Here is a 247,209-nt window from a genome sequence, read left to right as displayed (position 1 = left end):
ACTCAAACCTGTCGATACAGAACGTAATTCATTATGTAGTATGTAATTAATTATGCAATTACATAACTACATTGGAAAAAGGTTGAAATACATAAACATATCAGTTTACACTACTTTGTAAATTTTCTGTTACGCAATTTTAGTACTGTTCTGTCACAATATGCTTTTCTGGACATTGTCAGTACTTAAAGAACACTGATCAACACTGCTTTATTGAAAACAGAGCATAACTAGTCCTAAGTGAATTTCGTGCAGTTTGGTATGAAAAACATAAAAAGGAATAAAAATGTTACTAAAAAATGTTTTGGGGACAGATCTGCTAAGAAATATTTCACAGATATCTGTACCACTTGACCCCTTAGTACTACTTCTAGGAGCGTCATGTACTCTCTGCTGATCAAGATTTACTGATAAGGGGCCTCCTCACTGTTGCAAGAAAATGCATCTTGGTCAAGTGGATTTCTACATCTACACAATCTAGCATAACTGTGGTATAGAACAATATATAATATCCTCCCCATCGAATAATAATCTTATTTATATAAATAAAGATTAAGAAGTTTTATCAAGTCTGGGGCGAGTTCTTGGGCTACACCAAAGTCGCTACTAGGGCATGTGCTACAATGTTGAAATGGAATGTGTAATGGTGAATGGGACTGTCTTATTGTACCTGTGTGTTACCTTTGGTATTAATGTTGATAATTATTGATTGCAGCCATTATTACTGATGTCTCTTACTTAAACTGTTGGTTTTTTATTTTTAATATATAGCAACTCTCATTGTACTGCATTGTACATTATATTATCATATTCTGTATTTTTTATTGCTATAATAAGCAAGATTGGAGGGAAAACAAAACATAAAAACTGTATATCATAATTGGGATTAAATCCTTAATTGTTAATAGCTAGGCAGTTAATCTGGCCACTAGTTGGGTACATTGACTGATTAGCTATCTTGCTTCCTAGTTATGTTTACTTAGTTGCTAATTCTGGTTGTACTGTGGAAATAATACACTACACTGTTGAGTACAGCACACACACTCAAAATGTCTACAGTTACACAGAATCATGTGTAGAGTCAAGCAAATTGCTTTTCATGAGAGTGAAAAATAAGCAAAAAACCTCTCATTCTGCTAGCATACATGCTAACAACATTAGAACTTGCTACTCGCCCTTCCCTCTAAACAACGTTTACTGTTTTCTTTTATTTACATTTATTTGCCTTAACCTAATGCACTTAATTCACATTCTCCTTGTTGTAAATATAATGACTGTGGAAAATTATGGTTGTTAAATAACTGTGATCATCTCAAGCGCGATTAGGCAATTATGTAATAATTTGACAGGCCTAATTTTCAAATGCCATATTGGTTCTTTTTTTGGCTGTTTCAACTTATCAAATCTTAGAAAACCTAAATACCATGACATGTTGTGGATCAGGAAAATGTCTTCAAGTATCGTGAAAAAAAAGAGGACAACTTATTGCGCCTGCAGACAGAAAAACTCCGAAATCACGAAGGAAGAAAGCATAACAAGTAAAAATATGATGATGGGGCAATCAACATAGTAGACAAAAACACCTAAAGAAAAAATGAGGCAGAAGACTTTCGGTAAATCTGTCTGAAGGAGCCACACATTCAGGAGAGCAACAGAATACCCATATTTAAAGCAAATCACCAAAACTTTCCCTATTTAGGAAATCCGTCTGCTGATGTAACTTCCCACATCATATAGTGTTGGGCTGCACAATTAATAGTTTTCATAACTAAATTGCAATTTGAAAGAGTGCAATTTTTTAATCGCAAGAGCTGCATTTTTAATTATCCCTTACATTATTAAACAGTGTCTTAACAAGTTGTTCGTAAGGAAATTCAACCTCAAAAAATTTAAGCTGGTAGTCTGGTGCACTACATTCAGTGTAAAAAAAAAAAAAGGGATGTGTTGGTCTCCCTGCCAAAACAGCCCTGGAGCTTAAGTTAAAGAAAATAATCTCATTAAAATAGCAATTGCAATATTGGCCAAAAAATTTGATATCTATCACTTAGTAGAGTATGAGTTACTCTACCAGTCCGAGGTCAGAGGTAGTGCGCCTGTAACTACTCTAGCTAGCGTTAACCAGAGCCAAAACAATGAAAAGATATTCCTCTGTCCGCAATGTTACCTTGACAAACTAACATGTTGGCCCATCATCAACAGAAAAATAAAAACTTTGTGAAGACAGCAAGTCATTACATACCATTGCACTGGTTAGCTCTTGTTTTAATGTTAGCTCATTAGCACGTTCGAGGCAGCCTCCATTATTCAAGAGCAGTGACCAAAACATTTGCATTAGCCAGTCGTATTGGTTTCATTTCCACTTAGAGAGGCCCCATACCTCTGCTCATATTTTTGAAAGGAAAATCAACCAGACATTTTAACGTCTAGTTGGCAGTACCAACCTGGGGAGAGCTACGGCCTGCCGCGGATAAAACACTAGCAGCATCTTACTTTATCACAGGTAGTCTGCTTAGCTTACCTCACCTTTAAGGATCCTTGAAAGTCTTCAACATTAGAAAAATGGAGCTGTCTCAGTTTGCTACAGTAAAGGAAAAGATGCCGACTGTACACGGATTGCATTTCCCATGAGTCTTCGCGCAGGAACATAAAGACGTGATGGAAAATGTGGACTTATGCTGTATACGGATTTATGCTGTGCTCGACTGAAGTAAATTTCCCATCTCCAACAAGGGAAAAAGGAAAAAAAAATGCCCCCTCAACTGGGAATTCCTACTCAGAAAGTGGTGATGGTGTTCTCAATTCTGACGGCAAATCAGCACGGCTGCCTGCACAGTCAACAGTAATAAAGAAACACTTCTCTACTTTTAAATTCTATTTGCTTTAGATTGATCAACATACAGATACAGTAGCTGGTTAAATCTAAAACACTGATAATAAAGTTCACTGTTTTGAGAAGGTGAGCATGCGGAGAACACTTCGAAGATCTTCTCTGTTCAAGCCATACAGATATAATTTAAAAAAAGATCCTTTTGGTAAAATGTAACAACCAAAAGCATTCACAACACACTGTTAAAAAGCAAAGTCCAATGTGTTGCAAGTAAATTATCATTTGTTGCAATTTATCCCCTTCCAAACATTGAAAAGTATACGTGCCTCCTGCTCCCCATAATTCTATGCCTATATTTGTGAGCTGCTAAATTTTCATCTCTGCTGTCAACTTTTTTTTAGCATACTAGCACCACCAGCTTACCATGTTGTGTATTATGAGGAATTAATATTAGGTGAATATGTGCTTATTTCCCCAACTATATGTTCCCGGAATCCATTCATAAACTCAAAATTAGTCCGAATATGCATTCCTAGTAGCTGCTTCGCATGTTTGGTGATGCAATAATAAAAAAGAATGACAATCTGACTGGTGTAGTGTCAAGTGTTACTAATTTTACTTCTAAAAAGTAAAATCAGACTGTGACCTTAAAAGGTGGCAAACATCCACACACCAATGCGCGACCACAGGCCTGAAGTCATTGTGTAGACAATGCTGTTAACAGGCCAGTGATAAAACTGTGTGCAGGTGAGAGCAAAGCGGAAACAAGACCAGTCTCCCGTGGTTATTGTCTCGCATCCAGCTGCCTTTCCTCACCCGTCCACACACTCCTTAGAGCACATATGGCCGTAAACATTCTTCTTGAGCTGGTGGCTCCCTCTAAGCTATGTTGGACCACCCAGCATTGTATATCCAAATTGCTATGAACTCGGAACATAAATACGGCAGCAAACGTCAGGGTCGAATTTGCCTCATGCTGTTCAAAAGCTGAGTTATTGGCACTTTGGCTCCTTGTGTTTCCACGTGTGCCCATTTAAGACTCTTCAATCTAAACAATGCCAACGTTTCCTTTCCTTCGGCTTGCTATTAAAATGTCAAGAGAAAACACGGCACATAACCTTCATGTTCCAGCTACGGGCAGAGGGTGAATTAAGGCTGAATAAACGATGTGACAAATCTCTTCTTTCCCTAACAACATGGCCTCTTTAGAAATCAAGTGAGGACAGCATGTTCAGTCAACTGCTCCTGGCCTGTTAAAGGCTCCTCCCTCTGTCTCTTTTTCTCTCTCTCTCTGTCTGTCTATCTTTCTGTCTCTCTCCTCCCTGCCTCCCTCCCTCGCTGTTTTTTCTCTCCAGGTTGCTCCAAGGCGGTGAGCGAGAATGACGTGGACAGAAGCATCAACTCATAGCGTGTCCATGCTCTCTCTGGCAAGGCCTTGTAAGGAATAAAAGCTGTGGAGAGGCTGAAAGAGAAGAGGCTGCCAGCCACATTATGGGCTGGAAAGAGCACACAGTGGACTCAAGTGCAACCCCCACCCCCTAAGTGGCCGTTGCTCAAGGTGGGCTCCGCATCCAGAGCCCTGCTGGCTCACGACATCCCTGCTCTGGCTCTGGAGAGGGCCCTGACCTCATTAGCATAACGAAAGCCACACAATGGGGCTTGGCAAAGTGTTTTAATCACACCCCTCAACTCCCCCTCCTACCAACACAGAGGCTTCAGAAGACAACACATTTACATGTCTCAGTGTTTGGACCATCAACGGCCCACTAAAACCTCACAATTTAAAGCACCTGCAGGCCAAATGAAGCACTGTGAATGGGAATGGATGGGATTATGGCCACTGCAGGCCATTTAATATAGGCCTACAGAATATATATAAACATAATGGTTGCCTATATTTCCAGGTGGATAACGTGCATCCAGTCAGCTTGGAAGCAGCTCAATTTACGGAACAATTTACAAGAAATTCAAACATAATAGACAAAACATTGGCAATAATGGTAGATTATGAGGCTGTCAAATGCACCCAAGTATCTAATAGATTTTACTGTTTTTCCTGTTTTCCAGCTTTCTAAAGCAGGTAGAGCTGCTATAAGTGGCATTAATCCCAGAAAGGGATCCACTGCCTTTGGTAACAGCAGCTGAATGCACTCTATCAGATGAAGATGAAGTTGCTATAGCACTATCACCAATGAGAGCACCAGAATGTAACCTAGGATGGTACTTTGTTGTGTTGTTTGCTTTTTTTAAAGAGTTATTACTGTGTAGAGAGTTCAACATAATGCTTAACATAGGCTAGTTAACAAGCTAACACTATGAGAATTTATACCAGTGGCCACAAAGCAAATATTGTTGCTCATATTTTCACACTTGACAGAAAAAAAATTAGCCTTGTTTGTTTCTACACATGATTCTGGATAATTGTGGACATTTCTGTGAGACTTTAGTTTGACATAAAATGACCACAATAACAATAAATTGTTAATCACAGTTATTACAAACAGTTACAACTGTCTTTTGAGCAGGCAGGGAATGAACTACAACCATATTTCATATTTGGATAAGTTCTTGTTTTACAGTGTGCAGTGGGAAAACATCTTTATAAAGCAAATCCTTTATTAAATGACAAAAATGAACCAGGCAAAAAGTCACAAAGTTACTGACTTGGGAAGATCTGTCAAAAAAATCTGTTTTTCTAATATCTTGGTTAAATAAGTCTCAAGATTAGTACAAAATCCTGTTGTATGACTGCAGCTCTACCTGTATCATCCACCTGGATGTAAGTTCTTTAAATCTGCTGTTGTGATGTAATGCTGATTTTTCCTATAGGTCATCCTATCATCAACAGTGTGCTACAGCTTACAGCTAGAAGCTTGCCCGGTGCAGGTGATTAAAAATTCTGTGTTTGTGTCTTTTCCGATGCTCTAAAGTGTTATCTGCTTTGGCGTGTACCCATTCTTTTTATCTGGAGGGTAAATATTTGGCTTGGTGGTGGTGACATGGGGCCGGGGTAAGTAAGTGGCAGTGAAGTAATCCTCCTGTGTGCTCCCACCAGACAGCCTGCCATTGGCAATACTTCACAAAACCCAGCTGAGCTTCACACCCATAGCCACAACACGTGGTGCTAATGCAGTGTTTTCCTCTCCTCGTGTGGCTTTCAAATAAACTATACCCACTGGAAGCCAGCGCAGCCACTAAATGTCAAGCACAATACCAAGATGCTTACGTCAACATGTGATAAGATTACAGCAGGTCTGTGTGCGTGCTGAAGACAAAAAGCCAGAGTGGAAGAGGAAAACGCATCACCACCAGGTTTAAATATAGTTACTGCAGTTAAAAATAAAGCTTCCAAAAAAGATTTTGGGCTTTGAAGTAAAGTTCTAGGAAAAAACAAGAAAACAGAGCTGTACATTAAGTTCTTTGAACTTTAAAATGGTTCTTTACGTACGTGTTACGTCCAAAATCAACCTTTATTCAAACTAATTTACAATAAAGCCAAACCAATACAGAAATCAGAGATTGAAAAAAAATCAGATGGTAAAAACATTTCAAATGCTAAAGGTTATAGTAAATTTAATAGTAAAAATCAATCAAATCAACTCAGAATAAACTCTTAGAATTACAAAAATAAAAAAAAAATAAAAATGAATAAAAAATAGTTAATAAAATAAATAAATGAAAAGAAAATACAAAACAATAACTCATAATAGTAATAGTAAATGAATGTTAAAATGTTAATGTGACACTAGCAGGGGACATTTTAGAGATTCCTGCCATAAATTCCAGCTTGTTGGTGCACTGTAGCTAAAAGCAGATTTTCCCAGTTCAGTAAAAGCTCAGCCAGAGATGACCAGCCAATCTTTCCATACGGTATACAGTGGGGTAATGTAGGGGTCACCAGTGATGAATCTTAATGCAGAGTGGTATACAGAGTCTAAATATTTCAGAGTAGTTGCAAATGCATATCTGTGTATCACATCACCATAATCCAGAATGGACAATAGCATCGTTGTGTGCACTGGGAAACATACTTTGTTTTGATACAGGAAGCCACATTTTTGCCTCAGCTGTTAACAAGCTGTTGTCAGCTTGTTAACATGGTATTTAAAAGTGCATTTGTTCTTTTTCATATGCCAAGGTATTTGTACTTAGTAACTCTCTCAATGTCAGATCCCTTCAGGGTTGTGATTTTAAAAGTGTTAAAATCAATGTAAGAGGCTCTGGAAAACAGCTTAAATTTAGATTCTCAACATTTACGACTAGTTTATTAATAATTGACAACAGAGGTGGCAATGTGTCACGCTTTCGGGTTCTCCTCCCTTGCCTAGCACGCTCCAGGATTCCATTTCCCATAATTCCAGTCCCAATGGCGTCATCAATCTGAAACGCAATTCCTCCAATCACACGCAACTGCCTCGTTCTCAGTCACTGGAATGCTAATGCAATTCACCTGTGCATTGTTTGTCTCCTCGGTTTGTTCTCCTCATTGTGAGCTATTGCCATTCATTTGGACTACTGAGCAGTATTTCTCTGTTTTCTCTACTTGTGCCTTGAACCTTTTGCCTGTTTTTAGGATTTTGCTCTTTTGGATTTGTCCTTCTGCTCTGTTTGCTTGTGTGTTTTGTTTATTCCGTTTTTTGACTCATGCTTGGTTTTTGGATTACGATACTGGATGTGCCCTGAGATTTTGTTTCACTTGGATTTTTGTACTGGTTACTCTCTCATTAAACAGACATCCATTTTTAAGATCCACGAGTGTCTTGTGTTTGTGCAGCGTTTCACAATGTCATTAATATAAATATTAAATAACACTAGTCTGAGAATCAAACCTTGAGGGAACCCCTTAGTTATTGGTAGTAGCTCTGACTTACTTTGTCCCAGGGCCACACATTGCTGTCTATTGGAGAAATAATTTTGTAGACTTTTTTAAAAGTAGGGAATGGTCAACTATAACAAAGCCTTTAGAAAGACCAATGAAAATAACTGCCTGTTTATTTTTATCAATGACACTGAAAACGTTATCTAAGATAAGAGCAGCAGCAGAGATTATTCTATGCTTTTCTCTAAAACCAGACTGGTAGTGTGAAAAGATGTCTTAAATTGACCATTCACTAAGGATTGTAAGATTTTGGATAAGCATGACAATTTTGAGATTGTCATCCCGCAGTGGGGTCGAGCATGAATGGCCTGGCAAGAGCGCTGTGTGTTGGCATCCAGCACTGGGAAAAACGCCACCCCAGCTCTCTCCAGTGTGAACTCTGCGAAAGCACGTGAGGTAAGAGGGGAGCAGGGGATCCTTGCAAGTGTGTCCTCAAGCTCTTCCAAAGTGGAGAATCTGATGCTCAGAATGATACTTTGAGGCAGAGGGTGGTGCGCCTGGTACCTACTGCTGTGGGAGTTTCCAAAGGCCTCGCTCCACAGCTCCATCTAGTCTGGCATGGAGCAGCTCACCCCCCTTGGATCCTGTACCCTGTCAAGGCCAGGGGTCTTCCAGCTGTGATGAGGCCGCATCCACCCAGGTTACTGGGGTCAGGGCCTGAGCTGTTGCTAGCATAGAATCTAGCAAGTTCTCATTGTCCTTGATTTGGTGCAGAAGCATGAGTCTGCCCTCCTGCTCTGCTATCTTCTGGGATAGATAGGCACAGCTTTTGTAGAGGTGAGTGTAGGCATGGTGAAAGACCACCAGCATTAAAAATAAAACAGCTTTCGATAAGCTAGGCTGCTCTGTCGCTCGCCCTGACGTGCTCTCTGACGCTCGCTCTGATGTGTTACTCCAGACACCCCTTCTAATTAGTGAATTCAGCAACTTTAACATAGCTGACTCAGGGATTCGATTGCACATCATGGAAAACTGAATTTTCCTCACTTCTTTAAAATAAAAGACACTGATGTAGTTTTACATGCACTGTAAACACATGCCTTTGACTCCCTACCACATACAGTCCAGATATGGAAACAGTCCATTTTTAATTTGTTGTTGTAATGTCATGAAAACCAACACATTTACACATATCCACCCATTTTACCCTACAGCAGTTTAGCATTGCCCATTCATGCTGAAGTTATAAGGAGTGTTTCAGCCTGCATTTTAATTGGAGCACAATACAAGACAATCAGAACAGAGCTCCTTTATATATAACTATATCTTAAAGGACAGTAACAAAACGGCCTGTTTAATTCTAAAAGATGAAGAGAGGTTGGAAAATGGTCATGTAAAAATCGTATATACGACCATGCAAAAATTGTAATCGGACAGGGAGAAAACTAAAACACGGGAAAAGTGTATGGGCCCCTTGAAGCCCTGAAGCACTGGGCTGTGGAGCAGTAGAACTGCATTCTCTGGAGTGATGTAGCTCCATCCAATATCTTTGAGATGAGTTGGAGTGATCCGGAACTAATCATCCAACATCACTACCTGACCTTACTAATGCTCTTGTGGCTGAATGCAATCAAACGTTCTATCATTTAGCATAAAGCCTTCCCAGAAGTAGGCTGTTACTGCAACAAACAGGGAACAAACTTTCCATTAATACCCTTGATTTCAGAGGAAACATTGGATGAGCACATGTCTACAAACTTCTAGACATGCAATTTGTACAGTTTACATCTGTCCATTTAAAATAGTTCTTTAAAGAGCCATTTATTTAATAGTTCCTTAATGAAAAGTTGTTCTATTATTGCATTGCTCCAAATAACTCTTTTGCAGGAGTTTACTTCTAGAAGAGAGCTGCAACTTTCTCCATGTTTTCAACATTGATAAATTGCCACTGTAGGTAAGCATATCTATGTTTGTGACTGCACAAGCCCTACACTTATGCTGACTTGCTTTCACTTGTAGTAACAATAATGTAGTATATTTCAGTATTTTAATGGAATACTCCAGACAACTGTCTCTTTTTTGAGCTTGTGCTGATCCATGTGACTTCACTGACTAATCAGGAAATACACTTGGCACATATGGAGTCTATACCTAATCTGTAGAGTAGCTGGTCATGATGAAGGCCCTTCTGAGATGGTGGGCAGATGACTCACGGTTTTCATCAATGGCATAAATCCCATCAGCCAGGCTCGTCAATGTTACTTAGACCCAAATCTGTCACGCAGAACGCCTGCTGATCTGCAAAGCGCCCCGATTCCTTGTTGATTTGATTTAATCCTTGCCTCACGGCAAGTGTGACAGACCAGCAGCCAGTCAAAACACCACACTACCCTACATTCCTATAACTAACTAACCTACTAAATAAATAAGCAATGAAACAAAACTCATACCTACCTTAGCAACTAATGAATTGATGACCAGAGATTTGTTATTCAACCTGATTTTATCTTTTTCCTTGATGTCCACTAATAATGTCTGTGTGCCTTTACATACCAAAAAAGTCATAATTCATTTTTGCATAATTCATTTTTCCAACCTCTCTTTATCCAATACAAACAAAGGGGCTGTTTTTGTTACAACAATTTTAAGACTGATATATGTACATGAGCTCTGTTCTCACTGGCATTGTATTGTGCCTCATTCAAAAAGCAGTCCTCTGAAACCCTCCTTATAATTTCAGGGTGTTTGGGTGGGGTTAAACTGCTGTATGCTGAATAGGCACATATATGTAAAGAGGTTGTCTTCCATGACATCACAAAAACAATGATTGTTCTTGTAGATTAGTTTTCATCTATAGACTGTATGGTCCTAGGGAGTATCTGGTATGTTTTGAAACTTTAACAGTGTTTACATACCTCAATGAACTCTAAAAAGAAGTAAATTTAGTGTTCCAGGATAAAGGCCCTTTAAAATACAACAGGTCTACCACACAGAAAAGGCAAAATAGGCAAAGCCTGTAAAAAAATAAAGCCATTCCGAAGCATGTATAGAGAGCCACATCTGTCGAGATTCCTCAAAGCATGGCTGAAACAAGGCCAACAAAGGTCAGTACTGATTTAAGCATGTAATATGTAAGGCCCATTAGGGTGTAATTTTAGCATAATAATATCTAAATGATGCTTGCTAAATCCAAAAGAAGCGAGGTATATCTTATCCCACAGACTAATCCTCTCAAGGGACCTGAGTGACAGAACCAAAATAGACCTCAAATGACTCCAAATGTAACAGTGCACACTGAATCACGGATGATTTTCCCAAAGGGACAGCACTGACTCCTCCCAATGCAGTGAACGGGTGGTGTTTTTTCCACTCTCTTTAGCGCAGGTGACATCAGCGCAGGGCTAAGAGGAGGCTCTGGCTGGGTTCTGATTGGGTTAGGCTGCTTTAATGGCCTGGCCTGCAGAGGGACTGCATTAACCCCACATGCTACAATCTGCACAGCCACAGTGCTGATTACATTCCCAGCACTAATAAGAGCGTGTCTGGTGTCCCAAATCAGGGTGAAAGAGCACGCCAGAAACCCAATAGGAAACGTGTTCAAACACAGGCAAACATACATGCACACAAGACACACAGATGCACGTATTAAAATCTGAGTTGTGAAAGTCAGAGTTGAAAACCTAATTTTGGACTTTTAATAGTTTTAATAGTTATACACACATCAAATCACAATATTTTTTTATTAAAACACAAAAATGTTTACTTAATTGCAGAAAAGATGTGTTTTGTTAATGACAGATCCTAATGTTACTCATTTTCAGACTTTGGGACACATAAAACTACTCTAAATTGTAAGGGGCGTGGCTAAAAAGGCTCCATCTATATATTTATATAAATGTGTGTACATACATATATGACAACAATGACAAATCCAGGAGATCATTACCAAGTGATCATGCTATGCACTCACTCGAGACTCAAGAGCTCAGGGATGTATTTAACCGAATCTGCAGATGTTACCAGTGTAAATTCTCTTTTCGCAGAACACTGAAAGATCTAGGTGCTTTTATGCCCGCTGGCTTTCTGAGAAACCAGAGATGAGAGCCTTCCAGGAGCCAGCAGTATCTTGCTAAGGCTGCTAAGTGAATCAGAGGAGTCTGGATTACATGCACAAAGGAAAAGACAGCATTCACAGTTTTAATCACACAGTAAAGACATTCAGAGCCCTACCAGAACTGCTAGCTGTGATGTGACTTTACCCAATTCACAAAGCCATGCATGAAACCTGCACATACAGAGGCTTGGCCTCTCTTACAAGGGTCATCTGCATTTTTCCTTACTGTAGAGGCCCACTTATGATGTCTAGGTGGGTTTATGTATCAAAAAGGCATAATTTGTTTTTACACGCCAATTTTCTGACCTCATTTTATCCTTTACAGTTATACAGGTTGTGTTTTTTATTGTGCCTTTAAGACTAATATAGTAATGTTCTGATTGGCTGCCCTGTATTTCACCTCATTCAAGTAAGCTGGGTTGAATGGGCAGGGCTAAACTCTTGAAGAGCTGTATATGCAGTCATATGCAGTCATATGGGTGCCCCCAGTCAAATGACATGTTTTGTTGATTTTCAGTCAACACATCCTCTACACTTCTACATTTTCAATGCACAATTATTTGCTGAATTTAACATTTAAATGTTATTTTTTCCAATATGTTAAATTTATGCACTAAAATTTGCAGAAAAATGCCATATTTAAGTTGCCTGGAGATAACGTGTTAACATGTTATTTTCACTTCAATCGTTTGCATACCATTGTATGTACATGCATTGCTTTTTGTGACTTTTGTGACACAAAAATTAAACATTCAAAACTGCCTAATCTGGTAGTTTAATTTCCACATGGAATGTATGGACTTACATTAACGATACTTTCTGAAACTTTAACCATGTATACAAACTTTATTAGACTTTGTTTCAAAAAACAAACAGAGCATTGCTGGTCTCAAATCATCAGATAAATTTGGTTTCAGATCAGCAGATAAAACACAACGAGTCAAATGCAGGAGATCGCAACACTTCGTGTCAGGGCTTATGGAGATCTTGAAAAGGTGAGACATACTGTCCATCTTCAGTATCTACGCACGGAGAGCTTGTGTCCTGCTCGCTTTCGTGTGCCTGGCTGCCAGCTGGTGTAACCATGGTGACATGAATGAACAGTGACGTAGGTGAGCACGTTGTAAGGTGTTGCTCTGAACAGCACAGAACATTTTTTTTAGGTGGGAGGGTTTAGAGGAGCTGCTTTTACGCTGAGAGAGACGAAAGGCTAGTACAATTCAATCGATCCCTGTTCTGTCAGAGTCAGCACTACTGAAGACGCACAGAACCAAAGAAACAGCAAGGCCTAGAAGACAAATACAAATTCTCCTTGTAAGGCCAGTCCAGGAATAGTCTAGGGAAGTGCATCCCGGCTAATAATATATTTAAGCTTTTTCTGGACGGTGGTACAAATTGTGTTTTCTTGCCTTAATTACTGTTATACACTTCTCACAGGACTTCCTACAATCACATCAAACAAACTACAGTTTGTACAAATGGCAGCACAAGAATATTAACATGCACTAGAAATACAAGATCATATTAAAGCAGTGTTTGGCATCACTCCACTGGCTGCCTGTTTCCTTTAGAATCGTCTACAAAATTGAACTACTAGTTTTTAAATCTCTCACCTTATACTAGGGGTGGATGATATGCGAAACAGTATATCATTATATATGATAACGATATTTTGACATAGAGACACAATGCACTAACACTGTTACGTTTAAAAACTACCATCAACAACTATCAAATGACTAGTATTTAATATTTCACTGCATAAACAGCAGTAATTATGTTCTCTTTGTAATAAAGCATGCAATTGGTCAGTGTTCTTCAAGTACTGACGATATACACGATGTATTAAGAAATGCATACTGTGCATCACGATTACAAAAAAGACCATAATAATGATAAAATATTATCCCATTCCGATGGCCTACTTCATACATCTCTAAAGGCCAAATAAAACTACGTTCTAAATTGTGCTTTGAGATCATCTAGTGCTGCACATTCTGTCTTGAAACTTGACATGTGGTGAAGCAGCCTTTTGTTTTTATGCACCAAAGAACAAATTACTAGTAAATATTGATCCAGCTCCTTCTATTACTGAAAAAAAAAAACAGTTAATCTCATCAACTCCTTGAGACCACCGGTGGTTCCAGAATGCACTTCGTCATATTCTTCATAACTTTCATATTTCATAAGCTACATTCAAAATGGGTGTCATATGAGAGCTGTAACTGTCTTCTTTCCAGTCAAATAGATGGGTAATGTAGTTTTAAACCCTTACAATAGAAGGAGCTGAACAATTTTTTTGGTCTACTGAAAGTCGACCCATTTTTCCACAAATCTGGGCTATAAGCTATAAACAGATGGCATCTCTTCAGTGATACACTCTATAAAAATTATTTTTATAAAATAATATAAAGCGCGTCTAAGATTTTTGGCTTTCAGCAGTAAATTGTAAGCATATAGCAATATGTGTATAATCATAAAACACATGTTCTGTTCATTTGAGGGGAGCTTTTACAAAAAATAAAAATAAAATAAAAATGTACATTTATTTCATGCAGTTACTGAATAATCTGCCTTATAATTTGGACAAACCAAAATATACCCTGGAGAATAAGAGTTTAAAAAACATATTTCACTAGCTTTTATTTTCCTTACTTTACCCTAGTTTTTATGTTATTCTCCTATTATTTCAATTAGTAAACTTTTATTCTGTTTTTATGTTGTTAATTGTCATTGTTCTATTTTTGTCACTGCTTTTCTTTTCACCTTACTGTTTGCCCACTTTATTTGGCTACCTCTTCTTTTCTTTCTCTGTTGTTTTTAGTAAAAACTGTAAAGCACTTAAAGCTGCATTTGAAATGCATGAATAGTGTTTATTATTAGTAGTAATACTACTAACATCAGCCTAGCCTGTTTAGCAATAAAAGTCACACTAAAAAAAGCCACACTGCCTGCTCAATCACATCCTTAGCAACACATGCTTGGCAACATCCACTTACCTTTCAGAGCAGCTAAGTAAAATATAACATATTAACTCACAACTTTAAGTAAAATTTTCACATTTTACAGTTTTAGTAAGACAAAAAATATTTCACTGCACTGTTGGACTGTATATTTTCTCCGTCTTCCTGCAATAAAATGTAACCGAATAGTGATTTCAGTATTGTAGAAATCGCTCTCCAAATGGTTAACAGGGTAGTTTAGTACCTGTGCACATCCCTACTATGATCATTGTGCAAACTTATTTGAGAGATATAATTACCAGGATATACACTACACATACAAAAGTATCCAGACATCTCTTCTAATAAGTGAATTCAGCTACTTTAAAGTAGCTCACATGGTGTTCACTTGCACTCCCACTGCTTTTATCTCCATAGAAAAGCATTGCCAATGGAATGACACGCTGGAGCAGCCACACATGAGCTTCAGTTGCCATACACAATGCCGCGCGTTGGCTAGAGGGGTATAAAGCCCCCCAGCACTAGGCTGTGGAGCAGTGAAACTGATTTCCTTGGAGGGATGGAGCTCCATCCAATACCTCTGGGATGATTTGAAGTGGCGTTTGTGTTCCAGAACTAATAATCCAACATCAATACCTGACGTCACTAATGCTGTTGTTGCTGTATGCAATCAAATCCTCACAGCAAGCCTTCCCAGAGTAGAGGCTGTTACTGCAGCAAAGCATGGAAAAACTCCCTATTAATACCCATTGTTACAAACGAAATGTTGGAGGAACAGATGTCTACTTTTGGACGTACAGTGTAATTTTAACTGGTATATTTACCAATATTTTCAACTCAGAATGCAATAATTGCACATAATGTAATGATTATAGATATTGTAACAACACAAACATTAAAGCTCATAATCTAATATTCTGCTGTTAATGTAGTAAAATCATCATCTAACATTTTTTTGCTGTTTATTCCATTATGAACTGAGTAAAACAAAATTGAAGAATGGCATACTGCATAATGTAATAATACACTAAAATTACCTGTTACATAATAACATCTGAGTGAGTTTTAGTTCATTTCAGTCATGTTTTAATGACCTTGTTAAAGATGAAAATGCTAATATGATAAGAATAATGTTACATGTGAAATCAAAATGTAATCAATCACTGTTCAGTACTTTTCAAGCAGTTATAAGAATGTGTTCTGTCTGTAACTATTACCATATGACATGATAAACAAAGTGAGTTTGCATTCACAGTTTCTCTTAACTGCTAACAAACATTCAGTAATATTGATAAATATCTGATATTATACCAAATAATATGGTGGTGGTCCTGTGGCTATTGGTGGACAGGGTAGGGGGGCTAATAAATTGTAGATTGTAGAAGATGAGCTACAGTCATAAATTAACCTACAAGGTGCTATCTATAACCTAGATATATGGTAGGTGTACATGATAAAATGGTCAATGAGCGTAACTACACAACAGGTAGATAATATTGCAAACAAAATAAAATGCTGGTCCAAGACCATGAAAAATCTCCTCAAAATGAAAACTTCACAGCAAAATCCCAGACAGACAGACAGACACACATCATATGAGTTTCTACAGGATATCAGTGTTTTCATGCTGCACAGAGAAATTGATATTGATACTTTACTGCATACAGTTGTATACAAATGTTTGTGAGTCCCTGGTCAATCTACATGTTTAGCTGATTTTAAGTGAACACATTCTCCACAGAGAACACAGTTCTGCACATTTTAATGCACAATTACTGTTTATTTACTAAATTTAACATATTGCAAAAAAAACATAAAATGTGGCTTGTGCAAAAGTTTTCATTTCATACTTTGTTTTATTTTTATGTTTTTTTTTGTACTATGTTACACTAAATAGAAATAAAAATAAATAGAAATTGTGCACCATGATTAGCAGAAAAATGCCAGATTTAAGTGTGTTCCCTGTGAAGGATGTGTTAACAGACTTCTGCACATTGTAATTTTCACTTAGGAAACCAACAAAACATGTTATTTGAGCAGAGTTGTTCAAACTTTTGCATACAACTGTACATGAACTAGAGAAAATGAATTAATATTGCATAGGAATTATTATTATTCATTATTAATGTATTTGTGTATTTATTTTACACTTTTTATGTGTTCAAAACATTCCAATAGCATTTTAAAACTGGTCTTTTTACAAAGAAAACAAATCTATTCAGAATCTACCCCTTCTTTACTGTTTGACAGTGTCATCCATTTGGAATGTTGTCTCGAGCCACAGTACTCTTTTATCCTTACAGCCCTACATGCATTCTCCATGGCTTAAAATGAGCTGCCCTGCTGATGAGGACTGAGATCACAGACCTTCCATCACCAAGAGGGGAAAAAGTCTTCAACTTGTTTTAGAAGTGATGACTATGGTGGGAGAGGTAAAAAAGAGAAGCCTGACTGGATTTGGGCTGAGGCTTCAGCAGCTGTTGCTTGATGAAAGCTGGCTTTGTCCCAGGCTAGTGTTAAGGTAAAGTTATACGCAAAAGTTTGAACACCCCTGGTCAAAGTACATGCACAAATAAGTTAACAACCTTAAATTACATTTTTTTCTGCAACTTTCAGTGCACAATTTCTATTTATTTGATGAGAACAAAAATAAAGCATGTCCAATAACTGTGCCACAACAAAATGTTGGTGCCAAAACCTTTACATACGACAGTATCTGCTGAAGTGGATCTCTCACTTGGGGTGGAATGAGGTCACTGAGGAAAACAAGAAGATGGACAGTGTTATACACAAGAAGTGCGACATGGTGATGGAGAACCCTGGCTCACTGATGACCACATGCTGACCAGGGACAGCAGCGCTCCTTACCTGATGCCCTCCTCTTACTCTTTCTGTGTACTCTACCGATACCTCTTGATCTGTTTGTGCCAGCTTATTCAACTGTTACTACATGAAGTACAGCATGTATAAATACATCAGATTTTCTTAGACACTCCAGTGACACCCATTGCTTGGCCTCCTGTGGTCAGAGTTCTGTCACTGAACAGCTGGAGAACTGTGTGCAGTGGTATCAAAGCGCTGAAATGGTGTTTAAGCAGTGTAACGAGAGGGAAATATTTGTATTCATGATAAATCAAAAGCCACCTGTGCGCATAAGCAAAAAATCGACACGAGTTACATAAATGTTCATTTTAGCCAGGCAATACTTTTAAAAGGTAATTTGTTTCTTTTTTTTAAAGTACAATCTTCAATATACAGGTGAAATGAAGCTCCACAAACTAATTTCTTAACATTTTATGTTTCACAAAAACCCCTCACTAAATGTTAACTTCAACTAACCTGAAATGTTACGTTTTTATTGTTTTACAGTAGTATATGTGTTTAAGGCTATCAGTATAGCATACACGTTCTGTTTATTATGGTGGTAAAAATGTTTGCATAGTGACAGTCGCACCACATATTCTCCTCTGCTTTTCAGTAAATAGCCTTGCCCTAGATATGCAATGATGAGCGCAGAATTGAATAAAGGAAACTGTCTATCCTCTTCTGTCCAAAGGTTCTCAACTTTGTTATTTCTACTAAAACCTCAGACTAAATATCTCACATTTTTCCGACTTGTAATAGTCCAATTTCCATGAGCAGAAATCTATGTGACTAGAGCTTTTTTGCAGTGTGGGTTGCTGAACTTTGTTTAGGCAGCCTTGGTTCAAAGATACTAAATGGTCTATCCAATCCAAATGATCTGCAATGGGTAGCCTACTCATTGTTAACACATCGTTAACACAGACTGTTTACTTAAAGAAAACCTTTGGCTTCAATGAATGAGAGATTAGTGCTTCAAAAGTGCCCCATTTGCTAAGCTGCAAAAATGCTAACATTAGTGGCGAGAATAAAAAAGAATCCAATGTATCATAACGAACATCTAAATCGAGCCATCAAGCTTTTTTGCTATTCTGATCCATAGAAGGAGACAGATAAAGCACGTACCTAAAATACGCTAACATATGATACTGTGTTTTCCTATGTCTGTTTGCTTAGTCCTTTTCTTCTTGGCCAAACTGCTTAGTGGAGCATTTTGCCCAACACTAAAGGCATGCTGCTCCTAAGTTACTCATGTAGCTTTTGGCTCCCATTAATGCTGGACAGGACCAAATCATCTGCGTCATAGCTTGCTTGAACACTTTGAATCAGACATGTTTTTTTCCTGCTGATTGACATGATAGCACAATACACTGGCACTTTTATAGGGAACTCATGTGTAATAATGCATGTGACCGTGTGGGCCCACCTGCCGAACGTGAATGCTAGCCATCTTAGCTGGCAATCACAGCTATAATTACACCTAACCATTTACAGACCAGTGCCTTTCAGTCATGCACCAAAGATGCATGAATGATTTAGAAGCCAGCTTGAGTCTTAGTTTATAATACAGGGCTATTAATCAAAAGATAAAAATCTTTCACATATGGTCCTCAAATGACAAGTGCTTTTGTTTTTTTTGTTTTTTAAGTGAAAAGACGTTCTTACAAAATATGCATGGACAAAACTTAAATATCACATTTATGAACATTTTAATGTGCAACTATCATTTATTTGGTGTATTTATTACATTAAAAAAGCAAAAATAAAATGTAGCATGGGCAAAAGTTTGGTTCCACTACTGATTTTTTTAAGGTCCCACTAATTACTCATTAGATCTTAATCCAAGTCAGGTGTGGTCAATTTCGGAGCGTAAAAAATTATGTGACTCAATTGCTTATAGACTTGTCAGGTATGCAAAGCAAAACACCCACATCACTGCTAAGGACCTACAACAAGATTTGGCTGGCAGGGGAATAGTGATAAACCGGCACACTGTACAGTGTTGTTGGACAAACATTGTCTACTTGGAATGGTCATTAGAAGAAAAACTGTGATCTCATTATAAAAGTCAGTGTCTGAATTTGCAAAACAACACTAACATAGTCCAGAGGCATTTTGGAAACACTTGCTGTGGACTGATGAGATAAAATGGAACTCTTTGGCTACGATCAAACGTTTGATGAAAATAGCACTTTGCCATCTATTACACATGGGGTGGATATATTTTGCTTTGGTGTTTTGTGGCTGCCATTTGCACAGGAATTTTGCAATTAGCAGAAATGTCATTAATAAATATGCCATTAAAAGTTAAAACCCCTGACTAGAACAAGCTTATTTCTACAATTATCAGAAATAAGTTTGTTCCAGGCAGAGGTGTTAACTTTTTTCACTTACCAAACCAACAAAAGGTGCCCAAACATTTGCATACAATTATATGTAAGTAAATAATTATTAGTATATTTTAAATGATAGTTGCAGTACTTACACATAAAGTCTGTATATTTGATGTACACCCTTAAAAAAGGATGTTCCTCAGAACCATGACAACTGAAAAAACATGAATGCTTAAATGGATCTCTGCATGGTTAAATGAAGAATCTGTTAGTATATGGTTACTATTGTTAGTAAAACGTTTTTAGTACATTTCTAGAACCATTTTAGTTAGAAATGTACAGTACATTTCTGTTCCAAACAAAAAAAAAGAAATGGTGAGTGCTGAAAGACTGAATCAGAGATGGACAAACATCATCTCGTGATCCAAAGTGAACTCTGTAGAATGTTCTTATGTTTGACAGTTGTTTAGGTTGATGCGAATGGGAGGAAATGTCCTTGATTAAAGCAAATACAGATTACAATGTTTCGCTAAGGGGTGAACTGTCAATATTTTATATGAGGCTACAGTCACAGTGGAACACAAGGGAGTTTTGGACAAGTTTTACCTAAATAGTTTAGTGTTTTTTTCCCTTCCCAGATAATTTCCATGGAGTAGCTTATTCACTTAACCCTAAGTGAAGTCAGCAAGCTCTGACGCAAGTGCATAAAGTCAGCCATGATGAGACCCAGCTGTGAGCCCCTCAAAATCTCTCCTGCACGAATACCCCTTTTACACGCACTCATTCACTAATGTGCTCCCTTTTAGCTTTGGGCAATAAGGTAAAAATATAATATCATGATATAAGACATTTTCATGATACACAATAACTATTATCATATTTATTTTTTCTGAGGTTTAATATGTTGGAGCAGACAAAAGGTCCCTAGTAGTGACACATTTAGAAGTACAGTTCCATAAATTTATGTACCCTAAATCCAAATGAACAAGACCGATTACGCTGCAAGACTGATTATCAAGCATTACTCAATATTGGCCTTTCACCACACACATGATGGAAATCAAAATTATGGAAACGCCATACTCAGTTAGTTGTGATGCAAAGTTTGAGAACCCTTTATAATGATCTGAGTTTCTGAATGAAGGGCTGCTAAAAACTTCCTCATTAAAACAAATGAAAACAATAAAATTTAACAAGTGGCACACCATTTCACAAGTGAACAAATGCTTTAAAGCCATTGATGGAAAAAGTCTGTGATCGTCTAGGATAATGACCTCTTGAAAAGAGGATAATTGAGGTCAGCTGTTCCAAACAGTTCAGGAGTTGGTTTAGCCTGCTCCGACACATAAGAAAGCCATGTACGTTTGGTTACCTGGTCTTCACAGCAGAAGTGCAATGGTCCATGCCAAAGAGCATCAAAGGAAAAGTTGCTGAAGCTCATAAGACTGGAGAACGAGTTACAAATAGATTTCTAATAACTTAGACCTCAATCAGCCAACAGTCAGAGTTTACACATAGGAAAGAAATCCAGCACTGATCATACACCTCATTCTATAAACATCAGTGCAAGGGCATGCTATAGAAACCTCACCCAAATGACAAAGACCTGTATGGTGATGTGGAGGTGGAGGTTTCCCTTACATTTTCTGTTCAAGTGTTTTTGTTCACTAAGTGAGACGTACACCACTCCTCCTCAACAAATACTTTTGCCACTGCAAGATTAAAGATTGCCGGAATGGTTAAAACACAAGTGTAACAATGTTCTGTAGATACTGTGGAGTCCAAAAGTCTGAGACCTTTGGTGAAAAGGCTTCTCTTTTGCATTCCTTTCTAATTTAAGACAAAGATTTTCAAAGATTTTCTTCTGAGTAAAAAGAACTTTTGAATGTTCACGTGAATTTCTGAACTTCTTAGTATTTGTCCCCCTTAGCATGCCCCACTTTTGCTTTAATGACAGTGTACACTCAGCCTGGCACTCTTTGTGCAAAAACCTCTGATCAGAAGATCAAATCCACCCGAGAGTCATCTGAACATGTGTTTCAAAGGAAGGCTAACAGACCTTTTTATACATAGGCCTCAACATGGTCAATTTGACAAATGTGCTTCAATTTGAACAGTGACCTTGAGTAGTGCAGAATTTCAAATATTTCTTCTTTATTTTAAATGTCATAACTGTTTTCTAAATGTTATAATTCTCTGTTTTCAAATTTTCAAGATTTTGTAACTTTCTATTGCTTATTTCCATGTTTAAAGATTTTCAGTGTGGTCTCAGACCTTTGGGCTCCACTGTAGACGATGTACAAGCTGAACTTTCTGATAAATGAACACACTCTTATGTTAGTGAAAAGTTAGTGAAAACTCTGCACACAAACATTAAAAACTTTGAAGCATGGTGGAGGGAGTGCAAAGATGTGGGCCTGCTTTGTTGTTTCAGGGCCTGCAATCATCAATGGAACTAGAAATTTTAATTTTTTCAGGAAATGCTACAGCAGAATGCCAGGATATGTGACTATGATCTAATACTACAAAGTCTCTGGGTCATGCAACATTACAGTGATCCTAATGTGGCATTTGGTAATTCGAAGCTAATGTTAAATCTGAACAGTTCTGTCGTACTGTTACCAAATTTTCAGGTATGTTAATAAAGGTGTTCTTCTGTATAGCCAAAGTGAGAGACTGCTAGAGGTTGACTAAGTGTCCTTTCCTCTGCTACAGCCTCCTAACAGAACCTTAGGAGTTTCTTAGGGGGCCTTGTTAAAGAGTTGATTAATCATTTTGCCATTTCCAGCGTTTATGCCATTGCCAAACATATTAAAGCATGGGAGACTGCACTAGCAGCAAACAACTGGAAGAAGCCGTGTAGAAATTTAGTCTCCTAAAGGAAGAAGAAGAAGCGATTCCTGACTGTACACACTACGTACTGATAATGTCCTCAGGTCTGGCATCCAAATGCTTTCCAAGGCCTTCCTCACCTTTACCTTCTCTCAAACAATGCTGACAGGGAGACAGAGAGGGTTTTGTCCTCCTGAAATCCAGCATCATGTCCTTCATCTTATCAATGAGAGGTTTTAAATATTTCTGAGAACAGGATGTATGTAGTACAGCTGTAGGCCAGTTCAATCTGTTGAGAAATACTGTAATAACCACTTGACACCTCCGAGTGTCTCAGCAGGCGAGTGACGATACTCAGACTTTAAAGATTCTAATGGAGGTTGCCTGTTTTTGTCTGCAGGAACCTGTAACCACATAGTCAGCTGCTCAGAGTTGTGTCCAGTTTCCTTTAGTACACACAGTCTTGAGTCCACAAAAAATAAGCCTGGTGCACATACTCTGCTGCCACGTGAAGGTGCTCGCACAGGGCTCGCACTTGCAGCCATCAGTGAGTCAATGCACACGTTTCTGTTTACTACATGTGCTTTAGTGGCAGTGATATAAAAACAGTGGAGCCTACAAATGCTAATTTTCTGATCACCACTTGCCAACATAAAAAATTATAAAATAACACAGACAAAAAAATCAATATACTGTATATACACTTAAACAAACCGTTGAGCAAAAAATCACTGAGCATTTGGCAATATGCTCTCTATGGGTGGGCAATACAACGATATTTTAGAATTGTGATAAATTGTGTCAGAATTTGCTTTTCTAATAATATCATGAGCATAGTCAGTACTTAAAGAGCACTGACTAACTGCATGTTTCATTAAAAAGTGAGCATAATCAGGCCGGTTTTGGTGCAGTGTAATTTGTAAAACATTGAATAAAAATCACTGTAGTTGTAGGTTTTTATTATTTATTATTATTATTATTATTATTATTATTACATTTTTATATGTGGCACTACAGATTCAATATTGTTTACTGCAACTTATTAAATCTCAGAAAAGATAAATATTGTGATGCATACTGCATACAGTGTGTCATAATAGTATTGTGTATTGTTGCATTGTGACATATTTTTTGCCATGTTGCCCACCCCTCCACACATTCATAGTCATATGCAAAAGTCTGAACACCAGCAGTCAAATTACGTGGTTTTGTTAATTTTCTGAGTGAAAGTAAGCTAAGACATCCTCTACAGTGAATATACTTAAACATGGCGTTTCGCTGCAAATTATAGTGCACAATTTCTACTTTTAGATGAATTTAGCATATAAGTTATAACAGGTAATGGTCGCAAATACATTGCCTGATGCTGTTTTATGACAGATTTAAGATAAGTTTTCAACTAAAATGCATTTATTTAAATCCCTTTAGGCAGAGAGAAACATGCAGGGTGTTGTAAGGCAAAATAGTACCAGTTTTAATATTATCAACTTTGCCTGAAAAAACTCAGAAGACATTACGGACAGAAAATAAAATGGCCTTTTTTGCATTATGGTTGACATTGCGACCACTGGTTCCTATTGGCACCACTGTAAAGAAATCAGAGCAAGTAAGTTTCTCTACAATGCATCATTTCACTCAAAACTACTTTGAATACTTCTGTTTACATCTCAGTGACTGAACTATGCAGAAATCCACCGTGAAAAACAACTGAAAATCCCTCTTAAGGTGGTTGGGATGAGGAAATCTAAAAAGATGTGGAACAATGCAGATTTCACCAAGTTTTCAGTATGGATTATGAGGAGGCTGTGTGGCCTGCCATAAATAGACGGTCCTGCTGCACAGTAGCTTGAGAAGAAGCTTTCTTCTTATCTAAAAGTCCAAAACGAAGGTGTCCAAGCCTACAGAACACTGTACATATATATTTTTTTAAAACCTGAGAATAAGGACTGAAATAAGAGAATATAAATTGAAACAGAATGTTGAATGACCAATAACCGAATGCGGATCGAAAACCAAAAAGTATGACCCCTGGTGAAAGGACATTTTTGGATTTTCTAAGTGAAAAAAACCATGAACACCACCTCTGCATGGAACAAACTTAACACTGACATACCTTTTTTTTTTCTTTTTCTATCTTTTCATTAGTTCTCCTTCACATAATGTTACTTTTTTGTCACAGCATATTCTCATGCTAAAATCTTAAGTTTGGATGCATTTTACAGGTTTTTGTTATTCTCACCATTTTGTATTCAGGTTTACCAGTTCAGTCTGTAGCTATTAATGCTATTAATTGGTGAATACCACTGAAACAGTTTCTGAACGGTCTGACTGGTCTGAAGCCATCTGAGTTTTCAAAAACTCATCATATCCATTTTTAGTTACTGTATGAAGAAAGGGGCAAATTGGGCAGTTGTTAATTTCTGTATGAAACAATCCATTTAAAACACTGCAGTTGTTTCACAGTCGATGCCAGTTCACTGCACACAGATTAACTGTTGCAGCAAAGCACATTTAAATGAGAGGTTAACCTGACTAGGCTGATTCAAGTTAATCTAACTAAATTGAGAGTGAACAGAACTTCAAAAAGTAGATTACTGCCAGCTCAGTTGAAACGATTAAAAATTCTTATAATAATTTATAATAATTTATAAAATAATAATTAGAATAATATAGTAATAATATCATATTCTAATAATAATATAATAAAATTATTATGCTGGTTGAGTTTACTTGCTGAAGAAGTGAAGAACACTGAAAAATAAAAAAGTAACTTATTTATAAATTACTTAAACTCAAACTGTTTAACAATACACAGAGTTATAAACAGGGGGCAAAGTTTCCTCACAAAATGCCCAGTTGCAGAATTACTTGTCACTGCTTGGGACTTTTATTTTCAGATACAGGTGAAGATCTGGGGTTTCACAAACACGAAGGAAACTGAGACGTTGGGGCTCCTGCTTCTCTCACACATTTTTTCCTGGTGGCGGAATGGAGGAATGCTGATATCTCAAGAAGCCCTCATGACCATGTTGGTCACCATGTACAAACTGACCTGACAACATGCTTGGTTCTTTGTTCAGCTGTTTGTGAGCTCATGCTACTGCCTGAAGCAGCCTACCATGGCTGTACTACCGTCTATTAAGACACCAAAACGACTCCAGACCAGACTTGTATGATCACTTTGTAGCTATTTTCATGCACTGCTTGCGTTCCTGCTATGGCGAATATGAGCTTTCAATTAAACTGAACTGATACTCAGCCCTCTCAGAGGTTTTATTCCAAAATTGCTCCCTCAGTGACTCCTAATCATTATGGTAAAGTTACACTGTGAGATATGGGGATTTGGAGAGCTCTCTGGTGGAAATGTGTAACTGCACACAACATGTGGAAGAACATTTTGTAACACTGGTTGTGCTTTGGACCCCTTCCCTGAGCAGATGAATTGGATGACTGCATTATCTGACTATGACTACTGTCATTAAATCTTCTTCTTCACAATGTTGATTATGCATTTTAGACCTAAACATTAAGCTGGACCTTCTATTGAGCCTGTGCATGTGACGTTAATAGGTAAACACATACGACATGGTCCAAAAGAGTCAACACCTCTGTCTTTTTACAGGGTCACCCACAGCGAACAAACACCACATTTTAGTGTGTTTGTTTTTCCCCTGATTCAATAATGCTACTTGTTTCATTTTTACCAAAAATAATCTTACATAGTGTAGTTTTAACTGCTTCAAACTAGGGCCAGATCAAGACATGAGTTGGTCGATAAGATACCACCAGGAAGTCATTAAAATGCTTTGAAGTTACTTGTTTTATACTAGGATGACTTTTAATAGAAGTAATTAGAGCTTACAGTTACATAGAATTATATGTGCAGTCAAGCAAAGCTACATGTTCTTCACGAGAGTGAAAATATAAACATGAAAGAATTCATTCAGCCAGGATGCATGCTAAAAGCATTAGAAGCATTAGAATAAGAATGCTTTGTTGTCTTCTGTATTGGGCTTCTATTTATAGTGAACATCTACTGTCTACGCTACTTTATCTCTGACATCCTGTACAAGTCTAAGAATATCAATAATCTCCCCAGAACTAGAAGACGTTTAACATCAGTCAATGGCTTATCTCACCTTCCTCATCTTTCCTTTGTACAATCCGAGTATCTCTGTTTAATCCCACTTATGTAAACTTCATCTCTTTCCGACGACTGTACTCTCCAGTGCTGCACAGAGTCTTGGCTCCTCACTCACGCTTTTTCTCACTCAGTTTTCTCCTGCCAGTCTTGTGCTTGGTTTGCTCACTGGACTCATGTTTCTGTAAAACTGCTTTGTGACAAGGTCTACTGTAATAATTACACTACAAATAAACTGCAATTAAATTTGGAAGAGGAAACAGGAATGCCCCTGGAGCAGCTTGGGCTAAAATGCCTTGCTCAAAAGCGCCAGCAATTATGAGAGTAGGGACACTAGACTTTCTGAACTACTTCCCTCAAAGCCCTATGGACGTTTAGTTGCTTTCCCAGTGTACAAGTCATATATCTGCCCCCATTTACAGCATTATTTGAAATCAACAGACACCTGCAGTAGTAATTCAAACACATTTTACCAAAGGACCAGATTCTCTTGCAGGCTTCAGCTTCCCTACTTTACCAGACAGTTTATAAAGCTTTGTTTATAAAAGCTGGTAAAAAATGTATCCACTGTGCATTGCATTGATCTCCATCAGCTAACATTAAGTTAACACTATCAGCCAACAGATCAAATAATATCAAATACAGATCAAATAATAACTGCTATTGTTTTGAAATGCTTTTTAAATGTAATTTTTTTACAGGAGAGGTAAAAAAACATTCTTTAACTTTAAATGTATGTTAATGTATCAAGATTTTATTTCAAGTAATTATGGAGCAATTCTGTCTGTCTGTTCATCATGAAATTTTCACACAGTATGAAGTGCCTTTCCGCTCAAATGATGTAGAAAAATGGAAATACTTTTTGTTGCTTTGTTTTCTGTTTCTGTTTTTTTTTTTGGACAGTGACGATACATATTATATTTACATTCAGTATCATACTGAAATACCCATGCTTAAAATCATAATAAAATATCTATGTTTCTACATACAAACATACCCCTGTTTTCTGAATGAACTGCACTGGCTGCTTTTACGTTTTAGGACAGATTTCTTTGTTTGTTTTATTAGTTCTATTCTAGTTTCTGAAGCGCTAGGGGGCTTTAAAACACATGCGTACACCACAGAATGTCTTTTCTGCTCTGTTCGATGAGATTAAATCAACATACAGTAATTTCCTCTTTTACAGGTGGTCCTCTGTAATTATATTTCTGTCCAGATCGGCCATATCCGTGTTTTTCTACATCCTCCCTGGGAAAAATTAAGCCAAGCGCAGTGATTGTCTCATGATTTTAGTTCTGTGGAGATACAAAATTTGTCATTTGGTGGATTTTCCAGGTAGATGTTACATCAGGTTGGAAATAAAAACATTTTTTGACTGCTGCTACTCGCTGTTTTCAGTCTTGTAGCACGCCTATCAATCGAAAACAAGTTTTTCAACCATTTACTTGGTCTGGGTGGAAGAACTTTGTCTCCATCCTCTCTACTTTGGGTGAGCATTACCAGTAACAAAAAGAGCAAAGTGAATCAGAAAAGCAAGACCTCACAGGCAGATTAAAGGGGCGAGTATAATGGCAGCTACAGGTATGAAGCATTTTATATACATAGACAGTGATAAAATATCATCCAAGCATTATGTTATATACACAAAATCATCAACCTTTCACATGAATATAGTGTGACCATATGACCACGTGTGATGCAAACATCCAGGTTCATAGAAATTATAGTCCAAACTCGCGTCTCCTGCACTAATTTTACTGCCATCCAGATGTATGAGTTTTATCACACTTAAGATGTGCAATTTTTCTTTTTACAGAGACCCCCAACCCCCGATAAACTAATCCTACCCAAATATGGCTTTTATTTATATTCCAGTACACAATCTTAGATCTGCAGATAGTCACCTTTTGTAAATACCCTGCATACTTTTTTTAGAAAACCTGGGGAGGCATCTTTCTGTTATTATGCTTTTAAACTATGGAACTCAATTCCATCTTTTATAAGACAGTCAAACTCTGTACTTTAAAGGAACATCTGAAAACATACAGTGGAGCCCACAAGTCTGAGACAACAAACGGAAATGCTTCTATTTTGCATTATTGTCTAATTTAATAGAAATACTTTTATTATAAATTCTATTATCAGCATAACAATTTTAATTTTAACCGAATTTTTTAGTTTTTGACGTCTTTCTTTTGCCTTTTGCTTTAGAGTGCACTTAAGCTGGCACAGACTCCACAAGTTTGTACAAAAGCCACTGATGAGTAGATTAAATCCACCCGAACAATGAGCTTTAGTAGGATTAAAAAAAGACCTTTTTGTGCAAAAAAAGAAAAAGAAATAGTGGAGAATCTTCAATATTCCTTCATCGTTTACTTGTCATCACTTGTCATCTTCAACTTTTTTTTTCAAAAAAAAGTTGTTTATTGTTGTTTATTTTCAAGTTTAGTTTTAGTTTCAAAGTGGTCTCAGACTTTTGGACTCCATTGTACCTCTGAAATGTAATCCCTCTCATTTTGTATATTCTACTATGATCTTTTTAAGCTATGTCACTGCTTCATGTGAGTTTAAAACAGTACTCTTACCTTTTATTTATTTAACCTTTTGTCATATATTACAGTAACCAAACAGAAGCTAGAACAATAATAGCTGAAATCAAACTCAACTGTAATTACTTTATAACTGTTAGACGTTATCACCTGTCTGTAAACCTCTTTCAGCTGCCACCATAATTAAAACGAAGTGCTCTATACATACAGTTATAATTATAAAGGTTAAAATCCAGTTCGTCAGAAATTCCCGTTTTAAAATGAGCTAATTTTTGAGCGTATTGAGAAATTATTAACATCGTTGGTTGACAGGTGTGACTTCTAAGGGTTAAAAATGTGCTGATGTTGTATCCTTTAACCTTTCTGCCTTTTCGGTTAATGTTTATTGTCATTCTTTTTAATCATAAATCCTCTGACTCATTTCTGTACCTTCTGGCCTTTAGGTTTTTGATGAATAGAGTTTTACATCTTTTGGCGTTCCGTTTATTTCTGCAAACAGACGACTGTTCCTAGAACTTGGAGGTTGTTAGTGATTGTAGTGACGGCTGTTTTATGGTGTTTCTTCTCTTCCCAACAGCTGTCCTCGGCCACGGCGGTCTTTGCCGAGTGTTAAATACACCAGGACACTTTTTCTGCATTCAACACGTGTTTCTGGTTTGAATTTTTTTAGCATTGCTTGCATTGTTTTTAGAGTCTTCTTAGTTAGTCATCCTGAGGCACAAAGGCAGAGGAACGAGGCAGAAGCTTGGTGACGTCAGTGGGTGGATGTAGCTACAACGAGTCTTTGCATTTTCAATCCACGTTGCTCAAACAAACCGTAGCAGTAATGATTTTCACTTGTCTATGTATCAGAAACAGAGAAGGGTCATTTACAAAATTTGACCATTTTTAAATCCCCACTCCCACACCAATATATATATATATATATATATATATATGTGTGTGTGTGTGTGTGTGTGAATGCTAGAAAAGCTAAGTTTTTTTTGAGACCACACAACACTGGAAGGATAATACTGCAAATAAATTTTTAGCAACCAGGTTTCGGACACTGAGAGACACATGCCAGATTTGCACAAAATGCATAACGGATATACAGAGAAACAGCGATGGCCCTGATCTGTAAACTATTTAAAAAACAAAGGTTTATTAATAAATTTATAATAAAGATCAGCCTCAGAGAGAAGAAAAACAAACAAAAAAGCATTTCCTGGAATGAGAGGACAACATCATCCTCCTCTGCTTCTGAGTAAAATACACGTCCACAACAACTTATCCAATAACAGTCAGAGCTTGGGGGTGGGGGCAGAGAGAGAGTAAAGAGAGAAGGGGAGAGAGAGAGACAGAGAGAGGGAAAGAGACAGACAGAGACAGAGAGACAGAGAGAGGGGTAAGAGACAAGGAGAGAGAGAGAGAGAGAGAGAGAGAGAGAGAGAGACAGAGAGGGAAAGAGAGAAAGACAGAGAGAGAGTAGGGGCAAGTGACAGAAACAGAGAGAGACAGAGAGAGACAGAAAGACAGAAGTGAAGAAATTGAGAGAGAGAAAGTGAGAGGACAGAGAAGGAGGAGGGAGAAACAAGAAGAAGGAGAAGAAGAGGAGCGAAAGAGAGATAATGGAGTGAGATGACAGAGAGAGCAAGAGAGAAGGAGAGAGAGAAGAGGAAGAAGAAAGGAAGATATGAGAGTGAAAGGAGGGAGAGAGCACGAAGGAGAAAGAGAGGGGCAGAGAAAGAAAGAGGCAGAAAAAGAGAGAGACAGAAAGAGAGAGAGAGCGAGAGAGTAGTAATTTTCCTCTCTATAGATTTTACAAATTAAATGGATAAATAGGTTTATGTTACAATGAAACTGTTCTGAATGGATGAATTCCTGGTGTCTTCTTTCCAACCCTAACTGCTGATTTAAGGAAGTAACATTAAGCTTCAAGAAAAAAACTTCCCTGTGTGAAAAAGAAGCATGCTGAAGTACATATACAATATTCTTGAAGTAAATTAAGTATACTACAAGTATATTATTTCTTTTAATGTATTTTATGGAAATACATCTAAAATACACTTTTCTGTCTTTTGTGAAGTATTTTATTAAAAGTAACACATTTTCAATTGTATGCTGTAAGGAAATAAATGTATTTCTTAACATAGTAAAGCAAACTTAAACAAAAGTATATTTAATTCAATGAGCATTATTTAGAGGTATATTTTAAAGCAGTGACTTTAAAAGTGTGCTTTAATACACTGTACTTGCATTTTACCTTCAATACAAATCTGACTAAATTGTCATCAAATATAGATGTCAGTACATCCAAGCGTATACATTTAAAATGTTTCATGTGTAGTAGAATTTTTGTCATAACAGTTATTCAAGTTAAATTCTTTGCAATATGATTCCAGTTTTAAACAGAAAAGCATCTGTAGACAGATGCAGAAGATGCATTTAAACATTAATATGACTGAAGTAGCTATAAGTTGTGTTTAATTGTTCTTAATAATATTTAAGTGTATACTTATGTTTGATTCAAAAAGTATACTTAAATATTGATGTGTATTTAAAGATAATGAAATTTGATTTAAAATGCATTTAATTGCATTTTAGTTGCAGTATGAAGTGCTACATCCCAGTACAACAGTTTAATGTATTCCAATTGTAATAACATTTATGCCTACACTTAAATCGACTTAGGTGCAACATAAGTTGTTTGAAAAAAAGCATTTTATATGTATTTAATCCTAGCTTAATTACAATTTAAATACACTTAACATGTCATACCTTGGAAATATACCAAAATAATATACTTAGTATGTATTGAAGTAAGTATTAAAGTGCAAACATTAAAAATATGTACTTTTCCCAATAAATGCACTTTTGAAAAGCACACTTAGGTGCCTTTTTCTTTCACAAGGATACATTTCTTGAAACATTCTATGATGAAAAAAGCAGTAAAACCAGGCCATTTCCACCCCTGATCATAGCTGACATGAATTTCCAGCTCTGCACATTCTGAGTTTGGGCTCCACTCAGGACGCAAAAGTTTCAGTGCGTATGATCCCCTCCGCTATTACAGAGATACGAGTGTGTGTGTGTGTGTGTGTGTGTGTGTGTGTGTGTGTGTGTGTGTGTGTGTGTGTGTGTCGGCCCTAACCAACACCAACTAACGTCACACACTCATATGTGACCCAGATAAGCACAAATTCCCAGCGTGTGTGTGTTTACTAAGCTCTGTTCGAGGGAGAAGTGTGAAAGCTTGGTGCAGAGGAAAGGGAAAGAAAGAACTTTAGTAGTAAGGGTAAAAACACTTAAATGACACACCACATACAGTTCTACTGCCCTTCCTTACTCTGAGCAGATTGTACACACCCCATACTCCAAATATGACACCATCAAGCATAGTAATCAGTTACAGGCCTCATTACACAAGGTTCTGCAACTGCCAGTAACACCTGGGCAGGGCACAGAAAGTCAAAAGCTTGTGCAAATCTCTTAAAGGTCCCAAATCCTACATAGTTTTAATATTTCAGTTCCTTTACCAAGTCCATTTTACAATTTTGTGTGGTTTTGTTACTGTGCCTTTAAGACTGATATATGCAAATGACCTCTATTGCCTCATTCACAAAGCTGTCTGGACTGAAACACTCTTTATAACTTAAGCATGAATGGGCAGTGCTGAATAGGTCAATCTATGCAAACATGTTGGACTGGTACATTGTGAAACATTAACATTTAACTTTAATGTTTATATATTATATCAAAGTCTTTTGATCGAAAAAAGTGAGGAAAATTCAGTTGTTTATAACAGAGGTCCTTTAAGAAATAATCCTGTTTCTTCAGAGACTTATTAAAAAGGAAAAACACGCTAAAACTGTGATGACGATGGTCTGCAAAAGATTCTGCAAATGAAATCTTGGCCAAATTATGTAGCACCAGGTTTGTATATTCATTATTCTGCACTATGTTAGATTCAGGGATTTAAAGACCTCTCTGGTGGAAACATGTAATTGCATGCAAAATACAGAAAAACATTTGTCAGGTATGCTTCAGACCCCTTCCCTGAGCAGATGAATCTGATGATTGCAAGCGTGTTGAAAGAGGATTCAAAGAAACCTCAACCAAGCTTGGTGAATGAAGTGTCTTTCTTTTTTTCCTTTATATTCTCCCCAATATAGACGTATCTACAACTTACTACTTTCAGTTTTAATATAATGTTTATTTTGTGGCCATGAGCCACTGCAAAATGGGAGAAAACATCATAACTTCAAATCATAAGGTAACATATTACATAGCTTTGCTTGTGTTAACTCACCTGAGGACACTTGACTTTTTAGTTGTAATTCAAAAGTTCTTCTACTTTTCCTCACATTTGTTAATCCTGCATACTCAATTTCTCCACTAGCTTTCTATCCCACCAGGCATTTTCTCCTCTGGCACTTCCAATTACGGATGGCTGTGGCATCACTGGGGCTCAAACTCACAACCCCCTGTTGCTGGGGTAAACATTCAAATGGCTAAATGGCTACACCACTCAGGAGCCCCTGAAGTTCCTCGAGTTTGTCCATCTATAAACAGTCAGGCAACTATGCATTATCTTTTGTTACCTTTGTTACCTCATGACCATGCATTAGATCCTTCACAGAAGATCAGTATGTGTATTAGAACTTCAACAGAAGCTGATCAGCAGTATCTGCTCATATAAGAGCAAACGCTCCATTTTCCCCCGAGGAAAGTATGTTAACAATCAAGACAGCAGTACAACTGATCCAGTACCCAGATGATGTGGTGAATGGGGGTAAAATTGTTGTGGCTCAGCTGCTCAGAGTGACTGTGTTAAACACAGTTTGCTTTTAAACACCCTTCTTGAGTTTGTTAACATTTACAGCATAAATCAATAAATGACTGCACAATTGTAACAAATTGAAACAGACCAAATCCATTGCTGACATTAAAAAAGCAAGGCACTGTAGGTTGAATATGTAATATGGAGTATTTTGTTTCAGTTACTTCTCCTTGTAGGCAACAGCTGACTACATGGGTCACCACATTTGACAGCTGTTCTAAATAAAAGCAAAGCGTTTCAGTCTGGATGACACATAAACTAACAACCCAGATGAAACAAACACCTAACAAATTTCTTTGTTAGACGGAACGAGTTTACAGGAGCGCTTTCTGTTTAAGTGTTACTTATTTCAGCGCACTTGTAGGTTATTATTAGCCACTACTTGAAACCAGATAAGAATGGATGAGAAATGCTAGTCATGCATACAATATACATGATTTCATCTCGACATGGTCAGTATTACCAAATAAATGAATAAACAAATAAAGGAAGTTAATGGAGCTAAACTGCGGCCCTCATCAGGCATCTGTATATAGCTCGTAACAAGCAGCCATAATGACATATGCAGTATTAGCTATACTAACTGAAGACGAGCCATATGTTTAAATCAATGCAATTGTGCCATAAACATTGACAATAGATGTTGATTATTAAGTAGCTCAGGTAGTCAAAGCCTCATTCCCTGCAAGCAACACAACATACCATATTTCTATATGAATGTTAATGACCAATCTGTCCAAAGAGAGCCTTAAATGCAGAAATGCAGCTCGTGCTAGGTGGCTGATAAACTGGGTTACTAGCTGAGCTGCTCTGTAGCCGAGGCTGCTCGGTCGAGCCAGCAGGCTGAGAGAGCGCAGCCAGAGCAGCCGTGCTGTGTTTATTTGACGAGGCTGTCTGCTTCCACGTTTGTTTGAAATGTCAGATGTTCTGTTACAAGGGAGGCAAGGACGGGAGGAATGGGGGAGGGAAACGAGTGGGGGAGGGGGTTAGGCCCCACAGTCTACACAGCACGCAAAGCCCACAGCTGGAAAAGACTGCACGCTTCCACTGTATTCTTCACAAATTTCACTCTGACAGCATATTATGGCATTCTGCAGCACAGATGAGAACAACTGCAAAGTGCTGCAGAACTATCGACTTATAAATACAAGCCTCCGTCAAGACTACAGAAGAAGAGCAGCAGACAGGATGAAGGGAAGAAGATAAATAGAGCTACTCGCTGAAATGTATGCTAGTATTAGTAAACTGTACGCATGTAATGCATAAATGGCAGTATGTGTTAGCTTTAACCAAAGTTATAAAATTAAGACCCATCAAATGATCTTCTCTCAAAAAAACAATCCTCTGGCTTAATAAAATGGTATATTTGCACTAAGTGTGAATTAATTATCTGTCTTCATCTTATTAATCACAACACTGATTTAGTACCAGGTAAAGATGCACACTTAAATTAGGATTTCAGTGCCAAACACATCTTCTATGCCCACAAATGCTTTTCTGTTCTAAACTGGAAGTTTACTTAAGTAAACTTGAGTAATTTTAAGACACAAACTATGCTATATACAAAACACACTTTAAGGCCCAATCTCGTTTCTTCTTTTTACCCCTACCCCTTGTTTTCAAGTGTCACCCTAACCCCTTTAAACTGAGTTACAAGGGGTAGTGGTTGAAATCTTGCCCTACGAAACGGGACAAATAAATAACAATGCTTCATTAACAGGCTACTAGCGGTGCTCTGTAGGCGACCCAGCCCGTCTTCAGTGATAGCAGAGAAGGAAAGGTTTAGCGACCTCGCTGCGGGGCTTTAGTTACATTTAGGGCATCATATGCTTTCAAAGAGGGGGTATAAGACAAATATTTATTATCGCCCACCGCTAATTCTTCAGTGATATGACGCTGAAGTCAGCTATTCGCCAGCTTCTTGTTCGAATTTTCCCGTTCCACCTTAAATGGTGCAGCAGTTAGCTACATTCTGGCGCTTCAGGCGTCAACACTGCGAGACTATTTAAGGTGGAACGGGAAAGTTAGCTAGCTAGCTACCGAAACATTAGCATGATATTAGCGTTTTTTATGCTTGTTATGAAGAAAACGACCTTAATACATTGAAACGACATTAAACTAAGATAATACGGTGGTTACTGTAATTTTTTAACGGAGAAAATACTAATATTTGTGGGTTTCTTTGGTCGCTCGTGCAGCCATCTTGCCGGTTTTTCTTTTTTTCTCGTAACACTCCGTTTGGAGTGTGCCTCTGAAAAACCTCCGTTTGGAGGGCCATGTAGCCCTAACACTTCGCCATGCCCCTCTATCTCAACAAAAATTGGGACACCCTAACCCTACATGTGAATGTGCAAAACAGAGGTCTAAGTGGTAGGGCAAGGGGTGAAATGGGATTGGGCCTAAGTGTACACTCTTGGGGGTAACTGCTACTCATACTTGACTGCTGGTTAATTATAGTTATATTGCAACTAAAATGTTACGTTACGTGACACGTTAAAAGTCACTGCTTTTAAATTTACTTTTATTTAATACATTTAGCATAATGACAAACTGTCAGTTAATTGCTTCATTATATTAAGAAATACATTTATTCAAGTGTATTTCTTTACAGCATACTGAAGTATCATTTTAAATGTGTTACTTTAACAATACAGAATAGTACAATTTAGGTGTACTTTCATAAAAAATACTTCTCTACATTCTCTACATACTCCAAGTATACTACTGATGTACTTAAGCAAGCTACTTTTCGCAAATTCTTACATGTGTAACAGCAGCTTAGAGATTAATATAAACAGCTATTGTAAACGTATAAACTAACAACAATGTAAATTGCTTAATAAATTATTATTTACAGAAATAAAATGTAAACAAAAAATGCAAAAATCCTGTCTGTAAAAAACAGATCAAAGAGAAACTGGCTGCTCAGTTTGTGCTCTGAGCTACATAAGGATGCACACACAGAAAATTATGCCATGTTTGCAAAACCTTGAACATTGTTTATTACTTCATGGATTTTAATAAAGAATATGTCTATATTCAGGCACCGGGCTAGCTTAGCTGTCTTCTGCATGCTCTGGGTCTCTGAACGTGCAATTTCAACAGCACAAATCAGTCTAACGCAAGCTTGTTTATACCAAAAGCCACGCGCCATGGCAACAAAGTGGAGCGCGAGTGACAAATGCCGCTGGAGTATTTTGTGCATGCTTTTAGTGGCACGCACAGCAAACTTCAAGCTTTGAGAGCAGTGACTGCTTAGCCCCTCTGTCGTTGTTGGTGCAAAACTCAATGTGGAAATGATGCTACACATGGTCGGTGCAGTGCAGAAGCGCCATGGTTACCGTTACTGATCTAAAATGCTCTTCATTTAGCTGTGCCTTTTTGTATAAAATGACAGTCGGCATGCTACCGACTTTTGTGCAGCACAACACACAATAGTAACACTTCCTATGAATCCTGTTTTCACTCACAAATGCTTTATGAATGCTTTTATGAGGTGTTATATGACATGTATAATAACCTTATAATGCCTGGCAACACAAGAGAATGAGAACATCACTTTATAATGTTATAATATGAAGTAAACGTGAAAGTTGTACTGCCCTATAACAAGGTTCTGGTATATTTTCTGTATAACATCCAACATAACAGTTATTACCAACTTGGCTGTAATAAAGTAGCTTTTTGTGACACTCATTTTATTGTGTCACAAAAATTTACAGGAAGTGGTGCCCATACAACTTAAGATTCATGTAGAAATCAAGTGCATATTCAGTATTAATCAACTATAATGTCAAATTATAATCATTATCATCATTGTCAGAACAAAACCTTGTATATCTTCAAAAAGGTAAATTTGAAAGAGAAGTAAAAAAAAAACATTCTTACATTTTAATGGAAGCTAATGGAGAATTTATTGATTCCAAGTAATTCTGGACTTAGGAATAACTTTCTGTGAGGGAGCTTTTAGAGGCATTAAACTCTTCAGATGTCTGATTCCTATCACCATCACACTGATTCGCTAAGTTTCTCTAGAGTGAAGCATTTCACAACAAACCACTCTGAATTACTTTGTTTACATCTTAACAATTTAATTATGCAGAAATATTTGAAAAATCAGTTTGTGTTCAATTTTAAAAACAGAAAGCTAAATTCATATACTCTTATTCCATCAACATCCAATTTCAGAGCTCTTCATAAAAAAAGACAGGGTTGATCCCAGGGCTGGTGTGTGAGTGTGTATGTGTTCTTTTAACCTGGGTCTGGCTGACTCCAGACCTGGCCACTGCAGAAAACATGCAATGGTAGGTCAGAGTTATGCAGAAAAGCTGGTGCAGGTGTAGCCACAACAGAGATTGATGAAGCAGAAGTTTTGCTGGTAAAAAATGAAGCTGGAGGGAAGAACACTTTAGAGCTTCCTTTCACATTTTCCCTTGCTCAATATGCCACATTCCAACCGGTAAAATTCATCCTCAACACAGTGATTCTCGCTTTCCCATTCACATGCATGCACTGCACGTGTTTCTCGTCTCTCACACTCAGTAGTCCACAAAACGCAGGCTTCTTTTTATCTCCACAGGACATGAACTCTCTTTCAATCTCTTTACATTTTTAGCACTTTATGGGCTTTGCTTTGTGATGCCCTTTATGCTTCGATTACTGCCCTTTTGAACATAATTTAAGACCTCATCCTCTTACCTCAATCGAAATTTTAACCACTATACAGGTTGTCTGCAGACATGGTGAAGTTAAACCTAACACTTTTAAAGACTTTTTAATGCCACTTTAAGGCCAAATTTGCAGTGACGATATACCAAACATTAGGGATGCACAATCACAAAGACTGGAATCGATTGTTGGTCAAAACACGATATTGTTTGCATTTTGGCAGATCTGTGTTGGAATTTTATGACGTAAACAATATAAGCCCGCTCCTGATGTATTGAATGCTGCTGTTATAATTATACCTAACTTTCACAGCATAATTATGCTAAACAGCCAGAAGTTTGTTGGTAGACAACTTTTGATGTAGTGCTTTATTTAATTAATTTTATTTAAATAGGCAACTGATTTCAAACTGAAAATTTTAAAAGGCCAGTTTGCCCCATTAACCCCTGAAATGGCCAAGGCCCTCTGGCAGGCACAAAGTCTCAAAAAGAAAGTCTTCAAAGTAACTTACATTCACATCGACAGGCCTCTGTGTATGCTAGTTCCACATATGGCTGGGCAATATGACAATATTTATCGTTATCATGATAAATTATTCGACAGTATGATTTTCTGAGCATATCGTGGACATGGTCAGTACTTAAAAAACACTTCACAAATGCATGTTTGATCACAAAAAGTGGATAATAAGTCCTGTTTTATTGAAATTAATGCAGTGCAGTGTGTACAATACAAATCACTGTATTCATAGTTTTTGATAGTTTTTTTTATCATGTTACTGCTTTGGCTGCTCCAACTCATTAGATGTAAATATAATAAAATATTGTGACATATGATGTATTGTGAAGACTTCTTGAAGTATTGTGACACTGTATTTTTGCTATATCGCCTGCCTCTAGTACAACAGCAGGTAATATTAGTTTAATGCATGCCCCTTTGTCATGCAAGTAAATCTTTTCAAATCAATGTGTGCATGAAGCGATCTTAATTGTTTTCTTTAAAAATCTGCGACTTGACCTTTAGTACATAATTTCAGAAACATTACGATTTTAAAGACTTGCAGGCATCCTGTAATAAGAGAGTGAAACAAGACTCACATCTGAATATCTGATCAACATAAACTAGTAGCGCAACCATCATAAGCTTTCTGTGTAGAGGGCTCAACAGATCTGACAAAAATGGTGTAGTGAAAACCTACATTAGAAACCTACATTTTTTCAAGAAAGGAACACATTTAAACATATACTTAGCATCACCTGACAATTTTAGCCCTTACAGAGAGAGATGTCCAGAAAAGACTACAGCCTTTCTGAATAACCAGAAGTGAGTTTGAAGGAAAAAAGCTGCTGGGTGGCAAAAAACAAACTTTTTTTGCATTTTCATGTCATCACTTGAAATTTTCTCAGAAACTGAATGACTATAGAAAGGTTTTTTTCAGTGTCATGAAATTTTATCTACGCATTAAATAATAGTTTAAAATGCACTTTGCCTATCTTTTGGTGAACATTTTGCTTTCAGAAGTACCAGTTCAGCCCGTATTACTGTGACAGATGTGAGTATGTTGTGTCTTTTAGCTCTGCAGTCTCTGTAAACAGTTTTCTTCATATGAGAGGTGTCCGCTCATTAAAATAGAATATGAGCCATTAAATGAGCCCCTCCAGTGAAAAACCATAAATTAACCATTCCACCTTTTTTTGGATTGTTAGTCACTTTGTTTTCTATTTTTATTTGTACAACACTTTACATTAAAAAGCCAAACTATGCTTTATCCACTTTTTAGTGACTCCTGTATTTTAATACAGGACATCAAACAATACCATACCATGCTTATATGATTTTTATTAAAAAATGTCACATATACTGTTATTTAAGCAAGGGCTCACATATCAGAGGGAGTTTTGATACTGATATATCTTTGCGACCCCGGTAACAGCCGATCATATCAGCCTAGCCAATATTTGTGATCTCACTGAAGCAGTGCTAAACACAAAGCAATCTGCACAATGGCTTCATAATGCATTTAACACACAATGAGCAGTAATCAGGCTTATATAAAGCACACCCATTGCTTGTTAAAATGGCATAAAACAATTTTGCTGCACAGAGGTTAAGTGCAGGTCTGGATTAAATCACACTGTGCACTGGCAACAATCCGAAACTCACAGATAATTTCTCATAGTCAGAGACTAGTCCGTGTCCAGGCGCTACGGCTTACACACTGCACTCTAGATTTGTAACCACACACCAATTTCACGATACAATTTGTATTGTGTGTTTTTTTCACCATGATTGGTTTTCATACAGAAGCAAAATAGACATGCCAACGTTCATTGGGCTCCAACTGCTTAAACAGGCTGCGGTGTCTGGTGAAAGCATAACCCATTACTCAAAATTTTTGCTTAATAAAATGGTTAAGAAGTAAACAAAGTCATTCAGAGTGGTTTGACATGAAATACTCCATTGTAGAGTCAGAATTGTTCATAGCAGTGGTGATAAGAACCAGACATCCAAAGAGTTTAATGCCACTAAAAGCTCCCTCACAGAAAGTTATTACATGACATGGTTACGAGTACATTGCCTGATACCTAAGACACTGCTTATGATAGGTTTTTGCATAAAACGTACATTAAAAATCCATTCATGGTGGTACATGCAGGGTGTTATAAGGTACAATAGTCCTTTTACCATCATTAACATTACATTTAACAACTCAAAAGACACGTGTAGGTTAACTGGTCATTTTGGCTAGTAGATAAAATGGTTATATTTGTTTTTATCACCACCACTGTAAAGAGATCTGAGTTGGCAGGTTTGTCTACAATGAACCATTTCACATAAAACCACTCTGAATGACTGTTTACGTCATAAAATTGCTCAGAAATGTAATTTAAAAAATAGGTGGAATAAAGTCTAAACAGTTTAAGTTGCAGCACATGGGAAAATGTTCTTATTTTTCCAGTTCTCTCTTCGGAGTATCAGTGTTTGCAACAGAACAGTGGAACCATTTTAAGTTGTCAGTATGTCTAATATCACAAATAATTTAACAGCATAAAATCTAACTGTATCTGATTCACAATGTGTGTCTGGCAACCCCCGTATCTGAAAAAATGAATATCAACACACATATCGTAACTACCCAACTGCATAAAGAATGCATGTATTCATGCATTTCATATGCATGAATGTATTCAGGCAATTTTCAGTCGCTGCGTCATTCTTCTTTCATATTTAAAGCACAGACCAACCAATTACAGCCACTTCATTTACTGGGGAAAGTATAAGAAAAGGCGGCCATGTCATAACTGCACTCATCACATTAGACGCCACTGTTTCCTCCTGCATCTCAGTGACCAGGGGGTGCGTGGAAGGGAGAGCACAGTGGGTTTGAGTCAACACTAGCCCCGGATATACCTGTCGGGGGGCAACTTTTCACATATAACACACAGCTGGCAGCAGAATCAGCTTCTTAAAGTTAGCTGACTTATGCACTTTACCCAGGTGTCTACACACTGAGTTTCACATGCTCGATAACTAACAACAGGCTGAAAACGCTACCAGCTGTGTGCCTTGCCATTACACAAGCAATTATATACGCAACGGCATAGCCACCCGCATTAAAAGCTGGAAAAGCTGGAAACAGTGAAAGCAGTTTTCGGAAGAGAAAATGCCAAGCAAGCACATTAGCATTTGTTGGTGGACATTTTTGGTGGACTGTAGTTTGTTGTTTCCAGAGGGGAACCCCCAGGGCTTTATAGGCTTTCAGAGAAGGCCTAATGATTTCTGGGAACTAAAAAAATGTATGTCTGTAATGTTTAGTTCATTTTTATTCAGTAGAATCATGCTTGTATTTAAACTCTGCAAGTATTACAGCTCTTCTTTCATTATTAAGTTTTGGATAGAAGCAAAATTATTAAGGTTACATTTTTGAAACATTTTTCTCCAGGTAGATATAACTAAGTGATCTCTCCTATTGGTTAGGACTTCTGGAGCTGAAGAGAAGTCCTAAGGCATTAGGTCAACCATCAGCAAAATTAGAAAGTGACAGAGGAATAAACAAATCATGTTCTCACTTCCACAGACAGGACCAATTTAGTGATGAAAACCAACCATTTCTGTCTGTGGCTTCTGGAAGCCACAGACAGAAATGGGAAACAGCGGTAGTAGTTCTCTACCAGGCCTCACTGCTGAAAGAGTCACTAAGAAAATGCTACAAGGTAAAATATATGCTACTTTGTATGACACAACCTTCAAGGAAAACATGGAATGTCTTTTAGAAGCTGTAAAATATCTGTGTTTAATCTAGAATGGCCAAGAGTGCTAACAAACCACTAGAATCCCATAGGGATGCTAGCAGAAGTTAGCATTATCAAAAAGGTTTTTTCCTTATGGTCTGGCAGAGGTTTGACATTTATGGCTTAAAATGAGGGCCTAGCTCTAATAAAACAGGTTTGCCACTAACTGTTTGTACTGAAATTGTAAGATGTTTTAGTTATTATTCTGGTTCTATTACCAGAAAAAGCACTGTTAGTGAATGGTTTTGGGAAATGATGGGGAATGAACAACAATGCTTGTTTTTTTTTATCTTACTGGCCAGAAATGTTTATTCTCTCATGCACACATGCTTGCAGTGAAGTAATGCAACATGGCTAGATCTTCAACCATATAGTGACCTGATAAACGTAAATATATATGTAATATCCCTGTTCTGATTGGCTGCTCTGTTCGGAGAAAAGCAGCCTGAACTGAAATGCTCCTAATAATTTTGGCGTAAATGGGCAGGGCTAAACTGCTATAGACTGTCTAAGTGCATGTATGTGAATTAGTTTATTTTCATGACATCACAGAAACAATGAATTCAAAATATGCTGTTTTTGCAGCTTAGTTTCTGTATATGGACTGTAGAAACTTTGGAGTGAATGACATTTAGCAGTGTTGACATACTACATCAAACTCCTTTACTTTAAAAAAGATAGGGAATTTTTCCACAATATGGGCCTTTAAGACACATTCCTTCAGTCACTGAAGAAAAAATACACCATAAGGAAAACAACGTAACCCTTCGAGGATAATCCCTACATAACTCTCTGCATGGGTGGATTAACTTAGTCATCAGCCCCTGGGCTACACTATTGTGTAGCATGGTTCATCCAGTATACCGGTTGAAATTGTTCATCAGGTTTGAGTTTGGTTATTGTTATACTATTGTATAACTGTTATACTGGTAAGCCACAAATAAGTGCAGATAACACAATGTACAAGTAGTGCAAACCATGCTAACGTTAGCCCATTTGGCTGAACAGCTAGGTAATGGATGTTTCAGTCACGTTTCAAGCGAAAGTGAAAACGTGGCACCACTTCTAACTGTCCTCTGTCTGTCCACTTTGTTTTATAGGCAGCAGATAAAGTAATGGCCTAACATGGCTAACCAGAGCACTTCTGTTTCCTCTCATGCCTGTTTCCGAAGCCACAGTATCATGGCTTTGTGCACAAAATAGGTCATGCATTTTGAAGCATGCATGTAATATTTTCCAAATTCAGCAGCATCTGATGGTCAGAGGCATGACTGCACGCGATGCACATATAAGACAAATGACTTGAGAAATTCAATGAAGCTGAACTTCTTATTTAAATTTCCCATTCCACCTTAAATGGTGTAGCAATTACTTTCAGGTGCAGAATGTAACCACTGCTCCATTTAATCTTGAATGGAAAAATCGAACAAAGGTTAACCTAGAAAAATAGGTTTACTTAAGCATCTAAAATGGTGTGAATATAAAAAAAAATATACACCTTCATATATATATATATTTTTTTTTCAAAGTCTAGTGTTTGCGTCTGCAGCTGGAGTTCAGCCCTGGTAAGACGATGCACCCATGCCTCTCTGAACAAATTTCAAAATTTATCCAAAATAAGTGGGTCCACTGGAAGATTTAGCGCACTGTGCCTTCCACAAAATCAAACAGAAAAAAACAAACATTGCCTCAACCACCTGAAACTCTTTTTAAAGCAGAGCGAAAGACACTCTGACAAACAGACGGATGTACAGACATACTTTTTGTCGATGGCCGACTCAACCCTCAAACCCGCCCCCGGCCCCCTCTCCATCTGCTTGGCATATTTTCGAAACTAAAACACGCCATTGAGTGGGGTAACAAGACAGGCCTTGTCTAGGGCATGGAGCTCATATGGACGGCTAGCGGGAGTCCTACGAGAGAGAGGTGCGCTGGGCCCGGCTAGTCCAGGTTAAAATAACAAGCTGCCTCTAAGCAGCCATGGGCAACAGAGCTCACTGAAATACATGTGGCACACACACACACACACACACACACACACACACACACACACACATTCCAGCAAAGGTATGTGCATGTAAACACAAACAGAAACACGATTTTGCAAAGTTAATGATAGTCCATTGTTTAGTGTTATGGAAAAACCTTGCATCATGCCTGTTCCTGTAAGAAACTGAACTGCCGGCAGCCATTACTGAGCATAAAAGGAACTGTAGCTTGAAGGATACAGCTGCAAAACTCATCTGCACCTCAGACAGGCAGACATATCTTATATTTTCAGTAGACTACCCAGGTCACGAACGTCTCGAAATCAGCTGTAGCCTTCCACGAGAATGCTTACAGCTAGTCGTGTTTAGAGAGGCCCTGGCTGCTCTCACTTTTAAAATGGAGGAGGTTTTTGGCAGGCGGCTGACCAAGCAGGCAAGACAGCTGAAGCTACACATTCCAGGTTGGGCACAGACGGGCCGGACGCAAGGCCCCTTACAAGTAAAATACAGAGTGTTGGCCCTGCCGATGTCAAAGCGCTCTCTGTCTGCTGCAGCAATGCAGACGAAGCCAATTAGAAAGAGGGGGAGAGAGACCAAGAAAAAGCAAAAGAGAGAGACAGAGAGAGAGAGAGAGAGAGAGAGAGAGAGAGAGAGAGAACCGCATGAGGAAGAAAACAACCTTCCATGTGTAAAGCACTCTGGCGCAGCTTAAAAATCTCTCAGCTCAGAGTGAGAGGCCGCGGCAGGTAAAGGTGGAACAGAACCGCGTGTGAAGGAATATGTTCCACTTATGACAGGAAACCATTAGCTTCAGAGCCTAAAGAGAGAGGTGCAATCCACCTCCTCCCTCCATTTTACAGCTTCTTCACACTGCCGCTCACTCAAAAAATATTTCTAATGAGGCCCAGCAGGTTGAAAAACTCTACCCACTTACCCTGTATCTCTAGCAGGTTGGGAGGAATTGAGATTGAGCTCTCTCCACTGAAGAAAAAAAAATCCATGGCACCAAAATATACTCACGGTCTCCATGGAACACCATTTGCGTCAGTGAGAGAACATTGTTCTTCCTCAAATAGATCCTAGCACACCCTTTTTCTCCTTCAAACCTAATCTATTATCCTTCCCTTTATTACAGAGAAGAAAAAAAACACTGACAGAATGTGAAGCTACTGTAAGTCCCATTATCCTCTAGATAGGGATGGGAAAACGCCTCAGGCACATGTTAGGACAAGAACACCACAACCCCCCTAATCAGCTGGTAACTTTGTGAACTGAATGTGTGTCAGCATCAGTGTAATTGAGAGAAACTGAATGGCAGCCCAACATTTTCAAAGTGTCTCCTATGCTCAGATCAGAGACTTCGTCCTAGGATAAACTGCAAGTCTTCCAGGTGGACCTGCCTCATCACGATTCACATGATGCACTAAAGGCTTGTTCAACTCAGAGAGGAGCCTCTCGCTCCATTAAATGGGGAAAATGTGAATTTCAGAATTTCTGTATAAAGGTGTAAACAGTCATTCCGAGTGTCACACAAAATACTGACAAATACACATTTGGTGACTGAGATATTAGTCTCCAATAGTTTTAAGATAAGATTTTGGCCTAAAACATAATTCAAAATCTATGGTAGAGAGAAAAAAAACAAGGGAACATTACACATAAAAATCAGAAAATGTGTAGGTTCACTGGTGGTATTGGATAGTAAATAGAATCGCATTGTGACCCCTGGTTCCTATCACTACCACTGTAAAGAAATCCGAATCATTAAGTTTCTCTACACTGAAACATTTCACATCAAACCACTCTGAATGACTTCATTTACATCTCAACTACTGAATTATGCAGAAGTGTTGAAAAATCTAATTTCCCCTTAAGCAGACGTGTCCTTAAAGGAATACTCCAGTGTTTTTAACCCAGTCTCCACAATCTGCTACATCTGCAGCATATATCTGATTACCAAAGACAGTAATTTCAATACGTTTCCCTGTACATACTGATTTTTTTTCCCTGTACATACAGACAAATACATGTTTAGTTTAACATATATGACTCCAAAGCAAAAACAAAATAAAAATACAAAAACCAGTGTATTAGTAAGGGTGGAGTTTTCCGAGGATCCTGACTGATCATTTATGGATTCCAGAAAACCCAGAGCAAAAAAAAATATATATAACCAGAATTGCTTTTTGTGCATTGCTTCAGTGTACGAACATTTCAAAGAGCTTCATAAGGATACCTTTGCAAAATATTCTCCCAGTCTGTCTCATTCTGTATCATTAGACTGTAACAGCTGTAGTTTCTGCACTATTTAGTTGCATATGCCAATTTTCTGTCATGGAATTCAGCAACTGCTCACTATAAGTGAGTCAATAAACCTTCAGTTCTTTTCTAAGCATTCTATTATTATCGTTCATGGTAATTGACTGTACGATAAAGGTGCGTGAGATAGAGATTAGGTCGAAAACACTAGAGTATTCCTTTAAAAGGCCCATATCTTACATTTTTCTTTTATTTTCCCCCCTGAGGTCCACTTATAATATATGTGAAAAAAATACAGTTGTAATTCATTTCTACATGATTATTTTCCAACTTCTCTTTATCCCATAGAATGGCTGTTTGGTCACTGTGCTTTGAAGACTGAGATATGTAAATGCGCTCTGTTCTAACTTGCTTACCTGTTTTGTGCCTCATTTAAAAAGCAGCCTGGGCTAAAACACTCCTTGTATTTTCAACATGAATGGGCGGGGCTAAACTGCTGTAGGCTGAACAGGTACTTAGATGGAAATATATGTTACCTCACCAAAACAACAGATTCAAAAAAGGGCTGTTTATGCAGCATAGTTTTAAAATGTGGACTGTATAGACACGATCATCGAATGGTATCGTTTAAAACATACTACATCAAAGTTTTCTAATTCAACAAAATGAGGCCTTTAGACAACAGCTTTTTCCCAGTAGTTTTTCTGCCACTCAATCTTTCAAGTAAAGTCATAAAAGCTACAAGCTAGCTTGTGAAATGAGATCAATAGCCTCAACTTCCACAGACCGCTTAACATTGCGGAAGAGCTGAATGGAAGAGCGCAGGGACACTGTCCACAATTCTAAGTCATAAATTCTGCATTCAGACACATTTATTGAAAACTCCAACGCTCATATAGACAGCTAAACCCCTGGGCTAGCGGCTATAGGAGAAGGAGAAAGGGATTTTCTTACTGGTGTTTGGAATCAAAGAAAGAAGGAAAGAAAGAAAAAGACGTCCTGTTTTTACAGTCTTGTTCTCAGGCACAGGGTCCATCCGAAGAGGCTTATGTAATGCACTTCACGCGGCAGCAATGTTCATAACGGACCAATTTTAACTCGGCCATTGACAGCGCCCAGGGCATGTGCTCTGTAGAGTGGGTGACAGATAATGTCACAGTCAGCACAGCCATGTTTCTGAGTCCACTTCCTCATCTCCTCACTGCCTGCCAGGCTAATGGGGGCTGCTAATGGACAACTGAGCTGCTCAAATGCTGATGCTCACTCCAGCACAGCTATTCTTCCTAACCAAAAACCTTCAACATTTGTAATATTCACATCCTTCCGGGGCTGACAATGGTTGTGTCACACTGTGTGTGAGTGTGTTTGAGCTGGGACATAAAGTTCTATGCAAAAGTTTGAACACCCCCCATTAATATGCAGAGTTTTCTATTAATATGCTTAACATACTGGAAAAATATGTTCCTGTATGTTGTTTTATGTTTATTATGTTTTTTTACAATATATTAAACTTAGCTTTGTGTACTAAAATTTTAAATATTTAAGTTTGTTCAGCAAATAAACAGTAACTTTGCATTATGGTGTGCAGAGGTATATTCTTTGTAGAGGAGGTGTTAAATTATTTTTACCTTGGAAAATAAAAAAAACATGCAATTTAAACAGGGGCACCCAACTTTTGCAAATATCAGTTATAACAGTAATCTTGTATTTGTGCCACACAACATTGATTAAAATATAAAAAACCTGAATGAAATACATAAACACTAAATCAACAGTTAGTTACTTTTGTAGAAATGTTTTGTTAAATGTTAGCAACACTGTGCATGCTTTAAAAGGCTGATATCATGGAAAAACAACTTTCTCTTGCTTTTTTTTTTTTAAATAAAAGACCATGATGTAGCATGTAAACACTGTCAAAATTTCAGAACATTCCGTCCATTCTGTCCATATATGGAAACTAAGCTGCAAAAACAGTTTTTAATTAATTGTTTTGTGATGTCAGGAAAACCAACACATTGACATATAGCCACCTATTCCGCCCAGTCATGTCAACGTTATAAGGGGTGTTTTAGCTAGGACTCTTTTTTGAATTAGTATGGCCAATCAGAACAGAGCTCATTTACATAAATTGTTCTTAAAGGCACTATAAAAAAAACAGCCTGTTTAATTCTAGGGGATAAAGAAAGGATAGAAAATGGTCACATTAAAATAATTATGACTTTTTGGTACATAAATCCACATAAAACATGTAGGCTATAAGAAGCAGCACAGAACAAAACAGTCCAATCAAAGCTCTGTCAGGTTTGTATGGCATTCTTTCAGCAAAGCATGGGTTAAATACTGTTATTAATACAAAAACTACACAGTCTGTCATAATGTGATACATCTGAAAGATTTTCAGGTGCTGATTTTTCGCGATACTGCCCAAGCATTAGTGTCTGTGTGTAGCTGGTGATGGCTACTGCGTGCGGCTCCATTGAGCAGCGCAGGGCCACAGAAGCATGAATAGTGCACAGTGATATGTTTACACTGCCAGACTTCACAGATGGGACAACTGCACACACTCTTTTAGTAGAAGCACTAGCATCACTGCAGGCAGCACACATGGGCACCAGGTGTATGAATGCATGCATGCATACATACACATGTGTGTCAGAGTATGTGAAAAACACTCATCTTCTTTTACTTCCATTCCAAAGCAAAAGTAAATATACAGCACTTCTTCAGTATTACACCAACATATTTGTAACTTATTACGTTACTATGTCCAAAAAGATTTCGTCCAAAGAGTTCCAACACATTTCTCCAATCACTAGAGGGCGCAAACTATATAGCAGGCTGTCAGGAGAGAAATGAGGCTGCTGTATTTCTTCCATGTAAAAAAACAAACTGTAAGTAAACAAATTTATATGTATATGTAATTATATTTTTTCTGAAAATACAGTGTCTGTATTGATACATCACAGTTTTAACACTGAATTCCAAATATGCAAGTAAAACAAGAATTCAAATGGCATTGAGACATGAAATTATGTGTGCGTCACTGATTCACAAAGAATGACCAATGTTGTGGTCAAGCTAAACACATTTACATAAACATCACTGTATTCACAAATTTCATTATGTCACTAGAAATAATGCCCTTTGTTGTCTAACAGTCTAAGAAATGCAGAACTTTCCAATGTACCGTTTTCACACTTTTTTTTTATGAACAGACCAACTACATCCTTAGAATCCAACTCAGTTCAACCAATTCTCAAACAAAACACTAAACGATTTGGCTCACATCTCATTTGCTGCACATTTACATACTACTCAAAAACCTGAATTCAAAACCATGCACACTTTGCTAAATCAAGCCTCAGTGCAAAGTGCACTATAAGAAAGCGACACCATGGAAGCCCTTGTAAGGTTTTTTATAATAATGTAAAGCCATGTTCTTTTGTGCCCTATGTGAAGGGGGGGGTGAGCTCACAAAAGACTCAAAAACACAAATATGCTCATCACCACTGCTCCAAATGATATCTGCTAAGTTTTAACACATTTGCAGTGCAAAGGCTGGATGCTTTATTGCTCAGTCTGAGCCTACATGCTCAGGTTGCCTCGGCAGGTTGAACATTTTAGGAAGAACATCAGAAAAATAAAGTGTCAGGAGTTCAAAAGCAGATCCCTTAACCAATGTGTCAGAATGTGTTGGGCACAAACAGAGCAAAGAAGATGAAAGCAAATACGTATCCAGAAAGCACACGACTGGGTAATGAACAGATCGCTCTAATTTGCTTATTCATTATTATGCACACAAACAACAGCATTTGGAAAGGGGACTTAACAGTTTCTCACAACGTGTGCACACAAAACGAGCATCTTTTCATGCGTGCACTAATCCGCATCGCCTGGGATCTACGGCGCTCTGCACAGCCGGTGATAAGACTGATAATAATAATAATTCCGTGAGTCTACATGAACCTCATGCACACAGCACCGTAACAGCAGCTGCTTGAAGAAGAAACAAAAAGGAAGAAAGTTTCTACCTGGTCCCTCTGAATGCATGGCAGGGAGGTCCTCCTATGCGACTTGCTGCTGGACTGCGCGTGATGTGCCATGTCTGACGATACGACGGAGCTGGACCTCCTGCGCCTTTTAAAGACGGGAATGTCTCCCCTCGCTCCCGTCACGGAGGCGCTGCCCTCGCGCCGCTGTGCGCCCTGATTCGGCAGCAGCCGGTCAGCATAGCGCGCCAGCAGCACACCGAGGACCCCCAGCAAGTAGGCCACGTACGGTCTCCAGCCCGCGCGCACTTTCTGCAGCGAGATTAGGGCGAGGGCGCGCACCACGCTGACGAAGACGATGACGGAGACGCCCTGGCCCAGGCGGACCACCATGAGTGCCGCGCCGGCCACGCACGCGAGCACCGCCGCGCTAGCCGTGAACGACAGCAGCTGCTCGTCGGCGCCGCGCACGAGCCACTGCGCTGCCGCCTCGCCCACGTGACACGCGGCCAGCAGGAGCGCGACGCTGCCGGCGAGCGCGCCGCTGCGGATCAGGTACAGGCCGAGCCAGAAGAAGGCACATAGGAGGGTGAAGGCTGGCGAGATCAGAGTGCACAGGGCGCCGCCGTCCGTCGGATGAGGAGCCGAAGAAGAGGCCGCCGTACACGCGCCGCATTCGCCGCCGCCGCCGCTGCGCTGCGCATCCCAGTCCACCAGCCGCAGGAGCAGCGCGAGGAAAACCGCGACGCAGGCGACGCACGCCGCAGACGCGAGGCCGCCGCACCCCTGCACACACGCGCAGCGGCAGTCCTGCTCCAGAGGGGTGACGCACGTGCTCACGTAGCCGTTGCGCTCGCTGGCCCGCGGGCTCCTGTGTTCTGCCACCGCTGCCGCTCTTCTGTCGCTGTCACAGTCCACCGCCGCCGCCGCGGCTGCCATGTGTCACCGCGAGTCGCCCTACGCGTGTACACGGGGCGGCCGACGCGTTTTCATGCTTTTCATGGCGCTCTGAGAACGAGGGTCTTTACTCCGGCGCCCCTTTCTTTACTCTAAACACATGCTTGAGTAAACAAAAGAAGTCAAAAAGTGGATGCACCGCCGCGCGTGTTTGTGTGCGCTGGACAGTGGGGGGAGGGGAGTGAGGGGGGATTACACACGGTGAGGAGGATTCCTCCTCGCTTTGAGCGCGCGCGAACCTCAGTCCGTAACATTCCCGCCGCGCGCCATGCCGGCCTCTCAGCAGTAACGGTAATCGTCCAGCGGAGCGGAAGGAAGAGAAGCTCCTGCCGTCTCGCGCGCGGAGGCCATTGCTCCTCTCCACATCAGCGACCGTCTTTCCTCGTCCGCCCTCTCTGCCGCCCGCCTCGCTCTTCCTTCCTCTCGCGCGGCCTCTCGTCTCGTTTATTCGGCGATCTTCGGAACCTGAAACGACGACCGGCCATCAGCCTCGGCCGCGGACGGAGCGGTCAGCGTCAGCGTTCCCGCAGCGCTCCGCTAGCTCGCTGGGAATCGTTACTGGCCCGCGTCCCGTTACTGGCGGGGCAGCCCATAACAACACAGTGGCGGACTCCACATGCAGCCAGGGACGAAGCAGAATAACACGGCGGGTAAACGGGCTAAACAGTCTGTCTTTGTTATTAGGCGCTACTGAGCTGCATGTTGTTAATTTTTCTTTTTTTCCTTTTTTTTTCTTTTTTGGTCAATACCTGAGCACTGCCTGTGAGCACAGGGGCGCAGTAGACTCCATACCATAAAGCCTGCTGCAGGCGGTGTCAGATGATCAGCGTTTCCACGGAGTTTCGTCGAAATATTGAATCCGAATGAGGGCCTTTCTCACCTGCGTCTACGTCATCCATCAAGTCCTGAACAGAGGATGGAAAAACAGACTGTAAAGGAATGGAGCTGTACTCAAATTCACTTTATCAGTTTCTCTCAGGGTGAACAAAGGACCATTTTCCTCTTACTGCATAGCTTCACTGTGAAAAAATAATCTCCACATACAAACATAAGCAAAACTGGGCTGATCACGTGATCGCTGGAGGAACCGTCGATCATTAAAATAAGCAATCCCTTGAATGGTCAGTTTGTGGTTTTGGTGCAGTTTTTCATCTGTGCCTGCAATTTTTAAAGCAACACTGTGGAAGATTTTCCTACTGAAGTTGAAAGAAGTAACAAAGAAGATGCTAAAGTATGGTGTCTGTTTGCACTGGGTCACCTTGTAAAACCTCAAATAGTTGTTTTTCGGACTATGTTATGTGTCTTTACGTGTTAGCGTCGTGCGCACAAACACAAAAAGAAGGTCGGGCTTGATTTAGGCCTCAAATAAAAAAATCCACATTATCCTGATGGCAATAGTGAATAAATCACTTATATCCTCAGAAGACACATCCTTCACCTATTTTTTGCTGAGTTCTGTTTCAGTTCTCTTTCAACACACTCACAATTATACGATTCATCCACTCTGGGAAGTGGTCCGAAGCACCACCAATGCCACAAAATGTTCCACACATTGTGTGCAAGTGCAGGTCTCCAGATCCCCAAATCTTACATAGTGCTGCTTTAAGTGAAAGCAAATATGTGATGTAAATGGGCTTTAAAATTTTTCAAGCTGGATTTCAATACTCAACTTGAGGGACCTTGTTAAGCCTTCATTCTGGACGTGTATGAATAAACCATTTATATGATTCTATGATTCCGAAAACTATTAAAGTGGCTAACACATTAAACTGACCAACTGAGAACACATCACTACTGGTCATGAGGAGTAAACTCATATAGACAGTACATCAAAGATCAGAAAAAAGGGACAGGTACATTGTTGTTCATGAAGGTACAAACAGTGTAAGTCAGAGGTCACTAATAGGCAGACCGCAGTCCGAGTCTGGACCCAGGCGCTGTCCTATGCGGACCTGGACCTATAACCGATAAACTATGGAATTTATTTAATTTTGACGGAGTGGTCCTATTTTCCTCAGCGCAACTTTTCTAGCCTTTACGGTACCGCTTTAGCGGCCCGGGAAACTCACAGACCAATCGCATGCGTTGTACATATCACTTGAGACTCGAGTGAGTGATGCACACACAGGGCAGGGACGAGGTGAGAAACAGCAGTCGGAGAAGAAAGTGAGTCAGAGGGAGGTTATTTCACATTGCGTGCTCTAAAAAGAGAAAACTGACAACATTGTTGAAATATTTCTGAATTGTACTTTATTTGATATTCAGTTGTTGACTGTATAAGATGTTGATATACCTACTAGGCTACTTCAGTAAACAGTATATGGCACTGAATTATGATGCAAGTTAGACCTTTGCTTGAGGAAATTTTCTCTAAGTGGACCTTATTGAATTTTAATTAAATACCCCTGGTGTAAATGGACCCCTGAGGGTATAACAGTGGTCTTAAGAAGTTTTTCAGTAGGAAAGGTATGTATTTGTACCTTTTCAAAACCTAATGTTTTAAAACAGAACAATTAAATTTAGCCTGGAGTCAAGACTGTGGTGTAACATGTCAAAGTATAACAGTGGAGTACAATTATGTTCTTTAACTAAAGGTCCACCCCAAGGATACCAGAGACATGAACCTATCAGGCCAGTGAAATGACTTTGCTGGCTCTATAGAGAGCCAATTCCTAGGGAGGAACTAAAGAACGGGGGATATAAAAGGGATAAAAAGATATTTCCAGCAAAGACATTTCAATGGTCTGATAGCTGCGTGTCTGTGGCTCCACAATCCTGAGGCTAGGACACCTATTTTTCTTGTTGGCCTGCTCCTGGATGAACAGCATCCAGAGGCCATGTTTGGAAAGCTGCAAAAGGCAGAAGCTCCTTCCGCCCTAGGTCAGATAAGGAATAGCTAATGTTGTATTTAAAGTGTCATATCTTCTGCTAACCATCAAATAGAAAATAAATGTATACACTCAAAAGTAAGTGGAATGCTAGAGGACAGCAGGGCTGAGAAGCTGTTTCAGTTGGAGAGCCGTCCCTACAAAACATGAGGCGCTGAGATGCAGGAAAGAAGGTCCACAGACCAAAGAATGTCATTATTGTAACTTTTAAAATGGATGCATTGCAGATAGTAAGCTTGAAACTTGAAATAACACATCAGCCATGAATCAGCCTGTTGAAGAAGACCACAGAGCACATTCTTAAAGTGCTGCAACCCTTCTGTGTGGAATTCCTGCACAAGCACTGTTTCTATATATTTAGCATTTTCACCTTTAAGATGGGAATGTGATGAGCAGTAAGTACAATATAACACAGGGTAACATGTAACGCAGCTCTTTCATATAGTTCAACAGGTTTGTTTAGAATGTGCTTTGGGTCATCTTGTATTCCCATAGCATCATCATCTGCACATCTTCAAAGCAATTGGACAGATATTTCAAAACAATAGAAAACACAACACAGAATTCTCAATAACAATATATTTATTCCTTTTTTCAGGAAACTTGCACTGAGTTTTTTAAAAGAAATCTGCAGGCATATTTTTCCGCAGCTCCAAGTTCAGTCTTAGAAGTTGGTTGCATTTTCTGCTTCTCACAATCCAAATAATCCCACATTTCAGTGATGTTGAGGTCTGGACTCTGGGCTGGTCAGCTTGGTGGTTTGATTGGCATATTTTCTCTTTTTTTTTGTCTATTTCTTTTTCTCAGTAACGGTTTCTTGGCAGCTAGACATCCTCTCAGATCCATAACATTGATTAGAATTTCTATATCTTTAATAACGTTTTGAACTCCAGTTTTGGAAACTCCAGTTTTTCACCTATTTTCCTTTGACTTTCTCCTTTTTAATGCAAGTGGAATGCCTTATATCTAATCTAATCTGAAAAATGAATAACTTAATGTCCATTTTGACTGGAAATGAAATATATGAAGCATGGTCGATGACTTACAGTGATTGTTCTAATTTGCTCCTCAGTCTGTGACAATTAACCCTACCTCTGAGGTAAGTTGTAATATTTGCGATCCACTGTTAAAAATATTTTAATTTATAGAAGAGATGAGCAGGTTGCTTGTATAAAACTAATATTAATCTTGCTCAGATTATTATTGTTAATAGTATTATTAATGTTATTTAGCAAAAAAACAAAACATATTTCTGCACATCATATTCAAAAATGCTTGCCATAAATTTTCAGGGGAATCTGAAGCGTCTTGAGACACCTTGACGGTAACTTCCTGCTACCCCAAGTTTGTAATTTTTAGTGGAGTACTAATAAGACTATAACTAAATTTGACTTGTTATTTATTTGTTTAGTTATTTATTGCACCACTGCTGTAGAACGCCTAGAGGATATTAAAGCTATGCTAAAACACACCTAATGCACATGCAATACCATAACATGCACATTTGTCAAATAAGCACCTGCCATGACATTAAACACCTGGTGAGCAAAAATCAATTTATTCACCTGACAAATAATTACAAAATGCACAGTGGCATCTAATTTTAATAGCCCTCCTTAGCCTTTCTTCAGCCCTTCCTCAACACTGCATTGCGCAGAGATTATCATATAAAGAAAGCAGAACAAAAACTCCAAACCCCATGTGTAGACCTAGAGGTAAGTCTTATATTGCACTCTTTGATTATATTGATTATTGGTAACGTTTTGCAAGAACAGCTTCTGTGTGACTACTTCAGACATTCTACAGTGAAAGACATTCTTTCCCTGTTTACAATTGGGCTATAAGTTTGTACACGGTACAAAGGTTTGTGAAGAATATAGTAGAAAGTATGTGGAATGCTTGGGTGAGATTCACTGTAACAGGCTTATTCTATGTCATTCTATGAAAATAAACATGCTACCTTTTTTCATGTCAATAACCCTTTGACCTCCACACTGTGAAAAATGAGAAGTTAGCTCAATTTAACCCCTTAAAATCCCAGGCTTAATACATACTAAGGCTTACTGTCCCTTGAGCTATAGCTCAACTTGAGGATTGAGCTCTGAATCCAACAGAACGCCTTTGGGATTGCAGCATTAAAGTGCACCTGAAAAATCTGCAGGAATTGCATGACATCAGACTAAAATCCTTTTACTTTGAGTGACTCTATATGTCAACTATATTTATTTTATTAAAACAATTGATGAAAATGATGATGAACATTGCATTTTGTCACTAACAAAACAGTCATAACACCACCAAAACTTTACCAAATGTTTTGGTAGTGACTGTTTCAGTAGCAGCAATTTTAGCTCATTTTGAACAGAACTCAAAAACATGACTAGCAAACACAGCTTTGAACAGTTGTACACACATAAAATCATAATATCCTTCATTAAAACACAAAAAAATGTTTACTTAATTGCAGAAAATCTGTGTTATGGTAGGGATGATCTTATTGTTAAGATACATACTGATTCTCGGAGCAGTTGGCCATGAGGAACAGAGATGCAGTCTCACTTCCTGTTCCAAAGGTGTAGCTAAAATAAGGCTCCATCTATAGGCTAACACTCTTTGTGTTTCGGTAGTGACATGAAAACATGGAACATCATTTTTTAGATAAAGGTTTTTTTTTTTAATGAAAAAAATGGGCTTTGGATGTTTTAAAAGAAAGCAAAAAAATATTTGAGAAAACATTGAAAAAATACTATAAAAAAGTATTATTTAAATTGAAGTTAAGAGATTAGGGTTTGAGACAGACATTGAATTGAAAGACTTTGTGTATGTTTAGCTTATTACCTTAATTTAGCTTAATATCAGCTTATTACCTTATCATTAGCTTATTAATACCTTGGGTTCAAATAGATCATAATATAATCCTAGTAAATATCTATGGTCTAAGAGTAAACTGCAGTTTAAACTAAAATGCTCATCATATATGAAGTGACAGTCATCAAGAAGGAGATTAAAATAATGCAGAAGTGAATTGTGACTGTAATTTAGCAATTGCAAAACACTTCTGAATAAAAAAGACATGGAGGATCTGGAGAAAAGTCTGTCAAATTGTCAAAAATTCTATTCAAATTCACAGATGATGTAGCTATAGTAATAGAGATGACCGATAGACATTACGAGAGAATATTCAATTCATGTTGTTTATCATTTCTAGCATCAATGCCATCTTGGCACAGAACAATTGGAATAATAGTAATAGTTTAAATGGAGAATATTCAGTATGCAGAGTACATGAAGAGACTGGGGCCTGCAGTATGTTTTGGTTTTCTTTGGATGACTTTTAATCATGTCTAATGGTTTGATTTCAGAAGGCCATCTCGGCATTTGCAATATTTATGTAAAATGCTTTGTAACATAGTCATGCGTTTTCTCAGAACTCTGTTCTCTCTAGGAATTGTGTTTGTTTAATGTTCAGCGTGAAACAGGAAGTACATTCCAGGACCAGACGTCATGGGTCTCTCTTGGCAGAAAGAGTTGTCAATCAGCTTAAAAGCAGTTTGTAGCAACAGCTGTAATGTATAACAAGACACAAAGTTGGCTGTGTTCAAAGTAGCCTACTACAGACAGTATACAGTAGCAGGAGTAGCATGCAGCATACAGTCTATGGTCTACCACATTAGTTAAAAAATGTATTCAGTAATCAGTAAACCAAAGACATCAGTTAAGATAGTAATATGGTAAATATGTTTTATCTTTATCTGGTCTGTATTTATATTCTCTGTAGCTGGACTATCTGCCTTATTTAGAGTAGGCTGACCAAGTCAGCAGATACAGTTAAGGCCAAACATTTAAAAACACCTCAGCTAAACTTAACACATTTCATATCACCACACATTTCTTTTGGCAAGTCAATTAGGGAATCTACTTTGTTCATATCAGAGGTCATTTTAAAACAATCTACTAGAGCCAGACTTACTTTAGCCTTAACTCACTCAATCAGATTTCCAGTGGGTCAAAGGTTTACATACATCAACTTGTCTATATCGCCACGGCCTGAAAGCTATCTCACAAGGAAGAAGCCCCTACTCCAAGACTGGCATGAAAAGCCAGATTGAAGTCTGCAAGTAATCACTTTGACTATGAATATCTAACCTTTTGGAGGAACATTCTCTTGTCAGAAGAAGCAAAAATGGAAATGTTTGGCCATCATGGTCAGCATCACGTATGGAGGAAAAAGGGTGACACCTTTGACCCAAAGAACATCATCCCAACTGTGACGCATGGAGAGGAAGCATCATGTTATGGGGGTGTTTTGCTGTGAAAGGACTGGTGCACTTGAGAAAATAGATAGCATCATGAGGAAGAGGATTATCTAGAAAAACTGAAGCAACACCTGAATCCATCAGCCAGAAAGTTAATACTTGGTCACAACTGGGTCTTCCAGCAGAACAGTGATCCTAGGCATTCCTCCATTGTTGTGACAAAATGGGTTAAATACAGCAAAGTGAAAGTACTGGAATGGCAATCACAGAGCGCTTACCTTAGATTGAACAGAAAAAGCATGTCCGAGCAAGGAGGGCCACAAACCTGACTGATTTGCACCAGTTCTGTCAGGTGAAATGGGGAAACATTCTTGGCAGAATATTGTGGGAAGCTAGGGAAAACTACCCCAGTGTTCAATTCAAGTTAAGCAATAAAAGGCAATGCCACTAAATATGAGCAAGGTGTTTGTATACTTTTGATCTGATATAATAAGTAAAACCTGAAATAAGTCAGTCTCTTATTTATTATTTTGAAATGATTAAGGTTTACAATGAAAGTACATAGCCTAATTGACTTAACACAGGAACTGTATGACAAATACAAATATTTGAAATGTGTAGCGTGCAAAGTTGAGTTTGAATATCTTTAAAAGACTACTTAAATTAGGCATTAAAAGGTTTCTGCATTAAATCTTGCAATGTAATAACACAGCATATACTATGCATATTTAGCATATACCCATTTTATGACTATAAGCCACTCAGTGTAAATAACATTAAAAAGCTTTATTTCATTTTATACAAGCATTACTTCCACTGGCACAATCAGATTGGTTGAAGTGTTCTAGCACAATTAACAGCATGTTTTTTTCACAACAACTGCATCATTTCACTTCAGCATGGGTTGCTAAGTAATGACTGCTTTGCAGCTAACAGTTAATACATATCTACTTTACCACATACAAAAACAGGAAATGAATACATTAGATCATTTCTATCAGATAATATTTGACCTACATCAGATTCTGAAGAAGAGTATGACAGTAGGACTACATCAAATTCAATAAACTCAAATTCAATTCAAAGTTTCCATCAGCAGCTGTGAAGGCAGAACAACTAAACAAACTGGAATTAGCCAGAAACAACAATTCAGCAAACGAGATCGGCTATGAAATGCTGTACAGACTGGCTAGAACAAACTCACATCCAGATTAACAGCCCCAGACCACTATTGGCACTATTCATTCTGGTAGGTAGTGTTCTCCTGGCATCCACCAAACCCAGACTGGTCCATCAAACTACCGGATAGTGAAGCGTAATTTATAACTCCAGAGTACATGGTCAGTCTACCAGATGGTCAGTCTACCACTTTGTGGCCATGTCACAATTATTGCACTTCCAGTTGACCAGGACAGATCTTGCAGGGCAGACATTTCGCTATGTGACTTGTGGCAAAGGTGGCATCATATGGGAGTGCCCATTCTATTGCCTATGGAGGCATGTCTATGTGCTTAATTTTATACACCTGTAAGTAATGGGCGTGGCTTAAACACCTGAACTCAACAATTAGGAGGGGCATCCTTATACTTTTGGCTATGTAGTGCATCAGAGGAAGCTACAGGCTACACAGAACACATATAAGGGAATTTAAAGATGTTATTTCTGAATATACAGTGCTTTATGTTATGATTTTATAAAGTTAAATTCTGGAAGTCTTTTACTTGAATTTTATTTGAATTCGTCACCCAATAACACAGACATAAATGCTATGAAGATGCTGCAGAAAAGTTTAATGCTGTTGGACTTTTGAATAGGTTTAACTGATAACCTGAAAAGAACCGGTTTAAAAAAAAACACTTCATTCACAAATCAGACATTGTTCTTTTCTAGGAGCTAAAACTCACTGTATGATAGCCTGAACTTTTTTGTAGTCTTCACAGCTGTCTTTCAAAGGGCATAGAAAACTATGCTAAATTAGTTGTTTAAATATTAAGAACTAAATTGATTAATAATTATTAACAACAAATGATCCAGCACACAAGAAATAGAATGAAGGAGCTATTAATCAAAGATTTGCCTTTACATGCAAAGATCAGAACTGCCAAGGCTATGGTCTTCTCTGTGGTTCTTTAAGGATGTTAAAGCTGGACAAAAAAAAAGCAGCACCGGAAGAATATTGATGTCTTTGAATCTTGGTGCTGGCAAAGATTTTTCAGAGTCCTTGGACAGCAAAGAAGACCAACTAACAGATCCTTGACCAAATCAAGCCTCACCTCTCACAGGAAACCCAAAAAATCTAACTGAGATCTTGTTTTGGACGCATTCTCAGAAGAACTAATTTACTGGAAAAGGCCATTATGCTTGAAACAATTAAAGGTAAAAGAGGAAGAGAACAAACAGCTACAAGATAGATGGATGCTATCAGAGGAATCATGAACAAGCCATTCAGAAGACCCATAAAGATCCAAACAGAAGACAGGATAGAAACACTATCCATATGGTTGCCAGGAGTCAGAATTGACCTGAAGGTACTTAATAATAATAATAATAATAATAAATTGATCTGTTTAGTTTGGCTTTAGTTTAGGCTTGTCTGATTGTGTACAGTCTAACAACCATTGGTTTGTGTTTAGGTCTGGAGACTAGGATTCAAACACATGACAATTCTGAGAGTGTGATCTGCAATCTATTTTTGTCTTTCACGTCCAACTAAATTTCATCTGGACCGTATGAGTAGGGGGTTGCTTGGCTGCGCTCAGCACTCAGAGTTACTCAGTGTACATGGGCACAGAGCACAATGTGATTTGTCGTGCACGATACATTATTTTACCTCACTCACTATGAGAATGTGTTTCAGGCAGATCAAGCTGCCCCTAGAAACAGTACACTGGGGCCAAACATTCATATTGCTGGGAGAACAGTAGAATCTGTACAATCAACTGAGCATTGCCTAAAAAAAGACTGTGATATTTTCAGAACACAGTGGTCAGCTTTTAGTTCCCGTCAATTAGCGTGATTCATAACCATAACAATGTTTAATTGGGAGGTCAATAAGTAGCTTGCTTTAAATCAGGCAATCATTTTTTTCTGGCTGCTGACCCGTGAATGCACTCTGTGGAGAGCACTGGAGCAGGTAAAAAACACAGTTCCATTCACCAGTGCTCTCCCTTGTTCCGGGCATCAGGCTGGCCTTTGGCCCTGGCTTTGGACACACGGGCCACAGCTGTTCACCGAACTTACTCAAAGCTCACAGTCTTGCCTGCTGCAACATCATATATGGAACAGAACAATGCAGACCTTTTCTTTGTCATTAGTGAAATCATTATTTATGAAGTTAAAAATAAAGCACTCAATGAGCAGTAGAGCTCTTGGCTGGCATTCAAAGTGGCCAAAGCTGTGCATCTAAGTTCTCCAAAATTCAGCACTGTACATTCTCATTAATGGTATTTAAGCAGGCAAGCGCTTGATTTCAGAGTGTATGGCTGTATTTGGCTTTGATACTTTGATATTTAGGAGCTTCTCAGATGAAGCTTGCAATAAGAATGAGTGGCAGTGGTGTTTTTGGAAGTGGGAGAGCAAAACCACTACAATTAAAGTCAGCTACTTGTAAACAGTCTCCCTACAACACACACACACATTTGCACACACAGAGAATTTAATGACTAACTGAGTCATGAGCTTGTTAAATGTGTAACAGTAGAGAAGAGCTCTCTCTCTTCCATGTATACTATGAAGTTCAGTGCACTGCCCTGTCTTATAAATGACTTCAGTTACCAACACAAACTGACATAGGAATTCCCATTACCCATAGAAAATACAAGCTTTAATGAACATTTCAAACAGAGTGAAGACCTATATGCATATTTCTCATCATTAGTGCTGCAAACTAATTGTGAACAGGCCAGAAATTGTATGGTTAAATGAAAGTAGGAAACTGTCATAAATGAGCTGGAGTCATGTATTAAGAGTCACTGGCCATGTCTCCAAACCATGTCTTTCAGCCTATGACAAAAGAAACAACTCAACATAGAGGTAGTCTCCACTGGGGACAAGGGGGCATGCCCTCACTTTTCCAAATCCAGTTTTTGTCCCTCACACTTTCAAAGCTAGCTAGAGGTTCTCGTTAAACAGGGTAGACTGCTGGCCAGCTCAGTTATCATAATCAGGCTGATAGACATAGAATTCTAATATGGGATGGTAAGTGGAGCTGATAAAATAGACAATGAGTGCAAAAAGCGTATGTATTACTTTTTAATAATTCAGTAACATTATTTTCATTATGTGAATGTTATCACCAGTGTCCAGAGAGAGAAACAGTGGCTGCATGTTCTGACTAATGAGTGAATATATAATTATTTAAAAAATACAGTCAGTGGTTCCAACTTGTCTATATAGCTCCTGGTTTCTCAGTCAAAAAATGAGGAAAAAATACTAATGCTAACTTCTGCTAGCATCCCTATAGGATTCTAGTAGTTTCTAGCGTTAAGCTAATTCCGATTTGCACAAACCTTTTTTTGGCATTTCTAGATTAAGCACAGGCATTGAAAGCTTGTAAAAGACATTCCATGTTTTACTTGAAGATTGTGACAGACATATTAGCATATATTTGACCTTGTCTCTGTTTTATACTGACTCAAAAGAGAGGCTGCTACCACTATTTCCTATTTCTAACAACCCACTGATTAGGCTGCCAGTCATATTCACAAGCAGTGAGGTAGCTAGGACGTCATGAATTGGTCTCGCTATTGAAATCAAAATATGACTGGTTACCTCCTCTGTCACATGTTAATCTAACACATTGGGATTTCTCTTAAGCTCCTGAAATTGTAACAGATAGGACAGCTCACTTAGCTATTTCTACCTAGAAACCACAAAGAAAAACAATTCCTGACTGACCAATTTTCCACCGGACGGTTCAAGAGTTTAACCCTTTTGTTTCCATCCAACACTTTTTTAGTTCCCAGAAATCATTAGGCCTTCTTTGGGTTCCCCTCTGCAGTGGATGGTTCACAGGGTCAAGCTAGGAAAATGTGTTAAGGGCATTTTAAAAAATGAGTGGCGTTAAATCATTTACAGCATAAACACTTTATAAGCACACTTTGACTCTTGAACTTTGACTTGAAGTTTTCTAGCTAAGTATTACCAGATAAATAGTGAATTGGGGTGACTTTGTCAGCATACATCAGCATTAGCTGTTGACATATAGAACTTCCTTGCAGTCCAATTGTAAGCTCCTGTTTGCAAAGTTAGTTTCTTACATAAAGTTAGCTTCATACTGTTCACTTCTGAAACCAAAACTATGCCTATAGTAATATTTCCTTTAACAAGTCTCAGGATTAGAGTGTAGTGCCTGTACTGATCCAGCATAAAATGGCTAATTCAAGATAAGACTTCTGGGGCAATATTTCAGCAGAATTTGATTAAAGGAGCAACAAGCGATTGCATGAGTGATATGGAGTGTCTATACTGTCCCTCCAGTGTTGTGGAGACAATTATCCTCTTCTTATTTGATGGTCCATGACTGTGTTATCAGTGTTGTTCGAAAGATGTAGGAGTAAGAAGTAGATTATCACTAACTATGCTTGCTTTTTGATTCTGTGTAGTCAGTAACTGACATGGTTGCTGTCATAACCAATTTAGACACTAATGGTTATCTGTCCAAGTAACATATAACAGCTACCCAATGCATCAAGCAGCAATTACATAATGTTTGTGAGATCCAGCTATTTCTGAGTTCAAATGTAAATGATTCCTTATCTTTGCTATCACTTGTAGTTGAAGCTGACATTATTCAGAAGGTGTCAGACTGACAACAACACAGCTTAGTGAATTATTTACTCTTGTTAATGGGGGCCAAGCACTATTACATCAATGCTAAGAGCTGCAGAATGGAAACTAGACTCATATGGATGACTTCTATTTTTAGCCTGATCAAAGCGTTCGCTCCATATGTAGTGGGAATACTATTAGCATGCATGCTAGAAGCAAAATACTGTTAGACTTGTACATGTAATTATACTTACAGAAATGAAAAAGGTTTTCTTCATATCTACAATGTCTGAAAAAAAGTATTTGACCCTTCAAAGACAAAAGGGAGAACAAAATTGTATGTTCAGTTAGGTAACTGATGTTTCCAGCTTCAAACAAGCCACTTTGGTGTTTTTGAATTTTTTAGCGTTACTTGCCTGCCTGTAAAGAGTAGAAATTATCCTCCATGATCATTTTTCCATTCAATATTTAGCAACACAACTCTGTTGTGTTGACCTGTCAGGTTCTACATTAAATAATCTATGTGAAAGTGACTAGCATAGTCTTAGAAGCTTTAACCAATAAGCACGCAATTATTTTTTTTCTTCTACAGTGAATTTATCTGGCTGTTGTCACATGATTTAAACATGGCACTGCCCATGGGTGTGGACTCATGCCCCGTTATGATAAAACGGTTCATACCAGCCTACAAAGTGATATAAGTCTTCATCTGCAAGCCTACTTTATGAAGGGGACTTATGGACAAACAACCAATCACTTTCATCGATACAGTTTTCTTTCTGTTTGTTTTGTAAACATTGCTTATTTCTCCTTTAAATTAACAGGGTGATGCCAGTCCATTATCATTCGCCAGTTTTGTTCTTTTCTTACTTTGATCAGTGTTGTAACACTGCGCATTTAATCACACAGATCTGATACTCCTTTGGAAAAAAGAAAAGGAGATAAGACTTCCTCATTCTATGTTTGGGAGCAGGGGTGAGCTTTGTAGTGGTGAACAGCTGGAGAGCAGGCTGTTTGCTTTAAGGCCACATTGCACATACCCTTAAACATGATTTACTCATTCATCGTTCTAACACTTCCCCTTTTTGGGCCTCAACAGAATGGCCATTTATTTCCATAACTTTCTCAAATAATGCCAAATAAAGCTATTTATCATAGGTTTTGACGCAGGGGGTTAGTGTGCAATGTAATTGCTGCATGTTTGTCTAAGGGCTGCCAGGAAAAACAGTCTGAGTCCACCTCAGCAGAGGGAACAGGAGCTGGAGCACAAAAGTGCGCTTTCACACGGCCGAGCCTGAGGGGAAGCACAGAGCCCGGGGCCTGAGAGGATGACTGCTCACTTTCAGGTCCTCCTCCCGTTGCACGGACACATTTTCATAAACACCAGGAGTGTTGGTAAAAAAAAATTTGCCTCAGTACCTTCCTCCTTTTTTTCTCTCTTTCCTTTTAAAATAATCCTCTCTATCCACTAATCACAGACAGCAGATTGGACCAATCACACACCCTTTCAGTGTATGATCCCGTATCTGTGGATGTCCTAATTGATGACTCATTAACATGTTGAAAGTAATTAAAGATTAATAACGCTGCCTGAGCTGTTTCGCAGGCAGTTAAAAGTATCAAGATTTATTACAGCGAGGGACAGAATTATAGCACATCAATACAAAGTTGATATATTTAAAAAGACTTTCCAAATTCTTTCCAAATTTCACAGATTTTTCACAATTTGTACATAATTCAATCATTTGGATGTAAAGTAACTCAGAGCAGTTTGATGTGAAATAGTTTCTGACTTGATTTCTTTTCGATTGTCCAATCAGTGAACCTGTATGTTTCTTCTGAACTTTTATGTGTATGCTAACAAATCTAAGATAGAGGTAAATCTGAAAAAATAAGTTTTCTCTGGGGACTATTTTACCCTAGAATGCCCTGCATGTGCCCTTTTGCCATGAATGGATTATATTAGACCAAAATCTTATTATAAAACTATAATAAAACATTATCTCAATCATCAGACAATGTGATAATAAAAAATTGCATGTAATAACTTTCTGTGAGAGAGCTTTTAGAGGCATTAACCTCTTCAGACGCCTGGTTCCTATCACCACCGCTGTGAGCAATTCTGACTCAGTAAGTTTTAATAGAACACAGCATTGTACATCCACTTTGAATGACTTTTACGTTATGTTTACATCTTAATGATTGAATTTTTGTGAAAAATCAGAGAAAAAGATTATACACACTGTTGAGCAGGGGTGTCCAGTCTTATCTGCAAAGGGCCGGTGTGGCTGCAGGTTCTTATTCCAACAAAGTAGAAGCACACCTGAAAGGATGATTGAAGACTGAGCAATTGATTGAACAAGTGGAATCAGGTTTGCTCCTGCTTGTTAGAATTGAAAACCTACAGCCACATCGACCCATGGCAGATAAGATTGGACACCACTGCTGTAAAGTTTTTTATATGTGTGATGGAACATTTTTGCCAGCCACTTTTTTCAGCCCACATAGCTCTGAATAATGTGTACCTATGTAGGTGAACTGTAATGTGGAGCCAGAGTGTAATGGGAACAAAGAGAGCTTTTAAAGAACATTTACATACTGGCCATGTTTTGCACATCCACTCTCTTTTCTGGTATTGCACATGCAAATACATTACTCAGAAAAGACAACGTCTGAGGAAAAATAGCTATGGCACTGATGACACTAATCATGCTGGTAAGACAGTTGTTGCTGCCCTGTTGCCAGTATTTATGAAGCAGATACTGCTCCTTCATGAATACAGGTCCAGGCTTTCAGCTTTCTTAAATGGCTTTATACATGGTGCTGTCAGATGTTCAGAACATTTACAGCAAGCAATGTGATGCATTTCACTTACTGACTGACCATAAATCACTATAAACAATTAATTAAGTTATTATTTTTGATGACCAACTTGAGCTTTAAAAGCAGCTTAGTCAAAGCATGTGAACTTTAGTCATAGTTCTCCACATTTTTCTCGATGTTAAAGAGGAATTCCATTGACAAAGTCATTCAGAGTGTATTGATGAGTTGAGCTGTTCATAGTGGTGATAGAATCAGAATCACTTTATTTCACTGTTTGTAAGTTTGTTACACATAGTATGTCTTAATGACTGCACACATGTATGACATGTAACATACTGAACAGACCAGACAAAAATTACAGTAAATAGAATAAGAATGTAGAATAAATAATAATGATGAGCCATGGAGAGGAGCAAAAGAGATGTGTAAATGTACATAAGTGATGTAAGTGCATGTAACCTCTGTTTGGTTACTTCAGTTCCGCAGTTTTGGGGAGTGATTAAGCCATGTTAGAAAATCCTCTCTCACTCATTTCAGCCAGAAGGTAAGAGCCACATGTTATATACAAACACAAGATTAGATTATAAATGAACTTGTGATGCTCAGTTCATGTAACATTAATGAGATTGAGCCTTATAGTTTACACTTTTTGCATGTAATACTTTATTAAATATTTATTATATATTTTATCACATATTTTCTATTATTCATTAGCGATCATGAATTCAAAATGCCATTTTTCAGGGTGGCAGAGGCATACATGTACTGTGTTGGCAAAATAGTCCCCTACAATTTGTTGGTTTTGTTTTTTTGGATTTACCACACATTTCCAACATAAAATACACATATTTGTTTGACTTCATGACCTTGGGCTCCTATCACCACCATTATAAAGAAAATCCTACTCAGTAAGTTTCTCTACAATGAACCATTTCACATCAAACCACTTTAAATTACTTTGTTTGCATCTCAGGCACTGAACTATGCAGCAATTTTGAAAAAATTGTGGAATTCCCCTTTACGTTTTCCAAAGGACTGTTTTTGATTAATCGCATTGTATGCCAACGCCAGGTTGTCACTGTAAAGATAATGTTCTTAATGACTTGCTTGGTAGAGTCAAAGGTTAAATAAAAATAAAAAATGTATGTGTGTGGACATGAGTGGATGATGATTCTTCCTGTTGCATGGCAATATTTCTGAGAAGCACACCATATCTTTTTTATTGCTCCTTGAAAAGTCATACACCCATAACACAATTATTGCAAAATATGAAAACATAAGGTTGGATAATAACTTGCTGGAAGAAAGAGGAAGTACCCACAAAAAGAAAAAAAAACCTTTCTACAGAAGTTTAACTGGATGTGTAGATCAGTATATATTGTTAAATTCATGTAATTGCATGGACTAAAAGCATGATGCATGATGATGTATCACAAACGTTGACATGCACATATATATATATATATATATATATATATATATATATATATATATAATATAAATTATTATATAAATGGTTTCTAGCTACTGCCATAGTAAATTTGTTTAGCACCAAAGTGTGCAGAGGCCAAGGTATCACTTACAAGCAAAATACAGCACAGATGCCTGCAGTACCAGTAATATCAGTAACAGCATTAGTATTAATTAATAATTAGCACCGAAAAACACTTTTAGTAGACTACACAGGAGATCTATGGATAAAAGAACAAGTAAAATCTAACAAAGCAACAGCAAAGTGAAAGCTACAGCTCCCCTTGAGAGCTTCTACTGCAACAAGAATCCATGGCTTGTATTAATGAGAGCAAGTAGCTACAACTATTGACTGTATACATGGTATTGTAGACAAAGAAGAAACACAGGAGTAGCCATGCTTTTGACACAACAGATGCTCTTTATTGAACACTCCGGCAGAAAAGAGCAAAGAACTCGAGGGGGAGGTTTCCTCTAGCCACTGGCTTCACGGTAACCCCCTTCACACACAAACCCCCCAACTAAACCCATACCCCAACATATGATAACATAATAAACACATACACACCACCAACAATAACCAACATAAATATGTCCCTTTGTTGGAGGGCGCACGCTACCATGAGCCTTTACATGTGGTTATCCGCCTAGTCACACCTCCAGAGTCTCAGGCACCAGAACACTACAGTATATATATCGTATCTACACTCCTTGGTCGGACCTGCAGTCACTGTTGCTGTGATGAGAACTTGAGTTTCATGATCAGGTTCATGTGAAGCCTGCATTTATATGATGAAAATGATATTACTGAATTACTGAAAGTCCCACGTGCATTCTGATTATTTTGTCCACTCATGTAAATGTTTTTTAAATGGAAAAATATGTAATTAACTACACAAAATAAATTGATTCATTGTGATCGATTCTGACAGTCATTTATTATTACTTTGTATATTCACTTCTTGTCCATTTTATTAGCTCCACTAATTAGGTGCACTTTGTAGTTCTACAACCACACACTGTAGTCAATCTGTTTCTCTGTTTTATTTGTTAGCCTTTCTTTATATCTCACACACTTGTACATGAACACATTCCATTGCAAGTGAATGCACGCACTTCTCAAGACCATTTTTAGACCACAAAGTGATATTTTGTACGAACAGGTTAGTCTGTCACAAGGTATCCAGGAAACTATAGTACTTGTAGACAACGGGAGAAGTACTTAATATTGTTCCCAAAGTTCTGAACTTTAGAAAAGTGAGTACTAAAAAAATTTGACAGACCCAGACACATCTCAGATAATCAGGATTTCTCTGTTTACTAAAATAATAAGTTCATTGTCAAAGAAGGCTTATGACTTTTCGAGCCTTGCCAAGTGAAGTCCACCACTGTAACTCCTCAAAACGAGTGGGTAGAAAATTTCATCAAAGGGACAAATGCCAGGCTATGCACTGAGGTACAGGAACCACTAAGACTTCTTAAGTGCTTGCTCATTTCCTGACAGGAGTGTTTTTGTCACATTTGGCAAACTTCATTGCTGGGTCTTGTTTCCGTGTAACAGACTCGTCCCCTGGGCACCGGCTCTCCTCTCAGACTCCAGCCGAAGGGTTCTTAGACCAGCCAATCTCATTCCCCAATCTAATCTGCAAGGCCAGGAAGTCCATCAGAAATGTGCTATTCCCCTCTGCCCCTCCAAACAAAAACGCACTCCATCCTCCTGCTCTTGCGTCAGCATGCAGATAAGTTCAGAATTGCTAACCCTTCAGGAATCTCACAGTAAAAGACTTTTTCTTTTTAAATCTCCAGATGATTACAGGCCCACGCACCACTCCTCTACTTCCCAGCATCCCTTCCAGGTGAGAAGAATTGTGGAAGAGGTTTACAGAAGCTTTCAGGCCACATTAAAGCACAGGGTGTAAAGAAAACAAGGCTGGTTCAGAAAGACTCATTTTTCCCACAGCTTTTGCCACAGGCCGCCAGACTGTCAAAAGATAACTAAAAAAAAACTATACAGAGGAAACTCCAACACAGTGAGGTTCACAGATCCTTTAAAGGACACTGACAATAAAGTCAAAAAGAAGTATGCACAGATATGTCATTTCTGGACCAATGCAATGACCAATAATTAACACCTTATTGTGGCTGATATTAATCAACAACTAATCATTTCCTTTTTTGCATTTTAAAACAAGTAAATAATAATCTTTATTTATATAGAACTTTTCATGCCGGTGGCGGCTCAAAGTGCTTTATAGGTTGGTAATAAAAATTAATGAAAGTATTAATGAGCTCTCTTTTTTGTTTTGGTTAGAATCTGAGCTACTCCATTTTGTTGCAGAGCGTGTTTTGTAACATTGGTTAAGTTGTAACACCCTCAGTTTCACCAATCAGAAATAAGCTACAGGGGTGATATCACTACTGTGCACACCCACCACCCTCCTGAGCTGACAGGAGAAGTTTGAAGACTTTCAGTCTTTCCCACACTGGCCCCTTCCCACTAACACTCCATCATGTTGTGTTACTCCATCTGAAGTTACACTTGCAGCTGTGGAGGGCTCTTATAATGAAGGGAGAGGGGTCCAGTGTGGGAAGGTGCCGTCACCATGGCTACAGAGAGACCCATTGCTTGCTGTGTTTTCATCATTTGGGAGAAAATTACATTTTATGGTTTCAAGTTTCATTTTCACCACACACATTTTGTGATTTTTCATAAGAAAATTCCCCAACCATAAACAACCAAAAATCATATTTGGCTAAATAGTAAAGCGGAACTAACATTAGCATGCTCTTTCGTCCATGCTGCTGAACACTTTATGCTCCCGTAGAGTATAATCTGCATCGATGCTTGCTCAAGAGTTTTATAGTCCACTTCCAATCCCCACTAATTGCTTTTAGATAGCCCTCAGTATAGTGATCCCTCCACATGAATGCACAAATGGAAGCGGAGCGGATAGGCCGAGGGAGTAGGGGCCCGAAATGGTGATGTTTTATGTAACATAATCTGATTTTTAAGTAAGAAAGTAAAATTTCAAATCTGAATTATAGCTTGTTTAACTGATTTCATCTAATTTAACATTTTCTCTAGTTTAATTTGAAGATACATGCTTAATAAAGTCTAGCAATGTCACGATTGACCAGGATGAGGTGGGTTGTAACGTACATTATAACATGTGGAACTAAGCAAAGAACAATTAGTTCACTCACATTTCTTACATAAACCTACTCAAGTAAATTAAACAGTAACACTCTCTTTGAATACCATGTCCATAAGACATTAGAACCAGAGGTAGGAACAAGTCACTAAGTTGCAAGTAAGTCCCAAAACAAGACAGTCAAGTACCGTTTCAAGAGCCGAGTTAGTACAGCCGAGTCTCAAGTCAAGTCCTAAACTTTGAGGCCTATAGATGTGAGTATGTGTTCTTCAACAAATTTACCCCAATTTCAACAATGAGCTTAAAAAATTATGGTAACAGTAATATAGCCTTTTAATGACAGCATGTCAGTAGTGAGTGGTCATATATAAAGTTGTAAGTAAGGTTTTTTCTTTACCCTCCAAAAATAAATTACAAAATCCAGTACATGGACTATTACAAACATAATAGTAAACAAAAAGAGTAATGCAACTACTTGTGAAAATTGCATTCTTAATAACATAATAAGAAAAACATGTAGCTGATGATCATTTCTGAACACTTCTGGGGGCATAGGATTAAAAAAAAAAACTTAACAAACTAAAAACAACAGCAAAATGGTGGTGAATGTACAAAGCTGAAGCTGGTTTCTTGTTTTAATTTTCTGTTCCAGAAGCTGTTAAAATATAATAATAATAATAATAATAATAATAAAGTCATTGAGAGTTTAAGTGCTGAGCAAGGGCTTAGTCATGCTACTGATGCTTGTTTATAGCTTATAGAGGCGAGGTTGAATTTTCATGCTTCACTTGTCTTCTGAAATATAATAAACTGAGCAGAAGTTACTGACATTTAACAATGTTGCTGTATATCAGATTTACGTTTGATGCAGTACTGACATGTCTATGCCAGGAAACAAATCCATTAGCATGAAAAGTACGCAACTGTAGAGTCCCATATGCAGTCCGATGCCTACCCATGTTTCTTTCACTTTGGGTCTTGAGTCTTTCAAAGTCATTAAGCTCAAGTGGAAGTCAAACAGTTTTTTTAATTTTGTCAAGTTGAACTTTAGTTTACTTTGTGTCACTTTACTTAGCTCACAAATACAACTTATATGTAATTATAACTTGTAATATCAAACGTCTATCAATAAAAACCCATTTCTGTAATTACAAGAAGATCAAAGCTGTCCCTTAACTGATGTTATGTTACACACGTTATCTAAACCGCCTATCCTTCTGGGTTACAGAGGGTGCTGGAACCTATCCCAGCAGTCATTGGGCAGAAGGCTGGACAAACCCTTTGCCAGCCCATCCCAGGGTAGACGCATACAGTCCCACACATTTACACCTAGGGGCAATTTAGCATGTCCAATTGGCCTGACTGCATGTCTTTAGACTGTGGAAGGAAAAACACACAGACACGGGGAGAACATGCAAACTCCACACAGAAAGGAATCTGGTCGCCCTGCTGGGAATCAATCCCAGACCCTGGCCCTTGTCAAGTTACAACACATTAAAAACTACTATAAGCAATTATTCCAAGTTATTATGTAGTGTTTATGACAGCAAGTTTGTAAAGCCCTGTGCAAGCTGAGACTGACAAGATAATGCATTATGTTCATTAATCAATTAATTAATTAATTCATAAAGCCTAATAAACAAGGCCAAAAAATGTAATGTATTTTTAAAAATATTTATAGCCATGCTTATAATGCTATATGAATGCATTATAATGTTTTAAATATATATTGGTAACACTTTCTATGAATGTCACCTTTGTAAGCATCTATAAACACATTTATATATTTATAATGTATTCATAAGGCATTATAAACATGGTTATAAATATTTATAAAAAAGAATTACACTGAATTACACTTTATAGCCATGTTTATTATACATTATGAATTGTTAATATAATGCATTATAAATAGTGTTAATAACATGTTATACTGTCAGTGCCAAAGAAGTCAGTGCCAGCTTGGAGAGCGTAAAGTAAAGACAAATACCAAGCTAACGGTGGTGTACATTACCTTTCCCACATTGGGTAAAACACTGATGGCAGCTCTAGTTTAAACTCTGACATTTGAAGCCTGTAATGTGCTTTACTGTGAATGTTTTAGTGTTTCAGTAAATCCTTCAGTAAATACTTCAACTTGAAGCCTCACTCTGAACACTGGAGGAGGCTTTAGTACAGTACGCTTCACTTTACTTAGAGCGGACAAATACGACTTATGAGCTCTTATAATTTGTTATGAACAGTACTTATAATGTATTATGTTAACAATTCACAATGCATAATAAACATGTCTATAATGTATAATGCATTTTTATAAATATGTATAGCTATGTTTATAACGTCTTATGAATGCATTATAACATGTTATGAATGTGTTTATAGATGCTTACAAAGGTGACATTCATAGAAAATGTTACCTATATATTCATAGATTATTATAGACCAGATATTCATAGAAAGTGTAATGGGTAACCTTAACTGTTAACAAAAAAAATTTGACACATCTTCTGCAGCTTCCCTCTTAAATTAACAGGTTTACGTGTTTAAAATGTTTCGGTATAGACAGATACATTCAGTGTCTGTGTTTTTCCTGTATGTTTACTGCATTGAGTTAAGAAAAAAAAATGTCCTTTACACCTGTACCACAAAAAATTATTTTATACTCCGCCTACTGCAGAAACCTATCCCCATAGTGGTTGAAAAATGTCCATGTCATTATAATTGTGCCACAGAAAATGCCCTTGCCCATGTTCTGCAAATCTGCAAATCTAAGGGCTACCTGGGAAAAGTGAGACACAAGTGCCTTCTTCTACCAAAACATGTGATGACACAAAAATAATATGAGTCTGAGTCTGCATTGGAAGGGCATATAGCACAGACAATAAACCAACCCACGCATTTCCCTTTATGATTTATAATGACAAAAGTTTATGTCATAATTTTATTGTACAGAGCATTAGGTGAGGTAACATGCTGATAAAACTTTTACAACAGATCTGTCTAGTATAATCCAGTATAACATCCTCCACCTCTACCTATTATCATCCATTTAAACAGGAGTTCAAATAAAATCATCTGTAACATTTATTTATGCAAGTTAAGGCTACTGATCTAAAGGCCTGGTTTCAACTAAAGGCCTAGTTCCAAACTAAAAGCTAATAATACAACAAAGCAAGATCACAAACAAAAACTTGAATACACACATGTCATTTGAATTCATTTAGCACAAGATTTAATAACTTAATAATTAAATAATATTAATGCTTTAATAATTCGTTCAGTCATTATTTACATAACTTTGATATTGATAGAATGCATACCTAATTTGGCTGTGAAACTAATGATATTAAGTCAAGTCAATCACTTGACATCAACCTAATCAAGCATGCATTTCACTTACTGAATGTAAAACCGAAGGGAAAATGATCCAAGAACAATCAAGCATCTGGTAATGTTCCAGACTTCAGGCAGTCATTGACTGCAAAAGATTTGCAACCAAGTATTAAAAACAAGAATGTAATTTATGATTTTGTTCATTTGTTCAATTACTTTTGACCCCCTAAAATTGGGGGTGTGCTGTGTATGAAATGTTGTAATTCCTACACTGATTTGGATGTAAACAGCTTCAAATTAAAGCTGAAAGTTTATTAATTCAGTTCAACTCCAATATACTGTGGTAGCTAAAGTAACATCAGCTTTGTAGGCATCCAAATATTTATGGACCTGACTATAAAATCATTTCATATGCATTGTGAGTCTCTTGTTACTAAGTAACAGACAGAGGAACACTGACTAACCTTACACTGCAAACGAAAACTTGTCAGGCTATATAGACTCTCTGAAGAAACACTATAAAAACAGAAGTTCTAAATGTGTACCATAGACAAGTTTTTTACTTTTTTTCTCATCCCCGCCCTTTTCTAAATATCACCCCTATGTCTACAGCTATGAAAAAGAAGCCAACTTCAGTCTCACAAGCAACCCATGTTGATTAGTTTACATGGCTGGTGATTGCTGATGCAGACTAATGATGAGTGTCTGAATTCATTTATTAATTTATGCGTTTTTAATTCTATTAAGTAAACTAAATAGTTTTCCTTTATATAACACAATACTAATGAAGGTCTAAGGATTCATTTTGGTCACAGCCACACTTTCATAAACAATGATTTATGAAGTTATGTGTGGTGTGAATATCCAGCACACACATGCAGTGACCTTCAGACATTCTGTGAGGTACACATTTGCCTTAAAAGCCAGCAAGTGTCCTAAAACTGAAGAGCAGGAGCAAGAGCAATCATGATTCAGGAACACAAGAAGCTGATTTTGCTCCCATTTTCCCGAAACTGTCCAGTACTTTCCATGTTATCAGAAATGCCAAATATAACTGGTTAGAGTTTTAGAGTCACACATTAAAAAAGTCACAAAGAAAGGCTAGATGTTAACTAACTTTCATGTCTTATGTGTTCATGCTGGATGGGCGTCATCATGTGAAAAATGTCAGTCGTATGTTTTCTGATTCAATATTTGGGGGTTAACTCTAAAAAAACTGTCAGCATTGTCTCTCAGGAGAATTGCTTAATGAATTGTGCTTCATGCTTGCTTGGCATCCCTGACCCCTTCTTTCCATTCCATGGACCCTTGTAATTCTTTAAACGGCTTTCTTCTATTGCTTAACATTGCAGATTTGAATACTTTTTGTGTAAGTCTTTGTGGGACAATAACAAAAGAATTTCAAAGAATTCTCACATCCTATACTTGGAAGTCACAGGTATTTTACAAGACAGCAACCAGGCATATGACTTTCAACACCACAGAACCAGTTCAAGCCAGCTATGTAGCAACAGGCATTTACAAGTATGACTTATTTTACAAGAGGTCAAATACAGAGGAAGCAATGTATTGACAACTTGACAAAACATGGCCATAAAAATGACTATGACAAAGCATCTATTCATTAGACATATCATGAGTAAACTTCACATTTTCTCTTTGGTCAACAAAGAAAAATGTACAAAAGGGTTTTTTTTTATTGTCAAAGATTCTTAGGTTCTGTTTAACATGTAAGGAAATGTTTGTGAAAACCTACTGCACGCTGGAGGATAGACAAATGTGAAAAAGGAGGAAGTTGTGGCAAACTTATCAACCATGCAGTACAGCGAGAACAATCAGTACCATAAAAGTCCTGTTCATGCTTTGTGAACCCTGAGTTCCCACGAGGTCACCAATTGATGTATCACATTGGAGACAGGAAAGTGCCACAACAAAGCCACACAAATCATCTAAACTGAGGATCCTTTCGGTAACCAACATTGATAAACATGTGTCATCAGAGATGGTTTCAGTTTATCATAATTCATGGTCTGATAGTTATGTGCCATCATGGCCCACAATAATCAGTAGACAATTACAGGATGGTTGTAGACTACCATCACAATAATGAGTTTTGTTTAACATCAATTATTCTGACAACCAAATAATGGGTGGAAGATTTAGGTGCCAATTAATGAAATAATAAATCAAAGACATTTAGAAGCCTTTCATCTATTTAGTATGTTACCAGGTGAAATATGATCATGTTCCTGATTGAGTCAATTTAATAGGATTCCTTCAGGAATCACATTTAAAATAAAAACTACAGGCATGTTCCTAAGAGCAACCAAACAAACTAACATCTAAAATTAGAGGAGACTGAGCCTATTCACACTGGACCTGGAAGACTTGTTTCTAGAAGATATGGCATATCTTGAAAGGTAGATTTCTATTTTCCCAGAAGCTAAAAATGGTAGAAGCTACCTCTCACAACATTTCATTGGTTTTCAAATTTTATGGCCATTCCAAAGATGAATATAGGAACTTTGTTATGAGTGAGTGGAGGCGGAGAGAAGCCCTAGGTTCTTAGCAATACTTCTCACTGAGTAAGAGGAGCCAAATGTGATGAATCCCACCTTCCTTTTATTTCGCTTGACTTCTTTTCCACTCAGCAGGACATCCTCCAGCAATCAAAAGGTGCTTCAAAGAATGATCCTCACCAGGTTTCAATGCAGGGCACAAATGTGTATTATCATTATAACAATGCCAGGAAATTGTTTCAAAATGGAACCCTGGGTGAAGCTTAAATAGAAAGAATAAAAGAAAACCTTATATGGAACCCTAAGGCACCCCATTGGTGATGGGTGTTGAAGAAGAAGAGAAATTCCCAGTCTTAACAGAAGATGTTCTCTTTTTTGGTCAGAGGCAAGTCACTTTATAGTAATACTCTAAATGTAAACATTTATTTCTTTCACACAATGGCCAAAACTTGACTTCAGCTGTTAACAGGAGACTCGATCTTCTCCAAACAGGAAGGACATCCTATTGTAACTTCTGGGTAGTTTATATGATCAATGTCTCACTCAGGACTTTGTTGTAAATACTGAGGTAATTTTAAGCCTACAGTGTTCTTCTCATGCCCTACTTGGTTTTAAGACATTGCTTATTTCAGGCATGGGGAGACTGCACCAACCAAACATTCTAACAAATCTCAGAAGCCACCATGGCGTCTACAACAGATGTTTACAATAGGGTCATAAAATAGCAAAAACAGGAACATCCAATCATATGACTTTCAGAAACCCTAAATCCCATAGCCAGTGAGATGGACATGTATAACAGATAGATAGATAGATAGAGAGGCAAAAAAGCTTCCTCAGCAACTTGTTATGTCAAGATTTCCTCAGGGCCCTGTTCTACAAAAAGATGGAGGACACTAAACGGCACTTTTTGATACTTATGTCTATTGAAAGGGAGCATGTTCGTGGAGACCTTTACAACAGAGTTGATCCTACCGTAACTGACAGGTCCATCCTTTGACTGCTCCTGCTGTCCCTATCTACCCTCCCTCAGTCCCCACCCTACTGAGACACCCTGTCTCAGTCCTCACCATGCCACTAACAGGGACTTTTCACGTTTAGCACACTCAGTCCCTCTCTCGCTGTTTACACATCCCGCTTTTTTCTGCAGCACCATTCCCTGAAGCTCTCAAAAAGAGCAGATACAGAGAGAAAGAGAGAGCAGCTGATTCAAATCTAAACAAGAAGCCAGGCCTGTATTTCCATCATACATACAGTAGCGCTCCACCCCATTAGTGAGGCTGTTGTGACGCAGGCACTCGGCTGAATTAGCCTGAGCTGATTGCATTAAGAGCAGTAAACAGTGGGTTCAAACAGGGTTAGCCTCTGTGCTGCTGCCAAACGTGGTGATGAAGTGTGCAATCACGTCCTGGGGGAGCACATTAACTGTAACTCTGCACAGTGTGCAGATGTAAATCAAGGTCCTCCTGAGTCACTCCAACAAAAGGAGGGAGGGGGTCTGTACTTAATAGTCTCAAGAGACTAACAAAACCATTGACAGAAATAATCTGCTGAGTCCAGTAAGACCTGGAACCGAAAGACAGTTGACCATGACCAAAAAAGTTTAAAACCAAATCAAGACTAGATATGACGGTCATGTGTCCACGTGTTTAGTGAGACTGTAAACCCCCGCTACATTTTAAAGTTGAAAGATAGAAGGACTTTTAGCTGCGTATTACCAAGAACTTGTTGTCAGGCAAGAGGCCTTTAAATAACCTCCTTCATCTATGCCAGGCTCAGGACTAACTACTTTTTGGCAGTCATATGAAAGATGTCTGTCAGTCATATGCCCACTCACAGCCACTGCGCAATACAAAGCTTTTAGGATTTGGAATTCATAGTTTTGAGAGAATGCTCTGACATTATTTCTCCAGCTGTGGGTGCCTCAACAGATTTTATATATCAGCTTCTTGGAAGAGAAAAAATGCTAACAAGCCAGCTGAAAGAAATTTTGTGCACAGATCCTTTTAATGTTAAATGTAAGTGACAAGAAAAGAAACACTTGCCCAGTTTTTTCTCTACTGTATGCATAAAACCTGACATGTTTTCAGGAATACACATGTACACAGAAATGGCTTTAAGTTTGTTGTATTAGCTTTGAGTAAAGAACCTTGAAAAATCAGTTTGCCCTGTGGTCAGTATTGTCAGTTACATATGGTTTACCTGAAGTCCTCTTGAGAGAAGTGATTCTAATATCACCAAAAAGCCTTAAAGGAGGTATATTTCATCCTTTTATTTTACATTTTATTTATGTTGAAAGATAATTCTGAAGAGTACAAAACAAATTATCTTCAGTTTTTGTATGATATTTTCTACCCAGTTATTTACTCCTCTGTGAAGCAAAGTGTATTGATGTTGTATTCTAGTGAGCACTACTCTTACTGGCTGTCTCAATGGAGGGGGTGAGGCAGAGGGTTGTGGCTACTGTGTGGTGGTGTAGTGCTCTCAAACATCTTGGAATTCACTTTGTAAGTAGATTTTTTTTAACTCGTTATCCATTACTAAAATGAGGCTAATTTTTGTTGACATCTGGTGCAACTTGGAGGTCGGCCCCTTCAGTAAAGATTTAAACATAAAGGGGAATTTCATAGATGTTTCAAAATGTATGCATAATTTAATGGATGAAATGTGAAATAGCTTGTTGTAGAGAAACTTACAGACTTCTTTACAGCGGTGGTGATGGGAACCAGGGGTTGTGATGTCTACAACACAAATATAGCCTTTTTATTTACTATCCTAAACCACTAGTGAACCTACAGGTGTCTTTTGAGTTTTTATATGTCATGCTGATGATGAGTAAACCGTCACTGGGGAATACCATTGCACATATAAATGCCCAGACCAGAACATGGATAGAAAATGGCTTGTCAGATCAACCTAAAAAAATGACTTAATGTGGTAACAAGTAACTAGTTTTATTCAACCTAAATAAATACTTCGAATGAATGATTCTTTCAATCAACGTAATGCTTGTCTTCCTCCCACAGTGCGTCCTGGTGCCATAAATTCTCCGGGTAAATGGCACACATGTACTGATGATGTAAAAGAAAACAGGACTCACTGGACCAGGTGACCATCTTCCAATACTCCAAGGTCCATTTCCAACACTTGTGCGCCCATTCTGGATGCTTTTGACAGTGGACAGGGGTTAGCATGGACATGTTGACTGGTCTGCAGCTACACAACCCCATATTCACCACTGCTGACTAAGAGTCCCCCACAAACCTTGTCGTTTTGGAAATGCTTTGACCCAGACGCCTGCCCCTAACAGTCTGGTCCTTGTCAAAGTTGCTCAGGTCTTTTCATGCCTGCTCATTTCTCCCATATCCAACATGTCATCTACAAGAACCGACTGTTTGCTGACCGTGTAATATACCCCAGACTTTGACATGCGCCATTATTATAAGATAATCAGCATTATTTACTTCATCTGTAAGTGGTCATTTGGTTTTGTCTCACTGGTGTGTATTGTTGTTTTACACTGTTCTGCTCAACAGAGAGTGTGATGGTGAAGGTATAAAGGCTGGGAGTGTTTGACTGCGTCATTTAAGGTGGAATGGGAAAATTCGAACAAGAAGCTAGCGGAAGAGAAACTGACTTCAGCCTCGCGACTTAGTGTTTTACAGTTTCTCATTGCAGATTAAACATCAGGAAACCAGCTTGAGTGCTTATAAATGCAAATTCGTCTCCATATTATTGATCTTAAATCTGTCTCTTTGCCGTTTCGTTAGCTACTAGAGGCGAGTTGCTGTGTGACCAGCAGTCTGTGCGCCAACCTCCAGCATTAAAGGGTGAATTAGCAGTTATACATTAACTTCAGTGTTTAAGACTATTTATTGTGACAACTGTGGTAGAACTGTTTGTTATAACAATTTTACTGCAAAGGAGGATTATGGTATTTTACCCACAAAGTCTAGTTCTGTTGTGGAGCAGCAATAGCTCTGCAGTAGTGGAGAGATTTAACAGTGGCACAGCACTGCTGTGTCTGATCCACTCAGACCAGCGCAACACACACTAACACACCACCACCACGTCAGTGTTACTGCAGTGCTGAGAATGATCCACCACCCAAATAGTACCTGCTCTGTGAGGGTCCATGGGGGTCCTGACCACTGAAGAACAGGGTAAAAGGGGGCTAACAAAGTATGCAGAGAAACAGATGGACTACAGTCTGTAACTGTAGAACTACAAAGTGCACCTATATAGTAAGTGGAGCTGATAAAATGGACAACGAGCGTTGAAACAAGGAGGTGGTCATAATGTTATGCATGATCAGTGTAATTACCCTTTTACATTCATATTTTAAAAAATCATTCTATAATGACCTGTCTGCAACCAAATTGGATTTATATTATTGAAAACAACATGATTCCAAACTTTTGAACTGCATAACTAACTAGCTTTGAGATTACTACGAGATGACTGATTTAGAACTGATAGCTTTAGCACAAGGCTGTTTTCTAGCACTTTTCTGATGCAGTGCTTCTTGAGTGCTTTGCTCTAGGGCATGACCGTCTCTGAAAGTTTTTTCCATAAAAATTCACTCAACATCATCATTATTATAATCTGAAGAAATACATTTCAGTTACAGACAAGTTACAAAAGAACTCATTGACTGATAATATGTGACAAACAGAACAACCATGAAGTTCTTCTTCATACTGAAGAAGGCAGTGAATATTGCATGCACTAAAATCTGTATATAATTAATGCAATTGCTAAATATAGACACAGCCCCTCACGTGTAGGCTGGGAGCACGAGACATACAATCATTTGCAACAAGACAGGGCCGGGCTCACTCAGCTCTGCTAACCTGGCTTGCTCTACCATAAAAGCCTATGTGTTGAGGACAGAAAAGATAAGCAATACTGTCATGAACATCTTCTTTTCTAAACTTGATCTGATGCATGACAGAATTAGGCATTCTACCACATTCGCAAAACAGCAGCATAATAACATATCTGAACATGATCTAAAGTGATTCACCAGCATGGCACAAATTACACTGAGAATTTTTTTTCTGAGAGAACTCAGATTTATTTAGAACTATAAAGCAATTTCCCTTTCAATGAAAGAAAACACAGACTAAGTGCAGGCCAATGGGTTGAGAAGAAGGACACAAGCATCTTTACCAGCTCCACAAAAGAAATGCTAATGCCCTGTTTACACATTATTTGCACAGGGGAAAACACTGGACAGGGAGATTTTAATTGAATCATTATTCTTTATGTCTCCATTCAGCTGAGGTCTCCAAGATGATTGTGATCTTCATCAAGCCTCAGAGTCAAGTGCATATTTGCCCAAATTAGCCATAAGTGGTTGCAGACTATTGTGAAAGCAAATGTCTTAAAGACATAACAAGCATAGAGTGATTAGCATACTGTGTAAATCAGATATTACAAGGCACTGCCGTCATGTCATATAATAGGCATATTTATTAAACAGCAAAATTAATATAAAGACAAATACACCGATGAGTCAAAACATTATGACCACAAATTAAGTGAATAACATTGATTATCTTGTAACAACAGCTGCATGTCAAGGTCTGTAGTATATTACACTGTAAACGAGAAGGCACATCTTGTAGCTGACGAGTTGGATGCTTGAGAAATGGGCAGACACAAAGACCTGTGCCACTCAGACCAGGGCCAAATTGTTTTGGCAAGATGATTGGGTTGGGATATCTCCAAATTGGCAAGGCTGGAGGGGTTCTCTCAACCAGCTGCGATGAGTACTTACTGACGGTGGTTAGTGGAGGAGTGACCAACCATGAACGAGCGACATTAGCAAGGCCTTCAAAATCTGCAGCACCTTGATCTGGAACGTCCCCAGTTTGACATGCCTGCCATATGAGATGATTTTCTAAGTAAGTAAGGTGCATTGTGCTGTAACGTGTAATTCTTCTGTTTGGTTAGCAAAAGTGTGGCATAAGATCTGACCAGGTCTTATTTTTCTGAGCTTCTGAGGCATGTGCTAATACAACTGGTAGCCTAATTAAACACCCCCACACACACATTTTCTAAGCCGCGTATCCTTCTGGGTCGCAGGGGGTGCTGGAGCCTATCCCAGCGGTCATTGGGCGGAAGGCAGGATACACCCTGGACAGGTTGCCAGTCCATCACAGGGCAGCCTAATTAAACAATAAAGAGAAAACAAATTGAACCATAGGTTAATTTTGTCATGTCAAAAGAAACTGTATTGATATTGAATTTAAAAAGGTCAGATGAATATAGAAGCCATTTATTCAACCAAAGGACTTTTTTGTTGTAGTGTGTATAACTGATCACATTTGCCATCTTTTCAAAGCTTATTTCGAGGTGCTCTCTGTCAATAATACATTTATATTGCTATCTGCATTTTTATTTCTAAATAATTTGAAAAGAATGAACAGTTGTTCCTGCCTTCCGCCCAATGAGCACTGGGAAAGGCCACAGCATTCCCCACGAACCAGGAGCATGATGATGACCAGCAGGTTAGATGATGAATGAATGAATGAATGAACAATTGTGTTTAACTATTTTGGACAGTAGACTGAAGCATACACTTGACGTTACCATAAGTGTGCAAACATGGGCAAATCATATGATCTGTACTGCTGCTTTTTGTAACAAAAGGATGTTTTTAGTATGTAGTCTCTCATAATAGATACATTTACATGCATTTACCTGTTACAGTGATAGTGCAGATGGCAGGTTAGTGTCTTCTTATTACAGATGCCCCACTGCAAGAAAAAAAAGCCAAATCACTATTGTACTACCGTAACATGTCAACAACAAAAACATGTATACATTATATATGTTTTACAACCAGCCTCATTAACACTCTTCCGCCATACGGGCATTTCTGATCAAAGAAAGCGCTCTACACCCACATGCTGGACTGTGTGCCTGGATGACAAAGAGAAAATGACCTTAAAAATGAGGCACTTAGGTGAGTCACTCCTAGTCACCTTTTTAACAACGGGGAAAATCATCACTTATGATGGTAGCGGGCCGATTGGTGCTTAGCTATTTTCATCCCTTTTCCTTTTCACTGTCCCTTCCTCTGTTTTCCACTCTTGCTTTTTCCTACTGCAAAGTCAGCACTTCTTGCTATATATTCAGGACCTGAGCTTGTTTGTAAAGGGTAATTATACTTTCAGAGCTTACTCAGATCTGCCTGCCTTTTGCACAATTACCTCTAATGGGCCAGAAGAAAAAGTCATGGGAGAGAGTGCTGACAGTGTCCATACAAACGTGAGCCCATCTACACACATCAACATTGTTACAGGACTAACAATTGATTAACATTGTTACTGGTTAGTCACAGTCTCAGAAACTCCACACATAAAAGTACTGACCATCTGGTATATTTTGCATGTTAAACTTGCCACAACTGTAAGGATTTTCATTCTGATTGGCTATCCACAGGCCTGTGTATACACATCAGGGTACTCAAGTACTCGGTTGGTGCCAGTACTCGAATACTGAAATCACTATTTGTGTACCTATTAGTTCTGCTTTTTCGCAGGAAGAAAATAAAAATATACAGACCAAAAATTTAGTAAAATACCATATTTATGTTTTAACAAGACAGTAAAATGTTACATTTTTTCTCATATTTGTATGTATATTGCACTCCGAAACAAGTGCCTTACCATGATTGTTGTGTAATTGAGATGGCAGGTGTACCGTGGCTTTATTGTTAGCTTTAGGCTAACAAGTGTAGCTGACGTTAGCTAGGTACAGCAACAGCACGCAAGAAACAGTATACAAATGTAGCTGATGTTAGCTAGGTACAGTAACAATGTATAGGAAACAGTATACAAGTGTTGTTGATGTTACCTAAGTATAGTTTCTCAGTTGCTCCTGCTTGTCTAGCAGCAAAACGCATAGGTTTATGGGGTGATTATCTACCTGAGTGGTTTTGGTTTGTGTAAGAGTTGTGTAACACTCTTAGCCTGTAAGGGTCCCGCTCAGCTCTGCTCTAAATGTTCTTACCCATAGAAAGAAACTGAATACTAACTGGGAAACTAGAAAAGAGAAGACTACTTAAATACGTATATCTCTCTCTACACAGAATATGTATCAGAACATACTGTGATCAGTTTCAGGACTCAAAACTTTTTTTCTCATATATCATTTTTGGCTTTATTTTTGTGTGTACAGATTATTTCCAATAATACTGGCAATAAACATTTTCAGATTGTGATTGTGCATATACGAAACAGTAACTCAATTAATCAAAGTAAAAGTAACTACCGTAGTTTTGCCAATAAACAACTTATTTACTTTCAATTGAGTATTTTCCTTATTAATACTTTTACCTGTACTCAAGTAAAGTATCACTACAGAAACAGTACTTTTAATGATTTTCAGTACTCTTTCCATCCCTGCATATCATCACTTATAAAACTGGAGATCACTTGCAAAAATGGAGATATTGATTAGGGCTTGAACAGCATGAAATTTTTATAACAAATACCAAAAAGGAGAGAGAGCAGATCAGTCAAGTTTGGCTATTCTTAAAAGTGGAAAAGTGCCAAGAAGTATCATGGCCTTTAGCATCAAACCTATTCTGGAGAAAAAGCCAGGAAAAACCTGACCACTGATGCGAAAGTGAGAACTCTGTGCTGTTATATCATAGTAAATGAAGTACTATCCACAAATTCATGAATAACACAAAAGAAAAAAGAAAAGACAATGCTGTTTGTATCCACTGTAGAACAGAACTTCACAGCAGGGTTTCCACTGGCTGGTTAATGCCAGTTTTTGACAGGAAAGAAAAACAGCGAATTAACATACTACCAGACACAACATCCACAAAAAAAAGTCTTTTACGTGAATGTAGGACTATATATTGAAGGGGACAAATGGTTAAATGCAGCTGATTACTTTCTATTTGATTACTAGAAAAAGCGTGCCCTGATTGGATGTCAACACCATGAGACAGAAGCACTGGAATAGGTAGGGTAATGACTGCAAGGCTTTCAGGAATATGCTATAGCCTAAAGTTGGGAAATTGTAGGTCACAGCATTGTAAAATTGTATCTACCAAATTGGGCCCATCCACTTTTTGACAGGCCTACACAGATATTTATTTCTGCCTATGCTCTTGGTTTAGACTAGCTTAGTTTCACAGCTAGGACATGGAAAAAATCAACCACAGACATGCTTCAGGGTCAGGCCCAAACAATTCTACAACAAAAATAGACCTATGTTAAGCAAATTGGTGTACAATGGCTCAATTTTTTTGGTTGTATGCTGAAATGCTCATTAAATATTTGCCATAATTTAAGCTGACTGCATCTTTCTTGCATAGCCCACAGTCTGTAGGTGCTTTTGCACAACTTTAGCATCAGGGCCTGTGACTGGAATTTTACCATTGGTCCAGCAAACTGAATCATTCCCGGACGCCTTGACTGGCAAATTTCCTAGTGGAAACTCTGCTACACAGATGAGAGAGGCAAACTGGCAGTTGTGAACATGTGAACATAGTCATAGTCATTCCTACTCAGTATCTACACACTGACCAGCAACTACATTAGTTATCTCTGCAAATAAGGTGTAAGATTGACCTACCTCACTTGGATGCGACAAACTGGTCATCATTTCATGACATTTTTAAGTTTAGTCATGTCTAATAGCATCGCAGGGCCTACCATGGTAGTATGTACAGTGATTCCATGCTACTGGGGGGGGGTGTGATGGGCCAGTGCCTTTATCTTCTGTCTCCTGTAACAAATTAGAAGAAACGTAACCAGGGTGGAAAATGCCTGTAGGCAAAAATGGGGAAACACCCCCCCTTTGGGAACCATGTCCATTTACTGTAATGGACATGAGGGATAAATCAACACACATTTACATTTTGGGGAAATAATTTGGAACAACAATCAATATTGTTTTTGTAGCACAAAAAAATAAAATCATATCTGAGGGAAGAAGCCTGTCTATTAAATCTCTACCATTTTTCAATGTGTTAGCAATAAACAATCAATGAAATCGAGGCCAATATTAATTTATGTAAATGCATGTACTTCTTTTTCTTCTTCTTCTTCTTCTTCTTCTTCTTATTATTATTATTATAATTATTATTATTATTGAAACAACAATTACAGTAACAATTTAAACCAGGAAATAACACTTAAAATTTTAATTGGTAAGTGCAAATGAGTAACTGTGCATAAAAAATGTAGTTCATGATATACTTTATACTGTATGATAAAGTAAAAAGAAAAGATTCTCTTTTCTACAGTGTGTTACAAAGATTTTGACAGCCAGTGTGTTCTTTTCTAGTGTGTTCTTTTCTAATAGCTATCGTTTCTCTGCAGAATAGACAGGTTGGCTAAGCATTTTGAAACGATGTACTTTTCAATCCATGATATATTGATGCTCGGGAATGTTCCTCACTGATGCAGTATATATATACATATTTATACAACAGTTAGTTCCGGAACTAACTGATTGACTAACTGCAAGCTGATTGGTTGAGAAGTGTTCTAACTGATATTTGCTTGCTGATATTTCGCCATAACATCACAGGTTTTTCACAAACACTGTATCACTCCGCTGAGACGCCGTTGCTAAGCAATGACTTTGACAGCTGTAGGCCATTTGAACGTTTTTACTTCTTACTTTGCGCACAAACAGAAAATGGATACTTTTAAGATCACATTTGACCAACAGCCGATTTGGTCAGACTCTGAAGATGAGACGACACTAAATTCCCAAACTGTCATCACCACTGAGCAGCTTTTCAGTCGGCAGCTGAGACAGAAGAACACCTAAACAACCTGGAATCAGCCAGAAATGAACCCAACACCATTCGCCAAACGTGTAATCTCATCTTCAGAGTCTGACCAAATCAGACTGAGCCATAAAACTACCGCAATAAAAGAAGAAAAAGCTGCTCAGTAGTAAAGACAGTTTGGGAATTTAGGAGCTGGAGAACGAACTGCCGGCTGTGCAGCGAGTGGGCGGAGCTCGTTACTCTGATTTAGCAACAAGCTGCTTGTTAAGGAACTATAGTTTGGCAGAAGGAACTGCGAACAGTAAAACATATTAAATGCTACATTCACAGTTCAATTTATTAACTTCTTACTTTATTTATTTAACTGTTGCATAAAAGCAATAGAACACTCGAAGTCGTGGGTTATTGCGTATAACGTCACGCCTTCGGCTCGTGCCTGCGACCAAATCACAGCCGTGATGTTATTTCGCAATAACATACTCCCCCACTGCGGTGTCTCATCACTGTTCCATTAATACTCCATATAGCAACTCAAAAATAACATATATCATTTTTCATTGCTGCACAAAAATACTGCTTAGGTGCTAATAGATCCACAATGTGGAGAATCTTTATATTGGTAAATGTGAGAAAGTAAAAATATGAATTAAAATTATTGAACTTGTTTGTGTATTAATTTTTTCACATCTGGGTAAATTCATTCTATTATACAGTATTATCTTCCTGATATTATTATTGTCTTCCAAAGAGAGGGAGAGAGACAGACATTAGTAATCACAGGCAGAAACTGGCACAAATTGGTGATTCAAAGGCAGAAATCGACAGGTCACAAGTGTAAACAGAGCAAAGGATCAATCACCAGTCCTAAGTGTTACACATAATATAGACTAATATATTAAGGTCTGTGTGCCATGTATTCATTCGTTCATTTAATTGTGACCCCAAATGAGCCAGGGCTAGCATGTTGTTAGTTTCCCTTTAGCTCTGCAGCACTGATCACAGGATTTTTGTTTGAGTACTGAGTATACTAAATATGACCACTGCAGTGAGGCTAATGAACAGGTCAGAGACAGGCCTCTGGGGTCAGGGCTCCTTTCCTGCCAAAACGTTTTTGCACATGCTTGGTATAACATTACAGTATTATTGACCCACTATGCTACAAACAGACAGTTTTCCTTTTATTCAGTGAAACTTGGCATGCAATCTTAACATGCACAGAAATATAGAAGAATAAAATTTTGGAATAACTGCTTCAATGTGAAGTTAGATTTAATATACAAAGAAGAAAAATAATGATACTAAGGCTCTTGTGCCAAATGACTGGCTAAAAGAATTTGTTGAAAAGGAGAGCGAGCCATGTAGATCATGGGCAGCTTACTCATAGAGTGCTGAGCTGGGCCAGCGCAGTCATTTTAAACCAGCTGGTGTTCCATTTTCTATTGGGTAACAAAATTCTCAACAGCACGCCAACACAAAAGTGCCTTTGTGGAGGAGGGTTTTGGTTTCTTCGTCCATCGTAAGTGTGCGTGTGCGTCTGTGTGTGGTTTGGGTAATTTGGCTCAGTACACTGATCCCAAACCATCTGCCAAGTCCACAAGGGTAAAGCACACACATACATCAAATAAAAATCAAACACTGCGAGTGAGAAATCTGTAACCAAGAAACGAATAGAAAGGAGAAGGGGGTGAAGGAGAGTGGAACGACTGCTGCCAACTGCAGGGCAGGCACACTGCAAGACAGTGCAGCACGAGCCAAGACATGACCTCCTCATTCCCCTGAACGTTAGCTCTAAGGAGCTTTACAGTTGTGAACGCTAACCTAAGAAATGCACATAGCATTTCCACAGAACTATTAGCAAACTCTGGATCCCAAGCAGACAGATTTTTTTCAAGTTTCAGTAAACAGGCCTAGGACAGATAAAGAGTGATGAGAGAGAGAGGCACTTGAGACATTGGTCTTCTGGGTCCAGACGTGATCTCGTAACGAGACTATGCTGTTAAACTTTTGGAGCAAGCCCCCTCTTAACCCCCCTTCTTCAACGTCTGGAACTGAGTTTTACTCCAACTGTCTTGTCACAACTGTGAACCACAGAGGCCACATACATCTAGTAACCCATCATCAACTGTTATTACTTGCTCAGATATATCTTCTAAACCTAATGCATTGTCTAGTTTAACAAACATTTTTTCACTGCGGTATTTTTTTGTTGTAATGTTTATTTTTACATGTTGTGTTCTCCACACACACAACACACATCTATATGCTTAATTGGGGTTTTTATGGAGGACTTGTCAGCCTTGCTAATTTACATTACATCCATCAGCAAATGATAGACTTGTTGTCCATCTGATGAGCACACCATCGCCCCCTACTTTTAGCTACGCCTTCGCAAAGCATTGTATTGGATTAGAAATTTCACTTGCAGTTTGTTCCCACTGCACTGAGTCTACTTTCTCACCCAACTTTAGCTTAAAATTTCTCATGGCTGTCCCCAGACGTTCTCGGTACGAGATCATGTCTGGCTCCGTGAGAGTACTCAGACAGAGACGTCTATATATTTCGTTGCTCGATTTTGCAACAAGCCTTAGCTATACTGAACACTTCCACAAGGAAAACTAGTCTCTGGAGCTATAAACCCATAGTCTGTGCACACAGCAGAGAGCAGGGTCTGCAGCCACCGTGCAGAAAGAGAGACCAGGAGAAAATGGAGCACAAAATTAAAGCAATTACAGCAAACCTCCTTCTTTTATTAGCGAAAATGCCTCTGCCCACTGCAAATAACTCCTGGACAAACCAGTGGAAAGTGAGCAATAAAGATTTCACTCAGGGGTTGTTTTATGATCAAGGAGTAGCAGAGGCCTCCACTTGTTGTTTTGACTCAAATAATAGTAAGCACAAAAAAAATCTGGGACAAAACAGCACCTATTATACCAGCGCCCAGACCAGTTTTCTTGGGAGAATATTGTGTTGTTATTGTGTTGGATTAAGAGCACATGGAAAAAAACAATTAATCAGTGATAACGCAGCAAACTTCTGTTGGTACATTATAATGTTTCAATTGGAATTTTTAGTGTTAGGCACCTATTTGTTCCTCCAACCTATGCAATCAAACATCTATAAATGAAGTGGGTACATGACTGGTTTACTACTCGTGATATACTACTTTAAGCTGTAGTAGGCTACTACCAACAGGCTTTGTGATAGCAGCAAAAATATAAAAATAAATTGTTTGTTGTGTCACAATGTGGTCATCTTTTGCTCAGCTTTTGTAGTCATAGACCCCAGTGAACTGTAATTACAGTTACAGTTACACTAAATAACTTAAATACATAGTGTCAGCAATGTGCAGGAGCACACAGTTAACAAATGGCCTGGCATGATTGCTTATTTTCAGCTGTTCCAATTGTCCAGTTGTCTTTTTCATTGAATTGGTTCTTCTCATAATATGTCCAAAATAAAATTCAGTTAGGTTATATGAGCTTTAAGAAAGAGGTGAGGCTTGATTTGGACAGAAAATACAAAGCCTGGACAATTCTGATCATTGTTTGTTAATAATTGTTCCAAAGGAAAAAGCTGTCCACTACTCTTACATTTTCACCATCAAAGATAAAGTTAGCGGTCTTTCCCATTGTCATAACCTTTGTTCTCTTTTCATTATGTTCAAGTCCCATCTTTTCACTTTGTTCTTTAACTTTCTCAAGGGCCATCAGGTCTCCCAGATTTTCCTCTATAAGCATTGAGCTGTCCGCATTTTGAAGGATATTGATGTTTCTTCCGTCAATTTTGAATGCTCGATCATTTTCCTCCAGTCCTGCTTCTCTCACTATATCCTCAGCATGTAGGTATAGTGATAACATGAAGACTTGTCTAAATCCTTTACCAATGTGAAACCAGTCTGTTTGTCTATTTTCTGTCATGACTGTGGCTTGTTGATCAGTGTAAAGTTTTCTCATTAGTGCAGTGAGGTGTTCTGATACACCCATTTTACTGAGGACATTCCATAATTTTACATGGTCGACAAATTCAAAGGCTTTGCTGTAGTCAATAAAACACATGTTGACTTTGAAATCTTTGGCTTTTCCCATAATTCAGTGTGCATCAGTGTTGATACCTCTGGCTCCTCTGCCTTTCCTAAATCCTGCTTGCATGTATGGCAGTTATCTTTCGAGGTAAAGCTCTAGTTTATGTTAAATGATCTTGTGCATAATTTTACTGGAAGGTGATGTAAGTGAAATTATTGCATTTTCTTTCTGGGCTCTTTTCTTTGGTATTGACTTCTTTCAATCTGTTAGTCATAAAGCTGTTTTCCAGATCTGTTCACATAATTTGGTCAGCACTTTAACCAAATTTTCTTCAGATTCTTGAAATATTTCCATTGCAGTGTTATTAATTCCTGGTTTTCTTATTTTTGGCAAAGATTTCAGGACCTGTCTGACTTCATATTGTAGCACTGAAGAATATCAACAAAATTGTCTTGGCAATTGATGTCTTTTTAAATCAGTCATTCAATCGCTAACACTTTCTATGAATGTCACCTTTGTAAGCATCTATAAACACGTTTATAACATGTTATAATGTATTCATAAGGCATTATAAACATGGTTATAAATATTTATAAAAAAGAATTACACTGAATTACACTTTATAGCCATGTTTATTACACATTATGAATTGTTAATATAGTGCATTATAAATAGTGTTAATAACATGTTATACTGTCAGTGCCAAAGAAGTCAGTGCCAGCTTGGAGAGCGTAAAGTAAAGACAAATACCAAGCTAACGGTGGTGAACATTACCTTTCCCACATTGGGTAAAACACTGATGGCAGCTCTAGTTTAAACTCTGACATTTGAAGCCTGTAATGTGCTTTACTGTGAATGTTTTAGTGTTTCAGTAAATCCTTCAGTAAATACTTCAACTTGAAGCCTCACTCTGAACACTGGAGGAGGCTTTAGTACAGTACGCTTCACTTTACTTAGAGCGGACAAATACGACTTATGAGCTCTTATAATTTGTTATGATCAGTACTTATAATGTATTATGTTAACAATTCATAATGCTTAATAAACATGGCTATAACATATAGTGCATGTTTATAAATATTTATAGCTATGTTTATAATGTCTTATGAATGTATTATAACATGTTATGAATGTGTTTATAGATGCTTACAAAGGTGACATTCATAGAAAGCGTTACCATTCAATCAACCTTTATTTAAATGTACAGTACATTACAATGTAACTGAACCTACACAGAAATCAGGGATTGAAAAAATGTAATTGTAGAAACATATCAAATGCCTGAAAAAGCAACAATAAAAAAATATAATAAAATATAATAATAACAACAACAGTAGTAGTAGTAGTAAAAAAATGAACTTAGTTTTAAATTTAGTTTTTTATTTTCACTCAGAAAATTAACAAAACATGTCAGGGATACACAAAACTCTGTCTGCATAATTCAGTGGTTGAGATGTGAACAAAAGCCATTCAGAGTGGTCTGATGTGGGATAGAGAAACGTACTGTGATTTTTTACAGTGGTGGTGATTGGAACCAGACATTGTAAGGTCTACAACACAACTATAGCCATTTTATTTACTATCCAAACCCAGCAGTGAACCTACAGATGTCTTCTGAGTTTTTACATGTAATGTTGACAATGGTAATGTGTTAATTTATTTTCCCTCAAAAAATCAACACAACATGTGATTTGACAGGGTGTCTATAAACTTTTACATACAAGTGTATGACATCAAAGCTTAAAAAAAGAAAACAGTGAGGAAAAATTGTTTTTCCATGATATTGGGCCTTTAAAATAATAATGAAAGTGATGGTATTTAGAATGTGTGTGTAGAGTGTCCATTTGACATCAGACAAAAAGCACACAACTGAAATGAACTGGAGCCAAAATGCTCTAAACAAGAAGTCAGCAGACGACTGAATGTGAAGGCTTTTCAGTCTTGTCTGCTGACTTTTTGTCCAGCAAGAATCTCAGTCAGCAAATTACTGTATTAATCCAGTGCAGGGAAGTAACTGACCTAGCAACTAAATAAAATAGAGTCAAGTTCATAAGTATTTGGACAGTGACACAGTTTTCGTGATTCTGCATCTGTACACCACTGCAGTGGATTTTAAATGAAGCAGTCAGGATTTAATTGAAGAAAATGTGCTAAAGTATCATGATATTCCAGCTTCAATTCAAGGTGTTTCAATACAAATATTGCATTCAGGAATTACAGACATTTTTATGTAGTCCTTAAACTAATAGAATTATAAATATAAGGATTATTTTCAATACTTGGATGCAAATCATTTGATTGTATAAAGAAACAGCATAGTGTTCAAGTTATTTGGAATAAGAGTGACATGGAATGGGGTTAAAAGTGCTGACAGTCGCCAACAGAGAAACTACTATATGAGCGGAAATGATGCAAGCAGCGTATCTGAATTAGCAAGGCAGAACTGCTCGGGGTCTATCTGTACATGCTCATTCCTTACTCCTGAGAAAGCAGGCAGTGTTGACTGTATGATATCATGTTATTCAGGAAAATGTAGAGAAAAAGTAGAAAGTGTGAGGAGAGCAAAAGTAAAGTGGAAAGAAAGAGAGAGTGAGAGAGACACACACAGAGAGAGGGAGAGGGAGGGAGAGAGAGAGAGAGAGAGAGAGAGAGAGAGAGAGAGAGAGAGAGAGAGAGATGCTTTATTAAACATCTGGGAGTCATCAGCATGGCAGAGGGGAGTGAACTCAGCCTGCAGTGTGTGTGTGTGTGTGTGTGTGTGTGTATGCGCGCTGCCTGTTTCACGTCCAGCCGACACCTTCCCACAGGACAAGCCAGCTTTAACAACGGCCCTCACACTACAAAATACAGGCAAAGAAGGAGAGAAGGAGAGAGACAGAGAGACAGAGAGAGCAAGCAAAGATTCTTAGAAAAAATTCTTAGAAAAATTCATATTAGCAATGCAAGGTTGATAGTTGTCTTTAAACCCAGATTAAAAACACACTTGTACAGGCTGGCATGTTGTTGCTGTTGGACAAAAACCTTCTGTCTCTAAAATGGGAACTTCACAGGGAACTTCAACGTTCTTAACTTATAGTGGAAGTCAGTGTAAAAGATTTGGCTGTGTTTTTTTGTAGGGCATTTTGTTCATTTTAACACATATTTATTCATAGTGAACTGTACTGAATTGAATTAGCACATAGTTACACAGCAAAAAATGTTAGTAAGTGAAACAATCCTAAATCTAGCCAATATATCTAATATTTGTCATTTTGATATTGTTCTGCTTATTGCAAAATTATTACATATTTCCAGACAGTTTTACTTGTTTTTAATGATTTTGGTAAATCAAATGTATCACTATGTTGGCAGATAATTTGTCTTTGTTTTTAAGGTTATTTCTTACAACAAGCAAAATTATTTGCCAATATAGTGAGATAATATACCTCATGAGAATGAGAAATATTAGATATATCAACTGGATTTAAAACAATTTCACTTGTGTGATCAATTTTGCTATGATGTGCTTTTCTGAGCATATCATGGATATGATCAGTACTTAAAGAACACTGACTACATGCTTCATTAAAAAATGAGCAGAATTAGGCCTGTTTATAATTGGATTTAGTGCAGCGTAGTTTATAAACTACATGTTCTAGTTTGTTTGTTTCAACTTATTAAATTTCAGAAAAATAAAATATCGTGATGGATATTGTGTATTGTGAAAATGTCCTGAAGTATCACTATATAATATTTTTGCCAAACCACCCATCCCAGGTTCTAGATAGTGTCAAGTTTATGGATTTATGCAAGTTTATTACACAAAGAGTTAATGAGTATGATAAGTTATGAATATGTCAAGATGTTACATAATCCTCAGAGCAGTTTCACTCATCACTAATTAGAGGCTAAAAAACACTAAGCAAGTTGTTGATGAGTCAAGTATAAGGTATTTGCTGGTTTTAGCAACCAAAAATCCATGACAAAAGCAACAATTTGCCTATTGTGCTGGGACTGTTTTTTCTAATTGTGCTGTTACTTCACTTAAAAGGTAGTGTTTTAACTTTATAAAGTTTCTTCCTGTGTAAAGCACTCTGGGATTTTGTAATGAAAATGAGAAGTGCTATATAAATACAGATGTATTATTACTGAACAAAGGTTTGTGTAGGATTCTGTTGACATATTTTGAGCGAAAGTTCTCGAGTCACAAGTGCAAAAGCACATACATTTCTCCAAGTGTGCATATAGGCAAGATAAAAAGAGTTCTGTGCAAATTACACATTCATCCTCACGACTGTCATCACTCGCTCGCTCCCATACGCATTAATATTGCAGGGAATTTGCTGCTTGACGTTAAAGAGGGCGCACTCAGCCGCAGATGGGTGTAGGATCACATGGTTTAGAGTGTGTAATTGGAAGCAGGTCTGGCTAGCAGTTTCCTGTGTGGTAAGAGTGGTCTGGAGTCAGCACGGTCCGGCCCATCACAGAGATGACTGGGCCAATATTAAGATTTTTGATGGGAACGATAGGGCAGACGTTAGCGTTTCAGTGACATTCTCAATGAGCGCTGGGCACCAGGCCAGCATACATGCTGATCCATTCCATCTGATGCTGATCTTACTCTGCTGACCTTTTCAAACTGCTTGTAAACATTACAGCAAAGAGTCTTAAAATAATAATAATAATAACAATAATAATAATAATAATAATAATGATGATGATGATGATGATGATGATAGTAATAGTAATAATGATCATAGAATGAGCAATGATTAGTTGGCAATTTCCATGATAATGCAGATTCTAGTAGCTTTTGTGTGCATCATTGGCATTATCAGAGGAGAAAGTTCTGGCTTAAATAAAATTGGGAGAGCTCACAATGTTCAACAAGGTGTTTGCACTACCACAACTGTTTCAAATCGTTTTGCCATTGTTTTGCCATCTAAAAACTGAAAATACTCTACTTCACTACTATAACATCCCTCCTGCATGCAAGGCCACTGAAATGTTTAGGCCAAAAGTGACACTTTCAGTTTTGGGTCAAATGAGAAAAAAGGAAGCCAAAAGAAAGCCAAAAAGGCAAAAATGTAGTAGGTCTACAATGAATTGTCAAAATCTAACATTTGGAAAAAAAATAATGGTAATGCAGTGATCAAAAGTGTTAATGGTTTCTGCACTGGTCAGCACAGACACCTTCAAACAGTTTGAGCAGCAACAGATAAACAGTGAAACACTCTGTGCAGCTTCTATGCAGTCTTTAACTTTCTAGCTTTTCAGTATTAACTGATTTTACTATAATGAAACATTAATGAAAATCACAAAGTATCTTTTGGTAATTAACTTTTTTTCCTCTGGTTTTAAAAGATGTTACTACAAACACATGTGTTTGTTAGGTTTATGGCTGTTTTATCTCTAAATGGCCAACATTAAAGTGACTCCCCTGTTGGAGAAACTTAAAGCTGTTAGACAGGAGTTCCTTACACATTAAAAACTGAGGTGTTTTCTGTTGTTACAGCAGAGGTGCCTTTGGGAAACCAAGTATCCTATTTTCATTTTACAACATTTAATATTTAATATGATTCAGCAAGCTGATCAAAAATAAATTAGTCATCTAGTTGTGTGTCAGTTCTCTTCCCCAACATGGCAGTTATTACCTTTGAACGACATTATAACATGAGATCATAAGCATAAATTATATATAAAATAATCTTTCTTTCTGAAAGATTTTCGGCAGAGTAGATCCTGAACTCCAGTTTCAGGCAAGAATTGTCATTTTGGTACATCACTATGCTGAGGCAGAACGTTATCTTGCAGAGCTTCACTCTTACAGTACACTACAGTGCCTCTAGAGGGAAGAGTATGTGTGTGAACCCAGAACAGTGGCTTTTGGTGTGGATGCAGGAAATGTGCTCCCTGCGAGTGCACGAAGTGTTTTTAATGCAATAGCCGTCTCTTGGGGAAAAGTCTGTTCTCAGAGGACAAACACACTCACGTACTTCTATTCATTATCAAAAGAATTTTGTTATATATATATCCGTTTCAAGCCGGCACTGAGAACACACACACACACACAGCTGAGGGCCTGGCTTGTGTTCTAGGAGTTGGCCCTGAGAACATCACGCAATCTGTGGTTTTGACTTCAGACATAGGTCACTGTCAGAGTGTTCCATGATTCGCTACATGCGCTCTCATCACAAGTGTGTTATGGGAAAATGACCGCCAGCTGCAGCAGATACATGTCAGACTCACAAACAGGCAGTGGCCTGCTTAAAGCTATGAAGTGCTCCTAGCTTGTATTTGGCTCAAGGTGATGTGATAAGTATTGTAGGCTGAAAACGACTGTCTCAGTGTAATTTCTTACTCCATAAAATTCTACACTACCCCTTAAGCAAGCGGCAAGCCCAACCCCCACTGCAGATGGAATGCTGTGATCACGATCTGCATATTAAAGGCCTGACTGAGATACATCTTGGGATTTTTGATTGACCAATCGCAGATCAAATCAGTTCATCACTCATTTCAATTCGAGTTATGAGTGAAAAATTAATAATATCAGATGACGTCATGCCTTTGTTGTAAGCATAACACTCCACTGCATTAATCAATAACAAGGGACAATGATCAATGAGCCATGCAAAATGTGTGGAACTGCAAACAAAACCTATTCCTAAAGTCACTGTGGCAATGATTAGTGCACCAATGTCTTTTTAACCTAGGCAAAAGGTAATCAAATTCCACATGTAAATGAGGTGATATACAGGGTGATTCGAAAAGATTCATCTGATTTCAAAATGATTGATTTCACTTTTACATCATTACAGAACAATGCGGTACGTTGTAAATGGTTTAAGTGAGCATGAAGTTTATATAATTTTACAAGTGCTCAATATGACTTCGTCAAGCTGTACGGACAACATCAATGCGACTGAGCAAGTCAAGCATGTCGGGTGTCACTGTGCTCACGGCTCTTTCAGTGCAATTTCAGAGATCATCCAGTGTTGTGGAACCAGCGACGAACGCTCTGAGCTGTTGGAGGTTCCAACAAAAATCACATTGTACAGTTACGATGGATTCACTCTTTTTGAAGTGGAGAACACAAAACACTTTCTGCTCAGGGGTCCCCATCTTCTCTCAGACTGAAGGGAGCCATCTTCTGATGACAGTCAGAAACTCTATGACCCCCTCTTTCAATTGGTATGTGATTGGTTCCTAGGCGCCTCACAATTGTAAAAATATGGCGCTTTGAAATCAGATGAATCTTTTTGAATCACCCTGTATATTAAAGACCCACGTCAAGTGAAGCTCTGGTTGGCTGCCAAGTGAACACGAGGAAAGAAACAGAAACAAAGAAACAACACCAGAGTTCTCAGAAACAGAGCTCTGAATTTTAAGGTCTGCAAAATAACTCTGCAAATAATTCTTTGGTAAAGATGCTTTTAACCTTTAATCAAGAAATCAAGGTTCTTTATCAAAAAATGTTGTTGATACTACACAAAAATTACATAAAGTCATTGTAATATCTTAAAATTCAGGAATTGTATTTTAGCATGTAAGACTTGTCACTGGTAACAATTCAAGCATTTTAGCAGTTCATTTTGATGATAGAAACAATTTTAACTAACTTACTTTGAAGTTTAACATGTGGGATTGAGAGTGACATACATTGGAATGCTGAAATTAATTACTACGGCAAGCTGTTTAAGCATTTATTTCCTATTTTTCTTGATCTCACATTACACTTATGACCACTGAATTGCAACTAGTAGATATTTATTTCTTGGTCTAAGGAATTCAATTTGCATGTATGAATTTAAATTCCACATGTAATCAATACAATTTGATTAGTAAAAATTCCATTTTTACTATAGAAATTAATTTTAGTAAAAATGTCATTTTTGCATCTGTAAATTGAATTCGTTTGTAAAATCCATTGTAAATTAAGAGCTAAAACTGCTTGCAATAAAATCAATTTGAACATGTAATTAGAATCTCAACATGTCAATTTACTCTTATTTGGATTACAAGCTAAACTTTCTTTCCATATACAGATGGGGGATTTGCAAAACACTAAATTTACTGTAGGAAGATGAGGCTGTAAGTACAGCATCAGTTAAATCTGCCAATCTGACATCCTGCTTGAGTAAGTCTTCTTCCTCTTTTAGCAGTTACAAAACTGACCAGGGAAAATTACTGCCAGAGTGGTTCAGGCAATGTTTTTGCAGGATTGTGTTGTGTTACGAATTGCTAACAGCGCATGTAAATTAAGGAAAAGCACATTGTGCAAGCAAAAAACTTGTACACGTAGCACGTAACCGCCACACTGTTTGCTCTCACCAGCACAGTAAATCTGGAGGTGCATTTTATGAATTGCATTTTATGGCCCTATATGTCCAAAGGTTTGTAGACACCTGCTCATTCAACGTTTCTTCTGAAATCAAGGGTATTAAAAGGAAGTTTGTCCCTCTTTGCTGCAGTAGCAGCCTCTGCTCTTCTGGGAAGGTTTTGCTCTAAATGTTGCAGCATTAATGCAAGGATCTGATCACTTTCAACCACAAGAGCATTAGTGAAGTCAGGCACTGATGTTGGAAGATTAGTACTGGATCACTTCAACTCATTACAAAGGTATTGTATTGAACTCTATCACTCCAAAGAACCCCTCTAGCACACACTTGGCCCTGGGAATGCTGACCTTAGGCTCATATGCGACTGCTTTAGAGTGTCCCATTCTACTGACAATGCTTTTTCATGGAGATTATACAAGCTATGTGTGCCTGTACGGCCTGTGTCAAACATGGGTGCACCTGAAAATAACTGAATGCACTACGTAAAAGGGGTGTCTGGATACTTTTGGAAATGCAGTGTTATTTTTCATCCTAATATGGCTATGCAACACTATTTTTTGCTTAATGTGCTATATTTCATTTTTGTTGATATTTCTGGCTTCTCAGTTCCTTTTCCAAAAGCATCAACCAATCCCTAATCCCGACTTTACCCCTCCCCCATTTCACCCTTCTAAGAAATAGCTGACATAATTCAAGTATCATCTGCGTACATTTTTAAAGATATTACAAATACAGTTCCTATGAATACCATTATTCCCTCAAAATGTATGTTTTTCTCTATGGCCTGAGATAATGATTTATACATTATGTATTACCTTCATAATTCCAGCTCAGTTATAGCCTTTAAAAACTATTCATTTGGAAAGGTCCTGGTGACAGCCAATGGGCTTGCCATCTGTGGAGAGCCAGTTTTATCAATGTAAGCCCTTTTACCCTACCAAAGTCATCAGCCTGACCAGGACACAATCAAATTTAAATTTGCAGGTGGTGCACGTATCTATATACTAAAATCTAGGCTATGAATCATGTTTGGTGAGGCCCTTTACAAAGCTAGTAGGAAGCTATTTTCTTAAACTGGTATTTCCTTTAGTATCAATTATATCAATTCCTTCATTAATCCTTCATTTGAGCAAGTCCAGCTCAAAATTCTCCCACAAAGCATTCTTATACTTATCATTACTTAGAACAAGTCAGATTAGTTGATGCTTTTGGAAAAGGAAATGAGAAGCCAGAAATACAAAACAAAAGTTGAATATAGCACATTCTCAAGCGAAACATAGTTTTGCGTGGCCATATTAGGATGAAAAACAATTTATAAACATGTTTTATATGCAATATTGTTTTTATTTGCAAATGTATATGTAAATTAGGCATAATACAGGGCAGCCAATCAGAACAGAGGGAAAACTCAAATTAAAAAAGGGAAAAAATGTAGGATGAAAATATTAATTGTATAGTATACATAAAAATGTATAATTTTTTCTTTATATACTCGTAAGTCTATGCATTTCCATCAGTAGGGAAATATAAAGGAACTGATTGCCTTCCACTTTTTATTTTTAGTTCAGCTTAAAAAAAACATTTTAAAAAACATTGGGAAGTCATTCACCTTAATTTTAAGTTTTTATGCTTTATTTTCTCCTAATTTTGTCCAACCTGCTAGCTAAGTCACCCACATCACACAAGGCTACTAAGCGGGGAGTGATAGGGCTAGCACATGCTCCCCTGAGACACAAAAAGCCAGCCATCACATTTCTTTTTCATTTGGACTTTTTCCATTTAACCTTTGTTTAACCCAGGGGTGCACAACTCTGGTCTGGAGGGCTGGTGTCCAGCACAGGCAGGAGGTTTCCCTACTTAAACACACCCACTAAACCTGCCAATAAAGCGTAACCCAGTGTGTTTGAGTGGGTCGCTCATCAAACTGCGTTGGACACCGCCCTCCAGGACAGGAGGTTAACCCCTTAGTTGACTATGCATTTGTTTCCTTCAATAACATTCATGGAACATATTTTTATGATGGAAATGTGTCTGATCTCCAAAACCAGAAGCAAATTGGATTTTCATTTCATTACATTTATTAATGATATTAATTATATTAAGAAAGCTGCAGTTGTGTTGTCTGTTTTATCTCTGCACAATTGTCTTTGTAAAGCGGTGTTGATTATTTACATCAGGGGGTTCTTATCCCTCCCCTTTCACCCCATCATAGCTAACAGAGTGACAATATCTCACACACAGAGAGCCAACAATTTCCTAGTTATTCTGATACAGCTACAGGGAAAATATTTTATTTGATTATATTAATTAATTATTATATTAATTAATTATGTCAATTTTCCATCCAGTGGCAGAACGGCCATTAAAGGGCCTGCAGAAAGAGGGTTGTGACACACATTAAAAATGAGGTTCAACTTATACAAAGTCACTGGAAGAGAACGCCCTATGCCTGTTACATGAGCTAACAGATGTCCATTGTCAAGCATCATGCTGAATGATAGAGGGAGAGGGAAAGGCCATCTTTTATAGGGTCAGTAGTGCTCTTTTAGGCCTCTGGCCATGGATGGTTGTAGCATCACTGGTGACTCAACTCCCAAAGACAGGGCAAATTTTTAGACAACAGCAGATTCAGCACCCCTTACTGACTTTTTAAAACTAGGTCAAGATTTCCTTCAGAGGTAAAAGGCTGAAAGATTGAGGGTATTCCAACTTCAGGGTGTAAATCAGCTCAAAAAGTAGACGTGTGGATGATTTTCAAGGTCATTCATCTATTTGCCTCCTTCCAAAGCGTTCCCTGTACCTGAAGCACCAGAGTGATTGTTCCAAGGAATTTTAAGAGAATCACCATTACGTCTCCTGAGCCTTTAAAGAGCAACATTTGAGCAATAACATTTTCCTCTGGGGAAGCTCATATGCTGGCTACTCAAAGCATAGAATGAAAATTAGCCATTAGCCATGAAGATCAGCCTGCGTCACCCATGATCCTAACACTTTATTGCAAGGCACTGGAATGCTGTGTGAGTCTAGGTTCATGCTGTTACTAGGCCAAACAATGTCCATTCACTCAGCCTTGTTTATGCTCCCACTGTATCCCTACAGTATAATGCAGCTGTTCTGCTTTTAGTTTAGTTTCTGTTTGAAGCCACAGCAAAGAAGAGGTAAAACAGTGCTACAGTTATGGTTATTTCTTAGCAGTTTGATAGCTCAGAGTTCAATTAACAGAGAGCAAACTTCCATACTGTAGATTTTTGTTGCTATCTGAAACGTCTGCTGCTGGAGTTTTCAAAATTGGCCTGCCAGATGCAGCAATACGTCACTGGGCCTTTAAAGCCCTAGGCACTCTCTCTCTTACACACGCACACAAAGCAAACTGTGAGCCAATGATAAACAGCGTTTGCAACACTGACCTAGATTCTTCATGAACAGAAGAAAGTGGCTTGGTGTATTGGCTTAAGGTGCCCTCTAATGCTGATCTGAGATCACCCTTGCTTTTGCTCTTATAACCGGCAGGAGTACGATTTTAAGGGGTGAAGCTTGTCCTACATCAGCATGATGGTAGCGTCTGCTTGGACTGGATTAGAAATCATGTGACCTGAGTGACGTCAGTACAGAGGGAGCTGTGTGCCGTGCATGCTAATAAGAGAGAGCCCCTATGAAGAGAGTTGCTCGGTAATCTATGATAAAACACTGCTATTGCCATTTATAGTGTATAGGACGGGAGATATGCCCCAAATCTGACAATCAGGCAGGCTTTGCAAGCCATTTTCCCTGTATTAATGGAAAACATTTCCACCGTCCCACATCAAAGGTTCAAACCCCACTTCTCATGCCACTTCAGCTGTTTCTTCCTGTGTAAAACAGCACACAAGCAATAGAGCCCCATGAGATGATATTGGAAGTGACACACATTTGAAATTATTTATCTGATGAGTGCATTAATATCTCCACTCTGAGGTTGCAGTTGGCTAAGTGCTGTATCCAAAAGCTTACTTCACACATTCCTCCGACTGTAACCTTAATATCTCTCAGACCACAAACAGACACCAAAAAATAACAGTGAGGCCAATCGTCTCTTAAGCGTCCATAGTTACAGCATTAATAAATCAATAAAAACGTCTCACTAGACTTCAGAGAGAGCACACGAAACAGAGCAGCAGGATCAGCGAGCGTAATAAATCAGGGGGTTGCAGAACTTTTAAATCCTCGTGCGCATTACTCATTTTGTTGTCACATTTTTCTAATTTTGATAATGATTCTATGATTAGATCAAACCTTTATTTTTCCTCTAATTCCTCGCACTAGACCAGATGACCCTGTGCAGCCATGCAGGAAAACAGAATCTCCAATCAAAGAGCTTCAGACCAAAGATAAACACACAGCCATCAAGTATGTGCTTCTCTGTCCAAAAAGAGCTTAGTGCACATAGCTACATGGTTTCAGTCTCTTTTCCAGTAATCATACGTATCAAATCAATCAGAATTCGTTTGTGGTCTGTAAACATAATACCCTAATATGTGGGATAAATGAGTATATAGCTTAATTAAAATGATGCATTGCATAATATAAATTCCATTTTTTCCATAAACTCATGGGACTCACCAACCCACTGTGGTAACTGTGAAATGTGTGGTGTGCAAAGAATGAGATTCCCTTTTGCCAACCTCCGAATGATTGATAGACTTGATTCTTCTACCTTCCCACACCTGAACCCCATCCCCCAGACCATGAAATATGCACAATTCCACTCTAATGTCTCCACGCTGTCCACAGAACATAGATTGCTTGGCAATCTGTGGTTTGTGAAACACTCAAAAAAGCTTTAAATTTGAACCCAGATCTCTTAAAAAGATGCTTGTTCAGATTCAATGGAGCTCGGCCATGTTCTTCATGTGTTTCCAGAACCTGGTTTGGAAATGGCTGACATTGTTTGATGTTTTTGTTGGGCACACCTTGCTAAACTACACTATAGCCAAGAGTTCTGTTTCTCCAATGGCTCCTAACTTCACAGTAATTTATCCAATATGCAGTAAATGACTATGAAAAAGCTGACCTGAACTGAACTAAAACCCACATTTTGTCATCTACAATTAGAAGTTAATTAGAACAGACGAAATATAGAGCCTTTCAGAGGAATATTTTAAATCTACATTTGGCCATCGTCTTAAAAAAGCCGGGGTAGATGCTAACATAGTACTGTATGGTGGCCACATTTAACAGTAAATGCAATAATGTGCAGCAGGTGTGTCAGACTGGGTTCCCTCTGGGCCACAGCTCTACAGAGATTAGTGTTTTCTCTGTACTAACACTTTGATGGCTTTGTTAGTTAGCTGATCAGTTGAACCAGGTGTGTTTAATGATGTAAAACACTAAACTCTGCAGAGTTGTGGGATGGACCTTTTCCAAGGAAAGGGAAAACCAGAAGACTTAGCATAACCAGCTTCATGCTAGAGGTTGCCAGGATCTTCCAAACATTTGATAAGTCTCTGTGTCAACACTGAGGGTATCCAAAGGTTTCTTTCAACATGAATGAGATTTGCCATGGATTTATCCTACAAGTTGTTTGCCTTTTTTGAAAGCTGCAGTTAATGCCTCTGGTTTAGCTCCCAGCTGAAGTTTATGGTAGTTAGGTTAAGTGTGCATTGTATTAGCATAATGGCACAGGGGCTGAGAACATTTCAGAACCATGGAAAACAACATCAAACTGACAGAAAGCGAATTTGGGCCAGCATTCTCTCAGTTATTTGACTGGCCTTCCACCACAAAGTCCAGGATTCCTTTTCAGTGGAACACTTCATACCAAGTCATTTTGTACTGCTGGCACTTTGCAAGAGCACAATGTAAACAGAATCTCTGGAGCACTTTCCTTGTGTTGCTCAAGGTCAGTTGGAAATAATTTTTTATACATTTTAGAAGTGGGGGCGGGGTGGGTTGGAGGTGGCTTAGAATCTTCGGGAAGAATGAAAGCGGCTAGATGGCTTTTAGGGGTTATCGGATGATTAATGGCCCATGCATGTAAATGTTAGTTACTGCCAAGGCCCTCTTTACATCAGCTTTGTTTACAGTGATCACTTCCATGCCCAAAGTAACAGCCTTGACACAGAGAGAGGAAGTAAGGAGTCATTATTGCACAGGACGGAATGGAGGCAACATTTCAGAACAGCTGTATGGTGGGTGTTTATTCTGGAATAAAAAAAACAAAATGTGAAAGTGAATTGATATTTGAATGCTACGAAATTGGTTTGCGTGAACCTGTGGTGTAAATACTGTGTGTGGGGGTGCAGGGAGGCAATCGCACTGGGATCCATAGCTAAACTGGGCCCTTCATATACATTATGACACAACTGCACATCCGTGATTCACAGAAATCGAATTTCTTAACAATGTACCTCACCAGTTAGCTTCCAGCAATGCTACACAGACAGTCCTGATGTCTACTTATCTATTTCTTATTTATAATGCAAATATACTTATTTTAGTGGAGAAATCTAATCTAGGTGTCTCTAGATTTAGAAAAAAGCAAAGTAAAGCATCATCTTTAGTATTTTCTGCATGTCATTACCATAACATTTATAAAATTGTGTTTTAGATTACACTTACATCAGGGTGTAAATAAAATTTATATTTGTGTTTAATTCAAATATAATAAAAGTTGTCTACTAAAACGAATGTTAAAGGACATGCTGTTTGCTATTTGTGCTCAAAAACAGTGGAAAAGACTACCACAATGTGTCCTTACCGCAACACTCTGTTTTAGTGAGGATATGTTGCAGTAAAGATATTTTCACTGTTTTTTTAAAATATGGACAGCCAAAACTGCCTGATGCACCCTACGTTTAAGGTTGGCATGTTAATACACACAATTCCATAGTTTTGAAAGTGTCCTAAAACAGATTTAACAATGTTCCGTACATTTTTATCCTGACTGGGATGACTGTACAGTGTTAGTCTGGAGTAGGGCTGTCACCTCAGTAATAATTCCTGGACACTCCATCTGTGGCATGATTTTTTGCTAAATTTAATGGATGGATGTACTTTAAATTGAATGGAGCTGTGCTCACAATGCAAACTAAAGGTAGACAGTAGTGTTGTAGTACTCAGGGTAAGGTGGAAATTATTGTCAAGACCAGCTGAGTGCAATACCTCCGTTTGAGATAACTGGAAGCTGAGGTATTACTGAATTCCAACAAAACCAGAATAAAGAGAATAAAACAGTCCTTTCTCTACATCATGGGGTCCCTAACCTTTGCACATCGTGGCCCACACAAACAACCACATTAAGTGGTCAGATCTTTTTATTTTTATTCAGACTCAACTACTTACAATCTTGGTCTTGACTTGGACTCGATGTGTCCCGATCTAGGTCTTGACTACAACACTAGTAGATAGATGTCAGTTTTGCTACAGAACCTAATTAGTTATCGTGTTGCACTTCTTAGTGCCTAAAGTTGTCACAAACACAGCACCTTTTCTGAAACATCTGTTCCTACCTTCCTTGTGATCTGAACCAAACCTTATTATCTGTAGAAAAATGGTTTGTACCAGAACCCATTTAAAGCAACAGAAGCAGAAATATGAGTCACAGCATGGCTGCCGCTTGGATTCGTGTTCATAGATTGAACCACTGTCAGGAGCCCATTAGCTGGCCTTGCTGGCATCTACTACTACTGCTATCTACTACTGTGGACATCTCTTCAACCCCTCCTTACCTACTTGAATCTCTGTTAAATCTGAGAAGACTGTGTTCACAGTGTACCTGAACATGCCATGTCTGGATAACTGCTAATGATGATTCACTTTTGCTGTCTCACATTTTGTGTTCCACATGAGCCTATCCATTACAGAAATTATACAGAAAGGAGAAATAATTAGCATCTAAATTGCATTAAGTAGATAAGTGTAATCTTGGACCTTCAGAACTGACACTAACTGTTCTCTAAATGTATTCAGAATGTTACTTTATGTATTGTAACAGAATTCATTTTTGAATACATTTAGGGAAGTGTTTTCAGTATTCAGCCATCACTGCTTTTTTAAAATATTCTGCCCAGCTCCAATACACCCAATAATTAATTTTAATAATCATAATTTAGTATGAAAATGTGGCAAAAACTTTGGGTTTACTGGTATGATAAATGCTACTGTAAACTATTTTAATTTATAGTATTTATTTACAGGATTGGTCCCTTTGAAAGTGTGCCATATTTAGGTTGGAATTCTTGTTAAATATTCTTGTTGCATAATTCCAAAAGCTGTTAAAGCTTTCAAATAGCTGCATGTCCCATGTGTATGTCCCATATAAAAAAGCCACCATAATGTACATAATGCCAAATTTACCAGAGCCACATAATGGTTTGTGAGAGATTCAAAATTTGGGCAAGGGACGATCCATTTGGTGACATGGACAGCACAGTCCTCAAAACCAGAACCAGTGGCCATACTGCTGGTTTTCTTGTCTGCACTATATGCTCATTTCATTCGACTGCCATCTTGAAATCTGGGAAAATTCCAGAGGTAGCTACAAAAGATGACTTGCTGGACTATTAATTACTACTGTATATTTCCTCTGGGTTCCTGTGATGAAATGTAACAAATACCTAAATAGTGATTTCAGTATTAAAATGCTGGCACCTCAAATTCACATCCCTAATAGTTTTATAATAAAATGGACTCCACTTTCTCCATGCTTTGTCTTCACAGTCCAATTCCAATTCTCCCAGCTCAGCCTCACTTTGGATTTCAAAATGGTGGTTGCATGAAATGAGTGTCTGTGCACCATGACAGATTCAAAAAACGTGAGAGACCAGGAGAAACAAATAGCATTGCAAGCAACATTTGTAAGTAAGTTTCAGGGGGCACAAGAATCAATCAGCACTGGACCTAAAGCATCACACGTTGAGCAATAATTCCTAATAGGCCTTTAATGTCAAAGGAAACAAGAGAGGGGGAGACCACACAAAGTCAGGCATTGTAAGAGAAAGAGAAAATAGGTCCAAAATCAAACTGAAACCACAACCATCTGAGTCTCTGTCTGACCTGATTTCAACTGCAAAAAATATTCCCAACAGGCTTCCAATATACTTGATACTATAGGATAAGATGATTTGTTGATTAAAATATAAAGTAGCATCATACTGGAAAAAAAGAATAGTGAAAGAAAAGCAATTAGTAGAACATCAGACTTGCTTCCAGCTATCACAAGCCCCACAAGAACATCTGGAAACCGATTCCAGCTGTCTTGATTCCCACAAAGACGTCTGGATCTCCTGCAATTTCACTGTGGGACTGAGTGGACTGGAATTTTATTGTTTCCAACTAACATGATCAGAGCATAATATCCAAAAACGTTTGGCACTATGCAGCATGTCTCGTAGTGAGCTGCCTTGATCTCTGCTGTCTACATAGGCATCATTTTTACCAGCTTATTGAGAGATATTCTGCAACAATCCAGCAGCCTGAGGTGACAGGAGCTAGCTAAAATGCTAATCTACGTTGTACCCTGAAAACAGACCTTACCTTAACATTTGACTAAAATATGATATTAAGACATCAAAGTATATTAGAGTACTAAGACTTTAGACAATGACAATGACAAGGGCGTTACTTTGGTTTGAACACAGGAGGGCACGCATGTTAGTCCCTCCTTGTGAAAATGTTGGCCCTCCCCACGTTTTGTTTTGCCCCAACCCACAGGACAAAGACAAAGTCACTGCCCACACTGCATTGTGCATGCAAGGTGGTGGAGTGTAGTAGGGAACATTCAGGCAAAAGCAACCTTCCAAATATTCCTTCAACGAATATTCCACAAAGTTGATGAGGCTGAAGTTGGCATCCTATTCACATTTTCCCCTTCCACCTTAAATCGCATGGAAGTTCCATCTTATGCCTGAGGTGCTTGATCGTAATATGGGAACATTCAAACAAGAAGCTGAGGTACCTGAGTATAGCATAAGAAGAAACTTCAGTAAGCTTTTGATTGATCAACTATTCACACCTGAGAACGTTTAAGCTCCTGTTTCCTCCTCTCTCAAGTTATTGAGAAAGGGAGTGACAAAAATATATCATCATAATATCACATCAGTAATAGGGACTTTTTTATGGTAGTGTTTGTTACATCAGAAAATCCAATATCGTTGTCATGTTTTATAAGCAAATAATTATTAAAAGCACATGGCAATTTTATAATTATTGAAGGGGATGTAACCCCACTTAGTTTCCATTTTGTGAGAGACGAAAGCCTGGTTCTCTTTGTGTTTTAGATGTCATCAAAAGCAGTTATAAAAGGTTTTATCTTTCTTTCTATCAATCTCTCTGATGGCAATCCATTCACTTGTTCATTTTGGTTAATGATCACTGTTATCGGGCAGTCTGTTGAAAAGAGGGATTTTCCCCTTTTTCCACTGCTGGTGAGTCTTGAAGATACAATCACATGGAAATTGAGGCTAATGGAGGCTTAGAGCAGGCCTATTGTGGTGTTGAACTACACACTCAATGCAGTCTCCATCCCTTCAAACAAACAATTCTGAGCAATTATGAGGAAGGGAGACTGTTTTAAAGCCATCAGCCATGCATATGAGCCTAACTGATAGTCTTCCCTACAATGACATTTTTCCTTGGACTAAAGTGAGCAAGTGTACAAGCCTTATCTTTTGGGGGCAGTGTGTTTGCCCAAGTGATCAAACAAGGATGCTGAAAGCTGAAACCTTGGTTGCAAAAGTCAATAGTTTGGAGGAATGTAGCCAATCTAATACACATAGAACCTTCCCTGAGGGGTTGGTGGGAACAGTGTGATGTCATAATGGCTGCTGTGGTCCTCCTGAGAGTTAAACTGCTCTTGTTCTAATTAGAGGAAGACAGCTATAATTTACCAAATCCAAAAAGAGGCAGCCATGGGGTATTTCAGCAACCTACAACCCAAACTCTCCTACTTTTTCCCAGCTCAACAATGACGCACGTACACCCACCCGCCCCCGCTATTTTACTCCAAATGGAGCTCAACTCTCCTTTATACCATATATCATTAATAACTAGCCTGTGTCCATTAAAGCACAGGCTTCCTCCCCTGGAAAATGTTATGGTGTAGACAAAAGTTAGAAAAGACTGACTTTGATTAACTTTCCCAGCAGAGACACAATGCACATAGGTTTATGTCTGTTTTGGTTTCCCACATAGTTCTGGGTGAACACACAGTTGTTCTGGTGATGTTTAAATGAAAATAAGTTAACACATTCTGTACAGGTAACATCCGTAAAAATTACATTTTTCTGCAAATTTTAGTGCACACAGTTTAACGTATTGGAAAAAGGTAAGGATGTGGACACTTGACCACACCTATCTCAGCTTGTTGGACATCCCATTCCAAAACAATGGGCATTAATTCAGAGTTGGACCTTCTTTGCAGCTATGACAGCCTCTACGCTTCTGAGTGTGTCTGTGTGAGTTTGCACCCATTTAATAAAAAAAGAATTTGTGAGGTCAGGCACAGATGTTGGACGAGAAGGCCGGGCTTATAATCAATGTTCCAGTTCTTCCCAAAGGTGCCAAAGGGCTCTGTGCAGGCCACTGGAGCTCCTCCACACCAAACTTGTCAAATCTTGTCTATATATATATGTTTGCTTTGTGCACAGGGTCACGGTCATGCTGGAACAGGAAAGTGTTTTCCCCAAACTGTTGCCACAAAGGTGGAAGCATAGAATTGCCTAAAATGTCTTTGTATGTTGTAGCATTAATATTACCCTTCACAAGAACTAAGGGGTGAGCCCAAACTCTGAAAAATAGCCCCAGACCATTATGCCACCTCAACCAAACTTTACTGTTGGCACTATTCATTCTGGTAGGGAGCATTCTCCTGGCATCCACCAAACCCACATTAATCCATCAGACTGATAGATAGTGAAACGTGTTTCATCACTCCAGAGAACACATTTCAACTGTGCCAGAACAGAGTGGCTGCATGCTTTACACCACTCCAGTCAATGCTTGCCATTGCACATAGTGATCTTAGGCGTGTGTGCAGCTGCTTGACCGTAAACCCATTTCATGAAGCTCCCAACACACAATTTGTGTGGTGATGTTACTTCAGTTTGGAGGCCGTTTGGAACTCTGTAGTGATTGATGGAACAGAGGATAGGTGATTTTTACACACTTTACATGCTTTAGCACATACTTTTGGCCATATAATGCATGTTAAAATCAGCAAATAGTGCTTTAAACCATGCTAAAGTATTGTCTCTGTTGAGGGTCTGTACATATTTTTATTCAGGAAACAAAACATCTAATTTGACCAGAGGCGCCCAAACAAATACAACTAAGCGTGAGTTTCTTTTGGAAAATATACAAGTGTACAAAACAGCCATACTGGACACTATTAGCTGCACAGGCTTTCAGCCAATAAAACTGCAACAAAAAATGCTCTTCTTGGACGCGATGTGCTTGTATGAAAATGAGCACATATGCACAACAAGGAGATTAGAAATCTATTCAAAACACAACTTGGCCAGTGTTTAATATTCAAATCTAATCAGAGCCACATCTCCATGTGACCTTGAGAAGGATCGTAATAAATTGAAGCAGTGATGCTTGGGGGTGGAGCAAAATCACAAGACACATCTACATTGTCACAGAACAAGAACAGCAAAGCAAATGAGTTAGTCAGCCTCTAAAAATAACTGCTGAGGAAAGGCACTGCTGCCCAGTGGTCAACTGGCCTGCATCAGGCACAAGTAGTACCTCAACACATCAGTAGCTGCCTATTTGTAAACTCAATGAAACGGCTGATGAAGAATGCGCATGCAGCCGAAGTACCCAGGGTAAGTGAAAAAGCCACACTGCCTGTAAGCACAACCTCTCAGCATGAGAATCCAATTATTGGTTGGCTTTGTTTGGCCATACTAAATCATTGTTCCAAAACACACACTCCACTGTGATACTGGGGCAGAAAACAAATAGGGGAAGAACAAAATGGAGAACCATGACAAATGTAGAGAGAGGGAAAAGGCATGGAGCAGCACAGAATTAGAGGTAGAGGGAGGGGTATATCTGACGCAGATGGACCCCCACTCTCTCACACATTCCATCTGACATATTAGATATGATCTCTTCCACTCTTCCCCATCTCTCTCTCTCTGCAATAGCTGTGTTTGACATCTGGCAGCCATCTTGAATTGAGTAAGCACAGCTTGTGCAGATGGATGGTCATGTGACCATATCAACCCCCCCTGTGGAAAGCTTAAGCTCAGTCATGTTTGTTGCAGGGTAGGCTACTAGGCATCCCGTTCAATGGTAATAGATGGGTTATGGTCACATGGCATGACCCTACCACCTGGCTGACCCATTTTAAAATGACCACCAGATGGCAAAGTGCTTTCACTTGCCAACTTGTGTAAAACATAGCAGAAAACCAAAAAAAAAAAATGTTTGGGAGCAAAGGTTACAAATGGGCTAAAGCTAAAGGAGTTCTGATACAGAATTGCTATCAGATCACAAGTCATTATTATTTTTTTTTTAATTAACATTTTGTTCAGAGGACCATAATAGGCATTCATCTTTTGTTGCAGTACTACATAAATAATTAAAGAGTTTAATTCCAAAATGCTGTGTATCAATTTTGTCAATTTTGGATAGAACACATTTTTAAATGGACACCAGCTGACCTATAGGAAAAAACACATTTTATGTCTCTAATAGAGGTGCTATATTAATCTTAATATAGCACTGATACACTTGTGTAAAGGTCAGCCCCAACAATGTGCATCTTGAAATAACAGAAAATTCTTCAAAGTGGTCTATAATGTGTTTTGCAGACCATTTACAGTTGAAAATGTCACATGATATACAGGTGATAACATTGCTAATTTCATATTACTACAATTGCCAGTGTCACTAACTGGACAGGATACGATCAAAAATGTATTAAATATCAGATTTTCTCTTTTATGTTATGATCTTGATGGCACGTTCCACCGTACATTGTAAATAAATGTGGACTACATAATTACTAAATTAATTTGGCATAATCACCGAACCAAAGTAGTAAAGCGATGCTGAAATGAAAAGAATCTTTGAGTGAAGGAAGGCTAACTGACTGACTTGGCTCAAACTTTGCCAGTGCTCATATTTTCAAAAACCATTTGGAAGAGTGGTAAGTGAAATGGTTCCAGAAGTGATTTTAGGGTTTTGTGTTGCAGTCTTTGTTCTTGATAGAAGACTGAAATTCCTGGTCTGCCATGGGCTCCGGGAGTTAATTTATAACGTTCGTATTCTCACACCACTGTTCCTGCACTGTACAGAATTAGAGAATTAGGTCCATTCCAACAAACAAATGTTAAAACCTTGATTCATTAAGGTTTGTAACTGCAAGGGAACAAATGAGGGAAACACATTACAATGGATGTGGCCTCTTACACGGAGTGCAGTGAAACATTATACTGTATCAAAAATCTTAATAGAGTGGCCAGGATCATTTACGTCAGACGTTTGAATAGTGGTCAAAAGAGAGTAGTGTAGGAAGGCCTTTGCCTGGAGAAATGGGGTCAGACAGGGCCTTTTCCATAACTTCTTTTCCTGCCTCACAGCACTCCCATCCTCTTCTACAACACTGTCTCAGCCTGAATGCACAAAACAGTCACAGTTCACCAAAAAATGTGCATGACCAAGTAACATGAATGATTTCTTAAAAAATGCTAAAGAGCATTTTTGTGAGGAATTTGGTGAGGATGTAGGGAAATGTTTAAAGGTGTGATTTTTTTCTTATTTTTTGTATTATAAAGTCATAATAAATTGGTTGGAAGCACTCATGAACACTTAATTCATTTACTCAAGATAAACAGTCCATCTGTTGTTTCAGTGGAGTATTCCACTACACGACACACACACACATCAAGACATCATATATATGGTCTTAACAACAAATCATTAGTCAGTAAATTAGCACAAATTAAACAAATAGACAAAAAAACTTTGGATGGGATGAAATAGCTTTTGCCTTTGATTTCGTTAAATGTTGAAGTTGCGGGTAAACTTGTCGACAGTCTTATACAGAAAGAAGAGTCAATATTGTTCCACTCAGCACTGATAGCATCTAACAGTTGAAAAACATGATCAGGCTGAAACCATTTGGCTATATTTTTTCCACAGATTGTGTGTGCATATATTAAAAATAAATAACTCTCTCTCTTTATATAGATAGATAGATCGATAGACAGACAGACAGATAGACAGAGACAGAGAGACAGTGGTTTTTTTTTTTGTCATTCAAAACTTTTCATATAACATTGGAGCTAAATGTACTGTAGTATTTTGAACGTGATATTCAAGAACGTGATATTCAAGAACGTGAAATTCAAGGAAAGCAAAATGCTACCATCGCTGCTGGCAAACCATGTGTACCAGACAGGTATCTATGGCAGCTCTTTAAAAGTGGACAGTAATGGTCCTCTGGTCTTTGCAGAGGGCTGGCCAGGGCAGCTGTCGCTGAGCCGTGGCCTCTGGCAGGCTCTTCATCAAGCCCCTCCTACCCAGCGCCTGCAAATCTGGGCCGACAGAAATGACTCCCAGATGCCCCTGGCCTCTGCATTCCCAATAAACAAGAGTCCTGTGTCAGAACCAGGAGATTTTTTACAGGCTGGTCTCAGTGCTAACACTAGACCTGCGCACAATGAACGTCACTGGATTCACTCAGAGATCGCTGCCTTTCGGAGCTAAGCAGCACACCAAACTCAGCGTGAGACACACATGCAAACAAACACACAAAACAATGATACCAAAACGTACATCATTTTTTTGCTTTACTACAAAGACAAAGTTAGGATCCAACAGTACAGTGGGCTGGGGTTCTCCATGAACTATAGAACACCACCATTATCAATCTAAAAGCTTTTCTATATAAGTCTAAAATGCTAGTGTTAGCTGTAGCACCATTCATTTGAGATGTATGCATGGTCCTTGGCTTGTAAATAGCTTGAGTAGAGGTCACATACAAAGAGCACACACATTAAGATTAACATCATCCTTATCTATTATCATCAGAGTGCGATGCAGCAGTACGAGACAACAGCTGGACTGAGAATGGGATCACTATATCTAGTCTTTGACAGTCTTATTTTAAAAAATTAGCTAATCATCTAATTATTCCATCATTCTGTACAGTAAGCTTGTGGAATATTACAACTATCTACAGTACAGTAAAATTTTGCAGTACAAAAATATATTACAAATCTCCAGGAAATCTCCAGGGATATTTACATGGGCGCTTTCTCAACAAACTTGTCTACAAGACTTCTATAAAGCTCAAAAGGAGGGCTGTGGACGACGGGAGGTTCATTCTTGAGGTGGTATAAGAAAAAAAGAGGAGTCTTCCAAGAAAAAGTCAAGCACCACATGGTTTGCTGTTGTGTGATTTTTTTTTCCTCTTCCACGGATGAAAGCACATTTAAATTTCACTGCATGCGTGGGCAGACTTTGAGCATTAACAAAGAAAAAAAAGACAAAAAGAGCTGATGGGTCAAGTAGGAGCCTTAAAAAAAATCCTCTAAAGATCCATTCGTCCACTTCAGTTGGGGAACGTCAGCAGGCGATGACAAAGGAGCTCCTCCACTTCTACAAAAACATCCTGAAAACAAGCAAAACATACATCTCAGTCAGGCAAACAAATGCGCTTACACACACAAAGGGACATGAAGTAAGTGGCATGTTTAAAGCAAATGTGAGGATCAGTAAACGAGGTGAAGAACACGGGTCATATATTCCAGGCTAAGCTAAGCCTCTACAGATGTCTGTGGAGCTCTCTAGGCTTTCTTCCGTAGCGCATGTTTCATTGTGGGCTGTGTGGGAAGCAGGGAGCTGCATGTAATCATTAACACGCACTGATACACACTCTTCCACCCACAAAAAAGCATGCCTTGACCAACATACTCAAAATGCCTTGCATTCCAAAGCAACCAAAGGTCATGTAGACAGGCCACATTAACAAACTCCTCACAAAGCACAAATAAGAAAGAACAGGGGATTATACAGTTAATCACAGCCCTGCTTGTACAAGATCACAATGGATACAGCAAAGAAGCATAATGACCACTCCAGATCTATTTGTTTAAAACAAAAAGTGATCACTTTTCTTGCTCTCTAACTTGAGAGATAAATAGTATTTAGTATGTTGTTCATGCAGAAATATGTGAACTCTAATCAGAAACTCACCTGTCAACTGTCTACTAGTTTGCTACTAGACAGCAGGGTAAACAAATACTGCTACATGTACCAGTGTCATATACTAGCCTTATCCAGCTTGAAACATTAAGTAAGAGCTGCTCGACACAACCTCCTGATTACTTAGCTTAATTATTTAATCATGTTCTGTTTGCCCAGTGATAAACTCATATCCTCTGATTAATGGACTACTGCTGTTACTTGCAGTGACTGGTGCCATCTGGTGGAGAAATCACTATATAACTTGTGAGCCTAGAGTCCAGAAGAAACTGGAATTGGTGTTGTGCATTTCATTATATTATCAGCCTTTTCAGAGAAAGCTTGGGTTAGGTGAAAACTAAGGAGGGGGATTAAGCCTAGCAACTGAACATGGAAAAAAAAAAAACTAAATGTAAGATACTAAAAAATGAGAGGCTAAAAACTGGGGAGATATGCAGTAAATAACTGTCGCCACCTGTACAAAAAGTGAATTCTACTCAAGGAATATTTGAATAAAGCCCTTGTCAAAAGTTTGCTAAATAACTTGCTATGCTATAGGCTCCTAGCTAAACTGACAACTTGTCTGGGTTACCTCACTCTTCTTCAGCAAGTTGCCAACCCCTGTATCATTTCTGTTTAAATAATGTTAGCCATTTCATTTCTTTGGTCCCTGTTCAACCACAAGCCTGTACTGGGAAAAAAGTTGCTTAATGGTAACTGTAAATTTACATAATTCAAATGTACACATGAACGAAATAATGACACATCAACAATTACTGTGTGTAAGAACTTAATTTAACCTGCTTAATATAAGCTGATCTGAGGTACACTTTGAATCAGGACATTTTTCAGCGTATTATCAGTGTGCAGCACTCATATCTGTGTGAGGTAAAGATAAATGCTAGCTAGCTATAGCCTGTTTTCTTGTTATCAGGATATGCTTATGTGTCAGTCACATTTTGACAGCCAAGCTGAATGACTGAATGGAAACAGAGAGTTTAGATTACAATAAGCGATCAGTGGAATGAGGAGCATGTTGTGGAATGAGTATGTTAGCTGTTGTCCCAACTTTAAAAAGTAAATTGATGGAAAATGATCCAAATTTTATGTAAAAACTACGTTATTTCACAAATATCACGACTATATTGTAGAAGCTTGTCTGTGTAGTTGGTCTTCGGTAATGCTTGGAATACAATGTTTATTTGGTATAACCAAGACAGCAAATTAAGCTGAGCCAATTACAGCGCTCAAAAGTTTTGGGACACTCTCAGAATATATGTCTTGTTTATTTATTACTTTTCAAGCCAAAGTCATCATTTATTCTTTTGTTTCCATCAGAAAAGATACAACAACCAGCAATAATGACCAGATTCACTAACTGAAACTCAAAATGACCCCAAATTGATTCAAAATGTAAGAAAGGCCAATAAAAGTACTCAAACATAGGTGAGACAAACAGCGCCTCTTCCCTTTATGTGTGTTAACATTTAGCATATCATTTAGGTCAGTATGTCCTTTAGCTTAGATGATAGCTTAAAATCTTCTAGGCATGGAGTGCAAGAGTTTGCACAACGAATGCTTAGTCAGGCTTGCTGGATTTTCTCTCTTGGATGGTCAGTGTGTGGCAGGTTTTAACACTTCCTGTCTCTTTTCATCTCTTCAGTGCATTTTTCATGCTTGATTTTGGAATTATAAAGTAGACAATATTTTTGACAGTCATATATTTGACAATTCGACGCACATTTCAAGTTTTCTGAAGCAATGTCATTCAGAATGTTACTGAAATTAAGTCAGGTGTGTGCTGTCCAGAAGTAGCATGGTAGTAGAACATGTGCATTTGGATAAGTATCCCAACATCTGTATTGAAGTAAAATGGAGATTAGGTGAAAGCTTTCCAGTTTGTTGGTTGATTAAGTTCTAATACAGCTGAAATATTGTACTTTTGAATATGGTAAAGCACAATCTCCCTAATACATAAAAAAATAAAAATAAAAATAAAAAAAAATGATTGTGTTCCAAGACTACTTTTGAACACGGCATGTTTTCTCAGACTTAAGACGTGATCACCAAATTTCACACTTGATCTCCCAACAATAAGACCAAACTTTAGATGGCTATGCCACCTGGGAGCCTTTTGGGCGCTCTTTGTAATTAACATTAAAGTAGTGAGTGCTCAACTTGAGGTAAATTGTCATAATGAGGATATCATATCATATATATCGCCCACCCTGACGGATTTGAAGAGGTCCTGTGCTTGACAAAGTCTCTTTTTTATAGGGACACTAATGAAGTGTATTAGCCCAAAGACCAAAATTAGCAAGGCATCTTTGCTATCCTTGACCTGTAGATATTGGGGTCCAGTAGCACAGCTGTGTCCTGGGGCAGTTGGGAGAGGTGCACCACTTTGGTCTTCATCTGTGGCCGGTCGCTCTCGCTCACCCATGAATCTGGCAGTCTGTACAGAGAAGGAGGAGAGAAAAGGAGGAGCTTTATATACGGAAAGTCTAACATCAGAGGACACGGCTTCAGAGTGCCTCACTCACGGCCATTAGGCCACAAGAGCAAACAGCAGCAGTTAAAAGGTCTTGTATGGGCTACAAATAAATGCTACTCTCATGCCCTCTACATACATGCGGCTTTTAACACCAAATGATCTTTTGCACACTATACAACAGCAGATTTCATGAATATTGTTCACAACCCATCACAGGACCCTACATAGGATCATTTCACTTATATCACATGTATCAGGATCCAGTCTTCGTGGGCCAAAACACGGCATATTTCAGCACAACGCCTCATTAAACACACCTGATTCAGCTCTTCAGCTAATGAGCAAGCCGAATTCATGAACTGAATTCAGAGCGTTAGATGAGGGTAAACGCTAATCTCTGCAGCACTTTGGGCCAGAAGGTCACCAGTTTGACATGCCTGCTTTATATTATAAAACATATCGAAAGTGAAATCAAGTGAACACACACACCAAATAATTCACTCTATAAGCAGTACACTGTAGTAGTTATAGAGTTGCCTGAATAAAAGCAATGGCTTGCTGCACTTAAAATCGAACTGAAATGTCTATAAAGACAAAAAGCAGCAAACAAGGCAATGGCAGATCGGATAACTGGATTGGAAGTGTAACGGAAAATGAAGTGGTCGTTTAGAAAAGTCATGGAGAGCATTAGGAATTTGATTGGCCTTAACACAATGACAGTTAGAATTAGTGTTTTTCACTGTTGCGCAAGTAACGTTCCCAACTCGAGTCAAAACAGCTATTTAGATTTTCTCATAATTGCTTGTGGGGTCCCTCTGGTGGCTCTTGTCCCTGAGCACACACTCATAAAAAACATTGGATGATCCAGGGCCTGGAGAGAAGAGATGGGCTTTGAGACCGATTTAAGTATGAAAGAGAATTAGACTACCAGACTTAGTGGAGGAAAAGAATTCCACAAACAAGGAGCAAATCCTGAAAACGCTTGAGTGCCGAAACTATGAAGACTGAATGGAGGAACGGTTAGTAAATCAGCTGAAGACAGTGAGTATGGGTGGAGTGATGGGGAAGGAGAAGATCAGACAAGGAGCTTTGTAAGTGAGCAGAAGAGTTTTTAAATGAATGCTGCACATTACAGGAAGCCAGTGGAGATCATGAAGAATAGGTGTAATGTGGTTGTGAGTGAGAGAACGAGTGAGAAAACAAGCAGCAGAGTTCTGAAGCTTGGGAAGGGAGGAAGAGCTAACGCCTGCAAGGAGAGAATTACAACAGTCCAAACGACCATACAGCATGTACAAGAGATGTGGCAGCAGAAAGAGAGAGGAATGGTGGAATTTTCACTACTGCACACGTGAAAAAAAAGTTACCAGTAGAGCTGATGGTGGCACTGAATGAGAAAGTCAAGAATGCGCTTAGAGTGACTTACAATTGTGTTAGAAGGATTGCCGTATGATTCTTTCTGGCACACTACAGGGTTAGAAAAAGGGTCTAGGTAAAATATCATACCCTTCTAACATTCATGAGCTACCAAAAGGTCCTTAAGGTGTCCTTAAGAGTCCAATAGTGTACCTTGAAGAGCACAACTTCAAGTACAAAAATAAAATGCAATACCTGAAGTCAAAATGAGGCGAGTCAATACAGCTTAAAAAATATAACTGCTATAGAAAACAGAACAGTTATGTTCCTTGAAGACTGAAGGTACTGAAGACATACCCTTGTGGGTACCACCCCAGTGTCAGCGTTTGTACTCTGAAAGGTGCAGTTTCTGAGAGTTTAGTAGTAGTGCCTGGACAGAGAACCGAAGCCCAGCCTCTCATGTGGACCAGCGGTGTTCTTTACTACGTTATCCAACAACTTTTACCAAAGCCACTCCTGACAGAAGTCAGTGGAACAAGAAGCCTCACCACCAGCTTATGCACTAGGAAAGCTTCTCAATGTCCAATCTGTCTTACAAATAGGCTTAATACACATGATAATTGTAATTAAATAGTGATATATTAATACTTGGCCCTCTATGTATCTGTTTTCTTACATCAAGACTTGGACATGAGGCCGGCTCAGTATCTAGCTCGGCTAGCGCACTCAAGTCCAAAATTAGACCATTCCTCACATTGTAACGAACAACTGGAGCATCTGCGATGGCTCTAGATGTGGATTAGAACAGAGATTTGGTTTCTGCCCATTTTACATCAGAAGATGACTGACCTAATTCCTCACAACTTGCAGAATCACTTGGTGTTGAAGATTTGTACGAAAGCACAAAATTAAGTGAAACGTTTTGTAGTGTAGGTTAAGCCTTCCACATGTTAGTGTATAAAACTTTAGGAGCCCCATGTCTCGGTCCAACTTCCTTGACAAACATTCCACAGAGAGATTATTAGAAACAAGGGGCTTTTTTAACCTTATTCCACAAAGGAGTGTTGTTTTTCTTGTTCTGGTGACCCAGAAATCTGTGTTTTATACACAATCCCCCAGGACTCAAACTTTCTCAGGGTTATCACAGAGCTGCCAGCCCTTCTTCCAGCTACGAATTGATGTGTGTCTCAGAATAGCAGCTCCCAAGAGAAATGGATTTCACTCTCTCTCCCTCTGTCACACACAACCACCAATCTACTGGAACATATGAGAGTCATATCTTATCAAGATATCAATATAACTATGACTAGGCTGTTCACACTACATGCAGGTCAGTTATGCAACAGTATCTGTATCTAGTTCGGTGAATTAAATAAATAGGAAATTTAGGCAAACATACAGAAATGCCACAGCTCTGTGGGCAACTCAATGAATCACAATCAATTAAAATCACAGTGCCATGAACAAAGGTTGACTTGGCACAAATGTACTTTACTCAGCGAGGACTTTAAAGGGTAAAAAAATAATTCAAATACAATAACTATGACAGAACCAATGAAAACATTTATACTGGGTATTACTCGCATCCCTACATGTAAGGTAAAGCCTCCCAAACAACTCCAGTTGAATGTAATTTAGGAGTCATTAATGGTGACACGTTGAAAAGGTCATCTTGACTTTGCTTTGGAAACAACGAGAAAGAAGATAATGCTTCCCTTTAAAAGGTATTTGAGGAAAAGCAGGGCCTTGGACAAACATCAAAGATGTGTGCCTTCAGAACATGAAAGAGAGAGATGGTGGATGTTGCATTAAATGGGCAAAAGGGCCCTCTCTCCATTAGAGCGGACATTAAACATGGGCTTTTACCATGCATGAGGATCAGTGCCTAATCTGAAAGGTCCTTTCCTCAAGCACAAGAGGGGAGAGAGAGAGAGAGAGAGAGAGAGAGAGAGAGAGAGAGAGAGAGAGAGAGAGAGAGAGAGAGAGAGAGAGAGAGCGAGAGAGAGAGAGAGAATATGTTTATTAAATAATTGTGCTAAAAGTAAAAGAAACTGTATGTGCATGGCAGAAGTTGGCTGACCAGCAACTTGCTTAATTACATCTCCTTTTATCAACACCCTTTATCCATTTCATCCGGCCCACTTACCACTGAACAAGTCCTGTGGTGTAGGGGTGGGGGGAAAATCAATTCTTAGATGCATCGCGATGCGGACGTGAACGATTCTGAATCAATTCACAGTGATCCACCACCTAAATACTATCTGCTCTGTCGTGGTCCTATGGGGGTCCTAATCATTGAAGAACAGTGTGAAAAGGTACTAACAAAGTATGCAGAGAAACAGATGGACTACAGTCTGTATTTGTAGAACCACAAAGTGCACCTATGTGTTAAGTGGAGCTGATAAAATGGACAATGAGTGTAGATACAAGGAGATATACATATAGAGATACACACACACACACACACACACACACACACACACACACAAACACCAACCAAAGGGGACTGCAGTCAGTACTCACATGTCCTCTGGGGTCCAGTGGAGCAGTACCTTCACCTTTCCAGAATCTTCCTTCCGCCTTGCAATAACCTGAGACATGAATGAAAAGTGTGGGCCAAGCTTGTTAAATAACTGGTCAGTCTTGCAATCTTGCAATACTACATTCACTTTTATTGTGCAGAACTATAGCCAGCATCGAATGTAAGTGTCTTTATGTATTTGTGGAGGTGGGGAGATATTTAAGAAGAACTTGGCAGCATCTCTGCATGTAAAAAGCAGGACACAGCCACTAACTTGAACAACCTAATCAATGGAAACATGGTAACACCACTGGCTAATATTACATCATTCAGTAACTAGACTGCATTGGGGCTAGAACATCAAACAGTATGTTGAGGGGACAGTGATGTCTTCACTGCACAGCAATGTCAATTGAGTCAGAGTAGGTGTGTAATAATGCATCAGTGCATTGTGATGCATCGATCTAGCAACTCAAGTGCATCAGTGCTGCAATAACAGAACCGACTACAATCAATTATAATAACATTCAAAAAAATGCACACATCATTTGTCCAAAGGGAAAAGTTGGTGCTATTCCCAGACTATTGAAAAGAACTTGGTGTATTGTTATTATATATACTCTACTACTGCGTAAATAGTTCCTTCAGTCAATAATATATTTTTTATATACTTCTGAACCATAGCAAGAGAATCAAATTAAAATGCAGATTTCAAACATAGATTTTTAAAATTTAAAGAATCAATCTAATTAAATTGTAAGGTTAAAGATTTTCACCCATACATCAGAGAGATGACTTGTCATAGTCCACGAAGTGTATAGGATGTAATACAAGTCATAAAATTAAAGTATTATTTGGTAGTGCTGTGTGATATATAGTCAATACCAGGATATCATGATATTGGCATAGCAGGAGCTTTTCGGTTTTAAGAATACTATTGGCAATGTATCCCCTAGATGATAAGCTTCATGTCCATGATATTAGACCCATTATCTATCTATAAAATAATAACCATGATATAATGCCTCTAAAATACTGGTGTCCCTGTGGCCAAGCAATTACATTTTTTTAAATTCTATTTTGTGCACTTTCCTCATGTTATCCAGAATATGATATTTAACTGCAGTCTATGTCAATTGAGCTGTGCTTGAAACCATTTTGACTGAACAATTTAAAGCTGTACTATCTAATTATTTTTGTTAATATATTAAAAAGTAGCATTACTGGGTCAGGAGAAAAAAAATATGGTGTGCGTGCGCTGCTGCAAATCATGCTGCTTAACTAATGATTTACAAGTCAGAGGTGTCAGGTCGGATTACAGAGTTTTCGGATGATGTCAGACATCTTTATGTATTACCGTCACACACACAGGCTCTAAAAGAAGATCTGGTTCAATGTAAAAATTAACATTATACTGATGAAGATATGATGACAACAGTAGATAGTTCACTTGCATCCTTGGAAGACGTGCTTCACCAAGTTTTTGCAGAGTTCTCCTTGAAAAATCTTTCAACATGCTCGATTTATCTGTACAGGTCCAAAGCACAATCCACTTTATAAAATGTTCTTCCTCACATTGTGTGTAATTAGTCATTTCCACCAGAGAGGTGGACTCATTGGGGGGGTACCCCTCCCTGTTTTGGAACTTTCCCCAAAGGTAAGAACATATGCTAATATGACTAGGTAAAAAAGAGCATTTGAAAGGCTCAGTGAATAGTCCAGCAGTTTAAGAATGTTTCTCCATGCATAACTGCAAAGAAAAATTTTTGGATTTCACCAACTAAAGTCCATAACATTATTAAAAGATTCAGAGAATTGGGAGAAATCACTGTGCATAAAGGGCAAGGCCAAAAAATGATATTGAACGCTAATAACCTTTGATCCTTTAGACAGCACAGCATTAAAACCCAAGACGCTTCAGTAACAAACTTAACCACAAAGCGGGAGTCACATCAACAATATCCAGAATACAGAAGAATATCCACCGACTTTTCTGGGCTAAAGCTCATCTGAGATGGACTAATGCAAGGTGGAAAAGTGTGCTGTGGTCTGATAAGTCCACCTTTCAAATTGTTTTTGGCAATAACTGATGTCATGTTCTCCGGGCCACAGAGAAATTATTCAATTCCAATTGTCACCAAGGCAAAGGTCAAAAGTCAGTGTCTGTCATGATGTGTGGGTGTGTTACAACAGTGTGGCTTTGTAGTAAGAGAGTGTAGCTGCTAGACAGGCCTGCCTGCAGTCTAGACTGTCACCTTTTAAAACGTGTGGCGCATTATGAAGCGCAACAAAGAGACCTCAGACTGTTGAGCAACTGAAGAGCTACATCAAGCAAAAATGGGAAAAGAATTTCACTTCCACAACTGCAACACCTGGTGTCTTCAGCGCCCAAACGATTACTGAATGTTGTTAAAAGGAAAAATGATGTAACACAATGCTGAACTTGCTTCTGTTCTGTCTTTATTGGAACATGTTACAGGCATAAAATTTAGAATAAGCTGATATATATAATAAAAAAAAGATAAAAAAAAACAGTTTTGTACTTGTTTTCAATTGAATTCGTATAAAAAAAGGATTTGTAAATACCTGCTGGCTGTTTTTAATTACATTTTTCCCACTGTCCTATTTTTTCGAAGTGTTTACATTGTTTGTACCTTGAAAAAAACTGAACCTGTACAGTACCCTTTTTTGACAGTGTGGAATTTATGGTCAACCATCAAAATCACCACATAAAATCAAACTACAGTGGCCATTTTTTCCTGTCACATTTAAAGGTTTTGGTTTAAAGTTTGGTGTCATACACTTAGCTGAGGTAGGCCAGTACTTATCGGCTTGATTTGGTCCACAGAGAATACTTCCTTAAGTGCCTCAATTCTTTAGGAAAAAAAGGATGCAAACTCCTTTCCCACATATGACTACATATTCGACGGTCAATTCCCATGGGATTAATATAACCCGAGATTATTTATACGGCCCATTTTATAGTAAGTAAAAGCCACCACAATCACTGCAGATGTGTTATTGATTAAACATATTAAAACACGGCTAAAATAACAGACATTCTGGTATTGATAACATTTATGCACCTCCCCATGTAAAATTAGTCCCATTCAAATAATACTTAAAACAGCTCGTAGCAGACATACAGTACAGAAAAAAGAAGCGTGTGTATTAGTGCTGCCCTCTACTGCTTGGATTATGTACTGCAGACTTACCGTGCTGTGAAACACCACACTGTGGCCTTTGCCCTGGCTCTCAATGTGGGTTGCCAGATTGAGACAGATAGCACGGTGACGGATGGCATCCATGGTCTGTGCGTCAAAGAAGTCATGTGGCCGAGCTGAGAAGAGGCAGAGTTAAAACACAGGCACATGAAATCCAGAACTTGAAATAGCATCTAACAGAGAAATAGGACAGGGGCTGGAGGGGGCAGTTGGGTGGGGACAGTGATACATACGTAATGACCTCCTGCGTTTGTTCTTTAGCTTCCTGCGCTTGTTGATGCCTGCTTTAGAAGGTGACTCTTCCTTCAGCTTAGCTTGGCTTGACAGTTTGGATGAGTTCTGTGAACTAAAGTGGGTGGGCACATGGCGTGCTAGCCCCCCCTGGGAGGCAAAAGTGGCATTGCAACCTCCGACTACACACTGAAAAAAAACAGAGACAGTGTAATTAATAACAAAATGGGACAATGAAGACAATAAAAAATAAAAATGCCATTATTCTCTCAGTTTTTAAAATATTTTAATAGTTTACAGATTTCCTGATGTCAGAGACAAAACAAGATCCTTACTGTACAGTATGGGTCCTTCCACATATTTATAAACTTAAACATGATTACTGATATACCAGATGATTTTTACATATCAGGTGGTGATTACCATATGATGTGAAGATGAAGATGTCTAGTATGAGAATAAAATACTACACATTTTAGTATTGTGGCTAGAGCTGGGCCATATGGCCAAAAATGTTATCACGATAAACAAAATTCATATCGTTCGATATCGATACATATCGCGATAAATGTCAAATCATTATTTTATTTTAAAGGCAGATTTTTGCTCCTGGGTGGTTATTTGCTGTTTTCCTTTACGGTCGGAACACGACAGTCACCAAACAGTGGAACATTTCACAAATGTGTCATGGGAGAGTGGGAGAGAGTGTCTGCTGAGCTGTTTTTACCAGCTGGAAAAGCATGGCTATTTTGTAATAGTCATAATTTAAGAAAATTTTTAGCTGGTGCCGAGCGCTCGGCTACCCCTGTATTCAGACACCAGCTAGACGACTGGATTTCTCTATACTATTGTAGTAGTTTAAGTGGTGAACCGCAAAATAACAAACACGAGACAAACGGAGTCCTGAAAGCGGTGCTTTTGTGCCGTGTTTGATCTACAGTATCATCAATTCTCCGTGTTGTGGAGTGACGGAGCGCTGCTTCAAGTTAGCCTGCTGATAAAAACAGCTAGCCTGGAAAGATAGCACTCTCCTGCTCTCCAATGCCTCACAGCTTCCTCAGTGTACTGTCGTTTAAATAAGGGCTGTAACTCACATTAACCCACTTCTTTCTTTCACTTTCGTTGCTTGTGAATGCACTAATACTAAAATATGACTGCCCGAGCGCTGTAACAGCGCTGTAGTTGTGAGGATTGTGATTTAACACCAATAAAGCTGGTTAGGATGTACAGAAAGGTGAGTTCACCATAGGACAGTATAGTTACACCACTGATCTCATCACTCGGTCACAGGAGAACAGATCGCCGGTCGCTCCACTCAAACAGGGACTGTATAACTCCGCGTTTCAGCCGTTGCTAAAGTATATTTGGCGACCCTTTTTTTACTCGTGGCCCCCTCCCTCTCTAATCATGTAGAAAAACTCGGAAGTGCGCCCTCTCCTGGCGACAGCAGAGTAGTGTCGCTTTCCTTGCAGTAGAAAACGCCACCAAGGTTTTCACTAAAACGTGGAAGTGTGAGAACGGCGTATTATATCGGACATTTATCGAACATGTCTTGTCGCTCTATCGAGGAAAAGTTATATCGCGATAATTATCGTTATCGTTTAATCGCCCAGCCCTAATTGTGGCATATCAAATTTCAAACTTAATTGGTTAAGTCCAATATATCAGGGTATTTTGCAACAAATCACATCTAAATACCTTTTAACATGCAAAATGTAAGGTAAGGTGCATCGGTTTTGTGCTGTGTGACTGTGTGTGCATGCCAGTTTGAGGCACAATCGTACCTTGAAAGGTTTGTCCCCACTGTGAGACAGCATGTGTCTCTGGAGCCAGCTCTGGCTGGTGGAAGGAGTGTTATACACTTTGCAGCCCTTCCACAGACAGACAAACACCTGCCACAGAGAACACATTCACTCGTACAATGTAACAAATCATGTTAGGCTGCCGTATCTACCAAGACACTACGCAAGCTTTAGTTTAACTCAGAACGCTTAATTAAGATTCAGCAGATTGTGGGTGAGATGTTGTTGGTTTTAGTTTCTATAGCAATCACACATAACCAAAACAGATTAAGAGAGAGTGAAGAGGAACTACAGAAGCTAGAAATTCAGGCCGCAAGTATTACACAATTTTCTAAACTTTAGATATGAGTACAAGGCATGTAAAACATCCTGAGGGGAAGAAAAGTCACTACATAATTTCTATATGACTAATAATCCTACTTAACAATTTACAAATAATACAAGCTCATCTGCCTTTTCTCAAACGTTAAATTACTTTATAGTCATAAATAAAAGAAACTGTAAATGTCCTCTTGCTGCCTTGTTTGTTTGTTCACCCCACTATACTAAACAGCATTGCTATGTTTGAACAGATGCAGAAACAGAAATAAGCTCCCACTGTAACTTTAATAGTTAGAAAGATTTTGTCTTTATGCCACTCCAGCACCAGTCACTTAATTTCATTCACTCAGATTTGAGTCTTTATTCTCCAAACTTGCCTCAGTGCAGCATCAGTGGGCTGGAATTGCTGGTGGTTTAGGCTTCTCTCTCAGCTAAGTTTAGCCACTGGTGTGACAAGGATAGAAATTAAAAGTATCTTAAGCTAACAGCTGTAAACACAAAAAAACAGATTTAGGGTTTGATTTTTATGGACAAAAAAAAATAAATGAACACACGTATCTCATATTGAATCTAGAACTGAGACTGCAATACTGCATTTTTTCCCCCTTTGATTTTTTGCATTGTGTGGAGACGTTAAAATCAGGCTAATCAATCGGAGCCGCACTGTCGCGGTTATTATCAAATTTAAGGAATATTTGATCAACACGCATACGGTTCATCACAGAACACTTACAAACCATGCTCTTCAACATAGTTAGCTAACCGTGCTCTGGGCCACAGAACAGTTCAATGGGACAATGCAATGACGTGGCTATTCACTGATTGGTTCTATGTTTACATCTGTATTGTGCAAAAATTAAACCTGTTCGATGGTGTTTGGATCTGTAGTCTCCTAGCTAGGCTAGTGTTAACCGGCTTCTCTAGCCTCGCTAGCTCATCATCATGTAACCGGTGCTCTGCTGCTTTGAGTGTTATAGAAAACTCACGTGCTCATGTCTGAGAAAGCAAAGTCGAATGACTGGTGTTAGAGTGACAGAACGCAGAAATCAACCCTATTCCTAGCCTTTTGAGCTGTAGCCTGCAGGGCTAGGCTAACACTAGTGTAACATTAGTTAGCAGGCTAAAGGCTCCCCCTCAAATAAAGACTCTGAGAACACAAAATCAAGTGACAGCTGGAAACGAACGCGTTACTGAGCAACTCGTATGTGTAGTTTTATATAGTATTTCCTGGTTCTGATTTATCAACACAGCAGATGGAAAAAGAAACCGAAAACGGTCTCCTAAGTCCACACCAGCACAGAACGGCGCTGTACAGCCCTGGGAACCATTTGGTTCGACAGTGGAAAAAAGGCCTCTGATAATGTTTAGAGTTCCAGCTTCTTAAGGGCTAAGCCTTTATCACTGAAGTGTTTTGGCCAAACGGTCAAACTTAGTTTACATATCCTGGAACCTTTTTGGCATGCTGACATGAAGAGACAGGAACGCGAGACTGACCCCTCCACGTTGGCCGTCCACATGGACTCCACGGATGTGTTCTGCAAGGTCCGGGCTGTTGGTGAAGAGCAGTGGACATTGGTCCCAACAACACGGGTACGATGAGCCTTTGGCAGACTGCGCAGCTGCCCCTCCATGGCCATTCATCATGGCTGGCGTGGAGCGTCCACTGGATGCAGTGCTCTCCATGTCCATCAGAGTGCTGCTGATACTGAAACACACAGAAAGACAGAGGGACACTACAGATTGAGCACTGTAAATCACACACAGGTCTACGTGCATCGTTGGAGCAGTATGGGGGGTGAGTCGTTCATTCTTGGGAAGCATACTGTATGGCAAATTACGAAAATTAATAACTAATAGCATTCCTAGACAACTATGAAATTGTCACATTACATTTACACTGCATTTTCAGTGTTTCCCCTGGAGAATTCTGCTGCAGTAAAACTACATATTATATTTAGGTCATATGCTGATGTGATTATAGCTCTAACCTGCCCAATTCTAGCACTTTTGGAGTGCTTTTAGCAAGAAACCCAAGGAGTGAGTCATTTACACCTAGATGGCATGACAGAAATATAAAACAATATTATTCAACATTTATTATTGTTCTGTTTTAGCTTGTATCATTGGTAACAATAAAGTAAAACGTTGTGTTTAAATAAAGTTTTCCTAATTTTTTTAATTCCTTTGGGCTTCTTTGTGATGACAAGAAACAAATTATATAAGCTTTGAGCAAGAACGTCTTGGCCCTCCAGAAAGGAGGGGGGGGGGTCTCCTTTTCTACTGCCCAAAAACCATCTTGTTATATTCTTGTCCACTGATCCAGTGGACTCAGTCGGTTTAAAGTATGTCATCTGACATGATCGGGTGATACGTTTTTGCTGTTTTGATTCATTGTTTCACCAAGTTGAGACGCTTGCAACTGTTATGACTGAGTTGCAGGACGCTTTGCATTATACGATGCAAGTTCAATTTAATTTCATGTAGTATTCACGGAAGCCAGCCTCATTTTGGTTGTGCAACCAGTATGAAGTCCTCTCTGAAAACTGATCTTAGCTATAAACCGACTGAGCAGTTAAAACCATCATAGTAAAGACCTGTTGGTGCAAACGGCCCCTGGATGAGAATTAAGTGTGTAATCCTATTGTACTATCTACAACATACGCACACACAAAAGTCCAGCAAGAGCAACCAAGCAGTAACAAAAAAGAAATATACGGAAACAAATTTAAATTACAGGGTATTTTTAACGAACTGTGCCACTTACAACTGCGGCACTCGCCATGTTCTTTCACAATACATAAGTGTTTGCACAGTTAACAGGTCCAAAGCAGACAACTCCCGCCAAACTCTGGCACACTCAGGCCTGTAACACTCCATCTTTCTGCAGAGCATGTGCAGCTGTGGAGCGTCCCAGTGAAAAAAAGAATGGCTCCTGGCCTCTCTCCGAGACAAAGACATGTCAACAAAGTACCATGAAAGCAAATGAATCGGTGAATAGGCCATCAGGGGGCTCCGCTGTCCCTCTTCAGCTGCTATTCACTCACACACACACACAGGTTTGAAGTGAGGGCAGAATAAGACTGCCTTGCACACAGCTCCAGAAGCTTCCATCTGTCGCTTCCTTTTCAAACTTGACTGCACACATCCATGAGAGACAATGCACCAGGCTGTGCCTTAGCGCAAGGGGTGGGATAATAATAGAGGCTGCTTCAGGACACTTGTCCCTTCTACACACACACACACAAACAAAAAAACATAAAACTACACAAAGATGAGAGCTAAAGTTAGCCTGAAACTGGATACACTGAATGTTTCTGAACCTTCTGTCTTTCCATCAGGACCCAGGACTAAACATAAAAAGTGTTCACTCAAAACGTAAAGGATTTGGATTTATGGGTAAATTTCACTGGTTTCATTAGGGATGGTGTTCTAAATCTGCAACACTTTCACGTACTTCTAGTTTGTAAGTAAAGTATTGCAAACCACGTAACTGCTTCCACTAAAAATGAACAATTCAGCTTTCAGTATTGACCCATACTCTGAATTCATCTATCAGAATCGTTATCGGGAGAGGAAAAGTGAGACTAGCGCATCTCTACTCAAGCAAACTAAATGTGTTCAATTACGTAGCGTCATGTACCAAGGCTCTTCATAAGAAACAAACGTTTTATTAACCAAACTAGGCCTGTGCCATAAGAGTCCTCTTATTTAGATAACCATGGATAAACTGGGTTGGGGGGAAAAATTACCGGACCATTTAGTCCCGTAATTTTCTGTCAGTGGCTCATAATAAAGCGGGTGTGGGAGAAACAAATAGATACCCTGCGAGTGGGTCTTAATCTTTGTCAAATAAAAGCGCAGTTCAGTTGTGATATACCGCAGTGCGGTTGTCATATACTGTCATCTTTAATTTGGCCACACTGTAATTAATCTACAAAGACAGGATAGGACTGCGAATGTTGAGAACTTTACCATTTGAAAGTTTGTGGCTGCATATCTTATCCCTTCACCTTCTTCTCTGAAGTCATTTTGCCTTAGAAAAGACGTTTTACCTGACGAACAGAAGCTAAGACGTTTTTACTCATGCTGTTCCTGAGACCAAAGCAGTTTTTCAGCCTGAAACCTCACGCTGTGGTGTGATGTCCTTAAATGTCCTGGCTGCAGCAGACCATGTTTAACCAGCACAGCTGCATTTTTACAACATGTTAGGTATAATAAATGTGTTATTAATGTAGGATATAGAAGTTATTTACATGTGGGAATACTGCATACTGTTGTCTTGCTATAGTATGCATAAAATAAATCAATAAACAAACAAACAAGCCTTTTTGTTCTGTTAGTTTTTTTTGGCACTGGGGGCTGTTACCATGGTAACTCGATAAACCGTCACCGGGCACAGGCGTAAATTAAACATGAAAGCTAACCATTTCAGACAGAAACAAAGTGCCAACTAAAACCATCCCTATATGAACTGTAGTATCCCATACATTCAATATCAGCAACAGTTCACTAATTTTCCATCTTTCCCCTTCGATCTCACGTTGCTGGAACCAAAACGTGTGAACTTCTGACAGCGTCCGGGCTTTAACTGTTACCAGACTCTGCTACCAGCTCTAATGGTCTGAAACGTAGCCTAGAAATCAGATGCTCTTTCTACAGAATGCAGTCAGCAGCAGCTTAGGCCACTCTGTGGTCTGTAACATGCCCTCGTAGCTTTGATTATGGGATAGGGCTGGCGTGCACGTGTGGACAACATGTCCACAGAGGCCAGACATGGCATTTGTTAGACATTAGCATGGCTCCTCTTCCTGCTCTCTCACTCTTTCTGCCATGCGCCTGCTTACAGCATTCATCCAACACACAGGTCTACACGATGATACCTCATCACTTTTGGGGCACTTGCTCACGTGATGAATCCCCTTAGAAGCGTTCATGGTGGTGTTCCTTGGAGGCACCCAACATGCAACCAACATTTTTTTTTCTGAATTCTGTTGAGGACCATTTTCCAATTTCAAAACAAAAAACGTAAAAAAAAATTGCAGATGTTAACTATTTAGAAACAGAAGTGAAAGACACTAGTCATTCGTGGTTAAAGGATATTATCTAAAACATTATGCTATGGAAGATGGGAACATCTGCACAGATTCACAAAATGTTCACAAGCAACTACTTTTATCTTCTAAATTAATGACCTATGCCTCAATAGTGATGGGAACGATACTCAAATATCTGTTTTGTTCTACAGTTTATAATATTTAAAAACACCACAGGTGTATTCTGAGATTTTCTTTAACAGTAAGACTTTCTGGATTCTGCTGTCTTTGACACAGCCGTTTATAAAGCCCTGATAAAAAAGAAAATAAATAATAGCAATAAGAAGCATATTTATTTAATAGTATGGAGTATTTAAGTGAGATGCGACAACACAAACACTACAAGCACATCACATGCATTTTTTACTTGGGTATCTAAACAGCATCAAGGATGAAAAGAGGATGATCAAATAGCAAAACACTTTCCAATGCCTATCCAGAAATCCTGAAATCAACAAGGAGTTAAAACAATTTCATCTGCCTTAGGTAGAGCTACAAGTTATATTTAACAATCCATTTACTACGGGTGACATAGCAGCAGGGGTGCCAAGTAATTACCAGTGGTGCTCTTTGTCTCTAAGGCAGTTTTCAGTACAATTCTCTGCATTATATGGGATGACATTGGCTGGAATGTTATTGCCATAAAGACAGCCACTTGTTTCTAGCACTGTCTTTTCACTGCTGGTGCAAAGGGCTGCTGGCTGACTGACAGCCAACAGAAGCGCAATTAACATTTAACAACCTTTCTAACTCATGTTGTCTCCTTGCCAGCAAAACTGGGAGCAGTTTTTGCATTCATTTAAGGGATGTCTACATAAGAACATTCACAGACATTTGGTCTGTTCTAATGTAACCAGGATCTACATCATAACTGGAGCCATTTCTCAAGCTCACAAAAAAATAGGTCATGATTTTTCACGAGCAACCGCAGGAAAATGGTGCATTGCATGCATTTCACATTTTCTGGGGTTTCAGGGTACAAAAAGGTTTTCAGCATATGACTACTAAAGATTATTTGACAAAATATTAACTCAGATTTAAATCATATTCAAAATCACTGTACTACAATGTACTACATAGAATTTACCATTTTAATAATAAAAAAATAGTATGGTCTAGGGCTAACAAATACTCACAAAAGCCATTCAAATAACTGCCACTTTTACCTATTTTATGAAACCATCTGCTTCTGTACATTATTTGTAGGCTGCTTCACACCTGCCTTGTTTGGTGCAGACCCATCAAACCTTTTCTTTAGCTCATCTTCTAGCAGCATGTCAGCGCCGTACTATCCGCATAACCTGCCTTTTTTAGCGTCCCAATTCTGAAAGACGGTCATATCGTTCTTGCAGCATGAGCTGCTACTACTAACGGCAGATGAGCACTAAAACAACAGCGAAGCAATGCCTTTAATTTTGGCACATGAATCAGGAAACGTACTGCATCAGCGATCTGAAAATGACAAACCAATCATAAAGAAGCAGACATCAACTATACTGTGATACATATTGACATTGAGCGTCTCTATTTTATTGTACAGTAGAACTTTTCTTGGCTCAAATGGTGGCAAATGAGAGAGTAAGAGAGCAGCCGCTATCCCTGCAAAATGTCTGACCAATAAACAAGCAGTAAAAAAGTACAAATGTCGCAAAAAAAGCTAATTCTGGTTAAGAACAAACTAGGTGTGAAAACAGCCTTGATCTGTCCAAGGGGAAACAAACTTATGTTTATCAAGCTAAAAGCTACCGAGTCACAAGTAGCATGCAGTAGCAGAATATCTAAAGAGAAAAGGATAATCTGCCTATACGACACGCCAACAACACTGATTTACGGTTAGCCTTTTTAACGTCATTAAATGTTCCTTTCCTGACAAAGCCACAGTGATATCTCAGCAATAGTCAGAGGTAGGACTGTCACGACTCTCCAGCGTTCCTATCTGTAACATAAGGATAAGCACGGCCTTATTCACGCAGTGCTTTTCCTGCTGCTCCAGATTGCTCCACTGCATTCATTTCCAGGAATATATGACAGTGTGCTGGATAGCAAGAAAGCAGGAAGAAACTTATTCAGACTGACCTGGGTGTTAAGACTAATATACCTGGGTTAAGTATGTGCTCAGGTATGAAGCCGTTTTCAGAGCTGCATATAACCTTGATCATAAAGAATCGCAAACATGGTCCCCCATGACAAGAGCTGACCAAAAAGCTGAACGGTGAAACACACTCAGCAGCCTGGTCAGCAGTGCTAAATCAAGGATGATTCCTCAGTTTCACATTTTATGCTACTTGCTATGACAATAATGTTCCAGTGATGTTTTCCCATGACCTTGTAGCAGTGTAATTTCATTAAAAGAATAAATAACAGCAAAATGCATTAATGAATAGTAATAATACAACAAGCTAATTAACAATACATAAAAACATACGTAACGCCTGTTTAGAGCCACATTTTTAGAATGCATTTTTTTTTTCGCAAAAGAGTGCCTCTATATTGTAATCTCCTCTCTTCTTTTACTTCTGTTTTAACTTAATAATAACGAGGTGTAGGCGTTTGATTAAAAAGACTGCTGTTAGTAAACGACATGAGCGAAGAACAACACTCATGTTGGATGAACTACACTTAACAGTGATAACAGCTATGATTCAATAGGACCTCTTAACTTCCATGGATGCAGAAGGTTCAGAAGGTTGATGGAATGCTTTTTGAAAAAGGTTCTAAATAGCACCAAAAAGGGTTCTTCTATTATTACAAGCTTGACATCGTAACAACAATAGAACCCTTTCCAAAAAGCTCCTATATAGAACTATATACACTTTCTCCACCAATCTGAAGAACCATTTCACCATGAAAAGAACCATTTAAATTGTTCCATACAGGACTCGTGGTTCTAAATAGAAGCACTGCCTTTACTAAAGAACCCCTGAAGAACCATCTTTGTTAAGTATGTAACGTAAAGGTCTAATGGCAATCTACAAACTGGGGCCTAAGATGTCCAGTGCTATGGTGCATGTAGGAAAATTACTTTTAACATGTATAGAAATGTAATTCTATTCTGATTGAGGGACTTATTTTTAAACATTTCTATCTGTTTACACTAGGAATGGTGACTAAATTCAGTAAATTATAAAGAGCTAAAAATAAGACCACACGGTTTTCTGTACCCTGGATGGGAGTCTGAGCGGTAAGGCGATTTGGCATAAAAAGTTTGAGAAACTGAAGATAAAAGCGATAATAATACGGTTTCCCCTCCTTTCCAGAGCGGAGATGTGGAACAACACGGAAAGCGAGACAATGCGGTGACAGTCGCTGCTCATCACGCGTTCTCTCCACTTCACGAGTGTGAGCTAACTAACTGGCACCGAGCAGCAGCAGCAGCAGCAACTAGCGAAGAGCAGCTGACCCGGAGAGAGAGAGAGAGAGAGAGAGAGTTAGTTCACACTGAGAACAACAAAAAGCGACAGCGGCGGACACGCCGGGCTCATGACCGAAACAGTCAGGTCCGCCGCATTTTACAGTGTCCGGTTTTTCATCCCTACACTGCACGCAGAGCCGTGGAGAACTGGCCTTTTCACAGTTACTGGCAGTGAATTAGCTTTACGTGAGACCAGTGATCAGTAGGCGGGCGCAGTTGCTCGTCAGCCCTGTTTGTCAAATGTACAAACCTGTCTTCTGAATCCATCCTGCTGAGCGGTTCTCCGTCCGAGGAGGACGACATCTCCACGCTGGCTCTCCTCTTGATCCCGCGGCCAGTTTTGTCCTGGCACTCTTCACCTTTGCTCGCGGCGCACTCGGCTGGTGAAGACACGCTCTCCTCTCTTTGTTCTTGCTTTAGCTCCCCCGTCACGTCTGCCGAGCACTCCGCACTGTCGGAGCTTTTCTGCTCGTGGCATTTCTTCAGCACCTCCTCCGACTCAGCGTCCATTTCTGCCTCCGTCTGACCCTCTCCTCCGCCTGACCCATCGCCGCTGGACGGGGTCTCCGCAGACTCGCCGGCCGCGGCCGCGGCTTCTTCTTCCCTCTCCCCTCCGTCGAGCTCGCAGTTCTCGTCCATTTTAACACTCTCGCTATCAACCGGTTCCTGATCCGGAGCGCGCAGGCCCTCGTCTTTCTCCTCGCCGTTTACCGCGCCGTTTTGGTCGCTGGCTTTGGCGGAGTCTTGTTCGGACGCATCGGAGGTCGCGGAGGCCATCCCTAACCGTGAGAGGTGTCTTGTGGGCGTCTAGGTTTAAAAGGATAGCGACCGAAGCCAATTTTGGGCACTTGTTCTCTCCTCGGCTAAAGCTACAAGCACACAACGAGAGGCTGAGCAGGGACGTGCGGGGCGGAGCCAGCGATGACGTAGCTCTCAGTGCCTCCACGTGTTTCCACTGCTTTAAACAGCGGCTCTAACGGGAGAAGTTTCGTGTACTGTGATGGCAGTCAGAAATAAAAACACAAATTATTGCCAAATGTGTACTTTCTATGGATAAATAGTATATTTATTTGAAGAGCCTAATTACATGAAAATGTGATTGGTTTGATGACTGTTCTCGCTTCATTCATCAGGACAGGGGTCACTAACCTTCCCGCAGAGGCAGGGGTGTTAGACGTGTAAATGAGCTCGAGGTGATGGAGAAGTTGAGGCACAGTTGAAGCTCTTTATCGATGCTTCTGTTGTTTTTCTGAAATGACGCAACAGCTGACGGCTTTAAGTCACGGTTTGCTTCTAGAACGGGCTCAGTGAGGCCGGGAGTGCCCATCAGGGCACACAACATTTCAGCTGGCCTGGGCGGATAAAAAAATGAACTAAACAAGAGCAAAGGCCATTCACATCCATTCAGATTTAAAAGACCCCTGCCCCACAGTTTATCACCCTACAGGTTTAAATGACTTCTTAAAGCCCCTGTCTACTAATTTTCATTATTTTCTTCTTGTCATTATCTGTAGGTTTTGTGATGCCTTCATTAGAAAAAATGGTATTGGTCCCTTTTTTATTTGAGAATTTTTACATTAATTGTTCTTCCGTTTTCTTCTGTTCGATTTGAGTTGGGCGGGACTAAATTTGGCGAAGGTGACGTCAGATCTGCCAACGTACCAATCAGCGGATTGCCTTTAATCGTGTGTAATCCTTCTGTGCATAGTTATTTAGCTTTGGGAACAACAAAAAATATTTCACAATAAGTAATATACCTTCTAGAATTACTGTTAAAGAACAAATTATGTCAAAAAGTAGACATTCTGGAGATTCCATTTTTTATCACCTTATTCTTGATTTTATACAGTTTTCTAAATTATTTTAGAATCATATGCATTTTTAAAAATATATTTATTATTCATTGACTATTATTTGAAACCTGTGAAGTTTGTAGTACTGGCATCATATTGGTGTCACTGTACCTTTAAAATGTACAAATCTTGCAGCCCATATTACGGTTTGAGGATCACGACTAGACTAAAATAAAAAATTATACCCTTCTTCTCTTATAATGTTTATTACTGGCCTTTGCTCACAGCAAAAAGAGAGTTAAGCAGCACTGTCAGTTTTACTAAGTTTTACATGTTACACAGGTTTTTATTCTTTTGACCACTAGGGGCCTGTACTGGGCTTGGTAGCCCAGTGAAATTTAGAAATTGGATGAAAAGCTGGGTGGATGGGTGACAAAGTAAAAGAAAAACCTGAATGAAGGACTGGAGAAACTTGCTCCTATATGGTTAATGGACTTGATTAAATGGACAATGAGTGCAGATGAACAGTACATGTACCTACTAAAGTAACCAGTGAATGTATATCCTAATTTTTACTACTTTCTTCAGTATGTGTCATTTTTTGTCACTATGAAGTGGGAAAAAAGCTGTATTTTCTAAAAAGCCATGAATCTATTAAGAAAAACTGTTAAATATTTTAGGTTTGTGAATGACGCTGCTGTGATCAGTCTCAAACAGCGATGAATCCACCTACTGGGAGGAAGTAAGACATCTAGTGTCATGGTGTGGAGCTTACAAATTCCTGGGCACCACCATCCAGCAGGATCTCAAATGGGATAAACACTGCACAGCAGTTGTGAAGAAGGCCCAGCAGCACCTGTATTTTTTGAGACAGCTCAAGAAATTTGGGCTGCCTTAAGTGCTGCTGGTCCAGCTCTACACCACCCTAATAGAATCCATCATCACATCCTCCGTGTCCGTCAGCCAAAGCTACAGTGAACCGTGCGACGTGTAGAGAGACGTCTCTCCATCATCCTCCACAGCTTCCGTCCTCATACATGTTATAACACACATTATAATGTGCATTATAATGACTGTATTCTTTATATACCATGCCATAATCCTTCTGAATAAGGACCTTCCATCTACTGAGTGCACACATGCACTTTAACTAATTGCAAATGTACATATTACATAAATATATGTTTACATAGATATTCACTGCTCACATCTTTATCTGTACAAACTGTACATACACTCTCAGAAAAAAAGGTACTAAACTGTCTTGTCACAGGGGTGGTACCCTCAAGGGTATGTCTTCAGTACCTTTAGTTAGTGAATCCATTGCAGTTATATTTGTTTGTTGTATTGGCTCCACACACCCACACAGGCTTTTAATTTCATTCTCCTATTTTAAAGCATTAGGTTATGAAAAGGTACAAATATGCACCTTTCCTCTAGGAAAAACATATCTAAGGTACACAGTTGGACACTTAAAGCATTGTTGAGAGAAGTGCCTAAAACTTCCTTCCCTTTAATAAAAATTGCAGTAATGCACAGCCTCAAGTTTCTTATTGCTTTTATAAAACAGCAGTCAACATAAAATATGACAAAATACACTTTAAGTTATTATTAATCAATTTAAGTTATTATTAATAATAACCGACATAAACAGGTATTCCACCAAGAAATGTAGTTCCTTTAGAGTATGGTATCATTGCCAAGCAACCATGGACCGCTGAATGAGGAGAACGTTCGGTTGCCCATCACTGTATATAGTGGTCATTTCATTTTTGTTTTTTTTACTTTGTGTCATATAAGACAGACATATGATAACATAGCACTGTTTAATGCAAAAACCTTTACTTCAAAAGTACTTTTTGGTCACCAAATTACCACCGCCAGTCTTATTTATAACGTGGCGAGAGATGACTGTATATCAGGGATGGGGGAGTAGCTAAGTAGCGCACTACTTTTTGTAGTTAACTACACATTTTTGTAGCTAATAGCTGTAGCCGCTACAGTTTTATTAAATGTAGCTAATAGCTGTAGCACCTACAACTTTTTGTGTAGCTATAGCAATAATTTCGCTACAGGCTTCAGGCAATCCATGCAAAATGTGAAACATAGAACACAGTCGTTAACTGGGCTGGTGGCGACTGTGCAATCCTGACTGAGCAGCGGACAATTCGAACAAATGGGCATGCGTGGGTCCCATGCACTGATCACCCCTTACTAGCAGGCTTAGCTCAGGGGTTGGCAACCGAAATGAAAGAAGAGCCATTTTGTCCTTTTAACAAAAATAAAACCACCTTGGGAGCCACAAGCTTTACGTCAGCTGTAGCCACTTTTCTCGCACCTGAGTCAGGAAACTTTTCTGCGAGTTTCTTGTAAAATGTCTCTCAATGTTTGACTTTTTGCGAGGCTGAAGTCACTTCTCATTCGCCAGCTTCTCGTTCGAATTGTTCCATTCCACCTTAAATGGTGCCTGAGGCGCCAGATTGTATAGCTGCACCATTTAAGATGGAATGGGAGACTTCAAACAAGAAGCTGGCGAATGAGAAGCTGACAGCAGCTTCGCGAATTGTTTCAGATTAAACGTATCAGGAAACTGTGGTTATAAATGCAAATAAGTCCATTCATCTCCAGATGATCGATGTTCGTCTTTCTCTTTGCCTTTTTGTTATCTGCGTTGCTGTGTGACCAGCAGTCTGCGCGTCAGTCTTCCGCATTAAAGGCTGGTGAATTAGCAGTTACGCGTTAGCTCCAACGTTTAAGACCATTTATTGTGAAAACTGTGTTAGAACTGTGTGTTATAACGATTTTACAGTATTATGTTATTATACCTAAAAATATCTAATTCTGCTGTGGAGCCGCAGCAGCTCTGCAGCAGTGGAGAGATTATTCAGGCCTGATTCTCACCCCAAACAGAGCCAGCGTCACTGATGAGGATTTTGAGGCTAAAGTGTTGCTGAAGTTTAAAGGACTCTGAATGTCATGTCTGCACATCTTGCTGAAATGTTTTAATTGGAGCAGTTTTATTTCAACAGTTGAACAGTTGACAGTGCTTTGCACAAAATTGTTTGGTTTGTATTCGGTTATTTTTGTTGATTTTTGTTAGGAAAAACCTGGAATGATTGACTTTGTCTTTACTTAGTCTAAGCTTTTGTTGGATATCACGCCTTTGGTTGTGTAAGTTTGATTGTTTGTTAAATTTTAAAATCTTTTTGTATATTTGCAGCTTTTCAACTGTATGTTTGTTTCTGGCACATGATTAAATGCACTGTCTTGTTCACACTGTCAGCTGGGCTTGTTTGGTGTGTCAGGTGGAGATTCACAAACATTCTGATAATTACGCTTTGAAAGTAGCTAAAAAGTAGCCACTACTTTTCAAAAAGTAGATAAAAAATAGCCACTACTTTTTTGGGAAAAGTAGCTCAATTGTAGCGAGCTCCAAATTTTGGGAAAGTTTCCTGACTGAGGTGCAAGAAAAGCGGTTACAGATGACGTAAAGGTTAAGTCTGCGTTTTCATTTATATTATATTTTTAGCACATACTGAGACTTATTTACAGCCAAGATGGTAAAACAGATATAAAATGTTGTGGCTCCCAAGGTGGTTTCATTTTTGTTGAAAGGACAAATTGGTGCACTTTGTAGTTCTACAATTACAGACTGTAGTCTGTCCAGTTTTTTAAACACGGTGTCCACTCACTGTCCACTCTATTAGACACTCCTACCTTGTCAGTCCACCTTGTAGATGTAAAGTCAGAGACGATAGCTCATCTGCTGCTGCACAGTTTGTGTTGGTCATCCTCTAGTCCTTCATCAGTGGTCACAGGATGCTACCCACAGGATGCTGTTGGTGATATTTTGGTTAATGGACTATTCTCAGTCCAGCAGTGACACGGAGGTGTTTAAAAACTCCAGAAGCACTGCTGTGTCTGATCCACTCAGACCAGCACAACACACACTAACACACCACCATCACATCAGTGTTACTGCAGTGCTGAGAATGATCCACCACCCAAATAGTATCTGCTCTGTGAGGGTCCATGGGGGTCCTGACCACTGAAGAACAGGGTAAAAGGGGGCTAACAAAGTATGCAGAGAAACAGATGGACTACAGTCTGTAACTGTAGAACTACAAAGTGCACCTATATAGTAAGTGGAGCTGATAAAATGGATAAAGAGCGTAGAAACAAGGAGACAGTCGTAATGTTATGCATGATCGGTGTATATATATAATTTTGACTACTGCACCAAGAGGAATTCCATGTACATCTGGTATTTGACAAAGCTTCTGATTCTGATCCTGCTATGGACTAAAGTAGGCTCAGCCATACACAGCAACATTAAGCTGTTCTTGTGTCATGATTAGTGTTGAAATAGGGCACCTACCTGATGAAATAGGGCACAGTTCAGGGCACTTTTCTTTAAAAATGCTTGCTGCTTTGCTGCTGGACTGTATATAGGACATACAAACACATCCTACCACAAAAGTTACAGTTAAGCAGTTCACAAACATATTGTGGTAGTCCAAAAAAGAACCTTTCAAACTTTTTAGCTATGTAGCTAGCTAGTCACGCTATGTGCTCGAAGAACACAAACCTAAGGTGACGGTCCCAAAATTAGAAGCTGAAACATCTCTGAGTGAACAGGTATGTTAGCCAACAGTATATCCACTAGCTGATGACTGCTATAATAGCAAGCCATTTGCAAGTTTTTTTCTGACTCAACAGTATTTGTTATAGGACTGGGCAACATGACAATATTTATCGTCACTGTGATAAATTACATCGCAAAATGTCACAATAGGCTTTTCTTAGTATATTGTGGGTATAATCAGTACTTAAAAATAATTTCCCAGCTGCTTGTTTCATTAAAAAGAAAGCATAATTAGTCCTGTTTTATTGAATTTTGTGTAACACAGTTTGTGAAATGTTGAATACAAGTAATTGGATTCATAGTTTTTGATTGTATTTTTAAACTGTGGCACTACTTTGTTCCAACTTATCAGATGTCAGAAAAAATAAATATTGTGACACACTGTGTATCGTAAAAAACTTACTGAAGTATCGTGATTTTACATTTTGCCGTATTGCCCACATCTGAATTGCTGCATGATTTTTATACCAGAACACAGTCAAATTTTACATGTTCCTACCTTTTTTGTCAAGCTAAATCTGCTCTCCAATTCAGTCCACTTTCTTGAACTCCCACTGACATTGTAATACAATCGGTCTGGTTCATCTCACACTGCTTAATTGTGATTGGCTCGGTCGCCATTCAATCAGTCCAAAGTAACTACTACCTTTAAAAAATGCTATTCATCTTATAAGGGTGTCATTTCTGGTTGCTAGTCATGAGTTCAAACAAGGAAACATGCAATGTACGAAAAGTTTGCTATGCCTTTGCTCATATGGCTTCCATATTTATATATATTGTCTTGGCAAAGGTGGCAAAGATCCTATGTATGTAGAGATCACTTATAGTTACTATAGATCACTTAATTCCAAGGAGAATCCTAAAGGGAAAATGAAATCTGGGTCCTAAATGCATCAATTCGCTCTTATAACCTGAAACAGTGCAAAAAAGTTCCTATTTTAGCTACAACTACACAAATGCTTATGTGAGGTTTAGTTACATATAAATTTATGACATCTACATACAGTTTTATTTTGGTCGAGGTAGTTCTGGACTGGAAACCATGTATTGTCTCACCAGAACAGATAATGGCTCTATGTCTAAAGCAAACAGGAGGGATCAAACAGAGCAGCCCTGTTGCATGCCTCTATGTAAGTGAACATGAGAGGTCAGAATTGTATGTGTGGGTCTTTATACTAAAGTTTAATCCAGGCTTTAAAACAGGGGTGGGAAACTACAGTCTTGGAGGGCCAGATTCCTGCACAATTTAATTTTCCTGCTCAAGCACACTTGATTCAACTCATCAGCTAATTACCAGGTTTAGTTGGTATGTTAGAGCTGGGAAATCACCAAACTGAACTGGCCTTTGGCCCTCAGTTCCCCACACCTGCTATAAAGCTACCTCCAATACCAAACCTCTGTACTTTGGTACTGGAAATAGAGTCTTAAATTTAAAAAAAAATGTGGATAATCACACTGTAACATGGCAGACAATGGACTTGAGGACCTGCAGGCAATAATAAATATTCTTACAAACCATTCAATATTTTTATCAAAAATATATTGAGTGGTAAATATTTAACATAAAGCTGGACAATGTGCTGCTGTAAAGTCGCCCTGTATAGCCTGATAACAGTTCTTTAAAAGTCAGAGGTGTCAGATCATATCAGACCTCTTTACATATTAACAGCACAAGCACTGGCTCAAAAAAATGACCAATTTTCTAAATCTTTGACCTTGAAATACATAATTCTAATATTTTTGACTACAATTCTTAAATAAAAAAAATACTCATTTAGAGTGAATTATGCCTTTGAATTCTTAAATGATAAATACATTATTTATATATTCAGCCTTTTAAGAATTAGATAATAGAAAAATAAATCACATATTACAAACAATTCTTCATTTTGTAAGAAAACCATTATTGTTATACTGATAACCCTAAATATGCACACTTCTTGTGTTCCTGTCTGTTAGGGGGCACTATTCGTAATATAAAAAACACTTCACACAATTACATTTTGTATGTAATGAAAATATTTACCTACCTGGTGGCTAGTCTGGGTTTAGGGGACAGTTTTGCACATAACATGCAATTTCATTTTGTTGATGAAAAAAAACATAAATTCATTTCACATCTAAAAGTGTCTGTAATGACATTTAACATTTTGTTTTGGGTGGATATAGGCTATGTTCAGACTGCCAGCCCAAATCCAATTTTTGGCATATCCAGATTGTATCCACATTGATTTTTGATAGCCTGGACAGCAAAAAAATACATGAAATCCGATTTTTGCAAATCGGATCCCAACTACACTTGGAGGCGGTTTGAAATGCAACTTTAATCAGATTTTTATGGATGCGTCTTCGTCTGGACGCTCTGGCCACTCAATTTCAATTTCGGATTTCTATGTATGTTTTGCGTCACTTGCAATGTGACAAACAATGAAGATGTCAAATCCAGCACCAGCGAAGCTAGGTGGTTACTGACGCCTACGTTGTTACCACAGCAACCCATGTAGACAGGCTAGTGATGTCCAGACACACAAATCTGATCTGATCACTTGTGAATAATAGTGTGGACGGACTTTCAAAAGATTTGATTTGAGAAACAAATCCGATTTGCCTTCGGTGACTTTTTCTATAATTCTACGGTGAAAATCTGCACAATCCACTCACCTAAACCTGAAAAATGTTCAATGAGCTCTTGAGCATCTTCATAGGCCAAATTGCTCTCTAGAAAATCTTGACTTTTCCTGTGGCGATGAAATTCACATACAGTACATTTACTGGTCCACTAGATGGAGTCAGAAAATTAAGGTCTTTGAATGTTTATTACTGAGTTCAGCTCTTGTAGAGTGTACTTTCTGTTTTTGGATGTTGTTTGGCTACTTTCTTTCCATCAGTCCTAAACTGTGACCTGTGGCATATGCATTAGAATAGGAGAACCCAGCTGGTGATCTACCACCCAGTCCTGGTGATCTACCACCCAGCAGAGCTCAGCTCCAACCCTAATCTAACACACCTGATCCAGGTGACGAAGAATTTCAGGGCCAACTAAATATTAGAGCCAGATGTGTTAGATCTAAACTCTCCAAAGTGGTACATCTCCAGGATCAAGAGTGGGCACCCCTGTGTTATGACAAAGGGCTCCTTGATGCAGGGTCTAGAGGTCAGTAATAATACATAACAGATTGAACAAACATAACAAAACCTACTTTAAATATGTTTTATGCTGTTATGCAATTATGTATTCACTTTTCTCTGAGTGCGCTTCTCTGTGTGCTCATAAATAAAGATAAGTGATTTTAAGGATATAACAGCATACCAAAGACTACAGACTACACACACCAAATTTACATTGCCCTGGTCTCTGTTTTACGTTGTAGAATCCTCAGTTTCAAAGGCCCACACACTTGATACACACCTGTATTCACAGCTCTCTCAGCAAAAGTTAGGCCTTTAACTGGCATCCAAACACAAGCTCAGCACTGGCGCATGAACTGGCTGCTTAATGCTAAACACAGCACATTTTCAAGACCATGTCTGTGATATGTTGTCAAATTAAAGGAAAGGGGAAAACCAAAAAAGCATAATAGGCCCCCTTTAAAACCCAAATTTGATAAAAAAAAGATAATTTAAACAAAAATAAACTAAATAACTAAATAAACAAAAATTCATCTGATATGAAGATATTTTGTCTTTTTTTTGTCTAATTCCAAATCCAAATGCGTCCATTACTCAAATTATCCTACATTTAAATTCATATAAACTCTTTAATTATACAGACGCAGGTTTGCGACGTAGACGATGAGCTATAATATGGCCCCGCCCCTCCTGGCAGAAACCCCTCCCCTTTCTCTCCTCCCTCTCTCCTCCCTCTCTTTCTCTCTTGTCTGTGCCTCCCAAACTCTCTCCAGAAGCGACTGGTCGACCTCAGAAGGTTCGTGGCTGAAAGCCGAACGTCAGTCAGAATACAAAAATACAAACGTTTACTTTTTTAGGCGCGACAGACATTCAGAGAAGAGTAAACCGCCTCCATCTGCACTGAATCTGCTGCAGGAGAGAGAGAGAGGACACATTCCTTTATCTGGTGGACGTTTTGGGGGCAAAGGTAACTTACTATCGGACGAATTTCTTGATTTGAACGCCTCTCTGGTTTGACCGTTTGTTAAATGAAGATTATTAGGCAGATTATTTATCCTCACACGATGAGCAGACTATTACAACGAGCCTGGTTTCGAATAAAACTTTCAGGTTCATTTACAGACGTTGGTTGAACATTCAGTTCAACTTCCAGAGGCTGAAAAGAGCCACGTTTGTTATCGGTGTTTGGTTTTTAGCACAAAGCCTGTGAAGAGCTGTAAATATTTGAGAGGAAAATGAAGCTGCAGATAAAGTGGTCATTCTGATTTGACTGCTCTTTATCTGGCGACGCGCTCGAGCCTTTATTACTCTTAGAAAACAGTCAGTTATTCTTCACCAGCCAGACTGTCTGCGTCTGACCTGCTCACGAGGCTTTAATTACCTCAGAGGGGCTTCATCTGACCCAAACAAAAACAAAACAGGATTTTTTTTACACTTTGCCTGAAATAAATGACCATGAGTGACCACAGAGTAAAGGCACTCCTCGTAGATCATTATGTCTGTGGAGGGGTCAGAAAGCAGACCTGAAGAGGACTTTGGTTTTTGGACTATGTTACTAATTATGAATCCTCTTGAATACATGGTTTGGAAGATTTTAAGCTTAGGGTCAATAGGTTAGTAAGGTAACCATTTGTCCGGTCAGATTTAATACACATGGGTCACTGACAAACATAAAAGTGAAAACATCAAGACAATTTCCTGAAATGCATAAATGATTTTTTTCTATAATGGTATAAATTATATATATATATATTGATTAAATCACATTAATTTTTTTTTTATTTGTTCTAAAATGCAGATGACCTTAGATGCAGGGCTGTCATGTGAACTGTTTCTGATGAGACTGGCCTGACCAGCTCCCTGTTTTAGCTGCTCTGTCCAGAACAGTGTGTTCTGAAGTCTGAATAATGCTGCTGTTCAACATCACGCGCCTCCACACTGCACTGCACTCTGCTTTTGTTCGCCTTCTTTATTCTACTGCTGCAGGGAAGCAGGAAAGAACTGCAAGACTGAGCTGACCTTAGATTAGCACAAACAACCAGCCCTCACCTTTTCTGGACATGTCCAGGCAGATCAAACACATTCCAGGGTTGACCCTGACTCCGGACGTCTGAGGGACAAACAACTTCAAAAAAATGAGAAAGTAATTGTTTCTGTAGCAAAAAACACTGAGAATAACAATAATAATAACAATAATCTTTCTCTCTCCCCTCCTCTTCCACCTCTTTTTACTCCTATTCTACCTGTTTCTCCTCTGCTTTCCCTTCCATTTTCCCCTCTTTCTCCTTCTTTTTCCTCTTTCTCCTTTTTCTTCTTTCTCCTCCACTTCCTCTTCCTCCTACTCTATTCCTCTTCCCCTTCACTTTTTTCTCCTCTTCCTCCTATTTCTTTTACGCTTCATCCCCTTTCTAATTCTTTCTCCTCTTTCTTTTTGTCCTTTTTCATCTCTTCCTCCTCTTCTTTCTCCTATTCCTCCTACTCACCTTCACTTCCTCTTTCTATTCTTCCTCCTATTTATCCTCTTTCTCTTCCTCCTCTCCCTCTTACTAGTCTTCATCATGCCACATTGGGGCGGAGGCAACAGGTGTGTGTCATGTGGAGGAACTGTGTATCATGCCGAGGAAGTTCAGTGTGATGGAAAAAACTTCCACAGGAGCTGCTTTCTGTGCAGTAAGAACACACAGACACACACACACACACACACACACACACACACACCCCTTCACAAAACAGTGTGATAGAGAATAAAGATGTTTATTAACAGTGTGTACGCTTTGACAGTGTGTTTGTTCTTTGGTTAAAGCTCTGAATTTTTTTCATGGAGCAGCTCTTCTGTCAGCACAAGGCTATATTATGACTTTATTTACAGAAAACAGTAAATCAGCTGTGTCTGAAAAGAGGAGATAATAAAGTGATGAATTAGTGAAAAAAGGTTATTATTATTATTATTATTATGGTTCTTATTCCTCCTTGGTCCCCGTCTTGGCCACCACAGAAATGTTCATTGTTGTGGAAATCAGCTGTGGTCATCTCATGGTCAGTTGGTAGTGACTCATAACTGACGTTGATAATCTGAACGTGTTTAAACAGAATAAGAGGAGAGATGTTTTGTTTTTCCTGTTGAGCTGAGACTCATCCCCTCACTGCTAATGTTTGTTTGTTTGCTTGTTTGTTATTGTTTGGGACAATTATGGGACAAAGCTGCAGTTGGTGCGTCTGAATCTGCTGTCTGAAGATAATTTTACCTCTAAACTCCAGTTCTACGCACTCTCAGCTTCCCCGCCCAGTGTTGACTAACCCTATTAACACACCTGAGCAGCTCACAGAGGGCTCAGCAATCAGCTGATGAGCTGATCAGGTGTGTTTGTGGGGCTGAAAATCTCTGATCAGTCTGACATTAACTAAACTAAATACATGAGTTTACTGTTGTTTCTGATATAGAACATTTGAAACTACTGAAACTGTTCCACTGCTGGCTGTACAGGTAACGCTCTCTACAGCTTTACTGCACAGTTAACGTTCTATGCCGTTTTAATGTGCAGTTGATATTCTAGTTCTATACAGTTTCGCTGTGTTAATAACACCTTTAGAGGGCAGCAGTGAGTGAAGTTTGTTTGTTTATTTGATGCCAGTTAATGACCACTTTAGAGGGCAACAGTGAGTAAAGTTTGTTTATTTGATGCTTATTAATGACCACTTTAGAGGGCAACAGTGAGTATTGTTCCATTTTACTGTGTAGTTAGTGTTCTGTACTGTTTTACTGTAGGCTGCAGTTACAGGTACAGGTATTCTGTGCTGTTGTCCTGTACAGTTAACATTTTTTACAGTTTTACTTTACAGTTAATATTCTGTAATTTACAGTTAATATTCTCTCTAGTTTTACTTTACAGTTAATATTCTCTACAGTTTTATTTACAGTTAATATTCTCTACAGTTTTATTTACAGTTAATATTCTCTACAGTTTTACTTTAGAGTTAATATTCTTTAGTTTTACTTTACAGCTAATATTATATATAGTTATCCTTGAGGCTACAGTGCTGTTTTACTGTACAGGTAAAAGTTTATGATTATACTGTATAGTTAATATTCTGTATCTTGAAGGCTATAGTTAATATTCTGTAGTTTTACTGTACTGCTAATATTCTGTACAGTTAACATACTCTTACATATTTTTTACAGTTGTACTGTACAGTTAAGATTCTGTACAGTTACATTGTACAGTAAATATGCTGATATTGTTGGGCTGTCTGCTGTTTTGCAGTGGTGTGTAGAAAAGGATTAGACAGCACCACAGTGGCCATCCACGATACAGAGCTCTACTGTAAATCCTGCTATGGGAAGAAATATGGGCCAAAAGGTTACGGCTATGGTCAAGGAGCTGGAACACTCAACATGGACCGTGGAGAGAGACTTGGCATCAAGCCAGAGGAGTAAACAGATTTTGATTCTTTTAGATTCTTTTGGTTCTGGACAGAAGCTTCATTCCAGCCATTGCTTCAGTTGACCAGCTTCAGCTCCAGCCCAGTTCTTATGAAAGAGTGTGTAATAGGAGTATGTTACATAATCAGTCTGCAGAACAGATCAGCTGACCTGATCCTCTAAAACAAAGACACTCTTTCACATCGGCTGGACAGCCGAGGCTGCGCTGGACCTAGCACTGTGACCAGAGACTGACATGAATTGAAGTGACCTCTATAGTTCTGTCTGTAATTTAAATTACCTTGAATTTCCTGCAGGAGGAAGACCCACCAACCCACCACTAACCCAAACTCCTCCAAATTCGCCCAGAAGTATGGAGGGTCTGAGAAATGTGCACGCTGTGGAGAAAGTGTGTATGCTGCGGAGAAAATTATAGGAGCAGGAAAGGTGTGAATTAATGAAAAAAAATCTGATGAACATGTTGAGTAAAAATATTAATAATAATAATGCAGAGCGCTTAAATGAAGAGAGTTGGAAATGGTAGAAATATTAATGCCAAAACTAACAGTTCTACATTATATGGCCAAAAGTATGTGGACACCTGGCAATCACATCTACATGAGCTTATTTGATATCCCATTCCAAAACCAGGGGCATTAATATTGCGTTGACCCCCCCGCTCCCCTTTGCAGCTATAACACCTTCATAGCGCCGCTATGGTCAGTAAGTTAGCACCATAGCCAGCTGACATGGGACCTCTACCCCCACCCTCCCAGAATACCAGGGGTGTTTTATACTCTGGGCATGATTCTTCACTGGAAGTAAGGGGCCAAGCCCAAAACCTGAAAAACAGCCCAGATCATTATTCCTCCTCCACCAAACTTTACTTTTGGCACTGTGCATTCTGGTAGATAGCGTTCTCCTGGAATCTGCCAAACCCAGATTCATCTATCAGACTGCCAGATGGTGAAGCTAGATCCATTAGTCCGAAGAACGTGTCCCGCGCTGGCGTGCTTTACACCACTCCAGCCAATGCTTGGCATTGCGCATAGTGACCTTACTCTTGAGTGCAGCTGCTCAGCCATGGAAATTCACTTCCATTTCCAATTCCACTTCCAATAGCACTTACAGTTGACCAGGGCAGACATTTGGCAATGGTTGTGTCTTATGATGGTGCCCTATTTAAAGTCACTGCACTCTTCAGCAAGGCCCTTTCTACTGCCAATGTTTATCTGCGGAAATATTGATATGTGCTCGAACACACCCACTTCAGCTAAAAAAAATAGCTGAGAAAATGAATCAGGATTTTTGGAAAAGGAAAAACACTAAAAAGTGCAGGGCAGGGAGTACTCCAGGACCAGGATTGGGAACCACTGTCATATACCTATTAGCAATGTATATGGCTGAAACACTTGGACTCAAGAATTAAGAGGGGTTGTTCACATACTTTTGGCCATATTGCGCACATATAATTTGTATAATTTTTAATCTTAAATATGAAAGGTTCTGATTTTGTCTCGTTTCTCTCTGCAGCCATGGCACAAAATCTGTTTCCGCTGCGCGAAATGTGGAAAAGGTCTGGAGTCGACCACACAGACGGAGAAAGAAGGAGAAATTTACTGCAAAGGTAAGGGGCCATAAGAGCATGCAGACGGTGTTGAATACTTGTAAATGTGTAAATGATGTTTTTTATTTCTGCATTTTTATGTTTTCATTTCCTGTTTACTTAAATTCTGTCCCACAGCGTGTTATGCTAAAAACTTTGGACCAAAAGGGTTTGGATACGGACAGGGAGCTGGAACGCTGCTGCACGCTCAGTGACACACACTCTCTCTCAATGATTATTTTTATAAATGTGCGTGATATATATGTGTATACACACACTCACTGAACACTTAATTAGAAACACCTACCTTGTATCTACAATCATAACCCCATTTTATCAGCTCCACTTACCATATATGTGCACCTTGTACAATTACAGTTTCTTTGCGTAGTTTATTATCCCACCTTTACCCCATATATCAATGGTAAGGACCCATACAAGACCACCACAGAGCAGGTACCATTTGGGTGCTGGATTGTTCTCAGCACTGCAGTGACATTGATATGGTGCTGGCGTGAGTAGATCAGTCACAGCTGCTGGAGTTTTTAAACACCCCATTGTTACTGCTGGACTGAGAATAGTCTACCAACCAAAAATATCCAGCCAACAGCGTCCTGTGACCACTGATGAAGGACTACAGGATGACCAACGCCAACAATGCAGCAACAGATGAGCTATTGTCTCCGACTTTACATCTAAAGTTACCCTTTATTAATCCCACAACAAGGAAATTCACCTCCACATTTAACCCCTCTGCATAGTGAAACACCTACATACACACTAATGAATACACGCACACTAGGGGGCTGTGAGCACACTTGCCCAGAGCGGTAGGCAGCCCTATCCACAGCGCCCAGGGAGCAGTTAGGTGCCTTGGTCACGGGGCACTTCAGTCATGTTTTGTTAGCTCAGGGGACTGAACCGGTGACCTTCTGGTCGCAAGGCTGGTTCCCTAACCTCCAGTCCACAACTATCCCAAAGTAAACCAACAAGGTAGGAGTGTCTGATGGTGTGGCCAATGTTTAAAAACTCCAGCAGCTCTGCTGCGTCTGATCCACTTGTACTAGTGCAAAATACCCTAGCATGCCACCACCATGGCAGTGTCACTACAGCACTGAAAATGATCCACAACCCAAATAATACCTGCTCTATGGTGGTCCTGACCGTTGAAAGAGGGTGAAAGGGGGCAAAGAAAGTATGCAAAACATGGACTACGGTCTGCAGAAATACAAAGTGCACATATGTTAAGTGGAGCTGATAACATGGACAATGAGTGAATGTAGATACAAGATAGCTGTGCTTTATAAGGTGCTCACTAAGTGTAATAAACACACGCACATACACTCCAGGTCTTGTATGTTTCTTTTTTCTGTGAAATGTTTGTTTTACACAATTCTTTTTCTGTTCTGGAGCTTTTGGGGTTTAAACTGGAAATTTACTGTTCTTAGGAAATAAATAAATGTAATAAACCCACAGCTGTCAAGAGTTGTTTCTGAAAAAAAAATAGTGTTTAACGTTTTTGATGCAGAAACACACACAGTGGTAATGAAACACACAGCTGGTAGATTTAAGTTTTATTTTTGTATTAAAGCCAGTAAAATGAAACCATGCCCAGGAAGTTTTTGAAGCGTTTGGGGTGAATCCTGACTGAGGCACTGCAGATGAAGATGTGCTTAAACACACTGGAGAAAAGGCAGAGGAGACAAAAGGAAAGATTTCGTTTGTGATGAGTTTGAGTTTCTTTAATCACTCTGTTTCACTTTAGTGCAGATTCTCTCTGGACGATTGAGATCCACCCAGCATTCATGATCAGGCGTTCTTTGTTTTTAGATATCATGATTCCGCATCGTTACTATCTCTAAAACCTTCGGTAGAGAGTTTTCTACACTTTTAGATCCAGTGAAGAACAGATCCAGCAAAACAACCAAAAAAAATCTCTCCCATTATTAATATTAATGAAACATTCAAATATATCACATTTCCACAGAGCGGACGGAATGAAGCTCTGTAGATCAGACGAACACTAAAGATACACAAACTGGGTTTAAAATATAAAAAAAAAGAAATTAAAAAAATAAAAAAAACATACTCGCAAATACTGAACATTCACTATTTACAGACACCCAGCCAGCCAGGCTGCTGGCAGGAAGGCGGGTGAGGGCATGGTTACTATAGCAACAGCCCCAAGCTTTGCTCATGCACTGGAGATGCACAGGTTAAAATGCTTATAAACAGCTGTGGCACACACCACTAACAGCTACAGTCAGATACACTGCGGTTATACTCTTCTCTTTTTGGTAACAAACAAACAAAAAAAAACAAAAACATTAAGGAGCAGCTTCAACTAACACTGACAAAAAAAATATATCACTCACAGAAACGGAGGTTTATGTACAGATACACATTCTTTACATCAGTTCAGTTCGTCCAGCTCACACTGCGGAGCATCCCGCAGGAGAGGGGTGGAGAGGGGGTGGGGCTTAACCCAAAGTCAACAACATAAATACTAAACACAAATAAAAACGTCTCTCGGAATAAAGGGTCTCAATCTACAGAGTCTTCAGTAACAGTGTCATCAGCTGACGGAAAAAAATCACTCCTAAAAACAAAAACGCGCTCAAGTCATTAAAACCAGAAGTTTAATGGAGTGACAATGAAAAACTGTGTTTGGAACCTCTCCTGTAGGCCAGTGCATGAGTGAAACCGTTTTGTCATTTAGTCCTTCAGTTCCTTTTCTGGGTGAAATTTTATCTGTTTAGTAAAAATCCAGAGGGGCGCACGCACATACATACACACCACTGGTAACTCACCCACACCCATATACACAGACTTTTCAAACGAAAACAAATGTAAAAGGACCTCATGGTGTTAAAAGATAATTTTAGAAAATATTAAATAAATGTTAAAATAAATAGAATCACATTTTAAACTGGAGAGAAACTCATTTCATTCAGACTCTCATTCTGTTCCATTTTGTGTTCAATTAAACACCTGTGTCTGCAGCAAACACACACACACACACACACACACACCCTCTGACCTCCAGCTTAATCTGAGTAAGCAGATCGGAGGTTAAAAAAAAAAACAGAATTAACAAAAGAAGTGAAATTCTTCCACAGGAGGACAGAAAGTTAAACAAAACTAAATGAAATTAAATTAAATGAAATGTTTACAATGAAAATAACAGACCTGCAGTGTGTGTGTGGTGTGCGCATGGGGAGTTGTGTGCCTGTGTATGTAAGCCAGGGCTGCAGCAGCTGGAAAGAGGACGATGGGCTGAGAGTGTGTGTGTGTGGCAGTCTGTGTTAGCATCATGCTAATGCTAATGACGAGTGTGGACTGCAGTCTCTCTGGCTGAAGATGATGGCCCAGTAAAGCCCCTCCCCTGCAAACACACACAGACACACACACACTGACTGACTGACTGACACACACACACACACACACACACACACACACACACACACACACACTGTGGTGCTGAACGCTCATCCTCTCTCCCCTCTCTCTCTCTCTTTCTCTCTCGCTTGCTCTGTGGCCATGTTAAACCAGCTGGTATCCGGAACCAGACGTTTGGTCATATTCTATGGAAAACTGGACCGTCCAGTCTACGACCACCGGCCGCAGAAGACCACAACACCGCAGCTCGAAGAAATCTATCAGGTTCCGCACACAGCCATGGCTGAAACACACACACACACACACACACACAGTATGAATGAGCATTTGAATTGTAGAGCATTTTTCCAATTATTTAACAGTGAAACTATAGAATGTAAAAATGTGAAAACTGTAAAGGTTTTAAAATGTGTAAATTGTAATCTGTGGAGTGTGTAAATTTTGTAAAGCACATAAAATGTGTAAAACCTAAAATGGTTGAACTGCAAAACGTGTAATTTGTGTAAAATCTGACATGTAGCATGTAAACTTTAATGTGTAAACCATATAAATTACATTTACCTGAGAAAATGTAATTTATAGTTTGCACAGTTCATTAAGTAATAAATGTGCAAACGGTACAATGTATACAATGTAAAATATGCAAAAAGTAAAATGTGTAACACATACACTGTAAACTTTGTAATCTTTGCAAACTGAAAAGTCTACTATGTGCAAATTGTAATATGTGGAAACCATACAAAAAGTGGAAACTAAACTTGTTTTAAAGAGTCAACTGTGAACTGTAAAATGGAATGTGTAAAAATATTGTAAAAAATAATAAAAGGAAAATGTTTTTGAAGTACATAAACAGGAAACTAAAACATGCATTCTAAAATGAGTAATGTGTAAACTGTAAAATGTGACTTGTAAACCGTGTAAGCTGTGGTGTTAATGTGTAAACAACTATGTAAACTGTAAAAACTTTCTGAAATATGACAAATGTGTAGATCAAACCATGTAAAATGTATAAACTGAAAAGGCATAGGGTATAAACTCTAAAATGTGCAAAGTAAAAAAGTATGTAAACTTCAAAATGCATAACGTGGAAGAAATACATTTATAATTTGTGTAAAGTGTGTAAGATGTGAAAACCCACTTGAACGGACTCTCAATGGACGTTGCTGTGACCTTGAAGTGTTTATAGCGTCTTGCGTTCATCCGCTCATTAGTGGTGATGCCCAGACCAGCAATCTACACACACACACATACACATATACACACACACACACACACACACACACACACACACACAGTTAAAGTTAAATACACAGTTACACACAGAGTTACAGACAGAGTTACATACACACACACACACACAGATAAAAGCCTGGTGTGTACTGTCTGACCTGGTAGAGCTGGCACATGATGAGCACTGCCACCCACAGGAAGTGGAAGACACTGTTGAGAAACATCCAGAACATCCAAGGCGAGCAGGTGGCAATCTGAGTAATGTATACCCACAATCCATCTCTGCTGTAGCTGCTCGCACAGTGCAGACGCCAGTCTGAAGAAAAAACACAAGAAACAGTGTCAGAATTTTTATTACATTTATTACAAAATTTACTTTCACCATATAGTATTATTGGAACTGGGGGTTAACTGCAGTTAACTTCAACCACATTAAACAGATTAAAGTGAGGGTTAACTAAAGTTAACTTTAAACTGGGGGTTAACAACTGTTAACATTATGACCGCCAGGGCGGTTCTTACCGAGTGGATGGTTCTCTAGCTGTGCCAGCTGCAGACGGAGAAAGTAAGCCAGTCACCTTGTGACACCTGTTCAACCACTACTCACATAATCACAATTAGTGTTATGTTTCATAGATTCTGACCGCTGGTGCTAGCAAGGAACGGACTGATTAACGAACCCATGATTGAGAACTTTAGGTAAGAAAGCTGCATTACGTCTCAACAAAACACGCATCATCCAGGCCCCACTGGAGACACATGGGGCTAACAGAGAGCACCTGTAGCTCACAGACATGCTAACCCATAGAAACAGCAAGCAAAAGGGCTGTCTTTAAGAAAATTCATTTAACATCAGCCTAATCCAGAGGTTCAAAGACTGTGTGACAGAGGAAATCCAGCACCAAGTGGAGGTTCCAGGGTGATGCCCAAGTAATCGAGACGGATTTAATCTCTTCAACCCCTTCAGAAAGGTGGTCACCAGCTTATGGGAGCCCAAAGAGGAGTCCTTGTGTAGGGCCACGAACGAAAGTAGAAAGGAACACACTCTAGCGCCATGGTTGACAGGCACTCTGACATGCACCTGGTAAAGACTGTGGGGGCTAAGGAAAGAAAGACAGAACCCTGAACTGGAATACCATGTTTTGGAAAGCAAAGCAAAGGAACCACCTGTGTTACACATCCTTCAAGTCTACTGATGTGAACCCGTTTTTGCATTCTAATACTGCCAAGAACCGCTGGCATGTGCAACACGTGGAAAGGAAACTTTCAAATATTTGTTTATCTGGTGAAGGTCCAGAATTGGACAAAAGCCTCCACCCCTCTGATTGAACGTTAGGGGTAACAACTTCTATGGCATCTCTGGCCAGGAGGGAAATGACTTCCTGCGAGAGTGTAAGAATATGAGCTGGGTTGTGAACAACAGTGACCCTTGGCCAAGCACTGAGTAGGGTGACAAAACTGTAGCCTGTACCCTTCTGACAGTGTGAATGACCCATTGGTTTGATGCGATGTCCTTCGAATAAGCCAATATGACCTGAGCTACGTCACCAGCTGGAGCCCATTAACAGCAGGTGCCTTTGGCTGTCTCACCATTGGACACATATTGGACTGTACAGCTAGGGATGTGCTGCTGGCTTCAGATAGCTAAGTTTGGGAGTTTGGGGAGGGCCAGAGGGGAAGTCTGTCCTCCTGTGAACAGTTTGTGGACTGGGAGGGCAAAAACAAAATGTCTTTTTGCACTCTGCAGTTTGAAGGATGACTGTCAATCTAGAGCCTACTTAACAGCCAGACCAAACACATGGCCAGTCACAAGCATCCAAAGCTTGGCCCTGTATGGGTCAGAGATATTTGTGCTAGCCAAACCTGCTGTCAACCATGTATAAAGGTGGCTACCAATGGAACCGTGGTTTGAGATGAATAGCCCACAATCTAAAAGGCTGTGCTGAGGAGCTCTTCCATGGGTCCCATCAGTCCCAGGCCCTCTGCAGCATGCTCTGCAGGGTGAGAAGCATAAGGCACCACAAATGAGTCAGCATCCCTAACTGCTTTCCAAGATTATGGGCTCTCACATGATTATGTGCGGCTGCACTTGTTGCTAGGGCAGTGCGGGCTCGGGTACAGCACTGCATCAGGGGAAACCACTTTAGCCTCTTAATGAGCCCTCAGCCTCGGCCGAAGCAAGAGGGAAAGCTGTGACGCTGCCATGGAGAGAATGTTGAGTCCTGTGGGCTCCAGTGCGGCTGTCCTGGTTGGCCATCTCGCTGCTTAAGGTCCTTAACAATGACTTAATTTGGGCTATGTTCAAGAAGAGTGAATCCACCTTCTCAGCCAAACCCAGGTGGACTTCGCCTTCCGCAGCATGCCTGACCCAGCCCTGGATTTGTTTTGTTCCGCAGCGCTCGATTGGTGGGCAGCTTACAAGCTTACAAGCTTGCTCTCAGCAGAACCGGTCAGCATCGCGTCACTTTCAGCCTCCAGCCCTGCTAGTCTCTCTTACCATTAAGCCAGCAGTATAATGATGCAGTTCATACAAGAGTTGATCAGCGCTGCTGATGGAGTGACTCAGATGGCGGTGGCTTGATCCCAATGTTCCAGAAGTCCAAAAGGTCAGTGAAGAAACAGCCCAAAGCGAATAAAAGTTTTTGATGCCCCCACAAAGTCAAAGCTGAGCTAATGAATTACTTGGTCCGAGAAGTGAGAAGAGAAGGAGAAAGTCTGCAGAGTGACTCAAGCATATGTAAGCTTGGCTATATCAAATGCTGGTGTCAAGAGATGACTGCTTGGCATCAGTTTGCAGCTGGCACAGCTGGAGAACCATCTGCTCAGTGGTGCTCAGAAGATGGCGCGTAACTACAGTTAACTTATAGATGGTGCGTAACTTACCCTTAACCACAGTACACCAATTAAACTGGTCAACTTAACTTCTGAATTATCAGTACACTGATTAAAGTGAGCGTTGACTACAGTTAACTTCTGAATTATCTGTAAATTCCTGAGCCTCACTGAGCACACTGTAATGTCACACACACTGTAACCCTGTAAGTGCTGATGTATGCTTTAAAATGATTCTGTATCCTCTGACACAAATTTAACTTGTGCTCTGTGTAAAACATGTTGAAAAACCTCACACATTATGAAGCTGTGTGTGTGTGTAAAACTCACAGCAAATGCAGCCGTACATCATCCAGCAGATCATACACAGCAGGAAGAATAAATAACCAATAAAATACCGATGATTTCCACTACCTGCACACAGATGATAGAGAGAGGAGAGAAAAGAGAGTGAGAGAGAATAGTGAGTCAATTTTTTCTGCTCTGTTTATTTACAACATTAAATATTTCCTTGCTGAATATTCACTCAACAAAAACAGTGCTAAAACATTGCTACTTGCAGTGGCAAAAATGAAAAAAATGAGAGAGTGCCATTTGCTTTCTTGGCTCTCTTTTGTTTCTCTCCTTGTGCACCGATCCTCAGCTCTCTCATGCAGGAACATCGCACAAATATCACACGACAGTGGTGTGTCGGCCTTAAACGAAGTCGAAGGTTTTCACTTCAACAAAGCATGAGCACAGATGATCAACTGATTGAGGACTGAGACCAACTGATTAAACTAGAATTAGTGGTGCCTCTGCTTGACTGGAATAAAACCTGCAGCCACACTGGCCTACTGTGGATAAGACCGGACACTCCCACTCCCACTAGATAATTAAAGATGTGATTGTGTGTGTTGTAGAAATGCCAGGTAGAGGTCTGCATGGGCCTGATTATGAATACCCGAACCCGCCTGATTCAACCACTAATCATGTCCGCCTCCACCCACTAAATCTAGTGTGATTCTTGCTCCCCGCCCGCTTCAACCACATGCCATGCCCTCTCACACCCACCTTCTTTGGGCTATGCATGTGGTCCTCGTCAACTCCCGCCTGTGTTTGCTGTAATCCGCTCCACTGATGTAGGACATGTCCACACAAACCTTGTGACACGCCAGAGCCTCCAGACCCATTGCACCCCCACAAACCCAGCAGCACAAGCACATGTTTCAGTGTTGCAAAGGAAAATATATTGTGTTTTTTTAGGCTGTGTCAGCATTATTCTGTTAGCTAATTAATCTATACAGTGTCTACAAGTCAGCCAAAATTAATTTAAAGCCAAAACAGAGCCCGAGGCACAGGTTACAAAGCCCAAAAAAGTCAGTTTGATTTTGTGCATAGATATTTACTGGATTCTCTCTAGCATCATGTGTTTTGCTGCTTGTGATTATGAATCTGTTTTTCTCCGCAGCACACTTGCAGCTCCTTTGTTTGCTTTTCTGTTCGCTTCTACAAGCAGCCAATAATTGTCCAAGCCCGCCTCACTCAGCCAGCAATAATACCCGCCTGCACAAGCCCGCAACCTGTTGGCTGCCTCGCAATGAGAGTGGTGCTTCAAAATGAATCCCGCACGCAAATTATTTAGCAGATCAAGCAGGACCCGCGGGTGAACCCGCCTTATGCAGACCTCTAATGCTGGCCGTTAATATGAGTGTGATGTAAAATAGGATTTCTCATTTAACTGGACAATTTAAGCAGAAAGTGATTATCTAATGCGAATACCCCTGTCCTCCTATTGGACAGGGCCACGTTTTTACTGTAAATGATGTAGATGAGAAATCCCTACTCAATGAAACTACCACAGTTCAGGTCTGTAAGAGCTGCTGCTATGTCTACAGCTCACTCTCCTACTAAGGCTTTGAGAGAACAAACTGATAAAAAAGGCCTTTAAAGCTCCATCCTACATACCCCTCCCCAAACTCCCTCTATATCTGTCTGTCATTTCCTCCTCTACTGTATTTCCCATCAGTACACTAAAGCTTGCCCTTGCAGGACTACATTCAGATTGAATGATTATAACAGTTTCAAAAACTGACCATCAGAGTCCATCAGAAGAGCCAAAAAACCTATCACATTTGTAGATCAAATTCAAAAACAAAAACTCAGATCTAAGAATGTTTCTGAAGTTAGGGTTAGAGTTTTAAGTTTAAATGATTGGAGTTAAGGGTTAGGGTTTAGGGATTGGAATAATGTGTTAAAGCTTAGGGTAGCAGTAATCAGTTCTGGTCCTGAAGATCTACCTTCTTGGAGAATCTAGTTCCAATCACAATCCACCAACAGCTAATTAACATCTTCAAAATCCTTGACTGGCTGTGTTAGTGTAATGAATGAGGGGTAGCATACAGATCCAGGCTGGAACTAAACTTTGCAGCAAAGTAGTCTTAAGGTATACGGTTCAAAGGTTTACGGACTGGAATTAGGGCTTAGGAACAGGAAACTCACCTACACAGTTGCCTACCCATGGGCAGTGGTGATCGAACTTGGCGATGCACCTGTTACACACTGCACAGTGTTTGGACCTGATGGGCTTCCGTATCTGAGGAGAGTCCATCACAGACAGTGTTAATGCCTGTAGTCATTATGTTTTATTAGGGTATGTTCATTTAAATGGCCATGTTAACCAGTAAACCACGCAATTTGATTATCAGCGAAAGTGCTTTCAAAAACAAAAGAGTGTTGAACCAACAGTTTAAACAGTAAAATGTCTCAAAGAGAAACAGAGCTGTACTTACTAAACAGGTGCTGCAGAATATACTCAGATCCAGACTGCCTGTTTCTGCCAACTCTACTATAGTCTAGAATGAGAAAAAGAGGGAGAGTGTGCATATAAACATATAAATGAGAGCTCGAAATGGCCTGACTAAAGACACTGCTCCAACAAAATGGAACGCTGACATGTTTACACAACTCTCACTGAACCCAGTTCAGAACTTCACCAGCTTTGTCTTACGAACTCATTCATGGCAGCCTCTGTTATCAGTTACTTCATCAGTTACTGATATAAGCTCCATTAAATAACACTTTGTTTCTGTAAAGAACAATCGCTCATCCTCCCACCACTATTTGGGGCAGCAGGGCTGAAGGGAGGTCATTTTCAGAGCTCTAGCTTTAGTTTTATTTCTGCCTGCAGATCAACTTCAGCATTTTGACCTTTTTCTTCTGCTCCTCAGATGCTTTGATGATGCCAGGGTCAGACTTCCAGGATTTCCCGAAGTTGTAGAAGAGAGCCAGGCTGTTGAGCAGGAAGGGCAGGTGGATGGTGACAAACGGCAGATGTGAGAGGAGTTAAGGAGGCAGATTGCATCTCTATTTACCTTTAAAGCAGTGACCACAACACAATTTCAAAACACCTCATTAAAAGTCAGCAGGCAGAGGCCTACTACATAATATATATTTCAGAGTGTGTTCTATTACTTGACACAGCAGGTCCACAAACTTCAGCCTTAAACAGCACCTAACAGAACCCAGACTACAGCTACTCCTTTTGGAGGATTGATAAAATTTACTAAAACATATGAGAGTGCAGTAGTATAAATTTGATGAGAAAGATATCATTCCAGAACCAGTAGAACCAGGTGATATACATCCAGAACTTAGTGGCCAGGTAAATACCAAGAGGCAGGGCACTGTGCATGGAGTGGTCAAAGAAAGACCTAAAGAGAAAGACAGAGAGCAAGAGCAGGCAAGAGAGAGCAGGAAAGAGAGTGAGACAGAGAGAGCAAACATGAATGTTATTTAGGTGAGAGTTTAAGGTTACTCACTGACTACAATCTGAAACTTCAAGCAACAGTTCTAATTCCCCCAGTCTTCCCTCCCCTGCTTACTCTAAACGTAGTCAATCTGCCCCAGGCATATTTGGTGAATTAAGTATTTAATTTTGGAGTTTCTAGGCTAACAGAACAATATAGTAATGTTACCATACAGTAATGTTACCACAGACTTCCATTACTTGTTAGCAATATTACCTTCATAGCTCCAGTGCTAAAACTAAAAAAGCTCAGACATCAAACACGTCTTGGCTGATCATGACTACATTTGGGGTAAAAGGAATTCGATTTTTCAGTGAACTGTTGATGTAGACTTGAGATTTGTAGCTCTGTACCAGTGTTTCTCAGTTATAATGTCTATTATTGGTGGCAATAGAAAACTGCTTTTGACTATTGCACTTTTATCTTGCCAGCCCTATTCGAGCTGGATTCATTTTAGCTGGGAAGGTGCTGCAACGGAATTATGAAGTTATTTGACTGGCTGATTTGTAAGGGATAAAGAATCAGTTTAACTTCCGCAAATATCACCAGATAACCTGGATCAAAACAACATAGCCCAGCCTTTCCCGTAGGCATTAAGGCTGAAATTAAACAAATAAAGCAAATAATCAACCAACAAAAGCTAACTTCCAGTTAAGGTCACTAGAATTAGGCTAGTAAACTGGCCCACTTTCAAGATATTTCAATTTTTTCTGTGCCAAGCTGAATTCAGTGAGGTATCAGAGGTTTCATTGTCTGTTACTACGTTTTAATCACAATAATAACAGGTTGATTCAAACAAGACTATTATTACTGAAGGAGCTTCGAGTTTGACACATTACAGAAGGTAATTCACTCAGAATTCAGAATTATTACTTAACAGACTTAATCTATGAACATGGCAGATTCGTACTGGTTTAAAATCATGGATCATGTCAGTAATCACTCAGATTACAGCACCTTCCCATGTACAACTAATCCATCTTGAATATGTCATGGTAATGTTAAACATGACAGGTTTAAACCATCTTATCATAAACTTAAATACTGAAAGATGCTGGTATCGTACTTAGAAAGAAACTGCACTGCGAGCCACACTCCAGCATACATCAGCCCCTTAATAAGCCACGAGTCGATGTCCAGGTCAGCAATGAAGCCCACTAGCCAGATGACCACAAACGGGGTCCCCAACATCACCTTCTGACGGAACTCCTGCACATAAGCACACACACATACAGAAACAACACAGACTAAGACTTGCTCATGCCAAAGAAAAACAAGTGCCAAAGAGTGTACAGTTTATCAGAATCTCCCATTTTATAGCTCATCAGTCTTTCTTTTTTTCTCTTTTCTTTTTCTTCCTTCATTTGTTCTTTTCTTCCGTTCTTCCTTTTTGTTTTTCTTTCTGTTTAGTTCTGTTGTCTTTTATTCTTTGCTTCCCTCCTTCCTCTCTCTTCTTTCTTTCCTTACACCAGCAAGGTGGCACTACAAAGGAAGGGTTTTTGGTAAAGTTGCCAGGGAGTGTGCACAGTGTGAAAGCTCCAGCAGCACTCAGGGAGTGTTACAACCTCTGCAGTCTTTTTTTCTACTTTTTATTCTTACACAACCTTGAGCACATGGGAGTCTGCCAAATTTTCATAATAAATAGAATAGAATTACAACCTTCAGTAGACTATCCTTTGCTGTTTTTCAGGTTTGCATTTAGTTGTTTATTTCAGTTCTGTGGGATTCTGCCTCATTGGAGGTTTAAGTTTTGTGACTTATTTGTAAATATGTTTACTGTGTAGTTTGTATTTATTTACTTACTTATAATACTGTTACTTATGCTCTGTGTTCCCAACTACAAAAAATATATAACTTCCTTTAACTCCATCATAATGGTTGATGATGTTGTTTTTTCGTCTTCATTTGAGCACCCATGCACCAGGCATTTTTGGAACACTGGGTGTATTATCATTAACAAGGTAATTTACCTTATCCATTTTGAGCCTTTTTAGGTAAGACGGGCTGTCGTAGCCTTTAGCCTGTCGTGCCTCCTGCAGGTGATTAATCATCCACACATTTTTCCTCTGTTTGGCCAGATCTAGCGGAGTTTCCCCCTAACACATAATAAAGCATCAAGAATGGGTCAGAACTTTAAAAATGGGTCAGCAACATAAGAGTGGGTCCATACTATAAGAATTAGAATGATCAGAAATGTAAGTATGGGTCAGTAGTATAATAATGGATCAGTACTGCAAAAATGGGTCAGTACCACCACAGAGAGTTAATACTATAAAAAGTGGTCAGCACCATAAGAATGTGTCAGTAATAATGTGTCAGCAGTGTAAGGGATCAGCACTGTAAGAGTGGGGTCAGGACTAAAATATTGGGTCAGTAATGTGCGAAAGTGTAAATGGTGCAGTAATAAAAGATGAGCATTATTATAATGGGTCAGTACTTTTGTAATGGTCAGTAATAGTTTACAGCATAGCAAACTCAAACATTATGACTAGTTAGTGGATCTGAACTGCCCAAAAAAATGAAACTGACAGCTTTAGCAGACTGACCTTTATATTCTGAGCATCTACGTTAGCGTTGGACTCCAGAAGCAGACTGATCACTGTTGTGTTTCCCGCCAAAACGGCCCAGTGCAGCGCAGTGTTCTTATGGTATTTATCCCCCAAATTCACTGACACATTAAACGTCAACAACAACCGAGTGGGGTCCACACTGCAGCACAGAGAAAAAGAAAGAGAGACAGATGCACTTAAACTTTAAACACTAACATCAACACAAGGAGAGTGAAATGAAAACAAAATAAATACATACCTGTGTGTCCGATAGGCTGCCCACATGAGAGGAGTCATGCCATTCTGATCCATCATATCAACATCCTGCAGCATGACAGACAGAAATAGAGTAAAGGAGCAGAAAAAAAATTGAAATTTTCACAAGGTCTCTCAGGAAGACTGCTGACCTCTTTCTTTCATTATGACTACATGCCAATCTAGTCATCTCACTGGTGGACAGATAGTAGTAAGGAATTCCAAACAATGCCGCAGAGTTGACAGTGCTTTGATAACTGAGTTGCTAATGGGAGTAACTGTGATGCAAAGGCAGATCTAGGATAATGAGAACAGCCCACTGACCCCTGGTGGCTTTAAATTATCATTACAACTCGTTTCACTGTGTACTTGTATATAGCTGAAATGACAAAAAATAAATAAATAAATAAAAAGGCCTTGACAAAGTCATGCAGGCAGTAAAAGCTTGTATTTACAGTGAGCCTTACATTAGTTGGGAAAGAGCATAAGGAGATTTTACTCAGATACCAACTATAAGCCAGCCTGCAGGTGTACCTGTGCATAAAGTATGTGGTAAGGCCTGACGGAGGTGCATACTTGTCCTTTAGCTATGAGATAAGGTCTAAAAGAGGTACGTATCTGTCCTTAGGTATGAGGTATGCCTGATAGAGGTGCATACTTGTCCTTTCGCTAGGAGATTAGGTCTAAGAGAGGTGTGCACCTTTCCTTTAGCTATAAAGTAAGTTCTGATGGAGGTGCATACCTGTCCTTTAGCTATGAGGTAAGCTACGATGGAAGTGTGTCCGAACTGAGCAGCGAGATGCACACAGCTGCAGCCTTCTCCATCAATCAGAGACGGATCGGCTCCGTACTTCATCAGCTGAACCACCATGGAGAGGTGGCCCTGCCTGCAGAAAAGAAAACACACTCATCTGTACAGTACTGCAGAATTTTATATTTTCAATTTGTATATTTAACATGTGTGTTTATTGTATTTTTTGTATTCTCTGTCTTTATTTGAGATCGAGCTTCGCAGAACTACTTGTCTGTAAAAACTTGGCGTAAAAAAACCCAAAAACAAACAAAAAATACTGAAAACAGAAGCACATAATATACTTCACTGACCACAAACGCAATGACACAAACATATGGACATATCTGACCTTGTAGCCCAGTGCAGAGGTGTTGAGTTGAGGTCTCCTCCGAGTTGGTCCACGACAGCACCCTTTGAAATATAATATCTGTGCGCGCACACGCACACACACACACACACACACACACACAGACAGATAAACTAAATTACTAAAACCATAGTAATTTTTTATTATTTATCCTCAAAGGGCCAGTGAAGCTGGTTTTCATTCCTCTTAAGAAGGAGAACAGTTTAATCAGATGGTCTTGGCTACCAAACTGTTGATCTTGTGCGCTCCTGCTTTGTTTGTAATGAAAACCTGAAGCACACTGGCCTCTTGTGATAAGACTGAACACCCCTGCTTTCACCTGAATTACCAAAATCTTTTTTACACTGAACTACTAAAATCTTTTAAAATGACTTTAACCCAAATTGACAAAACCTATTAAAATAAATTTTGGAGTGTAAATGTTAATAGGGAATGTTGCTGGTGTGTGTGTGTGTGTGTGTGATACGATTAGAGGCGGACAGACAAGACAGACAGACAGCCAGCCAGACTGACTTGACCAGGTCGATGCGGTTGTTGATGGCAGCCCAATGCAGCAGTGTGACATTTTCTTTATCTGGCTGACGGACATCATACCCCGCCTCCACCAGCTCTCGACACCGCTCAAATATTCCATACCTGCAAGCACACGCACACGCACGCGCACACACACACACACACACACACACACACACACAGACACACACACACACACACACAAAAGAAAAACTCAAACATTAAACATCAAAGTTATTCCAGAATGTCTACATTGATGCTTTAGAAATGTCTACAAAATTACTAAATGAATTAATAGTTATCATGTAAACAAAGTCATTCAGAGTGGTTTGATACCGAAAGCTCCTTTCTAGAGCATTTCAGAATTATTCTTAGTGGTGGTGATGGGTACAAGATGTCTGAAGAGTTTAATGCCTCCAAAAGCTCACTCACAGATATTTTTACATGAAATGGTTATGAATACATTGCCTGATGCCTGAAACATTGTTTTACAATAGTTTTGAGAAAGTCGTGGCCCAAAACATACACTTTATAGCCAAACATATGTGGACACCTGAACATTATGGATATATGAGCTTGTTGGACATCCCTTCCAAAACAATGGTAATTAAAATGGAGCTGCCCTCCACTCTTCTGGAAAGGTCAGAAGAGGTTGGAAGAGAAGGCCTGGCTCGCATTTGAAGTCCCAATGCATCCTTAAGGTGTGCAGTGGAGTTAAGGGTTGAAGTCAGGGCTCTGTGCAGGCCACTGAAATTCGTCCTCACCAAAGCCATCAAATCATGTCGTTCTGTACCTCTCTTTACGCACAGGGGCACAGTCATGCTGGAACAGGAAAGTGTCTTCCGCAAACTGTTGCCACAAAGTTGGAATCATATGACTGCCTAAAATGTCTTTGTATGCTGTAATATTTAACATTACACTTCAATGGAACTAAGTGGCTTAGCTCAAACCCTGACAAAGCCCCAGACCATCATCCCTCCTCCATCAAACTTACTGCTAGGACTATGCATTCCAGTAGGTACAGTTCTCCCAGCATCTGTCAAACTTAGATTCATCCAACAGACTGCCAGAAAGTGTATTCCAGAGTAGTGATGAAACTGTTACCAGTTTCACAGTAAAATTCCTGACAGCTAGTATTCCTGTTTCAAATTTTAATTATCATTGAAACCATGGTTGATTACATGGCTGTTATCAGTGACAGCACTCTGGAAATGTGATCAGATTTTGGTTTTTATAGGATTGCAGAGAGAAACTTTGATTGAACATGGTCACCCTGTCTGCAGAATATGCATTAAGAAAATCACTGCGAAAGGGGGCTACACTTCAAATCTTAGGAGTCATCTTTACGACCACCATCCACCACCACTTTATAGTTACTTTACAGTAACTTTTAGCTTCGTGCATGACGTGGGGAACTTGTTAACAGCGTGTCGGTAATGTAAACAGAAGCTTTCAGTGTTACCTACTTGGTAAAATCACGACATGTCAGTGGTGTTGTGGAGAAATGTGCTACCTTGTTGAAATGTCCTATCGTACTGTATATTTATAGGTAGCTCCATGCATAAAAATCTAAGCAGGATGTTCTAATAGCCTAAATATCATTTTCAAAAATACTTCCAGCATTAAAACTACAAAGCTGAGTCAGCTTCTTATTCGCCAGCTTGTTATTTGAATTTTCCCATTCCACCTTAAATGATGCAGCAGTTGAAGTGGAAAAGGAAAATTTGAACAAGAAGCAGGCAAATGCCCTTAATAGAAAATGTCACCAGCATTAAAAGAATAATTTGGATATTCTGATCTCCAAAATCAGCATATCAGGGTGTAATGTAAGGCTAAGTCTGTACTGAATTAAAAATAAAAACACAATTAACTGTGTTACTTTAACTGTATTACTGTGTATTACTTTAAGTTACCATGCTATACTAATGATATGTGCATGCAAATTAGGACCGTTTGATGGGTAGGATAAGTAGCAGAACACCAGCACTTTCAGCCTCAGCCTCACAGCTGAATACCCATTAAGAATAAATTCCTTGTAGGTTTGTGTTTACATATTCTTGAACCAGAACACTGTTTAGCCCTCTTTATTTGCTTCTTCTGTTTAGATTTTCCAGCATAATTACAATGTGACAGCATGATTTGCATTTCTGAATTTCAGTTAATAGCTGAACTCTTACAAAGTCTTGAATCAATTAGACTACTTTGCTGTCAGGGGAAACTAAACTGAACATTGGAAAATACTGCAGTTTAATTTGCCCTCTTTAGCATTATCATGATATTCTAAAATGACCTACAAATTAGCCTATATTATCTCAAAACTTTTAGAAAACAATCTGCACAAGTGGACTTGACCCTTCCCTTTGCACTTGACTTGCAATCCTTAGCATTCCCACTTGGAAATTCACTTACAAGCTCATTTAAGCAACTGGAGCTGTGCATGGGAATGTTAGACCAGGTAGCTTAACTTTTCACATATCTGCCTGACAAAGTAATATCATCCATAAAAAACCTAGTACACTACTATACGTTAATTCATTTCAACTAACAGAACAGATGTAGGCTAGCCTATCGCTTTCTTGTAATGTGAGTATTTAGCAACAATAACAGTAAGATTAATTGTATAATTAAATAAGCACATTTTAAATGTTTTAAATTTACAATCAGAGGACCATCAAGCAAGCGATGTCAAAGCATCCACCCATCTCGGAAAGGGTGAAGCGAATTACAAACTCTATCACAACTTTTACTGCCAATGATTTGCATCCGTTCTCAGTTGTTGAGAACCAGGGCTTTCGCGCTATGTTGCACACTTTGGAGCCGAGATACAGCGTCCAGTCTCGAAAATATTTTACTGACGCAGTGACCCCCCCGACTCTCTACAACGAGACCAAAACAAAGTTATGGAATCACTGAAGAAAACGGGTAGAAGAGCTGTAACGTGATGCATGGACATCCATATAATCTTATGTCACCGTAACTGCGCATTTTATCGCAGAAGAGTGTCAGTTCTCCAGTTCACTTGGCACATCGCTTCTGTTTGTGTTTTTAATAAAAGATATTGGAAGTAAATTCATTCATCATCATCATTACAAATACTTTGCTTTAAAAGTACCAAGTCCTCACATTGAGAAAAAAGAAATCCTGTATAGAAAAAAAAGATGCATCTAGATTCAACGATAATCATTTTATAATCGCATCGCAGCCTCTGAATACGTAAACAAATCGATCGTGAGGTGCCTAGAGATTTCCACCCCTAGATCAGATCAGAGCAAAAACAAAACTCTAACGCAAATTATTAGAAAATAAACCAGCAAGATTTGCAGTTCATCACCCATCAAATGTGGGTGAACCATAAACTGAACAATTGCTGAATTTTCAACAGTGTGTGGAGAGTACAGTGCAGCTGTTTATGCTATTGCTAGCTTAGCAGGCAAATAACCACACACTGCAGAACAGGCTCAGATTTGTGTCTTTGTCCTGTAAGCCTCAGTGCAGCAATAATGAGCTGGTGAATTGCTGGTGGTGTGTGAAAGCTGTTTTAGCTTTCTCACTAAGCTCAGACTAGCTTCTAGTGCTAACCAGGATAGTGGAGCAAGAGTAGCTAAGCTAATGACCTAACACACAACAGCATATGTTTGCTCCCTCAATTTTATCCTCCAAATTTGGGTCAATGAAGCGTCAGTGATCTGGAATGAACCTGGACTGTGGTGTAGTGAAGCTGTAGCATGCTAAGCTACTGCTGAAGAATCCTACCTACTGTGAGAACAGCTCTACACCCTATTTGACAGTTTCTTAGGTCAATGTGGAACATAAATTTGACACCATCATAATTTTAAATACCAACATCATTTATCTATTTTGGCTAACAGCTTACTGCACAGTCCAAACTTTTCAAACAAGCAAGCTATGTTAGCTCAGGTAAATAAAAGGATTATATTCGTGTTGCAGACATTGTGACCCCTGGTTTCTATCATGACCACATTAAAGAATTCAGATTTAGTATGTTTCTCTACAACATGCAAGTCTGACCATATATTTTTGTATCTTTTGCCATTCAAAACCACCGTTTTACAGTACAAGAGAGAAAAAGACAATAAAGCTAGAATGATTACTACACAATTTTCACTACTCTATTCTTTCAATGTGAAAAATCACATTGCCAGGCTGGAATGGCACAAATCCATTTTTTTGTCTTAATGTGACACAGATCTGATGTTTTTTCAGAATGCAGACACGCAAATCTTTCTTTTCAAATCTGACCTGGGCCACTTTCAAATGTGGGCTTAGATTGGATACATATCCGATTCGTTGCCATGCGACCTTAATGAGAAGGGTCAGATCCAAATACATACACCTGAAGTTAGTGCCAGTAAACTGTGTAAAAGCATTTGACCCTGTCTTTCCTTCATATTGCTCTAATAATAACCAGCTGCAAGCTGTTTAGAGCAAATTATCTTTGCAACGAAGGCTTATAATGCTGGTTAGTCTGTCTGTTGTTCATGATGCATGTTGTTCATTTACCTGCATGCAGGTCGTTTCAGGACACAGGTTTGTTCACATTAATGACAGATTTGAATCAGATACCTACACGAATGTAAACCATCAAGTTAGACTGGATCTGAGCAAAAAACTGGAACCAAGCAATGAGGCCTCATAATGTGAATGTAGCCTAGTAGATGCTGTTTTGTTTGAGCCAAACCAGTTAACACCCTGCAACCAAATCCAAACCAGCAAATTCTCTTTGTCCTGCTTTAATCTTAAGGGTGTCTGTGTGTAGCCTGTAATAGAGTAACTCACTGAGTGGCTTTGACAATGTCCCAGGTGCTGTAGTCATCCACATGGCTTTTACGGCTAACGCTCTCACTGTAGCCATGGTTGTAATGGCCCTGCGGCTTTAACTCCTAAAGAGAGAAAAGAGAGAGAGAGAGAGAGAGAGAGAGAGGGATTTAGTGTTGAAGACTGCAGTGTCAGCTGGAGACAAGGATGGAGGGATGGAGAGAAGTTTTTATTTGTTGTGTTATTAGATTCTAAAGGGTTAATTGTTTGGTGTTAAATTGTTTTTAACACCAAAGCTTGCAAACAACCAGCACCAAACAACTTACTCTAGCACTCATCCTGCCTCCCCGCTGTAGTGTTGCTAGTAAAGTTGTGCAACAAAATAACCAGTCATATTTTTCTTAAGTTGAATTTCGTTTGAGAATACAGAATGGTGAACCAAAACACAAACCAAATCAAACTGTAGGCTGATAAACAACACTAACACCTAAAAACACTAACACCAACAGTAACAATAACACCAAAATAACACTAAGACCTAAATAACGTTAGAACTATCATTACCTGCACAGTAATGCTGACAATAACACCATCATTAAAACACAAATAACACTAACACCAAAAGAGCACTAAGAATAACACTAACAAAAGCACAAACACTAACACCAAAATAACACTAACACTAACACCACAATAACAAAAACACACTAACACCAGAAGTAACACTAACAATAACACCCTTAACATTATGACTGCACTGTGCTGAGCTCATACTGTCTCATTATTAACACATGGTTGTCCAGGTTAACACTAACTACTAACAGTAACCCTATAGGACTTGGGAATGCGATGTCATAACGCAGAGTTTAATGGTAGATTCGCCATTGTGGCACTGTTTGTCAGTCTAGTTTAGTTTAAGACAGTGAAACTGCTTTCCTTTATTTTGGCTGATCTGTAGCTCATGGTCTCAGTAAACAGGTTTGGAGAGATGACTATTATGTGTATCTACATGACTACCAGATCACAGACCAGATCAACATCAAGGCAAGCAGATCAGAAAGGAAGGTTTCATAGCCATTCAGATGTATCTCTAGTCAAACAGCACAGGGGAAGCATGGCAGAGAGAGTGCGGATAAGCATAAAGCTCAATCTTAAGTTCCATATTTAACTGTATTCATTTAATGGAATAAAACTTTCAGCATCATTTAGTGGATTTATCACATTTTGAACCAGCTAACTAAGTCCTCCTGGGCGCCAGGATGTAACTGCTGCATGTTTAAGGTGGAACAGAATACTGGAATAAGAAGCTGGCATGTAAGAGGCAAATCTCAGCGTTTAGTTAAGGTGTGCAGTGATACTAACACTACTAATCACCAAACATTGGTTTGTCTTAAAATGTACTGTTTCCCAGCTAAAATGTAGCGTACAAGGTAAAGTAAGTTAAGCTGTGTAAGCTGTGTTAGTAACTTCAGTGACTTGTGTGATCTAATATGGATACTGTTGGAGTCAATATTGTGCAGTACAGTAACAGTGTCATTAGTTTGCTAATGCAGAGGTTGCTGAAAAACTACTTTAAACGTAATATGTCAAAACTTGTATCAAGTTGAATATAGATAGTATGAAATCTGGTTAAATATGCCAACAGCTGGGGAATAGTGTTAAATCTGCCAGTTACTAGAGAAATGCGGCAGTAGTTAAATTTACAGTAGCTGTGTGAAAGATGTCAGAGGTAAATCTGCCGGTGGCTGCGGGAAATAAGAATTTGTAAACTGTACAGGGGCTTCGAGTGATTTGAAAAACTTGACCTATTTAATGGAACAAGCACTTCAGCCTCACACCAGCTAAGAAATGCCTGGGAAAGAAGGGGCAGGTAATGTTTGCATATACAGATCATTCACTCCAATCAATTCAAACCGTCAATAAGACTAATTTTAACATTATATAGATGCTTGGCATTCCTCTTAGGTTGGTTAAGATACACTCTTATTTCATTTGTTACAATATATAGCATGACAAGAGTGAGGGTATATGCAGCACATAAACAAAGAACTAACCCTGCCAATATGACAGAACGATCCCATAATGCAGCGGGACGTGACGTCCATTCCCAAGTCCTATAGCGGTGCTAACTGACTAACACTAACCCTCACTAACACTGTGCTAAAACTGACACCTATTAACAGCAGGCTAGCTGAGCTAACAGTAACCCTATAGCAATGCTAACGGTACTATCACTGACCATCAGTGACAATGTGCTCATAAACTGACCAAGCCTCTCTCCATCACTGACCCGCTGTGCTCAGCTCATTCTCACAGACACACACATAGAGAGAGAGAGAGAGAGAGAGAGAGAGAGAGAGAGAACACGGCAGCATCCTGAAACACTGTATCAGACACAGTAATCAACATCCCCGCAGTAACCCACCACTGCCCCGCCGATCTGCTCATGAACGCATTAATATCCAGATTAATTCATTAACACGGTGTTTCACTGATGAGTGTGACGCTCTTACGCAGAGTGCAGGGTTAGCGGGTTAGCGAGTTAGCCGTTAGCCCCTTTAGCCCCTTTAACCTGTTTAGCCGCTGTGTTTGTGTCTCGGAGTTTCGCTCTGATATCTCCGTGCTGAGTGTGTGTGTATCTGTTCCCGGACCCCACGACCTCATGACCCCCTGTCCCCCCGAGTGAATGTACGCGTGTGTTTATGTTTGCAGCTCTCTGTACCTCCGCGCGCAGAGCCTCCCTCTCCAGCTCCACCGCCGCCGCCATCTTACTGCTGGGCCTCGCAGAGCATCATGGGAAACAGGAGGGTTCGAGGGCCGCACGGCGAGAGCATTACGTCACTGATACATTACATCATCACAATATTTATCGTCAATAACCGATAGACTCATCACACCAAATGTGCGAAACATAGGACCCTCTAATGAACTCTTTATTGCTCATAATGTTGAATTATCTTTGTGTTTTTATTAACTCTATTAACTATTAATAACTCAAGAAATCACACGTTTATGTCCTTTCCATATTTCTCAAACCTAGAAACAGATTCTTTCACCTCACGTCATTGTTTTGTGAGAAGTCCAGCCCCACTATTCTGAAGCTGAAGGGGTTGGCCGCTCCCTTTTAACGCACTCTAAAAAGTGATGTGTTAATAACAACTTTCTTGTGCTAGCTGTTTAAAGAAAATCAGCACGCTAAAGCTCTAAATGCTAAATGGCGGGGGGCGTTAGGTGGGGGTGAGAGCACCTGCAGGTGTCTTCCAATCTGACACAGAATTCGTCTAAGTATTTATACATTTCTGCAAATTATACGTACATTAAACGTAATCAAATTCACGACTTCTGATTCGCTACATTTAAAATAATACTACAATTACATCTGTGATTGGTCGTTAAGACTTATCGGAACTTAATACTAATGACTCAGTAAAAAACATTGGATGACGCTAATCAGCACAGGCCATGGGGCGGTGTCAAAACAACATCATGTTTTTTCAGCTTCATGAATGTTACAGTGCGTCTGCTAAAACAGCTGATTCATCGTTACAGTTCAAAAGTATCGTGTAGCAGACTTGTCAGATGTATCAGATTGGTGAGATTTAATCATCAGAGATAGTGTTCGTCAGCAAGAGTCCCTGAATGGTCACCTTTCACCCAGTCATACAATGACGTAAAAACCCAGTTCCAGTTTCTGTACCATATGCTGCCGCCATATCTGGTAGGATAGATTGGAGATGGGCATAATCTTTTCTCACAGCAACCTTCTCAAGCACACACCACAAGCTTTACACAGACACAAGGGCTACATAACTATATTTCCAGATGTGAGAAATATATCCTTAGGCAAAATTTGATCACGGCAGATAGGCTATATCAGTTCAGCCCCCTTTTACCCTGTTCTTTAATGGTCAGGACCCCCCACAGGACCCCCACACAGCAGGCATTATTTGGGTGGTGGATCATTCTCAGCACTGCAATAACCCTGACGTGGTGGTGGCATCTTAGTGTGTGTTGCGCTGGTCTGAGTGGATCAGACACAGCAGTGCTGCTGGAGTTTTTAAAGACCTCAGTGTCACTGCTGGACTGAGAATAGTCCACCAACCAAGAACATCCAATCAGCAGCGTCCTTTGGGCAGCATCCTGTGACCACTGATTAAGGACTAGAGGATGACCAACACAAACTGTGCTTCAGCAGATGATCTATCGTCTCTGATTTTACATCTACAATGTGGTCCAACAAGGTAGGAGTGTCTAATAGAGTGGACAGTGAGTGGACACAGTGTTTAAAAACTCCAAGGACAGTAAGTGTAGAAACAAGGAGGTGGTTTTAATGAAGTGGCTGGTAGTGTAGATTCTACAGAAATACATATTGGATCACTCAGTTCACTCACTTCGCTAAATCTTATTGGGGCAGTCGTTGGCTGGAGGTTAGGGAACCAGCCCTGTGACCGGAAGGTCACCAGTTCGATCCCCTGAGCCGACAGCACGTGACTGAAGTGCCCTTGAGGCGAGGCAGCCAATCCCTAACTCCCTGGGCACTGTGGATAGGGCTGCTCACTGCCCCCAGTGTGTGTGCATTCACTAGTGTGTATGTGATGTTTCACTGCAAGGGTTAAATGCAGAAGTGAAATTTCCATGTCGTGGGACTAATATGGGTCACTTAATCTAATCTTAATCCCTTTGTTAAAAGGGGAGAGGCTTGGAAATCAGGCACTTGATATCAACAGTTTTGATATCAATTGTTCACAGTGGTGGCGATAGGAACCAGACGTCTTAAGAGTTAATGCCGCCCTCACAGAAAGCTATTACACAATACACTACCTGATGTCTGATATTATTTTATGAAAGTTTTAAGATACAATTTTGGCCTAAAACTTGTATTTTTAAATGCATTCATGACAGAGAGATACATGCAGGGCATTGTAAGGCAAAATAATAAGTTTTTAACTTCTTTTTCATATTTTATACATTTTATTATTATTTTATTATTTTACTATTTTACGGTAACTATTAATTTTACTTGTAATCCAGTTTAAAGAAATGTAATGTAATATATATCTACTTACAGTAGTTTACTGGCAAAAGGAGTTGCCAATACAATTCAGTAAAGCCCTAAAAAGACAGTAATTTGCAGTAAATTATTTTTATCATAAAAGTTTGAAATCCTACATTCTAATTCCTGTAAATCAATGTTCACACATATATCACTGTAAAAAATTAGATTGCATTCAAATTTCTACACAAAGCAAGACAAACAAACTGTTACAAAGTCAAACATTTATTAAAAATGCTATTATGCATCTGGAGGCAAAGAACACATAAGCTGAACACATAAGTCCTCTTACGTACAGTTCGTTCCCTACAACATTCAAGTTGGTTTTGGCTTGTGGATCTTACACATTACTGTGGAAAAACTGTTAGGAAGATGGCTAGATAAAGGCTGTAAGATCACTCTGAAAAAGTTTTAAGCACATAAAGAAAGTTTTTGAAAGATTTGCTCGTTATAGTTAATTAATTAAATTACTTTAATACAAATAGATTTGTTGTCTTTGGTATATCAGCTTAAATAGACTGAGAAACATGAAATATAAATCAGTACAATAATGACCTTGTAAAAGGGAATTCCTCCAATTTTTCAGAATTTCAGCAAAATCCAATATTTAAGGTAAAATCAAAATCATTCAGAGTGGTTTGATGTGAAATAATGTGTTATAAAAAATTACAGTGGTGGTGATAGGAACCAGACATCTAATGAGTTTATATTTATGAAACTTATTACAATAAATGGTTATAAATACAGCATCTGACATCTGAGACATTGTTTTATGATATATGTTTAAAATCCATTCAAGGCAAACAGGTACATGCAGGGTGTTACATGGAAAAATATCACCCAAGGAAAGCTTTTATTTTCATATTTACTACCATTTTACTATTACCAACGTTACATATAAAAACAGATTCATATAGATTCTCTGGTGCTTTTGGATGCTAAATAAATTGGCTTTATTTTTGTTGTAGACATCATGACCTCTGGGTCCTATCCTTTTTACAATGAATCATTTGCTTTGACAAACCAACTTGACTAGACCGACAACGACAACCTTGTATAGTAAATGCTACAACGTGTGTGTGTGTGTGATTTTTACTTTTCTACATCATTCGAGTTCGACACCTGCCCTTTACATTGTTTGAAAATGGCATGATAAATGATCAATAGAAATGCTCCAAAATTGTTTGCGATAAAATCTTTTTAAATAAACTTTCATTAAAATTAAGGAATGTTTTTGGCCTTTTTCTTTAAAGTTATTGAATAATTATTAATATCTATTACTATTGAATAATAGATTTCACATCATGCTCTGCTTTGATTTATTTGGTGTCCATGTGACATAACTGAACTCATGTGACTGTTTTCGAGTTTGAAATAATGCAGAAGGATGCTACGGCACAATACTGACATACATGTAGAACCAATCGAATAGCGAATAGGTACTTTGGTACTTCATCCCACCAAGCACAATTAGCTAACTTTGTCAAAAAAAAAACATGCTAAGCCTGGTTTTTAAGTATTCCATGCCAAACCGTGTCCATGTGTAAATGCCACTGAAAAGGTTAGTGAAAAAGAGAACTTACATTGGTGTGACCCAAGATTAGAAGCTGTTTATATCAAAGGAAACATTTAGGCAAAATACATCAGCAATTTAACGGACATTGGAAAGTTCTTTACAGAACATACTTTGTACATGAACACTATGTCCAAAAGAGCACCTGACCATTTCACCTATATGAGCTTGTTGGACATCCCATTTCAAAAGCATGGGCATTAATATAGAGCTGCCCCTCTCCCTCCTTTGTGGCTATAACACCTCCACTCTCCTGCAAAGGCTTCAGACAAAAAAAAAGTTATCAAAAGTGGTGAGGCATCTCAATTCCTCACTGATTTATAAGCTTTAGCTTCTATCTTTATCCTTTTGGCACTGATAGTTTGCAGAGACATCATGGCATCATTACCTTACTGATCATCAGGTCCTGATTAATCATCAAATCATCTCACTGATTGTCAATAACAAATATACAATCACATCATCACTTCACCGATCATCAATAACTGATACATGATCACATCATTACCTTCCTGATCATCAATAACTGATATATGACTGCATCATTACCTTACTGAGTCAATAACGTCAATAAAGAAAATATGACTGCATCATTAACGTATTGATCATCAATACCTGATATATGACTGCATCATTACAGTAACTGAGCACACAATGAACTGTGCTGTGGGATGAGCTTCTGTAAAGTCAAGACTGTTGCACTGTTCAACTTTGAACTAAAAATCATTTTAGTTAATGAACTTTAACGAGTCATAAAACATCATCTTCATTTCAGAAACTCAGATCCAGTTCAGTCTGTCTGTGTCACGAGACTACATCAGACTGGAGGCTGATGTAGAGTTGATAATAGAGGATAAGCAGATCAAATTGTAGTTACCTGCAGTGATCACAATACATCACTAATGTAATACCAGTTTGGACCACAAGATGTCTCTAACTTCCTACAAATACTGACATTCCCGATGAAAAAACTTAATATGCAGCCTGGTTTCTTTCTATAAGACATTTGTTGTAGAGATCTGTTTACAACTGTGCTGCTCTATCTGACCTTCAGATCCAAAGGTCAGATTCCTTCACAATATACTGAAGAAGTAAGGTTACATTTTAGAGTTTCTGCATGTTCTGGTGCCTTTGCTCTTCCTCCGTGCTCAGATTTTCTCCTCCTAAGTAACTTAAGTTTATAGTTTTTGTTTGTTTTTTTTTCATTTTAATTCCAGGTGGTAGGTTTACTCAGTGGGTTTGAACAGAATCTCAACAAACAATTTTGACTCCGAACAGTGTCCTCCTACAGCGAGAAACCTCTAAATCAGGGGTCTCCATTCGCAAAGGGCAGGCGTAGCTGCAGCTTTTCATTCCAACAAAGAGCTCACCTCATCAATAGTTTGAAGACTGATTAACAGATTAAATGAATCAGGTGATCTCCAGCTTTATTGTTATAAAAATCTGCATTTGTGTATGAGACTGAACTCGCCTGATCTGAAAGTTCCTGTTCTGAAATTTCCCCTCAGGAAGCGGGCGTAATAGTGGTGCTTTTAGTGTTTTTTTTTTTCTTACAGACTCTGAGCAGCATCCACTCTGGGACAGTTCTGGAAAGTTAACCATTTCCTCTCCTGCACAAAACCTCACCTTCCCTAATTCAAATTATACATTAGTTATTTTTTGAATAACTATTTGTGTGTGTGTGTGTGTGTGTGTGTGTGTGTGTGTGTACGCGTCACTAAAATAAATATTTATTTTTAAATACGCACCTTTTTATACCCCCTTCTGTAGATATTCAAGCTTCTAAAACACCTTAAAAAATAATTCAAGATTTGTTTTGTGTGTGTCGGGTCAAAGATGGCCCCGAAATGTACAGAAACTGACCTATAAAGAAGAAGTGAAGCTAATAACGTCCTAATAAAATCCAAACAAAGGAAATAGATTCGCCAGTTTCTGATTCGAATGAGGCGCCAGAATGTAACTGCTGCACCATTTAGCTAACGGAAAGCTCGAGAAAGGAGCTGACAAATAAAAAGCTCTCGTTAATAAAAGCCTTTGGATTTGTCGCCTTCGGCATGTTTTCTTTCATTAGGACTTTTATTTTGAAAAAATAAGCACTGCCATCTTGGGAGAGTTGCAGTAAAAACGCTTCTGTTTTCATGCTGCTCTGAGGATGATTCGCGTTGATGTACGACCTGTTTGTAAACGTTCATTAATGTTCACCAGCGTTTATTAGAGTTGACCGGTGTTGATTTAGGAGTCTGTGAGTTGGTCGCAGGTGTGTTTTTTGTGCCCGGATGGTAAAGAAGCGCATCTTCAGGCTTTTGTTCGTTTTTTTTGGAGTTCAGATTAAACCATCTGCAGATTCACCCTCACTTCTGAACATCTGGCTGAACAGCATTTCGGAGCTTTAACTTCATATTCACCTACAGCCTTCATCATTATCATCATTATCATCTGATCAGTGTGGATCCTCCTACTACAGCCGGAACACAAATTCACTTTCACTCCGGAGGAGGAGGAGGAGGGGGACCTGCTGCTGCTGTTTCTGAGGATTAAACACTTCAGATCGTCTAATCAGGTTCGTGTTAAAACACGTCAAACTCAGACTGACCCTCCAGCTCACACTCCCGTCATACAGCTGTGGAGAGGAATTCGTGCCACTTTGCAAAGCAGTCACTACAGAGAACAGACGTGGAATGCATTGTACGCATGACATTAGGCAGTAGTGACATGCAGAATACGTGCCAAAATGAAATCTAGAGCCTCTGTTGCAGTGTTTTCACGTCGCTTGACCTCTGAGGATTTGCATTTTAAAAACGAGATGCTGGCTTCACGTCAGAGTTGAATGCAGTCTATCTTGACATATAACGCTAATGAAGGCACAGCTATTGCTTTCCACCGTGCAGCACTTCAAACAAACAAAAAACAACGTTAAGTCAATGTAATGGATCAAGTTCCTTTTCTTTTTCGGACATTTCCCAATTTACTGCTTGAACGCAATCCCTGCACTGCATTTCACTGTTTGGCTGCATTTCAGTATGTCTGAAGTACATTACATTGTAGCGGAGTTTTTGCTTTTCATTTTGGCACTTAATCCACATGTCACCCGTGGAAAAGTAATGGCATGTGTCAAATTAAATCATAACTTTGTTTTCACTGTTATGATTGCATTTCAGTGAGATCAATTTAAAGTACTGCATGGGGGAAAGCAATATTCGGTTGTATTCAATTCTGACACAAATTTAGCATTTTCTTTTTAAAAAAGCAAATCCTCATCTGTTGTTTTTCGGTAAAGAGGTCAAGCGACGTTTTTCATTTTGGCACATATTCTGCATGTCACTAAGGAAAAGTAATGTCATGTGTGAATTGCATTTCTCGTTTTTCCACTGTAGATTACTTTTCGATGTGGCACGAATTCCTCTCCATATACAGCAGCTCAAGAAATATTTAGTGAATGCTGATAATTCAGGGTTAGTTGAGTTATGCACAGTGTGGGACCAAGGTCTGACAAGGCACCCGAGGACTCCCAAACTCTAACAGTAACGCTAAATCTATCAATCAATCAGTCTATAAGTAAATAAAGATCTGAAAAGTGAGATTAAACAGTAGTGCACACTTCTGTTTATGTGCACTTTCTCTTTTGTTGTAGTAATAAAATTGGCTGTATTAATTGTACTGTTAGCTTTATTAATTATACCGTTGGTTTGTAACAGTTTGTGTTTTTTGGGTAGGATTTTTACCTCTAAAGACAAATGACACTTAAGAATTCTTCTCTTTTGCTTTTACGCCAAAAGGCGAAAACAGAAGTTCACACGTCAAAGGAAGAATGCTAATGCTGCTATCGCACACCATCTAAACATCCTATTTTAACAACAGCTGCTTATTTCATTCTTCAGTCATTTATGCATGTATATGTGTGTGTGTGTGTGTGTGTGTATATATATCATCAGCATTAGTGATTTTAAATGAGATTTTAGTGATTTAGGATGGAATTCCATAATGAAATCACTAGGATGTAAACAAAGTCATTCAGAGTGGTTTGATGTGAAACGCTCAAGAAACTTGTCAAGTTAGAATTCTTCACAGTGATGGTGATAGGAACCAGAAATCTTAAGAGTTTAATGCCTCTTAAAGCTCCTTTAGAGCTATTACATGAAATTGTTATTAATACACTGCCTGATGCCTGAGACATTGTTTTCTGATAGTTCTGAGATAACGTTTGGCCTTAAAAAATATTTTTTTCAAATCCATTCATGGTGGAGAGGTGCATGCAGGGCGACGTAAAGCAAAAGAGTCCCCCAAAAACTTATTTTTTTGGATTTACTGCTATTTTATCATTAGCAACATGTCATATAAAACCTCAGAAGTGATTTTCGATAGTAAATGAAATGGCTTTATTTGTGTTGTAGACATCACGACCGCTGCTTCCTATCACCACCACTGTAAAGAAATCAGAGTCTAAGTTTCTCTACAACAAACCATTTCACATCAAACCACTCTGAATGACTGATGTTTATATCTCAATCTGTGAATTATGCAGAAAATTGTTTTATATGGGCTCAATTCCCCTTTAATCTGTTTACCTGTTAAACTAACATTGAGCTACTGCTTTTCCTAAATCAGTTCCATCTGCTTGTGTGTGTGTGTGTGTGTGTGTGTGTGTGTGTGTGTGTGTAGGATTTGTGATCCAGATGTAGCTGATGCATCACTCTTCACTCAACATCTGTAAATCTCTCTGTCCATATTGTATTCATATTTTATCACACTGTCCATGTGTGCATGTCTCTGATGTAGAGGCTGAGAGGTCAGTGGCAGGCATCAGATTTCCACTCTCGCTGACCACTCAGAACAGTCAGAAACATGAGCCTACCTTCAGTAAACCCATACTGAGCAAACAATCGCATTAAAGACACAATATACATAGGATGAATAATATAATGTTTAAGTGCAGTTAGTAATGAGCTGATTTATTAATAACAATGAGAATATCAGCTTGAAATGATGCAAACACCTGCTGTACTTGGGTGCTTTATTACAGGTTTTATTACTCAGAATCCAGAGGGTGTATACACACACACACACACACACACACACACACACAAACACACACACAGGCCACTTGTGCTCTGTTGCTGTTTGTGTATGTGTGTGTGTGCAGGTTAATAGTGAAGCACAAGCTTGGAGTTTGAGGACAGTAGATGTATTTGCCTGTCAAATGCTGTTCCCACTGCAGTGGCCTGTTGTGTGATTGGGCAGTGGGTTGGCCAGACCAACAAATGAGGCATATTTGTTGCTGTGATTGTTGTATTTGTTGCTGTCTTTGCAGGTTGGATTGATGCTGTTGCCCATAATTATGCTGTCCTCAGTGTGTTTATTACATGGTCCTCTGTGTTTGTTACACAGTCCTCTACATGTTTATTACGCTGTCCTCTGAGTTTTTATTTCTCTGTCCTCTGTTGTTTGTTATGCTGTCCCTGAAGTGTTTATTACACTGTTCTCAGTGTATTTATTACACTGTCCTCTGTTGTTTATTACCCTGTCTTTTGTTTATTACACTCTCTTTTGTGTATTTATTGCGCTGTTATTTGTGTGTTTACTGTGCTGTCCCTTGTGTATTTTTTACACTGTCCTCAGTGTATGTATTACACTGTCCTCTCTATGTTTATAACAGTGTCCTAAGAATGTTTTTACACTCTCCTCAGTGCTTTTATTACACTGTCCTCTGTTGTTTATTACACTGTCTTCTGTTGTTTATTACACTGTCTTCTGTTTATTATTACACTGTCTTCTGTTTATTATGCAGTCCTGTCCTGTGTAGTTGCTGACACTGTATGATTCACTGTTCATAAACATAGACTAAATTACATCATATAGCTAAAAACAGTAGCAGCCATCTTAAAGACTGATTTTTTTTATGTTTATAGGTAACAGTGTGTTATGAATGATGATAAAGATTGTGATGATGATGACAACAATGGTGAAGGTGGTAATGATGTAGTTGGTAATGGTGGTGATGAAGGTGGTGATACTGATGGTAGTGCTGGTGAAAATGGCGGTGATGGTGATGTGATGTTAGTGATGACTGGTGGTGGTGATTAAGATGGTAAAGTGATTATAATGGTGAAGATGATGGTGATGAAGATGGTGATTGCGATGATGGTTGATAACAGTTACTGATGTTGATGTGATAGTGATAACGGCAGTGATGATGGTGATTGTAGTGGAGATGATGGTTATGACAGCAGTGATAACGGTGATGGTGATGATGGTTGATGACATTGAAATTATGGTTATGGTAATAATGAGGGTGGTGGTGATGAAGATAACAATGTTGATGATGGTAATTATCCAGTTTAATATTCTACATATAGGTTAATGCTCAGCACTGTAGTGTGGTTTTAACACTTAGTCTTGTAATGTAGTTTAACATCCAGTGCCTAATGCAAAAGCGTCAACCAGTATAACACACTTTTTTGCCAGTTTTCAAGGTATATGGCTGTATAAGGCTTGGATACAGGAAATCTCATTTTTTCCTATAAACTTAGACCAGTTAACATGAACAATTCTGTCGCACTCAGATATATTTTTCACTTTCTGTTTTATTAAACTTACTGGCCTAAAAAAAGTAATCTCATCAGATTGCGGGTGGTGGAATGGGAGCGTAGGTATAAGGATTTATGCACGCTGTACACGGACAAAAGAGATATTGTCACACATGAGAAACGAACCAAGACATCAGAGCATCAGTTGCATGTTGTGCTGTAATAAACAGATGATTGTTGAGGGATTAGAGTTTAATTTCTGTGTTCTTGTGGAAAAAAAAAACATTTAAGTTGCCACATCTAAAAAATATTTTACTTAAGTATGCATACATATCCTGCTAGATTTCATCTTGCATGTAATGCTATATATAATGCTATATCAGAGACTTTTTTCATTGCAGAACACAACTTGGCTCTGTTCTCTTTCACTCTCTGACTGCTTTTGATTGTGTAGAACTAAGTGTAAGAGACTGTTTAGCTATTTGCATATCAAGTAAAGTAAAAATACATTTTTGATTCTATGTGAAGTAACTAGTGTGATTACCAGAGGAGTATACAGCCCTATTTGTAAAACACTTGGGACATTGTGCAAAATGTATAAAAGAACAGAATGCAAGGATGTGCAAATCATTTAAATCATATTTTTATTTGAAAATAGTGCAAAGACAACATATCAAATGTTAAAAGAGAGAAATGTTATTGTTTTTGAAAAATATATGCCCATTTTGAATTTGATGCCAGCAACACATTTTTAAAAAGTTGGGACAGGAGTATGTTTACCACTGTGTTTCATCACCTCTTCTTTTAACAACACTCTGTAAGCGTTTGGGAACTAAGGAGACCAATTGCTGTAGTTTTGAAAGTAAAATGTATTTTCCATTCTTATTTCTCTTGATTTTCAGCTGCTCAACAGTGCAGAGTCTCCTTTGTCGTATTTTTTATTTTATAATGCGCTAAATGTTCTCAGTGGTGACAGGTCTGGACTGCAGGCAGGCCAATTTAGCACCCGGACTCTTTTACAATGGAGCCATGCTGTTGTAATACGTGCAGAATGTGGCTTGGCGTTGTCTTGGTGAAATAATCAAGGCCTTCCCTGAAAAAGACTGTATGGCAGGATATGCTTCTCCAAAACCTGTATATATCATTCAGCATTAATCGTGCCTTCACAGATGAATGCAGTTTATTGCTCAGCACGTAGTGTGGTTTATCATTTGGGTGCTGTAATGTTGTTTAATGCTCAGTGCTGTAATGTAGCTCAACACTCAGTCCTGTAATGTAGTTTAACATTCAGTGCCGTAATGTAGTTTAGTGCTCAGCCTCGTAATGTAATTTAGCATGTAGTGCTGTAATGTACTTTAACGCACAATGCTATAGTGTAGGTTAACGCTCAGCACTGTAGAGTAGTTTAGTGCTCAGCGTCATAATGTAATTTAGCACTTAGTGCTGTAATGTAGTTTAACATTCAGTGCCATAATGTAGTTTAGTGCTCAGCCTCGTAATGTAATTTAGCATTTAGTGCTGTAATGTACTTTAACGCACAATGCTATAGTGTAGGTTAACGCTCAGCACTGTAAAGTAGTTTAGTGCTCAGCATCGTAATGTAACTTAGCACTTAGTGCTGTAATGTACTTTAACGCACAATGCTATAGTGTAGGTTAACGCTCAGCACTGTAAAGTAGTTTAGTGCTCAGCGTCATAATGTAATTTAGCACTTAGTGCTGTAATGTAGTTTAATGCTCAGCACTGTAGCGTAGTTTAACATTTGGCACCATAATGTAATTTAGCAATCATTACATTAGTTACATCATGTAGTTCAACGCTTAGCACTGTAAAGTAATTTTAATAAATGTAATGTGTATTTTAATTAACGCCCGCTAGCACACAGCTCCACAGAGTCCTAATCTTCTAACACTTTCAGCCTTTTGCCTTTCTGCCTAATTTTCAAATCAAATCGCCTGGTGTTTTAATCCTCAGTAAATCCAAATTCATTATGTCTCTGATCATAATTTGCCCTTCATGAAATGCTGAATGTCAGATGAAGGAGTGTGTGTGTGTGTTTGTTTCGGTATGTGTCTCTGTGGCCTCTGCTGTGGGCTGCTGTGGTGTTGTGACCTTTCGTTGGCATGACGACTGAGCTGTTATCCAGAGCTTTCTGCAGTTGCCTCATACTGAGTCTGCAAAGTGGTAACAGCTTTTAAGTCCCAGTTACACTTGCGTTTGCCAGTGAATTTTCACAAGCAAAATTGCATTCATTTAAATGGAAATCACCTTGATGAGCGAATTTGCACTGCAGGCTTCCAGAGGCGAATTAAGTTTGCAACGATGTCAGCTTTGGTGAATTTTAACACTCAAATTTACTTCTGAAGGTGTAGCCCTTCAAAGCACTGAACCTCCAAAATGGAGAAAATACCAATTTAAGCAGTGTCTAAGCAGGAACCTTTTAACTTTTTTAACTTTCTTCCATGCTGACTTGTGGTTTTGCTGTTTTTTTGTCAGCTTGCTAACTGCAGTGTTAGCTCCATGACTAACTGCAGCTGCACACAAGTCACCTCACTGCCACCAACCACGCTAGTTATCTACAGGGTTTTGTTACAGATCATTGTGTAGCATTATGCTGTGGTGAGTATATGGTTTTCTGATACAACCCCATTTCCAAAAAAGTTGGGACGCTGTGCAAAATGTAAATCAAAGCAAAATGCAATGATGTGCAAATCATTTAAACCCTGTATTTCATTGAAAATAGTACAAGACAGTGCAAATGTTGAAACTGATAAATTGTATTGCTTTTTGAAAAATATTTTGAATTTTGAATTTGAATTTGATGCCAACAACACGTTCCAAAAAAGTTGGGATAGGGGCAAGAAAACGGCTGGTAAAGTTGTGTAATGCTAAAAAAAACACCTGGTGATAGATTGGCAACAGGTCAGTAACAGGATTGGATATAAAAAGCATCCCAGAGAGTCTTTCAGAAGTAAAGATGAGGAGGGGTTCACCACTCTGTGAAAGACTGCATGAGTAAATAGTGAAACAATTCAAGAATAACGTTTCTCAATGTAAAACAGCAAAGAACTCTTGCTTTTCATCATCTACGGTACATAACAACATTAAAAGATTCAGAGGATCTGGAGAAATCTCTGTATGAAAGGGACAAGGCCAAAAACCAGTATTTGCTGGCCGTGATCTTTGGGCCCTCAGGCGGCACTGCATTAAAAACAGACGTGATTATGCAGTGGAAATAGCATGGGCTCAGAAACACTTCTGAAAACCACTGTCTCTAAACACAGTTCGTCACTGCATCCACAAATGCAAGTTAAAACTCTTCAAATGCAAAGAAGAAACCATATATAGACAGGATCCAGTAATGCCACCACCTTCTCTGAGCTCATTTAAAATGGACTGAGGTGAAGTGGAGAAGTGTTTTGTGGTCTGACAAATCAAAATTTGAATTTCTTTTGGGAAATGATGGACACTGTGTCATCCAGGTTAAAGACCATTCAGCTTGTTATCAGCGCACAGTTCAAAAGACAGTATTCATGGCGGTAAACCTGCCCCCGTCCCAACCTTTTTGGAACGTGTTGTTGGCATCAAATTCAAAATGGGCATATATTTTTCAAAAAACATTAACATTTGTCAGTTTCAACATTTAATATGTTGTCTTTGTAATATTTATTTAAAAATATGGGTTGCATGATTTGCACATCATTGCATTCTATTTTTATTTACATTCTGCACAGCGTCCCAATTTTTTTGGAAATGGGATTTTATAATTATGTTTACTTTTATGTGTTTATTTTTTATGGTAGGCAATTTAGCCAGGTTGCATACTGCTGGCAGCTCCATGGCTAACCACAGCTGTCACACACAAGTCACCCCACTGCAGCCTACCAGGCTAGTTACGTACAGTTTTGGTATGACTCAGTGTGCAGCATTGTTCTCCCATGAGAACATATTTGCTTCTATTTGCTCTATTTGCTTTTGTCTTGTTACTGTATTCAGTAAGCCATAAAATGGTCAACATTCATCCCTGTATCTTCTGTTTGGGTAGATAAACACAAATTAAACCAGAGAATAATACTTGGAAAAATCATTCAGCATCAGCAGTTTAGAAGTTATGACTTTGTATGTTTATCTGTAGAACTCATTTTAAGGTAAAATGTAGGCCACACCCTGTTTTCAAATGCTTTGTCTGTCAGAAACTATTGAAGATACTATCAATTTTACACACTGTGTATTGGACACCATTACATTGTTTCCTGAAAGCATTAAACAAATGTGACATGGTCAGTTGGGAGGTGATTTCACATGGATGTGTGTGGGCACGTGTAAATACAGGACCATTGTATTGAACTCATTTCTTCTGTTAAACTGTACCATTAAAACAAAAGCCAGTTCCTTGTTTGTTTTCTTTTTGTTCATTACAGATTATTTTCATGATTTTGTTCTGAAACTGTTGTGTGACTGTGTGTGACTGCTGAGATGGAGTGATGTGCTGTAGTGAAATTGGGCCAGCATTATTCAGAAATGTTCTACACATTCAAATTATATTCAAATAATGTGATGCCCTCCTGCTCAGACACCAACTCAAGCGACTATACTTTTCTCCAGCAGAGACCTTCACCTGGACTTGAATGTTAGTAAAAGAACCTCTGTGACTCTTTTTATGGTGATGATGATGAAGCTAGAGGTCAACTAATAACTTAATACTAATAATAGGTTGCACAGTACCCCCCCATACCCCATATGTAATCTCAAACTAGCTTATATGTACCCTGTAGATAAGAGTGTGTCATACAGTGTCAGAAACAACGTTAGCAAGTCTATTAGAGATTACTTAGCAACATTAAATGGCCAAACAAAGTTCTTCATTTGGAATACACATGACAGGCTGGCTGTACAGAGCTTGGACTGAACTATACTGAGTGCTGCAGTGCTCTAAACTGTGCCTTCACAATAGCATTACTGTGAGATTGGAAAGATTTTTAGGAAAAATAATTCCATAAAGCATTATTCAAAATCTGGGCCTTTTTCTTGATAACCATAATAGAGTAAAAGATTTTCTTTTATTTTCATGCCACCTCTGACTTGTATCATCGTTAGTCAAGATTTCGATTTATTGGTGCACACACAGTTTGTTTATGTTGTTTATAGTGTATGTAAACAGACACTGTTGATGTTGTTTGTATTGCCTGTGTGTAGAGAGTGTAGTCTATTTTGAGCATGCTCATTTTGAATCGTCTTTGTTGCAATATCCATGAACTGAAGTAATTTAACTAGTTCAGTTTTTACCTGAGAAATATTAGGGGAAGTCTTTAAGTGTACTATATTATTTCAATACTTTTAATTATTATTATAGTTCTTAATGATGCTTGAATGGCTGAATGGATTTGTTGATTAATGTAATGAATCGAAGCAAATTTTGTTGAAATAAAAAATAGCTTTTGAACCAAAACCAATTAATTTCTTTTGCTTTGTAGTTGGATAACATGAAGTAGTGGATCTGCAGTCTGTCTAACAAAGCAGGTTCAGGGTAGGGCTGTGACGATACCCGCATTACCCGCCGTCCTATGATGCCTGTTGCTAGGTTGAGCTCAATACCGTCATCACCATAGTTTTCTTTCTTTCTTTTTTGGTTTGTATTTCATTTTTTTTTTTACTGGTAAAAGTTAGGATAGCAGTGCATATGACATGTCATAATATAAACAATAGCTCATCAATGGCTACACACACCATACAACACGGTTGGTTTCAGATTTTACAATCGACAATCAAATTTACGCTATCAGATACCCTCTAAATTTAGCATAAGTTAGCTGGAACCAAACCTGTGCTGTGTGGCATGTTTGGCCTGCTAATTAAAACACTACAATCCAAGCTGTTTAGCATTTATAAATTGTTAGATCAATGGTTTGACATTTATTGGATGCTGCATTGAAAATCATGCAGTGTGTTCACCTATTTGGTGGTTCTGTAAGTGTACAAAATGTAAAATTTTTATTTTTTTGATTTGAAATAACACAGGACAAGCCAAAAAGTGTTATTCTTTTTTTACGTCACTTAAGACCCTCTTCCCAAGTAAGACTGTATACCGCGGTAATATTTGGAGATGGTTTACGTACTCAGGCTGTAATTAATCCAGATTTACGTACTCAGGCTGTAATTAATCCAGGTTTACTTACTCAGGCTGAGATTAATCCAGGTTTATATACTCAGACTGAGATTAATCCCAATGTACATATTCAGGCTGTGATTAATCCCAATTTATATACTCAGGCTGTGATTAATCCAGGTCTACATACCCAGGCTGTGATTAATCCAGGTTTACATACCCAGGCTGTGATTAATCCAGGTTTACATACCCAGGCTGTGATTAATCCAGGTTTACATACTCAGGCTGGGGTTAATCCAGCACAGGTAGGCATGATGTTTCTGACGAACAGCTAATAATGTGAAACAAGAGGAGGAGTCACCAAAGAAGGAAAAAGTACTACCTATGTAGAAAGTAAAGCATTTATAACAGTGAAAAAGCGACTCTGTCATAGCTGTCATTAGGGTTACATTGGACTAAACTTATAGTTTTCTGGATAAGTAAGAAAGACTGTGTGGTGGAACAGACCCCTGGATCCAGCATGCTGAGAAGGTGATCTGTGATTTAAAAAGTAACATATTAGAATGCCAAAAGAGCATCCAATCATCAGCAGTACACTAAGTAGCCAGTTATAATTGTGTATAACTTAGATAGCATATAGTAGTCTTTGTTATTAGTTAGCACTTAATTTTACAGAACATCAACTAGCAAGAAAATCCTGCTTAAGGCCCCCAAAGGGCCAGAGCTGGGCCTGGGTTCCATTAATAGAAAAAGTGAGAATTTGATGTGTATCATGTTTTGGAATGACATTCTTCCATTTTAGAGTGACTATGGCTAAGAAATAGTATTGGTAGTAGATCAGTGATGTCTGGCTGATACCTGGTCTGGTTAATAAAGTCAGTATTGATTCCTATACCTATCCAGTGTATCAGATTGGTGCATCACTCACATATACACACAGATGTCTTCAGAAGATAATGGCTCTGCTGTTTTGAAGAAATCAAAAACAAATAATTTTTTTTTCTCTGAGGTTCATAAACTGATAAATAACAGAATGATTTTCACCTGTTGTTGTTCATCACTTTGTATGTTTACTGATGTTAATTGTGGTGTCTGTAATTCTGAGGAAGTAGATGTTCAGACTTCTGTTTTTCAGCTCCGCCGGAGCTACAGAAACGGTTTGAGTGCCCTAGTACTTAAGGACTGAGCTGACAGATGCTGTACTCAGACTGAGTCTACAGGCTGAAGCACTGTGTGAATCTACATAAAACTATTTTAGAATGTGTGTGCATGTGTGTGGGCGTATTTCAGCTCATGCATGCACACACGGCTGTCCTGTGCTGCTGCTGTGTTTTGCACTGGTCTGTATAGAGATCAGCAGTGGGAGGGATACTCTTTTTACTCACAGCTCACCTCAGCTCGCTGTGCAGCAGTCAGACCAGTGGTGGTGTTTGTTTGCCATGCCTGCGTGTGTGTGTTTATTGTGTGCTTTGATGTGTTAATGTGTTATGTGTGTAACCATGTGACATCAAATTGATGATCTGTGAGCTGTTAGATCTCTAATACTAAACTGTAGTTATAATTATCATTTATGTTTTTTTTATGTTCTGTGGTTAAAATACAACCAATTGAATGTTTATGGCCTTATTAAAGTTTGTGTGTTTGTGTGTTCACAGGCATGCTGTACTCTGAGCCAAACTGACACACGAACGCTCTCTCTGGTAAAACATGGAGCCTTCTGCTGATGCTCAAACAGATCCTGAAAAAACATTGGTGAGTAGCATGCACACACTGCTAGCAGTGTAGAGGTAATGAGTGGGTAGATGTGGGTAGCTGTGACTGGTGTGTAGCAGTGATGGATGTGGGTAGCTGTGACTGGTGTGTAGCAGTGATGGGCGTGGGTAGCTGTGACTGGTGTGTAGCGGTGATGGGAGTGTGTAGCTGTGACTGGTGTGTAGCAGTGATGGGCGTGGGTAGCTGTGACTGGTGGGTAGCTGTGACTGGTGTGTAGCAGTGATGGATGTGGGTAGCTGTGACTGGTGGGTAGCTGTGACTGGTATGTAGCGGTGATGGACGTGGGTAGCTGTGACTGGTGTGTAGCGGTGATGGGAGTGTGTAGCTGTGACTTGTGTGTAGCGGTGATGGGCGTGGGTAGCTGTGACTGGTGTGTAGTGGTGATGGACGTGGGTAGCTGTGATGGTGTGTAGCGGTGATGGACGTGGGTAGCTGTGACTGGTATGTAGCGGTGATGGGCGTGGGTAGCTGTGACTTGTGTGTAGCGGTGATGGGCGTGGGTAGCTGTGACTGGTGTGTAGCGGTGATGGAAGTGTGTAGCTGTGACTGGTGTGTAGTGGTGATGGGTAGAGATGACGAGTGACAAGTGTGTAGGTGGCTTACCTCCTTGTCCTGATTCGTTGAATGTTGGTGGTCCTGTTTCCTTGTGCTAGTTTGTTAGACATTGGAGGTTCTGTCTCCTTGTCCTAATTTTTGAATCCACACACAAGGACAATGTCAGTGATTGACAAACAACCCCACAATGATGCTTTAAAGGTGGTAATTGTCTTGTTGAGAAGGAGAACTAACAGGACTAATTTAGCTTGAATAGCAGATTATTAGATTATTACAGGTCATTAATAAGCCATTAGACTACAACATACATATATGTAGACTACATATATATATATATAATTTTTTTTTTTTTTGGCCCAGGCCTACATGCAGTGCTCTGCTCTCTGTGGCTGCTCAGGATCTGTGAACTGTATTAAAAATAAATTAAGTGGACTACCAACATGTTTTGTGTTCAGTGAGTCATTGCAGCCTGATTTTCCTAAGAATTACAGCCTATTTATGAGATCTTTACTGTGTGTGTGTCTGTGTGTGTGTGTGTGTGTTAATGGAATCAGTTAGTTTCTGTGTTTTTTTCCGTCAGCGGATGATTCGGTTGATGTGATTATTAGTGTTTGGCCTAGCAGGTTTAGTGTGTGTGAATTTCTTAATTTTGACGCATCTTAAATCAACAAAAAGTTATCTAAGTTTACACCTTTTACTGTACTGCTCATTTTAAGATAAAGGCAGGGCCAATTTTTAAATCCTGTGTATCTCAGAAACTAATGAAGAAACAAGCAAAAATGTTTTCTCAGTAGCTGCACCTACAACCACATAGTACCATACTGAATAGTATGTCAAAAACAGTACTTCACCATTAGAGGTGCATTCATTCGTATTGTTTAAATGGTATAGTAGTGTGTTGGTTTTGGATGCTATCTACAGGATGCAACATCATTTCCTGGAAATACTGAGCTAATCTGAGATGGTCAGTCAGGAGGTGATTTCCCACAGACTGACCATGCAACCTCATGAATCAGAATCAGTTCCTTCCCTTCTGTAATGAAGATGTTTATTAGAAATAGTTTGTTGTTTTATTCCTTTAAGGATGAGTAGCTGATCAATCTAATTTACATTATATGATGTGTATCATAATTTTAATCGTCCTGTAAATGAAGCAATCATGTAAACCTGTCTTGTTAAAGCTCCTGAAGTGTTTTCTTTTTATTAAGGTTAATTTTGTTTAGCAGCATGAGTGAGATGTAATGGACTGATTTCAGTGAATTCAGTCATAAGGTGTGTTTCCTTTCTGATTCTCCGCCTCACAATGTAATTTTTTTCTCTGAATTGCTGTGATAGAGCAGGCAAAAGACTGGAACAGGGTTTAGGGTTTAGGAGTTTAAGTGTTAGGATTGATGGGTTTGGGTTCGGAGTTTAAGTGTTAAGTATTAGTGGTTAAGCTTTAGGGATCAGGGCATTGGGTTTGGTTTTAGGGTTAATTGGTCAGGGATAAAGGGGTTTTAGGTTGAGTTTAGAGGTTAGGGTTCAGGGTTTATAGGTTTGGATTAGGGGTTGGGGGATGAGATGAGTAATTTTAGAGGTAGGCTCAGGGGTTAGAGGTTTTGGGTCTCAGGTTCTTGTTTATTCGGTGATGAATTTTAAGAGGTTCAGTAGTGGGCAGTGTTTCCATGGGCCAGTGGGGTTTTCCTGTATGACGTCTTCCTCAGTTGTACTCTCTGTAATCTCTCCTATTCCATTCTGTCCAGAATATTGTGTGTATGTGTGTATGTGTGTGTGTGTGTGTGTGTGTGGCTTTACCCTGGCACCGTTCACCTCACTGCTCAGTTTGTGTGTGTTCTGTTGTGTGTGTATGATGTTATTAATGCTTATTTTCTTTTTGTCTGTTTGTCTCTTGTTTGTTCTTTTTTCTGCTGCTGCTCCGTCTCCAACGCTCAAAACACACCAACACTCCCACCTCCCTGGCGGACCCTCGTTTGTCTGCTTGTGTATGTGTATGTCTGTGTGTATCAACGTGTGTGTCTGTGTATGTGTCTGTGTTTGTGTATGTGTATGTGTATGTGTATGTGTATATGTGTGTGTGTGTGTGTGTGTGTGTAGCACCATGCAGAGAACAGAGAGCAGCCTGCCCCCTCAGGTAAGCAGCTGACCTTCAGCTATCCGGTTTGTGTGTGTATGTGTGTTTGAGTTTTTGTTTCAGTATTTTCTGATCTGTCTGTTAAGGCCATGAGTACTGTAAGGGTGCAGCATTACCCATAATCCTAGTGTGAATGAGTGACTGTGGGCCAGGGTCTGCCGACGGGCCCAAAGTTTTATTACACACCTATATAACCTAAGAATAGCTTAACCAGTTTGCACTGAAGTCCCTGTAGTTACTGAATAATAAGGCTTAGTATGTAAAAAGCCTGGGATTTTAAGGGGTTAAAGTGACTGAGTGAGGGTGAATGAATAAGGGTGATGGTGAGGTGACTGAGCGAGAGTCAATGAGTAAGGGTGAATAGGTGAGCGTAACTTAGAGAGGATGAATTAGTCAGGGTGACTGAGTGTGGCTGAATGAGTGAAGGTGAATGGGTGAGAGTTAGTGAGTGATTGTAACAGAGAGGATAAATAAGTCAGGGTAACTGAAAGAGGATGAATGTGATCGTGGTTCAGTAAGTTGGAATGAGTGAGTGTGAAGGAGTGAATGAGGACGACTGAGTGAGGGTGAATTGGTGATTGAGTGTCACTGAGTGAGGGGGGAATGGGTGAGTATGGATCAGCAATGGTGACCGAGGGAGGATTCAGGGTGTCGACACAAAGAAGATGTATATAAATGCAAGTCCAAGCCCCAAATGAGAAGGCCCAAGGTGACAGTGGAAAGGAAAACCTCCATAATTCTAGAAGAAGAACCTCTGAGATGAGCCAAGCCTCAAAAGGGGAACCTATCCTCCTCTGGTTGACACTGGATAGCAAAACAAAATAATGCAACAAGAGCAACATGAATAAAGATTGAGGAATTGACTGCTGAATATACAATAGTGAACAGTGAATAAAGAAAAGAATGAGCCCATCGTTGGGCAGAAGTATTTAGATTAACCATTGAAAAACCGACGGCTACTGTTAGAAGCCTATAAGAGTGCCAGTGAGGAATAAGTCCTTGAAAAACAGTGCCTGCGGTTGGAAGTCTATCAAGGAGAGAATGAGAATTAAATCCAAGATTGTGGTGATGACGTGTTAGTGTAAATATGTTAAGAATGCACCAATCTCATCAGGAGAGTGAGTGAACATGAAGGTGAGGCTTGCTGGGACAGCAGGAAAGTGTATGGACATGCAAGAATCTCAATGGTGGACGAAACTGATCGGGAGGGCAGGCGAACAGGAACACCCTTTCAAGGTGCATCTTGCAACAGCATCAAAAAGGACATTATGGGCAATAGCTTGGCAAAGAAACACAGAGACAGTTGGTTCTGTTTGGGGTCATTGCAGGACACAAAATATAGGGTTAATAGATTACAAGCAGTGGCTATGGCAGGTCTAAATATTACAGCCTACACTAAAAACAGAGCCAGAAGGTAGCACAGACACCCCTTTGAGAGTGGCGGGATGACAGCCCCAGATCTGTACCTTTTATCTAATGGAAAAGCAAATTTCCAAAGTCTTTTCTAAGCGAGAGGTTTTTAGCCTAGACTTAAAAACTGAGACTCTGTCCCCTGCTGTTGCTTTAATAATTCCAGGTACTAATAGTGAACCAGTATCTTGTTCATGATAGGAGATATGTTCACTCAGGTACTGAAGGGCGAGGCCATTTAGAGCTTAATGTCAAAAGCAGAATTTTGTAATCAATATGGAATATAACTGGCAGCCAGTGCAATGTAGATAAGACCAGACTTCCTAGTTCTTGTAACGACTCTGGCTGCAGCATTCTGGACAAACTGGAGCTTGTTTAGGCTCTTGCGGGAACATCCAAACAGTAGGAGATTATAGTAGTCCAGGTAAAAAAGGTGGGCATTGTCTAAGGATAATGCATTTCTTAACATAGAAATATTGCGAAGATAAAGGAAGGCTATTTTAGTAATATTATCTGTATGTGCAACAAAAGACATCAAGGTATTTCACAGTTGTGCCTGATAACTGAGAAGTTGTCTACATTTAGCGTTAAAGCAGACAGTTTGTTTCTAGCAGAAGCTCTAGTTGAAGTGCTTGATTGTGTGTCATCAGCAGGACAAACATGGCAAGTTGATGCCATGTTTATGACTAATATCCAGTGGCAACATATATATTACCAATAATAGAGGTCCCAAAACAAAACCTTGTGGGACACCATATTTTCACTTTTGTATTTGCAAATGATTTGCTGTTTACATTTGCAGACTGATAGTGATCAGTCAGGTTAGATTTGAACCAGGAGAGGGTTATTTCTTTAAGCCCAGCAAAGTCCAAGACTGTCAAGTAGGATAATGTTGTCTATTGTGTAAAGAGCTGCATTAAAAACAAGCAAAATGAACAAAGATACATAGCCTTTGTCAGAGAATGAAAAGGGATTGTTTACTATTTTCACAAGTGCTGTCTATCCTATGATGAGGCCTAAATCCTGCCTCAAAAGTTCTTGGATATGATATGAATATGCAGGTAGAAGGAGGAAATAATTTGAACTAACTCCATCTGTTGAAGGATTCCAGGCTCTCTCCTGTGGTTACATAGCACTCAAGACCTGCATTGGTTGTGCAAGGCACTAGATTTTTTGAGGTTAAGTGTGTAGTTTGTTTCAATTTTGTTATTGGAAAAAATGATGAAATCGCTGCTGCTGTGGGCTGGTGATATCCGGAGTTCAGTAGCAGTCTAGTTGTAATTTAGAAATTGTGCTAGATATTAATCTAGGGTTATTTTTGTTACGTTCAGTCAAAGAGGAAAGTTAATTGACAGTGGGTTGAACGTGTAACAGGAAGTGCCCTTCTGTAGTCTATAATAATATTTCTAGTTTAGTCGTCTGCTATTTACATTCTAACTTTGGACAGTTTGTTTTAGAGCACAAGAGTGATCACTGTACCATAGGTCAAGCTTTTTCTGTCTAGCTCTTTTACTTCTTAGTGGTGCCACATTATCTAAAGTAGAAGGAAGAGCATTCTCTAAGCATTTGGGCATAATATTCAATTCTGTGGGGTCAGATGGAGAGCTGATCGAAGTTGATAAATCTGGGAGATTTTCAATAAAATGTACTGTGGAGGATGGTATAATAGCCTTGAGATGATAGCGTGTGGATGAACACATATTATGACGGATGATAATCTCTATAAAGAGATGATTATGGAGAGTTGATCATGATCTGAGAGAACTGTGGTCTGGGCAACATGCTATATAATCTACACTAGAGATGTAACGATATTAAAATTTCATATCACGATTATCATGACCAAAATTATCACGATTATCGGTATTATCGTGATATTGTTCAAATGTTTCGAAAAGTAAAATAAATTAAAAAATAAATACTGATACACAAACTGAAACTCGTTTCACCAACTTTTATATTAACACAAATAGAATTGGCAGCAATATGCACTTTTTGTTTGCATAAACATTGAAAAATAAGGTCAGTACATTTTTAGTATTACGTTTGTATTACTTACAATACTTGTAATACTCTGTAAACAAAAGAATAGCAAATGTATTATTATTACAATTATTATTATTATTATTATTATTATTATTATTATTACTGTTATTATTATTATTTTTCTTCTTCTTCTTCTTCTTCTTCTTCTTATTATTATTATTATTATTACTGTTATTATTATTATTTTTCTTCTTCTTCTTCTTCTTCTTATTATTATTATTATTAATTACAATAACTAGGGATTTCCCTGCATAGAGAATTAAATCTGGGCCAACTCTGAGGCGGGTCTTAATGGAAAATTACTACTTCTAAGAAGTGCTGCACTCGGGGGATTTCTGTCCGAACTGCAGCTGCAGCATTATTGTGCCGTTGTGGCGCTGAACCCCTAATCAATACAGTGCACCAGGAAAAACAGCCAAACTCACAGAGGAACTGTGTGACTGTGCTGTGAGCTGCAGACAGTGTAGAACTCACACAGCGTGTCTTCACCTGTGGAGCTGCTTCTCTAAAAGCATTTTAAAACTAAAACATAACTTAAAATTAACGCGCATCTGAGCTGCGCCAGAAACACTCCTGAAGTTTAATCTCTGAAACTCTACTTTTCCTAAAAGCAGCACACAGCGTTTACTCGCGCGAGGTCCCGTCTCAAAGCACACTATCTTCCCTATGTAGTGCACTTTGTGGATCATGAAATAGCAAATCCTTCACCCAAAGAGTGCGTGAAACGTTCGACTAAGTCATTTATAATCAACATTAACAACAGGTTACAAATTCCCTATTTAAAACTCAACTGCTTGTTAATGACGATCGTGTTTGTTTGAACAGTAGCGCCCTCTGTAGGGGACACAGTGATTTGAGACGGTGTTATTCTCTTCTCAGACAGTAAACACTGCAAGCGAGACGAGAAAGGGGAGCTGTGCAGATTGAACCTCTGCAGCGTCTCGTTCCAGAGCTCGTGTGACTGTTAACTCAGAGCTCATTTTGGAGACTCTGCTCCACAGAAATGTGGTAAAAGCTTTAGTTTCGATTCACAGCTGATTCACCGATTGTTTTTCTTTTTTTTGACGCTAAAAGCTTCATTTTATATTATTATCGAACCATAAGCATAGGTTAAACCACACAGACCATGACATTTCTTCTATTTCGAAGTCCCCACGGACTTCTACGTTAAAGTTAACCTTGCATTCTCTAAAAAGTAGCGGGTGGTGGTCGCGAAATGACTCGTAAAGTTTGATGTGTTGCCCCCTTTCGCCGCTATTTTCTTTCGGCCTGTTCTGCAGACAGGGTGGTCATCTTCAATTAACTTTCCTTCTGCATTCTTATAAAACCCAAAATATGACCACACGTCAGACTTGGTCTTCTTAGAAGGCTGAAATATCTCCGAATCTTAGAGTTTTCACACCACGGTAATCGACCGCGGTTTTAACGATACTTTAAAGCCCAAACGGTACTACTAACCGTCATTAATTTTACCGCGGTTTACCGTGAAACCGGTAACCGTTTCATCTCTAATCTACACTGATCAGGCATAACGTTATGACCACCTCCTTGTTTCTGCGCTCGTTGTCCATTTTATCAGCTCCACTTACTATATAGGTGCACTTTGTAGTTCTACAGTTACAGACTGTAGTCCATCTGTTTCTCTGATACTTTGTTAGCCCCCTTTTACCCTGTTCTTCAGTGGTCAGGACCCCCATGGACCCTCACAGAGCAGGTATTATTTGGGTGGTGGATCATTCTCAGCACTGCAGTAACACTGACGTGGTGGTGGTGTGTTAGTATGCGTTGTGCTGGTCTGAGTGGATCAGACACAGCAGTGCTGCTGGAGTTCAAACACCTCAGAGTCACTGCTGGACTGAGAATAGTCCACCAACCAGGTGCGTCTAATAGAGTGGACAATGAGTGGACACTGAGGTGTTTAAAAACTACAGCAGTATGCAGAGAAACAGATGGACTACAGTGGGTAATTGTAGAATTACAAAGGTCACCTATATAGTAAGTGGAGCTGATAAAATGGACAATGAGCATAGAAAAAAGGAGGTGGTCATAATGTTATGCCTGATCGGTGTTTGTTGACACAAAAGTCCAAAATTAAGTCAAGAGTGTGGTTGCAGCAGTCAGTAGGCCCAGTTTATTTTGAGTGAAGCCGATGGAGTCTACGATAGATACACATGCTTTTCCCAGTGGATCCTGTTCTTTATCAAAATGAATATTAAAAACTCCTACACTTATTACTTTATCAGTACACATTACATGACTTGATAAATAGTCAACAAATTCCTGTAACAGTAGATTGTAAGTAGTAAATTTAAGCTGTCCTTGTCGCTAAATCAGTAACGTTAGAAATTGTAACCTGTTTCAGATTAATGCCTAAAGCTTTTGCATAGATAGTTACTATGCCTCCTCCTCTGCCCTTTAAATGAGGGCTGTGTATATATCTATATCCTTATAGTTGCATTCTTTTGGTCTAATCTAAGTTTCTGTGATGCATAGAGCATGAAAATCATCATCAGTGATGATTTCATTTATAGTGACAACTGTACCCTACACTGATAGCAATCTAAGCACCCTCGTACAAGGAGTGGATGGGCCAGAGCATATAATGGCATAGGACATCATCTGGGCTAATTTGCACACCTCTTTAATATTATTCTTAGTCACTTTGGATTGCTGCAGTCGAATGCCATTAGTACCTACATGAATAACTATCCTAGAAATCCAATAGCTAACAGCTTCAGGTTTCCTGTAATGTCTGGTGCTCGCATTGGTGTCCCTGAAGAAGAAGCTATTTTGTAGAATCTCCTATACCCTGAGCACTTTCAGCAGGTTTCTCAGTGGGAGCCTCACTGAATGGGGCAAGTCTGTTGGACACATGAAATGGAGAGGAGTGATGAGGAAGCCTTAGCGTTAGCTTTGACTTTGCAACCATGCCACTGAGATGCCACCTATTTGCCATGCTGTGAGGGTTCTGCAGCTAGAGTCAAGCGCGTGCTGCCTCTCCCTGTGGCACCTGGAGCTTCTACCAGCGAGTCTGTGCCTTGCTTGCTAACCCTGATCATTTTAATGTCCAGATGCAAACCTCTAACTATATAGTGTTCTCCATCAGTAAGAGACTAATTTACACTTATCACAAAGGCAGTTAGAATTGTCACTAGTGTTGGAGACGGAGGAATAGCTAAACGTTGCCTTCAGAGAACAGAAGAGGCTTGCGGGCTGCCACTCTACTACTTAAGCTAGGTTTATGCTTGACACATTGTAACTAATGCAAGGGAGTGCGCACAAAAAATGATGTAATCATCCCGGAGTGTGGCACTTCATTCAAAATAATTGAATTTGAAGGGAGATTTGCTGAGCAGGTTTGCGTCTACATGCACTTGTATGATACCTCACACTGAAAACTGCAAGAACAGAAGTGCTAACTACAAACGGTAACGGGTTTGCTTCAGGTTTGTGCCATCTGTGGAGTCTCGTGCATCACTCTGCTACCAAAGTATAATTCAGGCTCTATGTCGCTTCATCGGCTGATTTGAGTCTTTTCCAAATGTGTGTCAAAGATCCAATTAAAAATGGCCCCTGATTGCCTATGGTTGTAATTTATTTAAAAATAATATGCAACTATGTGAAAACATGGAAAAAATCATCTAGAAGTGCAGAAATAGAAATGCTCCTGTCAAGTGGTTTTAAAAAAACAGAAACTACAGATAAATGAGTGAGGATGAATGAGTGAGAATGAGTGACTGAGAGTGAGTGAGTGAGGGTGAATGAGGAAGAGTGGACGAAGGTGGATGAATGAGTAAGTGTAATTAGTGATTAATGAAGTGCTGCCCCATCAGTGAGTTTTCTGATTAACTCTAACAGACTGCCAAAATCTGGCCTCATCCACACATATCAGAATATTTTTGAAATCTGGTTTTAAAAAAAAGCTTTGTTCACAACAGCAGCAGTTTTCAAAAAAATTGTCTATTTCTGCACATTTTATCTATTACACCTCAAGAACATAGTGAGCGTGCAAGCTGCACAAAATAGTGTGCCGTAAAGCTAAAGCAGAGAGTTTATAAAAACGTCATGGCATTTGACTGTAGTAGACTTTGATGTGCAGCCCTTCAAACCTTCATACCTTGATATTTTGCACAGATTAAAAAAAAAAAAATCTTAAAAAGCGAAAGAACCCTACCACTCAACGTGGAGTTGCCGTGGCCACGCTAGTGTATCTGAAACGTCCACTGATCAATCCTGATCGGGCAGAGAAGTTTTTCTTGGTTTTCACCCCATTTAGGAAGTTTTCCTATGGTGTTAGAATTTATTTTGAATCTGACTTTGGTTAATGATCATGAAGCCACGTATCGTTAGAATCTCTCGTAATTTTAATATTTGCAGTCGATTTTACACCCCTTTTACAAGAACTGAGTGCAGTCTACTCTGATGCCTCTACAATAAGCCAGATTCAATTAGAAACATGCTGATGATTCCCAAATCACCCCCAAACTGCCGAGCATATAGAAACAACCTAGTCATCGGTAATATCTTAGACAGAATTCTGCATACTTAATAAATGAAAACGGCTACAAACTCCACAGGTTAATTGCATGATGTCAGTGCTTTCAGAGAGCCGTGTTTTGCTTGTCCACATGAAAACACAGAGAGAAAACAGTACAAAATACAGATACAATATCCAGTGTATGACTAAAGGTGTGCGCCGTACTAGAGGGCAGGGGCGCAACTAGACTGCCATCATCAGGGACTGAGCCAATCAGTCCAGAGAATCTGTAGTGAGGAGAGTTGCCACTCAAAAATGTCTTCAGGGTTTGTTAGACGCTAGTGGGTGCTCCTGAGCGAGTGCAAAATAAATGGTGTGCTGTGGAGCTTTTTCACAGAATCGTAGTTTGTAATCATTTTTATAGAGAAAAATGCACTTTTTGTGCTCTGTGTTCTGAACACACAACAGCATAAAGATTTCAACACCGATTGAACTCATTTATAGGACTTTCTTACAATGCCACATGTACATTCACAATGCTTCACTCAGCCAGTGAGCTCCTCACCTCACCAACCACTCAGCACTTGGTAGCAGTAATTCTACCCAACCAATCAGCACACGGTAGCAGTAACGTTAGCGTCCTACGGCCCAAAACCTGTGTGCTGTAGAAAATTAAAAAGACACTGTGAGTTTCCTTTAATTTTTTAATGGAATACATCCTTCTGCTTTCCAAGATTGAAGGTAGGTCCCGAACCAATGGTTAAAAACAAGTTTAATATTTCGTTTTTTGGCCATTTAGCTTCATTCACCCCCATCCATTGAGGATTTGCTCACGGGCGTTTTGCAGTCCTGATTTTGATGTTACAGGAGAAACAGGAAGTGACCATGCTTCTTTTTAACCAGCTCAGATCAGACCCTTCTCCAGACCTGCCTCATTTTCCTTAGCCCTCCAGTCAGACAGTTGCAAGACGATTTTCAGATCTTTAGCAACACATATGGACATATTTTGGTTAGGAGATGTAGGTTGTTGTCCTGAAAAGCCACAAATAAACTTAAAAATGTTAATTTTGAATTTGTTTGTATAGTAAACTTGTGTGGTGTTAACTTTCATAAGTTACTGTTTTAACCACATTGTTTACGCAGTAAGTTAACTTCATTAAATAGAAGAATTCAGCAAACGCACCTCAAGACCAGCAGAGACAGCTGATAGTGCTTTAGACAAATCATTTCCTTTCCTTTCATTTTATCTATGTATCCATTGAAGACTGTATCCTGGACTATGAAATTGTTTGGAGCAAACCAAGCAGTAACTTCAGTGTTTGTGAACTGCTGAAATGGCCGTGTTGCAGTTTGGGATGCAGTATATCAGTAAGATAGCTCTGGACACATGCTGGAATATTTGGCCAGAGCAATTACGTCATACGGGTATCTTTACCATACTGAGGAAATTCTTGTTGGTCTCATACTGCATACTGCTTACTACGTTGAGGCTACTTTAAAGATACTTTGAGCTTTATGTAGTAGGCATTTTCAAACACAGACCCTGTTAAAGTTTAGGAAATAGGGTTTAGGGTGTAAGGGTGAGATTAAAACTCGGGGAGCAGAGGTAATATTAGAATTCAGGCCACTATTGAGTTTGTTGATTTGTGTAAAAACGCTCTAAAACAGGGACGGCCGAACTTTGTTTGTGATGGCCTCAGGGTGAAAAAAGGTTTCAAATAGTTTTGAAAAATGTATTTTGTTTTACACGGCATATTTAGTTTAAAAAATCACCATTTTAAATGGAAAATAAGAGTTTATTAAGTTACATGTATTATCAAAAAAAATAGGTTGGATGAATGTCCTCATGGGCCACAAGCAAAGTGGACAGAACATCTCGCAGAGCACCTTAGTGAGACATAATCGTTGAAATCTAATGTTGATGCAAAACGGCCACTAGAGGGCATCCTGGTCAAACTTACTCAACTACAGGCTCGCAACACTGAATCATCAGCCTGACATAAAATTGTCCTCAGATTTAACATAAGATAGAGTTCAATGCAGGTTTTTATTCAGGAGATGTGTTGATATGTAAATGAATGAGTGAACTTATGTTGTCCTCTCTGTGTTGCTGTAGCTGCTGTGATGCCTGGAGATGATGCAGCACTTCTGACGCCGGTGAGGATGACTCAGCGTGGGAAAGAAACGGGAATACACACCCCCAACAAAGACCTCCTCTTGACCCCCTCCCTCAGCCCAGGGGTCAGCACACACGGTACGAGTTACAGCACACACACACACACACACACACACACACACACACACACACACACACATACCTACACACACACACTATTGACCCCTTCCTCAAGCCACCGGTCAGCAAACACACATGAAATAAATCTGATATTTCTTTGTGATGCATGTGCATAGCTGCAGTGTAGTGTTTCTCAAGCTGCAGGCCTTGGTAACCGCATAGCTACGATGTAGCGCTGCTCAAGCGGCTAACCCAGGCAGCAATGTAGCTGCAGTGTAGCATCGCTCTAGTGGCCGGCCCAGGCAGCCTCATTGTTGTGGCTTTGCTTAAGCGATTGATCCAGGCAGTCTTGTAGTTATGGTGTAGGGTCACTCAAGTGGCCGGTCCAGGCAGCCTCATAGTTTCAGTGTAACTTTGCACTAGCAGCGTAGCGTCACTCTGGCAGCTGGTCCAGGCAGCCTTCTAGCTGTGGTGTAGCATCGCTCAAGCGGCCAGCCCTAGAAGGCAGTAGCTGTGGTGTAGCGTCCCCCAAGCAGTTGGTCCAAGCAGCCATGTAGTTGTAGTGTAGCATTGTTTAAGTGGCCGGTTCAGGCAGCCTCCTAGCTGCAGTGTAGGGTCACTAAAGCAGCCAGGTAAGGCAAATGTTCAGCTGAGATGTAGCATCATCACTCATGCAGCCAGTCCAAGCAGCCATGTAGTTGCAGTGTAGCTGCAGTGTAGCTTCACTCAAAACATGCACACAAGCGATGCAAAACAAACGACACCGAGTTGACATTGGGTAGATGTTGCCTGTTGCCCCCGGATGCAACATTTCATGTTTTGGCCACTGAAAATGCAGAGCATATGGGCCAAGTTGCCACTTGCTTTGAGGACTTTTTTGCATTCTTTTTCCATGTTAATAAACCTGTTTGGTTAGACACAGAACTAATCAGACAAATCAGATTTAGTCACAGTTCATTAACTGTAACCACCGCGATGGCGGTGTCTTACCTGTTATGGTCCCCCTGGGTCATTTCTGGGTCTTTTCTCACTTAAAATGTAGGACATTACTGGGTTACTTTTTACTCGTTTGGGCTTTGTGTCATTCACATGTGCAGCCCTTAAACTGTATTTTTCTAGGCATGCTCGCACTCATTCTTGCCATGACATTCCAGATAAATAGGACGTGACGTCCTCAACGTGAACGACCAACAGCTCCTTCATTTCTGAGTCATGTACAAAAATACACTCCCGCTGGCTTTTTCTCTCACAAAAACTGAACACTGTAATAAACAAGCATGTCTCATGCTTTGCTTTGCTGGCTGTGCTGTGTTGCAGAGGTGGCCATGCACACAGGTGGGGCCTTTTTGCTGCTTCTCTCTAGATTGATGTACAAAATAAACTCCCAGTTTTCATTTGTGAAACAAATCTAAAAAATGTAACTGCTAAACCTGATCTTCATAGAAACATTCCACTTTAGCAGCTGTAAAATAGTCACCACTGTTTTCCCAGTAATGTATCTGTGTTTGATCACCCATGAGCTGTCCTGGGTATTGTACTAGGTTTTGTGTAAGTAAATTGTCTGGTCAACTTGACTGGGATTTTCACTTTGGCTCACATTCACACTTAAGTCCTTCCTGTTTAATTACAGGTGAAAGTGCATATGTGAAAGGAGCTGTAGTTGCTCTTCCATTTTCGCTAATATGACTCTATGAAATAATTTTATAAATGTTATGTTAAATAAGATGACATTACACTGACAGGCGATTACTACAAAAGCTAAACGGTAAGACCTAAATAATCTAGATATGATGCTGTCAGCGAGAACCAGATAGCCATGGGGACTATCATGGTATTTTTTAAAACAAATATTTCCTTTTTCAACACATCACCTGACTGTTTTTTGGTACTGAAATTTGCTTGTTAATTGTAATATAATATAAGAAAAATGTAGTAAAATGTTTGTTATTCTGGCCACAAATTTTTCATTTTGGCCACAAGATTGATTGAGTTGCCAGTGCAGATTTTTCTGTTTGTATGCCCCTGGTCATGTGACCAAGTTTGAGCCAAGTTTGAGAAGAGTTTGTGTGGACTTTGTGTTGACTGTGTGCAGAATTTATGATGAGTTTGATCTGAATTTGATCTGAGTTTGATCAAAGTTCGATCTGAGTTTAAAAAAAAGTTGCCTAACATAGGAGGTTGTGCGAAGGTTTTGTGTAGTTTGTGTGTTTGAGTGGAATTTGACTAGTCAGTAATTGAGGTCCTGTTTTATGGTGGTGTGTGTTACGGTGATAAAGAACGGCCTACAGGGGGAGTTACTGTGTGAGAGGACTATGACAGCTCAGGGTGATTTGGCTGAAATATTACCGCAGCACCTGGATTTCTGCTGTGATTCGTGTTTGATGCTCAGCAAGGCCAGTAAAGAGAAGAACCCTCCTCTGTATGTGTATAGAATACATGATTCTTCAATGTGTCTACACATCCAGCCAATCAGCATTCAGTCTGGACTTAGGCTAGGTTTCCTAGGTTACTGGCGGATCTGCACCTGGGCAGGGATCAGCGCCTCTGGGGCATCTCTACCTGCAGACACATACACAGACTTTATCACACACTCTATCACACACACACGCACACACACACACACACACACACACACACACACACACACACACGCGCACACTCTAACATTCCTATCAGCGTACTACAGCAAATCTCGGCCCTTGGAGTTTTGTTCTGTTTAGTTCTGTAAACTCAGCGCTCATTTGTTCTGAATCAGAAACCTGAGCTACAACCCCATCTCCATGGCAACAGCTCTTCAGCAGCCACTCCAGACACACTCACATAAACTCACAGCTCCTAATGTGGACGTGCGTAGATGGGTTATGATTAGTACGAGGCTTGAGCTCAGTAGTATCGTCAGTCGGCAGTAGTGTCCTTCTGTTTGGACTGTCACTCAATTTGGATGATTATAATGTCTAAAAAAATGCTGTCAGCAGCTTTAAGATACACAAATTGATCTTTTTGTGGGTCACAATTAGACGATGGTACATAACGATATCACAAGCCTAGTATAAAGTGGGCATGTATAGATAGTATGGAGTGAATGTGTGTAGATGGTTAGGGTTAGTACAGAGTGGACAGTGTAGATGGTTTGGGGTAGTACAGAGTGGACATGTGGAGATGGTTTGGGGTAGTACAGAGTGGACATGTGGAGATGGTTTGGGGTAGTACAGAGTGGACGTGTGGAGATGGTTTGAGATAGTACAGAGTGGACATGTGGAGATGGTTTGGGGTGGTACAGAGTGGACATGTGGAGATGGTTTGGGGTAGTACAGAGTGGACATGTGGAGATGGTTTGGGGTAGTACAGAGTGGACATGTGGAGATGGTTTGAGATAGTACAGAGTGGACATGTGGAGATGGTTTGGGGTAGTACAGAGTGGACATGTGGAGATGGTTTGGGGTAGTACAGAGTGGACAGTGTAGATGGTTTGGGGTAGTACAGAGTGGACATGCGTAGATGGTTTGGGGTAGTACAGAGTGGACATGCGTAGATGGTTTGGGGTAGTACAGAGTGGACATGCGTAGATGGTTTGGGGTAGTACAGAGTGGACAGTGTAGATGGTTAGGGGTAGTACAGAGTGGACGTGTGTAGATGGTTTGATGGTTAGGGGTAGTACAGAATAGTTGTGTGTAGGTTGCTCATAACTATGCCAGAACTCTTTTTTGAGATGTGAACAATGTCTAACAGCATAACAGAATAGTGCCATTACAACACACACACAACACATTTGAAAGAGAAGCTAGATAACTTTGTTTGATGCATGTTAGATACTTGTTTAGCTCATGTTTACTTACATTTGAGTTGTGGAGTACTCTGCTCGACTCTGTTTGGGTCAGCTGATTGTTGTGATTTGTGGCGTTCTGAATACGTGTCCATTGCCAGCGGGAAAGTTGCAGAACAAGCTATGCAACAACACTCATAACATGGTTGAAGGATCTGTCTTCTGCCTCTCTGTTTTTTTTTTTAATTGTCATTTATTGGTCGTTATGAATGCCAATACCGATTTATCTGGGATTAACTTATATTGGCCGGTAATATCGACACACCAATTTCTTGATTGGGCTCTGTTGTTAATACAGAGTGGATATGTGTAGGCAGGACATGGCAGAAGTGTTTTTTCAAGGAGGGCTAGATTGGACCGGTCAAAATGCCTGAGGGCCAAAATATAAAATAAGTTTTCAAAATATCAAAAATACAACCATGTAGAGCAGTTAATCAAACTGAGTCTCTTTATGGTGATCCATTCGGAGAGTTTAGCAGTGACCACTCAAATGCATATAAATCTGCCACTAGAAGAGTTATGGTGCATGCATGTTCATGCTGGTCATCAGCGCATAGAATTGGAGCTTTTTGTGAGCTATCTTGTTTCCTGTCATTATATGAAAGATGCACGAGGCGTCTTTATTGTTGAATTGCTCATCCAGAGCAGTTTGGGTCGGTAAGCGCTTATAACAAATTGTTGATTTTGTTTATTCAGAGTAGCAATAAAATGTAAGTAATGTAATCTAATCCAAGTGTTTTCGTGTTCAAAAATGTAATCTGTCACACAAGCTAAACAAAAATCTGTACATTTTTTATTTGTTAGATCACGTTCTTTACACGTGAAATAAAAGCAGCGACTGCGTTCAGAAAAACTTAATCAGATGGGAAGAGAAAATTAAACAGCACAAATTGCCACATTGTTTTCAGTCTTAAAGGGTTAATATTTAATGGACTACTGAATTTGCTGTGATAAGAAGTTGATGCTGTGAGACTCGGGTAGCTGCAGTTGCTTTAGTTTCTTTCCTGAATATTTATTGTAATGTCCATGCTTTGTTTCATGGCTATTGATATTAATTTCATTACAGTCTTCTGTCATATGAAGCACACACGTTTGCTGTGGCTCTTAATGGAAGAGTATTCAAAATTCCATCTAGCCAGAATCGCTGGTTCTCAGTGTTCAGTTTGTGCTTTATGGCTTAGTCTGGACTAAATAAATGCCACCATCAGATGAAACAAATTGGCTAACAGGCCACTTATAACACACTGTAAAGCAGAAGCCACGGGCCACTTAGAATCTGTTCGGGGGCCACATATGGCCCTGGGGCCGGACTCTGGACACGCCTGGGTTATGGTTAGTACGGAGTGGGCGTGTGTAGACGGGTTATGGTTAGTACGGAGTGGGCGTGTGTAGACGGGTTATGGTTAGTACGGAGTGGACGTGTGGAGATGGGTTATGGTTAGTACGGAGTGGACGTGTGTAGACGGGTTATGGTTAGTACGGAGTGGACGTGTGTAGACGGGTTATGGTTAGTACGGAATGGACGTGTGGAGATGGGTTATGGTTATTATGGAGTGGACGTGTGGAGATGGGTTATGGTTAGTACGGAGTGGACGTGTGGAGATGGGTTATGGTTATTATGGAGTGGACGTGTGGAGATGGGTTATGGTTAGTACGGAGTGGATGTGTGGAGATGGTTGGTAGCAGAAATCTAGACACAAACATTCAGTCACACTGCAGCCAGAGGAGCAAACGCAGAGCCACTGATAAACAGAAACAAATCTGCTTTACTACCTGCCTCTGCCTCTCTTGTGTAGATATATATCTCTCTCTTTCTCTGTTTACTTCTTTCACTTTGTCTCAGCTCACTAATGGAGACATGAGCATAGAGAGAATGAGAGAGAGATAAAGGTAGAGAGATAGAGAGAGAGGGATTCTGTGGATTAGAGGATTATGTCTGATCGTCTGTTCAGCAGAAGAAGATGCAAATGGACTGTATTCTCTCCACCAATCACAGATTGCCTCACTGTTTTCCTGTCTGGCTGCTGTCCAATGAGAACTCTGTGTGTGTGTGTGTGTGTGTGTGTGTGTGTGTGTGTGTGTGCCTGTGTGTTTGTGTGTATGTGCGTGGGTGGTTCTGTGTATGTGTTTTTTGGTGCTGAGGATGTAATGGCTGGACGTAACCTTTCTGGGTGTGTTGTGATAGTGTGTGTGAGTGAATGTCTGTGAGGTTGATGAATAACTGGTGTCTTTCTCCACACCTCAGAGCAAACAAGGCAAGTACTGTAGAAGTGTAGCAGGACTAGCGGTGTGTGTTTAGCGGTTGCACTGGACTATAATGACCCTTTAGCTTATTGACCAGTAGCTCAACCAGTAGCTCGTTTACTAGTAAAGAAGTCACTGTATTAGCAGAGTTAGCTGTGTTAGATGAGTTTAGTTAGCTGTGATAGATATACTAGCTGAGTTAGTTGAGTTAGCTAGCTGTTTTGGCTGAGTTAGCTGTGTTAGGTGAGTTAGCAGAATTAGTTGTGTTGGCTAGATGAGTTAGAAGAGTTCTGAGTGCTGAGGTTGAGGGCAGGGGTCAAGTTGTGAACTGGAGAGCCATTAGCTGCAAGTGGAGGCTTAGTAGAGAGCAGGTGGACAGTGTGAGGTGTGTGTGGGCATGAGTTGCTCTGATCTTATAATTTATTTAAAGTTACAGGCTAGGATTTACACTGTACCTCCCTATCCAAAATGTTGTTGATCAGTCGAAACAAGTTTGCTGTGTCAGTTTTGCTTCTTTTTGGTTTCAGCACTAGAACTATGAGGCCAGTGTAGGTAACAAGTAATGGACGTTTATACCTAACCAGTTAGCATGAAGCTAACTGTCTAAATCATTATGCACTTGCCTCAAGTGCAGGCTTTAAGATGGCCACTGGTTTTTAGCTCTGCTACGGTTAGCTATGTAGTCCACGTTTACAGATGACAGTCTGTGTTACTTTGTCAGAAACCACATAATCTATTAAGGATTACTCAACAAATTGACATGGTTGGAGACAAATAGGTGATGATTTAGAAATGCAGGTAACACCTGCTAAGATTCCATTACTTGGTAGCTGTATTAGCATTGTAGCTCCAGTGCTAAAAATAAGGAAGCAAGCTTCAGACTTCAGACGTGTCTTGGCTGATGGACTACATTTGGAAAAAGGGCTGGGGGACTGGAAGAATTTGATTGTTGCTAACTTTGCTAACCAGTAAAGCTTTAGCTCCAGAGTGAGTGGGGTAACCCTGATCCTGGGTCATTGTTTTAAGGAACTAAGGCTAGATGCTTTGTTGAGACGTTTTATTTGAGGAGTGGGTGAAGCTGTGCGAGGGTAGAGCTCTGAAAGTTTCTGTCAGGGAGATAATCCCTCTGCACCAGCCGCCTGAATAAGGCTTCCAGCAGCTTCCACCAGAGCAGAGTAGTGGACTGGAGAGGACTCCGCCACCGTGTTGGAGTTTAGTGATTTTTGAGGCTAAGGCATTAACAGAGATTTATTTTTTTATCACCATAGTTGTCTCTGCAGCCGTTAGTGTTTGAAGTCTCTGTTATGGGGGCTTTGTGATACGAGTTGGTGGTTATGAACATTTGGTCTGGCCAATTTTGGCAAAAATAAACATGCCAGAATCCCATGCTCAGCCACCAGCCCACCAGATACTACTGCTGTGGACAAAAAAATGAAATAAAAGAAATAAAAGAAGAGTAAATTTTAGCAGTGCTTTTCCGAAATGGAAAAAAAATATTGTCAGTGAATCAGAAGAATTTGGACGCAGAGTTGCAGTACTGTGCAAAGCTCATAGACCACTCTTTCATTTATTTAATTTCCAGCTGTTACTGAGAAGAGTAGATTGACAAGATAGAAGAAAATTTGCACCAGGACATCGAAGCTGGACATCTGAGATTTGGAGTGTTTATGGACTAAATTTGTAATTGAGTGAGATGCAGTATGTACTTGTACTTGTAATGGCTGTTTTCACTAAAATTTGCATAAATGAAGGAGTGGCCTCTAGCTAATGTAACAGAACTGGTGGCTCTGGTGGCACTGTCTTCCAAGCGCGTTCAGCTGTCCAATGACATTGCGTTAGTGGCAGTTTGAAAAGATGTGGTGCAGCTTCACAGGTCTCGGAGGAAGCCTGTGTTAGCTTTCGCCCTCCCAGCGTGTGACTGGGGGAGTGGGTGGAATTGGATATGTCTGAAATGGGGAGGAAACTGGGGGGGGGACGTAATTCGGCTTGCTGGTAAAGCCTCAAGTGGACAAACCCTCCCCATTATTAAAAAAAAAAAACACACATTTTTGTGCATTATTCAAGCAAAATGCACAAACTATTTATGAGATTTTTGTCAATTATATAAGCAATTTCAAATATGTTTTGAAACATCACTGTGGGTTTAAGTCTCAGGCTTATAGGTCTCTCCCCATTTAAAGAGATAGAAGCCTGGTCATGTACGTCTGAGAATAACAGCCCAGAGGTGTGTGCCAGTGTGACCACCAAGTGGACAGAATTTCCCTATAAGGACTTCAGAGTTGGGCAGCATTGGCCAGCGTTGGTCAGTGTTGGTGTTTGTTGGTGTTTGTTAATGCTTGTTGATGTTGATGTCTTGAGGAGAAGCTGATGGTCAGGAGCAGGTAATGATCGGGAGCAAGGAGCAGGTGATGGTTAGTAGGAGTTGATGGTCGAGTCTAGGTGATAATCAGGAGCAGCGGTCAGTAGCTGACTGTGAGTAGGAGTGGATGGTTAGGAGTAGGTGATGATCAGGATGGGCTGATATTTAGGAAGAGCTGGGGGTGAAAAGCAGGTGATGGTCAGGAGTGGAAAGACTTTCCCTATAATGACTGGTGTTGGTCAGCGTTAGTATGTACTGGCCAGTGTTCAGTGCTGTTGTATGTCAGTGTGTATTAGTGCTGTCTTGTATTGGGAGATGTTTAGCTTAATGCAAAGCTGACACTAACTCTTTATCTCCAGCTCAGACCCAAAATACTTGCAGACCTGGTGGTAGACTGTTTGGCTCAATGTTGTATTTTGGGGGTGCCGTCACTAATAGACAGTGAATGCCCGCCTGACCCAAACGCTCTGGCTGGCTCTGCAGCATTTAGTCAATTCACTGAGTGCTTTTAAAAGCATTAGTCATTAGTCTTGGCCTTAGTGCTCTGTGAATAAAGCAGGGGAATGCTGTAATATTTAAGAACTCGCCTGTGATTAAAGTGGCCAACCTGTGGAAGGGTTTTATTAAATTAACTGTTTGTTGACCAGCAGTGTTTGTGCATTTGGGCTGAGTTGGTGTGGTCTTGTGTCCGGCCCTGACCCCACAAAGAGGATTAGAGCAGATAAAGCTGTGCTTTCAGAAGCCTCAAACGTCACTGTCTGCTTTTGTCTGTCATATTTTAAACTAATCTTTAATGCCATTTGGTATGTTAATGTTAAACTGACATTTACACTTTCAGAGCTTTGCTTTAATTAGCGCTGTGTATGTTAGCGCCATGAGCCTGACTAGCCTATGTGTCTCTGAGTGTTGTGTGGCTTTAGCCAACAGAGACAGGAACTGATGGGTGCAGTAATGTACTGCAATAGCTTATAAAACAAATTTTGAGATTTTAATCAGCTGCTAAAAGTCAACAGTTTTAGGGGAAATTACGTTAATTTTGCAGTTTGTGCTCAGAATAAATCATCTGTATCAAGACCCATACAATCCACTACACCTGGGTAAGTGTCACATGAGCTGTTATAGAGTACTTAGAGGTGGAGCTGACGGTCAGGAGCAGGTGATGGTTAGTAGGAGCTCATGGTCAAGCCCATGTGATGATCAGGAGCATTGAATGGTCATGAGTTTGTGGTCAGGAGGAACTGTTGGTCAGGGATAGGTGATGGAGAGGAGGAGCTGATGGACAGGAGCAGGTGATGGCCAGTAGCAGGTGAAGATAAGGCACAATTAATGGTCCAGAGCAGATAATGGTTAGGAGGATCTGATGTTCAAGACCAGTTGATGAGGAGCAGCTGATGGTCAGGATCAGATGATGATCAGGATGAGCTGATGATCATGAGCAGGTTATGGTCAGGTGTAGGTGATGATCAGGACCAGCTGATAGGCAGGAGCAGGAAAAGGTCAGGACCAGCTGATGGTCAGAAGGAGCTGATGGTAAGGAGCAGGTGCTGGTCAGGATGGGCTGATGGTCAGGAGGAGCTGATGGTCAGGAGCCAGTGGTCAGTAGCAGCTTATGGTCAGGTATAGGTGATGGTCAGGAGCAGCAGATGGTAAGAAGAAGCTCATGGTCAGGAGCAGGAGGGGCTAATGGGCAGGAGCAAGTGATGTTCTGTTCCTAACACAGCTCACTCGGATCAAACTAGAACCTTCTTGTTATTTCACTTCCAGTGATCACTACCTTGGAGTGGACAGTAGTCTAGTAGTCTGTTTGATCAGAAGATTTGAATTTTGTATTTGCTGGAGCTCTAAATGAGGCACCATCCAGCAATCCGTTAATGCACTTTAGGCTGAAACATCAGAGCTGTGTCTGTATTTTTAAACTAAATTAATATTGCAGTGTCTGGGTGGTTTGAGTACTTTCTGTTTGCAGCTTGTTTGTCTCTGGGGGGTGGGGGTTGCTGGAGTGGATGGGGTCAGCTTAATCCAGGAGCGTGATCTGCTTGTAGATGAAAAAAATTAAACCTCCAGTTTTTAATTTAATCTGTATCGTGATGGCAGCATGTGTGTTAATTACACTGGCAGGGTCAGTAAAGAAGCATTTAAACCATGAACTTTGATTTCCACCCAGCTCATGTTGACAAGAGGCCTCTGTGGGTTATGCAGTGTGTGTGAATTAGCTGTGTTAATTAGAGCACATTCCGTTTTGCTGTTTTTTTTGGGCAGTAGACATCCTGAAAAGAACTGAGCTCTGCTTTGAGGAGCTTGTTTTAGAAGGCTGACAGGAAACCATTCAGATACAAAGCATCATCTGCTTTCACTGATTATATGCCAGGAATGCTGCTGATTGGTGGAACAGATTTCCACAAAATGAGTTAACGGCTGTTGAGTTTGCTCATAGCTGCTGTTCCAGCAGGAAGTCTGACTAGGGGATGATCGATTTTCAGCCCAGCTGATAATCAGATCTAATATTTATAATTTTGCCGATCATCAAAATCTGCATTTTAATTTGGATTCGCATGTCAATAAAAAAGCTTACATGTAGGGCTACAATGGCTAATCGACATTATCAATAACATTGATTTCCTTCCATTACCTGGAGATTGATTGAAGCAACAGACAGCAAGACCATGCTGCTGATATAGATGACTGATGGAGGTGCACTGTGGGTGGGGCTAATGGACACACTAGTTCGGCTAGCAGGCTGCTATTCTAAGGGCAAAACCAAGCCTAAAGGCTGTCATTACCCCAAGAGACTGGCAGCTCCTTCCATATGTCTCTCCAGTGTTCGCATCCCTCAGTAACAACCTGGACTACCATCAACTCAGACTATAACTAACAGTGGGAGATGAGTGATTACTGAAAGAAGACTCTGCCTTTTAGGTAAGGGGCTATATACTATACTATAAAAGTATAGTAGGGAAGTTGTTTTATGTTTGAAAGAGCATTGTGCAAGAGTAAGTCTTGTATTTTTACTTTGTTGAAAGAAAGGAACACCTGTTCCTGATGAATTGAGTAATTGAAGTCATAATGAACCAATTATTTGATCATGGAAATCATTGTTGGTTGCAGCCCCGCTGAAATGTGAGTTTTGTGTATATCTAACACAGTCATGACTGATTAAATCGCCTATGTCCCACCCACAGCCTTATCAAGTTGGCCAATATACATATGATGCGTAGAGCACAGTCAAACAAAACTTTGACAGCCTGTTTCAGTGTCCTACCCTACAGTATTATGGATTAGTTGAAACTCTGTGATTGTGAGAGATGCAGGTTATGAGCAGTGTGTATTAAAAGAAAAAATAAAAGTTGTGTTTACTTCTACACCGCATGGAGCAGTGAGGACATGAGTATGAGGTTGAACTACGCAGTCGTTTGGCAAAAAGCACAGTTCCCTCTGGAACATAACTTCATTCACTCACACACATAGCATCAGTAGATTTTAGTGTCTGCACAGTTTTTGCTGCGATGCCATGTCCACAGTAGCCAAATAAACATGAGTCATGCATTCAGCGCACAAGCACAACCCGCCTGAAATAGCCACTTATTTGATAAGAGTAAACAGAGAAATAGAATAGCATTTAGGATGACACAGGGAACAGAGTAGAGGACAGGACAAAACAGAGAATAGAGTAGCGATCAGAATGGAACAGAGAACGCTGTAGCGGTCAGGATGAAGCGGAGAATCAAGTTCAAGACAAATCAGAGAATAGTGAAGAGTTCAGAACGAAATGGAGATTAGAGTAGAGGTCAGGATGAAATGGACTTTAGGATAGGGATCAAGACTAAATAGAGATTAGAGGTCAAGATGAAACAGAATGGTTTAAAGATCAGGATGAAACAAAATAGAGTAGAGGTGAGTATAAAGTGGACATTAGAATAGAGGTCAGGCCATAATAGAGAATAGAGGTCAAGGCAACACAAAGATTAGATGAGAGATCAGAATGAAGGAAAGTAGAGTAGAGGTTAAAAAGAAACAAATATTAGAGTAGATGTCAGGATGAAACAAAGATTATGGTAGTGGTCAATAAGAAATAGAGGTCAGGACAAAGTGAAAAAGAAAAGAATAGACTTCAGGACAAAACAGATTAGAGTTCAAGACAAACAGAGAATAGAGGTCAGGGTGAAACGAAGTATAGAGGTCAAAAGAGGACAAAACAAAGATTAGGCTTCAGGATGAAACCTGAGAGTAGAGTCCAGGACAAATGGAGAATAGTGTAGAGGTCAAGACAAAATAGAGAACAGAATAGAGGTCAGGATGAAAGCATTAGCTGTGCCGCTGCAGCTGCAGGTGACGTTTCTATAAAAGCACTCAAACAAAACCAGGCTACAGCAGACTGACCACTACAGGCTATATTCTCTGTTTTTGAGGATTCTGGTGGTGGTGAATTGCATCAGTAAGTGTGTGTGTGTGTGTGTGTGTGTGAGAGAGAGAGAGAGAGAGAGAGAGAGAGAGAGAGAGAGAGAGAGAGAGAATTGTTGTGAAGACGCTGTGTGGTGAATTTTTACACTTTTTACAGCGCAGTGTAACAAAATTTCTGTTAGCCGCTAATGACTGCCTTCCATCCAGTATGGCTCTAAAGAGTGTTCAAGAGTGAGGAGAGATTGTGGGTAAAAGGCTCTTTAATGTTCATGCTCACAGAAAGGTCTGCTGGTGGAACTGAGAGCATTTGATTGACCAGTTCATAAATGACATTTTCTAGCCTGAGCAATTTGATCCTCAATATCTAGCTGTCTAACAGTGGAGCTGAGTGATGCTGATTCAGGAGCTCTAAGCTGATTTGATGATGTGGTGGTTTGTTCTAATGTTGCTTTGGAGCTTTCAGACATGAAATGAGGTTTAAGATTCTACACAATATACGCTGGCAGTCTGAAAGAACTGCTCATGTGCATGTATGCCATGCACTGATGTTTATCAGCTGTTTTTGATGGGTGTATCCTGTCTACTCACTTGTAGTGCAAAAATAGTGGTGTGCTGTTAATGTCTATTTCCTATTTTGTCTTTTTTTTTTTGGTGTGTCAGTTAGGGCGTCGATACCGTTTGCACGCCAGTAGGTGAAACTCAATATGACAAGCACCAGTAAGGCAATAGTTGTGGGTGATATACCAGTTGGAATTCTTCCTAAGGTATTAATTTCATCGATATGCTACCGGTAGCCCTTTACTTGAATGGCTGAGCCTGGATTATAGTCATATATTTCATTCATCTCCTGCAGTATAGTCAGTTACAGCCTGAGTTAATGTTAGTCCAGGTTGTTATTGAGGGAGTGAATGTTAGAGACACATATGGACAGAACCACTGGTCTCTTGATATCCTTTAGCCTTGATATAGCCTTTAGCATTCAGTGGTTTGATGTGAAACGTTCTAAAGACTAACTCTTATCTTACCGAGTCAGAGCTGTTCACAGTGGTGATGATAGAAACCAGACATTTTGAGTTTTAATGCTTCTAAAAGCTTCCTTACAGAAGCTTACACTAAATGGTTATGAATACACTGCCTCATGCCTTAGACTTTGTATTACGATAGTTTTAAGTTCTAAAGCTAAATAGTCCCCAAAGAGAACTTTTTTAGCTTTACCACTATTTTACCATTATCATTACATATAAAACCTTATAAAGACCACTCAGCTTGTTATCAGTGCACAGTTCAAATGCCAGTATTCATGATGGTATAGGGCATTAGTGCACATGGCATGGGTGACTGGCACATCTGTCAAGGCACCGTTAATGCTGAATGATATATACATGTTTTGATAACATGTATGCTGCCATCCAGGCAATGTCTTTTTCAGGGAAGGCCCTGCTTATTTCAGCAAGACAATGACAAACCACATTCTGCATGTATTACAACAGCATTGCTCTGTATTAAAAGAGTCTGGGTGCTAAATTGGCCTGCCTGCAGCCCGCACCTGTCACCACTGATAACATTTGGCGCATTATGAAATGAAAAATACAACAAAGGAGACCCTGAACTGTTGAGCAACTGAAATCCTATATCAAACAAGAACGGGAAAACATTTCACTTTCAAAACTACAGCAGTTTGTCTGCTCAGTTCGTAAACGCTTACAGAGTGTTGATAAAAGAAGAGGTGATGAAACCCAGTGGTAAACATGCCCCCGTCCCAAAACGTGTTGTTGGCATCGAATTCAAAATGGGCATATATTTTTCAAAAAACAGTAAAATTTCAGTTTCAGCACTTAATTTGTTGTCTTTGTACTATTTTCAATGAAATATAGGGTTTAAAAGATTTGCACATAACTGAAATTCCCAACTTTTTTGGAAATGGGGTTGTACATGTAGGGTCACTGGTGGTTTTGTATAGTAAATAAAAGGGCTACATTTGCTTTGTAGACATCGTAACTGGTTGACATCACCACTACAGTAAAGAAGACTGAATTGGTGAGTTTCGCTACAATTAAACATAGGAACAGAAGATGCCGGGTCTCATGTTTTCAGTGGCAGAACATGTGCGAAGTTCAGAATGTCTTGTCATTGCAGAAGAAAGAGATTTTGGCCCAAAATGCGTTCGGCTGGTGATCAAAACACAGGACCCTCCTCCCCTTCTTACCTGTGTGGGGTATGATTGGACAGAGTCATAGTGTTGAAGTGAGAAGGGGCGGAGCTAACTCTGTTCTGAGCGGTTGTGGCAGTGTGGTGTGCTGCAGTTAGAGAAAAGAGACAGAAGGACAGAAACAGTTAGAGAGAGAGACGAGAGAGAGAGAGAGAGAGAGAGAGACAGAGAAAGTAAGACTGCATCGGTACAGAAGAGAGAGAGAGGAGATGGAGTGAGTCATACAGAGAGAGATGAAAGATGTGAATGGGGAAAGCTGGAGACATTTTTTTTTCTTCAGTTCGGTCAAAGAGGCTGAGTGTAGAACTGCTTTATTATTTTTACTGGTTTCACACACACGCATACACGCACTTTTCACTATCAGCTACGTGAGAGATCAGGGTGGGTGAGAGAAAGAGAGAGAGAGCAAAAAGAAAGGAGCAGGAAGGACAGAGTGTATGTAGAGAAGTGTGTGTGTAGAGGAGGAGTGTGTGTGCTGTGTAGATGAGGAGTGTGTGTGCTGTGCTGTCTTTTAGCGCAGGGTAGCTTTAGCAGTCTGGATAGCTGTGACTCCAGCAGTGTGTTTATCTGTCTGTAGGGTAGATTTGTATGAGAGTGTGTGTACGTGTGTGTCAGTTTGCCGCTGGCGTTCACCCCTGCTCCAGTCGTCCTCATGATGAAGGAAGAGGGGATTCTGGGTAGGCGGCGTTTCTCCACCTGTGGGGGCAGTTTGCGGCCGCCGCCCCCTGCTGGACGCAAACTGATTCGCAACGCTTCGTTTGGGGGCTACAACGAGCTCCCCGCCGGACTGCAAGGTGGGTGACCAGCATCCCTTCTGCTTTATCAGCTTCAACTGAGTGACCAGCATCCAGTTTCTCAATTACAGAGTCAGAAGGAAACCACAGGATGCTGGAGCATACAAATTCAGACGAGTCTCACCCTAGAGAGAGAGAGAGAAACCGGAACTTGGAACTGAAATTTGGTTTAGAATTAACCATCTCAGACTGGTTTAATCTTTACAGGAAATAGTGTACTTCTGTCCAATAGACAGAGTGTAAAATCTTAGTCTTGGATCTTCATTAGTTTCTGAGAAATACAGGCTTTAAAGTGAGCGTGACCATGATTTTTACCTTAAAAGGAGTTATACTGAAGGTGCACACTTTGATATGTTGATAAATAAGAAAACTTATTTTTTTAGCTTTACCACTATTTTACCATTATCAACATTACATGTAAAACCTTATATACAACCCCATTTCCAAAGAAGTTGGGACACTGTGAAAAATGACAATAAAAACAAAATGCAATAATGTGCAAATCATTTAATCCCTGTATTTCATTGAAAATTCTTCAAAGCCAACATATCAGTTGTTGATGCTAGATGTGGGATATTTTCTGAGACTGTCCTTTGGTTTGGAATGTGATTCATGTATTTGAGCTAATTTGCCTCTTTATATCTCCACAATGATTCACATCAGATCTTGCATATATTTGGCATTCCTCATATTACAGTACTCTTTCTGGCAATTTGGTCCTTGTCTTAAAGCAGGGGTGTCCAATCTTATCCTCAAAAAGCCGTTGTAGCTGCAGGTTTTAGTTGCAACAAGGCAGGATCACACATGACTGAGACTGACTGATTAAACGAGTGGAATGAGGTGTGCTCTTCATGTTTGGAATGAAAACCTGCACCCACACCGGCCCTTTGTGGAGAAGATTGTACAGCCTTGAAGTAATAAAGGTTTCTGATTTATGAGCCATTAAAAATTACTAAATTGGGGCTCCCGAGTGGCGCAACCGTCTAAGCCCTATCATCAGGAGATCGGGAGCTCGATCCCTGGTGATGCCACAGCCATCCGTAGCCGGGAGTCCGAGAGAGCACAATTGGCCTCGCTCTCTCTGGGTGGGTAGGATGCCCCCCCCCTTCTCCCCCATCACTCAGCACGATGCTGATCAGCGCAGGCGTCTGTTAGCTGACGTAACAGATCTGGCGGTTGGCGCTTTCCTCCGAGCGCGTTCGGCTGTCCAGTGACGTTGCGTGAGCGGCAGCTCGAAAAGAAGCAGTGGTTGGCTTCACAGGTCTCGGAGGAAGCCTGTATTAGCCTTCAACCTCCTAGCGTTGATGGTATCGTGTGATTGGGGGAGTCCTAACTAGCGGGTGGAATTGGAGACGACTAAATTGGGGAGAAAATCGGGTAAAAATTAAAAAAAAATTACTCAATTATACGGCTGGAAAAAGATCTCAGCTACACATGAAGTTCTCAAGTCAACTGATATTTATCAAAGGGTCAAACACAGATTGTTGTAGAAAAATGGTCAGTGGGGAGGCCTTTATTGATTTTACATGGACTGACCCAACAGTAGCCTTACAAGAAAAAAAAAACTTACCTCAACTGAAAGCCCTTATCTGTTCATTTAGCCTAATTTGATGATGAAAGGTTAGGCTACTCCATCTGCTCTTTCCTACAGAACTGCAGCTGTGGTGGCTTAAATATTGAACACATCATACTGTTAATTTCACCATTTAGTTCTGTTTTCTGTCAAAAAGAGTTTCCTGTTCTTCTCTGAACCTCATAACCCAGTCGATGTGCCTTCTGGTTCTGTGCAGTGTGAGTGTGGGAGTGTGTGTTTGTTCTAGCTGTAAATCCCGCTGCCTGTATTTAAAAGCTAATTTCCAGATTTGCCGTGGTGCTGTTGGCTGACATGAAAATCTGGAGGCTGGACTGTGCTGGACTATATGGAATGGACTGTTCCATTGGACTGGACTTGATTTTGCTGGACTATGCTTTGTTAAGCTGAATTGTGTTGTGCTGTACTGTACTGGACTGAACTGGACTGTCCTGTGTTCAGCTGAACTATGTTGGACTGAACTGTGCTGGACTAGACTGTGCTGGACTGGACAGAACTGAATTATGCTGGACTGGACTTTGCTACACTGGAATAGAATACACACGTGCACACATTCAAACTGTAAGCTTATCCATAAAGCTGCAGTAAGTGATCAGAGTTGTTTTTTCTACCTGTTTAAAACCACATTCTGTTAAGGAACATTTTAGACTTTTACACCTGTTTGTGTGTAAAAGTGCCAAAGTGTCTAAGGAGGTGCCATATCAGAAAATATTCTGGATAAACCCTGGCTCTGAATGGAGATGCAACGGATGAGTCTCTAATGCTAATGACCTATTATGCTCATGAGTCCATAATGCTAAAGACGCTGTTACGCTCATGAGATTATCCCTTAGCATTAGCATTCTGAAGAGTCCTTCATCACACACGATGATGCTCAGGGCTGTTCTTAGAGTGTAGGCCTGTCCTCACACATGCACACACACACACTCACTCGTGGTGTGCAGTGTGGAGTGCTTATTATTGCAAAGTTAATCAGTGTGTTTTTCAGGTTCAGAGATTGGTGTGACTCACATCTAACTCAAACCTGTTTTTTACACAGGATGTTTTGTCTCGAGTGGGTTTATGCAAATGAATGAAAAATAATTGTCTAGTTCAACTGAATAGCCATTAGATTAACATTTATTATTATCATTATTATTATTATTATTATTGTTGTTGTTGTTGTTGTTGTTGTTTTTGTTTTTGTTGTTGTTGTAGTTGTTTTTCTTCCTTTTCTCTTTTTGTTATTTCGTTGTGGTTACATAATGATGTTTCATCAATAATAAGGAGTCATTATACCAGAACTCTGAGACAGGAAAATTTTAATTTTAATTTTTTCATTTCTTAATCGTTCACCAGCTTCAATATCGAACACACACACTTCCTCAGTATGTTTCAGACAAATAATGTAGTGTTTTTGGTGTGTGTCTCTGCAGGTTTTGAGCGAAAGGAAGAAATCTTACCTCTGAAAGAAGACTCTTCACTCTCCATATCAAAAAGCAAAGTATGATACTCTCTCTCTCTCTCTCTGTCGCTCTCTCTCTCTCTCTCTCACACACACACACACACACACATACACACAATCATATTTAGCACTGTGTTTAGTTTTGATTTGTCTTGATTCACAGTCTGAGACCAAACTCTATAATGGATCAGATAAAGATGTTTCAGCCTCTGGGAACAAACTCACCAAGAAAGAGTCTCTTAAGGTAAGATCTGGGTAAGAAGGTAAGAAGTGGTGTGTCTCTGTGTTTGTGTGTGTTTATGAATGTATTTTTGATAGCGTTTGATTGAGTCCTGATTTCGGCACTCCCATCAGAGTCAGAGAGATCCCTACAGCATTCACTACAACAGTGTGTTTAAGCTACGAGAGACAGATAGGAACAGTAGTGTTAGGCACAGCGCAGGTTGATGAAACATCAGTAGGTTGTGGATGATGCAGCTTCTTAGACTCATTAGGATCCGTCTTTTCTCAGACTCAGTAAGATCAGTGTTTTCTCAGACTAGTTCAGTGGTTTCTCAGGGTCAGTGGTTCCTGAAACTAAGTAGGGTAAATGGGTCACCAGACTCAGTAGACTCAGTAGATTCAGTAGTTCCTCACAGCTCAGTAGGTTTGCTGCTTCAGATTTAGTAAGGTCAGTAGGCTTCGTTCCTTAGAGTAGGGCCAGTGATTCCTCGGACTTAATCAAGTATATGATGGCCTTAATTTTAACTGAAGAGCAGCAGTGAGGTTGCTGAACTTTACCCTCCTCTGCTGTCACTGCAGACTGACAGGGTCGTCTACAGAGCACGGCTAGTAGCCTGTTAATAAAGCATTGTTCTTTGTTATTTGAGGGTTGTCCCAATTCGTAGGAGAAGATTTCAACCACTACCCCTTGTAGCTCAGTTCCAAAGGGGCAAGGTGGCACTCGAAAACAAGAGAAGGGGTAAAAATAAGAAATGGGATTGGGCATTAGTAGGGTCAGTGGTTCCTCAGACTCTAGTAGGGTTAAAGTTTCCAGTAGTATTGTAAGGATCTCTATTTTCAAACAGCAGAATGGGTAGGATAATAGCTTCATGGCATATGTTTGGAATAGACAGATTTTATATAATGATAGGCTAAAAAAGTTTTTTGGTGGAACATGTTTGCCATTCATGTTCATTTGTGCGTGCAGGTACAGAAGAAAAACTACAGGGAGGAGAAAAAGCGAGCGACTAAAGAGCTCCTGAGCACCATCACTGATCCATCTGTTATTGTCATGGCCGACTGGCTCAAGGTATGTGTGGTTGAGAGATCAAACTCCAGTTAAATACCCCGTTTACACTGAAGTGCTGGGCTAAGCCTGTAGTGTGTGTGTGTGTGTGTGTGTAGATCCGCGGTACTCTGAAGAGCTGGACGAAGCTGTGGTGTGTGTTGAAGCCCGGCGTATTACTGATCTATAAGACGCATAAGAATGGGCAGTGGGTGGGCACCGTGCTGCTGAGTGCCTGTGAGCTTATCGAGAGACCCTCAAAGAAGGACGGATTTTGCTTCAAACTGTTTCACCCACTGGAGCAGTCTATATGGGCCGTGAAGGTAACCTTACACTAATCTTTTACAGCAGTTAGGAATGGCACCGTTACAGATAGGGATGGATACAGATAGATATTCGGTCTTTTCACTTTTTTTTTTTTGCCGTTTTTGGCCGAATAATTTCAGTTGCCACATATTCGGTGCATCCATTGTTACAGAAACGAATCAAGAACTGTCCATGCCCCTGCGGGTTCACAGTTTGTAAAAGTACCTTTCCGTACCATGGTCCAGTTTTAAAGCGATAACAGAGAGAGACCCTCCAAAAATGAGCGTGTCTGTTTTAAACTGTTTCATCCAATGGACTCACTCTGTTCACACAGAGAGAGGCCGTCAAAGAAAGTTGGATTCCACTTCTTGGTTTGTGCAGTAGAGTGTGACACACTATTAACCTGGACTGCAGATAAAGATGCATGGTGTTTTGAAATGTTTTCATAACAAAAATTGTCCTGAATTTTGTAGTAAAATCAGAGAAAAACAGGGAAAACCTACAATGTAAGGCCCAACAAAAAGGTCCTTACTTTGTAAAGTGCTTTTTTTTGCAAAAGCTCCATGTTTGTGTGTTTAAAACTAAAAGAATAAACGTTTTTTTTCTTGTTGCTAAGGTTACAAGTTTAGGCTTAGAAATCTTTTTTATTTATAGGTATTTATAGATATATTTATAGATATACCTATTTATATAGGTATATATAGATAGTACATTTGGGACGTATTATTATTATTATTATTATTATAACTAATAGGCACTTAAATATCTGAACTGTCGTTGTAACACCTTGTATTTCCATTTTTGTCCATGATGAATGGACCAATAAAAATGACCCAAAGTTACTTGGGGGGAAAAAAAAATCTTCTTGCATTAAATTAAAAGTTAGAAATGTTACCATTTTAAAGAGGTTCCATCACTGATAAGATATATAATACGTATGGGACATAATATTATTTCATATACATACTTAAGTATATATAATTTCTATATATACGGCACATGTGTACAACCCAAACAAATGTGCATGTGTCTCAGGGCCCTAAAGGAGAAGCTGTTGGCTCCATCACGCAGCCACTGCCCAGCAGTCACCTCATCTTCCGTGCTGCCTCTGAATCTGACGGTAACTACACACACGTGCACGTATAAACACATATGTACACACACAGCATCACATATATACATATACATTACTGTAGCACCCTCTGCAAGGGTTACAAGGGCTCAACATGTACACACTGAAGGAGTCGGATGCACTGTAGGTATGGATTTAATTTTTTTTTCCACACTGTTGATGAAGATCTTATGGCTGCTCTTACCCTCATACACCGCTACTCGGTGTTGCAGGACCTCATCATTTACAAATTAAACCACAGTGCCAATGTGGGGCTCATACCAAACCCAGACAAGGATCTATACTCATGGCATACAGCTTACACGAAAAAGAAGATAATGTGTTATTTGTTTATGAATAATTCTGTGTGTGTGTGTGTGTGTGTGTGTGTGTGTGTGTGTGTGTGTGTGTGTGTGTGTGCACGTGTGTGTGTGTTTTCAGGCCGTTGCTGGATGGACGCTCTGGAGCTGGCTCTGAAGTGTTCCAGCCTGCTGAAGAGGACGATGATCCGGGAGGGAAAAGAAGAACCTGCAGCTGCCACAGAAACCTCACACACGCACACACACATCAACTTCTACAGCCTTCTCAGAGCACACAACATGCAGGGCTTCCAGTAAGAGCATGCGCACACATACACACACAGTCAACTGAGTCATTTCTAAACAGTAAATATGAATAGGAATTTTATGATATCATCCATATAAATGACCAATCCAAGCTCCACCCTCAAGTCTGTTGTTTTGTAGCTAGTTATAAGGTTGGATAGGTTTTGCAGAAAAATTCTATTCAACGTAATGAGCACACAGCTCAGTTTATTTCACAATACCTAGAGCCATTTAGAGTGAGTTATTCATTCAACCTAATGAGAAGCTACAGCACAAGTTCATCACATTACAGTACTTACATTTAGTGTGATAGTGTTGTTATTCTTTTCAAGTGACAGTTATTTTGTATGTGTGTGAAATTTCACACTTACCCACAACACTGTGCCCATCATACTGCAATATATACCCACATTATAGAAAAAGCAGAAAGACGACATCTTCAGTACTGTGTAAAAGTCAGAGACCACCTTTTATTTCATTTCCAGTGAAAAAGTTGAATAACTTTCACTCCTTGAGCTACATCAGTAGGTAAACTACTGACAGAGACGAGACACATAGTACCAGGGAAATTAAAATTCAGTTTGAAGGATTTTTGATAAAACTGTACACAAACACACACACATACTGTTACCTACACTAAATCAACAGCAGCTCTAGAAGAGTCAGACTAGTGAACACACTGAGTGACAACAGTCAGAGGAGATTTATTGGTCCTTTTAGCCTGTGTTGATGTGCATGATATATATGTGTGATCCCTCAGGTTCACTGATGGTGAGCAGTTTAAGGATGTGGACCTGTACTCAGATAAATCAGACAGAGAGAACGAGCAGGAGGAGAACGAGTGGGAGAAGAGTGAAGAGAGCGACAGCGACACCAGTGACCGACAGGACGACTCATATGCTGACCTGGAGCCCAGCGAGAACCTGAGGGAAACAATCTACGTTCAGCAGAGCCACGAGGAGCTGGGCGAGGTGTGTGTGTGTGTGTGAGAGGATTCTGTTCTTTAGAAGGTCTGTTTGCAGCTAAAGTAAATATAATCACAGTATGTCAAAGAAATCTTCTATTTTCAAAAAGGACAGATTTAGTTTTTTTATCAGTCTTGGCTAAGTGGTCTGATAATCAGAACACAAGTGAAACCTTTGAAACCTTTATAGTTGAGAATAGATGTCCTTTTCATTTATATGCTCATTGTCTACTTTATTAGAACCTCCTACCTTGTACTTCCACTCATGGGCTACTTTATTAGAAACACCTACCCTAAACTTACATATACTGGCCACTTTTTAGAAAAACCTACCTCGTGCTTCCACTGAGTGGCCACTTTTTTAGAAGCACCTTCCTTATACTTCTACTCAGTGGCCACTCTATTAGAAACATCCACCTAGTGCGTCCACCGGCCACTTTATGAGCTTCTATGCATCATGTCTATTGAACCAGTCACATTCCTATTACCTGACAGGAATGGTGCTTTCATTAAGGCAGTTGGACACTGCACAACCAAGTATTCAAGAAGAAAGTATACATTCAACAATTAGTTTTTTGTCTGTGGAGGTTATATTGGTGTGTGTGTGTGTGTGTGTATCTCTCTCTCTCTCAGGCTGGTGAAGCGTCTCAGACTGAGACCGTCTCAGAGGAGAATAAATCTCTGATCTGGACACTGCTGAAACAGGTACGGCCGGGGATGGACCTATCTAAAGTCGTTCTGCCCACCTTCATCCTAGAGCCGCGGTCGTTCCTGGATAAACTGTCTGATTACTACTTCCATGCTGACTTCCTGTCCGAGTGAGTAAACGTACACAGATACAAAAACTACCACAGAAACAAAAACACACAGAAACATACGCACTGAAGATCAGAATCACTTCTGAGATTGTTTGTATTTTCTTCAAAAAGAACCTGTAATACAATATAAACATAAAGAATATAAGCCAGATGCCAATAGGTATTTTAGATGTGTAGATAGTAAATGGTAATAAACTTTAATTATCTGCAGTTGTTTTTTATTATTTCCTTTTTTTCACTGCTTTGCAAATATGAAGCATTTAAAATTTTAATTTTAGTGTAAATTCACTGAAGATGCTGTAGAATTTCAAATCACCCAGGAGGCCATTTATTATAGACATCAATATAAAACTTATTCAATAATTGATTCGGAAGTAATCTAAAATAATATAGCTATGTTATTAGCCAGCTAAAGACTCTTATTTGCATAGTAACATATCTGTCAGACTAAGATGATTTCTGTGTGCACACACTTACATCTACAGTTGCTTAGAATCAAGTTTAGAGTCAAGCATGCAAAATAATCACTCATTCTCTATCTGCTAATATAAAGGGTAATAGCTCTGTATAACTACTGAGGCAGCAAACATTACACTGACAACTAAATGTAACTTTACAAAGTAAGAGTCAAAAATATCTATCTACAAATAAAAATGCTTAATTTATCAGCCCTGTAACTGCAAAATGCCCCTACAATTCACACCTTGGAGTAACCCTAACCATTTAAGCACTAGGTTCACCAAAACAGCCTTGAGACTAACAGAGTCTAAGTAAAAATAAATTAAACTCATATCCTCCTTTGTCAAGCATGCCTTTTGACCTTGTGGCAGTGAGTGTGTTTGTTGTGTAGTGATGGAGGGTTTTGTTGTTTGTGTTTAGAGCTGCCGTGGAGGAGAATGCATATAACCGCATGAAGAAGGTGGTGAAGTGGTACATCTCTGGATTCTACAAAAAGCCAAAGGTACAAAACCTCCTTACACTTCAGCTCCAGCCTTGCAGCACAGAACACATAAACATGACTGACAAATGTGTGTGTGTGTGTGTGTGCGCATGCGTGCGTGCGTGAGACAGGGTCTGAAGAAGCCATACAACCCCATCATCGGAGAAATGTTTCGCTGCATGTGGATTCACCCTAAAACCAACAGCAAAACCTTTTACATAGCAGAACAGGTACAACAAAATTCAGTTCAGATGGACTTGTGAATTATTTTGATAACTGCTTGATTGAAAAAAACAAATTCAAAAGAACGATTTGTTCACAAATCACACATCATTAATGTTTTCTGTCCTGCAGGTTTCCCATCATCCACCAGTCTCTGCCTTCTATGTTAGTAACAGGAAGGACGGGTTCTGTCTGAGCGGCAGCATTCTGGCCAAATCCAAGTTCTACGGTAAGAAAAAAACACACGCACACTCCTCTTCCCTGCCGAATAAATAAAAGTTGACTGATTGACTGATTGATTGAATTTCTCTGTTTCTTCTTCAGGAAACTCTCTGTCAGCCATTTTGGACGGTGAAGCCAGACTGACCTTCCTGAACAGAGGAGAAGATTACATCATGAACATGCCATACGCCCACTGCAAGGGTCAGTACACACACACGCACACACTCAGGCTGTAAACTGAGCTCAGAAAGTAAACAAAATGTCCACTTATTTATCAAATATTGGAATTTGAAATAGAATATTTTCAAGATGCAGTTAGGATAAGTAAGAGAACATAACTGCAGTAAACTCCATTTTTCTGAGACAGTGTTATGTGTTCTAAATCCATAAGTGGGCACTCATAAATATTAGGCATCCTCAAAAGCTCACAGTGTTATAAACCAGTGGTTCTCTACACTTATTCATGTGGAGATGCTTATTTTTACATATTTATGAGAATTATTTTTCCATCAAATTTTCCAGCCAGTGATATTGTGTTGTCATTATAAGCTAAAAGGGGAGTGGCTACATTAGTGAAAACCTTCACATTGTGTTAAGTTTAAAAAAAAACAGCAGCACTTACCCAAAGAGCTAAACTAGCAGCTCACTTCATTACTATCTGCCTCAGCATTACAACATTACATCAACATCTCAGCATTAAATTATTTGCTACTACATTACAAGCCCACATTTGGAGAGTTAGCTATTTATGCTTGGTAGCATAAAAGGAAGATGCACCACTTCTGTAAGAGTGACTGAGCTGTCAGATGTTTGCAAATATTCCCATGTACTTAATTAAACACTAAATTACAGCCAAACAAGACTTCTATTGTTTCATCATTTATGGTTAGCAATAGTATGTTCTTCCGTGTGTTTGGTAGCTGTCATGTAACTAACTGGCCTAAAACAGCTGCTGCAGATGCTGCATTGTCCATGTCACAGAAACCCAAACTTTAATCACTTTTAGGGAAAAATCTATCAAACACTTGTCTTATTTTAATGTTTATAAATGTTTGAGAAGCAGTAAATGCAAGTCGTTGATGGTTTTTCTGTTCTGCTGTGTGTGTGTGTGTGTATGTGTGTGTGCATTTCCGTAGGTATTCTGTACGGTACAATGACTCTGGAGCTGGCAGGCCAGGTGTCCATCACCTGTGAGAAAACAGGATACAGTGCCCAGCTGGAGTTCAAACTGAAGGTGTGTATGTGTGTATGTCTGTGCAGAAAATCGGATTCAGATCTCAAGATTTCAGACAATGTTTCTGACTGACCCTCTCAAATATGTTTAATCCCACTTTCTGGAAATAATGTTATTGTATATAATAGATAGTGTGTACATTTTTAGTAGTATCTTCAATAGTTTTTGAGATATAGATGATTTAAAAGTGAGCGTGGCCTTAATTTTTACCTTTAAATGTGGCCTAAGGAGAAAAAAGTGTAAGGTCATTACCTTCAAACTATTGATTTTACATTTTTCTTGTTTTTTAGTATAGTGTAATATATATGTTGTATATTACATTCGTTACATGTCCACATTGAACTATATTTACACAATAATTTAGATCACTGAAAACAGCACATTTCTGTTAATTAAGGAACCAAATATGAAGTTGGTGTCTTAAACCAATAATGGGTCTAAAGACAATTTTACACAAGACATCTGTGAAAGCACACAGCATTATATCCAATTACACAACTGTAATAGATAAATAAGTGAATTTGATACTGTAATAAAAATAGTTTATCATTTTGGTGCATTTGTTAATGGGATCGAGTGCCTGTTCCAATGATATAAGTGATATTTCATTTTATCCTTTGTCAGACGAGTGATAAGTTTTTGAGTTGTAGGTGTGCAAACTTTTATTACTGCAAGATGAATACCTACACTGTTAGAAATAAAGGTTCTGTGCATGTACATTTTTTTGTTCATCAAGGTGCAAACAATGTAAATGTTCCCTCAAATGTACAACAGTGGTTTTAAGGTCTAATTGTGCTCCTTAAATAAGTTTTTCCTGGTGAAAAGTATGTAGTTGTACCTTTTCATAATCTAATGTTTTACACACTCTCTGTTGAACACAATGACATTATTTCCTGAAAATATTAAACTAATCTGAGAAGGTCAGTTAGGTGGCCTTAGGTAATTTTTACATGGATTGACCCCGTGACTGGCCAAACATTCTGCAAAATGCCCACTGTTGGAACTGTTGTATCTTTGCAAGCTTCTGTATAACTTGTTCTCTCTCTCTCCCTGTCTCTCAGCCATTCCTGGGTAGTAGTGACAGTGTTAATCAGATCAGTGGGAAGATTAAACTGGGGAAGGAAGTGCTGGCTACAATGGAGGGACACTGGGTAAGAGTGTGTGTGTGTGTGTGTGTGTGTGTGTGTGTGTGTGTGTGTGTGTGTGTGTTTGAGTAAAATCTGTCACTGTCTGATGTCAGACTGAATCCAAACATAGAGTGAAGTTCTGCTAGAGACAGTTCTCAGATACCAGTACAGTGTTCAGTACTGAGCTTCTCATTTACTTCCGGGCCTCTAGATAAGCCAAAGGCGTTATAGAAACAAGTGCTGTGGACTGCTGTGGGACTCTTTAGCCACAGTCACCAAAGATATGTTTGGAGAAAAAAACAACGCAGCATATGATGAAAAGAACACTTTGCCAGAAGAACAACACACCCCCATGCTTATAAACAGAACACTATGGATGTGGCAGCCAGTGGCACAGGAAACATCGCATGGGTAGATAGAAAATGGATTTCATTAAATCCTGAAAGCAAATGTGGCTCAGCCAAGAAACGTAAGCTGAAAAGAGGCTGGCTTCTACAACATGACAGTAATACAAAACATACCCCAAAATCCATGAAGCTTTTGGAATGTCCTTCACAGACCCCTGACTTGAACATCATTGAAAATCTGTGGGTTGATCTCCAACATGCTCTGCATGCACGATGGAATATCTCAGAACTAGAAGCATTCTTCAAGGATGAGTGGGTAGAAGTTCCTAAAACAAAAATAGAAAGACTCCTAGCTGGCTGCAAAAAAAAGTGTTTTGGAACTATCATATCTGCCGACTGGGGGTGTTAATAAATACTGAGTGTCCAAACTTTTGCACATGGGTTGTATTATTATCACATACAGTTATTTACATACATATGTAATACATATACGTATATACATATGGATATATGCAATACTTAAGGAGCATATAAATGACCCCACATTCTGAACAAACTGTGTGTTCCCTCTGCAGGATTGTGAGATCTTTATAAACGATAAGAAGACGGGTGTGGTGGAGACATTTTGGAACCCGACGCCAGAACTACGGCAGAGTCGTCTCACCCGTTGTACCGTCCCACATGAGGAACAGGGCGAATTTGAGTCTGAGAGGTACACACACACGTCAGTGTGATGAAGTGACATTAAAGAACACAGAGACAGTCCACTCCGGTCAAAACTCTCCTTTGGTGAATTAAGATCACTGAGCTTAAATTTACTGTGGTTGCAATAATTGCAAAGGACACAGCGACCGCAGAACACAGAAATAACAGCTATGAAAACTTATCACTGTACTGACCAAACCAGCATGAATAGTTGGGTCCTGTCACACTTTCACTTTCTTTTTCTACCCCCTCTCTTAAGATTGTGGCAGCATGTGACAAGGGCCATAAACAATAAGGACCAGACAGAGGCCACCAATGAGAAGTTCATTCTGGAGGAGGCTCAGAGGAAATCGGCCCGTGAAAGGAAGGCAAAGTGTGAAGAGTGGGCTCCAGCACTGTTTGAGCAAGACCCAGGCACAGGAGAGTGGCATTACAGATATGCAGAGTGAGTGGTATTACAGATACAGAAGAGTGAGTGGTATTATGGAAATGCAGGGTGAGTGGTGTTACATATACAGAAGAAAGAGTGACATTACAGACACAGGAGAGTGAGTGACATTACATATACAGAGAGTAGCATTACCAGACCTGCCAACCTTTACGCATTTTGCGTAGCAGGTACACACTTTGACATCAAAGTACGCTGATACGATTTGTTACTCTATGCAAAAAGCTGGTGTTCAGTTGTGCATGTGCAGCGCTCAGATATAACAGCGAGAGGCAGCAGTGTCTAGCCTTCCGAAAAACGAAAGAATAAATGTTCACCCAATCATGACGAATGTGTAATGTCTATCATTTCAAGAGACTGCAAACCAATAGCAACATGAAATGCTTTTTATCCCTCTCGTTCACCCTCCTCACTCCATCTGGCTGGTTCCACAGGTGCTTTTAACTCTTTTGCAAAGGTAAACAGGGTGGAGTGGATGTGAAAAGTTAAAATTGTGAATCACATTTATTATTGCAGCCAAACCTGTAACCATAATGAGAGGAGCAGATCATGGCAGGATGAAAAAAAGCGAGTGCTGCAGAAAGAACGTTGCCTAGAAGGTACTGGGAGGTGTGTGTGCGTGCGCACGCATGCCTTATGGTTTAAATAAACATGCTGTCAGATGAGGAGTACACTGACAGGAAGAGAAAGAGAGCAGCAGACCCTGTTAAGTAACCAAACGGCATAACATGGTGGCGACTGGAGAAATGACCGTGTGCTAAGCAAAGTGGTTTTTTTAAGCGTTACACTATTGTACTACTCAAAATATTTTCCCAAAGTTGGCAGGTCTGCATTACATAAGAGTAAGTGACATTCCAGATACAGGAGAGTGAGTGACGTCACACATACAAAGGTGTGTGTCGTTACATATACAGGAGAGTGAGAAACATTAAATGAAATTAAAGTGACCCTTATTAGTCCCACAACGGGGAAATTTCACCTTCGCATTTAACCCATCCATGCAGTGAAACAACACATACACACTAGTGAGCACACACACACACTAGGGGGCGGTGAGCACACTTGCCTGGAGCGGAGGGCAACCATATCCACAGCGCCCGAGGAGCAGTTGGGGGTTAGGTGCCTTGCTCAAGGGCACTTCAGTCAGCTCAGGGAACCAAACCGGCGACCTTCCAATCACAAGGCTGGTTCCCTAACCTCCAGCCCACAGCTGCCCCTTATGCAGAATGAGTGGCATTACAGATACAGGAGAGTGATGAAATTAGATATTTTTTCAGATTATTGCTTTATAAGTGAAGATTATTAAATTAAGGTAATAAGCTGTGTGTCATGAGACAGCAGTTTGCTCTTCTTTCATGTAGTTTCAGTCTAATACGCTTAAGAAAATCTAAGCTATACTGACCTCTGCTGGAATAACCAAGCAAGACACTCTTCCCCCCTGTTTTTTTTTTCTCTTCTACTCTCTTCCTCTTCCTCTCTCACTCAGTACTCGTCCATGGGATCCGCTGAATGATCTGATCCAGTTTGAGAAAGATGGCTGTATTCAGACTAAAGTTCGTCACAGGACTCCTATGGTACGTTCAGCCAGTGTAGTTAGTCTCAGTGCCCAGCAGGGCGCCCGGAGGGACAATTACCTGAGCCAGGTACGTTCAGCCCCGCCCACCTACCCACAATTCCTCTCTCTGCTTCCGTCTCTCCATTGCTGTCGCCTGTGCTCCGCCCATTCACCAAATCGACCAATCACCATTCTCCAAACTGACCAATCACCTGGCTGCTTGGCCACACCGGCCATACTGCCTCACCGTGGCTTGTTCTTGTTTTTGTTTTTTTTCTTGTTTTTTTTTTTGTTTGTTTTTTTGCTTGTTTGTTTGTTTTGCTGCTCTGTGCTTAAGGCTTCATTTTGTTTTATTGTGGCATGTAAATGCTGTTTATTTTGAGCACATGTGCATGTGTGTATGTCTGTGTCATTAAGAGAGAATGTGTATGTTTTGCGATGATCCACACAGGGCTGGGTGATATTTTTCCACGTTTTTTGGACATTCATTGTTAGATATTCAATTCATTTCCTTATGCTAATTTAAGGCTGAATTATTATTTTTAACCCAGAAGAGAACAAAAGGCTTATTGTGGTATACAAAAATACCTGAACACTTATTAAATATATAATAGCAAACATATATTATTTGGGGTGATGTAATGCATCATTTCTGTGCTAAAGTATGATGTGCGTCATGGAGAATGGGCATTCTGTTATGCAGTCTAATGTAGTGGCAAACAATTAGCACAATCCTGCAACAACAAGATTATCATCAGAATTGTTCTTAATTTCAATTTTGTTGAAGACATGATAAGAATACAAAATTATGACCCCAGAATCGTGAATCGTGGGTGGGCTCAGTGTATATAGCTAATGATAGCTAACTCTGCTAACTGCCCCGCTCTTGTGTGGTCATTAATGATAAGGAGTCGATTCCAGTGGACATCTTGCATGTGTGTGTGCGTCTCGCTTGCACTGACTCTGATGCTGTGTCTCAGATGGAATTACAGAACTATAGAAGTTGATCATTACTGACTGTAGTTGAGAGGGTGAGAATGGAACACATGGAATGGTGTGTGTTTGTGTGTGTCTAGGTAACGGGACCAAAACGGAAGCACAAACAGAATGATAAGCCCAAAAACCCAGAAAGTGGCTGCTCCTCTCCGGAACCGGATCGACAGGACTCGTCTGGCAGTGAGAGTACGATACATACACACGCACAAAACAAACACTCAACCATGAAAACAAACACATACACCAATAAGCCAAAACATTATAACCTATATATATTTATGGGTATATAAGCACATGGTGCCTAATATGTTATTGGTCCACTGTGTGCTCTGACCAGCTGTGACCCACCTGCATGGACTCTGAATGTGCCCTGTGGAATCTGGCACTAAGTCCTGTAAGTTGTGAGGAGGAACCACGTTGGATTGGACATATTGTTTCAGCATATCCCGCAGATGCTCGATCAGAATGAGATCTGTGGAATTTGAAGGCCAGAGCAACACCTTGAATTCTTCTTGTGTTAACAATATGTGTAGTGTGGCAGGGCGCATTATCATACTGAAAGAGGCCAGTCCCATCAGGGAATACCAATGCCGTGAAGGAGTGTACCTGATCCACAACAGTGTGTGGGTACGTGACCCAAGTCAAATTGATGTTTACATGAATGCCTGGATCCAGGGTTTCCCAGCAGAACATTGTCCGAAGCATCACACTCCCTCCACCAGCTTGTCTTCTTTCCACAGCGCATCCTGGGGCCATCACTCCCCACAGTAAACAGCGTACATATGCCTGGCCGTCCATGTGATGTAGAAGAAAACAGGACCCATCAGACCAGCTGACCTTCTTTCATTGCTTCCATTGCGTCTCTTGGTTCAGACCAGATAGCCTTCATTGCCCTCACACATCAGTGAGTCATGGATGCATAACATGTTGTCGCTGGTTTGTGGTTTGTCCCTTCTCTGACCACCATCGGTAGCTACTTACCACTGTTGACCAGGAGCACCCTACAAGCCTTACTGTTTTGGAAATGTTCCGACCCAGTCGTCTGGCCAGAACAATTTGGCCTTTGTCAAACGTGTTCAGGTCTTCATGTCTGTCCGTTTCTACCACATCAAGCGGCTATGAGGATCTTGATATGTGCTGTGGCTATGAGATTATCATTCAGCTGATTTGTTACGATGTTTTGGCTCATTGGTGTATTCATACATATACAGAACACACACACACACGTACAGACCTGACACAAGCATAGTAACTGTAATGTATGTGTGTGGGTTCATTTCAGGGCACAAGAGTAAACCCAGCAATCGCCTGAGGAAAAAAGCTCCAGAACTTTCTGAACTTCAGAGCGCAGTGGAGTCCATCAGACACACACAGGAGGAGATCAACAGGTCACTATCTCACACACACATGCCAGCGACTCTTAGCATGTTTCAGGCCAGTTAATCGGCTGCTAAACGCATGGAGGAACATGCCACTGATGACCATTGAAAGGAAAACAAAAACAGTAATCTATTTTGGAATATTTTCAGCAAACAAAGCAGTGTATCTGTGTAACAGTAACAGGCAGAAATATGTTGCCAGCTGTCCAAATGCAGGCGCTCTGTAAAGCAGTAAGCTTATAAGGAAGTGAAGTAAACTGCTATTTTAACTGTTTGGCTAAGCGGTGCTACACACTGCAGCCACCTATGGAAGTTGGAGACTTTGCCTTATCACAGTGTGCATGCAGCCACTTGCTGTTTCACTGGCCTGGAGTGCAATATCACTGGCCTGGGTGATTTGAAATGTCATTCTCAGAAATATGTTACAGTAAGCCTATGCACACTCTCACAGCTGCAGACTGAGAACCATTGGTTTACAACACCACCAGCTTTTGGGGATGCTTGATATTCGAGTGACCACTTGGATTTAGGATACATAACATTGTCTTAGAAAAATGATGTTTACTGCAAATATGTAATTGTCTTGAAAATTAATCAACTGAAAATTAGAATAGATTTTAACATTTGACAAACTAGGGGAAGTTTGACTTTAATTTCTGAGGCCAGTTCACAGCCCTTCCAGCTGGCTCCAAAGTTTGGTAGGAAGAGTGTTTCTTTGTTGTGTAATAAAGGTTTTTAGAGCTAAACATCCGATTGATAGTGTAAGTAAGTTCACTGGCTTCAGCTGTCTTAGTGTTGGTAGCTAGCTAAGTTAGCATCATAGCTGCTGTAGCATGGCTGAAGATATTGTAAAGTGAAGGCATTTGTGGGCAGAAAAAGAAACCAGTATTATAAACTCCTACTGTTATGATCCTGGAATACTGTCGCAGAAATTTTATATATATATAAAATTTGATGTATTATTTGTTGATTTTTTATTAGTTCCTGATCTTTTCTGTGCAGGAGTATCAGTGCTCTGAGGAGTCGAGTGTCGGTTCAGTCTGAGCCCAGCTCCTTCCTCACTCAGAGAGATTATGCCATCATCCTCTTCCTCATCAGCGCACAGATCATCCTCACCATCATCTTCAAATAAACTTAAATTCAGGATTAAAGACTAAAACTCATCTTCAGATCGAGTCTGCAGATTAATCCTGAGCACAAACTCAGGATTAAGGACTGAATCGGAACTGGACATCACTCCGTCCATCGCTCTCTCACTGTTGACCTCTAAACGCCTCCACTTTAACTGATTTATTTTTTTTTTTTACACTCTGAAGGATCCTGAATTTTAGAAAGAGGTGCTCGAGGACGGCCAGCAGGTGAAGTGCATTTTATGGACTGCACAGGAAAGGTGAAAGCCGTTGGAATGAAAAGCACCAAGTTTTACTTTATTCTTTTTATTATTATTTTAAAGAGTGCTTGTTCCTACTGCTGTGAGTGTGCGTGCGTGTGTGCATGCATGTGTGCGCGTGTGTGTGCGTGCATATGTAAGAGCTTAAACTGTCTTCTCCAAAAAAAGCATAAGAAAAAAAGAAAATGAAACGGGACTGACATGTTTGAGGAAAATTTTAATTGCAGATGTGTTTTTTTAATAATTAACACAAATGTATGGGAACAATTTCATCAGTCTTAATGTTAATAGAAGTGAAACAGTATCAAGTCAATCTACATTTCATATCTGTAGTTTACAGTAGCTGATATAGATATGTAGATATAGAAGTGAAATATTACTCTATAAACAGCATCAACCTCCATGCTAATCTGGCACTAATTTAGTGTTAGCATGAGGAACAGCAGTTTTTGGTTTAGGATTACGATTATGGTTTAGATTTAGGGATTAGGTTTAGGATTAGGATTGATCCTGCTGTTAGAGTTTAGTAAAGGCTGTAGCAGAACTTCCTGTAGCTTCACCCATTCTGTTTTATGTAAATATAATTAAAGCCAAATAGGCCGTCAGGCTCTGTAGGAACGACTTAGTTACAGTGATTCTACTTGTTTTTGTTAAAGAAACGTGTTACTGTTGTCATAACACGCGTGTCTTTGATTGGTGTGTGTGTGTGTGTGTGTGTGTGTGTTGGGTATGTGTGTGTGTATATCAGACGGTTGAATGTGGTCATACCAGTAATAACTCCAGATTAATCATTAATGTGCCTTTCAGAGCAGCTACAGTGGGGACCGGGTTCTGAGTGGGTGTGTGGTGGGTGGAGCTTGTTTTCATGTTTTTATTTCTGTTCTTTCAATTTTGGTTGTTTTCGTTCTGTTTGTTCTCTGCGTGGATAGTGCCATATTCAGCCTTAGAGACACGCTTTAATCACCTATCCACCCACCACAGCACAGCAAAGAGTGAGTGTGTGTGTGTGTGTGTGTATTAAAATGAACTGAAGCTCAGTCCTGCCAGTTCTCTCTCCCTCTCCCTCTCTCTCTCTCTCTCTCTCTCTCTCTCTCTCTCTTTCTCTCTTTCTCTCTTTCTCTCTCTCTCTTTGTGTTTGTACACACATATATATATATATATATATATATATATATATATATATATATATATATATATATATATATATGTATGTGTGTGTGTATTAAAATGAACTGAAGCTCAGTCCTGCCAGTTCTCTCTTCCTCTCTCTCTCTCTCTGTGTGTACATACATATATATATATATATATGTATGTGTGTGTGTGTGTGTGTGTGTGTGTTTGAAGAGTTGAAACTGAAGAACTGTTTGCCCCCTTTTGCCCTGTTCTGGACCCCTAGAGGACCACCACAGAGCAGGTATCCGTATGGTGGCTCATTCCCAGCCCTGCAATGACACTGATGTGGTGGTGGTGTGTTAGTGTGTGTTGCACTGGTGTGAGTGGATCAGACACAGCAGTGCTGCTGGAGCTTTTGCCACCCTGTTCTGTGGTGGTACTCTGGGGTCCCGACCATTGAAGAACGGGGTAAAAGTGGGCTGACGAAGTATGCATAGAAACAACTGGACTCCAGTCTGTAATTGTAGAGCTACAAAGTGCACCTGTATGGTAAGTGGAGCTGATAAAATGGTTGGAAATCGTACATACAAGAAGATAGTGTACTTCATGAAGTGGCCGGCCAGACACTTTATTTAACATGACAGCACAACTGCAGCTTTCTTCGTATCAAATAATCATTAAATCAGTAAATACCAACAGTTTTTTTAAATGTTCACATGATTGCTCACCTACAAAAGGGGAAAATCCAGTCTCCAATTTTGTAAATCATACACATTTTCATTGGCAATGTACTCCATCGGCAGTGAGGAAAAAAAAATGGAGGGACTCCCCGAACAGGTGGAAAGTAGCATTTTATGGTTAATGTGAAAAAGGGTTCAGACTGTTTACCTGGGCTGCAGGTATATGTTTGCCAGTAAAAATATATATAAATAAACTATATATATATATATATATATATATATATATATATATATATATATATATATATATATACACACACACACATACATACACATCTTTCTTTCTTTCCTTTTCTCTCCCTCCCTCCATCCTCTATTTTCACCAAGGCACCAAAAGAGGGATTATCCAGTATGCGTGTTTGTGTGTGCGTGCATGTGTACGGGCGTGTTTCTCTCTCTGTTGTCCCTCAGTACTTTTACAGTTTATTTTTCCCCTCTGTTGTGTTTCTGATGTTTTTCATTTCGCTTTCTGATCTTCATAATCAGTTTTTCTTCATCTCCGTCTCCGTGGTTACCACTGATCTTTATTTGTATTACTGAAGCAACTTCTTGTAAGTTTATCACATGTAACGTCACCAAATCAATAAAAGGTGAAAACCATTCAGATCTTCTTCTGTGTGTGTGTTCTGGGGGTGAGGGTGGTTGCCAGCTAATGTGTGACAGGTGTGTTAAAACTGATTTTACTGTATTTCTGTGTTTTGGCCAGCAGGGTGGGATGCAGCTCTGCGCACTGCTGTGAGGAATCTACTGTAAAGCCTGCACTGATACACTACATTCAGTCAGCAGTGTGGTCATTAGGAAGGCAGTTTAGATTCCTGAGATTTGTACTGCTGGTAGGTTTCTTCCTTAGGCCTTGATTACATTTCATTTGTACAGGTTAGTTTGTGGTGTTTTTTATTTTGTGCAGTTTCATTTAATAAAGTTTAGCTCATTGGCTTTAGTGTATGGGATTTATTTTTGATAAGATTTAGCTTATGTTTAGTTGTTTGGCAAAGTTTATAACATCATCTGCAAAAAGTGGACATGCCAACTGCTGGCCTCCACACATGATGACCCCCTGACATTGGCTATGCCTTAAGACTCTATCCATAATCACAAACAGGAGTGGAGACAAGGCACAACCTTGTCCAACACCCAGATTGAACAAGCTTGACTTAATGGAAAGTATATGGACATGGCTCTCAATCCAGGTGTACAGAGACCGAGTTACCTGCAGTAGTGGCCCCGGCACCCCATACTCCCAGAGGAACTCCCACAGAATATCTTAGGGAGCATGGTCGTAAGCCTTCTCCAAGTCCAGAAAACACATGTAGACTGAGTGAGCAGACTCCCATGCCCACTCAACAATTCGCGCAAGGGCTAAAAGCTGGACAGAATCTGCATTGTTCCTTGTCAATCCGAAGTTCGACTATAGGTCAGAGTCACCTTTCCAGCTCCTTGGCCTGAACCTTTTTCAGGAAGGCTAAGCAGGGTGATACCACCTCGGTCTGCCAGTCCGAGGGTACTGTTCC

General features: G+C 39.4%; 4 protein-coding genes across 9 annotated transcripts; 2 read left to right on the top strand and 2 right to left on the bottom strand.

Annotated features, from left to right (window-relative positions):
• Positions 1–117,508: 117,508 nt before the first annotated feature.
• aebp2 (AE binding protein 2) lies at positions 117,509–140,250 on the bottom strand. The gene is made up of 8 exons (XM_036577025.1): positions 139,619–140,250; positions 132,358–132,568; positions 130,525–130,632; positions 128,743–128,929; positions 128,501–128,625; positions 125,288–125,355; positions 121,259–121,372; positions 117,509–118,345 (listed from the first exon to the last, which is right to left on the bottom strand). The coding sequence occupies exons 1-8, from the start codon at positions 140,143–140,145 to the stop codon at positions 118,333–118,335; spliced, it is 1,353 nt and encodes a 450-aa protein (XP_036432918.1). The 5' UTR covers positions 140,146–140,250; the 3' UTR covers positions 117,509–118,332.
• A 9,399-nt stretch (positions 140,251–149,649) lies between these two features.
• On the top strand, positions 149,650–156,430 carry csrp2 (cysteine and glycine-rich protein 2). Its single transcript, XM_036577024.1, has 6 exons — positions 149,650–149,902; positions 151,486–151,605; positions 153,198–153,366; positions 153,673–153,802; positions 154,889–154,982; positions 155,100–156,430. Exons 2-6 carry the CDS (start codon positions 151,494–151,496, stop codon positions 155,174–155,176), a joined length of 582 nt encoding a protein of 193 aa, XP_036432917.1. The 5' UTR covers positions 149,650–149,902; positions 151,486–151,493; the 3' UTR covers positions 155,177–156,430.
• A 90-nt stretch (positions 156,431–156,520) lies between these two features.
• On the bottom strand, positions 156,521–178,248 carry zdhhc17 (zinc finger DHHC-type palmitoyltransferase 17). The gene is made up of 17 exons (XM_036577023.1): positions 178,186–178,248; positions 175,485–175,588; positions 170,688–170,810; positions 170,157–170,234; positions 169,757–169,901; positions 169,019–169,083; positions 168,757–168,919; positions 168,181–168,306; positions 167,277–167,419; positions 166,014–166,114; positions 165,612–165,736; positions 165,194–165,256; positions 164,904–164,997; positions 162,753–162,836; positions 159,749–159,906; positions 159,499–159,593; positions 156,521–158,643 (listed from the first exon to the last, which is right to left on the bottom strand). The coding sequence occupies exons 1-17, from the start codon at positions 178,228–178,230 to the stop codon at positions 158,505–158,507; spliced, it is 1,851 nt and encodes a 616-aa protein (XP_036432916.1). The 5' UTR covers positions 178,231–178,248; the 3' UTR covers positions 156,521–158,504.
• Positions 178,249–184,197: 5,949 nt separating this feature from the next.
• osbpl8 (oxysterol binding protein-like 8) lies at positions 184,198–244,466 on the top strand. 6 transcript variants are annotated; one of them, XM_036577018.1, is made up of 25 exons: positions 184,198–184,649; positions 193,187–193,243; positions 196,375–196,471; positions 199,142–199,178; positions 209,228–209,365; positions 228,181–228,248; positions 228,373–228,453; positions 229,399–229,500; positions 229,596–229,799; positions 230,818–230,902; positions 231,335–231,506; positions 232,259–232,469; positions 233,096–233,280; positions 234,160–234,241; positions 234,352–234,450; positions 234,575–234,671; positions 234,767–234,865; positions 235,801–235,898; positions 236,960–237,049; positions 237,948–238,084; positions 238,337–238,522; positions 240,012–240,168; positions 241,157–241,262; positions 242,359–242,464; positions 243,458–244,466. In XM_036577018.1, exons 3-25 carry the CDS (start codon positions 196,427–196,429, stop codon positions 243,585–243,587), a joined length of 2,715 nt encoding a protein of 904 aa, XP_036432911.1. In that variant the 5' UTR covers positions 184,198–184,649; positions 193,187–193,243; positions 196,375–196,426; the 3' UTR covers positions 243,588–244,466. The 6 variants fall into 6 exon arrangements, with proteins under 6 accessions (XP_036432911.1, XP_036432912.1, XP_036432910.1 ...); XM_036577019.1 differs by lacking the exon at positions 193,187–193,243 and having other exon boundaries at positions 240,012–240,099; XM_036577017.1 differs by lacking the exon at positions 193,187–193,243.
• Positions 244,467–247,209: the final 2,743 nt, after the last annotated feature.

This window comes from Colossoma macropomum, unplaced genomic scaffold (assembly GCF_904425465.1).
Source record: "Colossoma macropomum unplaced genomic scaffold, Colossoma_macropomum, whole genome shotgun sequence".
Lineage (NCBI taxonomy): Eukaryota > Metazoa > Chordata > Actinopteri > Characiformes > Serrasalmidae > Colossoma > Colossoma macropomum.
Note: the sequence above shows the minus strand (reverse complement) of the source record. Positions and strands in the feature narration are given on the sequence as shown.

What these genes read in the sequence shown, in the direction of transcription:
- osbpl8 (XM_036577017.1), top strand. Translation starts at nt 196,427, where the DNA reads ATGGAGCCTTCTGCTGATGCTCAAACAGATCCTGAAAAAACATTG. An exon ending in CACAACATGCAGGGCTTCCA is followed by an intron (nt 231,507 to 232,258) that starts GTAAGAGCATGC and finishes GTGATCCCTCAG; the next exon opens with GTTCACTGATGGTGAGCAGT. An exon ending in GATTCTACAAAAAGCCAAAG is followed by an intron (nt 234,242 to 234,351) that starts GTACAAAACCTC and finishes TGCGTGAGACAG; the next exon opens with GGTCTGAAGAAGCCATACAA.
- zdhhc17 (XM_036577023.1), bottom strand. Translation starts at nt 178,230, where the DNA reads ATGGCGGCGGCGGTGGAGCTGGAGAGGGAGGCTCTGCGCGCGGAG. An exon ending in ATGGGTAGGCAACTGTGTAG is followed by an intron (nt 162,837 to 164,903) that starts GTGAGTTTCCTG and finishes ATCTGTGTGCAG; the next exon opens with GTAGTGGAAATCATCGGTAT. An exon ending in GATGTACGGCTGCATTTGCT is followed by an intron (nt 159,907 to 162,752) that starts GTGAGTTTTACA and finishes TTTTTTCTTCAG; the next exon opens with ACTGGCGTCTGCACTGTGCG.
- aebp2 (XM_036577025.1), bottom strand. Translation starts at nt 140,145, where the DNA reads ATGGCCTCCGCGACCTCCGATGCGTCCGAACAAGACTCCGCCAAAGCC. An exon ending in AGGATGGATTCAGAAGACAG is followed by an intron (nt 132,569 to 139,618) that starts GTTTGTACATTT and finishes TGTGTGTTTCAG; the next exon opens with TATCAGCAGCACTCTGATGG. An exon ending in CACTGGACCCCAGAGGACAT is followed by an intron (nt 121,373 to 125,287) that starts GTGAGTACTGAC and finishes TTCTCTGTACAG; the next exon opens with ACTGCCAGATTCATGGGTGA.
- csrp2 (XM_036577024.1), top strand. Translation starts at nt 151,494, where the DNA reads ATGCCACATTGGGGCGGAGGCAACAGGTGTGTGTCATGTGGAGGAACT. An exon ending in AAATTATAGGAGCAGGAAAG is followed by an intron (nt 153,803 to 154,888) that starts GTGTGAATTAAT and finishes TTCTCTCTGCAG; the next exon opens with CCATGGCACAAAATCTGTTT. An exon ending in AGGAGAAATTTACTGCAAAG is followed by an intron (nt 154,983 to 155,099) that starts GTAAGGGGCCAT and finishes TCTGTCCCACAG; the next exon opens with CGTGTTATGCTAAAAACTTT.